Source organism: Pocillopora verrucosa, chromosome 7, assembly GCF_036669915.1.
Source record: "Pocillopora verrucosa isolate sample1 chromosome 7, ASM3666991v2, whole genome shotgun sequence".
NCBI lineage: Eukaryota > Metazoa > Cnidaria > Anthozoa > Scleractinia > Pocilloporidae > Pocillopora > Pocillopora verrucosa.
In genome coordinates this window covers 17,368,977-17,651,881 of record NC_089318.1, presented here as the reverse complement: position 1 = coordinate 17,651,881, position 282,905 = coordinate 17,368,977, and the positions used below count along the sequence as shown (strand labels likewise).

General features: G+C 38.1%; 24 protein-coding genes, 1 long non-coding RNA gene and 5 pseudogenes across 28 annotated transcripts; 18 read left to right on the top strand and 12 right to left on the bottom strand.

The window, feature by feature from the left end:
* Positions 1-2,266: 2,266 nt before the first annotated feature.
* On the top strand, positions 2,267-9,262 carry LOC131784833 (monocarboxylate transporter 3). The gene is made up of 4 exons (XM_059101664.2): positions 2,267-2,966; positions 6,421-7,013; positions 7,799-8,168; positions 8,980-9,262. Exons 1-4 carry the CDS (start codon positions 2,774-2,776, stop codon positions 9,168-9,170), a joined length of 1,347 nt encoding a protein of 448 aa, XP_058957647.2. The 5' UTR covers positions 2,267-2,773; the 3' UTR covers positions 9,171-9,262.
* A 6,920-nt stretch (positions 9,263-16,182) lies between these two features.
* On the bottom strand, positions 16,183-19,987 carry LOC131784832 (monocarboxylate transporter 3-like). Its single transcript, XM_066170245.1, has 4 exons — positions 19,816-19,987; positions 17,921-18,516; positions 17,214-17,583; positions 16,183-16,343 (listed from the first exon to the last, which is right to left on the bottom strand). Exons 1-4 carry the CDS (start codon positions 19,985-19,987, stop codon positions 16,183-16,185), a joined length of 1,299 nt encoding a protein of 432 aa, XP_066026342.1.
* Positions 19,988-24,248: 4,261 nt separating this feature from the next.
* LOC131784866 (uncharacterized) lies at positions 24,249-27,570 on the top strand. The gene is made up of 6 exons (XM_059101696.2): positions 24,249-24,379; positions 24,503-24,537; positions 24,763-24,882; positions 25,511-25,673; positions 26,382-26,469; positions 27,157-27,570. Exons 1-6 carry the CDS (start codon positions 24,295-24,297, stop codon positions 27,479-27,481), a joined length of 816 nt encoding a protein of 271 aa, XP_058957679.2. The 5' UTR covers positions 24,249-24,294; the 3' UTR covers positions 27,482-27,570.
* A 397-nt stretch (positions 27,571-27,967) lies between these two features.
* Positions 27,968-32,204, bottom strand: LOC131784818 (mammalian ependymin-related protein 1). Its single transcript, XM_059101648.2, has 6 exons — positions 32,044-32,204; positions 30,699-30,733; positions 30,104-30,244; positions 29,543-29,732; positions 28,710-28,797; positions 27,968-28,220 (listed from the first exon to the last, which is right to left on the bottom strand). Exons 1-6 carry the CDS (start codon positions 32,108-32,110, stop codon positions 28,157-28,159), a joined length of 585 nt encoding a protein of 194 aa, XP_058957631.2. The 5' UTR covers positions 32,111-32,204; the 3' UTR covers positions 27,968-28,156.
* A 2,525-nt stretch (positions 32,205-34,729) lies between these two features.
* On the top strand, positions 34,730-47,186 carry LOC131784865 (transmembrane protein 62). The gene is made up of 14 exons (XM_059101695.2): positions 34,730-34,924; positions 35,451-35,562; positions 36,297-36,434; positions 36,944-36,989; positions 37,776-37,935; positions 38,506-38,624; positions 38,931-39,053; positions 39,727-39,882; positions 40,436-40,598; positions 43,030-43,140; positions 43,681-43,765; positions 44,594-44,701; positions 45,258-45,376; positions 46,176-47,186. Exons 1-14 carry the CDS (start codon positions 34,739-34,741, stop codon positions 46,485-46,487), a joined length of 1,938 nt encoding a protein of 645 aa, XP_058957678.2. The 5' UTR covers positions 34,730-34,738; the 3' UTR covers positions 46,488-47,186.
* Positions 47,187-48,049: 863 nt separating this feature from the next.
* On the bottom strand, positions 48,050-51,063 carry LOC131784831 (uncharacterized). Its single transcript, XM_059101661.2, has one exon. It carries the CDS (start codon positions 50,868-50,870, stop codon positions 48,162-48,164), a length of 2,709 nt encoding a protein of 902 aa, XP_058957644.2. The 5' UTR covers positions 50,871-51,063; the 3' UTR covers positions 48,050-48,161.
* A 1,931-nt stretch (positions 51,064-52,994) lies between these two features.
* Positions 52,995-64,737, top strand: LOC131784783 (ERO1-like protein beta). Of its 2 annotated transcripts, XM_059101608.2 has the most exons (17): positions 52,995-53,150; positions 55,691-55,807; positions 56,212-56,295; positions 57,134-57,163; positions 57,551-57,619; positions 57,932-58,002; positions 58,490-58,563; positions 59,230-59,350; positions 59,738-59,793; positions 60,814-60,906; positions 61,173-61,256; positions 61,431-61,590; positions 62,198-62,264; positions 62,638-62,724; positions 63,378-63,508; positions 63,802-63,852; positions 64,079-64,737. In XM_059101608.2, exons 1-17 carry the CDS (start codon positions 53,055-53,057, stop codon positions 64,086-64,088), a joined length of 1,401 nt encoding a protein of 466 aa, XP_058957591.1. In that variant the 5' UTR covers positions 52,995-53,054; the 3' UTR covers positions 64,089-64,737. The 2 variants fall into 2 exon arrangements, with proteins under 2 accessions (XP_058957591.1, XP_058957592.1); XM_059101609.2 differs by lacking the exon at positions 57,551-57,619.
* Positions 64,738-65,905: 1,168 nt separating this feature from the next.
* On the top strand, positions 65,906-67,859 carry LOC131784803 (tetraspanin-33 pseudogene; annotated as a pseudogene).
* A 485-nt stretch (positions 67,860-68,344) lies between these two features.
* On the bottom strand, positions 68,345-74,255 carry LOC131784804 (RNA transcription, translation and transport factor protein). Of its 2 annotated transcripts, none has more exons than XM_059101635.2 (8): positions 74,121-74,255; positions 73,832-73,956; positions 72,828-72,927; positions 71,905-72,000; positions 70,721-70,809; positions 70,431-70,493; positions 69,913-69,973; positions 68,345-68,797 (listed from the first exon to the last, which is right to left on the bottom strand). In XM_059101635.2, the coding sequence occupies exons 1-8, from the start codon at positions 74,182-74,184 to the stop codon at positions 68,643-68,645; spliced, it is 753 nt and encodes a 250-aa protein (XP_058957618.1). In that variant the 5' UTR covers positions 74,185-74,255; the 3' UTR covers positions 68,345-68,642. The 2 variants fall into 2 exon arrangements, with proteins under 2 accessions (XP_058957618.1, XP_058957619.1); XM_059101636.2 differs by having other exon boundaries at positions 70,721-70,806.
* Positions 74,256-74,343: 88 nt separating this feature from the next.
* On the top strand, positions 74,344-76,243 carry LOC131784863 (mitochondrial genome maintenance exonuclease 1). Its single transcript, XM_059101692.2, has one exon. The coding sequence runs from the start codon at positions 74,482-74,484 to the stop codon at positions 75,703-75,705; it is 1,224 nt and encodes a 407-aa protein (XP_058957675.2). The 5' UTR covers positions 74,344-74,481; the 3' UTR covers positions 75,706-76,243.
* Positions 76,244-80,663: 4,420 nt separating this feature from the next.
* Positions 80,664-83,336, top strand: LOC131784873 (UPF0764 protein C16orf89 homolog). The gene is made up of 4 exons (XM_059101701.2): positions 80,664-80,910; positions 81,135-81,563; positions 82,156-82,488; positions 82,999-83,336. The coding sequence occupies exons 1-4, from the start codon at positions 80,685-80,687 to the stop codon at positions 83,112-83,114; spliced, it is 1,104 nt and encodes a 367-aa protein (XP_058957684.2). The 5' UTR covers positions 80,664-80,684; the 3' UTR covers positions 83,115-83,336.
* Positions 83,337-85,276: 1,940 nt separating this feature from the next.
* On the top strand, positions 85,277-86,402 carry LOC136282569 (neuropeptides capa receptor-like; annotated as a pseudogene).
* Positions 86,403-97,168: 10,766 nt separating this feature from the next.
* On the top strand, positions 97,169-110,510 carry LOC131784830 (polycystin family receptor for egg jelly-like; annotated as a pseudogene).
* Positions 110,511-115,799: 5,289 nt separating this feature from the next.
* Positions 115,800-116,818, top strand: LOC131784829 (oncoprotein-induced transcript 3 protein-like). Its single transcript, XM_059101659.2, has 3 exons — positions 115,800-116,028; positions 116,381-116,461; positions 116,643-116,818. The coding sequence occupies exons 1-3, from the start codon at positions 115,800-115,802 to the stop codon at positions 116,816-116,818; spliced, it is 486 nt and encodes a 161-aa protein (XP_058957642.2).
* A 2,815-nt stretch (positions 116,819-119,633) lies between these two features.
* Positions 119,634-133,478, top strand: LOC131784827 (polycystin-1-like protein 2). Its single transcript, XM_066170242.1, has 15 exons — positions 119,634-119,868; positions 120,298-120,378; positions 121,558-121,680; positions 122,046-122,159; positions 122,366-123,158; positions 124,129-124,717; positions 125,057-125,242; positions 125,755-125,880; positions 126,066-126,260; positions 126,856-127,116; positions 127,469-128,179; positions 128,893-129,126; positions 129,651-130,949; positions 131,264-131,432; positions 131,785-133,478. The coding sequence occupies exons 1-15, from the start codon at positions 119,634-119,636 to the stop codon at positions 133,476-133,478; spliced, it is 6,810 nt and encodes a 2,269-aa protein (XP_066026339.1).
* A 3,701-nt stretch (positions 133,479-137,179) lies between these two features.
* On the top strand, positions 137,180-158,750 carry LOC131784826 (polycystin family receptor for egg jelly-like). The gene is made up of 21 exons (XM_066170241.1): positions 137,180-137,207; positions 138,171-138,536; positions 139,173-139,501; positions 140,012-140,153; positions 141,238-141,360; positions 141,806-141,928; positions 143,640-143,762; positions 144,113-144,202; positions 144,659-144,805; positions 147,164-147,384; positions 147,430-147,971; positions 149,083-149,671; positions 150,121-150,300; positions 150,719-150,844; positions 151,066-151,260; positions 152,067-152,327; positions 153,130-153,846; positions 154,320-154,553; positions 154,867-156,165; positions 156,547-156,715; positions 157,069-158,750. Exons 1-21 carry the CDS (start codon positions 137,180-137,182, stop codon positions 158,748-158,750), a joined length of 7,686 nt encoding a protein of 2,561 aa, XP_066026338.1.
* A 2,270-nt stretch (positions 158,751-161,020) lies between these two features.
* LOC131784825 (UPF0764 protein C16orf89 homolog) lies at positions 161,021-165,109 on the top strand. Its single transcript, XM_059101656.2, has 5 exons — positions 161,021-161,327; positions 162,676-163,104; positions 163,948-164,338; positions 164,471-164,535; positions 164,641-165,109. Exons 1-5 carry the CDS (start codon positions 161,096-161,098, stop codon positions 164,742-164,744), a joined length of 1,221 nt encoding a protein of 406 aa, XP_058957639.2. The 5' UTR covers positions 161,021-161,095; the 3' UTR covers positions 164,745-165,109.
* A 2,619-nt stretch (positions 165,110-167,728) lies between these two features.
* LOC131784813 (UPF0764 protein C16orf89 homolog) lies at positions 167,729-174,673 on the top strand. Its single transcript, XM_059101644.2, has 5 exons — positions 167,729-168,098; positions 170,596-171,030; positions 172,004-172,454; positions 172,943-172,998; positions 173,565-174,673. The coding sequence occupies exons 1-5, from the start codon at positions 167,903-167,905 to the stop codon at positions 174,038-174,040; spliced, it is 1,614 nt and encodes a 537-aa protein (XP_058957627.2). The 5' UTR covers positions 167,729-167,902; the 3' UTR covers positions 174,041-174,673.
* Positions 174,674-177,313: 2,640 nt separating this feature from the next.
* On the top strand, positions 177,314-180,772 carry LOC131784856 (nuclear factor NF-kappa-B p105 subunit). 2 transcript variants are annotated; one of them, XM_059101686.2, is made up of 6 exons: positions 177,314-177,862; positions 178,412-178,517; positions 178,680-178,914; positions 179,333-179,421; positions 179,705-179,991; positions 180,318-180,772. In XM_059101686.2, exons 1-6 carry the CDS (start codon positions 177,456-177,458, stop codon positions 180,331-180,333), a joined length of 1,140 nt encoding a protein of 379 aa, XP_058957669.2. In that variant the 5' UTR covers positions 177,314-177,455; the 3' UTR covers positions 180,334-180,772. The 2 variants fall into 2 exon arrangements, with proteins under 2 accessions (XP_058957669.2, XP_058957670.2); XM_059101687.2 differs by having other exon boundaries at positions 177,315-177,862; positions 179,705-179,953.
* Positions 180,773-181,840: 1,068 nt separating this feature from the next.
* LOC131784852 (tryptophan--tRNA ligase, cytoplasmic-like) lies at positions 181,841-187,790 on the top strand. The gene is made up of 9 exons (XM_059101681.2): positions 181,841-182,102; positions 182,800-182,908; positions 183,490-183,609; positions 184,110-184,292; positions 184,528-184,628; positions 184,878-184,990; positions 185,647-185,820; positions 186,265-186,405; positions 186,567-187,790. Exons 1-9 carry the CDS (start codon positions 181,895-181,897, stop codon positions 186,732-186,734), a joined length of 1,317 nt encoding a protein of 438 aa, XP_058957664.2. The 5' UTR covers positions 181,841-181,894; the 3' UTR covers positions 186,735-187,790.
* A 1,870-nt stretch (positions 187,791-189,660) lies between these two features.
* Positions 189,661-209,886, bottom strand: LOC131784824 (polycystin-1-like protein 2). The gene is made up of 16 exons (XM_059101655.2): positions 209,547-209,886; positions 203,386-203,466; positions 203,146-203,210; positions 202,937-202,994; positions 200,617-200,730; positions 199,626-200,418; positions 198,232-198,820; positions 197,566-197,751; positions 197,118-197,246; positions 196,738-196,920; positions 196,328-196,588; positions 194,816-195,532; positions 193,829-194,062; positions 192,016-193,296; positions 191,333-191,501; positions 189,661-190,943 (listed from the first exon to the last, which is right to left on the bottom strand). The coding sequence occupies exons 1-16, from the start codon at positions 209,779-209,781 to the stop codon at positions 189,661-189,663; spliced, it is 6,378 nt and encodes a 2,125-aa protein (XP_058957638.2). The 5' UTR covers positions 209,782-209,886.
* A 2,252-nt stretch (positions 209,887-212,138) lies between these two features.
* On the top strand, positions 212,139-213,129 carry LOC136282568 (uncharacterized; annotated as a pseudogene).
* A 4,329-nt stretch (positions 213,130-217,458) lies between these two features.
* On the bottom strand, positions 217,459-217,920 carry LOC131784823 (leucine-rich repeat-containing protein 73 pseudogene; annotated as a pseudogene).
* Positions 217,921-220,257: 2,337 nt separating this feature from the next.
* LOC131784822 (polycystin-1-like protein 2) lies at positions 220,258-238,435 on the bottom strand. The gene is made up of 18 exons (XM_066170240.1): positions 238,357-238,435; positions 237,407-237,772; positions 236,436-236,767; positions 235,777-235,918; positions 234,913-235,035; positions 231,967-232,089; positions 231,532-231,645; positions 230,538-231,333; positions 229,073-229,661; positions 228,408-228,593; positions 227,708-227,836; positions 227,294-227,476; positions 226,866-227,126; positions 225,507-226,202; positions 224,565-224,798; positions 222,706-223,986; positions 222,005-222,173; positions 220,258-221,618 (listed from the first exon to the last, which is right to left on the bottom strand). Exons 1-18 carry the CDS (start codon positions 238,433-238,435, stop codon positions 220,258-220,260), a joined length of 7,164 nt encoding a protein of 2,387 aa, XP_066026337.1.
* A 3,447-nt stretch (positions 238,436-241,882) lies between these two features.
* LOC131784799 (leucine-rich repeat-containing protein 73-like) lies at positions 241,883-244,544 on the bottom strand. Its single transcript, XM_059101629.2, has 2 exons — positions 244,156-244,544; positions 241,883-243,593 (listed from the first exon to the last, which is right to left on the bottom strand). Exons 1-2 carry the CDS (start codon positions 244,425-244,427, stop codon positions 243,017-243,019), a joined length of 849 nt encoding a protein of 282 aa, XP_058957612.2. The 5' UTR covers positions 244,428-244,544; the 3' UTR covers positions 241,883-243,016.
* A 908-nt stretch (positions 244,545-245,452) lies between these two features.
* On the bottom strand, positions 245,453-252,190 carry LOC131784801 (uncharacterized). The gene is made up of 6 exons (XM_059101630.2): positions 251,848-252,190; positions 250,762-250,808; positions 249,812-250,039; positions 248,835-248,955; positions 247,862-247,984; positions 245,453-246,467 (listed from the first exon to the last, which is right to left on the bottom strand). Exons 1-6 carry the CDS (start codon positions 251,953-251,955, stop codon positions 246,327-246,329), a joined length of 768 nt encoding a protein of 255 aa, XP_058957613.2. The 5' UTR covers positions 251,956-252,190; the 3' UTR covers positions 245,453-246,326.
* A 13-nt stretch (positions 252,191-252,203) lies between these two features.
* On the top strand, positions 252,204-263,172 carry LOC131784796 (ribosomal protein S6 kinase-like 1). Its single transcript, XM_059101625.2, has 15 exons — positions 252,204-252,411; positions 252,932-252,967; positions 253,505-253,622; positions 254,675-254,790; positions 255,228-256,323; positions 256,660-256,778; positions 257,258-257,362; positions 257,600-257,647; positions 258,589-258,675; positions 258,756-259,381; positions 259,888-260,015; positions 260,475-260,557; positions 261,352-261,447; positions 261,773-261,803; positions 262,344-263,172. Exons 1-15 carry the CDS (start codon positions 252,316-252,318, stop codon positions 262,430-262,432), a joined length of 2,874 nt encoding a protein of 957 aa, XP_058957608.2. The 5' UTR covers positions 252,204-252,315; the 3' UTR covers positions 262,433-263,172.
* Positions 263,173-264,018: 846 nt separating this feature from the next.
* Positions 264,019-270,622, bottom strand: LOC131784798 (amino acid transporter heavy chain SLC3A1-like). The gene is made up of 3 exons (XM_059101628.2): positions 269,572-270,622; positions 268,400-268,867; positions 264,019-266,417 (listed from the first exon to the last, which is right to left on the bottom strand). The coding sequence occupies exons 1-3, from the start codon at positions 270,503-270,505 to the stop codon at positions 266,011-266,013; spliced, it is 1,809 nt and encodes a 602-aa protein (XP_058957611.2). The 5' UTR covers positions 270,506-270,622; the 3' UTR covers positions 264,019-266,010.
* LOC131784797 (transcription factor IIIB 90 kDa subunit) lies at positions 270,570-279,557 on the bottom strand. The gene is made up of 13 exons (XM_059101626.2): positions 279,404-279,557; positions 279,202-279,233; positions 278,626-278,698; positions 278,039-278,188; positions 277,035-277,478; positions 276,649-276,716; positions 275,906-275,987; positions 275,660-275,718; positions 275,011-275,255; positions 274,696-274,747; positions 273,829-274,024; positions 271,739-273,137; positions 270,570-270,703 (listed from the first exon to the last, which is right to left on the bottom strand). The coding sequence occupies exons 1-12, from the start codon at positions 279,537-279,539 to the stop codon at positions 273,097-273,099; spliced, it is 1,578 nt and encodes a 525-aa protein (XP_058957609.2). The 5' UTR covers positions 279,540-279,557; the 3' UTR covers positions 270,570-270,703; positions 271,739-273,096.
* A 757-nt stretch (positions 279,558-280,314) lies between these two features.
* Positions 280,315-280,507, bottom strand: LOC136282339 (uncharacterized). The gene is made up of 2 exons (XR_010718220.1): positions 280,464-280,507; positions 280,315-280,396 (listed from the first exon to the last, which is right to left on the bottom strand). It is a non-coding gene; the product is annotated as an uncharacterized lncRNA (long non-coding RNA).
* Positions 280,508-282,905: the final 2,398 nt, after the last annotated feature.

The window sequence follows — 282,905 nt, the reverse complement described above, 5'->3', positions numbered from 1 at the left end:
ACCATGTGGTGGTTTCGCGACAGTCATCGCATTCGATGACGTCATGCCCCCTCAGCAGATCGCTGTTCTATTTGAGGTTTGTACTTTTGGTGGTTTCGGCGAGATTGTCTTCACGTCACGCCATAAGCAAGCTCGACAATTCCCCACAACATCGAAATATTTCGTGTAATGCAAAGCAAGTTAATGTCCAGCTGGAGCGTCTGATGTTCTGCAAAGACGTGTGTACGCTGTACCATACGACATTACGCCGAGCCATTTCACGCAGCGCTACACTGTTTGTATGTACGCTGTACCATTCGACATTACGCTGAGCCATTTCACGCAACGCTACACCATTTGTGTGTACGCTGTACCATTCGACATTACGCTGAGCTATTTGACGCAACGCTACACCGTTTGTGCTTACGCTGTGTTACTCGACATAACCCTGAGCCATTTGACGCAACGCTACACCGTTTGTGTACTGTATTGCAAATGAGTGCTAAGCTATTTGTAATTGAGCTAGTCCATTTGCAATTTCAATTTCTAGACCGTTTATCATTTGGCTTAACTATTCATGTTTAGGATGTTCTGTTTCATGAAGGAAAACTAAACCGTCTATAATTTGACCATGCCATTCCTTTAGTAGCTATGATGTCCTGCAGCTGATCTTTAGACCAGCTTTGTATTTGCTGATCTATTTGTCACCTTGTATTTTTGGTGGTGACGGCCGCCTATAAGTATCTAAAACAAGGCATGTATGTCTGAAATAAGGCGAGACGACAACATGACACGTACATGAAATACAAGAATCGAACAAAACCTCCACCTCCCCCTGAAATCTTACTCTCCCTGGTCCCTTGTATAATCAACTATCTCACGAAATGAAATGCGAGATATTTTATATTCCTTCAGTAGCAGAAGACTTAAAGAGCTTTACAAAATGAACCATCAAGTTACAAAAAATAATTAAGTAAAATAAAGTCGTAGTCAAAAGACTCACTTGACTCGGTTTTTTCTACCCTGGGTACCAGCAGACGTTTTGGCTCACGTCTAGAAAAAGGATGAATTAGAATGTTCATTAAAATATTTTTAAGCGAACTGTGCTTACCTTCGGGATCTTCCTTCGGCACGAACGTCTTCGTGCTGGCATGGCATTCATACAGCATGCAGTTGCACGTGTGGTGCCTCTTACGTAATGGTGATTCACGTTTTGCTCCTGCTGAGATTATAAATGGAGAAAAACCCTACCTTGGACCATTACGTAATCAAATGAAACGTGTGGCAAAACTTCTGCCTTATTTTAGACATTTATGCCTTGGTTTAGATAGTTTTAGATTGTTTGCGAGTGGCTGTAGGAGTTTTTGAGGTGGTTGTTGAAAATTTTGAGGTATTTGTAGGAGGTTGTAGGTGGTTTTAGGTGGTTTTAGGTCGTTCCATGTTTCAGTGCTTGCGCAAAACGGATTCAACTGCAGAAAAAAAAAAACAATGCCCGCTAGATAACAACTGCCTCATCACCAGCGTAATCTACAAAGCCAACGTGACCACAGACAAGGACAACATAAGAAAGAACTACATCGCACTAACAGAAGGAACATTCAAAGACCTTCTAACAACGATATACGCAACATTAACTATCGTCCCGCAACAGAAATTATGCTGACTGCACCAAACTAGCAAAACACATCTGGAAACTCAAGGGCAACAAGGAAAACGACAAAATGAGCTTGTCTATCATCTCTTCAACAAGCGCCTACAATAATATTTCCAAACGATGCAACATTTGCCTAACTAAAAAACTTCACATTATTAAAAGAACTGAATTAACTTCGAAATGCCGCCGTGAGAACAAATAATTCCTAATAAACACCGATCCCAGATTACAATACATTCCCTACTAATGATCAAACCATCTAGGATCAAACCAATATAGGTTTAGAGCGCATAATAAGCACGAGAAAGGCAAGGATTTCATAGAAAACTTAAATTTATGCGAATTTCTTGAATGTTCATCAATCTTTTGAACATTATCTGTCACTTGACAACGTTTCTCAGGCCCTTGCCTATTGCGATCCTTATCTAATATTATAAAGGAAAATCGACTAAAATGACTTTCAGCAAGAAGCCAATGAACTATGTGTTTTGTTTCGTTAGACTTAAGAGTACCCGTAAGTTTCGCCATAGTAGTGAGCAACTAATTAAAATTTCAAGCCGTTTTTCTTGACCGATTGTGACGAACGGAAAATAAAGGTTTTAATTTAAAGTGTATATAAAAAGTATCCGCAAAAAAGATAGATAGCAACTTTTTGAATTTTTGGCAGTTCTTTTGAGCGACTCTTAGGAATAACAGTGAGTCATCATCCAGAATTTATGGGCACAATCGGGAAAGGCCTAATCACAATGTTTCGATTGCATACTTCGAATTCTCTTGTGGCGATGATGTCGGCTGAGTACCCAGCTTTTATGACAACTTGCCAAATAGCTTTTAAAAAGTTTGATCGTGTAGACTGATCGTCCGCGTTAGAGAAGTCTTTATAGGAACTGTTATCTTTAGTTCATCTGGTTCATCCTAAATGCACGTTAGCTTGAAAGCACACCGTTCTATCAAACGCACTGGAAGCTCAAAAAAATTCCTGTTTAGCTTCTTTTCACCGGCGACGTGTCCCTGCGCCTTCAAGAGCAAATGACAGCGGCCTATCCCATTAAAGCTGAAATAAAACAACGACGGAGCAATTTCCCCCAATTGATTCAGTATTCTCTAGCGTAGAATACTCATGTTATTCTCTTCAGGGTGATGTACCGAAAGATGATTTGCTTTAATCAAAGAGGTCCAAATCGGCCTAAACGCCAACAAGATAGTGGCTGGTCATATCTTGTGTGTGCTTGCGCCTTTGTCTGCCAAGCGGGGAACATGGGCCTTATTTTGAGCTTTGGAGTCCTTTTTCCGGTCATCATGGAACGCTTTCACTCAAAACGACAAGATATAGGTAACATTATTTTAAATCTTGTTTTGATACAGAACTGTTGACCTTCTAGTGATGTTATCAATTTGACATCAACCTTTGATCGCCAACGAGCTTGGGTCGACATCCGGCTAGCTACATGGCATAAAACCCACTTTTTTCTTCTCTTTTTAGCTCTATTCGTGCGTAATTTTCAGAAGTAATAGACTGTAGAGCTCTACACTTGACCTCGGTACCTTAAATGATCCCTCAATTGAACTATAAATGACAATATCAGTGGAGGTTCACAAAATATCCCTTTGAAATATCTGGGATGGCATGGACTATTGGCTAGTAGAGGAATGACTTTGTACCGTGTGACATAAGATGTGCTGGATTTTCTCACATTTTGTCCTTCAGTGGATGACCTTCCCAAAGAATATATCTTGACCCTTTTATAGACCAAATAATGGCATTATTAACTCAGGGTTTGAGCTAGTATTTGATCACTGGGGGACAATTTGTCCCCTTAGCAAAAATTTTGGAGGACATTTTCATCTTTAGGGGGACAGACAAATTAATTTTTATTCGGCCTTTTTCTTTTTTTACATTCATACAGGCAAGCCGACAAAAACATTTTTTTTACCTGATCCTTGTAAGACTTGTAATACAAGAAAAGTGATACAAAAAAGAAAAGTTATGTTATTGATGTCAAATTTATTTTTATTTTTCATATGTAAACAGAGGATCAATGACTATGCTTTATACTTCAAAACATTACACAGCAGAATCTCGTTCCGGCATCGCCTCGTAAACTTCAATTCCTTTCTTAATCACTGGTAAACGTAAATGTACAATTCTTCAGTTGGTTCTAGCCCAAACATCAAGGGCTGTGGAAAAGAGTTGCTGCAGAGTTGAGGTTCTAAAATTTGTACACCCTTCTGCCGTTGCAAAGGGGTTTGTCTTCTTAGATTTCCGACAAAAATAGCAGAACATTGCCTCTTTTTCATAGCGCAACCATGTGTGATCTCGCAACCAAGTTTTCAGGAAAGTTCGTGATTTTTTCGGTTTCCTTCGATCCTCATTCGTTTCTTCCTGATTAATACACTGTTCTTCTTCTGTATCATTTTTCTCTGATTCACTCTGGCTTCGATTCCGAGCGAAAAAGCTTTCTAATGTTCGAACACGTTTTCGATGTGACATGTTACTGCGCTTTTCACAAACATGCGAATTTTGAAGTTCAAAAGCCAACTGACGATTGGGTTTTGTCGCTGCCGTCAATCATCTTAACGGAACTCTAAGGAAACAAAATTTTACTTTCACAGGTTCAAAAGGTCATGGTTTGTGATTTGTCATTGGTGGATTTCAATCCGTTTCGTGTGTTTCTGTGTTTCAAGGTTCGTTGCTTGTGATCGTAATTATGATTGAGGGCAGCGAAAAACGTAATTGTGAAGGCGGCTTTTGAACTTTTGAGTTCGCATGTTTGTGAAAAGCGTAGTAAAGATTGCCACGTGCGTTCACCATGCTTGGTTGAGCATGAGACGTACGTGTTCAATAAAGTGTGACTGAAACGTGACTTTAGAATGAACCTTAAACGTGCAAGAAAATATACTTTCCACGTTCTGTTTTAGCTTGCAATTTCTGAACCGAGATAAAACTCTTCGTGTGTGCTTCCTTTCGAGTTTTTTCCCTTAATTTTGAAGGGGACAAATTGTCGCCTTGACCGTTTTTTTAAGGGACAATTTCAATTGCAGTGCGGGATTGGCGCAATGGCGCGGCCTGGCTCAAACCCTGATTGTTAACACCCTTTCCTTAGGCCTGCTTTAAGGGCTGAAGTCCAGAAGTAGTGAAACTCACTCTAATATGTAATTTATAAGTCTCATTTCAAGTTTCACTCAGGATAAAGTGGTAAAAAGTAAAGCCATTAGAACCCCACCAACTCAAACTCCCAAGGGAAACGAAATTGATTAGAGTTGAGAGGGGGGCTAGAGTTAGCTGATAGTGCTTGACCAAAAAATGGGGTCAAAAGAGATCAGATCTTCTTGTTATTGGGGGATTCAAGTTTAGTGAGTTTGAGTCAGTGGGGTTCTACTTTGTAATCATGTTCTATTTTTTTTTTCATTTCTAAATAACCAAAAATGCAAAATCAATTATTTCCTAAATAAGAAAAAAGGTTATTGTGGTTATTTCTAAGTTAAGAAAAGGCTAATGTATTTGTTTCCTAGGCAACCTGAAAACACAAAAACAGGTTATTTAAAAAATGATCAAAAACATACTTGTAGTTATTTGCCAAAAATAACCAAAAACATTTATGTGGTTATAATTGCCAGTTAATAACCAAAACACAAAACTAATTGGTTATTTCAGAAATAACCAAAATGCAAAATAGTTATTTCAAAAACAGCAAAAGAGTACATTCATGTCTTTATTTGCCAAATGACCAAATCATAAAATTGGTTATTCAAAAAATAATCAGAAACATTAATGTGTTTATTTGCCAAATGACCAAATTGCAAAATTGGTTATTTCATAAATATCCAAGAAAACAATGGTTATTTGCTACATAACCAATTTTGCAATTTGGTTGTTTGGCAAATGAAGACGTTAATGACCTTTTTGGTTTTTTAGCAAATACCATAACCAATTTTACAATTTGGTTGTTTGGCAAATTAAGAGATTAATGTACTTTTTGGGTATTTTTTAAATAACCAATTTTGCAGTTTGGTTAACTAGCAAATAAACACAGCAATGTTTCTGGTTGTCTTTTAAATGACCTAATTTACAATTTGGTTATTTCTCTTGTCAATTAACCTAAAAGAAAGTGAGGAAGTGAGGCTACTTGCTAAATAACTAAATCATAAAATAAATTATTTTAAAAAATAACCAAAAACCTCAGTGTGGTCAAAATGCAAAACTGCTTATTAAAATATAATAATGAAGGTTGAAGTGTTTTTGTGCCAAATAACTAAAGCACAAAATTGGTGATTTTAAAATCCTGAGAGAATTGTAGTGTCTTTTTACACCTTGTAAATATTTTTGCATGCCCGAGTTTTACATTTTTTTCAATCTAGAGTCTAGAGTGGTAACCATTTATAAGTCAATTCTATGTTTCATCAACGGAAAATAATTTAATTTCACATCAGTTTGAACATTGCACTTTTTGTGTGGCTAGTATTGGCTTCATTTTTTTCTTCTGAGTTTAAGAAATTTTTTAAAATCCTTTGACCCATAAGGGTGACTAGCATTACACACTAAGGTCAGCAACTTAAAAAAAGCTCTTGATCATTAAATAAATTCTCCTTGCTAGCTCCATAGGAAATGTATAAAGAGCAGTATGGAGAATATGCATTCTGGTGTTAGGGTGTAAGGGGTCAACTAACATCTTGTGTATTCCTCCCCATTGCTATTATTCCTTATATGTCTTATCTTTGATAAACGAAGGTTTGAATTGTGAGTTAGAACATTTTGTGACTTATTATCACCTTCTGTTGCCTTTCAGCTTGGATCAGTTCCTTAGCATACTTTCTTTTACTTTTTTCCAGTCCTGTGGCTGGTCGTCTATCAGAGAAATTTAGCTGCCGCTTCGTCACCATGCTTGGGGTGCTGTCTTCAACAGTTGGACTTGTTTTAGCATCATTTGCCAAAAGTGCCTTCGTCTACTATTTGACTTACAGCTTGTTTGTTGGGTTCGGTATCTGCTGTGTTCGTGTATCAAATTTCTTAATTGTTTCAAAATATTTCTGCAAAAGGAAGCCATTTGCTACAGGGATACTAACATCTGCTGCTGGAATGGGTCTATTTGTGTTTGCACCGCTAACCGAAAGTTTACTGGATAGGTTCGGTTTAGAAAAAACTTTAAGATTCCTGGCTGGAACTGTATTTGTAACGGGGATTCCAGCACTGGCATATGATCCTAATGTGCAGGAAAATGAATCAAATAACGCAACGATACAATTGCAACAAGAGAAATTCAATGAAAGGACACAAACAAAGCTGGTGGACTGTTCTGTCTGGCGAGTGCCGACGTTTACCGTCTTTGCATTGACATTTGCGTTAGATCGCTTCGGACAGTCACCTACTCGAACTCACTTGGTAAGTGCAAAGCAGGCTCTCGTGACTCTTAGCGCTGCAGGACACGCCTTTCTGGACCTGCGGAAAGATTTTAGACGAGTTAGGGAGACCTTTGCCGGGGGTCTGGTACTAGTTATCAGTACACCCCTTGCAGATCTCTCTTGCTTGCTTGCGTTGTTCATGGCCTCATACCTTCCTACTGGCGAAGAAACGCCGCGAGTTGTACCGAAGCGTTAATATTGAGGGCCTGTTTTCAAGCTATGACCGTGAGACACTGCCTAATAAATGGATGCCTTAATTGGCACTAAACAACCTGTTTCTGCCGGTTGTTCTTGCCTTCAAATTGCAGGGATAAAGTTTATATTCTTTATCAACTGTTAAAATTGGAGAAAAACTGGCGGAAGATGGTGTAAGGTCTCGAGTTACTGTTTACAACCGATCATCAGTGTACTTCGTTTACACTGTTCGCCATTCATTTCCTATGGCAGTGTTAAAGAGAATTTGTTTAAAAGTCAAAAGTACCTCAAGTCAGCGATCATTTTCTTCATTCTCACGACCTTAATATTTTATTAAGCAGGGTTGCTGCGAGGAGCAGTTAGTTTCACTCTTCAGCAGGGGTTAATTACCGTTAAATAGTTAAGTTTGTTTTGAAGATCTCTCATGTTCCATGTTATCTTAGGTGCTTCATGGACGATCCACTGTCAATTCTCCGAGTTTTTCTTGATTTTCCAAGCTTCATGCTATTTAATTGAACAAAGAAACTAGGATCGCAAAATCCTACGCTACTTTTTCTTTTTTCTCCTCAGGTGAAATACGCAGAAGAACAAGGGCTCCCAGCAGACAGTTCGTCAAGGTTATTGATGTACTTTGGTTTAGCCTCGTGTATTGCAAGACTGGTAGCAGGTTGTGTTTGTGATCTAACGCGAGTCAACCCTCGCTATATTTTTCAAGTGGGCAGCCTTATCACCGCGGTATCTGTTATTCTTCTTCCTTTGGCGAATAGTCAAACTCGTTTCATTTTATGTAGTGTCTCTTTTGGCGTTGGAAATGGTATAACTTTAACTTCAATGAATGTCGTACTTTTGAACTGCGTGGAAGCAAAGAGGAGAGCCTCAGCCTTTGGCCTGGCGAACTCTTTGAGCTCTTTCTCCGTTCTTTCTTCTCCTCCTTTGATTGGTAAGTTTTGTCAAGTATTTGCTCAACAAAGATTTGTTGACAAAGTTGATCGCTAGGACTTTAATAGATTAAAACTGACATATTTTTTAGAATATTTTTTGTGACGTGTCGATGCTGTTTCACGTCGTTATCTATCATCCCAAAGAATGACTTGCATCCTAACTCTACATACAGTATCAAAAAAAAAAGAAAAACTAAATGAACTGATCACAAAATTAAAAAAAGCTCTTGATTTTCAAACAAATTCTCCTTGTCAGCATCGTAGCAAATGTTTATATAGCAGTATGGAGAATATGCCTACTGATATTGGGGCATTAAGGATGAGCAAGTAGGTACTTCGATAAGTTGTTGTTACGCCGGTTTGTAACAGTCACTTAAAAGGTCTTATTTAGCACTAGTCTCATCCGTACGACCACACCCCATACTATGGATGGCTACTCCTAAAGAAAATCAGGAACGAGTGAATAAAGTGGGCAAGGCTCTATAGAAACCGTGGTGCTGCGTCGGTGGGAGAGTATAACAGGATAATTTGGTATTATCAACTTAGTTGATAACGTAATTGGGCCACCTTAGTGAGTTTCAAAGCTGACGTCGCGCGCGTTAGCCCTTCGTCGTCGCTCTGACGTTGGGCTAACGCCCGAAACGCCCGGTGGCCAGTTTACGTTATCAACTCAGTTGATAATACCAATTAACCTTGAAATAAAGAACGAGGTTTGACTTTTTTGCCTTGTTCGTAGTATAGACTTAACCATCTAACCCGAAGATAAGTTGATGTGAGTCGAGTAGCATTTCACTTTTTTTTTTCTCGCAGGTTTCATTGCTGATGAGTTTCATTCTTACAAGCCTGCGTTTTATTTGGTCGGCAGTGTTTTACTGGCCAGTACCGCTCTTCCATTTGTCATCTTTTGCGTAAAAGTGAACCGACGCGATGAAAGGGAACCTCAAACGCTGATAATGCCCATGGAAAACCATAGTCAAATTCAGTACGTCTCTTCCTGTTAGAAATACGTACAAAGTAAATAAACTAAACCCCTTCACCACGAGCGACCTCGAAGGAATTATTATTATTATTATTATTATATGGGTTCATCTATTATTGGAAGAATGATTATTGCAGTTTGTCAAAAAATGTGCAACGGATTTAAATAAGAAATTAAAAGATTTTTATTGTGATAAAAGAGGACCCAAATCACAGGGAGCAGAGGAGTTTCATTTGTCTTTACTTCCAGCCAATTCTATTTTTTATTAGTCGTAGTCACTACGGAGTACCATGAAAAGCGCGGTTTGCATTTTCACTGCAAGTACTTCAGCTTTTGTAACTGATAGACTTTTGAGGCTAAGCAACCTTTGATAGGTACTCTTTCTCAGAGAACCGATATAGTTGTGTATATTTTCGCCAGCGTAGAAGGTCACGATGGCTTGTGAAGTGAATCTATTAGGCACAGAATCTGCGAGGCAACGTGGCTTACTCCTCAGCCAAATTGTCGATACTCCGCGGAATTCACCGGCCACTATATTTGCCTGCTGTGACCTGATATTTTACATTAGTATGATTTCGCAACTTAGATAATATTTCGAAAAGCATTAAGTCAAAGGGCTAGACATTCAGTTGAAATGTTGCGTGCGTCTGCTCTGGTCCTCACGTTTAACCATCAAACTGTGAAAGTTAAACCGAAATTGATCCCACACATGAATTTAACCCTTTCACTCCTAAGAACTTATTTGTAATTCTCCTTACTGTCTGCTACACAATTCCTGAGATTTCAGCTCGGAGAATGTGGTATCAAATCAACTAATGATTCCCTTAATTTATAATTTTCTTTATTCTCATCACCTGTCCGCTAATTATGGTATTGGTGTCGTAAGGACACACTTTGTTTTGGTTACTGGGAGTTAAAACTCAGTCGCTCTCGATCAATCACATAAAATAGAGGAAGTATTTCTGTGGTGAAAGCAGCCGTCTATGTAGATAATTTATAATTTGCATAACGTTCGAGGAAAAAAACACACACACACACACGTTTCGAAAAACTGCAATTGGAGCAAGAAATCAAAATAGCTTGATTAAAGCGCCTTAATAAAGGGGTTATTCACATAAAAATGTTAGAAAAAATTTCCAGGATTGATGGTATTTACTGTTGAAAATTACAATTCATCAAATTTTTTTAACAATATTTACAAATGAATGCAGAAATATCTTTTTTATTTATCACTCGCGATTAGGCATTCGATTTTGCATTTCGTGACAATGACCTATGAAGACAAGGAAACTGGCACGAACTCCTTAATAACCGTGAGGTCCTAACGGCTGCAATTTCAAAACGGCTTAGGTTTTTTTGCCATCAACAGGAACTCTCTTTTTTTTCAAAACAGCTCGGACCAACTGAGAAATGTTCGCTCTGACGAAGGACTTAGCGTTCGAAACGTCAGGTTTAGAAACTCTACGGTGGCTAATTTACATTATCAACTTATTTAATAAGACCGAATCAACTGGGAAATAGGGAAATGTTGAATGACGTTAGCTGACGTTTCGCTCTGACGAAGGGCTAACGCTCGAAATGTCAGCTTTTAAACTCTCTACGGTGGCCAATTTACGTTATCAACTCAGTTGATAATACTAAATTACCATGTTATACTTTCCCACCGACACAGCACCGCAGTTTCTGTAGAAACATACCCCCATTATTATCAAGGAAATACTCTTATTTGAATAACTGTTTGAGACTTACCACCATCAATCCCTAACCCTCACCCCTTTTTAAGATGCCAGTGAATTTCTCCTAACAGTTTCGTTACATTGTGCGGCAAAAATGTGTTGATGATATAAGACCTTATCAGCTGTGAAGTGTTTTATTTATAAAAACACAAATTATGTAACTTGTTTGGAGAGAAACGTAAGGCAGCGACCAACTATTATTTTTGCCAACTCGATCTTTCTACAAGCGATAGAAGTGTCAAGTTTTTCCAGTTATATCGAAATTGTTTTAAGATTAATTCGTCAAAACTGTAGCAAGAGAGTCACAAAGACCGCCTTCAAAAAAATTGCAGTTCTTTCTAACCATTGCTTTCGTTTTTTATTTTAATTGACTACACTCGTGTTTGATTGTAAACAAATCAAGGCAGCTGTCATGGGGAAAAAAATGATACATCTTGGATTTAAGCTCTTTCTGAGTTTGAATTTGATCTCTTGCTCTCGTATCTTTTTTCACTAGTTTCTTCGCCGACTTGATTTCCGAGATTTCAAAAACCTCCCGCTGATAAGTTTTTATACTCCCTTTACTTTGCTGGATGGTCTATTGATAATGTTATGAGAATTTCCGTGTTAACCGCTTCTATGACTTTTAGTACCGTGAACCTTGGCATCACCACAGGCAATGCATAATTAAGGCTGAAATGAATGAATCAGCTACACTGACGAATTAGATGACTTTGGTTATACTCCTTCTTAAAGCGTTCCCGAAATATTTCGCTATCAGTTTATTGAAGAATCTCTGGGTTGTCGTTCGCTTTCAGATTTAGCAGATGACGCTGAGCAAACATAGATGCAATCGCCACAAGACACAAACTTAATGATTGAAAATATTTAATTGAAGTTACTTTTTCGTGGGCCTGCGGGGTGAGTGGTTTATCATTTTGGCATTTCCGTATGATTGTCTCACTGGCTTTGTATAATCGTAGTGTTGTGCGGATTACAATTGCTTCAATTAGTTTGATTGCATCCTAACAGCTGGCATGCGAGACTGCGTGGGATCAGTCGGGGTTTCTGAAGGAGAACGCAAATGTTTTCGTGCAAACCAGTAGTTCTGTTGCGTCGACCATCGGTACCGATGAAATCACCATAAGATATTGCTATACTCGGGAAATGAATATGAAGGACGTACGTTGACACATGTTTTATTCCAAGTACTTAGCTCTCGAATGATTTCCTTCATCCCAGCCCCGCTCAGCTCCACTCCCCCAACCTCTCCTCTGTTCATTGTAGACTTCTTTTCACCTGCACTTCATTCGCAAATTGGCATAACAACAGATGTGTAAATGTTATAAAGGAAACTATGATACTACGTTAACGTTTAGCCTATGACGACTCAGAACGCAATTTGTCTGGACGCGCCAACCGACGGTAATTATGTGGATACAAAAGTAGAGACGTCAATCATGGTTTATCATGAGATCTTTCAGTGACCATTTAAGTTTGTGATTCTTATCTTCTATTTCATCCCTTGATTCACTGTGCTATGACGGGCTCTAACAGTACAACCCTCTCGCGCATCTCCGAAAGTCAGGGGCCGACAGAATATTTCTGCTCAAGAAAACAAGGTGACACTTGGATTTTAACGGACACGACAACATTCACAGCTTCTATAGTAACCTCCGCGGTTGCCTGCCCACTTACAGTTCTCCTGAACATTTTAGTGATCTTTGTAGTGAAGACAAGGAGAGAGCTGCAGAAAAACTCGAATATTTTGTTGGTCAGTCTAGCTGTGTCAGATTTGCTTGTAGGCGCCATTTCCATGCCCCTGTCAATCACTCGAGATGCGTTCCTTCTCAAGAGGAAGTTTGGTGTAACCGGCGTATCTATTTGCCGTATAGCGCTGGCAAATGACCTGGTGTTGTGTACTTCTGCTTGTTGTTCTCTGTACCATATGACTGGAATTGCTTGGGAGAGGCAAAGGGCGGTGAGAAAGTGGTGGAATTACAAACTGATTGTCACCAAAAAACGTGTTGTTTGCTGCGTGGTTATCTCGTGGCTGCTGTCCTTTCTGAAAACTGTTCTCGCGCGTGGATTAATAAGGGCAGGTGTGAACTACAGGTATGTTAAAATCGTGCAATTTATCGTCTCCTTAAACGTTCCGTTCGGCTTAGCACTGATTGGGTATTTTTATCTCATGGCTAACATCGCTGTACGCAGACGAAAACTAAATAACATGCGTGGAATAGCTTCACAAGCCAGACAAAGGATGGAGAGAAACATTGCCAAAACCACAGCCATACTAACATTCGTCTTATTAATCTCTTACCTTCCATCTGTGGTCGTCGTTTTCGCAAGCACTAAAATGCCCATCCATCGGGAAATTTCAGTTTTCCGTTGGACCGAGTTACTGACCCAGCTTAATTCTCTGGCTAATCCACTCCTCTACTGCCTTATATTCAACCGGCATTTCAAAATCGAAGTTGTGAAGACGCTGAAGGGAGAGTACGAAGACCTCAGACAGTTTCAGCTTTCCTTTAGAAGGAGTAGTCGTAGCAGGCGTCCTGAAGTTTTACACAATTTTCAAGATTTTAAAGGAGAAAAAATACAAGAAGACCACCCGGAAAAGTTTGAATCCTGCGATGCTTTCTTAGCTAATTATGCACGTTGCCAAGAACCTCGGATAATCATGAAGGAGGTATATGCAAACTCCTCTGACTCCGCGTCCTCTGATGCAATAAAGCTCGTCATCTGTGTTGATATTCACCAGCCTAAGCCTATCAGATGGAAATTGCCAAAGGGAGCTGCTGCGAAATATGATCAATCTCAGTGTTCCTTGAAGGACACCTGCAGCGTGCCTTGCGATGGAAAAACTATTCGTTTGATGTCGAAGAAGAGAAATCAGGAAGACGTGCAAGTTCCCGAACAGGAATATCGCACCAAGCGAAGTAACGAGAGTGAAGATACAAATGATTTCAAGGAACTATCAGAAGGAACAGAGGACTACCGGGGAAAGACCAGCGCCAGTGGTGTTTTTATGATACACGATGATGATAGCCCCCACGAACCGATATTTTGTCCCTTATTTTCTACAACAGAGGCTTATCAAGGGTGGGAAAATCACATTAAAGCGCGGGATGGAATAATACTAACCTTTCAGAAACTGAAATGCGATACTTGCCAAATATGAAAAAGATATAGGGAAGACAGTTCGTTTTTAAGGTTAATTACCCGAAAACTGCCAGGGCACATCATGTTAATTTTCTAATTAAGTTTTTTATTTCGCTCTTTTGTTTTCCTGGCTTGCTGCCCTCATTAATTCCGCCTCCAGGACTGCCATCTTAGAATCGTCTTGAATTCTTTATTAGGGACGTTAAGCAAACCACGATGGCGACGGCAACGGCAACGAGGACATGGAAAAACAAAAGATATAATTGGCAGAACAATAGCATAGCACGTGCGTTTTAAGACTTTGTACCTTTCTTAGCCGTCCAATGTAAAACAACAACGTGAAATCACCACAATTTGCGTCGTTTGCGAACCGAAACCGCGACGGCAAATTACTTCAATTTCCATTTGGAACTCAACGCTTCGTTTATACGTTATGCTGAAGCTTAGGTGTGGCGCCGTTTGAGACGGTAAACAAATACAACCACTTTTGAAATTCTAATTAAAGGCAGAAATTCATTTTTTAATCAAATTCTTCCTTGGCGTTGCCGCCCTGACTGCTTAAGGTCCCTATTATTATTGTTTCTTGTGATGTGATGCGCATGAACTGTTCACATAACTTGTTTTCATTATGGGCGTGAGTCAAATCGACGGTTTTAGATCTCAATAGGTGAGTTGCGGTAAGGAATTGGACTCACAGTCTCCTGAAAACAAAAACAAAAGCAGCCTGATAAGAGCAGTCTGAAATTAAAAACATAATAAGAAAAAAGCAAGGGGAATAAAAAAGTGGCTCGGGTCTTTACGCAAGTTGGTCGATTTTTAATTGTGCTCCGCAAAGTATTTCAGTTTTACGAAGAGTCAGGCTTTGTCTGTCATAAACGTCCTTTCAAAAATCGCCCACAAGTCCTGCTGATCAGTAAATCAGCATGCAACTCGCTAAATTACTGCACATCGGTGTTAACAAACAAATAACCTACATTGAATCAATCGAAGGAAATAACTTGAGTCTGGAATACTTATTTCTTGATATCAGTCCAATTTGGTGACTTTTGGGCTGGGTATCAGTTTCTGAAAGCGAAAAAGGTAGCGTTGAAATCTAACGAAGGATTGTGTCTCTAACTTTCTAAAGTTGTTTCGCGATAGCGCAAGTCCGTAAAGTTTCGTATGAAGATCATAGATACCCAAAACCTTGAGATTTATCCTCCCTTGCCAATGCAAGCTCAGTCAGCTACGTACGTATTTTACTGTACTATGTAATATATCAGTATAAGTATTATGACCTGAAAATAATCATTTGAAGATAAGGACACATTTCAAAAACTGCAAAAACTGTACGAGTTCTTAAAGTCGATCCGTCTCACCGGAAGTCGATCCGCAGAAGAGAACAAAACGCAATTTGCGTTAATTGGGGGTAGTAGATGTGAACGAATCGACACGATTTGCACGGGTCGATTCGATGCGTCTTTAGTTAAGTCGACTCGTCTAACTGAAGGTCGATTCGCAGAAAAACACAATACACCCTTAGAGGTTAAATGTTCGGGTCTACTCGACGTAATCAAATGCAAAGCCAGCAAGATTGACATGCTTGTAACTATGTACATTAGAGTATTTACTGAACCGCATATTAAATCTTTACTATTTTCCAAAATTAAAGAATTTTCGCTTTTTCATCTGATAATAGTCAGTTATTTAGTTCAAAATGACTAAAATGAAACACGCATGATTCCCTGTAGGGGAACAGGGAATCATGCGTGTTTCATTTTAGTCATTTTGAACTGTCTTCCGCTCTACACTCATGTGTATTGAGTACTTTCCAACAGCATTTGCTACAATTTCCCACAATTAATCAGTTATTTATAACTTTTAGCTTTTTTGCTTTAACTTCACAATGTGCGTTTCTCTTGTAACACAAAGGTTTTTCCCCATCGAAGATGACGATTAGGCAAAAGTATCAGCGACTGTTTTTGCATCAACTTTCAGAAGGCCTTTACTTGTGCAAAATTGTCCAGAATTGAGTTCCATCCGAAAATTTTAGCACCTTAATTGGTTTGTTTCGTCTTCCAGGTCTTTCATCAATTCAGAGGCAGTTCCTCCCCGCAGCACTAAGTTGAAATGGGTTAACAGCTTTCAAAGTTATCACTGAGGCTGTCAGTAGCATTAAACTTCGTCACTCTCTTTTGTCGCCCTTATTTCTTCCCGCTGATTTGCGTTCCCTCTTAGGCACAGCAAGATAAATGGAATACAAAAAAATATCATACCCATGGAACCAGCAATGTAGAATGCCAACTCATAAGAGCCCGCTTTGTCCGCGATGAAGCCTGCCAATTAAAAAGGGGAGCCACTATCAGTACAAGATGACAGTTTAAGTCATCTCAGTAGAAAATACCCATTCTCACTAGGATTAAGGATGAAAGGAGGTGACAATTTGTCGGCTGTAATGAGTGATTTCAATAAACTTTAGTTGGCATAGAATGATTGATGAGACCGATCAAATCTTCCTTTGTCTCAAGCGAAAAGCAGAAGTGTTTTGTTGGTACAGGAGGAAAAACTAAGTATAACATTCCTTGGCTGTACGAAATTGAATGAGCCGGCAAACTCAAGAAGAACCGTGTGGAAGGAATTCTTTGCTATTCACGTTCCTTAGAAGGTCGGCTCTTCGAAGTACAATGAAACCACTGACTGAACTTGTGAGTTGGAAGTCCAGCTTAACCCAATATTTTTGTAAACTATACAAAACTAATAAAGAATAAGGGGACCGGGGGGGGGGGGGGGGGTTAATTTTCTAGAGAGACTGCGGTGCTGCGTCGGTGAGGAAGTCTAACAAAATAATTTGGTTTTATCAACTGAGTTGATAATGTAAATTGGCCTCCGTATAGAGTTTCTAAAGCCGACGTTTCGAATGGTAGCCCTTTGTCAGCGCATTTACTAAAAACTAATTATGGTTTCGCTTTCTGACATTGTGGTTCTACAGACAAGGTGTCATCTTGAAATAAGGCCACCTAAATCGAAAAAAAAGAACATGGGGCTTTTTCCTCCTAATCAGACTCGTGTCACGCCCGAGCACGGTTAAGGTTAATGAATTTTCGGGACAAACAAAACATAATCATTTATAAAACTATTGTAGAGCTACATGAGTAACCAAAACCACGAGAATTTCACTTCACAACTGAAAATATCATTTTACTAACCAGCTAGTGGCGCACCAACTGTCGTGGAAATCGAGATGAACATGTTACCCAATCCAAATGCGGAAGCTCGTCTTTTAGGCTCCACTGCGGTCAGCAGCAGAAGATTGGTTAATGAAAGACATATTCCATCTCCGATCCCATAGAACACGCTAACAACACAGAGAGGGAGATAGGCAGAGACTACACCGAATGATATCACCGCCACAGCAATGGTAAATAGTCCAATTTGGTAAACATAAATCGGGTTTATCCATTTGATGTCACACAATCTACCGGAGGCTATCCGCATAACGCAAGAGCTAAGGCCATAGATCATCAGCAGCTTGGAGGACTTATCTTCAGGGATACCCAAGTCTTTGCAGTACCGAACCTGTGGTATGTTGAAGTAAATAATTAAGAGGACACCTTTGTAATCCGTAAATGAAGTTATCAATTATCACTAACGCTGTTGGCTGTTGAAGACATCGGTCCATAGTCCGATTCATAGGTCAGTTCAGGATCCAGTCCAGTTTATCTTGCCAGCAGATCAAAATGTATCCCCCTCTGGATACACTTTTACTTATCAAAGGCCATGTGACCTATAAGAGGCCAGTAAAATTCGAATCTAGAACACAGAAAACCGCTGGTGTTTCGGGAAGGAGATCGAGTCAATAAAGAAAGTACGGTGACAATCTGACACGAAATGTACAGTATATGTTACCACTTACCAAGTGAAACTGGGGTGTATTTAGTACAATGGATATTCCTGTAAAACTCAAAGTTACAATGGCAAAAGTAGGTACTTTCCAGACTGAGAAATCGATAAGTTTTTGCTGGTTTCTCTGCGGTTCCTCGGTACCTTTCTTTGTGTTTTCTTGCACCACTGATGCTACTTCTTCCTCTACATTAGGATCAAAACTCAACGCAAGGAGACAGTTCGCCAAAACTACACCACCAAGAACCCTGTATGCTCCGCTGAGGCCAAGGTTATCGATCAGAATTTGAGCAATCGGCACTAAAGCGAAAATCCCCAAACCAGTCCCCGCTGTGACCAGCCCGGTCGCAAACGACCTTCGCTTGACAAAATACTTGGCTGTTATTAGGAAGTTCACTGTCCGGCAGCAGCAAGCCCCGAGCCCGAACATCACGCTATGAGTGAGAAAGAACAGCTCAACTCTTCTTGCCAAGGAAGTTAGGATGAGCCCCAGGGAACAGGATACAGTGCCGATTATCGCCACGTAACGCGAGCCTAAGCGGTCACACAATCGACCAGCCACAGGAGACAGGCAAAAGCTCATTCCAAAGGCTATTGAGCCAATCCAGGCTGTGGATAAATCAAGAGAGATAACACTTCACACCTTTTGGTAATACTTCATTAATCAACAACAGATTGTTAAAACAAAGGAACAATAAACTAGTCATCTCCTTCACAGCCGCTGTTTGCCTGGGGAAAGAGCGCATTGCGAAGGAAACTTGAGAGAAAGGGCCCATTGCGAAGGGACATGATCCGATATAAACCTTATTTTCACAAATAAAACTTGAACGATATGCGTTTTAGCGAGTTATCCATTTCTAGGTTTACTAAATAAGAGAAGCCTAAGGCTGCACAAGCCAAAAATCCAAGCTCAAAATGACCGGGCGGCCACAGATTCCAGCGCAGAATCCAAGCTCATTTACTGTAGTCGATAGGCCGACGCGACTCTTGCTGTTTTCGTGGTTAGGTTACTTCGAAGTAACTGACCTTTCGACCTTTGCTCTGATGAGCATGTCTTTAAAAATTATTTTGAAACTGTGGGAAGCTTTTTATAAATCTTGTGAGGCTTAGGCTGCCTCTAAACAATTTGCCAGTTGCTTACTTGTAATAGGATCTTTTTAAGGATGGTCATTGATGGGTTATGTTGATAATATGGCTCGTTGCACTTTGTTTTTCTCCTGGAGTGTTGTTTTCCTGATGTAAATGGCTTCATAACATCAGCGTATCTCTGTCGCTAAGTCTTAGTCCAGACGTTGCGGCTGTTTAAGGTTACCCTGACGCCCACCCTATCACAGGCGGCCAAAGTTCCAGCTGTGAGATGATCATCTTGCAAAATAAGAGTCATGGCGCAAGCATAGGAGTTTGTATGGGAATATTAACGACCGCTCTTAGGAAAAAAAAAACGGTCAAATTCTTAATGAAAATACCTCAAATTACTTCCACAGTGTATCGCTTATTATCTGACCGCTAGCTATGTTGAAAAGAACCCTTTTAAGCGTGTTATCCATTTCTAGGTTTATTACGTAAGAGAAGCGTCCCTTACGTAGTAAACCTAGAAATGCATAACGATAAATGGAGAATTTGTCATTTTTTATTACTAAGAGCGGTCGTAAATATCCCCATACAAACTCTTATAATTTCGCAAGATGATAATCTCACAGCTGGAGCTTGGGCGGCCGGTGCTCAAACAAACTGGACAGCTAACGACATGATTGTTGCACATTACGAGCAAATATAATTTTTTAGGGTTATTCATGAGGATAAAATAGGGCGAGGAAACATCTCACTCACTTACGCAATCTGATTTTTAAATACTCTAAAACTCATTGAAAGCACTCGTATAAGAAATAATTTTGCAAACAGACTCACCGGTGAATTCTCGGCTAGTATGAAAGTCGTCCATAATGGCTGGCAAGAACACACCAAACCCTTGGCAAATACCCATCACAAGGACTTGAGATAAGGAAGCACATAAACAGACGACATTAGACCAAAGACTGTCCTTTTCTCGAGGGCTTTCCGGCCCGCAAGTAAACCTCATTACCTTGGCCTGCGAGAAATGTCACGTAATGAATTTGCAAGCGCAGAGCTTCTTCGCTTTCTGGCTGCGCGAAGAGTGGGGCGAGAGCGAAAAGGTCGAATGTTGCTCTCGCGCAACGAGAATGCGCAAAGCTCATCGTTCGTAGGGGACTACGTTAATCAATGAAAACAAGAGAATACCAACAGTTTCTAATATCTTAGTGAAACTAAACTGATATTTGGCGCACGAAAAGTACTTTTTTTTACTAGTATTCTTTGGGACATTGGTTACGACATATTCGTCCTCGAGTAATGAGAAGTTTGTTTGAAAAAATCCACTTTCCAGTTTTTTAAATTTTTTTGTTGAAAACGAGCGGGTGCATCAACTCACTTGTAAGAGAATAAAAACTTATAATCTCTTGCTTCTACCATAGAACCTTGATCAACGAACCTCTATATAACGAAGTTTCCAGTAAAACGAACGATACTCTTTAAGCCGACCAAAGTTACAATAAAATATATGGGACAAAACCTCGATATAACGAGATCCTCGTTAACACGAACACAATCCCGAATCCCAAACGTACAATATACTATACTTATATAGACACTAAACATAAATGTTCTTTAAAGTGATCGTTTCGATCCCAAACTGCTGGGTGGCGCGATGTCACACTACCATTTGCGTTTTTCCACAAATTCGTTGAATCGAGGTTTACGATGAAACGAACCCTTGATATAACGAACCAATTTCCGCAGTCCCGTGGTGTGTACCTCGTTAAATCGAGGTTCCACTGTAGTTAATGCTTCTTGACGAAGATTTAGTTCTTTTCTTTCTTATTACATTCACTGTAACAAAACGAAAATGCTAAAAACACGTCCATTTATTTATTTATTTTTTTAAAATTTAAATCCGAGTTAGAGCTCTAAAAGTTCACGATGAGTGATAATCAGATGAGCAGGTTTCTTTCATTTTTTGTTAGGGAACCTGAAATATTATGACAGTGCAGTGATATGCGGCTAGAAAACTGTTTTAAGAAGACGAACCTACAAGTGTAAAATATCTACATCTTTATAAGCCTACAGACAACTTCATCTCAAGTTAGTGTTTTGTATTCACTTTTTGACAAAGTTTTAACTATTTCGGCGATTTCTAGAATTGATACCCCAAGATTTTTTTAAAAACAAAGATCAATAAACAAAAGCACCAAAGTCGAAAATTTGATGACCCCCTCCCCTCCCCCCCCCCCCAAAGAAAAAATAAACTATCATGCGTTAAGAAATTAGCTTATTTTAAATGAAACAGGTTTTAGGTGAAATTGTACTATGTTGAGTAGTTTGAGATTTATCAGCTTGGAAAAGTAGCAGATTGTCGCTAAACATTAATTGTCATTTAAACCCCTAAATATAAAACAGGAACATCACTTCTCTGATGCACGAAAACCTTTTGTTATTTAATATACAGTCCACATAAATCATCTCAGCACTTTCGAACACTTCTATATATATTTATAATAAAGTTCGGATATAACGCGTGCTGTCATTGGTTGAAAGAGCGTGCTCTATGAGAGTATAGAGCATAGAGCTGAGCTAAAGCTGTCGCGCCATCTGTCAAATTGTACTATGTTCGACCTTTTCCGGGACTTCTTTTTAGCTTTTTTTTCCGATAACTGAAAGTGAAATTTCGGAACTGAAGCGAGCCGGCAAGTAGCAACAGAAGAACCAAACAAAGGTTTGTAAACATACCAGGCGCCGTAATTTACGTGATTAAAACGTGAGCAGATACGAAAATCCAAAAGGAAAAACAAAATAGACATTCCGAGTTTTAAAGATTTTCACGCTCAGTTAGATTGCAAGCTTACGTACGGTAATAAAAATCAAACACAGCTAACACTCGTATAGTATATAAAGTTCAGTGTTCAAAAACAAAACAGAACAAAACAGAAATGATGAAAAATATAACCAAACTGGCATAACTGTTAAAATTCATACTAATCATGACGGTGTCTGAGCGAATATGATCATGCTGAAGTTCACCGCGGCTCGCTCATCATGGCGATCTCCGGTCATCACGGTAAAGCAAGCCTCAGAAACTACATCGGCCGGCCTTCGAGTGAAAAAATAAGAGCTTGCTCTGATATCCTTTCCGATGCGTTGAGTGGAAAGTCACATCAGTCACTGCAACCGAGTTTTGCGGCGCTGCCATCCCGAGCGATCTTCATGTTCCGGTGAATTCGGCTGTCGTTCATTCAAAAAACACTCGCCTTGAACAGTTTGTTTTCTACCTTGTCATGCGAAAAAACTCACGTGTTTTTATGAGCCATAATTCGGCTGAAGTTCACTGAACATTTCACTTCAAGATTCTGTATTAGAGACTTAAAAACTTCAAGCAAAAGTGTTAAATTCGACTATTTTAGTTTGTAAACTATCGTAGAATGTGAACTTTGATGGTTTGACACTTTTGACAGCTTTAGTCTTGTACAGCCAATCAGAGTATTTGAACAATTCTAACAGGGATTCTGATTGGCTTATTGTAGCGTGCTTTATGAGAGTATAGAGCATGCTGACGACACTGTTGTTCGCTTTCGAAATAAAGTTTGTTTTGGAAATTGAAAGTAATGCTTGGGTACTTTAACGGAAGAAGTGGGAAGAAACACTCGACTACGTCTCGTGTTTCTCCCTACACTTCTTTCGTGCTCTAGCCGCTTCCTGCGTGCTTTATAACAGAACAGAGCACAGTCAAGGCTTCTCTATATGTTAAATAAAAGAGAACTTATTTTCGCTTATCGACTCGTACAAGTGGCATCTTCAAAATACCCTCAGAAAGAAATCCCAAGTTAAGTGCTGTTGTAATTTCTTGAAAATATTTTGAACAGTAGCTATGCCAACATTCAAGTCGTCAAATAATGATTTTTCATGGGTTTGGAACAAAGAACGGTTGAAATTGATCAATTAATTTTCATGCCTAATGGCTGAATTTCTTTGCCGTTTTCGGCTGATGGTTAATCCAATTAAGACACTATACCACGACGGACCATAAAATACCCTTATGTGAGCTTGGTTGTATAAAAGACTTCTATGTAATGTTTATTTCAAGGAGTATATCTCAGTTAAGGATAACACATATTAATGAATAAATTTTCCTTCGAAAACAAAAGAAAGTGATATGATTTTTAGCGCCAGTTGCGCGCTTACCATGGAATGAGTTTCCCCACTAAAAATGCCCAACTTTATCTAACTTAATGATCTAACATTTCGAATACAACTTTTACTTTCAAGATGAGTCAGAGCTTGAAATCTAGAAAATTATATGTAAAAAAAAAAACCGCATTCAGAGTGCTAATCTTTCCTCTGCGTCGTGGTAACAACGTAGTGAAGAGTGCCTCCGTTCTTTTTTGACGCCTTGTCACTATGGAAACGAATACAACCGCTTATGTAAAGCTCGATTGTGTAAAACTTGAGTCAAGTCATAAAATTTCCTTTATCCAATTTTAACTTATTGTCTTACTTACTTCCTGTTTCCCACGTGGCATTCTACCAAACCTTAACCTAATCGTTTCATTTTTTTGTCAGTAGTGTTCATTTACACAACGTCAGCAAAATATATTTAAGAAATAACTTCTCTTTGTGAAGGTAGATAATAATGTTAGACCGATGATTTTTTTTACGCTGGAGCGCTTATTTCAGTGAAACTTAAAAGTGCAAACGTATTTTGACGTGTTTCAACTGCTTCCAAGGTAACGCTTATCGAAGTTTACAGTCAGCATTAATTGTTATTAACATTTTAACACATCTTCAGTAACAGTTAAATACCAAACAATTAAAATTGTGCGTGATATCTAAATTTAGTTTATATTTCAAATTGCCTTTGTTGCAATTTATACTGTTCAATGGAACAAAAGAAATTTGAAATGACTGTTTTAAATTCTGTTTCTTTCTGAACAGAATATTATTGGAGAAATCAGGAAACAAGGAGTGCCTGTACCGTCATTGATAATTGTAAGATAGGATTAAAAATACGTAAAAGTTAGTTGCCAGGAGGTTAGCACAAAGTTTTCAAAGGGAAGTGGAAAGACAAATTATACTGAGTTCCTGTTTATTTTACCATTTTATCGACAAAAAAAATTTCTTTCTGAAAAACTTAACAAAAGGGGTAACCATATCTGTTTGCCTGTACACTTAATTTTAAATTGCTCCAAGGTGCCTAAAACTCATTGTTGAATTTTTTCTCCATTTACGCAGCTGAACATGTGCAGAAGAAAGAAATGCATAAAATGGCTTGAGGGCTAAATCAAAATCGCAATTGTAGCAAAGTAACATCAGTCTAAGATGAAAGTCGTTCTGATGATCGGTTTTCTTCTTGGCTTTTCCTCAGCAAACCCGAATCCAAGTGGGCGGTCTCTGTCATGTTCTGGTGATAAAACACTCTTGATGTCTATTCCGTCCTTCCAAATATTTAATTATTTACTAAAATTGTGACACGTTCTTTGAGGTTAAAATTTCTTGTTTGATATTCCTCCTTTTTCTTTCCTTTCAGGTTTTCCAAAGCAGTTATCGGGAAGATTGTACATGGTATGTTCCAACATCATGGAGAAAATGAATTAGTTGTAGTGACCGGAGTTTTCCATCAGTACTTGAAATATGTTATACAACAGAATCACCTGAGAGTTGTTCTGTTTCGTCAACATCTAAATCTTTATAAAGAGTCACTCATATTAAAATAAAAGTGCTCGTCTATTTGGCTATTCGTTTTAAAACTTATTATAATCATCATCACCAAGAATTTTGTTATTTCAGGTCAAGGTGGATGATTCAGGTTCAACTGAAGCACACGGCATGACATTCTCCATAGATATGAATCTTGAACGAATGCAGAAAAAGATGGGCGATAAAATTTTGATAATGGACTATAAAGAGGTAATACTAACTCACCCTTTTTGTTTTAATATTGAAAATATTTTCATGACACATGTTTCATTTGACTCACAGCGGCTAAACGAAACAAAGGAGAATATTATAAGAGGTTCTCAATGGGGTTAACCGATAACCGTTAAACGGCCAAAAAATGTAGTCTTTAGGCTTAAAATTTAAAAAATTTAACCTTTAGTCGTGAATAAAGTTAACCGTAAAAAATATGTCTGGTGGAAACAATGGAAAGATGTTAACCATTAGCCGAAAACAGGCCAAAATTTTAACCGTTAGCCGTAAAAGCCATCACCCTATTGAGACCCTCTTCTTAGGAATGATTCGCTAACAAGCAAACTACCTGACACCTGAGATAAAACGTACACGGTTAACAAAGTCGTGATGGTTTCTTTTGGTCATCTGGAAAATAAATACCGGTAAATGGCAGCAGTTTCTGACCCAATCCCTTAAATTTAAATCAAATCCAAGCGATGTCTTTTCAATTTCGCTATCGAGTTGGAAATTTTAAAGTGATAATTTGAATAAGACCTAATGATTTGGTTGTCTAAGTATTAACCCAACAAACTTCCGCTGTAGTTTATTTAAAATCTTTTTATCTACAAAACGGATTTCTCAATAGGGTAAGATCTATGAAATAAGCCCAGACGGATGCCAAATTGATTCAAGTGAGGAGAAGAGTATTCCTGAATTTCTGGAAGACTTGCCGCTGAGTTTAGTCGCCAAAGGTTCACTCGGATCAAAAGGAGCCTTAGTGGAACTTTATTCTTTTCAAGATGGTGAAGGTAAGTGTGGCAACGCTTATTGCTTTATGCAAGCCTGACACTCCGACTACGCAACTCATAAATTTGCGATTAGGTATTCAAATGTCCTATCAAATGAACTACAGAGAGGTCCTTAGGAATTCCTTGGTCTCTCTGTTGACCTTCGTATCTGTCCAGAATAAAGTCAATATCAGCGATGTTGGTGTCCTGATTGGAGATTAGCAACACAGAATTTGAAATTTGTAAATTCATTAAAAAGTGTTCAACTTGTGTTTAGTAATGTTTGGAATGTTGGTTTCTGCGGAGGGAAGAAAATTGCTTGGTGAGCTCTTAGAAAACTTTTGGGAATACTGACGAAAATCAGCTTCAAATTTAACCCACATGTGACGCCAGTGGTCCGCCTCTCAAAAAAAGTCTCGATAGCAACCGCTCCTGAAAAGCTGTCTTATGTATTCTGTGCTTGCATTAAAGATTAAGATGGCGAAATGGTTTTTAAATTCATATTACAACCAGTTGCAATTTGGTGGGGGAAAGCTATAACAATTCAAGGTGGGGATCGAATGTTCCATTGTTTTCTCTTGTGCAGATCAACTGTCGTATAATTTATCGATCTGCTCAAAAAAGGTTTTATGTGATCGGTTTTGTCATATTTATACTCGAGAAATAAATAATTGCTTCCCTTTGAAGCCTTCTTTTATTTTCTAAATTTTTTTTTATTTTAAAATGCAGAGGGAGGAGTAGTAACACTAGAGTCTGGCGATCAGTGTATCCCAGCAAGCTATGCTGTGAAAACAAAGCATTCAGCCATCTCGGGAAGGTATAGTTTTTTCTATTAACTCGTTACCATTTTTACAAGCACCGAATACTTGTCAACAACGCACGTAAAGAAAAAAGTGCTGGCATGATGTTCTTCCTCGACAGCTTATCCGCACACTGACCAGTCTCTGACCCTTTTAGATTTCAGTCATTAACACTGCTTATCTGTCAGTGAAAGAAATTTCTTTATTTATCGGTGAGGAGTATTGGGTCGCCCGTTTTCCGCCCAACTAAATTAATTTCTGTCCAGTAACAGGCATTTTTCTTTCCTTGCTCCACTAAAGTATACCAAACAGATGCATTTATAACGGTTTATTTGTTTGCTCATAAATTCTAAGCGGTTTAGTGACTTTACCATAAGTGTGCTAAGCAAAGTCGTTACATGCGGAGGAGGGGTAAAAAAGACTGTGCATGAGAACATCTTAACCCTTTGACCCCCTAAGAGTGACTAATATCTAATTTCTCCCTACTATGTCAGCCCTGAATCACACATCAAGGTCAGGAGAATAAAGGAAATGATCACCAACTTATGAAGCTCTTTATTGTTCAAAACGTTCTCCTTATCAGTACCTTAGGAAATGTATAGAGAACAGTATGGAGAATATGCATATTGATGTTAGAGTGTAAATGGTTAATTGAAAAAGGCTTGTCAGATTTCTCAATTTTGTCTGTTTTCTAATTTTTCCAGTTTCCTTGACTTGAAGACCACGGTTGATCCTGGAAAGTTGATTATACCAGAAAAGTGCAAGCAGGAAATCAGTAGACGATCCTTTTCAGCGCTTTCATGGAATGCGCTGAGCGACGCATTCACTCTGTTGCAGTCTCATATTAATGCTCGAAAACAGGGATTTCCCTGGATTCTCGAGAACAAAAACGAAAGAAAAAGGGGATTTCCCTGGATTCTCGGGAGGAAAAATGGACGGAAAAGGGGATTTCCCTGGATTCTCGGGAGGAAAAACGGACGGAAGAGGGGATTTCCCTGGGTCAAACCAGGGAAGTTGACGAGTCCTTAAGATTTCCAATCCAGGTTTTAACGTACATTAGGAGATACATCGTGTGAGGGCTGATGTACCAAGCTTAATTCTCGATTAAAATTACTACAATGAAATAGCTTTGGCGTTCTTACTGGCTAATTAAGTTATCCAACGGGCACAACTTAAACCTTTGGCAGGAGTAATGGGATCCGGCCTTTGGAGATAAATTCTCAAGTCTGCTGTCTCAAAAAAACCAGCTAGTTAACAGTCATTGTTCCTTTCAGCAAAATAAACCGCTTTTAGATCATTTTCAAATTTGACGAACGGGAAACAAGAAAGAAATGCAAGAAAGTGGAATTTATTCGTTGATCATACTTCCCACTGCATTGTAATAAAAAGGGCGAGGAGTGGGATGTCCTTCCCCTCCCCCAGTCGTAACTTATGTCTCCTCAAACCGATTTTTAAAAACTCTCGGAATGTCTAGGTCAGACTTCTAATCGCTTAAGACAGACACATACACAAATACATTTTTTTGCAGACGATGTTTATTAAACGATTCACTATTGACTACAAATCAAGCTCCTTTCTAAGTTTTCTTTCCCGGTTTTTTTTGACCAGTGAAAGAAATAAAAAAGCCTCTGATCTCAAACTAATCACTTATCAGCAAATCCATTAGCAATGAAAAGCTGCGCATGCTGCTTAAGTCGTCCACGGCTATTCGCACTCCCTTGGAGGAACAAACCGCTCAGGGTCCACCCCAAGTTCAAGATCAAAAAAGCTAAAAGAGAAGAAAAAAAAGAACAATTGTTTTAATCCTTTAACCCCCAATATCTTATTAGGAATTCTCCTTACTGTCCGAAATACAGTTCTTGTGATATAAGTTTGGTATTCTCATCACTTGTCTGTTGATATTCTATTGATATTGTAAGGAGAAATTCAGTCTTGATCACTCATGGGAGTTGAGAGATAAAGGGTTAAAGAACCTGTAGAGAAGAGAACTGGGTCACTGCGCCTCCTGCTATGTGTTTGGGCAAGACAATTCTTTTTTCCACACTACCTCTCTTCACCGGAAAATATAAATGAGTAACGGCGAACTGTCAGAGAAGCCTGACGAAAGTTTGTGGGGTAACGTTGCAATGCACTATAATCCAGGGGAGGAAGCAGCACATTACTTGATGGAAAGAAGTCGTCAGTTTATCGGCTTAAATTACATACAAAATCTTCACCTCTTTCCAACTCTGAGGATAAACAAACAACATAAACCAACCTGGTATGCATGACACCGTCCGATTTGGTTTCAATATTTTCATGAACTGGAAGACAACCTACTTCAGTAACCGTCACGGAGTATTTATCTGAAAGTTAAACCACGTATAGCAATGAATGATAACTGGCTTGAATGTCTATAAAGTTTCTGTCAAAAATTTTCAAGCTCCCAGTTGGCTTGTCAGTTCATTTGGTAGAGAACTGCACCGGTATAGCAGAAGTCAAGGGTTCAAATCCCGTACGGACCTGAATTTTTTCAGGCTTTTCTTTCACTACTAATTTAGTGTGTTGATAACTGCGAGCATTGCTTCCATATTCTTTTCTTCAACCGCAGTTCACATATGGTATTTTCATATATTTACAATTATTTAAAATAATCAAATGTAAAGTCAGAAAAAAATCCCCACTCAGTTACGTCCCACCCTCCCCTCCCCCCCCGCCCATGCTGCCTTATGGGTCGAGATATCTACTGAGTTAGACCGCCCAGTGGGACCGGTCATTATATTTCAGGGCAGGGGAGAGGGAGGGGTGGGAGGAGTTTGATAATGTCACAATTGAATTTACCTAATCCCCCCACAAAGCCCTGTGGAATTCTAATGATCCCCCTTCATTGGCAATCAATTTTCTACAGTCCCTCCTTTAAATTCTGTTGGAGACAACTCACCCCCCCCCCTTCGTTTCCCCTTGTAATCCATGTGACCCCCTCCCCCTCGGAAGAAAAATATATCGACTTCCCCCTCCCCCAGTTTGACTATTACTTTTTTTTCGGCCTAAATTGATGAATCTTATTTTATTTGAATCAGTCGTTCTTTCATAGGAAATGTTAAATCTAACCTCCTTGGATTTCTCCCGCGAAAAGCTGCACATTCACTCCTGCACCTGGTAGGGCATTGGAGCCAAGGGTTCCTTCTGCAACAAATGTGGCTCCTTCCGGTATTTCAAACTTGTGGAAGGGTTCGGTGAGTTCTATCTTCTTACACTTGCCCGTCTTGTTGACACTCAGCTCGATTTGGTACATGACTTTCTTTAAAAAAAATGAATATCCAGTGTCATTTAGCACCAATATTGATTGAAATCTTCTATGCCATCTAGAAAAGCATGATTAATTTCCTTGGTGACAGCAGTGACGCTCTAATTCGTAATATAAAAAGACACACAACTTAGTTACGTTTCTTTTTCATTAATGTGGCGGACTTCACCTATGGAGAAAGGAAGTCAAAGCCATGCCCTCTACCAATTTTTCAATCTTCCCCGCGGGCAGGGAGCATTATTCTTTCCCTTCACGCTCCCAGCGAAAAAGGTAATTTGACAGTGGAATGCATGCTATAGAGTTAAAAAATTGTTAACATGGGTAGGGAAAACCTCTATTGAGTTTAAGATTTCTTAGTTACTTACCTCTTTGTGCAATAAAATGTATTCGTAGAAATACTTTTTTCCTTTCTGAAATAAATCCACTTCTTCAACGATACTAATCCTTTCATTTAGAGCATCGTAGCTTATTCTTCCCAACACAAAAAATTCCTTTTCTCGATCAAGCTATTTAGAAAGATATAGAAATAAAGTAATAAACTGCTGACTTAAAATAGCATTTCAAATAATGTTTTGTTTGAGTAATCTTATCAAGGAGAGTAACCGAAAAACAGTGATTTCCAGTTTTTTTTATTTTACTGCAATTACCAGAAAATCAATTTACCATCTGCTTTATCCGCCAGCACAAAGCCACGTGATGAAATGTGCAGCTTATTTCGTTATGGCAAAGTTTACATAGAACCCAGATTCTCATTAGAAAAAAGGAAAAGAAGAGGAAAACTCTTCTTTGCGAAAGGAGCAGCTGTATCCCGTTCCATTCAATTTTTGCAGGGGAAAAAAATCGAACTCGCGATCGCGTACGTGATGTAAGTTAATTTCATCGTGTCCCGCATAAATAGAAAGCACTTGTAATGTAAAGAATAGCAAGGAGATCGTTTTCCCAATCTGAAATGCCACTCACCGTCATTTGACGTCCGTTCCACACGTCAGGGGTCGCTGAAAACAGCCAAACGAGAATTAAATTGACACCAATTACATGACATGTGAGTGGGGAGTGGGGTCATGTGATAGGTCATGTGTGAGTGAGCAGCTAGGTGGACAGTTTGCTTCTGCCCTTTCTGTGCGGCACTTTCAAAAGTAATAATAATATTAACAATAAGAAAACTTTTGTAAACCCTAAGAGTGACTAGCAGCTAGTATCTCGTTACAGTTATGCTGAAGCATTCACTAAGATCGTGGGAATAATATTAAAAAAAAAGGTCGCCAACCTAAGAAGCTTATCGGATTGTTAAACGACGTCTCTTTTTTTTATTAGCAGAGGAAAATTAGAGAGTAGAGTATGGAGTATGAGGATAATAATGTGAGGGTGCAAAGAGTGGACGAAAATTTCACGTGATTATGTTACTATGCACAAAATAGTTCCACTAAGTAAATGAATTTGAAATTTCCGTTTTAGGCCGACTTACAAGAGATTGTGATGAAAGGTTAGCTAAATTGTTATGTAACCGCAGGAGACTGGAGAGGAGACACGGGGAAGGAACCAAAACGAGGGGTGAATAGACTCTTCTTACAACCTCGATCTGGGAACGAGGCTGACGTCCTTAATTCCTGGAACTCGTCATATGACATCAAAAGAAATTCGAGTAGCCTGTTTTGAAAAATGTCACTCGACGACGATGAAATATTACACCACTGTTGCATCACTTTCATGGATTATCCAAAGCATTTTTCAGCACCGAGAGGACAATCTAGATACCCGCCCGGGCAAATCTCACGAAAACCATCAAGTCGTCTAAGAATGCCATAAATTTTTCTGATGGACTGCACCTCGTAAAAACAGTATAAAACTTTTCGATCTCCACACTTCAAAAAATTTCAGCGAAGCTTGCATGGGAACGCTTCATTGTCAAACATGTTACGTAACATGGTTAAACAGCGTTCTTCTTTCGTGCTCGAATCATTCTGTTTTCTTTCATTCTCTCTCAACCAATTACCTGAAATGTTTAATACAGCTGACACTGCGAGAAAAAAAATTTGCAATGCAGCTTGCGCTCGCTACCGTTGCGTCATAGACCACTTAGCGCCAGGTATAATTTGATGGAGGCCGAGGGAAGCTAGTTTCCACGATACCACCTGGGGCATTCCCATTCCGATGGAAACCAACGATTTGGAAACTAATTGAGCCCCTCTGTAAATGTGCGTACTTCATTTGCATGTGAGTAAAAAAACGATCAGCTCAGCATTGATCGATGCACAAACAATATAAGAGGGATAAAAAAGAAATAAAATAAAATGTTTGAACTAACCGCATGGTACGGGTCTCTGCGCGTTGACAAGAGCCACAAGGAGCAACGAAGCAAGAACGGCCAGCATTTTGGTCTCGATTCTGATGAAGAGTTAACAAAGCGCACGAAATACACAAACCTTGCGTTGCCTTGTACTATTCTGCACTGCCAGTGTCATGCAAAAGTCGTGTGATTTTGTACCGAGCCAAGTGACGTAGAACCTAGTATCAGGTGACCAAAAAAAAAACCAAAAGAAAACAAAGAAATTCGCCGCTCTGGTAAACAAGAGGGAGGGGAGATCGGACTAATACAGGAAATTTTTTTTTGCGTTTTGCAGTCGAGCGGAAGCCTGTGTAGATGTTTGGGCCATATTGGGGACTGGCGTGACTGTTGTCGTTCCCTCAAGGATTTGATCACAAAATCGAACACATAGTAAATTTTGTGGAACCAGGGTAGTGTGTATATGGGTAGGTGGCTGATTCAGAGAAAAAAGAGGAATATAAGGGTAGGGAGGGAGGAAAAGTTCTGAAAGCTAATTCCCTCCCTGATGAGGTGATACTGACCGCAACGCTGACCTACTGAAAATCTATCATCACTTTCATTAATTTGATATGTGCTGTGTCACCGACCAAAGTTCACTTTTGGGAATCTTTCATCGAGGGGTTAAAAATAAAATCAAAAAGGCAAGTGATGGGCATACGTTGATACTGATAAATTACCAGGTCATGGCACAAACGAAACAGAACAAAAAATTATAACAGAGACGAACGAAAGTAAAAACAAAACGAAGCTAAGCTCAGGCGACTAACATTTGGTCTCGGGCGACTGAAAAAGAAAAGCGGTCGCCCGTCCGGGCGCATAGATTTCGGCTTGTGTGAAAACCCGAAACGAAACCAGCAAACGTATAGAAACGGAACGGAACAAAACAAAAAGAAACTCCATCGTGCTCCCCGGCTCCCGTTAGCCCGAAAAGCAAAAGCGCTGAAAGCTCAGTGCAATCAATAGCCTGTGTGATCTGTACATTTAGGTTAAATATTAAGTTAGGTCATGGGTCTTGTTTCGCTTCGGCGGTTTCTCTTCCGGTTTGTTAATATAGTACATGGCCCAGGTTTCTTGTCCATTGAACGATGTGATAAAACGAGCAACTGATTGTAACTAACATTTTATAATTTTACTTGCTAATTTGATGACATTTGCAGAACTAAAAAATATTCGGCAGGACAACAACAAGAATTGTTCACGCTCAAAGTTGTCGCGTGTGTTATGTAATATTGTTTCATATGGTTTAGCACGAAAAATTATTTTTTCTTTGCCCGTGAGAAACTGCACGATTTTTGCATAAGCATGTGTTAAAGATCTAATTTTTCTATTGAAGTGGTTGATGCTTATATTTAATTTTTGTGTTTCAACAGTTTCAATAGTGGAGCGCGTGATTAATAAAACGAAACCGTCCTTTATGCAAATTTGTGTTTATTTAATTAGCTTCGTCCGTGGCATGCAAGATGTTTATCAGCACCATATTTGGCGACTTGCTCGCAATTGTAATCATTCGATCAAAATTAATTAATTAATTAATTAATCAATTCGGGCGACCAACCTGGAAGGCTGGGCGACCTACTTGTCATGGTTAGGCGCCCGAAGGGCGCCCTGAAAATTTTCCTAGAGCACAGCCTTGAAGTAAATAATCATGTATATCTTTGACCTGTGGCAAGAGAGAATCATCTCATGTTCTTTGTGGACAGACGATAAGATCCGATAAGAATGAACTGATCTTCAAACTTAACACAGTTAAGTGGTAAGAAAAAAAAATTGTCAATGGCAGTTTGATAATCGTGTCTCTAGCCTGCAGTGCAGGCGTCTTATTAGGGCGAGTTGACTTTAAGAGGCTCGCAAATTCAACCGACTATGTTTGATTTGGAGTTAGAGTCGACGTTGGGGGTAGGGGGCGGGGAAAGGCGAACATTCAATGCCCCACCCCCTTCCCTCCCCTTCTTTGTGACCGTCACATTTCCACCACCCCCTCCCCCCTCCTCCTTTGGTACAAATTTATTTCTCTTACCCAGCCATAATTTTCACCAAGACAATACTGAGCACTCACTTGCCTGCTCTAGACGCTATCACGTCTTCTGTTACCCATCAGATAATGATATACAAGTACAACCGGCTTTTACGCGTAAATATCCTAACATTCTTCACTAATCTCTTCAGTAGCTGTTCTTCCAATTGGAAGATGGGAAGGGAAACAGGCGATGGGGGGAGAGGGTGGAGGGGGAGAAAGCGTGACATCCTTAAGAGAATAAGATCTCACGGTATCGATCGTGGTAGCAATTTGAAAACCTTAAATTGTTCGCGATATTCAGCAGTCACAATCTTCCTTGTGGAGGTCTGGGTGTTCCCCTCTCATTCTATTTCAACTGTTTTTTTTATCCAAATTTTAATTTTCGTCCTCAGCCATGATTTCGAGGGTTCGAAATTATGCTATCAAAGTGTAAATTTGCTTTCTCTCAGCCTTATTCCCTTCACCATCCCTCTCTCCCCACGGACCAACCTCCCCCAGCCCTCTCGTAACACACATCTGTTACTTATGTAAATATTTACGTAATCTCCCCTAGTCTCTCCCCGAGGATAGGATTCTTTTAAATAAATATTTTTACTTCCGGTCATGTGTACAACCGGAAACGATTAGTACCTTTGAACGAGGCTTTAGTTTGAAAACATGGTGGTCGGTAGTAGAGGCTGTCTATCGCTGATCATCCTCGTTGTTATTTTGTGTTCGTCATGGTTTGTTGCTGTACTTCTGGATTATTATACAGGGCACGGCCAACCGCTAAGGCAACACAGAAATACTAATTCAGCTCCATTTCCGAGCGACAAGATGGATAATATTTTCTGGTTCGTTCAGGTAAAGTCACGGAGTAAACTGTTACGTTTTAATCACATCATGATGGTACGTAGGAAGTGTTTCCGGACCGGCTTTTGGAAGAAGAAAAATATATGGATCGCGAAAGGATTTTCTGTGGGCTAATTTCGGTACAATTTCGGCACAGCCCCATAATATTGTAGAACAAATCTGTTTTCCCAATGGCAATGTATTGTTGGTAAAATTTCCGCAAAGCCCCATACTATTGTAAAAAAAATCTGTTTTCCCAATGGCAATGTATTGTTTTTATGCATAATGTAGGATGGGGTTGTGCGGAAATTTTACCCGGCTGGTTTTATACGTGTTATTTAACTTTTTAGAAGTGCAAATTATACCAAATATTAACTAAATATATCGCCCGTATTTATAGTTATTGCCATCCTGAAATAATTTTTCCTGATGGTTTTATTGTTGCGTTGTCTCTGTACAGCAGGTGGTATTATGCTTTAATCTTAATATAGAATATGCTTGGAATAAATTTACATTCCTTATATCTCTTTCATTACAGATCTCTGACATTCATATAAGCAAATACCGTGATAATCAAAGAGTAAAGGATTTGAAGAAATTTTGTAATGAAAATATAGATGTGATAAAGCCTGTGACGGTTCTGGCCACAGGTACTGAAGTTTTGGCTAAACTGCAGAATACCTGGCCACTTTGGTCTGCCTCACTTACATAGGTCGGGAGGCTTTGAAGATTGAGGCATAACACAATAGACGCTTTTCTTATTCAGTGACATGTAAATGAATGGCCAGGTATTCTGCAGTTGCTTTGAAGTTTTATACTAGGTTTTTATTCCATAACTGGATTTGATATCCTGTGCATGTTGAAGATTGTAGCAGCTATAGGCAGTTATAATCCATTAAACATTTATGCTCATGTGCAATTGGTCTAAATATATTATGTGACCAAATATATCCCACTCAAACTGGGGAATATCTTGACTGGTGATATACCACAAGTGATGATCCCCAATTTCCAAACCATACATCTGAGATGATGAGTCCTGGCTTACAATGTAATAAAAAAGAGAGTTATTTGTGATTGTTACAGAAGAAGGGACTGTTTTCCTCAAGCTCTGCTCTTGCAAAACTGTTCACTAATCTCTGAACAGATAATGTCTGCAAAAAAATATCAGTGCATCATTTTGTGCCTATTGGATGCTGTTGTTTATTAACCAGTCCCCCTAATAGACAATGAATTTTCTTTTGTTTTTGTTGTTTGAAATTACTTATGATTAAAAAATTAAATTCCAGTGCAAATATCGTGCTTATTTACGCTCATAGAAAATTGACTGACGTTGCAAAAATTAGTTCCAATAACATATCTTTTTTTTTTTTAAATTAAAAAGGTGACTTGACAGATGCAAAAGATGTCCGCAAACTTGGTTCTAAACAGTATAAAGAAGAATGGGAAGAGTATTTCAATGTGCTTAAGGAAACAAAAGTTGAGGATAGGACAAAATGGTTAGACTTGAGAGGAAATCATGGTAAGGAAGCTTAAGATGAATATCTTAAGATCCACGTAATTAATCCTTCTACCCTCAAGATCTAACCAGTAATTCTCCCTACTGTCTGTTATATATTTCTTCTGATATTAATTCTGAGAAATTAGTGTTGGATCAATGAACAATCCTCTAATTTATATTTTCTTTCCTCTCATCACCTGTCAGCTTGATATTGTATTGATATTGTGAGGAGAAATTATGTCTTCATCAGCATGGGGAGTGAAAAAACTTAATTCATAAATTGCGCTTTGACAAAAAATCAGTGAACTGTTATAAATTTTCTCTATAGTTTCAGTTTTCTACTCTCTGGCCCATCCATTGTTGGAAAAAAATTGGGAAATGTGAGGACCCAAAGGCAGCAAGGGGCTGTGTTCTATTATTTGTAGTTGGCCAGAGGGAGGAGGGGGGAAAAGAAGTCTTGAGGTGCTCATGGATCAAAATTGTGCAAGCGAAGCTTTTGCACGTGAGCATTGTTTTTTTCTCTTTTACAGATACATTTAGTGTTCCCTCGCATACAAGCAAGGAGAACTTCTTCAAGTAAGTATGCTTTTATTAATAGTTGAAAAGAGATATTGGCAAAATTTTAAATAGATCGGGACTGGGAAATTATTTCTGGGTGAAAATGAAATGTGTTATGGAATTGCTTAATTCTGTGACTAAATCAATGGGGTTTTATTTCAACTTGGGAGTATTTGCTGTGATCATTCTGTGGTGCTTGTATAATTTGTGTTTTTTATCGCAACCATTGAACTTTAGGATAGATCATTGATTAAACTGAGTGAGAGAGAAAATCATTGCTTGTAGATAAACTTTAATGCAAAGTGCACTTGTACATGGAAGTAGAAAGGCACATGTTTTAAGCTACTCCAATCTATCTTATCAAGGCATATGTTTACCATGCTTAGTTCTTAAAAGATTTATAAAGTCAAATGTCATTATTATGTAAAGGGTGCGTGGAAAAATGCCCACGACTGCAGAAAGACCACTAGATTCCCCTTTTTAAGTACAGTAGTCTTTTGTTCCTGTCAGAAATAATAAGAGATGTTGATAGTGTATCCAAAGTTTTTAAAGCTCATTCAATTCACTAGCTTAATAACCCTTTATGCCCTAACATTAAAATTTGTATTTTCCTCACTGTTCCCTATACATTTCCCACGGTGCTGAAGAGGAGAATTTGACAATCAAGGGCTTCTTTAGTTGGTCAGGATTTCCTTCTTTTTTGTGCCGTAATGTTTGATTCAGGGGTGATAGTGTAGGGAGAGGTTAGAAACCAGTCAATCTCAGGGCGTGAAGGGTTCATTCTGTTCCCGTTGAATTTTTCAGAGATTATTCATCCAGTGGCCCAGATAGAGACAGAGGTACCATGATGCCATACCAGTTTGTCTACAGTACCAAGTTCGGTTCATATGCATTTAATGGTATTGATATGAACCCAAATCCTGGTCCGAGGAGGCCCTTTAATTTCTTTGGTCACGTGGAGCAGGTATGTGAAAATTGACACACATTCTATAACTGATGATCATTGACAGGAGTACTACAAACCAGGTATTGTAAGTTGAATCTAGAGCCTGATTATAAAAGTAGAAGAATGATGGTATTTTCTGTTGAATTTTAAGAAAAGGCCAGGCTCCTAACAAAAGTGTAACCTCTTGAGTTTCAGTGTGCCTGACTGAGTGACTGAAAAAAATCATCTCTCATAATTAACTGATGCCACAGTTATTCACAGTTGGTTCACATTTCTGTAAGAGTAGTGTTCATCAAGATATGAAGTGGGGGGAAGTTTGGAGGGTAGAAAAGATAGGAAATATGTCAGTTATAAGCCTATGAGGAGGCCCTCCTTACTATTGGTTCTTCACCCAAGGGAAATTATGAGGCTTTGAGCATTTGAGCAGGCAATAAGTCTGCAAGGGGTGTAGTGCTAGACCCCCTGGTAAATCTCTTCCTGACATGTCTCGTATCTTGCTTCAGGTGGAAAAATGCACAACCTGCAGCCCTAATGAAATAAGAGCTTGCTTGAAGGATAATCATATATCATAAGATTTCATTCTTTCAGGACCGTATTAATGCAATGGAGAGGTTAGCTGATGCTAGCAAATCATTTAATATGACAGTTTGGTTTGGACACCATCCTTTTTCAGTCACAACAACTCCCTATGTTCGGAGGATTTTAAAGTGAGTGGCTTATTATTCAATTTAATATATGTGTTTACCTTTCTTCTGGGTTTGTATGAGGATCTATCTTCTACAGCCAATGACCCAAAAGTAATACAAATTCTGTAATATTTAAAGCTCCTGCATGCAAGTAATTCTCACTGAACATGTTGCCTTTCCTCTTCTTTCCTAAGGAAACTCCCACTTTGTTATTTCCTCTCTAACAAGGGCCCTAAGGAACTCTTATGCGGGAATATTTCCTTATTGACACACTTTATTGTAAGGAGTATACCATTCCCACTTGTAGCATGTGTAAATCCATTTCAGGACAGGAGGAGTTTACTTGTGTGGTCATCTTCACACTCTGCTGGAAACATTTCCCAAGATGCATGCTGTTCACACAGATGGTCACATAGAGCTGGAACTTGGAGACTGGCTTGACACCAGAAAGTAAGCTTAGCGTAGAAGAAAAAAAGAGAGAAAGAAGTAGGGTGGGCTCTGTTGATGGTGATGATTATTTGCCTAGGGTTGGAAAAACCAGATAACAAAGCTGACAGGGTAATATCTGTTACTGGTAACTTGTTACTTCAGCCTGTAAAGCTGTCAGCCTACTGCTTAACCCTTTAACTCCCAGATCAAAATTTGTAATTCTCCTTACTGTAAACTATACAATTCTCATAATGTTAGTTCAGAGAATTTAGTATTGGATTGATTAATTATTCCCAAATTGATATTTTTCTTTACTCTCATCACCAATCTGGTTGATGTTGCATTGATATTGTAAGGAGAGATTCTGTCTTGGTCGTTCATGGGAGTTAAAGGGTTACTGTCTTTTGACTTTTTCCTTTGACCTGGAAAAACCTATGAACAAAAATGCTAGATTAATCAATACCTCAACCCATTGACCCCTAAAAGTGATTAACATCTAATTTCTCCTAACATTATCACCCCTGAATCACACATTAAGGTGATGAGAGTAAAGGAAATGATCATCAACTAAAGCAGCTTGGTTGTTAAACAAATTCTCCTTGTCAGCACCTTAGGAAATGTATAGAGAACAGTATGGAGAATATGCATACTGATCTTAGGGTGGACAGTCATTCTCCACTCTCTTCAATTTCAGTTACAGAGTTATGGCAATAGATCATGACATGTTCTCCTTTGCTGATGTTCGTCTGAACAAATGGCCTGTTGTGCTCATAACCAATCCAAAAGATGCACATTACATTATGCCACCCTATGAACCTCTTGGAAGAATAAGAAAGTCTTCTCACATAAGGTATTTTACACATTGCCGACAATATATTCAATTCTAAATTAAACAAGTTTCATTTGACCTGCGGATGAAAATCAAGCAAAGAAATGATTCTCGCAGGTGTAGTACAATTTATTCAATTGCAGAATAAAACTGTCTGAAACAAATTCAGGCTTCGACGGCATTTGAACCCGTGACTCTTGACTATTCCGATCTTCCAATTCTCCCACAAAATAAGCAGCATATCAGGAATTGTTTCCGAATAGTTTCCAGTGGAATATTTGGAGCGGAGACTAACACAGATGTGGAAAAATCTATTGGTAAAATCATCAACCGGAAACTGTTGAAGAATCGTAGAATCGGAAGATTCACACAACCAGAAACAGAAAGTTGGAACAATTGGTCTACTGCAGTTGAGCTTTTACAACCTCATTACCGTCGACGTAACGTACTGTGGCAATGACCTTGTTTGTAGTTCAACATGGTTCCAGTTGAAATTACACTTCAGAAATTTCAATAACCTACCGTAAGATCTACAATGTTCTAATTTGAAATTGTTCTGACTTATGTTTAACAGGTTTTTGGCTTTCTCTCCTGCACCCGTTGTATCTGCCATTATTGAAATCGATGGAAAACCCCTTGACTCACAAGTTACTCACGTTAAAGGAGCACTGTACGCTTGTCGCTGGGATCCCGAGGACTTTTCATCTGGCATTCATTCTATCACTGTGAGAGTTCAAGTAAGGAGACAAACCCGCAAATTCTCAACCTACTGAGAAGAAAATCTAGCTCTAGTTGTTCGAAGGGTGATAACGCTTTCCACTGGATAAATCTCTATCTGGTGGATTGCGCTGTTCGTTTTCTTAACAATTAACCCTTGGGTAGCGATGTATCCGTTAGATAGCGTTATCCGCCTTTTGATCAACTGAACTCCGGTCTTTTCCTGCATAAAATTTCGATGGCATCTTTGCTTTCTCTCTGATTCCGCACTATGCAAATTTTTTCCTTATTGTCTGCAACGGGGAAAACCCAAACTTTCATTTTCGATTTCAGTCTTGATCTATTAATAATTCAGAATGTTAATCCAGCCTATCTTCCGGGCATAATTATGCTATGGAAAAACTTTAACCCGCCGAAAAAAAGATTTATGTGTAGAAAGAAAGGATTGAAAAGCTACAGGAATTAAATTTCCGTAGACGGAACAATAATAACTTATTAATAACTGTGACCCAGCCATTTCGGAAAATATGGAGGAGATAAAAAAAAACTTTAACCCGCCGAAAGAAGGATTTATGTGTGGAAAGAAAGGATCGGAAAATATGGAGGAGATCAAAATAGCACAAGTTATTCTGACCAACCAAAAAATACAGTGACCAACTGGGTATGCATGTATTTCAGTCCAGCTGTATTTCGTGAAGATAAAATATCAAATTGTTTTTTCCTTTATTTCTTTATCAGATGGAAATATTTTTCATGTTCTTTATGTGCCATCCAAATGCAAGGAGCGCATGCGTTTACAGGAGCAGTTCTCATTGATGTTCTTAAATGCTCCCATATGAAACACATTGTCAACTGAGATCATGATATATAGATGAATCCATACAATTATTTAGTTGAGGTCCGGACTTGGCGAGGGTTATCTCAAATCGATATCAACCCCCCTCTCCGCTCATCGACCTCATCTTTTGCTCACAATACTAAAATTTAGAAGTTTGGTAGAAATCACGGTCTTTGAAGATCTAAAATGTAGAAACGAATTGCGCGCGGGCTGTGAAGTGAGTCAGCGGTATAATGGGAAAATGTCAGTCGGGGGTGACGAAGTCTACGCTATGAATTCGTTGACAAAATTTCAGGCTTACAGAAATAGGCCAAGTCTGAATGCTGAATTACCGTTAATTATCCACAGCAACTATACGTTGTCATGTCAATTGAATCCGATTTGAGGTCCAGAATAATGTTATTTGTACGTAATGTTGTTGAGAGGAATACATAGCCAAGTGTGTTCTAGCAGATGGTGTTGTCGATTTTAACCCAGTAGGTGTACAGAGCGAAAACATCTAAGAACCGAATCAAGTGTTCTCCTTGTCTAGGACATAAAAAATCACCTTACCGGTTCATCTTTGTCCTTTCTTACCCTTCAACGAACCCGACTGATTCCGCATTATGCAGATTTTTTTACCTAGTACCTGGGGAAACCCCAACTTTCATTTTCGATGTATTATTGTATTTTGATAGTTCAGAACTATAATCTATTCTATCTTCACGGCATATTTAGAGTTATGAAAACTGAAACCCTCTGAAAGAATGATTTGTTTGTAGAAAAAAAAAAGGATCGGAAAGCTTCCAGATGGTTTTTTTTTAGAGGGAAAATAGTAACTATTGACTGTGACTTGGCAATTACGGAAGTAAAATATGGAGTAGATCAAAATAACAGACGATATTCTGAGCAACACACAAATACAGCGACCATGTTAAGTAAATTTTAGATCGGCTGAATTGAAGATAAGATACGAAAGTGACTTCGCCTTGATCTCTTTACTAGAAAGAAGTTTTGTCTTTCCCTGTCTGTGCCATCGAAATCAATGGAGCGCATGCGTTAACAGGAATAGTTCTCAATGATCGTTCTTAGATGCTCCCATATGAAACACACTGTTGATTCTGATCGTTATATATAGATGAATTAATACCTGTACTAATTTGAGGTCCGGACTTGGTGAGGGTTATCTTACATTGATATCCACACCCCTCTCCGCCTATCGACCTCATCTTTTCCCCTTCGATACTTAAAAGAAAGAAGTTTAGCAGAATATGCTGTCTTTGAAGAACCAGTTGCGAGCGAGCTGTAAATAACATTACAGAGGTTTTCAATTGTCATTTACAGTGCTTTATATGAGTTAGTCGGTATCATGGGAAAATGTCGGTCTGGGGTAGCGAGGACAACGCTATTAGTTAATTGTTTTAACATATACCACACAGACACCAAAGAATTAGTTTATTTCTTCAATATGTCAAAAAATGGTCGGAAATTAAATTCATGATGCGCAATTTTGTCTTTTCGGCCCCTCGGAAGTGAACAGTACTTGCCAATCACCTCCAAGCAAGCCAATCAGCGCGCGTCAAAAGCACTTATCACCTGGGTGGTACGGACTGATTAATCTTTATAACTTACAGGACTCAGATGGCCGATCAAGTGAGAGGACGCAACTGTTTTCAGTGGATGGATCCCGTCCAACGCTGGATCTCATTCCGGCGTTTCTTCTGTTGACTGACTTTGTTACTTTGGTAAGTACCGGAAGCTCAGGCGAACTCACCTTGATGTGAAGGAGCGATATGAGTGCTCATTGTATCATGCATCATAAATCAGTCAATCAATTAATGAATTGTTCGAGTAGCGATTCAAAAAATAAACGCCATGACCAATAAAAGAAAGCTCAGAAAACACACTTTGGAACGGTCAACTTCTATTCGCTGTGAATGTATTCACAATTACAATTGAGAGTGTGACAAAGCGAGTGCGACGCCGAACGAGACTATGCAATTGAGACTGGAAACGGGCCTGATTTCAATTTGTATTTGGTGGCTGATGTGTTGATAATCTTCTGCTTGCTAGCATTTGCATGTTTGCGGGCACCACAGCCCTCTTACAGGAAATTTGGACGAGTTATAATTTCTAGGGGAAGGATATTAACTGGAGAAGACAAAAGCTACAGTTCTTCGTTTCTGCATGGCAATAATTTATCCATGAATGTTATACCTAACTGAGTATTTCAGTCATTTTGTGTTTCGTTGAGACTAACTGAGCTTTTTAACTCTTCTCGACAGGGCCGTGTTCTATACTGTGTTTCTTTTGTAACCATCGTTTTAGGACTGGGGTGGGTGAGGCGCTGTGATTCTTCCACATGCAAAGGTATTGACGCTACAGTTTACTTGTTTTGTTTTCTGCAACTCATTGTCGAGAATAATATATCAGTCTAGCACAGATCTCCATCATGTTGAACTTGTATTTGTACATTTGCCACGATTTCTAGCTAGAAAACCCTTATACCCTTTTAGAAGCGTGAAGTTAATTAAAAAAACGAAAAAATATTTGAACCCATCATGAACGGTGTTGATAGAACAAGGAGCGATTTCTTCAAACTATTGCTTTCTTCGTCTGCTATGTCAGGATTGCAAACATTGGTTAACCAAGTTGTAGCCGCCATCTTTATCCCTGGACTGGAAATAGGATAATAGTTACGCCTTTAAATTTATTTCGTATGATTACTTTTCACTCTAAGACTGTCCTCTTACTGCAGCATAGGGCATTTTAAGTTACCCAATACCTTAACTATTCGTTATACTACTAGTTATGTTTAGGGCCCACGCTATACGAAGGGCTTTATCTGTTGTATCCTTCACTGGCCTAGAAGAACTTGAAGACAAGTGGTAAAAGTACCAATCAAAATAGTGGAGTATTAAATGTTCCTACTGCCATAGCAACAGTCTTGCAGTTTGATTGGTTTATTTACAATTTTCAGTGACGGTAGAGAGCGAAATCTCTCCACGGGGAGATCCGGCAAAAAGTGTGTGTTTCCCTGCTTTCAATCGTTTCTCAAAACCTTCTCCTCAGGACCCCCCTTTGAAGTATCCATGGGACTACCCTCCCTGCAAACGGACACATTCCAAAAATCTTGGATGTTTACTAATTAAATCGATTCATTTATTAATTTATCATTCATCTTTCATTTCCTCGGAGGTTTTCTCTGTGGTGCTTTAGGAAGATGGTGGAATCGCCTATGGCTTCTTGCTCACACCGATGACCTCTTCTACCCTCTGTTTTTGTTTGGCGTTTACACTGGTGTAGGTGGGTACTTCTCTTCCATACCAGTTTGTTTTTGTTATTGTCGTCGTCGTCGTTGTTGTTGTTGTTTTGTTTCTAACAGCTTGTTATCTCTTCCTTTAGTTGTATTATTGTCTTACATTCTACTTTCGGTTATTCTTTTTTTGTTTCCTTTGTGTTTCTTTTTTTCCAATTCGCTTGATATCTTGTCATTCGTTGAAAATTAGCTGAACAAACTTTACAAAACAATTAGAGTTCTTACTATTAGTCAGCACCGACCAAACAGGTTGGTAAATGTTGGAAAAGTTCTGTTCCTAGAGTTTTCTGGAACGTTTTTGAGGAAAAAGATCAATAAGAACGATCAATATAGTTAGGCAACTGACTTATTTGACCTCTCAGTTCCATGTAAAAGAAGAACTACCTTCATGTTAAGGACTGGACAATTTTTGTTATTTCATTTTGACATTTGGTGTCTCAGGCTGCTTTTGAAGGCACTATTCTGTTGTATAAAAATATGCAACTCAATCGGTAGAACTTAAAAAAAAAAGAAAAGAAAGTTTCGTATTGTGTATCACGTTAGGTCCGTGGGTCATTGGTGAAATGATGCAAGGCCATCTTGGTGCTCTGTTTGTTCATGGGATGTATTTAAAACAGCACTGGATCCCAGGCTCCTTGACCTACTACTATGGAATTATGCAGGTAAGAAAGACTTGGTGCGAGGACGATATTCTGTTTGAAGGGTTAGGTTGTCACAGTGATTATAGTAAATGCAGTGTTGATAATAGCGGAGCTCGCAGGGCGTAGCCCCATAATTATACAAAATAGTAGTAACCCATCAAGCCGAAAAAAATTTGGACTTACGACCGTACGACCGAACGTACAAGATGCTACTTTTAACATGCGTGGTCAATTGTACCGCGGGTACACCAACGTCACGGCTTTGTCCAGTAGTCTAGTGGTCAGTGCACTGAGCTCCGAGTCGGACGACCCGGGTTCTAGTCCTGGCCGGGGTAAGACGTTGTGCCCTTAAGACGTACGGGAAAAAAAATGCGAGCTCCGCTTTTAGGCTTGGCTAAATCTATATATTATACATTTCTGAAGAAATTTGGTTCTGGAATGCTTTTATTTGAATCGAGATTTAAGCAGAGAGAGAGAGAAGTGACACTAGTGACGACAGTAGGCCTCTTAACCCAGAGTAATAGTAGTTTTAGTACTCCTGATATAAAAACGATTTTTGTCGTTCAGTGTCGTGATTGCACTGTATGAGACATGGGCTTCTTTAAAACAACTCTCGTCTGCTTTGGTATACGTTAAACTCGCAATAAAAACGGAATTAACCATTGTGACGATAACTCTCTTAGTTTTGAATTTTATGTAAGGCGACTATTCTCATCCGTCACCTCACCCTTAATGCTCTGAGCTCCCTAGCGTGGCAGAGGAAGGGGGGGATGCGAAGAGGAACGCAACTGAATAAAATAAAGTTATTGGTTTTTTGCAGCTATTCTTTTTAAACTTGCCGCTGACCCTATACCTTGCTTATTTTGTGGAGCTGAACAATACTACAACAAGCAGCAAAGCCGCATCCCAGAATCATCTTTTCCAATTCTCTCACAGTTACGTGTTGCACTCCCTGAAGAAAGGCCTGGGACATTTTGTGTTTGTGTTGATGTTCATATGGCAAGCTTCATCAAGTTTTAATCTGATTTATACCTACGGTGTAATGTCGTTTATGTTGAGTCCAGCTAAGAGTTGGTCTCTTATACTAGTTTTATATTTGTTTTGGCGAGTTCACAGACCTAGAATGAGATAGCGTATTTATAGACCATACGATCAGTCTGTAAGTAGCTTAAATAACTTTAACTTAATTCTGAATCTAGGAGGCAATGAGGTAATTAAATCAAACAAATTAAGGAATTTTGAAAGTAGGCTATTGTTTCGAGCCTTTTTACCAGGCGCAGTTTAAATGTTGAAGTAAACGAAAAAAAATGTGCAATTGTTCACTTGTCTCCATCAAACCAATCAGTTATTTATTTACTCGTTATTTCAAAAATTTCAGTATCCAAATTGATATTAATCGGAAGGAAGGAAGAGGGGGGTGTTTGATTCAGGTCAGTTCACAGTCAGACAAAGATTGATATTGGCAAAGACTTTGACTTCAACTCCGCTTACCCGGTGATTGGTGAACTAAATTCAAAACTTTTATTCAAGTCAGTTTATCGGCTTGTTGTCAAAACATTTACTACCGATCACCAAAAAGGGGAAGAAGGATAAAAAGAGGGATAATATTTATGAAGAATTTAAAACTTAATTATGATTATACAATTGTAAATTTTATGTTGTTTCATCCTTTAGATAAACCTGATTTCGATTTATCTTCGACTCGAAAGATCGGGCGCTCAAGTGTCCTATTGTCTAGTTTGACATCTATTTTTCGTCACTTAATTTAGTACTTTTTTGGACGTGGTTCTGACTTTTGAAATGATTACAAATAAAGTTGATTAACTTTTTGTACTGTAGTGTGCAAATGATTGACAAAAGTTTAAAAAATGAATAAAGAAAAAATACGTTCGAACGAAAATAGCCTGATTGACCGGCTTACAGAATAAAGACGAGAAAGGGGTCTTTGCGTCCGTAGAGGGCGATCGTTACCGTGGGGATCGGGGTGAGGACACCGTTTTTACTCCTCTACAATAAAGCTTTGTTTGCTAACTACGTAAGCTCGTTGTTAAAGACCCAGCTCAGTTTACTGAAGCCAATCGTTTCGCTTGAAGCACAAGAAAAGAGGGAGTAACATGACACAGGTTTGAAAGACTCCTTGACGGTTTATTCTTTCCGCATCCTGAGGGTATGCCTGTGTGTACGTAGAAAGCGGATATCTGTAAATGGCCAAATTCGGCGTAACGCAAGAAGGAAAAAGCTTTATTCACTTAATAGGTCACACTCCTCGTGGGAGCATGTAGGGAGGTATCAACGCTGGAAAGAGTGCAAAAGGCAACAGAATGAGTCGACTCAAACATGCAATCGCATGCCACTAAAATGTAGTTCTTTTCTGAGAGCTGCGAGGGATTTTATTAAAAACGTCTAGTTTCCAGTCCTCAAAAATCAAAGGCCATTATAATAACAACTGGGAATGTCTCTGAAAGGACACAGAAGTTTCAATCTATTACAAAATCAAGAGATTATCCCATGGAAAGAGAAAATCTATTTTATTTTCTTTTCTGTTGAGTACCAAATATGAAAGACCTAACTAACTTAATGATTCTCGCAAAACATTTCATAAAAATTTGTGCGTGTGCAACCATGTCAAACATCAATAGTATCCGGCAATTGGCAATATTGCTCTTCCTCGTCCGATACCCTTTCAGTGTTTTTTCGTAATCTGTTTCGCGCTATTTCTCGCTTCGGAAAACAGTTATTTCGACAGTCCTTTCAATATGAATGTATTTTTTACTTCGTCTTGAAATGAGGTCGCTCGTGAAGAAAGCTAACAAGGTTTCTTAGTGTACAGTAAAATAGGTACCGCTAAACTCCAAATGTACAGGAGAACACACATAGAACTTGAAGTCATTTTTATGCTCATGGCTGCCCATGCAATAGATAGCTTGATGTTTGAACCATCCTTTGGAGAATACCAGTTTGTTAACACCATCGTTAAGTGAATTGCAGCAACGAAATACACAAAATGGAAGAACGAATAGCTATATGAAACTTTTTCATCGGAAAATTCAAATAATTGTTGCGAAGATTCGTTTTCATGCAGCGCAGCTTCATTGCCTCGCTCTTCGTCCGGAGACTGGTCTTCGCCGTCTTTGACCTTTCGTCGGCGAAGTCCGACGATGAGCCGAAGTGTGGTCGCAATCAGTTCTCGTAAGGTGTCTGTTATTGGCGACACCCGAACGCTGAAATATATGATAGTAATCACCAATAAGCACAAGTCTAACGAAGCTTGAATATTAAGGTTAGGCCTCATGTCTGCTTCAGAAACGTACGTTGCAACTGGATTGCACCGCTCGTTAGGATTGTAAGATAGTGCCGACCAAGTAAGGTACACCGAATAAGCTGTTACTACAGAAGACTGAAGTAAGCCGCCATCTTGGACCATGGGATGGATCGATATAATGGCTGCCACGGCGCAGAGAACCAGGTTAATACTCACAAACATCTTGTTTGTTTTACATTTATACGAAGCGCCGAAGAAAACATAGAAGCAGACAATGGCTGCGGCAGAGATTCCATAAAAGATAACGGTGCATGCAAACACTAAGTAAAACCAACATCTTTTGCCTGTTTTTTCCATTTTTCGCGCCCAGGTTTTGTTCCAAACTCGCGTGAAATCCACTAGCAGAAACAGCTGGATAATAATGAACATGGAAGTGCCTATAAGTCCGAAGTACATCCAAACTTTACTGAATTCCATGGGAATGAAAAAGGTGCAGAGGACAAGACCGAAAAACAGGCCAAATTTGACCAACCACAATGCATTATGGATCAAGGCTCGAGGGTCGCTGTGAAATTCGACTGAGTAAAGAATCATCGCGAATAGCAGGAAGAACGCCGCCATGGAAAAGCAAATCCTGTACACTGCTAAGTAGGCTGGATCCATACTTAGACAATTTCCCATCTTTGTAAGTCTGCTACAGAAATAAGGGTTACTTTCGAGCGCGCGTCTCACGGCGGGAAGATACATCGTGCAGGACGCGACCGTTCCAGCCAATAGGAGGAAGGTATATGCGAACCTAGTTGATTTCGATTGATTCCACCAAGGACACGGTTTGATGAACACGACGTAAAGTGCTTTACACGTGAATGTCCCAAGAGAGGTCAAAATGCCTTGTATGGAGTGCACGTCACGGTCGGGAAATATACTTGGAGCAATAAGACTCCAAATGTAAAGAAATATAGAGACGAGACTGGAAAATGTTTTCAGTGTGAGTGCAACCCAGTTTACCGCTTCCTCTCCATAATGCGTTTCTCTAGGATTGTACCAGTTTGTTATGACCATCATGAGATGGACTGAAAACAATGAAAATACAAAATGCAGAAACGAAGAACTGTAGCTTTTGTCTTCTCCAGTTAATATCCTTCCCCTAGAAATTATAACTCGTCCGAATTTCCTGTAATAGGGCTGTGGTGCCCGCAAACATGCAAATGCTACCAAGCAGAAGATTATCAACACGTCAGCCACCGAATACAAATTCAAATCAGGCTGGTTTCCAGTCTTAATTGCGTAGTCTCGTTCGGCGTCGCATTCGCTTTGTCCATACCTGAGCGAGGCATAAGTCAAATACGTCGTGTACATCGTCACGAAACTCGTCTGCATCAATCGCTCTGGATAGGAATCCAGAAACACTGAAATAACAATGGCTATCCCACACAATAAAACAGTTCCTATAAGGAGAAATAAATTAGTTCTACAACTGTCGTGTTTGGTGTACAATAAGAACAAAAGAATTACCACAATTGATGATGAAAGATACATGGCACTGGCGGATAATAGTCTTAGAAAGTTCCAGAATTTGGCGGAGGTGGTGTCGTCCATTTTTTTAGTCAGAAATTCATTCCAGCCTTTGGTGGCGTCCAATACGAATACAAATTGTATAAGCGTGTAAAGAAACGATCCAACCATTCCAAAATACATCCATGCCAATCCAAAACCGCCCCTAGGAATATTTAGCGCGCAAAATATGAGCAACGTGAAGAACGCAAATTTTGGAATCCAGAACCCGGAATGGACTCTGATGCTGATGTTATGATTTGTGGAACAGCAGTAAATAATCACGCATAAAATCAGAAAGAAAACCGAAGTCGCGAAGAAGATGCGATAAATTAGCGAATATGGCAACATAGTTTGACAATTTGTTGCTGAAATGCTATTGTTGAGAGAGCAGAAGATTTTTTCAGCTAAGGTAGCGTTTATGGCAGGTTGATATAATCCGTAGGAAGATATGATAATCAGTAAAAATACTATAAGATAAAACAGATGAACAGCTGTAAAATTTTCACCATGCTTTGGGCCAGGTCCGACCACAGATAAAAGATGAAACGTTTTTGGCAAATAAGTTTCGCTATCGGAGTTCATCTCTCTTTCCTCTGGTTCTGAGTGTGTGTTTATTTCTGCATGCCTCTCAGCTCTGTCGTTGCTTTTGATACCCTGTTGGAAAGGAGATTCTTCCTGCTTGCGTAAATGATCCATGCAAAACGTTTGTATTCGGCAGTAAGGTGAGTCCTGATGATCTCTCGTGCGTAACAGTTGTGTAATGCAAGTTTGTCTTTGGGGTCACCAATTGAGAACCCAAATGCAAGTGCATTTACCTTTCGTCGATGTGTGTCCTATTAAGGAAGCAATCTCGTGCAGTAAGGAATAAATTTCACCAATTTCTATCTCATGTTTGTGATGCAGAGGGACACAATCAGAGCACCAGAAATTGGCTCAATGTTTTCACAACCAGATGGTAAATTTTGCTGGCGTCATATACAAAATAACACCCTTTATTTCCTCACCATTCAATATATTTTCTTAAAATAACCGCCGATATGAGTGGAAATAAATCTGATCTGTTTAATTTTGACGGGTGGCTGTTTTACGGTCACCTGTTGCTAAGAGATAAAATAAGTGATGAGAATTCCCCGTTTTTCTGGGATCTAACGGAAGTCACGTGATCCGACCGATCATCAGGCCCCCTCTCCCAAGAAAGAAATGGTCCAGCATTGCAACTAAAAACTTTAATTCCGGCTATTCTTTCCACTGCTATTTAGAGAGCACCTCTGTGATAAAAAAAAACCATTGTGGGGCGATCTTGACATTGACTAATTCAGAGTCAGTTTGAAGAATTTGGAGCAGTGCTCTCATGATATTCAGTCAATCCATGGAGCAAAGATTAGATTTAAAACAGGTTGCTGTTAATATATTTGCATTCCACGCTTAACAGTCACTGAAACCTTTTTCAAGGCTTCTGATCCAGAGTTACCTTTACGAGAATCTGAATAGCAAGACTGAAGACCTCAAAGACCGTGTCCTGTTATGCGTCACTCCCATGTGTATACTCCCCCCCCCCCACCTTTCCTCTTCCGATCTCACTCTGATTACTGATTAACCCGTCTTCGCCCATTGCTAAATCAACATAATAAAACAAACAAACAAGGTAAACATACAAACAAGCGAAAAAAAACAAACAAACAAAAAAGCGAACCAAAAAAACAAACAAACAAACAAACAAACAAAAATGACAAAAGAAGGAAAAAAATATACAGACAAACTTGAAAATAGAAAAAAAAGACCAGGCATCACTTGCTTCATTCCTTCTCTGTTTTTCTAGATAAATCAAGTCTAGTTTGATGAGATTTGAAAAATTGATTAAGCTATAGACTTATGTTCGTCCAACATACTTTTGAGATTATAGGTAGGCTGTACAAATTATTTTCTGCGGTATATATGTGGGAGAAAATACTAAATGGCAGCAAAATGAGCTAAACCTGCCAATTCATTTTATAAAATACACGGATTCAAAACAAAAATTAGAAATCATGGCAAGAAAACCTCACATAAAAGACCCATAAAAAAACTGTTTGAAGAAAAACGACATCTCAAACAATATTTTATCATGGCTGCTCTTTACTTTTCCTCTGAATCAAAACTGAATTATTGATGTCCAGAAGCAAATAGACCTTTTTGATATTGTGCTAGCACAATTTTTAGCATAATTTGGAAAAACCGTGCATAAATTTTGCTATTTTCACGACAGTAGCACTGCTAGCATAACCATTATATTGTAAAGATTGTGTCGATCCCGGATCCTGCCTTCATAGCCGGGCAATAAAATGATTTTGAAGAGAAACGTGATGCTAGGATCGTAATTTGGAATTAAATGCAGTAGTAAACTCTGTTTTGTCAGACCAAGTACTCAAAATAAAGAACATATGCCATGTTATCAATGCATACGTAATTTTGACTCTTTTTTTCGGAAAAAATACATAATTTTAAAAGATAAGGATAATTTTGAGCATCCTTTAGGAAAAATAAAGCAATGCTAGTGGCGTAATGTGCTACATTTACATGCACAATCTGTAAGGGCCCAAAAGCAAATAGCAATAGAAGTTAACCTCTTCCTCAATGAATTAATCAGCATTTCAGTTCAGTGAGGTTTGTAAAGTAGTTTGGTGGAGCTTTTTTTGATCGCAGTCATGGCTCGCGGCAGCTGACTTAACATCAAAGCTTGTTCTTACCGTTCTGAGCCAATCCCCATCGGCCACATTTTATAGCGCAGTGAAGCGCGGCGAACTCCACTAGCGCATGCGCTATCTATGCCGCGAACCTCGAAATTGCTCTTTAATTTCAACGCTAACATGTAAATTACTGTTTGCCCACTGGAATTCTCCTATGATGAATAAGTATTTTCTATTGAGTCTTTGGTTTTTGGTGTACTTTGTGTCACCTGGATGGTTCGATTCGTCGACAGAGAGATGTTTCTGTAAGGTAAGTACTGTTTGTGGCTGGCAAAGACAGGTCCATGTTTGTGTTCCTGTAATTGCTGAAGCGAGCCACCGGCCATCAGTAGACAGCTGGTTCGCTTGGCTGAATCGTAAATTTTAACTGTACAGCAGAATTTCATAAATATTTTGGCATTTTTTTTTATCGTATCCAGGAAGATTATTTGTTATGGAGGAAAAAATTCAACCGATTGTCCGCGAAAAATTACAGCAATTGTGTCCGAGAGTGAAGTCATGTTTTGAAATTATATTTGAATCAGTATGGTGTCACTCTGAAATCACTCGCCATAGCGACATTCGACAAGTAAACACTTAGAAGCTACGAGTACAAAATTTGTAGGAGCTTCTGTCGAGCATGTAAATGTATACAACGAGCTTTTATCGATCGGAAAGTTATGCAATTCGACATCATGAAATTTATATGTACATGTACACAAGATTGTATGACCTTCACTCGCAACTATTTTTTTTTCTCGCTGATGAGCGGAAAATTTCTCTCAAGCCTCTGGAAGTCCTACTGTTATTTTTTAATCAAACTGTAAACTTGAATGAGAAAAATAAAAATTGTACTCTCCCTTTTGTCAAGTTTCCTCGTGGCCGATTGCAATTGGTTTACTATCGAATGAAAAATTTTAATTTAGTGTTGACTGGAAGCAACATGCAGATGTAGCAGATGTTGTTTTCCTTGACCGTGATGAGTATTCTACCAGTGAACTTGTTGGGACAAATTTGGGCCAAATACATCAGCAAGTAAAGTTTTCCTAAAATATTTTTGCGTCGAGCAAAACTTATCGCAATTATATTTGCAGACTCCTGTCAAATGATATTGACAAGTTCTTACCCTGAGTGGTTTGATGATAATGGGGTACACTTTACATTCCACCTGCAAAAAAGTGAGAAAGTCAGTCTTTTTACAAGGTGGCATTTCAAATAGAAAATTGACTCTTCATTATCAACTCAACTAAAAATAATAAATTAAGAAAAAATTGTGGCAGAAAGTGGTAAAATGAAAAGTTCTGTTTATTACTTAGTTGTGTGGGTATACATATTCATATTGTCAAAATTTTCATATTGTCAAGCCAATTGTTTGTTGACTTCCTCTATTTCTTCAAAGGCCCTTTTGTTTTAGTGAGTGAATTTTTTTTTTCTGCTTAGAATGAAGTACTAAGTCCTTTTTGGGAATCATTAATTTTGTCCATGTTTATTAAAGCTATTTTACACATTGCAGTTTTATCCTGAAAGTAAATTTGTTCAGCAACCCGCTCTAAACTTAAGGAGACCTCAAATGCATTAAAATGTAAAGTATTTCTTTTAAAAAGCCAATATTAAGTGAATCATTCCTTTTGTAATTGTATATTTGTAGACTAAATGCGCTGTTGATCAATCATATTCTTGTTCATGTTATACTGTTTTCAGATACTACTTTCCTCTGACGATTTGAATCCAGTATATCAAGAAGATAAAATACCATAACAATGAAATTTTTAAACTGAAACTTTGAGACAGAACTTTTTGAATATGTAAATATCTATAAAAAGAGTGGATGTGCACTTAACTCTTTAACTTGCAGATCAAATTTGTCACTCTCCTTACTGTCAACCATACAATTCTTATAATGTTAGTTCAGAGAATTTAGTATTGGATCAACTAATTATCCCCAAATTGATAGTTTTCTTTATTTCCATCACTTATCTGGTTGATATTGTATTAGTATTGTAAGGAGAAATTCTGTCTTGGTTACTCATGGGAATTAAAGGGTTAAGTTAGTTTTATGGGACATGGAAAAGTTACCTTCAAGTATGAGAAAACTGGGTGAAATATGCCTGTATTTAATTGAATTATTTACTTGGTAAAGTGATTTTGATTTGCTTCATCTTACATGTAATATCAGGAAATTGGAATACTATATCACCCTACATAATTGATGAGTTTAATGTCCTTCAGAATATAGGTAATATAACTGAACCTCTAGCAACCAATTTTTACTCTGTCTCCTTAATAAATCTGTCTTCTATTCACTAAATATTATTAATTCAGTAACATCAATAGAGTAGGACTCGAATTGTACTTGTTTATAAGGAAATGTGTATTTACCAGTACCTTGCTTGCCAACTCAAGCCATTTTTAATAGGAGCTACCATCAATTTGTGTCAACTTGATTACATCTACTCCTCAAGAATGAAAATTGCATGTGTGTAAAATGAGGGTGTGTAGAAGTACCTCATGGTACTGTGTGTAGTACTTCTCACTACTACCTAAAATTGCTTGGAATTCCTGAAAATATAACAAGGAAAAGGATTGCTCTGCTGGTTTGCAAATTTCTTTAACCTGCTGTGCTTAAAATATGGGAGAATTCTGACAACTGCATAAGAGAAGCAAGTGCTGAAATGAGCAGCATATGTACAAAATTTGATATTGCTGCATGTGTGTCAAACCACAGCGTATCCTCCAGTTGTTGTTTTGTAGAGTGCGCATTTATGGAATTGAAAATTACTTTTACTAATTGTCTTCTGCTTTTATGCTTAGTTATCAGGGAAACCAGAAGAGTGTTGTTGTGATGTAGAGACAGTGGATCAAATAAACAAGGAAATTCATCCAGTCATAAGTGAACTGGTTACAAAAAATTTCTTCAAATTTTTCAGGGTATGGAACATTACAATATCATTACTATACTAGGATTGAATAAAATGAATGAAATTTTCTAACAAATTTTTATAATAATATTGGAATCTGTATGACACTGTTTTCTACAAGTCCTTACCAACTAAATATGCATGATTAAATTCCCATCTGTCATAAGGAATTCTACAGAAATAAATACTGAATCAGGGTAATAAATTTATGCAAGAGATTTCATTGATTTAAGTCTGTTTTACACTGTAAAAGTTGATACCAAAAACATGTTTCAAAATCTTTAAAACTTTGCTTTATATTAGTTTTGTGGTCTTAAGTTACAGTTGCTTTTACATTGTAAATTAAACAGAAATTTTGTTTGAATTTTCATAGGAAAATTAAGTATAATGACCATTTATTTATTTTTGTTGAAGGTTAATCTCAACAGGCCATGCCCATTTTGGCCAGATGATGGTGCTTGTGCTCTGAAAGATTGTTCTGTATCAGCTTGTAAGGAGGTATGGGTGATTGATACATTTTAATCAGCTACATGTACATGTAATGGCGGTGACTTTACTCTGTTGTAAATAAGAATATGATAACAAGTGTTCATGCAAATTGTTTCATGTTTGAAATTAAATGGTGGAAACACATTTGATGCGTCTCGCAGCAGTTACATATGGATTGTTGCTTTGTATTTTGGTGGATAAAAGGGAAACGAAACATACAATTTTTTAGTTGTTTGTCTATGACCATGAACTATTTGTGTATCTGTTGTTTGTAATGGAAATAGGACTGAGTGGAGTCCAATTCGGTCTGCTATTATACAAGTAATTACAAAATTGGTTGAATGTGTGGGGGGAGTCTGATTTGTTTATCACAGGTACAGATATTGTTTTGTATTGTAGTACATTGTATAGGTACTGACGAAATACCACGATTTTTCCTTTCACTAAAAAATCATTTCCTCGCACAAGCTGTGAAGATACTATTTTTATCTTTCACATGTGAGAATATTTGTGTTGCCATGGTTACTAACATGATTAGCCAGTTACAAGAGAGCTTCCTGCTCAGGTGCACAGCCAGTTCTTTTGAAATTTTATGTAGGTATTTCATCAGTGTCTATAAAATAAGCAGAACATTACATGGCCACTTGGGGATATGAATTTTATCTTCTAGTGCTGAAAGTATCTCTCACTTGTTCGCTTCACTCACTCCTGAGAGATACTTTCAGCACTCAAAGATAAAATTTGTATCCCTGTGCGGCCATGTAATATCCTTTATATATATATATATATATTTGTATTGTAGTATATTGTTTATTAAGGCCCAGACAAATGTTTTAATTTCTGGCAGGAGGAACTTCCTGAGGGCATCAAAGCTGAGGTAAATGTTGTGATTTTAGTCTTGAAGCCTGTATATTATTTTTTCTTTTGATTTAGGCTTAATGCAAATGTACATGCATTAGACAAGTGTTCAATAATAAAGTGGTTCTTCATATTATCATTAAGCTCCAAATAATACCATCTAGATAGTGAATTTTTTGGCTCTACCTTTCATGAAGAGACAGAGCCTTGGCTGGTACATGGAACTGGAAAACTAAAACAAAAACTCTTACAAAATTTTTTTTCCATTTTTTATAATCATGCAGCCTTAAATGAGAGTTGGGGCAAATTTGACAATCGTGGCTACTTTATTTCCCTGGCTTCTTGAATCTTTATTTAGCTTATAACTCTAACTTTCTTTTGGCATTAATTACTTGAAATCTAACAGGGGAGACGGCCAGGTAATGGGAGTTTAAACCGTAGGGGAAGCACACATAAAATGCAATCAAACAGTGAGGTAATTTGAATTTTTCTAAACTTACATTCTATTTTATCCTCTGCTGCAAGTCATAAAATGGCAATTATTTGGGGTTTTTTTCACTTGTCTTGCTTCTTTTTTTATTATTTAATTTTTTAATGTCCTTTTGCAAACAGTTATTGCTTTAGAAAATGTTTGTGATCATTTATATGTAAAACTGAATACATGGATTTATTGCGGTGATATGCCAAATAGTTTTGTACTTATTTACTTGTAAAATTGGTGACAAATGGATTTCAACCAGTTTGAACATGTGTATCTGAATCTTTACATTCCCTCAAATCTCAACAGGATAAAAAAGGTGAAAGTTGCCAGTCTTCAGACAATGAGACCATTCTTGGTGAAATTGACAGCACTATCAGGTATTTCACCATTCACAACAAATGTTTGCATTGATTATGCTCTACCTGTTCAGTTACATGCACTTACTGACTTAGTGGAATTGTTGGATAGGATAATATTTGGTTGGAGTCATTGATGACATGGGAACCTCTCTTTGCTCGGTCCATACTTCATGATCAAGAGCCAATTATACTTTCTTGTTAGGCCCAACCCACATGAAGCTTATATAATAAGCAGTTTTTTTTTTTAAATTGAACCTTGCTCTTTCTTTTTATATCCCTTCTTCTTTCCGCTGATATCTTCCAGGGTTGCTCAGCTTTTTGTAGTCTAAGAGCAGACCCCTATGTGCAAAGTCTGTTGCACAATTAAAAAAAAGATAATAAAATAAAAGAGGATGTTGGTGTTCCTTGCAGAACTCTGGGATTGAGGAGCATGAAATGTGTAGTTCCTAAAGTACACTTTTCTCGGAAAACTTAATATTAAATTCTTTGTGTGAATTTTATTCAGTGATGAAGACAAACAAGCATTTGAAGCATGGCATGCTCATGATGATGCTGAAGATAACTTCTGTGAGTTGGATGGTGAGTCAAGTATAATTATTTGAGATTCACACCTCTTTCCCTCATTAGTTCTAGATATCAATTCTCCACACTGTCTGCCATCAAGGTCCTTTAATGAACTTAAGTATTCATCTGCTCTCACTGACAAAGGGCTAATGTTTGAAAACTTGTCAGGTTTGAAGCTCTCTATGGTGGTTAATTTACATTATCAACTCAGATGATAAAACCAAAATCATCCTGTGATGTTATAGCTTGATGAATTTGTTGTTAAATCATACAGTACTATTTTTTCTTTTCATCATCTTTCTTCTTGAAAATGTAATGATGTTTTAAGGAGGAGTTCCTCATTGGTTATACCTGGGGTGGAAAGGTCAAATTTGTGAGCTGGTGATCAGAAGCCTCTGTGTTAAAATATTTTTTGTTGGGGGTGGTGGGGTGGCTTCGTTTGGAATTTCTCTTTTATTAGGCTTTTCCCAGTAGTTTTGATAAAGTATCAAAATCTTTTTTTTTTATTTTCATCCTTTAGCTCTCTGGTCTATGGCTTCAGGCATTAGTTGGACTTGACTTCATCACCTCTTATATTGCAAAATTGCCAAAAACTGATTACCAGTATTATTATTTACATGCAAAAAAATGTATTTGATTATGCACTGAAATCTCAATATTTTCATCGTAATTGTGTTGTAGATGAGTCATCTTCTGGGATGGAGTATGTCGACCTACTGAGAAATCCTGAGAGATTTACAGGATATGCAGGATTCTCTGCTCAAAGAGTTTGGAATAATATTTACAAGGAAAATTGCTTCAAGTAAGTGGCATTTACATCTGTTATCTCCTTCAACTAAGGAGGTATTTTCTTTGACTCAAGTCTGGTCCAGAATCATTGAGATTTCATCGAAGGAAAGCATATTTTCTTGTTAAAAGAAAGACAATATTAAGTTACTGTCCTTCAGAAAGGTATTATTTAACTTTCTCATTCACTCAAGCTCAATTTTGTTTCAAAAAATAATTTAGTAGTTCGGCGAGATTGATATTGGATCAATCAATGATTTGAATCCCTGAATTGATATTTTTCTTTGTTCTCATTACTTATTTTCTTGATATTGTAAGGAGAAATTCTGTCTTGGTCACTTATGGGAGTTAAAGGGTCAAACATATATAATGCCTGTAATTTATGTAATTGTTTTTCTCTCAGACCCACGTCTCCTTATGGGAAACGTTATGGGGTTGTAACATCCAAAAATGTTGATGGTAAGTCATAGTTTCGTTGCGTTTTTGTTTTTGTTTATTATTATTATTATTCAGTTAACTAAAGTAATCCGGAATAGTTGTAGAGCGCTTTTCAAGTCGAAATAACCAAAACCAAATTAAACGCAACAGCCGATCTGAAGAAAGGACAATAACTTCAAGAGCCAATGAGAACTCAAAGTAAAAATAGCCAAACTGCCTAAAGCGCGGGAAAACGCGGGTGACCAAGTTGTGATTTGGTCTTAGTTTTGCATCTGATTGGTTCAGAGAGAGGCGCAAGTTTTCTAGACCAATCACCGAGCGAAGAATATGAAACCAATGCAATATTCGAATTACCTTTGACAGTCATGAAAATAGCGCAATCGTAATACGAACTCAACATCAACAAGGAAGGGGAACAAATTTATTCTTTAGTTGCAGACACTTCATTTTGTTGATAATTTAAAGTAGCTCAGCACCCCTAGCACAGATTTCAAATCTTTGCACAAAATTTGAGCTTGATATGCTGATTACATTTTCAGTTATGAATATTGGAGGTCACAAAACTCGTTTTCTAATTACAGGCATACAAAGCTTGATTTAAGGGTTTCTGCGAAAGGATGTATTGCTGCAAATGTTAATATAGTATGTCAAAAACTGCACCTGGGAATAGTTTTTTTTTTTCATTCACAAAATTTAGTTTGACAGAGTTCCCTAGACTACGACTAGTCCTCCTTTTGATTTTAGCGCGCCGCACGGAACTCTGGGAGTACCTCGCTTTAAGGGTTCATATCATTTCTTTTTACGCTGGTTTTCTTTGACGCGCGCGATAGACTTAGCCCAAAAGGAGACGGGCGCGATAGACTTCGGCAAAAGAGAGGGACTGCTCGTAGCACAAGGGTGTTTTTAAATATATTTACGCCACCATTCACCTACGTTGTTCCTTTTTTTAAACTTTTACTGCGGCAATTTTGTGCTTTATCTTAAACAAAATCTACTACGGCGCATTAATCTCTAAAAACCGCATATTTGTATTCATTGTAGAAATGTGCCTAGAGAAGCGAGTGTTCTATCGGATGATGTCAGGCCTCCATGCTAGCATCAATATTCATTTGTCTGCCATTTACCTATTTAAAGGTAAGAGTTACCAGAGTGTCCCCTTTGTAGCATCAAATGAGCGTTATGATTTTTTTAACGTTGCATGAACGTCATGGGACTTTTAGACTTCCTTAACTTACGTTTAGTATAAAAGATGATGATAAAATCTCAGTACTACCGCATGCAGATGTATTTTGTCACTGGCACCTATTTGTTTTATAGGTTTTACAACTACGCAGTTTTCAAAAACATGAAATCCTTGAAACTGAAATCTCTGTTATGTATCGTACACGATTTATTGTTAGGTAATGGTTTCATGAAACCAAGATGGGGTGAGAACGTCGAGGAGTTTAGAAGAAGATTTGATCCTGAAACTACAAGCGGGGAAGGTACTGTTTAAGTTACGCGAGAAAAATTTTATTTGAATAATCTGGCTTTTGCTTGTGTGGTGATCTCTCAATTCTTCTTTTTTCAATTTCGGTGGCTGTTTTCATTCCATGAAAAGTTATGCCGAAGGTTTCAAGGGTTTTTTTTCTTTATGTTTGTTCTGTGGGTAACGGCAGGTCCAACATGGCTGAAGAATCTTTACTTTACATACACTGTGGCTCTGAGAGCCATAATCAAAGCGGCTCCATTCTGGGAACAAGAACAGTTTTACACTGGGGATTATGGAGATGACGTTGAAGTACAAGAACTTGTTCAAGTTCTTCTGGCTAAATCAAAGTAAGACTGGCTACGTAGGAACAGGGAGAGGCCGTTGAGAATATACTTGGACAGGTTTATGTAGATGCGCATGTCCGGTTGGGCCCGGCACATGTGCATGTACATTTACTTGTACATGTGCTCATATCAGACCAAACGGTTTTAAAGTGTACGCGCTCGCTGCGAACTCAGATATTTTAAGTCTTTTATGAGAACAAGCTTTGTTTCACCGCAGGAAAACGAGATTATAGCCAGAGAGAAAATGTGTCTCTTGCTCTGGACACCAGACCCATTTCCTGTGGAAGAAGATTACTTCTCTCACCAGCCTTCTGCTGCTGTATAAACTAGAGGTGGCAGCTATAATTTTCACATAGAAAATACTCAGCATTTGCTGGCCAAATTCATGCCAGCTTTCCAGGCTAGTTCATAGGCTAGTTCATGGCGTCTTTGCGCGGTTACTATGCATTTCAAGCTTCTGCTTGGTCTAAGTCTTTATTGACACAAGCCTGTGGTACATGTACTACCAAATAAGTAAGAAGGATGTTGTATTTCTCTTTTGTTTGTTTGTTTGTTTCTTTTCCTTCACTTGCTACATTCACAAAACCCTTTGTCTTGTTACACCTCATAGAACCTGTCCAAGCACATTTGATGAGAAGCTGATGTTCAGAGACCCAGGCAGTGCAAAAATCTTAAAGGTAAGGTATTCTCCACAACTTAGGGATCCTGCTCTTTGATGGGCGCAGCAGCAGCTTTGAAAATATCTGGCATAAATAACTCACCACTCTTGTTCTTTTGAGAGAAGAGCAATATGTACCGTATGCCCATCGCTCATCACATGAAATCAATAAGGGCTGATACTTCTCTTTTCTGAAAGTCGAAGGTGCGTACAAGCACCGGTATGACAAATTTTAAAATTGAATCGTCCTTCGTGTGTCGCCTGATGATCTTTAAGTGGGCTGCAGAACAGTCAGGCAGATGATGTACATTTTTGTAGGATGCTCAGGCAGTGAGATCTGTGTAGGTTATATCTTATTGAAAGTTGCCCTATTTTGTTTTTTTTTCTCGTAGGAAGAGTTCAAGCTTCACTTTAGGAATGTCTCCCGTATCATGGACTGTGTTGGTTGTGACAAGTGTCGGTTGTGGGGCAAGCTTCAGGTTTGTTAACCTTCATTTGTACAGTTTAATGTGAGAGCTGGAAGTAGACTGCACGGGGAACAACATATTTTCACCCCTAGATTTTTTTCCGATTTGTATTATCCAATCAGCTTTCAGCATGACGGCACATGCGCTATTCTGGCAGGGTCATCTTGGTGTGTTACGTTCTTAGGGTAGACACTTTCCTTGTACTTTCCACTGAAGAGTATGAATGGGCAACAGTGATGTTAAAAAAAAATCCTCTTTTGATAGAGAGCTCTGGTCCAGTCCAAACCAAAGCTTGCGAAAAATTTTAGTGGCTCTGAAACTAAACTAAACTCAGAAACGAGTGTCCATACGTCATCCACGAAGTGGAGTTTAGCGTCTCTGAATATGATTGACTAAATGATCTATTCGCACGTCGCGCGTGAAAGCGGGTGCAACATACATCAACCTTTGAGTGCAGTTCAACGTTTCTAAATATGATTAGTTGAATAATCTATTCGCTCGCTTCCTTGATAAGATTCGGGGGGTAACTTGCAATGGACCAGTGTCTCATGCACTGCCAAGGATACTGACAGATAGTGAGCATTCCTCCTCTCAGCTATGTTTGTTTGTTTTTTTCAAACAGAGGGCTCTGTCTAAACCTAACCTTTCTTTTTGACCAACCGTAGGTTCAAGGCCTGGGCACTGCTCTTAAAATCCTCTTCTCTGGTCACGAGTTTGACGACGGAAAGTTTGACAAGAACAGTCATTTTCAACTGAAAAGAACAGAAATTGTTAGTTTATTCAACGCCTTTGGAAGGTATGATAAAAACTGGCGTTTGTAAGAAAACGCGGTGCTTATAAATTTCGATCTATGGTTTATTTAAATCGCCAACTGCAACTTCAAAGAAAATGGAATCAAATATTGGGGCTTGTGGAGATTGAGATCGGCTTAAATTGTGTATTTTTTCCACAGTTTTTCTTTTATCAAAAATTGATCCGTTAAAAGTGCCTGCTGTGATATCTTACTTGGAAACCCTGTCAGATCTGTAAGCGTATGATATTCCCTATTTCAGTCCCACTAACCTACTTCTTCTTCTTCTTTCTGAACAGGTTATCCAGTAGCATAAATTATTTACAGAAATTTAAATCAATGAAACACGGGTAAGACTGAGACTTTCTACTTCCAAATCTAATTGTTGTATCTCCCGCACCTTTGAAAGAAGTCAAAGTATGGTCAATCGAAGCGATTATCTGCGCTTCGAGACGAGCGTTCCTTCGCCCGCGAAAAAGTGTGAGGCCTTTAGCATGAGAGCCGGCTGAAGGTCTGCAAGAGGTCTGGCACTATTTCGTCTCACCTGTTGTTTTGTTTTTTCCCTTACACTGACAGGCACAGATAACAGCAAGTTGGCGAGGGACTGGCACCTTCAGATGGCTCGCTTGTTTCCAGTTTGTTTGCAGTTTCCTCTCGGCCAAGGAGACACGAGAAAAAGAAAAACAGTTTAAAAGATGAAAAGTACACACAAAAAAACAAAACAAAAAAAGAGGAAAGTGTTCTCTTAGTTTGACGATTGCACACAGAATTTGGATTAAAAAGTCGTTTTTTCTGGCAATTGTTGTAAGACTATAAGATAGTTTTTGGTTGAAAAAAAAAAACCTTCAACAGTGAATATTTCGTTGTTGGCTTATATAAAGCGTAAGTTTGTGATATAAACAGAAATTTTATTGTTTAATTAATATAAGTACCGTCAAAACTACAACTTTTTAAAGTTGCAAAATGTTTCGAGGTCCTTGTCATCAATCGCATGACTGGTTCGTTAATCAACAAAGAACAACTTTAACTGGAAATTTATAAATTTGATTTATAAACGTGCTGTTTTAGGTTCCTTCTGTTTTCCAACAGTACTTTATGAGAATTTTATTGTTGTATGTAGTCTGATGTCTAATTTCCAATGCAATGCCTATTGACGACTTTCTGAATGAAAGTTGCAACCTTTTGTACTTTTGTAAATTTAGTATGCAATGAATTAAACACATGCAATCACCTTATTAAAATCCTTTGTTCGTAGTCTCAGAAAACCAAGCAAACGTTTTTCTGTTCCTTCCTTGATACTTCGTCCAGTTATTTCCTACCCCTACCCCTTTGGGAGCAATCAATTTTTATCTTCGGGGAGGGTGGTGGGGAGTCAGAGGATTCATTCTTCTTATGAATCCCCTCGTGGGACGTTGATCGGCGATTAATTTTTAATCCCTTATACTCTGTCAGCGACTCTCTTGGCATCTTCTCCATTTTAAGTTTGGTTCCTTAAGATGGTGAAGTGAGCTAAAAACCACGGTTTTGAAGTATGTCGAATTGTAGATCACATTTCAGTCACTAAATCTTCAAACATCATGATAGCTGTAGGTCATTGATATCAACCTCTGCCGACCTTTTTAGAGACAGTTCCCATCGTTATACAATAGTCCAGAGTCGTCTAACTAAGAAATAACATAAGCGGTTTCTGAAAATCAAGTACATCACGAACAGCTAAGAACGAACTCTTAAAAAGATTATAGTTAAGTAAAATTGACTAGAAACCAAAGTTTATGACACCTGACATTTTCTTCACTGCAAGCAACCGACCCCATTTTTATTTAGAACTACGCATTACAGATCAATATCAGTCTGTTCGCGTGACGTAAGTGACGTGACATTAACAGCTTGCTCCACGCATCCTGTACGTATCAGTTTTTGTTACTAATGCCTCGAGCGAATAAAATTCTGATCGGAAGATTCTGGAAAACTCCCGGCTTTTTCACTAAAAGGCTGCCTCAAATATCCCAAAACAAATATTTTAGGATTCTTGAAACAAAAAGATGACATGGTGTGGGGTTTCCACATCCAAATCAAACCATCAGATATCAAAAAGCTTTGAAAAATTTACATAAATGTCATTTAAAAACTATGACGTCAATACAACTAAACAGGAAGTAAAATCGGAAACCGGAGCAAAAGAGAAAACATTCTAGTACACGCGTAGAACTCCTTACTTTGAGTGAAATGTTGTCTTTGAAGGGAAGCATGCTTCAAAATATTGTGTATGTGAAAAAATGGCACTAAAAAGCTCGTTGTTTTTAGTCTGGTAAGTGCGTGGCGTAACAAGACCAAACAACGCGTGTAAAGGAGCTTACATATTGGGCTCATTGACGTGTATTTACAACTCTATTTTGACAGTTGCTAGGTTTCACAATCCTAGGTCACGCAGCATGAAGGATCATTTGCATTTTCTCTTTGTATACATGTAATAATCTCCGCGCGAGAAGCAAACAATTAAACTTTCCATAAGCTTTGCCGTTATTGTTTCAATTCTCACCTATAAAATCATCTTCGATGGCTTCGATGTGTTTAGTCACTGGAATGTGAGAAAGGTAAGAAATGGTTGGACTTATGATGAGAACGATCTGTTTATCTTGTAACGCTAGATCTAAACTTTGCTGGCGTGCAGTAGCATGACGAGCGTAGCGTCGGCAAGTATGAAGTTCAACTAGTTTTTTTCTTAACATAATTGTTCGTTGATGTTTTTTTAAGTCTAGCACTGCAGTTGAACGGCGTCTGAGAATTGGACGCAACGATGACTCAAGTACATCCACGAGACTCGCGCCAGGAAGATCCATCGAGGATATTAAAATACATCATCTTCTTTGTCAATGTTCTCTTCTGGTTTTTGAGCATTATTGTGCTTGGAATTGGAATTTTTGTGATGGTGGAAAAGCGGGACGTTTACAGCAAGCTCACTGACTTGTATTATGACCCAGCCGTGCTATTCGTGGTATTTGGGGGTCTTATGTTTATTTTAACATTTACCGGTTGCATCGGCGCTCTGAGGGAAAATACCTGCCTGCTGGCATTTTACGCAGGGATTATTACGGTGCTATTGATTATGGAGGTCATCTGCGGGATAGTTGGCTTCGTTAACAGTGATAAACTGGAGGAAAATATCGATGAGAAGCTCCAGAACGCTATTGTGTTTTACCGAGATCCGACAAAGCCCGATCTTCATTTCTTGATTGACACAGCACAAACAGAGCTGGGTTGTTGTGGCTCACGGTCTTACACCGATTGGGAGGCGAATATTTACTTCAACTGCTCGGCTCCTTCTGTATCCGCTTGTGGAGTTCCCTTCTCTTGTTGCAAGACAGAGGACCTACAGACAAACCGCCAGTGTGGGTACGATATACACAAATTGAGTCCGTCTGACCGCCAAGATCTGATTCATGAGGAAGGCTGCCTAAACCTCTCAGTTAAGTGGTTTAAAGATAACCTAGCTCTCATCGGTGGGCTGTCTTTTGGTGTAGTATCACTACAGCTGGTAACGGTGTGTCTTGCAGGCATGTTCAGAAGACAAATTCTTGATGTAAAGCAACCCTCAGGAGATTAATCAATTTTTGTTTATTTAAAACAGATTTTAAAGATTTTTCTAAAAAAAATCTTACATCTCACGCGATGAAAACGTAATTGTCCACGTACTAATATTTACGTATTTCTTTATTTATCATATTTAGTTTCCTTTATTCCAACGGCAGTAGTGGTGTCGTTCGACTTGAAATATTTATTTCTTAAAACTATTGACATATAGTGTGTGGTTTAAAATAATCCTCGCTTCCGCTATTGCGGAATGCTAATGATCGCGAAAGCGGCTACAGTAATCAGGTATACATGTTGCAAGTACTTTAATTTTCAATAAGCAACCATATCACGATCAATGCCAGTAGTAGCTTAGAGTCTCTCCTTTCACCTAACATTGTCTTCAAGTAATGTTAAGCACTTTTAAGATAAAATCGAGAGAAACTACTGACCCTTCTCTTAAACTGACCCAACCAGGGGGTATTGAAAACTTCATCAGATGATCTGATTGAAGACAATGAACCAATTAGCTTTGAGGAATTCTTTACACGTTGGGAGTTAGTCGGTTCGCCGTGGGTGAAGATGAACTTGGCAGTTCCCGCTTGAATGGCAGTTGGCCAAGTCAAACATCTCAACAGCGTGAGATGACAGTCTGCAGTTGGTCAAATTTAAAGACAATTGTTTGACTTGGGCTAAAATATATCCCCCCTAGTAAGTCCACTTATGCCTATAATTCTTCACTATCAAGTTTTTTAAGATAATATTAAAAGCAGGTTCTCTAAATGTTCTTTAATTTCACTATAATAATCACATTTGCCTGGCGTCAAAACGTCGAAATGTCCCAGTTGCTTGTGAGTAGGCTCCCATTAGCGCTGAGACGCGAGAAAGCGAAACCCGAGTGTTTCCGACAAGCGCGCGAGAGGTCAGCGGTTCAATTTAGGGACCATTCGCGGTCTGGAATCATTTGCAGTCCCGGGATCATTGCCGAGCTGTTGTTTTTGCTCGGATTAGTGTGCAAGACACCTCTCTAACTCCTAGGGTCTCATGACTTATTCTCCTTTCTAGCTGCTACGCATCTTCTAGTAAATAACCTGACAAATTAATCTCTTCTCAGTCCCTCTGCCGGATAAACGTTCTGATTAGGTAGGAAGGAGTACGCGTAACTCACTTACGGCAGTTGACGGGTTAGAAATGTCTTTCAATGATTGAGACGGTAATTGGTCGGGAAACAGACAACACCGCATTTACAAAAATAAATGATTAATACAGCAATTAACCAAAAGATGCTCGTTCTTTAATTCTGTTTTCGTATACCACATTCGTATATGCGAAGCGTAACGCCACAAGGCTAACAGATCTTGTAAAAAAAAACAACAGTTATGATGGGTGATTTATTTTCATACGCGTTAGATTCGGACATAACCAAGCTACGGTTTCTCCGAGAATCAGAGAGAATCCAAGTTCTCTCTTGCGCGACAAGGATAAAGCAGTAGGTAAGACCCTGGATAAGAGGGCACGAAGCCCTAACAGCCCCTGATTGGTACTCAGTGCTCCACAATAAACCAACTTATCACACGCCAATTCGCCCGAGTGACTGATCTGTTTTAGGATTAGCCGTAATGGCCTGAACCGCTACTATGGCCTCGTTAATCCGCGTTTGGAGATCTCGTAATTCTGTGACGTGCAATAACCTGATTATTTTGGCGGCCTCGTTAACTGCAGAGTCTGAAATAAAAAGCATAGAGATTAGAACATTAGCAAAACGCTACAATTTTACCGTGTACCGTGCCGGTCCGACGATAACCGGTCAAGTCGCCCGAGAGTCAACTTGATAAAAGGGGTAAGTTTCTGAAGAAACTGTAGAGCTGCGTTTGTGGAAGAGTATAACAAGGTAATTTGGTATCATCAACTGAGTTGATAACGTGAATTGGCCACTGTAAAGAGTTTCAAAGCTGACGTTCCGAGCGTTAGCCCTTCGTCAGAGTAAGGGACGAAGGGCTGACGCTCGAAACGTTAGCTCGGAAACTCTTAACGGTGGCCAATTAACGTTACCAACGGAGTTGATAATACCAAATTGCCTCGACAGTCATCTCGCTCAAAGTCATCTCACCCAGAACCCGAGTCGTGGAGCCCGAAATTTTAGTCCAGTCGCCCGAAGGAACAAATACTGAAGAAAGATGAGACTTACGGACTGTAAATAGGCAGTAAAGTTGAGGAAACATTACCACCAAAGCGCTCTTTGTTTCCGACCACACCAAGAAGATGATGATCAGAATAGTAAAATGTTCGCGTGACGATTCTAAAAGCATTGTCCCTTCCTACAGAGTTCTTCCACTTTAAATTGTAGGTCCGAGTCTATTTAGGATTGTCATGAAGTGAAATTATTATTTATGGTTCGTTGTTTTGTATGACTATGGCAACCTTGACTGCTCTCAGTTGACATCAGTACACGTAGGTTTCATACGGATGGGCAAATCTAAAAATCGCACCAGTAGTAATCGATATTTTAGGACAATTTCCTCCGTAGACTAAAATATAAAGAACAGTAACACAATCTGTTTTGTCTGAGACAGTAAATTAATTAAAAACAGAGGATTGGGTTTAGTTAAAAAAAAAACTTAGTTTTAACACAGCGAGTTGATGACAAGCTTACTAAAAAAATACTCCGCCGACCGAAAAAATCTATTCACGCCGAAATACCTGAAACGGAATTGAAGTGTGATCAAGTTTCGATCGAGCGATTGCCCTTCTTCTCTACTGCAACGAAAGGCTGGATTAAAGGCCGACTTTGCGCCCCAAAATACTATAAACGCAGACGCTGGAAATAAGGAAACACAAACCTCCTGTGTCAAATCCCAAGTCAACTTTGTGGAGAGGAATTACATCTTCAGCGTTTTGATTCTATGACAGAAAGACACCCAATATCAAATAAATAAATGATTCAATAATTCAATAGCACCAGTATACAAGATTTTTTTTACTCCGCTAACTATTAAAAGTGTTAAACTAACAAAACCATTAACAAATTTCAAAGTTAGAGTTGACCTAAGTGTCTGTCCATCATTTGTGTAGGTAAATTTGAAGTTCAAAATGCTTCGCTTTGCCATTGTATAACATTAGCACAGCATAATTTTCATTTGAGCTGAAACCACGGGGTGAGGCTAACCTATTTATAGCATGCTCGCTCTGATGATCATCTTTGACTTTCCCCCACTAAAAACTCCTTTATGTTAAAATGAAACAGTTTCAGTGCAGTGCATGTATCACTCCTTCACTTAAAACAATTGATTTCTTTGTTTCAAAATATCTATTTATTAAGAATAAGTTTTGCCTAAAAAAATAATCTCAAGCTACTTGCCGATTTTTTCTTAGTCTTGGAGGCGAATGATGATAGCTTGCCTTCAATAAGTGAGCGGATAGCCTGCCATGATAAAAGCCAAAAAAATTAATAAAAAAAAAAAAAAAAAAAAAAAAAAAGAACAGAAAAGAAACAATTGGCTCGTGCGGTCAAAATCTGGCTCAGTTAAATTTTCAAAATACTTTGCTAAGTGGGACATTCAGTAACATCTTTCTCCATTAACTTAGTTGTCATATCTGCCAAATACCAGCTGTGGGGTGAGATGACCTAATAAAAACTCTCACACTTACCTGTAGTAAAACAAAATGATCAGGGTGTTCTGGTAGGCTAAGAAGTCTTGACAAAGACGCTACCCCAGCTTTAAGATCTGGATTATCTACTATAATTAAAGAATAAAATAGTACATTAGCTTCATATATTTATAGTGTCCATATTTGAATCTTGAGACTGACTGTCATATATAGTGAACCACTAGGAGCAAATCTGGTCGGTAGTGTTTTTCAGACGTTCTGTTAGCGTCTTAGCCATCTGTTAGAATTCATACAGCATGTGTTGCATTCATTCCTTGTCCTACAATATTCCTTATCAGTGCATGCATATTTGACTGCAAGGTTTCTTGGCTGAGGGTTTATATCAATTAACTAATTTATTTTTTATTTATTTATTCAGTCATTTTATTTCACTTTATTTTTCCCTTCTACTAAGCCATCTGGCTTTAGTGAGACACATGCTCATAAGGGGGGCTTAGGGTGGGGGGTCTTGGGCCTAGTTGTAGGTTTGGCAGGTCAGTGGGGTGTTCTAGCACCTTGAGGTGCGATTGCAATTTCAGTTCCTGTGCACCTAGCCTCCTTTTGCAACTTGGGTATTAGCAGTTTGTTATGGATATGCACCTCATGATTGGTTGTCACCCATGACCTACTTGTGTGAAGAATTTCACAGCTGACATCAAAGAAATTTTTTTTGCTATTACGATGATGATGACAATGAAAACAATAATGACTATGACACTGATGGTTTTTGCAAAGGGAGGAAAACTGGAGAATGCCCAGAAAAACCATCAGAGCAAGGACAAGAACCAACCACAAACTCGACCCATACAGGATGCCTGGCCCTGGAACCAAAGCCAGGCTGCAGTTGCAGGAGGTGAACACTATAATTACAGTACACTGTCAATCAAGGCTCACATGCTCATAACACAGCCAAATTACTGACTCAAAAAGAGACACAACCAAAGGTATGCAAGATGAGGAAGGAGGGAAGGGTATGGGTGGGGGTCAAGTCCTCATTCAATCTCTGGACAATTTCTTAGTTCTTTTTTGCAAATGTTATTGTTTACACTTTCACTTAATTTAACTCTGACGGCCATGCTACATGCATTTTAAATCTGTTTTCCCAAACCATAGACTTTGAATATGAGCATCCATGTGCAGAATGTATAGTTTCTATCAAATAAAATCAACAGAAATATTCATACCAGTCAAATTAATCAAGCTGTCATCAAGTGAACTCTCTCCTACTAATTCAACCTCTTCTTTCTTGACAGTTTGACCAACTGCATTGTACATTTCAGCTAGAGAAGAGTAAAGAAAAAAGGAGTTGTCCTTAACCCTTTAACTCCCACAAGTGACCAAGACAGAATTTCTCCTTACAATATCAATACAATATCAAGCAGAGAAATGATGAGAATAGAGAAAAATATCAGTTAGGGGGTTATTGGTTGATCCAATACCAAATTCTTTAAATAGCATCACGTGAACTAGATGGCAGACAGTAAGGAGAATTATTAATGAGATCTTGGGAGTTGAAGGGTTAGGGCTACAGGCCTATACATCCAATCCTCAAATTATAGACAAAAGGAATGGTATTGGAATGAATTTTCTCTTGAAACTTTCAAATCTAATTTTTCACTCTAGCCTTGGGTTATCTTTAACCAGCTTTGAACAACCCAGCTCAGAACTCTTGACCCATGATCCAGCCCTTATAACCTTCTGCTACCACATCATCTGCAAATCATTGCAGTTTTTATTTTTCCTTTGTTAACCTTATAACCCTAAGAGTGACAAGCATCTAATTTCTCCTTACATGATCACCTCAGAATTGCATATTTAGGTCACAGGAATAAAGGAAATGATCATCAAGTAAAGAAGCACTTGATTGTTAAACAAATTCTCCATGTGAGTACCTTGGGAAATGTATAGAGAACAGTATGGAGAATATACAAACTGATGTTAGGGTGTAGGGGTTAAGCTTATCACATGCATATACGCATAGAAGGCATTATGACATTGTGCATACACTTCATGGCGATTGGGAATGAGCTAGAGGAAAGAAGATGTTAACTTATGGCTATGAGGAACCTATTAATTACAAAAGAAGAGTGACTGAAGTACTACCAACCATTCTCAGCATATTCAACTCTCACAGCATGAGACAGTAACCAGTCAACTACACTGAGCTTTTGTGAAAAATCCAAAGGGCATTGCAGATCATCTAAATACTGAAAAAAAAAATTAATAAATTTAAATTCTTTTCAGTCCCAAGTTCAGTAAGCATCAGCACCATTTTTAGAGAAAAAAATGATGACCTTGTCTAATATCAAGCCAATAAGCCCAGCTATAGGAGAGCAAAAATAAAATGTGGGATCAAGGTATTAACAGCCCACGGGGCAATCAGTTCTTAGGCAAGCAAGAACCAAGTATTTCTTTGTGAAAAGTATGGCTACCGTCTTAGGTTTTTAAAGCAGAGGAAAGCTAGAGAAAGAAAAAATTCAACCGTGAGGTTAGACATTAAGCAAGATGAAGGAGAGGGGAGTGGTGAGGAATGGAAAATTTTTTCTCTTTCCTCAGTGTTCCATCTTTCCTCATTGTCCTTCTAATCTTCAACTAAACTGAAACATGGAGGTCCAGCAAACAACCCCTAGCTTACAGCACTTAAACTTGCTTTCCCTACTAAGATGCACTTGGCACTGCAGGTTAAGAGGTAATTAGGTTGTTTTTCAAGTGGGTAAAATAGTCTGGAAATTGATACCTGAAGACAGCCTGAGACCACACAAGGCCATCCATCTTGGGATATTTCCCATACTGTGACTACTGCAAAATAATTTCTCCTAATTTTCCCAGATAATAACCTTTTTCTTAAGTTCCAATGGGTAACATGCGCTTAACCTTAAACCGCCTCTAAGTTTCTTGTCCGTTTGACCGTAAAAAAGAAAAAAACCAATAAATTATGTATCTAATAATTATTATTTGTTCCACGTGTAACTTCACTCGAGCTTACAATTCTTCTGGACTACTCAAAGGACAAAGACATGAATAAGCATTCACTTTCCGAGCAAAATTTCCATCAAACCTCTTTATTTCACTACGGAAACTGTTCTTTCCGGTTTGGTCGGAAATATTCACCTTTTTAAAAGTTTTTGTCCATTCATTCTTTTTTGTATCTCTGAGTTCCTCTCGCTCTTCTATTCTGTAATATCGAATTTTCTGGTCTTCCAGCCACACAACAAGGTTTCTGAATTCATCTTCATCTGAAGGTTAAACAAGACATTTACATGACGCCACGTTGTTATGGGATGACGTGCCCAAATTCTACAGAAGCGTTGTATGGTATTGTACTTGTACAAAACTATCGGGCCGATAAATCAAAAATTTTTTCTTGTAAATATTTTCACATTGACTACAGGTTACTTACTGTTTACTTGAAATGATGGGTGATGATATCCCAAGGCTTTCAGTTTTCGTCTGAACATGCTCATAGGATTGCGTAAGTGAATTCCTGTTAAGTTCCTCTCATCGTACAACGAGCGTTTGAAAAACGTGGGGTAAATAATTGTTTGTTTAGTATTGCAGACGAGAAGGGACTAGGGCGAGAATTGACTGCGGGCTCACTGAAGTTTTAAAATGGCGGACGAACACAGACAATTAGTGTTTTAGATTGATTGCGCGTAATTGCCAATTTCCCGCGGTTTTTACAGAGGATTTTGTTGCGACGAAGTGTGTGTTTCCAAGATCAAAAAATAACTTGAGAATACATTTAAGCATAAGTGGAAAAAATGGTTCATCTATGGAGATGTCTACAATATCGTGGTGTCAATCCTTGTTCGAGCGCTTTGGAACGGGTTTTGAGGTTCGCAGGGAACAGCGGCTGTGATCAATCCTCTAGAAGTACCCATACAGACAGCAACAAGACCTCACAACTTTGGTTCGACCTCGATAAACTTGAAACAATGAATCGGCGAGAGCTACAACAGCTTTGCAAGAAATGTGGTATAAAAGCGAACAACAAAACTTCGATTCTTGTTAGTGATTTGAAGGAATTTCACTCGCTTCAACTCACGAACCCGAATTCAGTTCTGCGCTTCCCTTTCATAGCTCAAACAAATTCTGAAAATTTTACCCCGGTAAAGGGTGACAAAAAGTATTTTCTTCCAACTGGACTAAAGCTAGATAAAAATAATATCTTATTTAGCTCTACCGAGTCCCCTGGTCAGTGGATAAGTGGGGAGGTGAAAAAATTACACAAAGCCGTGAAATCAAAAGGAATTATCACAAAGACTGTGGGAGAGTACAAAGGTACAACAGATAAAACAAAACAAGGGGAATTTCCAGTTAAAGGAGACATGTATTTGGCTAAAAATGCAAGTGTTTCAGCCATTTTGAATAGTGCATCAAACAGGTTCATGATTGCCATTTGGCAGAAACAACAGATAGAAAAGATGGGCGAGGAAATGTTTAATGAGTACAGAAATTTATTAGCAAAAAGTGGTAAAAAATTTCACTCATGCATGACAGACATTCTTCACAAAAAGACTGAGGAGACAGGGGAGTTTCCAGAACTTGTTTCAAGCTTGATTAAAAGCGTCTCCAAAACTGGGATTTTAAAGCTTCTTACAAAGGACAAAGTGCTGGCCACAGAGGAGTATGTAACACACTCTTCTATTGGTTATTCAGGCACTTTTGATGGACTAGCCATATATAATGGGGTACCTTGTCTGATCGAATGGAAAACATCACAAAACCCCAGACCAACACTGGATAGTTGTTTTGATGCTCCATTTCAAGTGGTGGCCTATGCAGGGGCTATCAATTCTCATCCTGTTATGAGGATTCCTGTAACAAGTTGTTTGATTGTTGTTGCTCATCATGATGGCTCAGAGGCAGATGTTCATTGGATGGACTTAGATACCTGTGAGAAATTCTGGCAAAAGTGGCTGATTAAAGTGTTGAAGTACAAAGAAAAAGCAGAAAGTGTTTCAGAGAAAAGTGATGCCTCTTGAAAAAATATCAATGTGTTCTACCATACCTGAGATTCAAAATTGATTGGGTACTATCTTCCAACACTTTCCTGTTTTCAGGAAGAATGAAACAAAACTCATCAGTGTATACATTAATGCAAGATTTATTTAAATCATTCACCCATATACTTCTTACTTCCTTTGCCCAGTGGAGGAAGATGTAGTAACTTAAGGTTAAGGGAGGTCATAAATATTACCTCCCCCTTGGTTAGAACCTCACTCTGTACATTACAAGTAACTCCTGCCCTCAACACATTTCTTAGCAATCTGTGATACTTTACAAGACCCCTTTTTGTGGTGCTTCTGGATCAGAAAAAAATTGACTGGGTAAAACTGTGTGAACTGACCTTTTGACCTGACCCTATGACCCAATTTAAGGCTCCAACGCAGAGCTCTCCTTCCAAGCAAACCTGAGTCCAGAATACTACTGCATATTTCATTTGTTGCTAGGGCTGGAGGAGATTTTTGCTCCAGAGGCCATATTTTTTCTATCTCTATTAAAATTATGTTGGAAGGTTCACTGCTTGTTATGTGTTGGGTTGGGTAACTGGTTGTTTGGTCCTATGTTTAATTTTGCTAAGGACCAGTTCACCAAGGTCTAAGGTCATTTCACTGACATCTCAGGTCTGGTTAGGTTATTTCACTCACGAAACAATTGCAAAACGAAGGCAGTTCATGTCTTCAGACGTACTAAAAAAATCCAGTTTGGAAGCTGCATCAAAATATCCTTGAGTTAGACTGTGAGGATAGCAGCTTCTAAATGTTCATACAGATCAGTGAGAGATAGAGAAAAGAGAGCTGAGATTTTGTTACTGCACAAGTAAGGGGCCAATTTGTTAAGCAATTGTACTTGGAGTAGTGATGACTTAAAAGGTGTGGTTACACACACTACAGTAAATGGCATTTACCGCATTGGATCATCCTTCGGTGTATCACACGTGAGGTTACACGAAACTTGTCATTGATTTGCCAATGAATTTGACTTGAATGTGCCTTAAATCTTTAAACACGCCAAAGTTTGGAGCGTAAAATTTTATTTCATTTAACTGTCGGCTCAGTTCAGTTCCTAGTTGCTCTTATCGTCATTGAAGCAGCTCATAGCCTGAAAAAGCACAGGCTTTGAATTTGAATTGACCAATAAGATTGTGCATACTATATACATATATACTATACTATATACAGTTCTGTTGTGAAATGTACTGTACCCAAAACATTGACTACAGCTGAGACATCTGGCATCTGTTTCGCGGAAAATCGGAAGAAACAAAATTGGTTCCTGTTATGATGCGTTCAGTTACAATAGTTCAATCAGTGAACAATTACTGTGAGGCTGAGTGCCTGGAGCTAATTAGGAAGACTTCAACAAGAGTTGCCGGAGGTAGAACAGATTTCCCAAAGGATTAATCATGATCACCAATGAGTATGTTTATAATGAAAATTCGAGACTCCACCGGCTTCTGATAAATTCGAAACGTTATAATGTCGTTTCAAAGGTGGATGCATGTCTGTGAGTGCTCGGGCGTTTGTAACGGCAAAATTTAGGCGCACATGCATGTGAAAAGGAAGTGAAAATCATTTGGAAATCATGCAGAAAAACTCTTTACTTTACCAAAAGATTCTCTCCTGGTCTAAAACCAGTTCTTGAAAGCTACAAGTGAAAAGGTTGGCACTCACTCACACGCGTTAGATCCTTGACGTACGGCGACTTGTGACTGAACTTAGGAAAACCTGAGGTATAAATTAAGGCTTCTTATTTAGCAACTGAGTTAACCAATTTTTACAATACAAATTAATGAATCCATTTTACATCACTCATTACTTTGTTCATCCACGACATTTGAGCATCTCACGAGCGTCAGCTATAGACACACAAGTGTTCTTTACGTCTAAAGCTTCAAGAGGAGCCTAGCTTTACATGGTCATTTGGACAGATTTTCATGTAATTCTGTTCAAGAACTATCAAAAATTGCCCCTCAACCTTATTTCTAAAAGTCCTGTTGCCTCGACCTTCTTTAAGCTACCTTTTGTTTACGTCCTCTTGGTACACTTTTGCCAGTAATTTGCAAGATTTTCAACCTGTCCCTTGAACTGAATCATGAACATTTACCAGCGTCTAACGTCTTTGAAAACTGTTATTTTATCTTCTTTATTCAAGAATTCCTCCCTCAATAATGAAGTTCTTAGCAATTCAGACCGATTTCTAATCTGAAAGCCGTTTCTTAAATTAACGAGAAAGTAGTGGTTCTTCGTCTTGTTCAGTATCTGGAGCCTAAAAATCTCAGTGAACCACTAAAATCTACAAGCGATTTCACTGTTGCGAGACGGCTTTACCTATTAACTTACATTTGAAAGTGAAAAACATAAATCGTCGATGCAGCGTGAAGACCTCTTCAGAAAGAGAGGAATATTTAGTTCTACAAATTAGCATATATGGATCGGAGGAAAGGAACTCGGCTGTTTTACCAACATGTCTATTCTCATTGTTGTTTTAAGGTCAGTTTGACTGACATTTCTATGGAATATAGCAACTGGAAAAATGAAGAGGTGATAAAAATTTCAACATAAACACAGGCACGATGGATACAGGTGAAAAACATAAAATGTAAAACTAGCCATGTTACCCTAGGCCTATACCTAATTATCGTCTGATCCTTTCGGGAGTGTCTTTATGAAGTTGACTGTTGGTCGAAAAAAAGTGCCAAAAAATTTATCCGTTACACGAAATAATTTTACAAATTTAACCTTTAGTCGATTAAAATATTAACCCAACATTTTTTCTGGTGACCACAATGAAAAGATATTGACCATGAGCCGTAAATTGATCCGGTAAAATTTTAACTGTCAGCCTAAAAAGCCATCATCCCATTGAGATCCCCGTTCAGCTGAAGTGTGTAGCCGCGAGCCGGTCTGAAAAATTCCGTTCGGTCCACACTCGCATGGTTCTTTTGCATTGTCCACGAATGTTAATAAGTATTGTGGACGTAAACTTAAAATGAAAACAGACTTAAGAAAAGAAGTTGTGTTTTTCGATAAATTTTGACCTTCAGGCTCTTTCTGACAGAAAGAAAAAAAAAGGGGTATGTGTAGAATATTTTTAATAGTTACCCAGCGCGCTTCCGTCCTATGTATGAAATCGTGTCCTGTTTAGGTAAAAAAAATATAAAAATTTTTGCAACTTAGTGGTCAGATGCTATAATACTCACTGATTGAATTTGGTCGGGCCTAACAGGAAGATACCAGGCTCCTGGTCATCCGCTCGGCCCTCACACTCAGTCAATTAATGCTCACTCTGCGGCAATAAAACTACGAGGGAGTTTATAAGAGAGTTTAGGAAACGACGACGGCGACACCGCAGACAACGTCGGTTAAAAAATGAACTTGTATTTTACCCACGAACCTCGCGATACTCTTCAGTCATTTAGTTTGTTTCTTGCTGTCAAAACTATCTCGAAACTGAATATGGAACACGGAGTTAAATTAGAAATAGGAATTTAAAAAATTAACCGTCGCCGTTCATGTTCTCCAGACGACGCAAAGTTTGGTCGTTTCGCGTTGTTGTTTTGTAGAGGACGCAAAGAAATTTACAAAGCTTTACTACGTACGTGCACAGCCACTTTTCTGCTCATTAAACCTTTTATTTGGTGACTTTCCCGTTGACGTTGCCGTCTTGGTTTTCTTAAACTCCCTATATGATTTCAGGACGGCGATGTGTGATAAAACGTCACCAAAAAAACACAACTTATTTCTTCTAAGATTTTTAACTGATATCTCGATGCGTTGACCGTTTACGATGGCGTTCACGCTACATTCTCGTTGCCGTCGCCTTCGTAATTTTCTTAAAGTCCCTTATAGGTAAACCTCGATATAACGTGATCCATGCCTACCACTATAGCTAGGTGGAGAGCATTTTATCTCCAATTGGTGGTTTTTAACTTCGATTAGATGACATCTAGGGTAGGTATATATTTTTTCCTTTAGCTCAAAAAAATTTAAGACCCGTCTCTGAATGACTATGGCAGGTGAGAGACAGCTGTACTTCAAATTCTAATTTCTGTCGAGAGGGTGCGGAATGAAGAGCACACCTGCGTATCCGGTTCGTGTCTTTTTTCAAGTGAAAAGACTTGCTAACTAGTTAAGCATATAGATTCACATAACGCAAACGAAAGTCACCTGCATTTTTAAATTAAAATGGTTACATACACAAGTTTTTTTTTTTTGAAAGGCAATGAGATCGACTTCCTCGCGGTCGGCGAAATGATCTAAAATAGTAGCATGGTATAGGGTATATTTCAATTTCTCGGTCCTCCTAAACAGCCAGAGGATGAATCAATTGGGTGTCAATCTTTGATCCTTTATAGAACATTTTGGTTTCATCTGTTCCTCTTTCTAGTAAACATAAAAAAAATTGCGGAATAAAAGCCAAAAATCCTTATGTAAAATGTACCCTTTGGAGTCACAATGACTTATTGTTAGTTGCGTTTTTCCGTTTTCCGATATTTTTGAGCTACGATGTTTTGCCATTTTTTATTCCGCCCAGGAATAAAACCGGAACGTAAAATTTAACTTCTCTGACGACAGCCTTTCAAGATCTCACTGAACGGGACTACTCGATCACACCACTCGATCAATCTTTTTTTAAAAGAAAAAACATAAATCATGATTTAAATGCTACTTTCTATGCTTAAGTCTAAAATTGGAATTGGATGACCGAAAAAGCCCGAAAGATGAAACTAGCGTCACTTTTAAACCCGTTATGTTATGGCAACATCGAAACATTTATGCTAATAACCAATAGAACTTTTGCTCTCAAGATTTACATGACAGTAGTTTCCACCATTGTCACAGAATGTCGAAAACAACCGGTGCTTGACTGGCCAGCATATAAAATCTTACCCAAAGACATACAGTTCAGTTGGGATATTGCGCCGACACTTCTCTTTTATTCGAAGTATTTTAGAAGAATGGGCTTTTACTGCATTAAGATGACGTTGTCGTTGCTTTTTCTCCTTCTCTCCACAATTTTTCCTCATTTAGTAATCACTGAAACAAATGTTAGGAAAGATGAAAGTTGTACTGTTAGCCACGCGACACCCGTGTTAGCGGCTCTCGAAAAAGCAGTGTTATTTTACAAAGAAAATGGCGAAGATTTAAACCTAGACGCATATTTTGGTCTTCGTATCGCTGAAGGTAAGAACAGAGTGTTCCATAAGCGAACAAGTAACTTAATTAGAAGTGATTTTTCCTTAGTTTTTGAAAGGTTTCTTAAATTGAAACGAAAGGCCTATATTGGCACTTTGTTTCGGCTTTAGGTTAAACGAAACGTAATTTTTTACCGTGATAGGCGCTAAAATCGCCAATAATTCTAATATTTCCTAGCCTCTCGAACATAATCGACACGTTTTCTTGTTCAGGTATTTTACATGAGTTAATCCGACAAAAGAAAACTGCTACAGCGTTGATAAAGTATTGCATCCTCAAGCAAGTCGTTCAACTTCAGCATTTAGTCTCTCAAATTGTTTCAAAATCGATGGCTTCACTGAGGCGCAGAGATAGGCATTACTTCAAAATGGTTGGATACACAGTGTCACAGCCCTGGCTAACAATAAAAAAGTATAAGAAAATAAACCCTAAACTCGTAACACCGTTCGACAATAAGAAACTTTCAGATGACATTCTGCATGAGTATCAGCCCTGCCTGGCCAGGTTACTTGGCAGTGCCTTATATGGGAGTAGGCCGTGTGACATGCCTAAGGAATGCTTGGAAGTGATGATGCGACCGGGAGAGGTTGGATACGTGCTGACACATCAAGCACTTTATTTCATGTTTGGTGAGCAAAGAGGTTAGTAACCGTCTTTGCCGTGAGAGACAGTATCGATAACTGAGCAAAGATATTGGCAATATAAGTGGCTATCACTTTAGTTCAGAAGGCGGACCAGTTGACAATTTACAGCCAGTCTGATTGACCCCCTGACTGATTTAATTACTATGTGAGTGACAGACGAACTGACTGACTCACTGATTTTATAACAAACGGACCGACTGAATTAATGAATGATTCACTGATTCACTGACTGCTAGGTAACTGATTAATTGACTGACCCATTGATTGACCGACTGACTAATTGACTGACAAACAAACAGACTGAATGACTGATTGACCAACTAACAGACTGACCAACTGACTGACTGATCAACTGAACGACTGTCTCTGATGAGTCAATTGAAAGAATTGAACACGTGATTGATTTGCTTATTTCGAACGAACCTGACCAGCTGACTTATCAATTATTTAGTTGCTAAGTTACTTAATGCTTTAGTTGAATTATTTCAAAAGATTAGCCGTTAATCAATTCATTAACTAATCAGCTGATAACAGGATGTATTGGGTTGATAAATTGATTGATAATTCTATTGATGTATTCTCTCCTCAGGATGCCTGTATGAGTTCTCAAGAAAGATGGAAGAGTTCAGAAGCTCTGTGGAAAAAGTATACGACAAGATTTGCTCCAATATTTACACTCAGCTGTTATTGGTCGAACAAGTTCGTCCTTTCAAGCGGATCGACGCTGATTTAATGATGGAGCAAAGTGTTGTGTGTGGCCTGCTTGGATACTTTGAGTTCTTAACCCCTCATCGGTTGGCGATTATTAAAAGCTGGCAGCGACCGAATGGTTGTTATGGAGAAATCGAAAATGAGGAGGAATTAAATAGAAAACAGGGCTGGAAGACAATGAGGAAATTGCTTGTGGGGAAAGAATTGTCTGGTACGTTTTGAGCGCAATCAATAAAAATAAAGCCCCGTTTAAACATTCGTGATAATTGAAGATGGTTGATGATAGATTCAGCCATCATTCACCATCATTGACAATCACGTTTGCGTTCAAACAGCTCATGACAGTTGATAAGAATTGACAGAATCACGAGGTGAGATCGTGAGATTATGAGTAAACATATTCTCCATACTATTCTCTATACATCTCCTAGACTGATAAGGAGAATTTATCTAACAATCTAGATCTTTTTTAGTAAGTGATCATTTCCTATATTCTCGCGACCTTGATGTTTGACTCAGGGGTGATATTGTAAAGAGAAGTTGGATGCTTGTCAATCCAGCTGGGGCCAAAGAGTTAATCAAGAAAATTTTGTGTTGTATCAATGCAGTAACTCTGGCTGATAAGTTCGTCTATTCTCACTGCCTGTTTGCCAGGTATTTTATATAAATTGTGAGGTGAAATTAAGTTAATCGTTACAGTGTGGATTCTTTCAATTCGCAGATGGATGCGAGTCACACATCACTGGAGTTGGCACAGCCCTACTGTCAATTTACCTTCGTTTCTTAATTTATAACGAGCAGCTGATGGTAAATTCGACCAAAGCTGGCGAATTCTAAGAACTAAAGTCATTGGTAAAAGGCTTTCTCGTTTCTCCTCTTTGACCCTCCTTCAGCTCGGGGAAGGTAAACAACGGATAGTTATCTCGACTCCACCTCACCACCCACATCACAATGTCGGGTTTTCATTATTTAGTTTTATTAATAAAATTCAGCATTGGTTGGGAAGTGTGGAGGGGAGATAGAGGCGCTTGTTTAGCTTAAAAAAAGTGATTGATAATAAATAAAAGAAAGCAGTCCCATGCTTTCAATGTCTGAAGCATTAAATGACCCAAGCCATCAAATTATCGAGCCGTCTAGTGCTCTCTTTCAAGCGATTTAGGTATTATTAGAACGATTTTTGTGGTAAACTGTAGTCTTCAGCAACCGTTAGGGTTTCAAAGATACGTTTTGAGCAATTTTTCTACTCCATTACGTAAATGTCTCAGAGCTTATTAATCGTTTAATGAATATAACGGATTTTATAATAAAGTTCGGATATAACGCGCGCTGTCATTGGTTGAAAGAGCGTGCTCTATGAGAGTATAGAGCATAGAGCTGAGCTAAAGCTGTCACGCCATCTGCCAATTGTACTATGTTCGAGCTTTTCCAGGACTTCTTTTTAGCTTTTTTCCGATAATTGAAAGTGAAATTTCGGAACTGAAGCGAGCCGACAAGTGGCAACGGAAGAATCAAACAAAGGTTTATAAACATACCTAGCGCCGTAATTTACGTTATTAAAACGTGAGCAGATACGAAAATCCTCAAAGGAAAAACAAAATAAACATTCCGAGTTTTAAAGATTTTCGCGCTCAGTTAGATTGCAAGCTTACGTACGGTAACAAAAATCAAATACAGCTAAACACTCGTATAGTATATAAAGTTCAGTGTTCAAAAACAAAACAAAACAAAACAGAAATGATGCAAAATTTAACCAAACTGGCATAATTGTTAAAATTCATACTAATCATGACGGTGTCTGAGCGACTATGATCATGCTGAAGTTCATCGCGGCTCGCTCATCATGGCGATCTCCGGTCATCACAGTAAAGCAAGCCTCAGAAACTACATCGGCCACCCTTCGAGTGAAAAAATAAGAGCTTGCTCTGATATCCTTTCCGATACGTTGAGTGGAAAGTCACATCAGTCACTGCAGCCGAGTTTTGCGGCGCTATCATCACGAGCGATCTTCATGTTCCGGTGAATTCGGCTGTCGTTCACTCAAAAAACACTCGCCTTGAACAGTTTGTTTTCCACCTTGTCATGTGAAAAAACTCGCGTGTTTTTATGAGCCATAATTCGGCTGAAGTTCACTGATCATTTCACTTCAAGATTCTGTATTAGAGACTTAAAAACTTTAGGCAAAAGTGTTGAATTTGACTTGCCGAACTACTTTAGTTTGTAAACTATTGTAGAATTTGAACTTTGATGATTTTTGAACTTTGATGGTTTGACACTTTTGACAGCTTTAGTCTTGTACATCCAATCAGATTATTTGAAGCATTCTGACAGGGATTCTGATTGGCTTATTGTAGCGTGCTTTATGAGAGTATAGAGCATGCTGACGACACTGTTGTTCGCTTTGGAAATAAAGTTTGTTTTGAAAATTGAAAGTAATGCTTGGGTAATTTAACGGATTCTTTATTATAAAACAAATAGAGAAGCCTTGACTGTGCTCTGTTCTGTTATAAAGCACGCAGGAAGCGGCTAGAGCACTCAAGAAGTGGGAAGAAACACTCGACTACGTCTCGTGTTTCTCCCTACACTTCTTTCGTGCTCTAGCCGCTTCCTGCGTGCTTTATAACAGAACAGAGCACAGTCAAGGCTTCTCTATTTGTTAAATAACCGACCATTAATTTACGCGCGACTCTAGGCAAAATCACAGGACAGTTATCATTCAATTCATAACCCATTTACGTTGATATTTGTCCTCCGAGAAATAAAGCCAGCAAATAGAAGCCAGCTCATGAGTTTCACTTCTCATCTTTATCATTTAGCATGGAAAAAAAGGCGAACTCGTTTTGTATTGTCCTTTGGTTGAGAAAGCTGATCTCAAATGCTTCTCCGGAAATCACAAAAAATCAAACAAAATTTCGTTGTCAACGCGCGATAGGAGAATTAATGGGAGGGTTATAAAATGAGTAAGTCCCCTTCTGGCTTGCTTGCTTGTAGCATTAAATGTGATGATCAATCCTAAAATCGGTAAGTACTGGATTGAAGCTATGGATTTAATAGATTCTTCTTCGCAAGCTGTACTAAGTTGATGTGAAATCTACCCCGTGCGTTCAGAAGAAAACCAGGTACAGTTCTGCCTTCTGAAGTTTATGCAACTCTAATCTACATTCTAGTTGTCAACTCTGCCCCATTTCCCTTCACAATTGTACTTAATCTGCCGGTTATGGTGGCCGTGAAAACTAAACCACAGTTGAGGACGAAGTATAACGTGACTCCATGTTGAGCAGTCACAGATTTTTTGGTAGTAGCTATCACGCAGCCCCTGGTCAAAGTTGACCTAGTATAGATAGATATTCTTCATAGAAAGGCATCAATGTTTGCATGTTATAGTCAATGAGTTTTTGTGAACGGACTTAGGATTTTCGGTGCAGCATCTGTCTTTCACTTAGGTTTCATTTCGGATTTTCTTCGAACGTCTAATGGCCATTTTTTACCCGTACACTCTTAGGGCCTCGATCACTGAACGACGTCTATTGGCTGCCTAAATTCTTGCATGGGCCATAAGTTTGCTCTTCGTAATTCATCCTCTCTTTGATAAAACTTAGGCTCTTTCAGTAAACATGTTCATATTTGGATGGCGCTGGCGATCATTGTCATTGGTTAGTTTGTACTTTACAGGGAAGCTCGCAGACACGAGAAGGTAATCAGTGCCCAGCGAGTTTCACAAGAAGTGAAACGAAGATTCCTTAGAGAGCAAAAAGCCTCGAAAGTGACTAAGTTGGTTGTTATATCTGTAGTAGTCTTTCATATACAAGCAACTCTTAACTATTAGTTAAATAAACCTCCAACATTTCTCCGACTGTTGCCGCTGTTTTTTACTCTATTGGAGGGTTTATCCTAATCCTAAACTCTTCGGTCAATCCATTTATTTATACCACTATAAAAAGACAATTTCGAGTGGCCTTCTTTAAAATTATCATGAACAAGGCTCAAAGACAAGTGCAACAGATCGAGAGCCGAGTTTTTGGATCAGCAAACACGGTGGGTGTTCTCCATCAAATAGAAGAACGAGGAAGAAACCAGCGAGATTTGAGCAACACCCTTCAGAGCGACCCTGACCAACTGATTCATTAAACCAGAGAAAACCCCGATTCTCTTAGAATGAAGTCACTTGGAGTATTTTATGGAGAGAAGCACGGAGAGAAGTCTGGGGCCCGAGCTCCTTGATCAGGAGTTCAATGAGCAAAACTAATTGGACCTTCGCTTCTAATTGGAAGCCTCTTGATCAAACAATAGACATTACTGACAGTTTTTTCCTTCTTAGCGATAAGATGAAATTTAATAGTTAAAAGCGTATGATGTGTTTAGTTGAATAAAAAAGGATGAAGGTTCTTTGAATTTGAAATCTAACCTCTTAAGTATCTTGATTATTGATTTTTCCCGCAAAGTAGGGCATTTAAAAATTCATGAAAGCATGTTCCATGCACACCATAGTTCGCACAGAAATTATTCACGAGACGCAGTTAAATTCTCTAAACGTTAAACATGAACTACTTCTGGTTTTTTCAGAATAAACCAACCAAGAATATTTTTTTATTATTTTGTTGGCTTTAGGCTTTCCACGTCTGCAATTTAGAGCAGTATTTCATATGTGCTCTAGATTTTATATTATTCTCCAGCAGTTTTTGTTAGAGTCGAATGCACGTGCATCCTTTCAACTTCGTTAATGTGCTCATTCTGAATTGATAGTACGTATTTTTTGTTCAGCTCCTCTTTGATAAAGAAATTTCTTCCTTCGTGGTGAGTCAATCTAGATGATAAAAGACCCATTCAAATGTTAATTGCTAGTTGGTGAAGGATCGCTTACTTATGGTAGAGGATCTCTTTAGACGAATTTGCGCGACATCTCTAGCCGACGTGATTTCTCCCTAACAATTTATTGTTTTTATTATTTACCCAGAACACGGAGCCAGGCTGTATCAGACAAATTGGAACAATTTCAACAACGAAGAGAGTCAAAGTTAGGGAAATTTGCTCCCTGTCCCTATAAACATACGCTGAAATTCAGTTCTGGTGTCAAGCGATGGATTTTGTCTAAGCGAATAACACTCATAACTCACTTCAAAAGATACATGCATATATTTTAGGGACTCACCCAGGAATATCTTCATTGTGTTTCTATCAAACCAGTGGTTGAATTTCCTGAGAGTAATTAACACACATTTGGTCAACGCATCTGGCTTTCACAGTGTGAGTGCAGATTGGCGATTTCAAAAGGTTAAAACTAAATTAGTTATATTTGTTTGTTTAAAGGTTGGTCTCAGTATGCATTTGATACAACAAACATCTTTTATACACCCACCTTAATTGGTTCCCTTTGTTCAATTCTAATTTTAATTTGCATTATTGCTGGCGAATTGTCATGAGCAAAAGTTTGTCGATGACTACTTTTCAAAAGACTTGATGAAGACCAAATAATTTTTTTAAGAGGTACTCCCAAGAAGGTTTTTTTTTTGTATAAAAGCTATGAATAAAGCTGAGAACCCTTGGAATAACAATTTCTCTCGGTCAGAAGTAAATTGAAACTTCAATAATAGCAAACCGTATCTAACAATTCTACCTGATTAGTGATACAAATTAGACAAAAGCAATAAACGCTTCGTGTGAATAGCGTTATTCTGATATTCTGTTTGTTAATTATTTGATAACTCGCAACCTATTTTAGTTGACTGATTTCGTTTACTTAATTAAAGCTGAATGGTAATAGAAAGTCACCCGTATCTAACAAAACTGCAAACAAGATAAATTCTTCACAAGGCAAACTTTGTCTAACAGGCACCAAATTGATCAACGTCTGTTTAAAATAATGAAAAATATATGAACAGCAGGTTATTTTCATTTGGGAAAAAAAACAGCCCAGGGGATCCCCATGCATTGTATAGTTTTACGATTGATTTTCAATTGGTATCACTCCTGGTGAACCTAGAGTTAGGGGACTGAATCTACCATCTGGATATCTCTTGATTTCTTGCAAAGCATCGCAGTATGAATACTTACGTTTCACATACTTGTAAATTATTGAGGAGATTGTTCTAGGGATTTTTACAGTGAAAAGGAGAAATTTCAGGTAACCCGAATGGAGGCGTGTTAACAACAAATGATGTGAAGTCGCGATGTTTCCGAAACTGCTGAAAAAAATTTCGCCATTCAGTTCTATAGTAAGTAGACCTTTTTATTGTGCTGAAATTCATCATTGGACAATAGGAAATTTCAGTTATGGATTACCCCGGGCAATTCTTTTTCGACTTAGATTGATTTTATATCAACGAACAGCAATAATAGGTCAAATAAATACTTTAACATTGCATATTAGGGTATTTGAAAGGCACCGAACTTAGATCAAATCGTACTTATAATATCCTGTAATATCCTTTCTAAGCCACTGAAAGATGAAAACCTTTACCAAAGTCGTTATCTTTGAGTATAAATGAGTACAATGTAGTTGATTATGAGATACAATTTTAATCTCGGTTACCAAAAGTCATTTGCAAGGCGAAGATTCAAATTTTCTCATCACAAACTAGGAGTGATATTGCATACTTCAACCTTTCTGAGTTTTTCGTATTTATTCGATATTTAATCAATATTTCTTGGATAATTTGTAACAGCATAAAAAATGAAAATGAAATGTAGGAAAACTACCCATCGTTTAAGCTCGGAGCAGCCCTAAAAAGGGACCAGGGTAAAATTTTCCACAAAGTGGAGAAGAAGTCGTCGTTAGAGTCAAGAAACGGAATTTTTTGACAGTGGAATGTTACTGGTATGGTTTATTCAAATCGACTCGTCAGATTCTTCGTAATTTTTATTTGCTGTTAGGCTTTCGCAATAGCATAAGTCAATATCCCGTCTTTGATAACATCTATGGGGAGGTTTCTCAACTAACCCAATCAATCAGCATTTAAAGGTTAGTCGTTGCAGGAATTTTTAGCTGTACGTAACCTATTATCCATAGTCTCATTCAAAACTAGATGCAATCCATATATCTGCGAGTTAGACTTGAAAAGAATTCCTCACTGATGATAACTTCAGCTCAGGTTACCTAAACGTCAGTTGCTGTCTCTGACAACAGACCTTCTCAGGCCTACCCTCAACTGGACGATCAGACTACATGATCAACTGTTAACCTTAGACCGGGTTGTTCAAAGCTGGGTCAAGATAACCCAGGGTCAGTGTGAATCCTGATTTCTGATCTGTAAGCTTTAAAAGAAACTTTAGTATAACCCTTTTTCCCACAATTTCATGATTGGATGCTCCCGAAAGAGGCTTGACAATAAAGGAACCCGGAATAAAATATAACTCTGGGTTGGTGATAATCGGCCTTTGAACAGTAAGGCCCAGAAAACCATTTACTCTAAAAGAAACCCATTGCTCGGCGATAAATTCTTATTAATAAATTTCAATCCATGTGAATTATTTGTGACAGATTCTCCTGTATTTGCTGACGGCATTTTTACTCCATCATGGCGGCGTTAGCATTATGATTTGGCCATATGGTAAGGAGGATTTAATTTCGCTAGTCATAATAACATTACATAGAAAGCTGTTTGAGTGTTACCAATCGAAACCAACGCGAACACAACTACCGATCAGAAAAAAAAAGCGAGATATCCCAAGGATCTAACGAAAATCCAAGAAAAATCAAATCACTTGGTTGTGATTGGAATAAATGTTGTTGCCTGGCTTCGAATTGATCAAGAATTTGATTGGCTGCCAAGGTGGTTGAACTTTTCTAGATCCATCACAAAGCGTAGTAAAGAGAAAACACGACTGATGCACGTTGTGATGCTGATGTCAACTCCTTGTTTCATCGGTGGAAAGATTTATACGCCCAACGTCAGATTTAGAATCCTATATAGTGTGTAATTCCGTGCTAGGTTGTTTTCGATGATTTTGGTGAGAGATCATCGCTTTTTCGCTGCCATTTTATCACAAATGGATTTAGTTAGAGTTGATGGAAACGTACGTTTTTGTGATTAACCATGAAATATGTAATAAAATCTACCGATAAACCTCCCACCTTACGTAAGGCTTATTGTGAAATTGACATCGCGCAATGATCTCAAAGTATTACAAAACTTTTGTTTGAGATAAACTAAAAATCGTCAGGAAATTTAAGTGTGTACAGCCTGTTTTGGTACTGATGAAAAAAATTACGACAGCTGAAAATATACATCCTCAAAGGAGAGAAGTCGTTGTCAGCGGAAATGAAGATTGTTTTTATCGAGCTCTTGCTTTTTGGAGGGTGAAACAAGCGATGAGAAGCATAAGGAGATCAGTAAGTCGGGTCCCAGTTTGTTTCAGAAAAATCCGAAGGATTTCGAGCTGCTACTCTTTGCTATTTTCAACTTCTTCAACGCTAAATTTTCTAGAGTAATTTCTTCGTCTGATCTAACTGACTAATTATGGTAGTTTATTGTTACTGCCAAATTCCTTCCAATGCTACGCTCAATAACCAATGCATCCGACGGAATCGCCTCGTGGCGTCTTGTTCTCTGGGAGGTCTTATTACTCAACGGATTCTTTCAAAAAGCAAGCTGTCCCTCGACTGCAAACTAGATGCTAAATGATTAGCCTTGGGTATAGCGGTGCCTCTGGAAAAATCCACTCTGCAACCGTGGTAAAGTTAAGCTAATGCGAGAGATAAAGCATTCATGGGAAACGAGCTTGATGAGAGCAACTTATTTAATTTCACTATTAAATTTGAAATCTTAAGATTAGTCTCTTTTGTAGGAGGTGGTGGTGTTGTTAATGAAAGATGGTTATCTTTATTTATCGCAGAATGCTACGTTCATGACAAAATAAACGAGCCCAACCGCTCTGTCTCCTTCAATTCGAGCAGTACTGAGACAGTCTGTATCAAAGAACATTTTACCCCTGGTCGGTGGATTCGCTTCACAGGCAGCGGCGGAGCTGCCATTCCTAATAACCCGCCACAGCCACACCAATGCGGAACAATTAATCCGGGCTGGATTGATGGAGGCCATCCTAGTGAGAGTGAAGGGGTTGTGAATCGACAACTTTGCTTTGTTAATGGGACTGACGATTGCGAATTTGACTCGTACGAAATTTCAATTCGAAATTGTGGCAAGTATTATGTTTACAGACCACCAAACATAACAGAGTGTTCTCTGAGACTTTGCACTGGTACGTATGTGTGTTCACACAAATGTTAATTTAAAGAGGTTTTGTTCTGAGTTTTATGATGTTACTATAATAGATTATTTTATAGTTTACAACCATCCCTAAATTCTTGAGAAATTCGATAAACAGAAAACAAAAATGGAAAACTATGCTTATTCATACAGTTAAACCTGTATAAACGGCCACTAAAGGGGAATGACCGCTTAATAAGGTGCCGCTTAATACAGGTTCAACTGTACATGTATATCATGTAATTGTCTCAAGTCTGATTCCAGCATAAGCATAATTTGCACCTTCTTGATTGGCTTCAGAGCGCAGAGTGGCTGGAATATAGAGCATAGAGAGGTCGTTATGCAAAAGTAACTCATCGAGTTGAAATCATTGAACGCTCAAACTAACGAGGGGCTTGAACAACAGCCGCCCAAGTTCGACTAAATCCATTGTTTTAGAGAGATGATGTATCTCGATGCGGGCGAAAGGAGAGACGGTCTGACGTCTAAAAGCAAAAGGTTTTAAACTCCAGGTTATTTCGTTACTCATCACAATTTCTGTCACTCTGAGTAACTCCCTTTTGCATGTTGAATGGTTCAAATGCAAGCAAAGCTGTTCAACTACGATTAAGTAAAAGCTACAGCTTCAGTTGTTTCGAAAAACATCAAACGAGCAGCCAAAAAACTGACGGTATCGAAACAGAGTTGCTGATGTTTACAAGACAAGAGAGCAGCCTGTCTTGATTGAAATGACCTCAAACAACATTATCAATGTAACATCTTGAGAGAAGTTAAAAAATCCCGTTATTATCTAAACTTATTAAACTTATTTATCAATTTGGCACAGAAATCCTCGACGAGTGCTTTTATAAACCTGTTGGTGTTGCCAGTTCCACTATCATCCCCGACAGTCAGATGACAGCTTCACCAGTTCGGTTGAGAATCAAACAATACGGTGCCATGTATGGAAGACTTTTCAATGTGTCAGGTATTGGATGGTGTGCAGGGTACAACAATATAAGCGACTGGCTCCAGGTTGACTTTGGTAAAGAGTTTTACGTGGGTGCTGTTGCTACCCAGGGAGGCCGGTTTGGTTTTATTACAGATTTTAAGCTGCTCTACTCTAACGATGAAGGAACATGGCAAACGTACCAGAATGGAAATGGTGAAGAATTGGTAATTTGAATGAGCATTTGACGAGTTTCCGATTAATTGTCGAAAGTAAACCCTGTGTCAGTTCCAGAAAACTCTGCCCAATCCCTCATCCATTATATAAGGTCCTAAACTGGAGCCAAAAATGACCATGCCACGCGCCGTATAATTAAGTTGATTGAGATTTGCTATTGCTTTGAATTTCCCTGTTTGGCATTGTGATAACTGTGGGTAACGAATTATTTAAAAAAAAACTTCTACTTGTTCTTCCGGGTTACATGGCTTGCCCTGGGAAGTCACGAGGGATCTTTCACAGAAGTGGAAGATATACAAATTGGTTATGATGGGAAGCAACCAACTCATCAAACTATGAATAACTGACCCCCAAAAACTAATCAATAATGATAACTCTTTCAATAAACTTAGTGTTCACGTTACGGCGAGTAACTCATGTACTAACAAAAAACTACATAACCCCACATCAACTTTTTCATTGTTATGTTAACTTTTAGATGTTAAAGGTGTTTTGTAAATTGACTCCGGACGATAATCCAAATTGCATCACTGAACCAAACACAGAAAAATATCTTATTCTCCAATCGCAATACCTCGATATGTTTCTCATTCGAGAGAGACTGCTTAGATCACATTAAAGTGCGCGTGGCATTTTTTCCTCATTTTACTCAGGAATTCCACAGAGAAAAGGGCTTCGGTGTGGACCGCCATAAGCTACCAATACCAGTGGTTGCAAGATACATTCGCTTCAAACCAACCAAGCATATATTATGGGTCTGCTTGAGAGTAGAGGTTTATGGAATCTTCAAAGGCGAGTTGATACTCAACAAACATGATAAATGAATTCTAAATGGCTATACAGCTGTTTCGAGAGTAAAAGTGAACGCGACAACCCCGGAATGTATTGTGAGAGGTTTTCGGGTCAATGTTCCTTGACTTCAGGATTTCAGGGAAATCTGAGAAATAAAGAAAGAGGCACTGCGGGTTTGATGAACTTACTTGTTTATTTCACCCATTAAAATTTGTTGATTACCGGATACTCAGATTACCTTCGAGATTGTCGCGTGCACTTTTATCCCTTTTTTCCGACAAATTTTCTCGAAACAGCCGCATGTATTCATAGAGAAACTCCCAGAAAGTGTTTGAAATTTGGTTTACAACGATGTAACTCAGTCTAAACTTTTTCCCCTTCATAGATAGTTACAATTCTGGATGCCATCCTTGTGTGTATAGAGAACTTAATGAGGCCTACAGATATTGGGGTTATATGAACCATACCTATCTAGGCTGTGATAGGGATACGCTTGAAAATGGCCAATGGTACCGTTTCACTGGAGACGCCGGTGCAATGATGGCGACCTACTGCATTCCGCATTTAAGTTGCAACGCCCACATGGCCGGCTGGATTAATGGAAGCCTCCCTCTCCTTTTTAGCCTACCAGTGTCGTCAACGGTATGTTTTCATTGGAACCAAAACTGCTGTTATATCTCGTATCGAGCTGAGATAATGAACTGTTGGGGATTCTACGTTTATAAGTTACAAAAGCCGAGTGACAGTCGTGCTCGTCATTGCGGTGTCAAATGTAAGTCTTTTTTCGTCTATTATTGTATTTTTTGGAAGTAATTACACATAGATTACACGGTTTCTTATTATGTCATGGTTTATTCTCTTAACGATTCTACCACAACACTTCGGGTAACTCCCACTCACAGCTCCTAGCTTATTCGAAAAGGACACACTCTAAAACACCCGTTGTAAGCACGTGAAACAATGGCATATATGAGTCAATTAAACACGTACCGCATAAAGTTTGTTTATTAATGTACAGATTGACGAAATCACTTTTAAATGTCAATCAAATTAATAATAATTAACGCATCATAACTCCTGGCGAAAGATAATCAACAATAATTAAGAAAATTTATTCAACGTTGTTTACAGATAAAAATGATGCATGTCAAGTTACGGATGGTTTCGCAAAGTGTTGTCGAGATGGTTATGAAGGAAATCCGTGCAGCGGTGAGTGTATTTATGGAAACTGAGTTATCTTTATTAAATAAGGAAAATTTTGAGACATTTCTTAAAACTTGAACTCAAACCTCTCGCCCTAACTTAATCATCGTGAATGATTAAGTTTCTTTATCTTGACAGATATCGACGAGTGTTCAACGAAGACCCACAACTGTAACTTAAATGCAAATTGCACCAATACTGACGGTTCTTTTAAATGTGTCTGCAAGGAGGGTTACACCGGTGATGGAAAGTCATGTAGCGGTAAGACTCACGAATTTTATCGATGGACTAACTGGGAGAGGTACAGTACATAACCTGACTCAATCACGTGAAGAATTCACAAGAACAAGGAATAAAACAAAACAGCAATTAATAAATGAATGAGTGTCTAAACAAATAGTTTTCAAATATCTCCAAGGGGAAATATTTTTTGTCACTTCTTTCACCTCTTTCTTATTGTTGAGTATGCGAATAATTTTAAAATCGTAATAAGAGAAGGAAAAAGGCGTATTTTTGAAAAATATAAAAATGTTGTCTTTGAAAGTTACGGCAAGGAAGAAGACCTTATGCGATCACCAACTGGTTTTTTAAATTTACATTTCAGTAGTAAAGGAACTATTGAACACATTTTTCTAAGTTAACCCCGGACAAAAGTGAAGGCTCAGGTTCACCCTTACACATGACCTTTGTATCTTAATCCTAAAGTCTTACTGGGATAAAAATGTGTTTCACTGGATTGTCCTGATATCGGAATTAATCTAACATTATTGAAGAGTATGCGACTAATTTTGAATCGCAGCAAAACAAGAATGACCTTTTTTTTTTGTAAGCCATAAAAATATTGTTCCGATGAATGCCATTCATGCTATCTTCTAAGTCTCTGTAAGAATCCCCAACATTTTGGGAAATCATTATTATAGACACGTCTTCAATTTTACATGCAGTTAGGCATTCAGGAGTGATGCACAAAACTGTTGTCTTAAAGGTTGTAGCAGTCTCGTTCTAATGGTAACGAAGACTGCTTGTTTGCAGCCTGGGTCCTCATTTTCATAGAAAAACATCGCCAAAAGTGTAAAATATTTATTTCTTTATCTCAGGCTCGATACAATGTTATAAATTGGTACCACTACCATACGTAGTAATATCATTCATCTTTACTCTGATGCATCCAATTTTCCTTGAGAGTGAATATGAGTGTGCTAATCGATTACTTTTTTGATGTAGGGGAAAACGTTTATCTAAGTTTCTCCAAAAGGAGATGGAATTTAGCACCTAGTCAATTGTAATAGTCTAGTTTTTAAATATGCAAAGCTCTTTGCAGGAAAGCCTTTTTTTTTCATAGGGGCAATTTGCGAACGAAACAAACCAATCAGATATTGCATATTTTGGCAATGTTTACATCTACTGTTCTTAACAACAAAAGTTTCGGGCAAATGCAATGGCTTTAGAAGAATCTTATCTCACGAGCAGTATCCCTAAGAGAATTATCGTCTCTGACTGTCATTTTTTAAAAGAAATTGATCAGTTTTTATGGAGGACTACTTGAGAGGTAACTACAAACACATACCTCAAATCCTGTGGATATCTGAGTGCTGCACTTTCTTTCATGGGAATTTTAGCAATTCTAAATACTCTGACCATACAATGCTATACTTCTATGTCATTTGTAACATGTTAGAGCCAGCTGATTTACACGAAACTATCCTAACATCGATCCTTTGTCAATAAACATATACTGTATACATCACGATGGCGTGACGCTGAATTTCTTTATAAAGTTTGCATTGGTCGCTCCGAAAAAGACAAAAACGGATATTTTTTCGATATTTCAGCGGATTTCTGCGCATTCTAAAGTAAGAGAGCAAACAACACACACACACAAAAAAATCTTGAAAACCAAGCCTGAACACTCATAAGCTGAATGACGTTTGTGCATGCGTTTGTCTTTGGCGCGGAAAACGGAGTGTTAGTCATTTATATGTTTGATTTTTCGTTTTGTTGCTTTGAGGCAATGTTTCTCTTGCTGCTCTTCTTTTCATAACAACCTAAATAAATTAAAACTTGTCAGCGGCAGTTACTACATTTAAAAATCAGTAGCAAATCGGCCGTCAGGGCATATTTGTGCATTCTCTTGAGTGCCCAACTACATGCAAAGTTTGAAGGGGGATTGAAAATGCTCATTCCTCAAGATATTTAGTTCTTACAGAGACTAGTTCTTCAATCATTTGAAGTTCTAGGAATTGCTCACCGAACTCTATTTCATACCTTAGATTAGAAATGAACTCTTGTAACTTCTATCATCAAGTTTATAGGCATCATCAAAAGTGCGATTAAGTTATAGGGTTCCCTTGTCATGAAATTTACTTAAAGTATTTCAACTTGAAACAGATCTTATGCCAGCTGAGTGTACGGGGTACGTAGAACTAAATGAAGCTGAGAGATATTGGAAACAGTCCACAGGCAATTTTTCCTGTGATAACCTTATTGAAAGCGGTAAATGGTACCGTTTCACCGGGGCCGCTGGTAGAATGATGGCGACCTACTGTATTCCAAAGGGAAGTTGTAATAGCAGGGCAGTCGGCTGGATTGACGGTAACCATCCTTCTGAGGCTTACCAATTGGTGTCGGCAACTGTATGTTTTCACTGGAATTCAAACTGCTGTGCATGGTCACGTCCAGTTCAGATACGAAATTGCAGTGGATACTATATTTATAGGTTACAAAAAACGGTCTTTTGCCTAAATCGTTACTGCGGTGTAAACGGTATGTACCTTTTTTTTTACGTAAGTTGCATAACTTCAGTATTCTCCTGTTAACCCACATAGGGGGTTTATGTGCATAAGAAAAAAGATTAAGTTGAAAAATGGGAATTTTCTAAAGCGATTATAGAACTAATATAGGAACTAATGGCGCACGATTAAATTTGATTTTTGTCGTATTTTGCTCCAGACGTAAAATGAAATCCAACATTTTTTTCCTCTTACAAAACCTTAGGGTTAGGGTTTGGTGGATAATCTCACAACACTATTCTGGTACATTTTTTTAAAATGAAATTTTCAGACGAAAGTGACGCATGTCGCGTATCTGGTGGTTCCTCTAAGTGTCCATGTCAAGATGGTTATGAAGGAGATCCGTGCAGGGGTGAGTGTCAGAGCAAGTTAGAGTTGTTTAAGACTCGAATCTTCCATAAGAGATGTTTGATGTTTGATCAGTTTTGACATAGACTAAAACATTGGTAGAATTCGTTTATTTCTGTAAATGTGAGGGAATAGTTCATGCCTTCTTTGTTTCTGAACTCAATCATTGTAATACCATCCTTCACTAGCTTCCTAAATCACAACTAGATTAGTTAACATGTGTCCCAAACATTGCAAAAATACTGGTAAATGGATCTAAGAAATGCGACCGTACATGTGTGAATCAATCTCTCTTGTGCTTCGTAATCTGAACTGGCTAGCGGTTCACTGACGTATCGGTTACAAAATGCTTTCAATGACATTTAAGAGGCTGGCGGTTCACTGACGTATCGGTTAAAAATGCTTTCGATGACTTTTAAGAGGCTGGCGGTTCACTGACGTATCGGTTACAAAATGCTTTCGATGACTTTTAAAGAGTGAAATAAAGAGTCTCCTTTCTACAAGTCGGCGGATAATTTATCTATACCACCGACCTATGAGGTCTTCTCAGAAGCTGCAACAACTTCTTAGTTACTGATTGATCTCGTAAACACATGCGAATATGTCTTTTTATATTGTTTTTACCGCAGTCTAAATCATACCAACCGATAAAACTAACTACTTTAAATTTTTGTTGATCCGTTTTGATGACGAGACTGCATGGTAGAAAAGTGAGAAAAAAAACTAGTTTCTACCAGTAGATCTGGACGAATATGTAAGCGAAGACCATGACTGCCATAAATATGGTGTTTGTCATAACGAGATCGGATCCTATATTTGTCAATGTCGGTTTGGATATGTAGGAAATAGAAAAAAATTGCAAAAAAATAGTTTAACATTCGCATCTTCCATTAGAGATGTTTGATGTTTGATCAGTTTTGTCTTAGACTAAAAACTTGATCTTCAGCTATGGGTTCGTTGTACGGTTTCCCTACTACGTGGTGCCTCTTTGTGAGCTTTGACAGTCCAGTGGGATCTGTTAGGCAAATTTTTCTCAGGATTTTTTGTCGGTTCAGAGACGCTCTGATATAACCGCACACATCTTTTCAACCACAGTTTTCCCCTTTTCATGTACCGGTGTACATCTGCTGTTAAAAATACTAATTTTCTTCCCTATGTTTCACACGATTGTATTGAATTGTTTGTATGTCATTGTAGCTTGTCCAAAACATTCCGTATGCATCGAGGCATCACTTAACGTTCATGGTTACTGGTGTTAATACTTTTACCCAGGAGATCCAGAATTTGATCCATGCAGAAGACAAACAGAAAGTAATACATGGGAGAAAGTCGACTAACTCAAACTACAAAGACAATTGAAATAAAAGTCATTTCATTACTGATTCAATATTCAAACAGAGTATAATAATCCTTCAACGTTGAATTGCGTCTCAACAGCTTTTTGACGTAATGAAATAGATGACTCCAAACAAAATTGGGAATTCCAATTATAACTTCTTTTTCTCCATTTTCAGGCGATTTGAGAAATATTGATAATTCAATAGAGGTTTCAATTCATGGTATTAATACACAACCAAGCAGCCCAATGAAGTTCACACGAGACCAAACAAGAACACTGGTTGCATCTTTAAAGACGGAGAACTTTCTTGGGCAACAGGCCTCGTTCTCCTGGAAAATAAGCCAGCTCTCGCTGTCACCTTTTAACATTTCTGATCAACCGGAGTTGCTCGTGCTCGACACTCTCGAGTTGAACATACGGCCAAACTTGCTGTCGACAGGGCTTAAACTTGTAACATTTGAGCTGCGAGGAATATCTGAAGTTGAGCTGACAGCTCGAGACTTTGCTTTCATCGAAGTTCTTAATTCGGCACTGAAAGTTTCCATTGCGGGAGGAACTGAAGTTTTTCGATCCATAGATAAGCCAATTTTATTGGATGCCAGTGCTTCGTATGACTCCAACCCTAGTGCTGGCAGTTCCTCGGGAGTGAACTATGATTGGTCTTGCTTAACAATAACGCAATCTAACGTTTCCAGAAATTATACACCAGTGTCTAACGCCACTGAACGAGGCTCAGATGGCATATCCGACACACTCGTCCGTGCGGCTGCAAATGGAACCCTCTTTCAGTTGCCAGACGATGTCTTTCTTCAGGGCAAGGATGAAGCCATAGTGTCCTTAGATACCAAAAGACTCGTCAGCAATCAAGCTTACTATGTGGTTCTGACGGTAACCAAGGATATCCGCGTAGCAAGTGGCATACAGATTGTCCATGTTGGCGACAAACATGTACTCGACATTCGTATTTTGTAAGTATAGTATGTAGATGCAAAGTCGTTGATGGTAAAAGAAGCCCGGCTGGAATCCTTACAATCCAAGACTAGAGCAGTTTCTTTCCTAATCTTACTGCTCAGAACAAACAACAACAAATAGTTTTAATTCTAATAGTTTATGGATACAAAGAAGTTAATGATTACCACTTGTAGATGCAGAGCTGAAATATTTAATATCTTACATGAACTGTCCTCTTCCTCGTTTTCGGTGCCGATAATGAACAACGTCGAATAGATTGAAATCTGTTGATCTCCATGCAATCCTGAGAGATATATTAAATCATTATTAACTCAACTCACTATCTCTTTCCTGATCGGCCGAAAGCGTACAGTGAATTTTCGAATCAGCGCCTGGGACGTCATCTAGGTGAAGATTATTCAGTATCATGTCAAGGTCACTCAAGGTCATAGGCAATCATGTTATGTATGACCGCGATGCATGATTTCTAAGGGAAATCATGTCAAGCAGGCGCACTTTGTGTTGCTTGCCAAGCAAAAGCATATTTTCTTTTTGTTCAAGGTATGATGAAACAATCATTAGCTTTGGTTTCTGAGATATCCAGAATGATTAAGGTCTCGGTAAGGATTATCCGGCTCAGCCTTTGGCTTCGGCTGATAACCTTGATTATTCTGTATATAACAAAAACTTCATCCAGTCGTTGTTTATTATTTGTCATAAGAAGGTTGAAAACAACATCCCTCTCTCATTAATGGCTTTCCAACTTAGACACAAATGTCCAATTGGTTATGTTGCAATGAAAGTAAATACAGACAAAAGCATAAGCACTTATTTGATAAAAGGGTGGCATAGTTGTGTATTTAATACTACTACTTCTTCATCAAAGACACTAACAATGACATAAATTCGTTTCCTCGCAAATGCGAACCATCTTAACGGAATGTATAAGGACGAATACAGACGATTTGATGAGCAGAGGATCACTTCTTATTTTCTTTGCACAGGTGCACTATGAACTGTGACTCACCAGCCAGTGCATCATCTCGCATCTCCCTAAGAACCGACTGCAATTCAATTCGTTGTCCTGTGTCCCTCAAGTATGAATGGAGCCTGCTGAAAAAGGATGAAAACAGTTCTCACCCCCAATGGTCTACTCAAATAAATATAAAAAATCTCCTGGGTACAAAAGTGGATTCGAAAAACCTTGTAATTAAGGAGCAAATGCTTGAGCCCGGATCCTCCTACAAAATCAAGGTCGACGTTCTATCTGCAAACGGATCATTTGGCTGGGCTGTATACCAATTTGACACAGTGGCAGGTCCATCAGGAGGAACATGTCATGGTGTGCAGTTGGACAGGAAAGATGTAGGATCTTGGCTAAACATTACCTGTCATGGCTGGAGAGATGAACATATGCCACTCAGCTATGAATTCTTCCGGGAATTGGAAGATGGAGAACTCGACATGCTTTCCTATGGAGTTTGGCCACATAGTGTTGTTTATATTGCACCTATAGAAGATGTAGTACGTTTTAAAGTTGTAGTTGTAAATGTTTTGGGAGCAGCATATACAGCACGATTTTCTTTCAAGGTATTTATATTTAGTAGGTTTAGTGACTGCTTATTGATCCTGATGGCAGTTCTTAGAGAGCAATCTCGTTTGAGTATCCGCGTGAATGCGAATATGCAAAGAAAACCCATACATCTCTTGTTTCCTGTCTTTATTATTCACATTTTACAACCTAGGTATTTTAAACTGTCCGTTCACGATTTCTAATGGATGCCTATCCAACTTCAGTGTGCGATTCTAATTGTACACTAGATCAGAGGACACAGAAGACAGTGAAATTGACAAGTGGTCGCACTGTCAGAAATTGCGTGAAAGCAACATTGATGTACTATTTTCGGAAATAACCTGTAAATGTCAATGGTCGACTTAGATATATCCGTTTTATTACCATTTTTTTTAAAGTTGGATCAAACATCCTTGTTGACGGCAGAAGAAGTGGACCACAATGAGCTGGAGGCAAAAATTGCAAAAATGGACTCTTCTTTTAGAATGAAACAAACAAATATAGCATTGCAAGAGGCAGACACACTTCTTTTCTTACTCAAAATGGTCGCACAGGAGGCTGACGAAAAAACATATCTGCTGCAAGTAAGTTCAGTACATTGAACAGGTGGCTTTAAACATAAACATGTAACTGAATTAATAAAATAAATATTGAAAAAATTTTGTAAAGGATTTTAAATTTGTCAATGAAACTCAGCTGAAAGATTTCCAATATACACATCACAAGTAAAATCGATAGGCATTTTATGCATTTTAAAATGAAGAGGATGGATACTAATCGATAACCAATAAACAAAAACCGTGACGTTTTATCTTCAAAAAAAGCGCTTCCTTTTTCTTTTCTCCCTATCTAGTTTGGCCAACGGCACGTAACTGTTAGAGGACTATAGATTAAGGTTTATTTTTCTTGGCTGTTACATGTCTGCTTCCGTTTAACATGTACTTTTTCCTTGCTGCAGAAAAATAATTACGTTATTTCTAAGATATGTGAAGTTCCGACTGATAAACTGGAGCGGTTAGTCCAGGTTGCTTCCATGTTAAAGAAAGCCACAATGGGTGACGCTCTTATCTGGAAAAATACAACGGTATGACACTGATCTCAAATTCCCTTAAGCACTTCTTCTCAGAAAGTAAAAGTTTTTCGACATTCCGAATTATAGCAAAGTTCACGCAAGACGTTTTTGACAAGGAGTTAGCATAACAAAAATATATATCAACTACGTAGTAAAAAAGTCGCACCCAAAAGCATATATTGACCTTTTTTTCTTCCAGTTCACTGTTTTGGACAAATTCAAGGAGATGTCCATCTGGCTTTCACTGAAAAATGTGCACGAACGCAGTTCTGAAACTCGTCTTCTTCTTGAGGGAGCAAGACTGCTGTTGCATTGCACCACAAATATCATGGATTCCAGCTCCAGACGACTCCTCATGGGTAGTTTGTTTGGCAACTTTGATAAAGGGGAAGAGGTATTTTAAAAAATACCATATGTTTCCACATTGAAGTGCATTTTACTGTAACTAACAAATTTCTCAGAATTTTAAAGACTTAAAAATTTTCATAGAGCAAACGTGAGAAACGTATTTCTAGGAGAGGGGGTTTTACACCAACCTATTGACCCATGTCGACGAGATTTTTTAATCTCGCCAGACTAATCAAAAACTAGAGTCTAGAAAACGATAGGATAAAAAGAATTAAAGGGACGAGCTCTTACTTTCTTTTTCTAAAGGAAATTAGACAGGGCGTGATTACACACTGTATCCAAACGAACAAAGCAAAAACGGAAAAGACCTTCAATTCTCTTTTATCAATAAATAGAATGGTGCAGCCTAGTAATACATCAGAAAGGCCTGTACCTCAGCCAAAGCATTGAAAATCGAAAATTCGAAAATCCGCTGAGCCTACAAATATGTTAATTCCTAGGTAAGAGAGGGGAAAATTGAATGTCCCATTTCCCTTTTTTTAAGTTTTAGAAATCTCTATCCCTTTGTTCCTCCTCTTCCCAAGGATTCATTCTTGTTCTATTGGTAAGGAATGAGAGTAGCATTGAAATTTTTCATAATTTTAGATAATCATGGGAAAGACAATTTCAGCCCGTTGCCAGGAGCTGACAGAAATGACAACCAACATACTGCTATCGTTAAAGTTGCCCGGAGAAGAATACAGCACCATTCGCAATGGACTTCAATCGACGATGCTCGGCAAGCATGAATCAAATGACTTGAGCCTTTTAGAAATCAGCGATGGAAAAACCAGTTTTGTAATCCCATATCTGGATAGCAGGGCATTGAAAAGTTGGGTCGGCGACATCTCCGAGGTCGGGGTAGAGGTTTGTAACTTTTTCAGTTAATAAATCATAAAATTTGTCAGCCAATCATGGTATATATTTATAAATTTGCTATATGTTTTATATTTGGCATGCTCGTGGCAATGAACTTTCCTAGAATCTCTCGGTTTTCCTTATAGGGCGGTAGGATAACCGAGTGATTTCAGAAAAAGACTTGAACAAAAATAAAAGAGGCCACAGTATTTATTGTTAGCCACTTAATAATGGTTTCGCATCGTGACGCGAAATCAGTTCCAATCCTGAAATAAGAATAGCATTTTTTACCACCCTGCACTGATGATAAATCTTCAACCTCATCAATTTTATTTCCACATCCTTTCCAATGTCTTGCAGATGGTGAGCTATGATTTCAACCCATATGTGACGGACAATAGCAGCAGCAGAATAAGATCAAAGGTTGTCAGCCTTGCCCTAAAGGACGGCACTGGGAGAGCTCTCAACACAGCTGACCTTGCCTCTAACATAGAAATTGACATTCCAGTAACAAATTATGCTCCCGTGAACAGCACTCGATCGAATCATTTCTTGAATCCTGGCAGAATGCAATATGATGTGATAACCGTTGGTGAGGTCAACACTACCGTAAAACTGACCATTATAATAAAAGCAACAGCTTCTATTACTGTCTATGCAAAATTCGCTGAAAAGCCAACAGAGATTTCCTACGACGAGGTGATTCACTTATCCAAGGAGAAAACATCTATTAACCCCGATTGTGAATTAGAAGAGAATTGCTCTCATAGTATCGTCGTAAAGGGTAAATATGCAGGTAAATATTACGTTGGCTTATTGGAGAACAGTGAATCTCGAAAAGAATTTCCTCCGTCAAGAGGTAGAAGATCTATTCTTCCAGGGCCAGCGATGCAAGAGAAGTGCGTCAAGTTTAAGGATCCTCCTCCGACGGTTGCTCCTCAAGTAGAGTATGTCATTCTTGTTCCTCAGTACAACTCTGATAAGTCAGTTAACTACAGTTTACAAGTTGAGACAATATGGTGTGCATTCTGGTCTGTTGCTGAACAAAAATGGACAAATGAAGGTGAAAAAAAAATTTTAGATAGAATGAAATAAGTCAGTAGCTACAAAAAACGACGAAGAATTTACTTTTCAGGTCATTTAACGGAAGTTGTTGAATATTGGTTTTAAGCTTTGGTTTGTTTTGGAGATGAAAAATAGCTTTATTCTCACTTACTATTCTCAGTATGTCAATCTAATCCTTTTCAAGATAGCAGTTGTAACCAGTGGGTGTTCTCCAGAGCCAAGATACATGGGCAATATAGCTGGCAGAAAAAAGAACTTCATCATCAACTACAACGGTTACTTTTTTATATTGGCGGATAAGTAGAAACAGTAACCCAAATTATTACGTATCTAAACTATCCGTTAGCAATTTTCCTCTGAAACTACTGTGGGTGAGGTCTTGATCTACTACTTCGTTGTCTAAGATACAAAAGCTGTCATTTTTTGTCGAGAATAGAGAACTTGAGCCAATTTTTCCCAGAGCTCTGAATTGTTTTCAGAAATTCCTGTAGCAATGTCCGTGTTTACAGACTTTATAGGAGGTGAGCTATGTAACTCATTCAGCTCAATACTGAAAGTTGTTGCATTAAAGTTGTTTTCCTCTTGGACTTGAAGTAATTTAAAATTAGAACAGTAAACTGACCTCCATTAATGCTCGGACTAATTTTTAGGTTAGCCGAAAATCAAATCATTCATCTCTGAAATGTCTCTGCAATCACTTGACTGCATTTGGGGGAGATATTCTTGTTGCACCAAATACCATTGACTTTCAACTGGTCCAGCAGGCGTTTGGCAACGTGGATCCTGATGACCTTCTCGTCTTGATAACACTGTGTTCTACCTTTCTGCTCTACTTTCTTGTTTTGGTAAAAGCACGCAGGGCTGACAAAGTGGATGCCACAAAGGTTGGTGTCATGTCATTAAAAATTATTCGATGACACTGGAGATACTATGAGGATACTGAATTCAAACAACGAAATGATCAAGAAAAGATCGTTACAATTGAGTTACAGTTACAGAAATCAAAGAAAAAGATCTTTAAAAAAAATGAAGCTTCCCGTCGATGTCTGATTTTGTTTTTGTTTCTTTGTGATTCGTTAATCGCATCACGCCTGCGCGGATCATTTCTTTGCTAAGAAAGCTTAACTAGTTAACAGCTAAGATTTTTGATAATTTTAATGTAATTGACCATTTAACTTTTACACTTACAGTCATTTCAGGAAAAAAAATTTAGAGATGAATAACTTCTGAAACCCTCGCTACTGTGATTCACGTCATGTTTCGATTTCTTCCACAGCTATTTTGTAATACCTTCGTTGATTAGGCAAGACGCCGAATAAAGCCTTTGTTAAGACAAGCTTAATATACAACAAACTTTGACGGTTTCTTGTACACCCGAACACTAATTGTCTGACAGTGTTTAATTTTTAACCGATCTGCCTTTCTTTAGGACAGTCCTCTTCTGCCCTTGGTAGGGCATCACGAGGGTGAATATATGTACGAGGTGTCCATAACAACTGGCAGATGGAAAAGTTGTGGTACTACTGCCAATGTATCCATGACCCTTCACGGGACTGAAAATACCAGTGACGTTATCAAATTGACATGCGACATCCCATGTGACAGGACGCTATTTGCTCAAGGGAACACTGATAATTTCCTTCTCCGACAAGATATGCCGCTAGGCGAGATAAATTTTGTGCAGATTGGTCATGACCTTTCTGGAGAGAACCCATCTTGGTTTATCAGCGAGATTGTAGCTTTGGATTGTCAAACGGGACAGCAATGGCTGTTCAGTTGTCACCGCTGGCTTGCACTAGAAAGAGATGACGGTGAGATCACGAGGAGATTTTATGCAGATGATTTCAAAACAGATGATAAATTTAAAAGAAAATTTAGTACATTACGAAGAAATGGTTTTGCTGACGATCACTTGTGGTTGTCAGTGTTTTGGAAGCAACCAAGAGATCACTTCACTCGTGTTCAGCGAGCATCCTGTTGTTGGAGTCTTCTCTTGTTGTCAATGGTAACATCCGCCATGTTTTATGAAACAGAGAATCTATCACAGAGGAAAATACAGATCGGGCCTTTTTCACTGACTCCTAGTCAGTTCTTAATCGCTTTGGAAAGTGCCTTGATTGTTCTTCCAGCAAGTCTGCTAATTGTGCTTCTGTTTCGTAAAAGCAAACCTAAGATGAACACTCAAGGAAGGAGGTATCATTTCGTGAAAAGTGAGGGAAAAGTATCGTGTACTCTCCCTCATTTTTGCGTTTACATTGCATGGTTTCTTTGTGTAAGTACTGCAATCGCTTCTGCCCTTTTCACAGTGTTTTACTCTCTCATGTGGGGAGGAGAGAAGTCGGCTCGTTGGTTAAAATCCGTGGTGCTTTCGCTGTCTGCAGACGTTATAATCTCACAGCCCATCAAGATACTTATCGTATCCGTCATTGTAGCTTCAGGGTGTGGATATGGTAGGAAGATAAGAAAGCAAGCGGAGTCAATAAACGGACACAATGAGGAACAGCTAGGTAGTGTTGTAGATCTTTCATCCATGGATATTGACCGTGCAAGAATGTATAAGAAAAATGAGAGGAGAATGTACGCATACTTTAAGGAACTCTTGTTTTCAATGACATTCTTTGCACTTTTATTGATTGTCAGCTATGGAGACAAAAATGATCACAGATACAAACTAAATACGGCCACGGAGCGCAGCTTCCAGTTTTCTCATAATATGGGACGGTTTAAGGTGCGTTAGCTTTTATGTTAGCAAGGCAAAAATATCACAATATTATCTCAAGGATGGTAAGCATAAAATCAGGAAATTGCAACCCTTGCGAAGGAGCCAATAGTTTCTGTGGGACCTAGAAGAAGCTGAATTTTTAAAGTTTGCTCTTTGGAATCCTCGCCATCTTTTACCACCCTTATACACCCTTAAACACTACTTCTATATTGTAAGTCTTCTCCATCAAATCTATCATTTCTCTCAAGTATGTGATGGATATGCACCATGACTATCACAGTGATAATTCTAGACATTTTTTAAAACATGCTGACGTAAAATAGGAAGTCAGATCCATCAGATATAAGTGTTCTTGAGAGTACGTCTTTCCCTTTGATTATAATACAATTTTTTAATCCTTTCCTGAAGCTCCTGGAAGCTTTTATCACATATGAGGTTATCGCAAATAGAGAATCACTAATTTAAGATTTAATTAAGATTTCGTTTTGTATGCTGATGACTATTTAAACACATTTTTAAAAAAATAGATCACCGATGCCACTCAGTTTTGGGAATGGATCGAAAACATCTTTTTGCCTGCAGCTTTTGTTGACGATTGGTACAATGGACGTGAAGAAAGAGTTTCAGAATACATTGGAAATAGGCGATCGATTCTGGTCGGTATGCCTCGCTTGCGGCAACTAAGGGTTAAGCAAAGTAAGTATATCATCTATAATAAAGAGATCATTGTAGTGGAATTTCTAGCTGAGATTTTGCTGTCAACTTATTTCACTGACTTTGATTATAACCACTACGTCCGAAATTCACTTTTCTGAAAAAGTGACCACGAAACTGATTGAGGACAGAATTCACACTCATCAAAACTTGAACGACTTTTAATGCTCTAATGGGAACAAATTTTGGAACAGAGAAAATAACTAAATTGAGATGGATTTTACGATATAGAAATTAATAATCAATATTTTATAGATGAGCTCCACAACTCACCAAAGAGGGGATTTAAGGTGCTGAAACAGTCATGTTCAAATAATGAAATTTTTTCTTTCCCTTGCAGATTCTTGTGAAGTTCAAGAATTGTTTAAAAACACGATCACATCTTGTTTCGATTTCTACTCCCCCACAAATGAGGAAAAAGGAACTTGGATTTACCCTAGAAAGATGAATGGCTCCTCAGTTCTGTGCCCAGAAAATTGGGAGTATAATGCAGATAGAAGGTTTGGCGGCTTTGATTCCTGGGGTCGTTTTGCTGTTTACAGTGGTGGAGGATACATTGCTAATTTAGGCTACAATAGGCTTACAGCTAAAAGGATTATCAACGACTTGAAAGAAAACCGCTGGATCGATCGTCAGACCAGAGCTGTGCTGGTGGAGTTCTCACTGTATAATCCTCCGAGTAACCTTTTTGCAGTGATGACGTACTACTTCGAAGTCCTTCCTTCTGGATTTGCTGACACGTTCAAGAGCTATGGAGTTTTGTCTCTGAGCGCAACAAACTCTTTAGCTCATAGCACTTATTTGTTGTTCGTGTTGTTGTTTGGCATTCTTCTTGTTTGCTTCTTCGTTGTCCAGTGCATCAAACTCTGCCGCCAAAAGCGTTCTTATTTCAAGTCGATGTGGAATTTGTTGGATATGTTGCAGATACTCACGGCATCATCAGCGATGTTACTGCAGTGGATGCGGACTAAGGTGGCCACAAAGACTTTCGAAAAGCTGAAAGATAACCCTTACCTTCCAGTCAGCTTCCATCGTGTCTTACTTTTGTTAGAGTTTGAAGAGGTGGCTATTTGTGTAACTACCGTGATTGCTACACTACGTCTTCTAAAATGCTTCTATTTCAATCCAAAAATAATTGTTTTTACAAGGACACTTCGTAGATTGTTTAAACCTATAGCTTCTTTTTTTATAGTGTTTTTGATTGCAGCGATGGCCCATGCGCTATTAGGGTTCATTGCCTTTGGGTCCAGTGTAGAGATGTTCGCCCAAGTGCATGATGGTATTTCCTTTCAGTTTCTAATGCTTTTGGGACAACCATTCCCAGTGGATAAGCTGAAGGAAACAAATCCTATCATAGGCAGCCTTTTCTTTTTCACTTTCTTCTGCAGCACCAGTGTAATTATTTTGAATATGTTTCTCGCCGTAATAAATGAATATTATGCGACCTCGAACGCTGACAGGGAAGGAGAAGACTATGAGCTTGCACAATTTATAATTAAAAGAATTCTGGAGACCGTATTAGGACAGAAATCTGAAAGAAACCAGAACTGGAGGAACCATGAGCTTTTCGAGCCAGATTCTTCGCCAGCGGAAAGTTCCTCTAATGGAGTTCAAAATGACGCCTTTTCACCTGAGTGGACACCAGTCATGTACCGGAGCTGCACACAGAAAATATCCAGGACAGGAGGATCCCCAGCAGGAAATAGTGAGGACTTCGTAGAGTGTTCAGTATGGGAAACATACGGACCAGAACATTTGTTAGTGAAAAGTTCCACTGCTGAAACAGGCTTTACAATTGTCAACCACAATAAATTTTCTAGTTACGTCGCCGACGCAAGACGTTATAGCATCATGACAGATTGGAATGCACTGGCCGATTACTATGACGATGACGATGGCGAAGAAGAAGACGGTGTCGATGATGATGACGAAGACGATGACGAAGGCAAAGACGATGATGATGACGATGGCGACAGCAACGACGACGACGAAGACGGAAAAGTTAACAACGACAACGATGACTATGACGACGACGAAGATGAACGGTGCTGATGAAAATATGGATAAGAAAGATCCTAAGGACTAGTAAGAAGCGTCAAAAAGCAAACTTGACTGTTTTGAGATACAGTGATGTCTCTCTGTTCTTTAATCATATCAGCGACTTGCATGTGCCAACTTACTTATTCAATCGTCAAGTGTTTATTATGCGAAGCATAAAAGCACTTGCACAAATGAATAATGTACACGTGAATAATACAGTGGATGATGTCAACTGAATCAGTAAACAGGTCACTCCGCCATTCTTCATAGGTGACCGCTGAATACAAGTTCGACTGCAATTTTTCGGTTGCTTCGGGATTTTCATAATGAATTCATCAAGGATACCCAAGGATTTATCCTATGCTATAATAATAAGAATCTCCAGACTTTGCAATTTGATTGTCACTCATTCCGAGAAAAGGAGGACCGCAGCACTCCTGATAGGGTTCAAAATTGGCCTCTCATTCTGCTCAGGGCGGTGATTCTAGCTAAAGTCTTCTACGGCTCGAGCGAGATACCAACCCGAAATGAAAATTTGGAGTCGACCGTCCGAATCAGTGGAGTCGACCGTTCAGTGATGAGGATAGGAGCACCATTGAGGCGAAGTTCATGATTGTACCTTTAAGGTGCGACGATATGGGCTTGTGTCGCACGAGTACTTGCTGTTGCAAATCTAAGGGCAAACTACTTTGTTATCTTGTGTAAGCCAATGTTTATTAATTGCTTAAGTATGATGGGCGGGTCATCAGCAAGATTAGTAGATGTAGGGACGCAGCTATGTGGCACACACAGAACAGTTCGTACCGTTAATAAAAAAAAAAACTTTTATTAATGGAGGATCCCTGTGAGACACCAGCGGTAACAAGTTTCCATACGAAAATTTGAAGTATTTTATTTTCCTATTTACTCATTTGAATTACAATTTTATTTTTTGCCGTTCGCCGTCTGTCATCTCTAATCCACATCGGTATTTTAAAAAGTCCAGTTTTGTTAGTAAAACTTTAAAAGTCACTTAGAGATCAACATTGATCAATGAACATCATAATGTTTAGCGAGAAAAGTTTTTTGAAGAGCAAACAAGGTTCACATATTACATTTCTGTGCTCATGCTTGACCCATCCAGAAAAATCTACGATGTGCTATGATGAAAACAAATATTCATTTTGTGAAAGCTTATATACACACATTTGGTCGACACATCTGGGTTTCACAGCGTGGGTAAAGATTGACTGAGATTGAGAACTCCAATTAAATCAAGTGTGTGAATTAACAGATGGCTTGATTATGTGGTTCACAGAAAAAAGTTTTCCAAACCCCCCCCCCCTTTTTTTTGTCTTTCTTTTACCCTATAGTAATGACGGCTAGTTAACTTTCGCGCGAACTGCTATTGTCATAAGTTTTTTGAGGACTATTATTCAGAATATTACTTTAAGATGAAAGAAAAGCAAATAATCCTTTGTTGAGAGGCATGCAGTCCTGAAAAGTTTCAAATACCAGTGAATGACACAAACGAAAATGATTTGCAACAATCAGAGTAATCTTTTCGCACGGTCTGAAAAAGTCAGTAAAAAAAATTAATAAATGAGCGAACCTCATGATGTTGCCAAGCTTGAGCATTAACAACAAAAAGATTTTCATTTGATTAGCCTGGTGATGTGTTTAATCAATTATTTATACCAGTGGAAATAATTGTTCTCATTTAATGTTCTGCGAATTGTTTGGTATTTCACCATTTATTGTACTACAATGAAAACGTGACTTTTTCTGGTTGCATATCAATTAGCAATCTACAGTCTTCAAATAAAGAACTTGAATTCGTTCTTGAGGCTCTTTTTTGTGGTTTTCCACCTGAAACGTTTGTTGAGAGTGGCCGACCTAGATAGTGACAGGAAGGTTATTTCACTAAGCACATGAATAAAGAAAAGAAAACAACTCAGAGGGTATCAATACCTTGTATAGTTTAATGTTTAGTTTCAAATCGGCAGGCAAAAAAGATTGTTTATGAGACCTAGTGGTCCAATGCCACGGTATTGGCTTTAGGATTTGGGTGTCTCTTAATTTCTTATGACATTATAAAGGACCTCAGCGTGAATACTTAAATAAAACTTACTAATAAATTATTAAGAAGAATGTGTTTGGGAGAGATTTTTGCAATAGAAAGAGTTCAAGTAAACTAAATGAAAAAAGGTTAACGAGAAGTTGCGAGAACAAGCAATGTTCCCGGGAAAAATTAGAATATTCTTGCCAATCAATCCAATGGTAAGTAGGTCGTTTCATTTTACTCCGATGTCATCATTCCTAGATATCTTTAATGCCTTCATAGCAAATTAGAGTTCATTTTTATTACAACTTTTGAAAACCTTTTTGACTTTATTTAAGTTCTATAAAGGAAATGACACTGAGATTTTTCGCCAGCAAACCGAAATAATAGCAAACGTATTCAAAACAATTTGAGGTAAATTTTTCTTAAAAGGATGATGTGAGTAGATTTAAAACATAAAGAGCTTTTCCTATATTTTTTTTGGTTAGTATTTGACAGTTTCCAATCCTTGCTTGATACGTTTAAGTGCAGCATAATTACGTCTCAATAGGTAAGATAACTATTGCCTAATGGCAACCCCAAGGCACTATTATATTTTAACCTTTACAAACTATGATTCTCTGCAATACCGGTGCAGCGCTCTACCAATTGAGCTAACAAGCCAACTGGGAGCTGGTCAATGAATTGGGTCCAAATAAACATCCAAGTGAATGATTATTTAGACCCAATTCATTGACCAGCTCCCAGTTGGCTTGTTAGCTCAATCGCAGAGGTCATGGGTTCAAATCCCGTTCGGGCCTGAATTTTTTTCAGGTCCTATTTACAACTACTCGTTTCGGTAGTGTTCTTAGCTGCGAGGATCTCTTAATTTCATCTCTCCACCGCAATGCAAATATATGAATTTTCATATATCTAAAATCATCTTTACAAACTACTTGCAACAGATTTTCTTGTCTTTGCTAACGACGAAATGGACTTTTCTCGTTCTAATGTCAGGAACTGGAGCTGCGTCGAATGGTAAGAAGGATATTATCCCGTAGTTTATGCTTAAATAAACAATCAACACATTTCGAGTGTTATGAAACTGAAATCAAACCATCGACAACGACTACTTAAAAGGAAGGAAAACATCATAAGAATGAAATAGCATGTTTCATTTAAGGCACTTTAAAGACCGTTCTCAACCTGAATGCAATGCAGTAAATTTGTGAAGTTGAAATTTACACTTTGGAAATAAGACTATCAAGCATACTACGTATGAATTGAAACGAAACAAGAGGACTGGGAATAGCCCGCCAAGCCGCTAAGGTGAACGCATGCCTTTAAAGGAAGAAATCACAAACTTTCTTTGAATATTAATATTGATACCAGTAGCAAGTACATGCACACAACAGGGAACTGTGTCAGTTATTAAATAGGAGGTTAAACTGAATTAAATCACTTCGCTTTTTTTTTTGTAATTGTCAACGTTAAACCAAGAGTTTATAATCTCTTGGTCATACCAAGAGCCAGACCTTACCACATATCCACTGTGCGTTAATCATAACTTCAGAAGCTAATGATGTAATGTAATATTTATAGTTCATTGCTTTACGTATAGAAAAAATTCCAAAACGATGAATGTCACTAATGTATCTTTTTAGTGTCTGTAAGAATCACCAACATCTTGGGAAATCAAAATTATTGACACGCCTTCAATTTTCCATGCGGGTAGGCATTCAGGAGTGATGCACAAAACTGCTGTTTTAAAAGTTCCAGCAGTCTTGTTTTCATGGTAATGAAGATTGCTTGTTTGCAGCCTAGGCCCTCATTTTCATAGAAAAACATTGCCAAAAGTGTAAAATGTTTATTTCTCTATCTCAAGCTCGATACAACGTTAAAAAAAATTGGTACTTCTACCGTACATAGTAACATAATTTATCTTTATTCTGATCCATTTAATTTGTCCCTGATAGTGAATATGTGCATACTGATCGATTATTTATCTCGGCACAGTTTCGGTCATTTTTGATGTAGGGGAAAAGGTTATCTAAGTTTCTCCAAAAAAAATGGATTATGGAACTGAAACTAAGTACCTAGTTAGTTATAATATTCTAGTTTTTAAACATGCAAAACTCTTTGCGGGAAAGTTTTTTTTTAATAGCACAATTTGCGAACGAAACGAACCAATCGGATATTGCATATTTTGGCGATGTTTACATCCAATGTTGTCAACAACAAATTTTTCAGACAAATAAATGCACATGGCTTTAAAAGGATCTTATCTTATCAGCAATATCCCTAAGAGAATAAATTCTTTCATGGGAATTTTAGCGATTCTAAATCCTCTGACGATACAATGCTATGTTTTTGTGTCATGTTAGAGTCGGCTGATTTACACGAAACTATCGTAATATCGATCATTTGTCAATAAACATAATTATACACTATCACGATGGCGTGACGCTGAATTTCTCCATAAAGTTTGCTTTGGTCGCTCCGAAAAAGACAAAAAACGGATATTTTTTCGATATTTCAGCGGATTTCTGCGCATTCTAAATTAAGAAAGAAAAACAAAACAAAACAAAACAAAAAACAAAACAAGACAAAAAAAAAAAAGGAATACCACGATTGAACGCTCGTAAGCGGAGCTGAATGACGTTTGTGCATGCGCTTGGCTTGGGCGCTGAAAACGAATTTTTAGTCGTTTCCATGTTTAATTTTTTGTTTTGTTGCCTCGAGGCAATGTTTCTCTTGCTGCTTTTCTTTTCAGGAAAAACTAAATAAATCAAAACTTGTCAGTGGCAGTTACTACGTGCAAAACCCAGTTGCAAATCAGTGTCAGGACATATTTGTGCATCGCTCTAGGTGCCCAACCACATGTAAAGTCTGAAGGGGGATTGAAAATTTTAATTTCCCATGATGTTCAACTCTTACAGAGATTAGTTCTTAATCATTGTGAAATTCTTGAAATTTCTCACCGAACTTTGTTTCATACCTTGGATTAGAGATAAACTATTGCAACCTCTATCATCAAGTTGAACGTTATGACCTTTTAGGTATCTTCAAAAGTGCGATTAAGTTATAAGGTTCTCTTGTCTCGAAATTCACTCAAAGTATTTCATCTTGAAACAGCTTCTATACCAGCTGAGTGTTTGCATTACGAAGAACTAAATGAGGCAGAGAGATATTGGAAACACTCCACAAGCAATTTATCCTGTCATAATCATATTAGACTGAGTGATAAATGGTACCGTTTCACCGGGGCCGCTGGTAGAATGATGGCGACCTACTGTATTCCAAAGGGAAGTTGTAATAGCAGGGCAGTCGGCTGGATTGACGGTAACCATCCTTCTGAGGCTTACCAGTTGGTGTCGGCAACTGTATGTTTTCACCGGAATTCAAACTGCTGTGCATGGTCACGTCCAGTTCAGATACGAAATTGCAGTGGATACTATATTTATAAGTTAAAAACGACTGGGTGCCTAAATCGCTACTGCGGTGTGAACGGTTTGTACCTTTTTGTTTACGTTAGTTGCATAACTTCAGTATTCTTCTTAGAACCCACACAGGGGTTTATGTACTCAAGAAAATAACATCAATTGAAAAATGGGTTAGTGATTTTTTTTGGTGTTTTGTTCCAAACCAGGTATAAAATAAAATACATTTTCTCTTGCAAAACCACTTGAAAATGGGACAAACGAGAACATAAACTGTTGTGAACAGCAGAAATGGGGAACTGAGCCAAATTCGATCAAGTAGAAGACTGGGTACTATCAATAGAGAGAAATATACCCCCTCGATGAAAAATCATTTGATTTTACAACACTATTCTGGTACAGTTTTTTAAACAATATTTCAGACGAAAGTGAAGCGTGTCAAGTAACCGGTGGTTCCTCTAAGTGTCCATGTCAAGATGGTTATGAAGGAGATCCATGCAGGGGTGAGTGTCAGAGCAAGTTAGCGTTGTTTGTCCTTACGAACATTTGTAGAATTCGCCGATTTCTGTGAATGTGAGAGGATACTTCATTCTCAAAACTTGAACGTTTTAAAGTTGTTACTCGAGCCTGTCACCCGACCTTAATCATCGTGAATGTTAAATTTATCTTCTTTATTTTTGACAGATATCGACGAGTGTTCAACGAACACCCACAACTGTAACTCAAATGCAAATTGCACCAATACTGACGGTTCTTTCAAATGTGTTTGCAAGGAGGGTTACACCGGTGATGGCAATTCATGTAGCGGTAAGACTCACGAATTTAATCGGTGGATAAACTGGGAAAAGTACAGTAAATAACCTTTCTCAATCATGTGAAGAATTAACTAAAGTAAGGAATAAAACAAAACAGCGATTAATAGATGAGTGGATGGCTAAAACAATATTTGTCAAATATCTCCAAGGGAAAATATGTTTTGCCACTTCTTTCACCTCTTTCTAATGGCTCAGTATGCGATTAATTTTTAAATTATAACAAGAGCAGGAAAAAGACGTCTTTAAAAAAAAAATACAAATATTGTCAATTGAAAGTTATGCCAAGGAAGTAGAATTCACGCGATCACCAACCGGTTTGTTTAAATATAAATTTCAGTAGTAAAGGAACTATTGAGCACCTCTTTCTTGGGTTAACCTTGGACAAAAGTGAAAACTCAGGTTAACCCTTATACATGGACTTTCGAATCTTAATCCTAAGTCTCATTTGGAGAAAAATGTGTTTGCTTGGATTGTCCTAATATCAGAATTAAACTGACATTATTGGAGAGTATGCGAAAAATTTTGAATTGCAACAAAACAAGGAAAAAAGGTTTTTTTTTGGTAAGCCATAAAAATATTGTCAACGTTAAACCAAAAGTTTATAACCTCTTGTTCATACCAAGAGCCAGACCTTATCATCCGTTGTGCGTTAATCCTAATTTCAGTAGCTGATGATGTATTGTAATATTTATAGTTCATTGCTTTACGTATGGAAAAAATTCCAAAACGATGAGTTTCACTGATACTATCTTCTTAGTCTCTGTAAGAATCACCAACATCTTGGGAAATGGAAATTATTGATTCCCCTTCAGTTGTACATGGAGTTAGGTAGTCATGGGGATGCACAAAACTGCTATTTTAAAGGTTGCAGCAGTCTTGTTGCCGCGGTAAGACTGCTTGTAGCCTAGCCCTCATCTTCATACAAAAACATCGCCAAAAGGGTGTAAATTGTTTATTTCTCTACCCGAAGCTCAATACAACTCTACAAATTGGTACCTCTACCATACATAGTAACGTCATTCGTATTGACCTTAATGCATTCACTTTTCCCTGAGAGTGAAGGTGAACACACTAATCAATTATTTATCTTGGCACAGTTTGCAACTGAAACTAAGCACCAAAATGGTTAGAACATTCTAGTTTTAAATACGTAAAAATCTTTATAGGAAAGCCTCTACTTTTCATAGGGGCAATTTGCGAACGAAACTCACAAATCAGATATTGCATATTTTGGCGATGTTAACATATAATGTTTCCAACAACAAAAGTTTCGGACAAATGCAATGTGCATGGCTTTAAAATGATATTATATTATGAAAAATATCCCTAAGAGGATTATTGCCCCTGGTTGTCATTTTCTTTCGTTAAAATCGATCAGCTTTCATGGAGGACTACTTGAGGTAACTGCAAACTTATACTGACCTCAAATCATTAGATACCATCCAGATTCGGAGTGCTGCACTTTCTTTCATGGGAATTTTAGCAATTCTAAATCCTCTGACGATACAATGCTATACTTCTATGTCATTTGTAACGTGTTACAGTCGGCTGATTTACACGAAACTATCCTAACATTGATCATTTGTCAATAGACATATACATTATCACGATGGCGTGACGTATTTCTCCATAACGTTTGCTTTGGTCGATCCAAAAAAGACGAAAAACGGATATTTTTTTTCGATATTTCAGCAGATTTCTGCACACTCTAATGAAAGAAAGAATAAAAAAAGGGAAAACCACAATTGAACGCTCAAAGGCAGAGCTGAAAACCGTTTTTCCATGCACTTGGCTTTGAAGCGGAAAACAGATTTTGAATCGTTTGCCTGTTTGATTTTCCGTTCTGTTGCTTCCAGGTAATGTTTCTCTAGCCGTTCTTCTTTACAGAACAACCTCCAAAAAATTTGAAAACCCCTAGTTATTTAAAACAATTACTGTTCTCCTTAAAAACACAGGAAAGGAAAATGCCTTTAACTACAACAAAACGCTTCGATTTTAAATGCCAGCCTCTTTTTCCATTTCCATGAATTTAAACCTCGTGCGCTTTAGCCCGCGTCATTGACTCAGCCTTTCTCGGCTATGTCACGCTCGTAAACTCTGAGATTATATATCACAACTTGACAGCAGTAGTACTACATGCAAAACCCAGTTGCAAATCAGTCGTCAGGACATTTTTGTACATCCTCGCTGAGCACCTAACTGCATGCAGCATTCGACGGGGGGGTTGAAAATTTTCATTCCCCAAGATATTTAATTCTTACAGAGATTAGATTTTAGTCATTTGAAATTCTTGAAATTGCCCACCGAACTCTATCTCATACCTTGGATTAGAGATGAACTCTTGCAACTTTGATCATCACGTTGAACGTTACGACCTTTCAAGTATCTTCAAAAGTGCGCTTAAGTTGTAAGGTTGCCTTGTCATGTAACTCTCTCAAAGTATTTTATCTTAAAACAGCTTTAATACCAGCTGAGTGTAATCCTTCGCAGCACCAAGTATTCTCCGAGATGTTTAATTCTTACAGAGACTAGTTCTTAATAATTTGAAATTCTTGGAATTGCTCACCGAACTCTTTTTAATACCTTGGATTATAGATGAACTCTTGCAACTTCGATCGTGAAGTTGAACGTTACGACCTTTTAGGTATCTTGAAACTTTATTTACAAGGTTGCCTTGTCATGTAACTCTCTCATAGTATTTCATCTTAAAACAGCTTTGATACCAGCTGAATGTAACCCTTCTCAGTACCAAGAACTAAATGAGGCAGGAAGATACTGGAAACACTCCACAGCCAATCTTTCCTGTGATAATCATATTGAAAGTGGCCAATGGTACCGTTTCACCGGGGCCGCTGGCACAATGATGGCGACATACTGCATTCCAAAGGAAAGTTGTAATACTCACGCAGTCGGCTGGATTAACGGTAACCATCCCTCTGAGGTTTACCAATTGGTGTCGACAGTTGTGTGCTTTCACTGGCACTCAAACTGCTGTGAATGGTCACGTCCAGTTCGGATACGAAATTGCAGAGGATACTATATTTATGAGTTACAAAATCCGGGTAGCTGCACTCGTCGTTACTGCGGTGTGAACGGTTTGTACCTTTTTTTTTTTTACGTAAGTTGGATAACTTCAGTATTCTTCTTAAAACCCACTAGGGGTTTATATACATAAGAAAATAACTTCAACTGTATAATGGGAATTTTCCAAAGCGATTTATAGAAACAATTCAAGAAAATATGACCTAATGTTGCACAATTAAATTTGTTTTCGTGTTTTGCTCCAAACCAGGCGTAAAATGAAATCTAGCATTTTTTCTCTTACAAAACCAAGTTAAAATGTGACATACGATAATACAAACTGTTACCAACTGCAGAAATGGGGAAGCTAGTCAAATTCAATAAAGGAGAAGATTGGGTTCTTTAAATAGAGAGAAATATATCCCCTGGATGGAAAATGATTTGACTTTGGTGGATAATCACACAACACTATTCTGGTACAGTTTTTTAAATGATATTTTCAGACGAAAGTGACGCATGTCGCGTATCTGGTGGTTCCTCTAAGTGTCCATGTCAAAATGGTTATGAAGGAGATCCGTGCAGGGGTGAGTGTCAGAGCAAGTAAGCGTTGTTTGTCCTTACGAACATTGGTAGAATTCACTGATTTCTGTGAATGTGAAGGGATAATTCATGCCTTCGTTGTTTCTGAACTCGATCATTGTAATGCCATTCTTCACTGGCTTCCTAAATCACAACTAGATTAGTTACAATGTGTCCCAAACAATGCAACAAGACTTCTTTTACTAACTAACTGCACGCGTCGTACTTTTATCGGCTATGAAACTTGGAGAACGCTAAGACGTTGCAAAAATGTAGCGCCCACGATAAAAAATATTTTCTGCTCAGCAATGATTACGATTTCTACCGACGCCTTAATTTTTAGATCACGTAACTCACTACATAATGACTAAATATAAATCAAATGGAATTTTGTAGCAAATAAGTAAAACATGCGGCGTTCCAAACCTAACAGGCGGTAGTACTTCATGTAGAACCCAGTTGCAAATCAGCTGTTAGGGCATTTTTGTGCATCCCCCTGAGTGCCTAACTGCATGCAAAATTTATTCCCCGAGATGTTTAATTCTTACAGAGACTAGTTCTTAATCATTTGAAATTCTTGGAATTGCTCGCCGAACTCTCTTTTATACCTTGGATTATAGATGAACTCTTGCAACTTCGATCGTGAAGTTGAACGTTACGACCTTCTAGGTATCTTGAAAAGTGCGCTTTAGTTACAAGGTTGCCTTGTCATGTTCTGATCTCGATCATTGTGATACCATTCTTCACTGGCTTCCTAAATCACAACTAGATTAGTTACAATGTGTCCCAAACAATGCAACAATACTGGTAAATGGATCTAGGAAATGTGACCCTACATGTGTGAATCAATCTCTCTTGTGCTTCGTAACCTGAACTGGCCTCCGGTTCACTGACGTATCTTTCGATGAAATCTAAAGAGTGAAATAAACAGTCTCCTGTCTACAATTCGGCAACTAATTTCTCTATACCACCCAACAAGACCTATGAGGCCTTCCCAGAAGCTGCAATAACTTCTTACCCATTGATTGTTCTCCTAAACGCATGGGAATATGTCTTTTTATCTTGCTTTTACCGCAGTCGAAATCATACCAAGCGATAAAACGAACTATTTTAAATTTTTCTTGATCCGTTTTGATGACGAGACTGCAGGGTGGAAAAGTGAAACATTTGGTTTCTACTGATAGATCTGGACAAATGTGCGAGCGGAGACCATGACTGCCATAAATATGGTGTTTGTCATAACGAGATTGGATCCTATACTTGTCACTGTCAGTTTGGATATGTAGGAAATGGAACATGGTGTGAAGGTACAAATGTTCTATTTCATTATTCTTACAAAAGAAATTTCAAGATTTGCATCTTCTATAAGACATGCTTGATGTTTGATCAGTTTTGTCATACACTGAAAACTTGATCTTCAGGTGTGGGTTCGTTGTGCAGTTTGCCTACTATGTGGCCCCTCTTTGTGAGCTTTGACAGTCTAGTGGTATCCGTCAGACAAATTTTTTCTCAGAATTTTTTGTCGGACCAAAGAGGCTCCGATATAACCGAAAACATCTTTTCAACTACAGTTTCCCCTTTTAATGTACCGGCGTACATCTGCTGTTAAAAATACTTATTTTCTTCCCGATGTTTCACACGATTGTATTGAATTGTTTGTATGTCATTTCAGCTTGTCCAGAACATTCTCTATGGATCCAGACATCACTTAACGTTCATGATTGCTGGTGTAAATACTTTTACCCAGGAGATCCAGAAGTTGATCCATGCCGAAGACAAACAGAAAGTAATACATGAGAGAAAGTAGACTAACTCTAACTATAAATAAAATTGAAATATGAGTCATTTAATTACTGATTCAATATTCAAACAGAGTATAATTATCCTTCAACGTCGAATTGCGTCTCAACAACGGTTTTTTTACGTAATGAAATAGAGGACTCCAAACGAAATTGGGAGTTCCAATTATAACTTCTTTTTTCCCATTTTTAGGCGATCTGAGAAATATCGATAATTCAATAGAGGTTTCAATTCATGGTATTAATACACAACCAAGCAGCCCAATGAAGTTTAGACGAGACCAAACAAGAACGCTGGTTGCATCTTTAAAGATGGAGAACTTTCTTGCGCAACAGGGCTCGTTCTCCTGGAAAATAAGCCAACTGTCGCTGTCACCTTTTAACATTTCTGATCAACCAGAGCTGCTCGTGCCCGACACTCTCGAGCTGAACATACGGCCAAACTTGCTGTCGACAGGGCTTAAACTTGTAACATTTGAGCTGCGAGGAACATCTGGAACTAAGCTGACAGCCCGAGACTTTGCTTTCATCGAAGTCCTTAATTCGGCACTGAAGGTTTCCATTGCCGGAGGAACTGAAGTTTTTCGATCCATAGATAAACCAATTTTATTGGATGCCAGTGCTTCGTATGACACTAGCCCTAGTGCTGGCAGTTCCTCAGGAGTGAACTATGATTGGACTTGCTTAACAATAACGCAATCCAACGTTTCCAGAAATTATACTCCAGTGCCTGACGCCACCTTTCGAGGCTCAGATGGCATATCCAACACACTTGTCGATGCGGCTGCAAATGGAACCCTCTTTCAGCTGCCAGACAATATCTTTCTTCAGGGCAAGGGAGAAGCCATAGTGACCTTAGATACCAAAAGACTCGTCAGTAATCAAGCATACTATATGGTTCTGACGGCAACCAAGGATATCCGCGAAGCAAGTGACATACAGATTATTCATGTTGGCGACGAAGATGTACTCGACATTCGTATTTTGTAAGTATAGTATATGGATGCAAAGTCGTTGATGGTTAAAGGAGCCCGGCTGGAATTCTTATAATCCAAGACCAGAGAAGTTTCTTTCCTAATCTTACTGCTCAGAACAAACAACAACAAATAGTTTAGTTAGTGGATACAAAGTAGTTGATGGTTGCCACTTGCTGAAATATTTAGTATCTTACATGAGCTGTCCTCTTCCCCGTTTTTAGAGCCCAGAATGAACAATATAGAATAGATTAAAATCTACTGATCTCTATGCAATCCCGAGAGATATATTAAATTATTATTCATTCAACTCACCATCTCTTTCCGGATCGGCCGAAAGCGTACAGTGGATTTTCGAAATCAGCGCCTGGGACGTCATCTAGGTGCAGCTTATTCAATATAATGTCAAGGTCACTCGAGGTTATAAGCAATCATGTCATGTATGACTGCGGTGCATGATTTCTAAGGGACCTCATGTCAAGCGGGTGCACTTTGTGTTGCTTACCAAGCAAAAGCAAAAACATATTTTCTTTTTATTCAAGGTATGATTAAACAATTATTAGCTTTGGCCTCTGAGATATCCAGAATGTTTAAGGTCTCGGTAAGGATTATCTGGCTCAGCCTTTGGCTTCGGCTGATAACCTTGATTATTCTGGATATCGCAAAACCCTCATCTAATCGTTGTTGATTATTTGTCAAAAGAAGGTTGAAAACAACACCACTCTCTTGTGAATGGCTTTCCAACTAAGACACAAATGTTCAATTGGTTATGTTGCAATGAAAGTAAATACAGACAAAAACATAAGCAATTATTCCATAAAGGGTGGCATAGTTGTCTATTTAAAACTAACATCTTCATCAAAGAAACTAACAATGATATAAATTCGTTTCCTTGCAAATTTGAACCATCTTAACGCAATGCATAAGGACGAATACAGACGATTTGATGAGCAGAGGATCACTTCTTATTTTCTTTGCACAGGTGCACTATGGACTGTGACTCACCAGCCAGTGCATCATCTCGCATCTCCCTAAGAACCGACTGCAATTCAATTCGTTGTCCTGTGTCCCTCAAGTATAAATGGAGCCTGCTGAAAAAGGATGGAAACAGTTCTCATCCCCAATGGTCTACACAGATAAACTTTAAAAATCTCCTGGGTACAAAAGTGGATTCGAAAAACCTTGTAATTAAGGAGCAAATGCTTGAGCCCGGATCCTCCTACAAAATCAAGGTCGACGTTCTATCTGCAAACGGATCATTTGGCTGGGCTGTATACCAATTTGACACAGTTGCAAGTCCATCAGGAGGAACATGCCATGGTGTGCAGTTGGATAGGAAAGATGTAGGATCTTGGCTAAACATTACCTGTCAAGGCTGGAGAGACGAACACATGCCACTCAGCTACGAATTCTTCCGGGAATTGGAAGATGGAGAACTCGACATGCTTTCCTCTGGAGTTTGGCCACATAGTGTTGTTTACATTCCACCTGTGGAAGAAAATGTGGTTCGTTTTAAAGTTGCAGTTGTAAATGTTTTGGGAGCAGCAGATACAACAGGATTTTCTTTCGAGGTATTCATCTATAGAAGGTTAAGTGACTGCTTAATGATCCTGATGGCAGTTACTAGAGGGCAATCTCGTTTGGGTGTTCGAGTGAGTGCGAGTATGCGCAAAGAAAACCCAAATATTTCTTGTTTCTTGTCTTTATTATTCACATTTTTTGCCTGTCCAACTTCATTGTACGATTCTAACAGTGCACTAGATCAGAGGATGCAGAAGACAGTGAAATTGACTGATCGTCGCACTGTCAGAAATTGCATGAAATCAACATTGATGTACTATTTTCCGAAATAACCTGTGAATGTCAAGGGTCTACTGAAATACATCCCTTTTATTACCATTTTTTTTAAGTTGAATCAATCATACTTGTTGACGGCAGAAGAAGTGAACCACAATCAGCTGGAGGCAAAAATTGCAAAAATGGACTCTTATTTTAAAATGAAACAAACAAATATGGCAGTGCAAGAGGCAGGCACCCTTATTTTCTTACTCAAAATGGTCGCGAAGGAAGATCACGAAAGAGCATATCTCCTGCAAGTAAGTTCAGTACATGGAACAAGTGACTTTAAACATAAGCGTGTAACTGAAGTAATAAAATAAAGTCGCCTTGACTGTGCTCTGTTTGGTTATAAAGCACTTAGGAAGCGGTTAGGACATGAAAGTGTTTCTCCATACTCTTAGCGTGTTCATATATTTGCGTTATATCTGAACTTTATCAAAATAATCAATATTAGTTCCTACTCATCGGGGTTTTTATAGTGCCAAATTGTGATTCCGGTCGCATAATGATGTTTGCAGATGAATCGCAAAAAAATTTTATAAAGGAATTTTTAAAGTTGTCAATGAAATCCAGCTGAAAGAATCCCAATATACACGTCACAAGTAAAAGCGATACACAAAAACGTTTTACCTCAGCGCTTCCGTTTCCTTTTCTCTCTGACTAATTTGGCCAACGGCACGTAACTGTTGGAGGCTTATAGATTTAGGTTTATTTTTCTTGACTGCTACATGTCTGCTTCTGTTTATTACGTACTCTTTCCTTTGCACAGAAAAAGAATTACGTTATTTCTAAGATCTGTGAAGTTCCGACTGATAAACTGGAGCGGTTACTCCAGGTTACTTCTGTCTTAAAGAAAGCCACAATGGGTGACGCTCTTATCTGGAAAAATACAACGGTATGACACTGATCTCAAATTCCCTTATGCACCTCTCAGAAAGTTAACGTTTTTCGACATCCCGAATTATAGTAAAGTTCAAGCAAGAAGTTTTTAACAAGGAGTTAGCATAATAAAAATATAAATCAACTGCATAATAAAAAAAGTCGCACCCAAAAACATACATTGACCTTGTTTTCTTCCAGTTCACTGTTCTGGATAAGTTCAAGGAGATGTCCAACTGGCTTTCACTGAAAAATGTGCACGAACGTAGTTCTGAAACCCGTCTTCTTCTCGAGGGAGCAAGATTGCTATTGCATTGCACCACAAATATCATGGATTCCAGCTCCAGACGACTCCTCATGGGTAGTTTGTCAGGCAACTTTGATAAAGGGGAAGAGGTATTTTTAAAAATAGTACATGTTTCTAAATTCAAGTGAACTTTACTACAACCAACTAATTTCTCAGAATTTTAAAGACGAAAATTTCAATAGAGCAAACGTGAAAAAGGTATTTCTAGGAGAGGGAATTTTACACCAACCTATTGACCCATGTTGACAAGATTTTTTAATCTCGCCAGACTGATCAAAGTAGAAAAGAAGAGTCTAGAAAACGATAAGATAAAAGAATTAAAGGGAAAAGCTCTTTTTTCTTTTTCTAAAGGAAGTTAGACAGGGCGTGATTACACACTGTATTCAAACGAACAAAGCAAAAAACGGAAAAGACCTTCAATTCTCTTTTATCAACAAGTAGAACGGTAAAGCCTAGTAATACATCAGAAAGGCTCAGCCAAGGCATTGCAAATCGAAAATTCGAAAATCCGCTGAGCCTACAAATATGTTAATTCCTAAGTAAGAGAGAGGAAAATTGAAGGTTCTATTTTCCTTTTTTTAAGTTTTAGAAATCTCCATCCCTTTGTTCCTCCTCTTCCCAAGGATTCCTTCTTGTTCTATTGGTAATGAATGAGAGTAGCATTAAAATTTTTTATAATATTAGATAACCATGGGAAAGACAATTTTGGCCCGTTGCCAGGAGCTGACAGAAATGACAACCAACATACTGCTATCGTTAAAGTTGCCTGGAGAAGAATACAGCACCATACGCAATGGACTTCAATCGACGATGCTCGGAAAGCATGAATCAAATGACTTGAGCCTTTTAGAAATCAGCGATGGAAAAACCAATTTTGTAATCCCATATCTGGATAGCAGGGCATTGAAAAGTTGGGTCGGCGACACCTCCGAGGTCTGGGTAGAGGTTTGTAACTTTTTCAGTTAACAAATCATAAAATTTGTGAGCCAATCACGGTAGATATCTATAAATTTGGTGTATGTTTTATATTTGACATGCTCATGGCAATGAACTTTCCTAGAATCTCTCGGTTTTCCTTACAGGGCGGTATGTTAACCGAGTGATTTCAGGAAAAAGACTTGAACAACATTGAAAGATGCCACAGTATTTATTGTTAGCCACTTGATGATGGATGCGCATCGTGACGCGAAATCAGTTCAAATCCTGAAAGGAGAAAAATATTTTTTATCACCCTGCGCTGTTGATAAATCTACAACCTCATCAATTTTATTTCCACATCCTTTCTAATGTCTTGCAGATGGTGAGCTATAATTTTAACCCATATGTGACGGACAATAGCAGCAGCAGAATAAGATCAAACGTTGTCAGCCTTGCCCTAAAGGACGGCACTGGGAGAGCTCTCAACACAGCTGACCTTCCCTCGAACATAGAAATTGACATTCCAGTAACAAATTATGATCCCGTGAACAGCACTCGATCGGATCATTTTCTGAATCCTGGCAGGTTGCAATATCATGTGATAACCGTTGGTGAGGTCAACACCACCGTAAAATTGACCATTACAACTAAAGCAACAGCTTCTATTACTGTCTATGTAAAATTCGCTGAAAAGCCAACAGAGATTTCCTACGACGAGGTGATTCACTTATCCAAGGAGAAAACATCTATTAACCCCGATTGCGAATTACGAGAGAATTGCTCTTATACTATCGTCGTAAAGAGTAAATATGCAGGTAAATATTACGTTGGCTTATTGGAGAACAGTGAATCTCGAAAAGAATTGCCTCCGTCAAGAGGTAGAAGATCAATTCTTCCAGAGCGAGCGATGCAAGAGAAGTGCATCAAGTTCAAGGATCCTCCTCCGACGGTTGCTCCTCAAGTAGAGTATGTCATTCTTGTTCCTCAGTACGACTCTGATAAGTCAGTTAACTACAGTTTACAAGTTGAGACAATATGGTGTGCATTCTGGTCTGATGCTGAACAAAGATGGACAAATGAAGGATGCAAGGTGAAAAAAAAAACTTTATGTAGAATTAAATAAGTCAGTAGCTATATTAAAGGACGAAGAATTTACTTTTCAGGCCATTTAACGGAAGTTGTTGAATATTGGTTTTAAGCTTTGGTGTGTTTTGGAGATGAAAAATAACTTTATACTCACTTACTGTACTCAGTAAGTCAATCTAATCCTTTTCAAGATAGCACTTGTAAGCAGTGGGTGTTCTCTAGAGCCAAGATACATGGGCAATATTTCTGGCAGAAAAAAAATATCATCATCAACTACAACGGTTATTTTTTTTTTATACAAGCGAATAAGTAGAGACAGAAACCCAAATAACTACATATCTAAACTATCTATTAGCAATTTTCCTCTGAAACTACTATGGGAGAAGTCTTGATTTTACTATCGCGTTTTCTAAGATACAAAAGCTTTAATTTTGCCGAGAATAGAGAACTCGAGCCAATTTTCCCAGAGCACTGAATCGTTTTCAGAAATTCTTGTGGCAATGTCGGTGTTTACAGACTTTATAGGAGTAGGAGGTGAGCAATTTAACTCATTTAGCTTAATGCTGAAAATCGTTTCATGGAAGCCGGGTATATGAGCCCAGTATATAACCCGAATCAAGAGCACTTCACACCAACAGTTGTTTTCCTTTCGGACCTGATGTAATTTAAAATTAGAACAGTAAACTGATCGCCATTAATGCACGGACTAATTTTTAGGTTAGCCGAGAATCAAACCATTCATCTCTGAAATGTCTCTGCAATCACTTGACTGCATTTGGGGGAGATATTCTTGTTGCACCAAATACCATTGACTTTCAACTGGTCCAGCAGGCATTTGACAACGTGGATCCTGATGACCTTCTCGTCTTGATAACACTGTGTTCTACCTTTCTGTTCTACTTTCTTGTTTTGGTAAAAGCACGCAGGGCTGACAAAGTGGATGCCACAAAGGTTGGTGCCATATCATTAAAAATTATTCGACGAAGCTAGAGATACTACGAGAATACTTAATTCAAACAACGAAATGCTCAAGAAATGATCGTTGCAGTTGAGCTGCAAGTACAGAAATCAAAGAAAAAGCTCCTCAAAAAATTGAAGCTTCGCATCAATGTCTGATTTTGTACTGCTTCTTCGGGATTCGTTAATCGCATCTCGCCTGCACGGATGACTTCTTGGCTTAGAAAACTTAACCAGTTAACAGCTTAAGTTTTTTATAATTTGAATTTAAATGACCATTTAACCTTTAGACTCACAGTTATTTCGGGGAAAATAATTAAAGGTGGATAACTCCTAAAACTCTCGCTACTGTGATTCGCGTCATGTTTAGATTTCTTTCACAGCTATTTTGTAGGCAAGACGCTGAATAAAGCATTTGTTGAGACGAGCTTAAAATAAAACAATCTTTGACAGTTTCTTGCACACCCGAACACTAATTGTTTGTCAGTGTTTAATTCTAAGCGATCTGCTTTTTTCAGGACAGTCCTCTTCTGCCCTTGGTAGGGCATCATAAGGGTGAATATGTGTATGAGGTGTCCATAACAACTGGCAGATGGAAAAGTTGTGGTACTACTGCCAATGTATCCATGACCCTTCACGGGACTGAAAATACCAGTGACGTTATCAAATTGACATGCGACATCCCATGTGACAGGAGGCTATTTGCTCAAGGGAACACTGATAATTTCCTTCTTCGACAAGATATGCCGCTAGGCGAGATAAATTTTGTGCAGATTGGTCATGACCTTTCTGGAGAGGACCCATCTTGGTTTATCAGCGAGATTGTAGCTTTAGATTGTCAAACGGGACAGCAATGGCTATTCAGTTGTCACCGCTGGCTTGCACTAGAAAGAGATGACGGTGAAACCACAAGGAGATTTTATGCAGATGATTTCAAAACAGATGATAAATTTAAGAGAAAATTTAGGACATTACGAAGAAATGGTTTCGCTGACGATCACTTGTGGTTGTCAGTGTTTTGGAAGCAGCCAAGAGATCATTTCACTCGTGTTCAGCGAGCATCCTGTTGTTGGAGTCTTCTCTTGTTGTCAATGGTAACATCCGCCATGTTTTATGAAACAGAGAATCTATCACAGAGGGGAATACAGATTGGGCCTTTTTCAATGACTCCTAGTCAGTTCTTAATCGCTTTGGAAAGTGCCTTGATTGTTTTTCCAGCAAGTCTGCTAGTTGTGCTTCTTTTTCGTAAAAGCAAACCAAAGATAAACACTCAAGGAAGGAGGTATAACTACGTGAAAAGTGAGGGAAAAGTATTGTGTACTCTCCCTCATTTTTGTGTTTACATTGCATGGTTTCTTTGTGTAAGTACTGCAATCGCTTCTGCCCTTTTCACAGTGTTTTACTCTCTTATGTGGGGAGGAGAGAAGTCGGCTCGTTGGTTAAAATCCGTGGTGCTTTCGCTGTCTGCAGACGTTATAATCTCACAGCCCATCAAGATACTTATCGCATCCGTCATTGTAGCTTCAGGGTGTGGATATGGTAGGAGGATAAGAAAGGAAACAGAGTCAATAAACGGACACAATGGGGAACAGCTAGCTAGTATTGTAGATCTTTCATCCATGGATGTTGAAAGCGCAAGAAAGTATAAGAAAAATGAGAAGAAAATGTACGCGTACTTTAAGGAACTCTTGTCTTCAATGACATTCTTTGCACTCTTATTGATCGTCTGTTATGGAGACAAAAATGACCACAGACACAAACTAAATACGGCCACCGGGCACAGCTTCCAGTTTTCTCAAAATATGGGACGCTATGAGGTGCGTTGGCTTTTATGTTAGCAAGGCAAAAATATAACGATATTATCACAAGGATGGTAAGCATGTAATTAAAACACGAACTTGCAACCCTTGCGAAGGAGCCAATAGTTTCTGTAGGACCTAGAAAATATAAGTGTTTTGGAGAGTACGTCTTTTTCTTAGATTATTATACAACTTTTTAATCCTTTGTTGACGATCCTGGAAGCTTTTATCATACATGCGGTTATTGCAAATAGAGAATCACCCATTTATTAAGATTTATTTGAATATTTTGTCTCGTATGCTGATGAATATTTAAACATTTAAAAAAATAGATTACCGATGCCACTCAGTTTTGGGAATGGATCGAAAACATTTTTTTGCCGGCAGCTTTTGTTGACGATTGGTACAATGGACATGAAGAAAGAGTTTCAGAATATATTGGCAATAAGCGATCAATTCTGGTCGGTATGCCTCGTCTGCGGCAGCTAAGAGTCAAGGAAAGTAAGTATATCATCTATAAAAAAGAGTTTATTCTATTGGAATTTGTTGCTGATATTTTGCAGTCAACCTATTTCACTGGTTTTGATTATAACCACCACGTCCGAAAATTCCATTTTTGGAAAAGTGATGACGAAACTGAATGAGTACAGAATTCAGACCCATCAAAACTTGAACGACTTTTAATGCTCTAATGGAAACAAATGAAGGAGCAGAGATAATTAAATTGAGATGGATTTTTAAATTGAGATGGATTTTGCAATGTACGGATGAGCTCCACAAACTCACCAAAGAGGGGATTTAAGATACTGAAACAGTCATGTTCAAATAATGAAACGTTTTCTTTTCCTTGCAGATTCTTGTGAAGTTCAAGAATTGTTTCAAAACATAGTCACATCTTGTTTCGACTTCTATTCCCCCACAAAGGAGGAAAAAGGAAGTTGGATTGACCTAAGAAAGATGAATGGTTCAGTTCTGTGCCCAGAAAATTGGGAATATAATGCAGACAGAAGGTTTGGCGGCTTTGATTCTTGGGGCCGTTTTGCTGTTTACAGTGGTGGAGGATACGTAGCTAATTTAGGCTACAACAAGCTAACAGCTAAAAGGATTATCAACGACTTGAAAGAAAACCACTGGGTCGATCGTCAGACCAGAGCTGTGCTGGTGGAGTTCTCATTGTATAATCCACCAAGTAACCTTCTCGCAGTGATGACGTACTACTTCGAAGTCCTTCCTTCTGGATTCGCTGGCACGTTCAAGAGCTATGGAATTTTGCCTTTAAGCGCAACGAACTCTTTAGCTCAAAGCACTTATCTGTTGTTCGTGTTGTTGTTTGGCATTCTTCTTGTTTGCTTCTTCGTTGTCCAATGCATCAAACTCTGCCGCCAAAGGTGTTGTTATTTCAAGTCGATGTGGAATTTGTTGGATATGTTGCAGATACTCACGGCATCATCAGCGATGTTACTGCGGTGGATGCGGACCAAGGTGGCCACAAAGACTTTCGAACAGTTGAAAGAAAACCCTTACCTTCCAGTCAGCTTCCATCGTGTCTTACTTTTGTTCGAGTTTGAAGAGGTGGCTATTTGTGTAACTACCGTAATTGCTACACTACGTCTTCTGAAATGCTTCTATTTCAATCCAAAAATAATTGTTTTTACATTGACACTTCGTAGATTGTTAAAACCTATAGCTTCCTTTTTCATGGTGTTTTTGATAACAGCAATGGCCCATGCACTATTAGGGTTCACAGCCTTTGGGTCCAATGTGGATATGTTCGCCCAAGTGCATGACGGTATTTTCTTTCAGTTTCTAATGCTTTTGGGACAACCATTCCCAGTGGATAAGCTAAAGGAAACAAATCCCATCATAGGCAGCCTTTTCTTTTTCACTTTCTTCTGTAGTACCAGCGTAATTATTTTGAACATGTTTCTCGCCGTAATAAATGAATATTATACGACCTCGAACGCTGACAGAGAAGGAGAAGACTATGAGCTTGCGCAATTTATTATTCAAAGAATCCTGGAGACTGTATTGGGACAGAAATCTGAAAGAAACCAGAACTGGAGGAACCATGAACTTTTCGAGCCAGATTCTTCGCTAGCGGAAAGTTCCCCTGATGGAGTTCAAAATGACGCCTTTTCACTTGAGTGGACACCAGTCATGTATCGCAGCTGCACACAGAAAATATCCAGGACGGGAAGATCCCCAGTAGGAAATAGTGGGGACTTCATAGAGTGTTCAGTATGGGAAACATACAGACCAGAACATTTGTTGGTGAAAAGTTCCACTAATGAAACAGGCTTTAAAACTATCAACCACAATAAATTGTCTAGTTACGTCGCCGACGCAAAACGTTATAATATCATGACAGATTGGAATGTACTGGACGATTACTATGAAGATGACGATGACGAAGAAGAAGACGGTGTCGATGATGATGACGAAGGCGAAGTCGATGATGATTACGATGGCAACAGTGACGACGACGACGGCGAAGACAGAAAAGTTAACGGTGACGACGACGACGACGACGACGACGATGAAGATTAACGGTGCCAGTGAAAATATGGATAAGAAAGATCCCAAGGAATAGCAAAAAGCGTCAAAAAGCAAACTTGACCGTCTTGAGATACAGTGATGTCTTTCTGTTCTTTAATCATATCAACGACTTGTTCCAACTTACTTATTCAATCAATCAATTGTTTATTGTGCGAGGCATAAAAAGCACTTGCATAAATGGATAATGTGCACATGAAAATTACAGTGGATGATGTCAACTAAATCAGTAAATAGGTAAAAAAATGACCGAATGAAAAAAGTAAGAAATTCGGAATAAATTCTGCACAACTGCAATTTAACACGTATGTATTGCATACATTTTGAGGGAAATGTATTCTTGCAGTCTGGCAAAAGATAAAGGCTTTAAGTCAAGCATTCAATAAATATTATTAAAACATATAAATTTGAGACATCACGGGTAGACGAGGGCGAATTATTCCAAGGATGAGCAAATGATACTAGGATGCCATTTTGAGTCGGGATTCTCGGGGCTAACTTTGGTTTCAGATCCCTTAGGGTGGCAACCACTACTATTGTGTTGATGAGGAAGTCTTGCAAATATTGTGGATCAGTTATTTGATACGGTCGAACCTGTATTAAGCGGTACCGTATTTAGCGGTCACCCTGTATTAGGCGTTTAGTTGTTAAAGTCTTGAAATTGTTTTCTCCTGATTACTGTAATTTTTACCTCTGTTAAGCGAACGCGGTCACCTCAACGGCCTTTTTGTATTGTCTGTCACCTTTATTGAACGGTCACTTAAAGTAAGAAACATGCCTTCAAATAGAATTACCATTAGTTTTTCAAATATGATCCAATCCATTTTTACCATACGTTAGTAGTGTTTCGAGTGAGTTTTTTCATACATTAAGTGATCAATTATGGACTGGTTTGGCAATTTTTACCGTTTTTTTTAAATACTCCTGTTCTGTGGAACCCGTTATAAGCGGTTAAACTGTATCATGACAGGACGGAGAACGCGTGGACTGTAAGTACCTCCCGTTGTCCCATATAAAGCCTTAGAAAACTTTTCTTAGGCTTTGTATGGAACAACGGGAGGTACTTACAGTGCATGCATTATCCGTCCTGTCATGAAGCGGTCACTCCGCCATTTCCCGTGGGTGACCGCCCAATAAAAATTCGACTCTAATATCTTTTAGTTGCTCCGGAATTTTCATAATTAATTCAACAATGATACCCAAGGATTTATCTTATGCTGTAATACTTAGAATCTTCAGGCTTTGCAATTTGGGTGTCATTCATTCCGAGAAAAGGAGGATCGCAATAATCCTTATAGGGTTAAAAATTGGCCTCTCATTCTCCTCAGGGCGGCTGTTCTAGCAGATGTCTCCTAAGGCTCGATCGATACATTAACCCGTAATGAAAATTTGGAGTCGACCGTTACACACATAAACTCCAATCATTTAGTGATGAGGATAGGAGCACCATTGAGGCGAAGTTCATGATTGTACCTTAAAGGTTCAAAGATATGGGCTTGTGTCTTACGAGTACTTGCTGTCGAAAATCTAAGGGCAAGCTAGTTCGTTTCCTTCTGCAGACCAATGTTGATTAATTACTCAAATATGATGGGCAAGTCATCAGCAAGATTAGTAGTTGTATTGTCAGCATAGAGACGCAGCTATGTGGCAGACACAGAGCAGTTCGCATCGTTCATAAAAAAAAAAGGTTGTCTTAATGGAAGATCCCTATGAGACACCAGCGGTAACAAGTTTCCATACGAAAATTTGAAGTATTTTACTTGCCTATTTATTAATTTGAATTGCAATTTCATTTTTTGCCGTTCGCCGTCCACCATATCCCTAGTCCACATCGATATTTTTCAAAGTTCAGTTTTGTATGTCAAATTTTAAAAGTCATTTAGAAATCAAAGGCATTATAACTTTAATTCTTCTATGATGCATGATCCTCAGTCCCACTTTTTAAGGAAGAGTGAAAAAGTTATTTAATATTTCTATGCTAATGCAGGTGCCCAAACGTACCAGAAAAATCTACGATGTGTTATGTTGACAAAAAATTCATTTTGAGTAGGCTAATATACACACATTTGGTCAACACATCTGGCTTTCACAGTGTGAGTAAAGATTGACTATTTCAAAAGTGAGAATTCTAATTAAATCAAGTGTGTAAATTAACAGATGGCTTGATTATGTCGTTCATAGAAAAAAAAGTTTGTCAAGCCCCCTACGTTTTTCTTTCTTTTACTCAATATTTAATCAGTTGGTAACGACGGCTGGTTAATTTTCACGCGAACTGCTATTGTCATATGTTTTTCGAGGACTATTATTCAGAATATTGTTTTAAGATGAAACAAAAGTAAATAATCCTTTTTTGGGAAGCATTTCTAAATAGTTTCTAATATCAGTGAGTAACACAAAGGAAAACGATCTGCAACAATCAGACCCCAGTTGTTCGAAGATTGGATAACGCTATCCACTGGATAAAACTCTATCCGGTGAATAACGCTATACGTTTAGCTATCACATCCGCCGGATAGCGAATTATCCGTCGGATAGCGTTACCCGCCCTTTATACAACTCAGAGCAATCTTTTTGCACGGTCTGAAAAGTCAACAAATAAGCGAACCTCAAAATGTTGCCAAGCTTGAGCGTTAACGTAACAAAGAAAAGTTTTTCATTTGATTAGACTGGTAATGTGTTCGATCAATTATTTATGCAAGTGGAAGTAATTTTTCTCATATAGTGTTTTTCGAATTGTTTGATATTTCACAATTCATCGTAGTACAAGGAAAATGTGACTTTTCTCTGGTTTCATGGTAATCAGCAACCTACAGTCTTCAAATATAGAACTTGAATTCGTTTTTGAGGCTCTTTTCGTGGTTTTTGTACCTGATACTTTTGTCGAAAGCAGCCGAGCTAAATAGTGGCAGGGAGGTTATCTCAATTAAGCACGACAAAATAACGAAAACAACGTGGAGGGCCTCAATATATTGTCTAGATTAATGTTTGGTTTCCAGTCGGCAGGCAAAAAAGATTGTTTATTAGACCTAGTGGTCCAATGCCACGGTATTGACTTTAAGTTTTGGGTGTCTCTTAATTTCTTAAGACATTATAAAGGACCTCAGCATAAATGATTTAAAAGCTTGCCAATAAATTATTGACTAGAGTGTGTTTGAGAGAGATTTTTACAATGGAAAGAGTCGAGGTAAACTAAATGGAAAAAGGTCAACGAAAAGTGGCGAGAGGAAGCAATGTTCCCCAGAAAAATTAGAATATTCTTGCCACTCAATCCAGTGGTAAGTAGGTCATTTCATTTTCCCAGATGTTATCATTTCTAGATATCTGCAATGCCTTCATAGTACATTATAGTTCTAACTTAAATTAAGTTCTATAAAGGAAATTATATCGAGTTTTTTCGCTAGCAAAACGAAATAATTGCAAATGCATCTGAAACAATTTGAGGTAATTGTTTCTTAGAAGGATGATGTGAGCAGATTTAAAACATAGAGTGCTTTTTCTATATTTTCTGCGTAACTAATCGGCCAGTTTCCAATCCTTGCTTGATACGTTTAAGGGCAGCATAATTACGTCTCAATATGTAAGAAAACTATTGCCTAGTGGCAATACAAAGGCATTATTATCTTTTAACCTTTGTAAACTACTTGCAATAGATTTTCATGTCTTTGCTGACGACGAAATGGACTTTTCTCGCTTTAATGTCAGGAACTGGAGCTGCGTCGGATGGTAAGAAGGATATTATTCTGTAGTTTATGCTTAAACAAACAATCAACATATTTCGAGTGTTATGAAACTGAAATCAAACCTCTGACAAAGACTACTTAGAAGAAAGGAAAACATCTCAAGAATGAAATAGCATGCTTTATTTAAGGCACTTTATAGACCGTTCTCAACCTGAATGCAATGCAGTAAATTTGTGAGGTTGAAATTTACACTTTGGAAATAAAACCATCAAGCATATTACATATAAATTCAAACGAAACAAAAGGACTGGGACTAGCCCGCTGAGCCGCTACGAAAGAAATTGCAACTTTCTTTGAATATTCAAATTGAATTTTTGCCTTTAGCAACTATGCGCAATAGAGAACTGTGTCAGTTATTGCATAGGAAGTTATGAATTAAATCACTTCTCTCCACTCTTCGAAACATGTGGGGCATCTCGCTTGATGTTACATTAAATAAAAACTGGACTGCGGCAATCACCTGTCCAGCTGTCTTTGACCATCAAATACAATCCAAAAAACTCTTCTAATGGGGGAGAGAGTGATGATGAAATATTTTGTTTTAGCTAGTAGTTTCAAAGGTATCCTATGATATAATGATTATCGGTCGTGTACTGTCAATGGGACAAATAAACACAATTTTCTCCAAACAATTATCAGAGAAAAAGTAATAATCTGACCTTGAAATCGTACCAAAAATTTCATTGGTTAAGATGAAAACTGTAATAAAGAGGTACATAGACGCATATTGTAAGACAGTCAGTCATTCACTCTGACAAAATGGCTGACTATTTAGCAAATAAACGAGCAGGCGCACGGATAGACATAGACACAAACTGACATACAAGAAGAAAAATATGGGAGGATGGATCGATGAAATGATAATCATACCACACAATCTCTTTCACTTGTTGAAATCGGCCGTTTCATGTTGTCGATGTAAGATGAATGTGTCTCTTCCTTTCAGAATGCACCTCTTACAAAACGATAAACGACCCAACCCGGTCTGTGTCCAATCAAATAGAGAGTAAAGATGCACGCTGTGACAGAGGAATTCTTACTTCGAAAAGTTGGGTTCGCTTTACTGGCTGCGGAGGAACAGCCATTCCTAACAACCCGCCACAGGCATACCACTGTGGAACAAATGCTCCAGGCTGGATCCGTGGTGCCCATCCTGCTGTTGCTGAAGGGGTTGTGAAACGAAAACTTTGCTATCGCTTTAACGACAATGAATGTCATTATGGCTCTTATAAAATTTCAATTCGGAACTGTGGCTCGTTTTTTGTTTACAAACCACCAGATTTGACACAGTGTTATCTACGACTTTGCACAGGTGTGTATTTATTTGATCAAAGTAGGCATTGTTTCCTTAGGCTTCATAACAACATTATTATATCAGCTAATATGGTTTGTAAGCTTGCCTACGTTCCAGAGAATTACATAACGAAAAGCAAAGGAAAAGAGAATTGAAGGGGTAGAAAATATACATTTTTTAATCTATCAAAACGTAACATGGACGAAAGACAAAGTAGAGAAAGGTCAAAGAACGAGAATAAACGATTGAAATAAGCTAATTTAAACTGGTAAGGTAAGGAAATAATGAAGCTAAACGAGTGAAAGAAACCTAAAAGAGTTACATGTTTACTGATATGAATGAGAGGAAAAACCAACTACTCATTAAAGCGGTCACTTCTAACCTGCGATTGTTTGTGATCAATTTCTTTAATTTTTTGTGACTTCGTTTTGTATTTTCAGTTACTAGATAATAAGTTTTGATCACCAATCACGAAAATGCTTAAGGCTCTTAAAGATTCGGGAATCAAACAGTGAACCAAATTATAAGTTTTGATGCTCACTTTAACGAATCCTATTTTCCAATGATTAAATAAATTACCAAAAAATTAACGTTATGAAATATGAAATAATAGGTTTTATTTATTGATAACCTGATAACAACAATTTGGTACAGAAATCCTCGAAGAGTGCTTTTATTGCCCAGTTGGTGTTCCCAGTCCCTTCGTCATCCCTGACAATCAGATGACAGCTTCATCACATGAAAAAGAAAAAAACTCTGCGAAGTATGGACGACTTTTTAACGAGTCAGGTTACGGTTGGTTTCCAAAGAACAATAAAAAAACAGACTGGCTTCAGGTTGATCTTGGTAAAGAGTTTCAAGTGTGTGCTGTTGCTACCCAGGGAGGCAATTACCGTAAAGAATGGACGACAGCTTTCAAGCTTCTTTACTCTTCCGGTGATAAAAATCAGAAAAAGTACAAGGATGGAAATGGCGTGGAAGTGGTAAGTTGAATTATTACCTGATCAGTTTGAGTGTCAAAAGTAATTCGGCTTTCCCTCCCACAATGACTGCTCTAGAAAACTCGTTCCACCGCCACAACATTCAGATGCAAAATTGTAACCAATCCGGAGTTGACCGAACACATTTTTTTCTCGATTAAGGCGGACTCCCTTTTTTACTTTGAACTCCTATTGACAAGGTAAGTGATGATATTTTCCTTTGCTGTGTGGTTTTGTTGACATAACTCTGGTTACCCTAATACCTCTCAATCAAAATAAGCTCAACCTTTCTAGAGTAGCTAATATAAGAAGACGAAACTGATTCTGAAAGAAATTCGGAGTTCAAAATCAGTAACAAATTAGAAAATTGTATCAGAAAATTATCCAGATTATCTCCGAAAAAAGACATAAAAAATATGACTGGGCAATTGTAATACCTCAAATTATTCTCAATATGTACGAGATTGCTTATTTCAAAAAAAGATGTGTTCTTTCTTTCATTATTTTTCTTAGGAATTTCGGAGAGTTGGTAAAAATCACGGTGTGGACCGACATAAGCTGTCAACACCAGTGGTTGCAAGATACATTCGCTTCCATCCAACAGCGAATGATGTTTGGGACAGTCTAAGAGTGGAGGTGTACGGCGCCAAAAAAGGCAAGTTCATAATCCAGTGTTGGTCCATTAAAATCGATAAGAGTACTGATGAGTGACATGCTCCAACAAAAAAACTGTCAAGTTTTGGACTAGTTCATTCTACGAAGGAAAATAAAGTTGTATTCTCGAAGCCTTAAAAATACTGTCATACAATCACCAAATAGATCAAAACAACGTTTTTCGGCTTCAAATCATTTTATATAAAAATCGTTCAAAGTGAAAGATGGTACCACTCCAAGCATTGATTTACATATTTACAATATTTACCATACTACGAGCATTCCCTCTCTACAAAGCTTATATGCTCGGATTCGGTCAGGTTCGTAAAGGTTCTTCCAGGGCAGACCACAACACCGGGAACCCCCGTCCCTACTCTTTGCAATAAGTGGGTAGGTTCTTTAACGTCCTAGTACCGAGAAAATGCAGGTGACGCAGCCTGCGGCTTTTCGTTCTTATCCGAGAAGACTAGAATGTCTAACCGCTTGCAGATATCATAGCAAAGGCAGCACATTCTCCTCAGTTATTTTAAGACCCTGAGTGTGGGTCTGATCTGGGTCTTGAACCCCAACCTTCCGCACAGTAGTCCGGCGCTCATCCACAAGAGCTAACCAGGCGGCGGTAAACTGATAATAATATGATATGATAGTTAATGTAACTGGGCTTAACTTGTGTTAGACTTGGACTCGTATTGCTTGGAATTTCTAGAACTTCCCCATGGGGATTCGTGTTTGCAAGTGTGGGAATCTTGCAGTAACGGGGGTCCGGGGACGCTATACTGTATCCTCCTGACGGAACATGACTGTTGAAGAAAAATTCGCCAAAATATTACCCGAAAACTGATAAGTATTATTTTCAGGGGAAAGTGATGCATGTCGAGTTACTGATACTTCCGTACAGTGTTGTCAAGATGGTTATGAAGAAAATCCGTGTAGGGGTGAGTGTGTTAACTGAAACTGAGTTCTTTTTATTAAATAAGAAATTTTTTCAAATTTCTCAAAACTTGAACGTATTAAACTTGTTACTCAAACCTCTCGCCCTACCTTAATCACCGTAAATGTTCAATTGATCATCTTTATCCTGACAGACATCGACGAGTGTGCAACGAAGACCCACAACTGTAACTTAAAAGCAAATTGCACCAATACCAACGGTTCTTTTGAATGTGTTTGCAAGGAGGGTTACACCGGTGATGGAAAGTCATGCAGCGGTAAGACTCACGACTTTAATCGGTGGATAAACTGGGAAAAGAACATAGCTTTACTCAAACAAGTAAAGAATTAACTGAAACAAGGAATAAAACAAAAGAGCAATTAATAAATGAATGTATGGCTGAACAAATTGTTGGCAAATATTGTCACTTCTCCCACCTTTTTTTTTGTTGTTCAGTATGCGTCTAATTTTTTAATCGTAACAAGAGAACATAAAAGGCGTATTTTTGTAAAACGTAAATATTGTCAAAGTTATGCTGAGGAAGTAGACCTCTTGCGAACACCAACCGGTTTGTTTTAATATAAATTTCAGTAGTCATAAATGTATCGTCATGTGTATGGTTCACTGCTTCATGTCAGTAAAAAGACAGGATTCCAAAACTATGAATTTTATTATTATCACCTCCTCAACCTTTTATCATTTGAACTTGAATCTTCGAACAGATATCAACGAATGCTCCGGGAAGACACATAACTGCCACTTAAATGCTTTTTGCACCAATACTAAAGGTTCTTATAGATGTGTCTGCAAGGAGGGTTACACTGGTGATGGAAAGTCATGTAGCGGTGAGACTTATTATTTTTTTATCTGCAGAGTAACACTGGAAAAGTTAATAAAAAACAAAATGACATTAACAAATCATGGAAAAAGTGACAAAAACGAGGCAAATGACTAAATAAATAAATAAATAAATGAATGACTTAAAAAAATAGTTGTCAAATATTTCCATGGAGAACTGCTGAGCACCTCTTTCTTAGGGTAACCTTGGAAAAAAGTGAAAACTAAGGTTTACCCTTATACATGGACCTTAGAATCTTAATCTTAGGTCTCACTGGGAGAAAAATGTGTTTGCTTGGATTGTTCTAATATCAGATTTAATCTAACATTATGGAAGAGTATAGGACTAAGTTTGAATCGCAACAAAACAAGGAAAACGTTTTTTTTCCCGTAAGCCACAAAAATATTGTCAACGTTTTACCAAGAGTTTATAATCTCTTGGTCATACCAAGAAACAGACCTTACCATCCACTGTGTGTTAATCTTAACTTCGGTAGCTAAGGATGTGCTGTAATACATGTATTTATTGTTCATTGCTTTACGTATAGGAAAACTTACAATGGGATGAATGTCCTTAATTCTGTTCACTGATCTTGCTTTGGACCCACACGAAAGTTCTTGTCTTGACTAGCGCTGTCAGAAGTTGACTCAGTTGATCGAAAGCATTATGATTAAGTACTTTGTTGTTCAGATCGAAAGTCTCGGGAAATTGTTTGGCTCTAGCTAGCGTTCTAACAACAAATGTTTGATTTCCCAAGCTCAGACAGCTAGCATGCCTACCCATATCTGTCAGTAGTAAATATATAAGCATATTCTTTCGAGTTTACTTAGAGGAGAGTGGGGAGAAGAGAAAAAAGACAATAGAGAAAATAGAGAAGAGAAGATTAGAAGAATGTGGACAGTGTGCAGAATAGTAGAGTTAGAATGAAAGAAGAAGTATCCAGTGAGAATCAAAGTGTGAGGACCTAAGAGATTAACCAGAGTTACACAGAATGAAATAAACTTGGATGTAAGTAAAATTGTGTACTGGAAAACCGAGTAATTAAGAAAGCAGCAAAAGACATTTCGAGAATCTTGGTGCCTTTCGTCGAGCGCGATGGAGCGCCCGGTGAAGGAGCTGTAAGGAGCTCCTTTTTCACTTTCTTTTAGGTTGCTTGCCGCGATGCTCTTTCGCCTTTGAGAATTTGTGCTCTCGATTTCGTCAGCGTTTAAATTTTCCATAATATTTGTAAAAAATCTTAATTGGTAGTGGGTTATTCGTCTTGAGGTGTTTATATTCTTCATTCTGGCCTCCTAAAAGATCCTTGAAGATAATACATTGCTTCTTTTGCGGAATCCGAGCTTTACAATCGTCGCCTCCGGGACTATGGTAATACCTATTGAGTGCAAAAAGAAATACATCGTCACCTTCTAATTCGAGCTTCACCTCCTAACATTATTCGTTGGGTCACTCACCAAGAACAACGTCTTTAATGTTCTTTTACTGCTCTCCCCCTTCCATTGTCGTTAATTGTCAATGTTTCTATGCCATTTTGCAGAAAAAACATTCAAAGGGGCAGAGGACGCAGGAAGTGCCCTAAAAAAAACGTTTTTGGGAGTATTACTATCATTTTCTATGAGTTGTATTCATTACTTATATTATTAGAGAAACCATCTCGTTTATATCATTGCTCATGACACCCCATTTATTTTCAAGTTCACTAATTTTTATTGTGGCAGATATTGACGAGTGCTTAGATGACAGCCATGATTGTGATCTACTTGCGACTTGCATCAATACTAATGGTTCTTTCAAATGTGATTGTAATGAGGGTTACAACGGTGATGGAAAGTCATGCAGTGGTAAGTTTGAGGACTTGGTGGTTGACTAACGTGGCACTAAAATTAGATTACATTTAAAAACATCCAACTGTAAAACGAATAAATATATCGAAAAAGAAATAAATCATCAAAAAAATAGGCGTCAAATTTGCTTGCCTTTGCAATTCGCTATTAGTTTCCTTTTCTGATAATGTAATGAATTTTCACTTTATGATATATGTAGACAGACGAGGAACCAATTTCTATAGGCAAGTGTTTACTGCCGTTATATTAACTGGCAATCTGTGAGATGTTTGCTACCATTGTCCCAGTTCTACTTTCATGACGCGACCGCATAGTCAAATGATGAAAAACTTATTTCTCAACGACAGATCTAGACGAGTGTTCAATTGGACACCATGATTGCCATAGATATATTGTTTGCCATAACGTGATCGGATCCTACACTTGTTATTGTTCTTGTTTTAAAAAACAAAAAGAGGCAATTCCCACCTTCCAAAAGAGATGTTTATCAGTGTGGTCCACATAAGGCGGCCATCACTATTTCTGATCTTTAGCATTTATACATGTAAATCAACCGATGCCAATGATTTTGACCTGAATTGAGAAGTAGTGTTGTTCTTTCGAGCTAGAAATCAAAAGGTACTTTATCAGGTTCCTAGTAACGCATTCAGATATTTGATTTTTCCTCCATTATTTTGTCAAAAAATGGAAAACACGATCTTCTGCGATTGTTTTGTGTTCTTGGTTTGCTTGGAATACACTCCCTCTATTTGTAACCTTGAGAATCTTATCAAACTTCTCAAACCTTTAGCTTCTCGGATATTTTGTGTCAGTCTAAAGTAAATTTGAGATTTATGAACTCCGCGGTTCAATCTTGCTTTAAATGCCTACTTGCTTTCTTATGAACGCCACAGTATTCATGAATTGTTTGTATGTCATTGCAGCTTGTCCAGAACATTCCGTATGCATCGAAATATCACCCAATGTCTGTCTTGGATGCTGGTGTAAATACTATTACCCTGGACGTCCAGCAGTTGATCCGTGCAGAGATCAGACGGAAAGTAATACATGAAAATTGAATAAATATAATTGTATAAGCGCATAATTGGCACAAGCACCATCAAACGGATAAGGAATTTTGTTCCACATGAGATACTTCTCACTATTTGCTACTCATTAACTCATGGTCACTTCGATTATGTGAGGATGCTGCTCAAAGGGACTTTCTCAGAAATTACTAAAGCTTTAGAACCCTGCAGCGCGTATCATAATCTTCTCTTATTATGATAGTGATACTAATGAGATTTTAAGTATTTTAAATTGGATCCAACTTTTTCATCAACGAGTCGTAAGTAAAGCAATGACGATACCGTAGGCTAGACTCCGAATTACTTGAGTTCTCGCTTTTGACTACATATTATGAAGCCTTGAAGAATAATCTTAGAAATTCTGAATGCAAGCTACCCGTTTCACAGCCTCGCACTAATTATTGTAGACGAAGTTTTAGGTATAGCGGGGCTGTGTTATGGAATGGCCTGCCTAAAGTCACCCCATGTGAAGTAAGCCAGGACAGTATTAGATTCTGGATTCCACGCTGTGGATTCCGGATTCCAGGTGCTAGATTTTTTCTTTTTAAGTTTGACCCTAAAATCTGGTAAAATATATAAATTTTATATATAAAATATATAAATTTGTTATTCCGAATGCCAAATATCAAAGAAAGCGGTTTACGTTTAAATAGCGAAAATTCTCCCGGCTCCCATAGGTGTCCATGTACATCTTTGTTCAAAGTTTGTCGTAACTGAAAACGTGTGGTCCGTTGCCAAGTTGGTGTTACAAGCATATCCTGGGGAATTTGAATGGTTTTGTCACGTAAAAAATTTCTTTTTTCTCTCCAAATTTGCCTGCCCATTGACCACGTGAGTGAACTGCACTCCACAGCGGTTGCATTGGTCATGATAAAACGCAGATTGCAGCCATGCAGACTGTGCAAACCGCGTAGACCGTGCAGGCTGTGCAATTTTTTGTTTGTTTTTTTTAAACTGTGATTTAAATATGATTAAGGTGTATAAACCACTTTTTTGCTCTTTTGGTAACGTTTCTCCAAGTTTTGGACACCACATGACGAAATTTTACGAGTTTATATCGAACTCTCGTTACCTAGCAAAGAAAAATCGCAGGTTCAAGTTTCTCGAGCTCATGGAGATTAGACCCACACGGCAAGATATACTGCAGATGTTATTTTTGTGGACAGTGACGCTTATTTATAGGTATGGAATGTGCTGTATGAACGAAGCGAATAATTACCAGGATCTTCACAAGACAGCCCAAAGAACTTTACGGTAAAGAAAGTGCTTCAAGCTAAAATTGAACCTTACTAGGAAATAAGATTTTTGAATCGGAGTAGAAGACTGATTAATAGCTAGTAAGGAACTTTGGCCATTTCAGTATCGAAGTCGATTGGCTGATAGGTCATGACTGAATTTGTCGTTGTCACGCGAGCTGTAGCAGTCAAAATTCTGCAGCGAACAAAGCGCGCTTTACATGGTCTGCACGGTCTGCAGTCTGTGTTTTAGCATGACCGTGGTTGCATGGATACGCATGAAAGCCGTTCATATGATTTGAAACTGATCTTCAGCAAATGAATTCTGGATTCATTCTCTGGCTGGATTCTGGATTCCGATGCCCAGTATTCCGGATTCCACGAGCAAAAATTTCTTGGATTCTGGAATTTGAATTACCTTTCATAGGGCGACTAAAGAGATAAAGCAATCGAACTCTCCTCTCAAAATGGAATTGAAAAACCACTCTTTCCAAAGCGAGATCATCTAGCACTATCTTATATATACATGTTATCCTTGTAAAGGATGTCTAGTAGCTAGCCTTTTCTTAGTTAGTGTAGTTACCGTTTTTTATCATTTGAAAATATACCTGAATGAAAACATTGTTGTTAAATAGAGTTCTTACCTACTAACTTGTTTTAAAGACAAACTTCTTAGCGGATAATGGCTCAAGGCCATTTTTGACCAAGTGCCAATATTCCCCAGTATGGCTCGAGAAAGTTAGGCTATTAAATAGTTTACTATATGGCACTCAGAGCACACATATTTATTTTGAGTTTTCTGGCGTTTCGAACAAATTTACGCGGCTTATGAACGTTTCCACGGAAACAGTCATATTGGCAAAATACGGACCATGTATGAACTCATCAGAACGCTTGGATCTACCTCAAGACAACCTTGCCATATAATAAAATCACTTTTTCTAGAGAAGTAAAAAGAGTTCGTTTAATAAATTAATGATTTTGTTGTAAAACAAAATGTCTGCTAAGCGTGAATGGCGTCTCTTCTGCTTATTGCGGTAAGAGTTCAGGCGTAGTTTTGAATTTCAATGATAACTTCTCTTTCTGTTCATTTTAGGCAACTCGGGAAATTCAACTGACTCAGTAGAGGTTTTTATCCATGATACAAACACGCAGCCAAGCACACCAATGAAGTTTAGACGTGACCAAACGAGAATGTTGGTCGCGTCTTTAAATATCAAGAACAAGACATTTCCTCCTAAAAAGGTTTCGTTTTGCTGGAAAATTAGCAAACTTTTTCTTCCGCCTTTTCGCACTTCTGTTCATAATCGGACAGAGGTGATCTTAAACGACACTCTTGACATGAACGACACTCAGACAGAGTTGATCGTAAACGACACTCTTGAACTGAATATAAGTCCAAAATTGCTGTCGACAGGACTTAAACTGGTAACATTTGAGCTGCAAGGAGTAAATGAGTCTTCACTGACTGCTCGGGACTTTGCTTTCATCGAGGTTGAGAAGGCGCCTCTGGTAGTCACCATTGCAGGAGGAACTGAAATCATCCGATCAAAACAGAGACCAATTGCTTTGGATGCCAGTTCTTCTTATGACAGCGACTCTAGCGATGAAACTTTCCGAGGTGTGAACTTTGAGTGGTCTTGCTATAGAGACGTCACTTCTCCAGGCTCGTACAACATAGTCAATAAACTTGTCGCCGCGGTTGGTGTTGGAACTCTTTTTAAGTTGCCAGATAAAGTCTTTCCTGAAGGAATAGAGGGACCAAAAGTTTCCCTAGATGCCAAAAACGTTACAAACAACCAAACATACTATGTGGTTCTGACTGTAACCAAAGATAACCGCACAGCAAGTGCCACACAGATTGTTCATGTTCATAACAAAGACTTACTCGAGATTCGTATTATGTAAGTAGAGTGTATATGCGGATACAAAGTCGTTGATGGTTAAAGAAGCCCGGTTGGAATCCTTACAATTCAAGACCAGAGCAGTCTTCTTTCCTAAACTTAATGCTCAGAACGAACTACAACAATTATTTTTAATTCTACTGATCTCCACCCAGGGCCTATTTGTCGTTAAAAAATTTGTCGACACATATGTTCAGTTGGATATATTAGTATACTGGTAGACAGACAAAAGCACAACCACTGATTTGGAAAAAAGTTTGGAATGGTTGTGTATTTATAACTACTTTGTAAACGAACTTAGACATGACGTACATATGGTTACCTGCAAATACGATTTATCTCAACATAGTGCAGATTGATCATTTTCACAGCACAGATGCACTCGAAATTCGTACTGTGTAATTACAGAATAAGGATATAGGGTAAATGTGGAGTAAAAGAGTAAGGTTGGCCTGGGTACTAACTGAAATCAGATCAACTTCCTTCCCAATCTTCATTGCGCAGATAAAAGTTAATACAAGACATTTAAAAATTATTCCGTGGGCACGTGTTAAATATGAGATGGTAAATAACCAGTTAGGCGCGTAGCGCCGAGTTGGCTATAACCAAACTCGTATCCTACAATGAAATAATTTTTTTGTATTAATCTTCATTAAATCTTTAACGTTTGGATATTTGGACCTTTTTTTTAGCAACGTAACAGTTGGCGCAGTGTATTTCCATATAAGCTCAAAAATACGAGCTGATAGCCGGATCTGAGTGAACCAAACAGAAGTTGAAAATTTAATAATTTATGGTATACCATTCCTCACTCGGGAAAAATAATTCGTAATATTTGCTTTATAGAAATAGGGATAATTCCCCCCTTCCCCCGCGGTCTGAAAAAGGCTTAATCGTATCTCTTGGTCTGATGACAGATATGGAAGAAGGCAGAACCAATTATTTAAAAAAGAGTGGCGTAGTTTTGTACCTAAATCGTAGTTCTTACAAACTTAACAATGGTAAACATGTTTCACCGCAATGAGGGACCATCTTTACTCAATTACCAGATTGAAGTGAGAATAATGGGGATTTGATGGACAAGTATCTTAATTTTTTTTTCTTTGCCTAGGTGTACCATGAACTGTGACTCACCAGCCAGTGCATCATCTCGTATCTCCCTGAGAACTGATTGCAATTCAAAACGTTGTCCTGTTTCCTTTAAATATAGCTGGAGCCTGTTTAGAAATTGTGGAAACGCTTCTCATCCCAAATGGTCTTCCCAGACTGACTTTCAATCTCTCCTGAGTACAAAAGTGGATTCGAAAAACCTTGTTATCAAAGAACAAATGCTTGCAACCGGCTCCTCCTACAAAGTCAAGGTAGACGTGAAATCTCCGAACGGATCATTTGGTTGGGCGGCATACCAATTTTACACCTTGGTGGTTCCATCAGGAGGAAAATGTAAAGGCACACAGTTGGATAAGAAAGATGTAGGATCTTGGGTAAAGATAACCTGTCAAGGCTGGAGAGATGGAAACCTGCCTCTCAGCTATGAATCCATCCAAGAGTTAGAAGATGGAGAACTCGATATGCTGTCTTATGGAGTTTGGCCCAACAGTACTGTTTACATACCACCTTCATATAAGGACGTCATTCGTTTTAAAGTAGCAATAGTTAACGTCGAGGGAGCAGCGTATACAACAGAATTCTCGATCAAAGTATTCATCCTTTGACATCTAAAAATTAGTTTTAAGCGTTTTATTAATGATCCTGTTAGTTCTTACTGCCAAATCAAAAATCCAAGCTACGTTTTATCACTACCATTGTAGTGATAAAAGCTATAGTTTCCCTGTTTGAATCTTGCATATGATGCACCCTGATATTTTTTCTGATTCATGTCTGCCCAAGTTCCACACATTCTTAGCACCAGGTTTGCAACCGGCTCTAACTTACATCGCAGACAAAAAAAAACTCCCTTGCCTTGTGAAGAACTTCAGCAACAGTTAAACATCTCAATTAAAAATTAACGCATTTGTGAAGGATAAATTACATGTGAACATCATACTTGTTCTTTTACTAAATAGATACTTAGTCCCATCGCAAGTCTGCTCAAATATAGAAACTCAATTCTTTGTTTTTCTTTGTTTTCTTTTCCTTTTTTTTGCAGCTAAATCAGTTATATTCGTTGTCAAAGGAAGAAGTAGATTATCAAGACCTGCACCAGAAAATTTCAGTTATGGATAACTATTTTGCTCTGGGAGAAGTTAATATGGCAATACAAGAAGCAGGCACACTTCTCTTCTCACTCAAAATGGTCTCAGAGCAAGCCAACGAGCGATTACTTCAAGTGAGTTCAGCAGACCAAATATGACATATGTGGTTATGGAGAAATAGTTAAAACAGATATTATAAGATTGTGCTTGTCGGTGCTTATAGCGGCAACCTGTGGCTTCTTGCATTGGCCGCACACCTATTAATATCTCCACGGATTAACGAAATAAATCGCAATAGTTTCCAACGGCATGAAAGAAAAGCACAACTAATTAAGATTGCAGCATTTTGATAAGATTTATCTGCTATAAAGAGGATATCCTTTTTGAGTTAGTTCCAGAATCTCCATTATGCATATCAGTCGTGATAAACGACACACGAGCGCGTTTGTTTATGGTAGGATCCATTCTGTTTTTATGGGTTGAGGTCAAAAGTATCGCATGGTTGTTTTATGTGAGCCCTTGTGTGATATATAATTCAAATCCCTGCTGCAGATGAAAAACCACATTATTTCCAAGATATGCAAAATGCGGACTGACAGACTGGAGTGGTTAGTCCAGGTTGCTGCTATTCTGAACAAGGCTACAAAGGGTGACGCCCTTGTCTCACACAATGCAACGGTAAGATACTGAACTCATTACATATTCCCTTCATGACAAAACACCTTTTTAACTTTCTGATCTATAATCGTTTTGTATCAAAGGAGTTTGAAATGCTTTAAGACATAATTGAAATACAAACTAGCTGATATTTTTAACATAAACAAGTTTGCACGGGGAAGATGTCTGACGCACAAACTCAAACTATATTCATTGGTGTTAAATCATATGTTTTGTTGCAGAGCACTTTATTGGACAAACTAGAGGATTTAACCAAACGGATTTCAACCCAAACTGCACAGGGACGCAATTCTGAAACTCGCCATGTTCGAGAGGGATATAGATTGCTACTGTCTTGTATTACAAACATCATGGATTCCAGCTCCAGCAGACTTCTCACAGCTAATCTGTCTGCTAACTTTGATGAAGACGAAGAGGTATAACTTAAATAGCATGTCTCTCGACACCTTAATTAAGGACCACAGTAAAGGCAATTCCCCTATGAAATGAAGTCGACATTTTCAGTAGAGGAAACAAAACAAGTACTTCTAAGATGTGTTTTTTATGTCAGTGAACTTTAGATTCATGCGGACAAGATTTTAATCTTACCAGATTGATCGCAAAGAGGAGTCTGGGAAAAAAATTGTGAAATGCAAATATGGACAAAAAAAAAGCTTTATAAGAACTGTACCAGAAATAAAATAATGTAAAAGGTACAGTGTAATCACGCATCAGGCTTTCACCTCGCCCAAAGGTAAAGGAAGTCAAAATTTAACCACTCTCCTCCGCCATGCAACCATTAAGATAATATCAATCTTAGGAAAGCACGAAGAACAATAGAGAAATCCCAACCCCTTACCTTCAAGTCAAAGAAATCGTTTTTATCCTCGAGACCCACGGGCAATTCCTCCCAAAGGCCTTTTTGGACACATGACCACTCTTCGTTCAAGTTATCCCTCCTCTCCTTCATAAAACGTTCCCCTCCGAATGATATGGAATGATAAAAGAGGTAAGTTTCTGAAGAAACTGTGATGCTACGTCGGTGGGAGAGTTTAACAGGGTAATTTAGTATTATCAACTGAATTGAAAACGTAAATTGATCACCGTAAAGAGTTTAACAGCGATTGGAGGAATTGCGGGTTGTATGTGGGTTCATATATAAAAAATGGAGCTGCGCTGTTGGTGGGAATAAAGTGACGAGTAAAAAATAATAAATATGGAATGATATATGAACTCCTCTCAGATAAGCATGGGAAAGACAGTTTCGGCCCGATGCCAAACGCTGACAGAAGTGATTACCAACGCATTGCTATCGTTCAAGTTGCCCGGAGAAGAACACAGCACCATTCGCAATGGACTTCAATCGACGACACTAGGCAAACAAGAATCAAGTGACTTGAGTCTTTTAGAAATCGGCGATGGAGAAGCCAGTTTTGTGTTCCCTCATCTAGATGAAGAAGGGTTGAAAAGTTGGATTGGTGACGTCTCTGAAGTGGGAATAGAGGTTAGTAATTATTTCAGCGAATAGAGTGGAAAAATAATCATAGATAATATCATGATTTTGAGCACAATTTGGTGTTACTAAGCTCGAGTAAATTTTTCAAAAAGAGATAAATTGCATGAGCCCGTAGGGTAAGTGCTAATTACACCAAAGTGCGAGAGAAATCATATTTTATTACTTGTATATAATGTACATAAAGAAAACTTCACAAAAAGTCAAGACGGACGAAATTTTGAAAGCGAGCGCGAACCATTTGTAATTTGTACTCGTGCTACAACTTTGCACACTCGTTTACGAGCAATCAGAAGCGCGTATGTTTTTCATGTACATTCTTAAGCTTGCAATTCGATCTTGCTGTGTAAAGAATGACTTGTCTATTAATGGAAATAATTGTTTTGCGATTTATCGATTCTCCTTTAAAAAAAAAATACTTCAGCGCTGAGTATTGACTGATGAACTATTTCTCATGGAGTAAAAAAAACCTCAGATGTCTTACTGTCTCACGATAGAAGGCACACCACGAATGTCAACCTAACTTTCTTTTCTTTTTTCCACGGCTAGTTTATTTTACTGCATACCTTCATAACAATCCATACAGATTGACAAGGAGGATTTATTGCATTATGCAAGATACGTTTCCTATATCCTATCTCGCTCACCATCAAGATTTCCGTAGTTCAGTTTGTTGCCCATAGAAACGCAAAATGGGGAGAGGCTGCAGTTTGTACCCTCTAGCTCCCTGTGCTTATGGCAAATATACTACTTTATCATTTTCACTTTCTTCGTCCTTTATGGTATCTTGCAGATGATCAGTTATCATTTCAACCCATTCGTGACGGATAACAGCAGCAGTAGAATAAGATCAAACGTTGTCAGCCTTGTCCTAAAAGATGACACCGGGAAAGCTCTCAACACAACCGATCTGCCTTCATATATACAAATTAATATTCCAGTATCAAATTATGATCCCGGAAACAGCACTCGCTCGGATCATTTCTTGAATCCTGGTAGGATGCAATATCATGTGGTAACCGTACGTGAGGTCAATACCACCGTGAAAATGACCATTACAACTAAAACAGCTTCTTTTCTTACTGTGTATGTGAAATTTGCTGAACAGCCGACTGAGACATCTTACGGCAGGATGATTTACTCATCTGAAGAGAGACGTGTAAACAGCACGGACAATGATTGTGCATTAGGAAAAGCGTGTACTCATAGTATCGCCTTTGAGTGCAGACATTCGGGTAAATATTACTTTGGTTTATTGGAGATTAGTGAGTCTCGAAGAGAACTGCCACAGTCAAGGAGTAGACGATCCATTCTATCAGAGCGAGCCTCGCGAGAGAAGTGCGTAAAGTTTAAAGATCCTCCACCCACAGTTGCTCCTCAAAAAGAGTATGTCAGTCTTGTTCCTCAGTACGACTTTAATAGGTCACTTAATTACAGTGTACAAGTGGAAACAATCTGGTGTGCATTTTGGTCTGAGACTAAACAAAGATGGACAAACAAAGGATGCAAGGTGAGGAAAGAATACACAGAAAGCATGAAATGAACCATTAAATGCAAAAGGAAAACATCCTAAATCACATTGCATGAGTTACTCCAGCATTTTTATGCTATCTGTAGGTTTCAAAATTTAACGGAGATCTTTGGGTCACTTAAAGATTTAAACCACTAAACAACTAGTTTATATCTATAGCAACATGAAATATTGTCTTAAATTGTCATAAGTAGATTTTAAATTCCTCACGGGTATTTTAAAACGCAAACGTTTTCATTATTTGGCCGAGAATAAAGTACTCCACATACTTGCTAAAGCTCTGAATCGCCTTCAGACCCAAATCATCTTAACGTAACTGGAATTCGCGTTGCAATTTCCGTAAAAAATTTGCTGAAGGTGAGCTGAGAGAGTCTTTTTAAAAGAAAATAGCCTAACAGTAGCCGCGCTTAGGCTCTTTTAATTGAATCATAAATGAATGGACTGATTTACAGGTGAGCCAAGAATCAAACCATTCTTCTCTGAAATGTCTATGTAATCACTTAACTGCATTTGGCGGAGACATTCTTGTTGCACCAAATACCATCGACTTTCAACTAGTCCAGCAGGCATTTGACAACGTGGATCCTGACGACCTTCTAGTCTTGATAACACTGTGTTCTACCTTTCTGGTTTACTTTCTTATTTTGGTAAAAGCACGCAGGGCTGATAAAGTGGATGCGACAAAGGTTGGTGTGGAATCAAAAAATTATCGGATCAAAATAAAACTGAAATTTTATCTTATACATTTAGATGGTCAATTTCCGCAAATAGTTTGAAAATTTAAAGCTGAATAACATTTGCATGTGAATGATATAGATGTAATCTATATCACTCATAGAACCTTTCGCTTGTAGAATACGGTTTTGAGAGGCAAGACTCCTGGTAGGATATTAAAATGGGTGAAAATTAAAAGAAGGAGTATCAGTGGGGTTTAATGTTCAGGTTGACACTTGATTTTGAAAGGTGATGAAGTTTCCCTTTATTCTCTGTTATTTTAAGGACAGTCCTCTGATACCCTTGTTGGAGCATCAAAACGGTTTTTACAAGTACGAGGTATCTATTACTACAGGTGGATGGAAAGGTTGTGGTACTACTGCCAATGTATCCATGACTCTTCATGGGACTGAAAATACCACTGACGTTATCAAATTGACATGTGACATCCCATATGACAGGAAACTGTTTGCTGAAGGCAACACTGATAATTTCTTGCTTCGACATAATATGCCGCTGGGTGAGATCTTTTGTGTGCAGATTGGCCATGACATTTCTGGCGAGGACCCATCTTGGTTTATCAGTGAGATTTTAGCTGTGGATTGTCAAACAGGTCAGCAATGGCTCTTTAGTTGTCACCGCTGGCTTGCACTAGAAAGAGATGACGGTGACACACTCAGGAGATTTTATGCAAATGACTTTAGAGAGGACGATGAATTTAAAAGAACGTTCACTGCACTGCGAAGAAATGGTTTCGCTGACGATCACTTGTGGTTTTCAGTGATTAAGAAGCAGCCAAGGAATCACTTTACTCGAGTTCAACGAGCATCCTGCTGTTGGAGCCTTCTCATGTTGTCAATGGTAACATCTGCAATGTTTTATGAAAAAGAGGACCCATTGGAGAAGAAAATACAAATTGGACCTTTTTTACTGACTCGGAGTCAACTTATTATTGCTTTGGAAAGTGCCTTGACTGTTTTGCCTGCAAGTCTACTGATTGTGTTCTTGTTTCGTAAAAGCGAACCTAAGAGAAATACACAAGGAAGGCGGTATCATCTGGAGAAAAGCAAGAAAAAACCATTTTGTTTACTCCCTCATTTTTGTGTGTATATTGGTTGGTTTCTCTGTATAGGTACTGCAATCACCTCTGCCCTCTTCACAGTGTTTTACTCTCTCATGTGGGGAGGTGAGAAGTCGAAACGATGGTTAGCAACGGTGGTGCTTTCGCTTACTGGAGATGTTATAATCTCCCAGCCTATCAAGATACTTATCGTATCCATCATTATAGCCTCGCGGAGTGGTTGTAGTCGAAGGATGACGAAGGACACTAAGTCGACGAACGGACATGACGGGAAGGAACTAACCAGTGTTGTGAATCTTTCATCCTGGGATGTTGAACGTGCAAAAAAGTTTAAGAGAAACGAGAGAAGAATGTATGCTTATCTCAAGGAACTCGTGTTTTCAATGACATTCTTTGCACTTTTATTGATTGTTTGTTATGGAGAAAAAAGTGACCACAGATACAAACTAAATGCGGCCACAGAGCGCAGCTTCCAGTTTTTTGATAATATGGGCCGCTATAAGGTACGTACCCTTCGACTATAACAACAAAAGAAACAAGGGTTTATTTTCACCAGCCAGGGAGGCATGCTGGTCCTCTGTAATACGTCAATAATTCGTTTTCCGCCCGCAAAGAGTATTCGCTATGAAAATCTGATTGATTCCAAATACCTTTGAAAACATACTGACCATGATTTGGAAGAATGAAAAATGAAATAGGACATTTATCAGTTCTCAGCTGAATCATGTAGCTAATAATAAGAAGGAAAATTTCTCCAGAGTTTCACAAGAGTCCTTATTTACATTGGCTGTTTTTTTTATTAAGCAACAAAGCAGGGAAACAATTTTTCTCCAACAATCATGGACACTCTGTTAATGCAGCTATTGCAAAATTACTTTTGACAGATTACCAATACTACTCAGTTTTGGGGTTGGATCGAGAACATTTTCGTGCCAGAAGTTTTTGTGGATGATTGGTACAACGGAGAAAGAGAAAAAGTTTCAGAATACATCGGAAATAAGCGATCGATTCTGGTCGGTATGCCTCGTCTGCGACAACTAAGGATCAAGGAAAGTAAGTCTATCATTAATTAAAAATACTCAGTTCTGGTGTAAATCTTCCATCCTAAAGTTTACCTTCGACCTATTTCATGTATTTTTGTGGACAGCAACAACCTCCAAATAACGACGGCAACGTTATACAAATATTACCTGTAGCCAGTCAAACTTCAAATTCCACCGTCACATCTTTTACGGCGTCGTGACAGATTAATCTGAAGTGATAACCTCAAAGACACATAAATAACTGAAGTAAAATTCATTTTGCGTACGTGAATAAAAAAACCTTAATGCAAGATGAGCTCCAACAGTAAAGTAATGAAAAAAGTCATTCTGAGACTCAGAAATGTTTTTTTTATCTCTTTACAGAATCTTGTGAAGTTCACAAACTGTTTAGAGACATAGTAACATCTTGTTTCGATTCCTATTCCTCCACAAAGGAGCAAAAAGGAACTTGGATTGACCCAAATAGCACGTCAGTGTTGTGCCCAGAAAATTGGGAATATAATGCAGACAGAAGGTTTGGCGGCTTTGATTCTTGGGGTCGTTTTGCTGTTTACAGTGGTGGAGGATACATAGCTAATTTAGGTTACAACAAGCTTATAGCTAAAAGAATTATCAACGACTTGAAAGAAAACCACTGGATCGATCGTCAGACCAGAGCTGTGCTGGTGGAGTTTTCACTGTATAATCCACCGAGTAACCTTCTTGCAGTGATGACATACTACTTGGAAGTACTTCCTTCTGGATTTGCTGGCACGTTCAAGAGCTATGGAATTTTGTCTCTGAGTGCAACAAATCCTCAAGCTCATAGCAATTTTCTACTGTTTGTTTTGTTGTTCGGCATTCTGCTTGCTTGCTCATTCGTTGTCCAATGTATCAAACTCTACCGTCAGAAATGTTCTTATTTCAAGTCGGTGTGGAATTTGTTGGATATTTTTCAGATACTAACCGCGTCATCAGCGATGTTACTGCAGTGGATGCGGACTAAGGTGGCCACAAAAACGTTCGAAACGTTGAAAGAAAACCCTTTTCTTCCAATCAGTTTTCATCGTGTCTTACTTTTGCTTGAGTATGAAGAAGTTGCCATCTGTGTTGCGATCGTGATTGCCACACTACGTCTTCTGAAATGCTTCCATTTTAACCCAAAAATTATAGTTTTCACCTGGACACTTCGTAGATTGTTTAAACCTATAGCTTCCTTTTTCATGGTGTTTATAATAGTAGCAATGGCCCATGCACTGTTAGGGTTCATCGCTTTTGGAGCCAATGTGGACATATTCGGCTTGGTGCGTAACGCTATTTTCTCTCAGTTTCTCATGCTTTTGGGACAACCAGTCCCACTGAATGAACTGAAGGAAACAAATCCAATACTAGGACGTCTTTTCTTTTTCTCTTTCGTCTCCAGCTCGATTATCATCATCTTAAATATGTTCATCGCCATAATAAATGAATATTATGCCGACTCCAACGCTGATAAAGGAGGGGAAGATTATGAGCTCGCGCAATTCATGATTGAAAGAGTCCTGGAGACTGTATTTGGACAGAAATCTAAAAGAAAACAGGCATGGAGTAACCACGAGAATTTCGAGCCAGACTCTTTTTCAGAGAAAAGTTCCCTTAGAGGAGTTCCAGATGGCGACTCTTCCCCTGAGTGGACGCCGGTCATGTACCGCAGCTGCCCTCAGGAAATATCCAAGAAAGGAAGATCTTTAGTAAACAATAGTGAAGACTTGATTGAGTGTTCAGTTTGGGAAACTGCCGGACCCGAACATTTAATGGTGAGAAGTTCTACAAACGATACAGGATTTGCAAGAGTTAATCTGAATAAACTTTCTAGCTACGTTGCCGACGCACGACGATACAACATAATGACAGATTGGGATGCATTGGGCGATTACCATGGAGGTGAAAATGAAAAAGACTGCTGTGAAGACGAAGATGATAATGATGATGACGTTGACACTGAAATTGATTCCAGTAGCGATAGCGGTGGAAATGAGGATTCTATCAGTACTGATAGTGAATATACGGATAAAAAAAAGCCCTGAGGACAAGGAAAAAGAAACTAGAAACAAACACGTCCGTTTTATGATACAGTGAAAAAAATTTTCTTCTTCCTCTGGTCCTTTTCTTTTATTATCATGACGAAATCTATCAACTGTTGAAAATATTGATATCTATCTGCTTTCCAGCTAATGTTGTTGGCTCTTTCTTTTCGCTAGTGCATGACTTACGGCTTAATTGGCTTAATTTTTTGTCTTAGCCAGGCAAACAGCTTCTCCCGTAGGCGAGGGTAGAGGGTGTATGGATGTTTTTTTGTTTTGTTTTGTTTTTTAACAACTTCATCGGGTTTTATAACAGTACTTACTACAAAAACATATAACATAGAGACAAAAATAAACCCAAAAGGGCAGGTGCAAACGGGACTGGCGTCCCATACGAGACACCGCCCTGTAGCTAAAATACAGTAAAACACAAGAAACCTAAATTAATATAAGTTTGTGGGGCGTCGTGGCACTAGCAAATTCTAACTAGCGTCCACGTGCAGAGCCAGTCAATGTCAAAGGATGTTCTCAGACGATCAAAGAGTGTTTGTTTAACGAAAAGCTGGAAAGAGAGCGGACTCGAAGAACTAGAAGAAGGAGCAATAAATAAAGTTTAACAATGCAATTAAAGTAGGAGGCCTGAAAAGTGCTCGTTTTATAGATTGGTGTTTTTATATCAGAGGAGTTCCTTAGTCTAGTTCGGCCGTGAGAAATAAAGTTTGTGAAACTTTGTACATCAAGGTGAATATGATTAAATAAGCTCTTATAAAAGAATAGTGAGTCTTTCAGTTCTCTGTCGTAGGTAAGAGGGAGTAAGTCCAGGGCAATAAGTCTATTTCTATTGGACATCTCGCCAATCCGCGTTTGTAAGATCCATTAAATAAGCTCTTATAAAAGAATAGCGAGTCTTTCAGTTCTCTGTCGTAGGTAAGAGGGAGTAAGTCCAGGGCAATAAGTCTATTTCTATTGGACATCTCGCCAATCCGCGTTTGTAAGATCCATCTGGTAGCGCGCCGCGCTGCACTCGCTCGACTTGTGCCTTTAGAGAAACCTGAGAAGGCGACCAGACTTTAGTAGCGTAGCAGAGTTGACTTGACTAGCGATAAGTATAGCGTGCGCCGGGTAGACACGCCAATTAGTAAGGAACATGTCTGCTTCAGAAACCTAGGGAGCTTGTTGGCTTTAGCGGTGATGGTGTGTATGTGAGAGTGCCAAGACAACGTACACGTAATTGTAACTCCTAGATCTTTTTCCGCAGACACTCGCACAAGTTTTGTTTGTTGTTTAGGGTGTATTCGTAAATCAGGGGGGGGTTTCTTCCGCGTCACAGTAAGTGTTTTGCATTTCGAGGTGTTGAAGTTGATGTTATTTTCCTTTGACCAGTCATTCAAGTTTGCTAGAGTGGTCTGCAGAGACAGGCAATCGCTGACGGAGCTGACGTTTTTATACAGCTTGGTGTCATCAGCGTATAACGCTGCCCTCACTTCGCCTACAGTTTCACCCAGGAGATCGTTAATAAAGATCGTGAACAATAATGGCCCTAACAGGCTCCCTTGCGGAACGCTGGGAGTAACCGGGGCCCACTGCGATGCGACGCTGTCCAAAACCACCCTTTGAGCTCGACAGGAAACGTATGACTGACTGCCGTCATGCCCACGTAAAACAAAGAGGTGAACAGTGCGAAGTTTCCTTCCCGAAACTCAAAACTAGGCATATAGGGCGACTAACAACCCAAAAATTATCGGAAATAGGAGAGGGAAGAAGTTTCCCGAACGTATTTTTTCGTCTGTTCTATAACTGGAAAACTATAACTGGTTCAGCGATTATATCAAATACAGCGATTATATCAAACATTCTTAACTTGGTGAAAACTAAATAACGCAAGACATTTGAGCGAGGAGGGGCATGGCTAAGGTGATCGTGGGTCACGCACTCTCTGTCTCGTCACTCCTGACAAAAAACAAAGATAACTGAAATTCTCCGAAGCTGTTTAAGAATTATGAACACTAAAAATAGGTTATTTAAAACATCACGTTATAGACTCAACGCGAAACCTTTTGACGGCATCATAGGGCGGGCAGATTATTCTACTACGCTTTGTACAAACAAAACACATCGCCCATTGTTTCGCTATGCGGATATGCCCCGCTAATAAAATGCTAATCCTTGTCTCGGCAGGCAGTCATCCATCAGATTTAGGTACACGTCATTTAACAACAATAGCTTAGCATAAAAAATTCACCATGCGGAGCATGTTTCGAATTCGTGTTGGGTAATTCATAACATTATATTCCTCTCTGAATACCGCTTTTATTTTAGATTTCAACAACTCGTTTGAATTTTAAGCCATGTTTATGCTTTCACGAAATCGGCAACTGATCGTAATTCTATTTTTGATTTTCGATTTTGGACGATCTGTGCATTCCTCTCACACAAATCTTCATAGAATACATAGAGATAAAATTCATGAAAAACTGCTGCGAAGAACGTTGATCTCGCTGGGCAAGGTTGTGGACTTCTTCGCAAAGGAGTACAAAAAGTTTAATATCGACGGGATTTTTGGTCTTCAGGCACTCGATGGTAAGTAATGATATCTATCTAACATAATAGAATTGGCTAACCAAACTTTTAAGAACTACAAATATTTTTAAAGGATCAAATGAATTCAGCCTGAGTAAAGGGTCGTCAGATGAATACTCACATTAAGCCTTCGGGCTCCGCATCGGTGACTTCGATACTAGTTAGTAATGATAGTGATTACGTAGTGTGGGTCATCGTTTAAGCTTTATTAAAGCAGCACAGATTTGCTATCTTAATTTAAGATTTAAGCGGTGACGTATACCTGTAAGCTTACATGAATTCGTGCCGACAATGCCGGTTCTAATCACAGGAAAATTCAATTTTGCTACTATGGTAAACATAGACTACGTAAATTAATCACAGTTCAGCTTGCACTTGTCAGAAATCGCAAAAATTGTTTTTCATTCAGAGATTTTAATTTAAATAGGAGATAACGAGAAGCTCTGAATATCGCATCACCGCAAAAAGCACCGATAAACACCATGTCACTGCACAAAAAGTTGACAAAACACCAACACCGCAAAACTTTTACACCCAAGCATGATTTACAAACACAACCGGACACAAATTGCGAATCCATACGACAAAATTGCATGAACTGCGAATAAAGCCGATGTACAGCCAATAATCTAGGTCTGTTCGTATCGGTTCCTCTATCAATATGGTGATTTCAAGAGCCTTTTTTGAAGTTCGTAACCCTTCTTTAAAATTCTGAGCTATTGGCATATTCGCGATTTTTGCCTCCTAAATTAACCAAATTTAGGGTCGGGGAGGATCCTCGAAACAAAAGATTAAAACAGCGCAAGTGTGTCAATGTTACACCGTAAAAATAATACGGCATGAAAAATGAGTAATTCCAAAAAAACGCAAATCCAAACCTCTTCCGCTTTGAGATGAATTTACGATGTTCCGAATCAGAGTAAGTATAAACATATTTATTTACGTATTTCAGTGAGGGTGGGTGAAAGGCAGTTCCCTATTACCATAAGCGGCATAAGCAGAAGCCCAAACAAAAAGAAGATTGTGTAAAAGCGGTTGTTTCATAAAGAGAACGACTCGGATACAATCAGAAGTATAAGAAAATGATCCTGTGTGCTTGTGTGAAGACTTTTCCTAACTGCTGGTGGGTCAAATTTTGTGCCTGCTGGACCACATGGGAGTTAACGGCCATGTAGCATACAATTTAGCGAAGAAATGACGACTCTTGTGTTTACACTTCATTCTCCGCCACTGGCGAAAGGTAGTCGTGCTAATGTCAACATCAAGGAACCCTACCTCAATAAATCAAATAGATAGGGTCAAAGGGTCGCTTTCAGTTTTTGATCAAAATGAGTATTTTTTTTTAAAGGAATTCTTCAGGACTTACTAATCAAGGTGGAAACCAGTCGTATTCAAATACCCAAGAGAACATTCCAGGTATTGACACGTCTGCACCACAAAGCGAAGCTTGTTTCCAGTAAATCACAGCCCTACTTACGAGCCTCGGACCCAGATTACTACAGGCTCGGTTTCGTAGCTAGGCATGCTTGGCTGTTCCAGAGAGAGTTCCGGAATCTCAACACCAGTCTCTCCCAGATTAAACCACAAGACGTTGAAAATGGGCATTTTGACATGCACACTATGGACCGGTGTATCTCGGAATTAATTGGGGACCAGATGTCTGGTGCGAAACCTTGTAACATCACCGACGAATGCTGGAATTTCGTTCAAAGTGAGAACACAACAGGCTACATGACAACTCACCAAGCTCTCTATTTGATGGTTGGAGAAATCAAAGGTAATTTGATCCCATTTTCGGGTTCTTGCCATTGTCTGACAACAAACAACCACTGTAGTCGACCTCTGCTTGCTGTAAATTAATCTACAAAATTGTGGCAAAACTGACCATCACTTTCATCTATCAAAGAAAACACTTCCGTGACTTTCAACTGACTTCAGGTGACTCTTATTTGACTTTAATGCTGACTCTTTCTCTAACTATCACGTTAGTCCATCGCTGTCTCCATAACAACAGACAGTTTCACTTCCAGGCCCCGGTTGTTCAAAACTGGGTTAAGGTAACCCAGGGTTAGTGTGAAATTTGATTTCAGGTCTGAAAACTTTAAGAGAAAATTCAGGTCAAATCTTTTTGCTTGCAATTTGATCATTGGATGTTCTAAAAAGAATAATGAAAATTTTCCCTAAAAGACTTTTGAACAAAGAAATAAAGAAAGCTGGATTAAAATTTAACCCTGGGTTAGGGCTAATCGGCCTTTGAACAACCGGGGCCAGAACATTACTCTCTTAACTGGACGATCACAGCACCTCGATCATATAGTTTTAGGTTGGTTCCAAGTTAAGGATCAATTTATCATTTCCTAAAGAACAGTGACCAGCATAAGTCTATAAAACCTTCCTGTGGCTTTTTTTTTTTTTTTCACTTTTTCTCAATGATTCGTCCAAATATATAAAGCTCTAGCTAGACAATTTGGTTCAGGGATTAGTAGTTTCGCCTTTCTTGGTAAGAAAAAGAAAGTGATTCGAATAGCACGATTACAGAGACACTGGACCATAACCAAATATCAAACACATGCTGGTAAGAGCATATAAATTTTAACCGCCGACTTTTATCTTTGCTCAGGTTGTCTACCTAATATCACAAAGCTCCTATCCAGTTCACAGAAAGAAGGAGAAAGGACTATCGAAATTATATTTGAAACACTTTGTGCAAGCATCTATAAACAAATGAGATGGAGGGAAATTGTCTTCCGGAGAAAGCACCAGTCAAAGCATGCTGATGATAAAGATCTGTACATGGAACAATGTTACGTATGCGGGATCTTGGGATACCATCAACAATTTCTTTCACTTGATAGACTTTCAGCTGTTTTAGATTGGCAGCTCCCTCCTGGTTGCTATGGTAACAGTGAAAGTCCCAAAGGCGGGCACCGAGGCACAGAAGACAGCAACGTTTATAGGGAGCAATGGGACCACGAAGATCTCAATGATGATGATTTCAATGATGGATTCGGGTACTAAAGAACTGAATGCACTTTACATTCCTAATGACTAGTGACGCAAGCTAACACTTTTTTTTATCACTCACATCTCTTTATCATCATCTTCTCTAACGCGATATTGTATATCATACCCTTTACTTGTAGCCTAAATCCGACGAGGGACCTTGATGAACGAATAACTAGAGATCGTTCAAGTAACGGTTTACCAGGTGAGTTTCACATGTCTTGGTTATCTCTTCGGGGGCTGTCCATTTCGTTACTGTCTCCCATTAACGAACTGCTAACCAAATATGTACTATGTATTTTATATTAAGGTGGATGTCAGAGGCACATTACAGGTGTGGCAACAGGTCTACTGGGTGTCTACCTGAAGTGGCTATTGATGGAGCCACCTCTCACTCCGGCACATCATCATTAAAGGAACCGAATAAGTAATTAACAAATAGAGAAGCGTTTAATTTGCTCTGTTCTGTTTTAAAGTACGCGGGAAGCGGCTAGAGCTGTTTACAAACCTTTGTTTGATTCCTCTGTTGCTATTTGCCGGACCACTTAATAAACAAAAAATAAGAAAATTAGAGAGAAGTTCGGGAAATGGTCGGACATAGTACAATTTGGCGGATGGCGTGATAGCTTTTAAGCTCTCTCGCTCTATGTCCTATACTCTAATGGAGCACGCTGTTTCAACCAACGACAGCGCGCGTTATATGCGAACTTTATTTTATACAGTGATGGTCACAACTTTTCAAAAATTCATGTTTATTGTACCCAAAACAAAAAAAAGAAGTGAGCTTGAATAAATAAAATAAAATTAAACACACGGGGTTGCCTGCTTGGTAAACCCTTGGGGGTACAGGATGAGTTGGTTGTCTTGCCTTTTTCCCGCCTCCAGGTCCCCTCGGTGTCGAGAGAACTGATCACGGAGACTGAAGTCAGAACGACATCCTGGTGCAATCTAGTAATGTCACCATCACCATATCGATTCCAAAGCAATGAAGAACATCCACTTGTCAAAAAATTCCTGAATTGCATAGTTTGTTAAAATTTAAACCATTTTTACCCAGAAGTAGCAGTACAGTCTGATCGTCTAGGGGAGGGTAGTCCTGAAGGGTCTGTTGTTGTCCGTACCAATGACAAACGTGTCAAAAACCTGAGTGGGAGTCATGAACAGAGTTAAGTGAGGAGTTGTGTCTGCCGTGTGTTTCGAGTATTTCCGAAAATAATTTGGCCCGAAGTTATGGGCTGCAAGAATCAAATGGCGTAAACAGTGAAAGTTCCCAAGACGTAAACTTAAAACATTCGAGGACAAACAACTACAAACTAATACGGGAACAATACTTTTCAGTACTTTTCTCAGCCACGTCCACCTGAGGGGCTCACTCATTTCATGACGCATCGGTTGTACTTTAGATAGAGTGAGTCAAGTAACATTCAGGCGTAAATTTCCCGTTCATTCGAGTTTATTTAGTTTCAAAATTTTTCCTTCAATTGCGGTTTTTACGGCTTTGATTTCTTTTGATGATAGAAATCGGTGGGAGGCCACCTCGATCGGAAGCTCTAAGCTTTCAATCATTTCTTAATGAAAAGTTGATCAGGAATTTCAGATAATATTTCAAACTTTCCACTAAATCGCGAAAGCCATGTTCATCCAAATTTAAATTTCGCTTTTTCATCGGTTATTGTCTTAATAATAATAAATTTTATACTTATAACGTGCATATACATCCATTTACTTATGCTCATCAGATCATATGCGCGCAAACAAGCAAACGAATATTTCAGATAAACATAAAGTGCTTGAAAAATCCCAACTGGCAGAAGGCATGAGGAGTTGAATTCGGGGCGACCGAGAACAATTCCAATGAGATGTAGGGTGAAGAGCTTTGACCCGGGACTACCAAATTACAAGTCCAGCGCCCTTATAACTCGGCGACGCCGCCTCCAGATTGGAGGCATTAAGAAATCTTGTATGTTCTTGTGAACGAAAGATATTATCCATTCTGATCGAACATTTTGTGAGTCCTCACTAACTCTTAGTAAGCTGATAATGCGACTTTCTCCACAAAGGATGGCAGCGGACAGTCGGTCGTCCGGGAAAACATGATATTCCTTTAGAAGGTATTTAAGAGCCACTTTTCCAATTTCAGCGAGGATATCTTTCAAATCTTCAACTTGGTGGTAGTCAGGAGGAAAATATTTCCCTTTGTTATGATCCAAAACATACTAGAAAATCGCTTGATGTATATTCACCCTCATCACCCGACGGTCCTTCACTTCCCTCGTCTGATGTACCTTCACTTAACGTTTCTTGAAAATCTTGAAGGAGCAACTCTCTGCGATCCCGACCAGCTGCGTCCAAACAGCCGTGTCCAGATATTTCTTCGTTCTCCTTTGTACAGTTATCGCTATAACTGGTGGCATTTGGCTGTTCAATTTCTTCATCTATTCCTCCATCATACCTGAATCGTTTGGCTTCAGAACTAGCTTCTCTTTAGTAATTTCGTCAAGTTCATCTCAGTCCTTAATTACCCACCTTACCCACCCTACCCATAATCCTCCACGTTACTGATCTGTAAAAAAATTACATATATATGCTAAACATCAGCTTTTGGTGCCAGTAACATTAGGGTTAACTTTTATCTACATCAACTTCTCGTCAACAAATTTCAATGTAAAAAACATTAAAAAAGAACTGCCCTTGTCCTACGATCAATTCATGTCATTAATTATAAACAAAATTCTCTTACATATTTTGCAAAATGCGCATGGAATTATTTGTAATTTTGTTTCATAGTGATTTGTAAATAATCAAGACTTGTTTCAGTAGCTGTCTATACGCCAGTACACCAGTCGATTGTTTTACTTGTTACATAAACTAAAATATCACCAAAGATATGTTGTTTATTAAAGTGAACCTACGCAGACATGTAGGAGACATGGCAACAGCAGCATCAGAGATCTAGAATTCAAACATGTTAAGGATAGTCTAAAATAATGTTTCCATGTAAGCGAAAGAGAAGGCAAAGATACATGTTATCAACGAAATTGAAACGTAATTTTCCTCAGTAGTGCAATAAGTGTGCTCGCCAAATACTGTCTTTATTCCCCCCCACTTCCCCCCCCCCCCTCCCCCCAAAATCCAATCAAATTTACGTACACAGATACTGAAAGATATAACAAAACCTATTGATGTACACATACGTGACAGCTTTGACTATTTTTGAAAACAATCCACATGCATATGTAAAGACCAAATGCTCTTTTTGACGCTTAGTCGGAGACACCCTGGTACTAGCTCCAATCTCCATACACGATCAAGTCAGTCGGTGTGACATATCAGCCGGTCTGGGCACGAGGAACAATATTTACTCATTCACGCTTGCATACCTGCACGTGGTATAAATCACCATGGAGTGGAACCAGGCTCAATTTAATTTAACGGCTATTGGATTTTGACTACAACAGAGTTTAAATAGTGTTTAGCAATCACTTTCTGTCATTTAGGGTTTTTACGAGGATTGGAAGAGCTTCGGTGGTGCGCGGGTGTGCTGGATCTGTGTGAGAGGCGATCGAAAAACTATGATCGTTAATTCAAGTTTTTTGCTGTCAACGATTTTGTTGATATTTTATTGGGGATCGGTGCTTCCTTTTGATCAAAGAAACAATGCTATGACGGAAGAAGTCATCTCTGCTTTAGACAGAGTCCTCGACTTTTATGAACGAGACTACAAGAGTATCAATTTGGATGGAATCTTCGGCCTTCGAGTCGCGCAAGGTGAGCTGAACATCGACCAAATAAGTGATATTTGGTTTGATTGATCTTTTTACCAACAATGAATGCTTGTCTATGTAGTTGTGTATTAACAACGTGTTTCTTTTATTTACTGCTGGCTTACACCGAATTAAAATAAATGTAAAAGACCTTTATGTGATTCGAAAGTACACTTACATTTTGACGACATTCGATTTCGTCGTGAAAGATCGCGAAACAATCTCACAACCCACTCTGTGCGATACATCAAAAACGAGGGAGAGCATTTGGTGGTACATCCGAATACCACCTGAGAATTTGACAAATAGCGCAGTATTTCTTTTGGTGTTTATTTAAGCCTCTCAATAGCAATCGAAACGAAATAACAGAGATATACATGGGTAAAAAAACTCGTTTAGTGAGATGTAATAATTATGTAGCACATCCGATTTTTTTCACCTTAAAAATTTGGTTTTTGGATATCGGGAGAAGCAAAGTTTGTTCAGTTGGTATGGTTTATTTTTCAGTATCTAAGATTACAGCTTTCGTAGATAATGAATTGAAAGAGGTTCCTGCAGCTGAGCCATCACAGAGAGCTGCATATATTTACTTAGGATACCGCCTTTTGTTGATTCTTGAATAAATGTCTTATATATGATACTGCAAAATGATAGCCGAATTCACCCTCACTTTTGTTCTACTTTGAAAAGACTTGAAGGTAAATTTGAACCCTCTTTTTTTTATTGTGGACAAATGACACATTACAGTATAAGGTATGTTTTCACTGTGTTTCAACTGTGAGCTATTCATAAGCTAAGAGATTTCATTTTCCATTATGATTATACTGCCCAAGATAATACATCACCAGTTGCTGTGAGGCTGTCAATGCCATCATCTTCTTTATTAAAAAAATGTCCTAATATATTTAAAATGTTACTTAAAATTTCATAACTTGATATACACCACAGGGCAGCTCAGCTTGAGCTATTGGATCTCACAAAGTTATTGATATTTACATTTTAATTATATATTACTTTTCTACGTGAAATTTTAGCTTGACTTTTTCCATCACACCTGTTTGTGAATTTAAACTCCCACAATCACAATTTTCTTTAAAACAGCTTCCCACTGTTTATACCAACTATTGATAATGATTATTATTTCCTCTGGGCCTGAAAAGGAAGTCAATTTTTGAACATGGCCTGACCTCTTTCAGGCATAAAATATGGCCTGAACTCAGCAGAGGATAATTTGTGTTTTGATTCTTATCTTGTAAATGTATGCTAAGCATCATGAACTGATGTCTCAATCTTGTTCGCCTTGGTGATTGAACTGAGTTGATCATTAGTTTAATTAGTTTTAGTTTATACACTATAGAGACCAGTTCAAAGCACACACCAAATCAAACATTCTTGCAGGTATAATATGCAAAAGATTACAAAACCAAGTGGTAAAGACAATTGCCAAGGCCAAGATGGATTATGTGAGGAATGAGATCTCCAAATATATGAATAATCCAAGGAAGCTCTGGAAAACTCTCAAGAGAACTGTTCCAGCTAAATCTGCACCCTCCAATCTTTCATTTGTTGAGCTGGAAGATAAAAGTGTTTGTGATCCTACGGAAATAGCCAACGCCTTCAATAAACATTTTACTAATATCCAACAAAACACAGATACAGTTATCCCAGTAGTGGATACTAACAAACAAAATCAACGACTCACTGATTTTGTAGAAAATCGCATCAATAATTCAACCATATTCCACATCCCACAAATTAGTTTGAAACAGGTGGTTGAAGATCTTAAGCAAATTCCTGATAATAAAGCCACAGGACTTGATGGAATTGGAATTAAACCCTTACAGGTAGCTTTGAATGCTGTCACTTCTTCTCTGACTCACATCTACAATTAGCACTATGACCAGCAAATGATCATTTCTTGCAAGTGGCACTAGATTATGGAACAATAAAGACAGTGCCACTAGGGGTCTCACTTCCCTTTGTAAATTTAAAAATCAACTATACAAGAAATACATAGATCGGAAATCCAGAGTTGATAATTTTTACTACAAGCAGAAATTTTTAATTAATTTTTAATTTTTAATTGTATTTTTACTTAGTATTTTTGCTATTTGAATTTGAAGTTTTAGAGGACCACAATGAGAACTATTGGTTCTACCAGTAATTGTGTTATGCAATAAAGTTGTTATTATTATTATTATCTTACCATCATGATGGTAACTACAACTCTCCTTTAGAAAAGCTAAGCCTTAGCTGTAGAACATCCAAAACTTGTGGTTATCAAACACTGTAGGTTGAAATTTAGATCCAGTCAAAATCCTTAATTCTTAGAGCATCAATTGGTAGAAATGTTCAGGAGACAGTGAGGGATACTGATATCATAATAGAGATCCTAGGAAGGGAAGGGGGAAAGGGTGGGAGGTTGGCCATACTTTACTGTGTTGCTGGCTGTTAAAATGTTGCATCTTGATGTTGAAATGTTTTGTTTTTGTTGTTTCTAGGAGCTCTCCTCTCAATTATTAAGGATGTGCAAGACGGCCAACTAAGAGTTGAGGACAATGTGCTGAATCGGGTGAAAGAACTTTACAATAAAGCATCTCAAATTGCTGGCCATGCTCTGCCATATTTGCAACGCGCAGCACCCGAATACTTTGAGAAATTTAGGAAACAAGTTGCTGATCCATGGTTGAACTTTAAACCATTCACCGGCAAAGAGCTGATTAAAAAGGAGTATAATCCAGAGATTAAAAGAACTGCAATTGACTTTGATGAGAGTACCAGTGATGAGTGCATGAGTGGATTGACTGGCACCGGATCTGATGGTAATCAACCATGTCATATCTCTGACAAATGTTGGGATCTGATAAGTGCAGAAGGAACACATGGCTATGCCTTAACACATCAAGCTCTGTTTTTTCAGCTAGGGGAAATTCAAGGTAGGTTTAAAAAGGACAGTGGGAAGAGGAATGTTAAATAAAGAAAGTGAAGAAGATTTAATTCAGGCAAGGTTATTCTACAGCTTGTACTGGTCAGCACCCTTTAGGACAACCAAAAACATTGCACATGACTTTGGGTTTTCTTAGGCCTCGCATAACTAAGTGGAAAATTGCAACTGCAGCAGTGTTTCTCATACTCTTTGGTCTTCATACTTTCCCTAATCTTGTCCATCTAATTTTTGATTGCAACAAAACTAGTTTGATGCCTGCTATCTATGGTTGACAGGTAATTTTTTTTACAGACAACCACATCCAGTTAACTTTGATTAATGTGGAGTGTTTATGTTTGGATAATTATTTGAATGAAGAAATCACAGAATACTTTTATCTCTTTTTTTGTTGATACTTGTAGGTTTTCTCTCGAGTGGAAGTTACTTCATCTTCATTTCTATTCTTTCAAGCAGTAGAACAAAGCAATCTCCATGTCAACTTTGAAAGATGTTTAGGGGATTCTTATCATTATTAATCCAATTCCTCCCTTTGCACAGTTGCTAATAACTTGGCTGTTTATCTGGACAATAATTATTATCCAGATAGGTGAAACAAAGTTTTGACTGAAGTTGGATTTTACAGCTCTCCTGTAGACATTTGTGGATTTTTCTCATTACACAAACTCAGGGGTGTGCTGCTCACTTACTTCCTACCTCAGTGGTTGTGAATAGACTCCATTTGGTAGTGGTGTATCAGTGTATGAGTCAATACTACTTACAGCGTTTTTCCTATTACCTGCTGCATCTGGATGCAATTCCTGGCTCTATGAACCTCTAAGACCCAAACCCTATGCTCATGTACTGTTTAAGATGAGTGTCATCATTCAAAAGATGTTACACTTTACCTCTATTTCAACTGCCTTGAAATTATTTCTTAGTTAGTGGCAGAATGACATTACTGAGTAGACTGTCTCTAATTGCAGGTTGTACACCAGTATTACTAAAACGTCTGGAACAATCCAACATAAAAGGAGGGCTAAAGGGAATTTACAATCGAATCTGTTCTGACATGTACCCTGAGATGTTGGCAATAGAGCAGAAAAGAACATTGGATGAGAATAATTATCATAGGGACTTGTTCATGGAGCAAGCCATGGTGTGCAGTTCCATGGGTTATGGTGACTTTCTGTCTGCTGAACGGCTCAAGAAGATTCTGAGTTGGCAGAGGGGAGATGGGTGTTTTGGTCAGATGACAAATGGAAAAGATGAGGATGAAACTAAACAGTTTTCAGATGTTGAATTAAATCAACAAACAAATTCCCAAAGTGACTTTGAGGGGTATACTGACATGAATGGTGGTTCAGAGAGGAGTAATCTATCTCCATTTGGGAATTTCAAGAAGAGTCTTGAGTATGAGTACTCACAGTTGCGAAGGTAATTTACTGTAGATGCATTGTTGAAACCACTTATGTAAGAGAATGAATAAGCTATGCATAAGCTAGATAGATAATTTAGATAGATAGATAGATAGTTTTATTGACTAAAAACATAGCAGCCATCGGCTGAATTACGTCTAGCTTACAAGTACTAATATTATAAAGCTATGCATACTAATACTGTATAATTATATAAGCCATGCATAAGTCCTCCACTAGTAGTTGTAAAGGGCTGGGCAGGAATGCTGGCAACAGTCAAGATAAAAACAATGTTAGTTACAATTAATGCTGAGAAATCTCTAACACTTTTAACAACACCTTCAGCTGGTAAAAATAATGACATTTTCTTTGTCAATAGGTGCCTCTTCATAGAGCTTATAAATTAACTGCTGTAAAACAAAAATCACCTTTTGGAGAACAAACCAATTTAAGTCCAGTCTCTAGTGACTTAGTAACCTACCATCAATAATTTTGGTTTCTTTTCAGAAAACCTTTAAGTATGAGGACAATGCGGTCATTGTTGGTAGAGAAGGAACTTCAAGGTAACTTTAGTTTTGCTGAAGGATGGATTCAAATTGGAATCCAATTTTTCCATATTCATCATTAACAGCAAAGTGGTTTCAAAATATGACATGGAATTGAAAGTACACAATATTTACATCCTTTACAACTCAGTAACTGAGAAAAAATTTATGACATTTGTTTGAATAGTGTACATGTCAATAAAAATTCTTTCAGACTATAATTTCTTTGATGAATGAATTAACCCTTTAACTCTCAGATCAAATTTGTAATTCTCCTTACTGTCAATCATACAATTCTTATAATGTCTGTTTAGAGAATTTAGTGTTGAATCAACTAATTGTCTCCAACTTGAAATTTTTCTTTTTTATATCACTTATCTGGTTGATATTCTATTGATATTGCAAGGAGAAATTCTGTCTTGGTCACTCATGGGAGTTAAAGGGTTAAGGGGTTCTATTAAATCATCTTCAAATTTTATTATTTTTATTTATGGTTATAACTGTCTTTAGAGAGCATGAAATGGGAATATATTTCTCTTAAGTTTTTATCTGGTTGTTTCAATACTAGTTTGTTATCTCTGCAGATGGGTGTTTTTCACATGTCACTGGTGTTGCTGTAGGCTTATTGGGAGTGTACTTGCGCTGGCTGTTGTACTCTCAACAAAAACCATTCCAGAGTAATGTTGTTTTGGAGACTAAAGGATCATTTAAAAATTCTTTTCCAAGCAAAAACAGAGAGGTGTACATCAATGATAACTTAGTTGATGTTATTGCACTGAAAGAGGAGCAATTGCAAAAGCGTCAAAAAATGAAACAGGATCATAAGCAATCTGCCCATCTCGTGCAAAGACGTAAGGCTGCTATGCTAGATAAAAATGAATTACACTTTGTGCAGAACATGGATGAGAGGGTAGGAACTGGTTTTTTAAATGGGAGAATGTTTGTATTTGGGGGTATTTTGTTTATTGTAGCACTAATACTAGTCAAGGGTGTCAAAAAGATGCCAAATGTGCTCAAAGTCTTTTCACATATTCCAAAGAAAAGTGCACATGTTATTTAAGTTCTAGAATATGCAGAAATTACTGTGAACTAATTTCACATGCAACATGTAAGCAGTTAGTAGTGAGATATTTTGAATGTGAACCATTTCCTTCTTTATGGCAAGCACCCTTAAGGACAGGACTTGTCAAAATGTTACAAAAGTTGAAAACTTTCAACGTTATGTTCACAATTGCTCCCAAAGAGGTGGGTGTCCACTTTGAGTATTAAGAGAAAAAAAAAATTGAATGTTCTCATAGTTTTCTCCATCATCCACTTGGCTAAAGTAGATTACACTGTACATGCAAAGTACAAACAGGCCATATTATTACTACCATGCTGTTAAAAATATGACAATCTCATTGAAGTGCAACTTTCTTACGCCCCAAATGAATTAAAAATCCAGTTATTATATGCCTATTTGAAATTATATTCATCTTACATTCATGTGATATCACAACAAAACCTCAAAGGCCCTTGGACATGTCTATTTTGACACATAAAGGGTTAGTCTGTTGGTGTTCTCATAGCATGTCATTCTTTCATTGGGTAATAAACGACAACTGCATTTTGTTAAAGAAAAGTTAAATTTCTCTATGATGGGAAGAAAAGTGTTAGAAGTCTTAGATATAATATTAAAAATTCCATTATGGTTCATCTTTGTCTTTGTATTGATTACCATCTTTGGTCACCCTTCCTACATACAATGGCCAGGTTTACAGTGTTGGGCAAGTTTTTTTTTTTTTTTTGCAGTAAAAGGCTTGGAAGCAACAAATTATGACCTAAAATCTAAAACAAAAGAATTGTTGCAGGATCTCACTTTACCATTACACTTGCCTAGGAAAATAATGAAATATATGGTTGTCTCATAATCTATTAAATCATCCCATGGGAGTGGGAGAGGTCTAAATTTTGCCAACTCATTTAGCTGTGTCAGAGTAGACAGTTACTTAATTTCAGGGATGGACCTTCTAAATTTTGAGGGGTTGCAATCCCCTGAAACCTTTCATCCCCTTCCCCTCTGTTTACTAATAATGATGCTAAACAGAGATAATGATAATGATAATAACAATATGGGTAATAAAAGAATCAATAATTATTCCGGAGAATGATTTAAAAAGTGAAGTTTAAGCAAGGAAATGTTGCCAATCCTTAACTTGCTCAAGAACGAAACAGACCATTTCCATATTTTATTCGATACATAATGATGTATGTAAGTATTTAGCGAGTGTAAGCAACTGGAATCGGTGTCATTCTACATTATTGTCGTTGGTTTCCTTATTTGAACGTAGGGTGCGGGAATATAAGCACAACCCAATAGCATAATTTGTCCGCTAAAGACAATTTTGGGGTTTAAGACACTTTCAATGTGTTGCGTTAGATGTTATCGCGTAACTCTGTCGACTGTTTTCGGGGTTTCTTCTGTCTCTCGATCTGGTGGTAGAAACTTCATACAATAAGTGTTTTTGCCAGAAGAGAATTGTGCCAACGGCTGTTTCTGGGAAACACAATTAGATCTCTTGTCTAATCCCAGTTAGAAACGGAAAACTGAAAGATGTAATTGGGGTCGAATCTCTCAATAACTAATCTTAATACAGGCACCCCCATCACGTTTTACATGAGGGGGGTTTTTCCCCGACGAGATTTGTCTTTCCGTTCAGTATTCATTTTCATTCCTTCTCAGAGCCCTCAAGGCCGAACTGCTGGTTGATATTGGCCCATAAGAAGTTTTAGATGCTTCAGCCTGAATTCGCCAACTTTGATCGAGCTTTTTGTCTTGCTGCCACAGGTCGTGGCCATGCATGGCTGTACGTGCTCCGGCCCTTTCAGTTTTGAGAGGGTGGATTCACCTCCGGCGAATGTGAAATAAGCCACGTTCGCGAAGTTGCGTACACAAATGGTGCTGAAGTTGCATAGCTGGTCGAAGCAATTGCAATTACGAGCCTGTATGACGTCACGTCAAAAGCTCTATTATTCCATCCAAATTTTCATTTCAGTCTTATCACTCATTTCAGAGGGAAAGACCTAAAAGTTCTCAAAATTGCCTTCAGAGCTCGAATCTTCGCTAGCGAAATTTTCAAAGACCCATTTTATGTATTATGACGTCCTTCAGGATCCTCAGCAGACTTTCAGTTTTTATTACCTATTGATGTAGGTACCCGGCTAAATAATAATTTAGTTTTCGCCTTCCAACAACAGATTTAGCCCGCTGTTGTAAACTGACACTTTAATACGGAAAATGGCGGTCGACCAAGGTGATTGGAAGCGCCAAAAACGGTTCTTGAACTTTCGCACTGTCACTGTCTTGCGCGGTGTATCGCTAGACTTCAAAAGTCCATAACTGTACTGATGTTGCGTCAAGACCATTTTTGACCTTATAATATCAACAAGAACACTTGTCTGTCTATCACGGATAAATTGATCCGTTTCAATAAACGTGGGGATGTTCTTGTACTGAAGTAATTGTGAGGTATCCAGGATATTGCGCTTATGTCATCAGGGAAAATACAAGAATGAGAAATAACTTCCACCTATTTAGTTAATAATTGGAAAACTTTTATCTTACATGATAGGCTGTAGAAAACACAGTGCACATTTAGCATATCACGGTTCTCGTGTGACAAACACGCGTAAATCACATGTGATCATTGGCGGGCAAATGAATAATTCCCGTGTATTTACCTTATACGTATAATTTTAACGATTAGTTCATTTTTGAAATTAAGTCAAATCGAAAAAAAGATTTGCTGAGGCTAGAAAAATACAATTTTTGTTGGCGAAGCAGGGAAATTCTTACGCCCTCTCGCAACCCCTAGAAATACCTGCCAAAACATGTCCTAAATGGAACAGGGGTTGATGCGTTTTCAATCGAATCTCTCTATACTTTTTGTTAAATATTGGCTAAAAATAACTGCTCGTGACAACGGGAACTCGAGGAAAAAAAACCTACAAAGCAAACATATTCGAGAAGCTCATTTACGATAGTGTATTGCGATTGACGCGATATTTTAACGTCAACAAAGAGCAATTACATTTCCCAATGCGAAAGTCCGTTTTTTCGGGGAATCCCCTAATTAAAAATTCATTGTTTGTACCCACATCAGCTGACACCTTTGCATTCCTTCACGACTCTCGCTGTCGCCCAGGGTGCCCCGGTGGAGTCCCTAAATTCCCCGAGATGAAGCGTTTTGATTGGTGAAAAGATTACAAGCTCGCTTGATCATTGGTCAGTTTTAGGGCACGTGATTGAAAAGGGAAATTTCCCTTCTCTGACTAGCAAGCGTATATACATGATCATCCGCCATTACTAGGCATCTTCGATCACGGGGACTGTTAGAGCGTGTGTAGAATTTAATAGTTCAATTTGTTTGTATTAATTTTGTTTCTTAGAGAACCGTAAACTTTTTAATTATCGTAAGAAATCTGTGTTCACTGTGATGGATTCAACAACAAGTGGGCAACGAAAGCTGACTCCTCGCGGAGCGATGCCAACCGGTCTGGTACGACAGAAAATGTTAGCAGTTCCTCATGCAGATGGAAAGGTTGTAAGCGCCAGCTATCAGTGTGACTCTGGATTTGGTGACGACGAAGAATTACGCTCTCGAAGCATAGAAAGAAACAATGAATTCACCAGCTTGCGCAGTGTAGAGGAGAGGACCGAAAATTTGTCGATCGAGGACCCTGATACTGATAACCGACACCCCTCCTTGGAATCACAAGATTCATCGCTTCTGAAAAACGAAGAACTTTATCTAAACTATGCTCACACTAATGACGTGAGGTATCTATTAGCCCAGGACCATGTTAGAAAGCAGTTATATCTTCAAGACGACGATGGTGACACGTAAGTTTTCAAACGAATCATCGTTCTTCGCTAAATATTCGTTCTCTGCAAACTTAAGATTTCGTACGTGTAGCCGAGGTGCATATCCAATGACCTTTGCCTTCAGATAAAATGCTTTGCTTTCTCCTCGATCTGTAAATAGCTGAACATCGAAACAGGTAGTGTCGTCGTTTTTTTTCTCTTTTTTCTTTCACCCTTTACCGACTTGTACGAAGGAGAAGATATTTTGAATTGAAGTCGATCAAATTTCCTCCTTTCGTGAAGCAAGACATAAACTGTTCCCTCTACGATTCCAGGCGTGGAGAAGTATTCGATTTCACTTGAAACAGCCAAAGTAAAAACTGACTTTTTTCTGGAAATTGTATGGAAATAACGCTGTTTTATAAACTAGCGTCAGGAGCAACGGTTTACTTCAACACTTATGTTTTCGTTTTAAAAATATCGTCATCCACCAATCTCACAAATGTTCCTTTCCCCGAAATGATGGAGTTGAGTAACAATATAAAATTCTTAACATACATCATGGTCATTTTCTTTTTATACTTTCAGAGCTCTTCATTTGTCGATTATAAATATGAAACCAATGGAAACAGATGCGATAATCTCAGTTGCGCCGTGTAGAGAATGCCTCGACATTTACAACGATCTGAAACAGGTAAACAAAACAAAACCACTTCATGTTTGGCATATTTCTTCTAGACTAACTCAGAGTTTGATAAGTGTTCTCTCGGAAAATCAGCCGTAAGACACTGTAATAATCTTTTTATTCTTTATAAAAGAAATTTGTGTGATATTCATGAAACATTTTCTGTCGTAGACGCCTCTTCACCTAGCGACAATCACCCGACAGCCCGCCGCAATCCGCAGACTTCTGGAAGCCGGAGCTTCGCCAAACATTCCCGATCGCAATGGTAGAACGGCTTTACATTTAGCTTGTGATCAAGGAGATATTGACTGCGTAAAGGAGATTGTAAGACCTCTGCACGACAAACGATGGGGTGACGAAATGAAAGAGAAAGTATATAACATGCTTCACGAGCGAGACTACGAAGGTAAGTTAACAATATTGATCGTCCATTTCAGTCGAGCCTTATTTGGTGCTCTCGTCTGAAATTATACATGAAAGCTCTACGTGCCCTTCGCCCACGTTTTGGTTTCTGTTGATGACTTCAATTGCATGGGGGCTTCCCTTGTTGTTGAAAGGGAAAGGGAAATGTGCTGTGGAAGCACAACCGGTACATTGTGTTAGCGGGGGTTTCCCGTACAGGTCGGAAAGGGAAATATGCAAGTAAGAAGTTTCGTTTGGTAATTTTTTTTTCCTTTGTTCACATTAAACTTGTCAAATTGCCAGGGTTACTCCTACTTAAGTTGTCAGTTCATCTTGATAGAGATTTGATCAGAAGAAACTTAAACTCAAGATAAGCAATGGCGTATTTTCGTGTTACTAATACTTGTAATTTTTTCCCCTAGGTTATGCCGCTTTTCACAAGGCTGTATTTGTAAGCAGTGTACAAATTGCCACTTATCTGGTGTCTCTTGGGGCTAATGTTAACATTCAGGTAGGTTACATTTACATTAATTTTTGTGTCTTATTTTTAAATGCACAAGAACAGTGATGGTGCAGGACTCCCACAAGTTGGCTTATGTTGCCTTCCTGTTGGCTCCTGTCATTCCAATAAAGCTTGCTGTAAGGATTTTTATCACACTGCACTAGAACACAAATCTTAATGTGAGAGCAAATTTTGATAGTAGTCATGACCTAGAGCAGAAGTACTGAGGAACTAGAAAATTAAAAAGGATCAATGTTTTAGTCTAAATTTTTTTCAACATCTTTCTTCGCAGGATGCTAAAAGTGGACGTTCCCCACTTCATCATGCAGTTGAGGCTGGTAACTTGTCCATGATCAACTGCCTTTTGTACCAGTGCAGTGCAGACCCAGATGCCATGACATTTGGTGAAGTGACACCTCTTCATATTGCCGCAGGACGGGGAATGGAAGCTGTGGTAGCTCTGTTACTTGCTGCCGGTTCTGATCCAAGCCTAACAAACTATGAGGGTGAATCACCTCTTAATATTGCTGCCTCTAAACAGGTGATTACTAGTGGAGCCCTTATGTTGAAATCTCTCAGGTGAAGAATGTTGCATGGTAGGAACCTGTTTAATTTAAACACATAGAGCAGTTTGAAAAAAGGGCCAGCGTGCTTGTTTTCTTAATTCAAAAGGAACTTCTTTGGCTCCCTTGTTTAAATGAAAAGTCAGCATGGATGTCAATGATGCTTTCACTTTTTTCATTGTTGTTGAACCTTTAAAAGTTTTCTTTCCCTTCTCCCATCGGTCCCATTATTTCATTTTGTCCTCAGAGGAATTATATTTGTGAATTAGTACTTTAAAATAACTAAGTGAAGTGAATTCCAATCTAATGATTCCTTGGTATTCTTCTGTTTTTCTTTTCCAGATTCATGACATGGTGAAGTCTACCTTCTAAGCTTAAAATAGAGTTACAGACAAGAATGGAAGGAGTGGATTTCAAACCCCCTGAATATTTTAAAAAACCCCTCACAATGGCAGGCTGGTAACTTCCAAAACAAGCCTGTGCAATTGACACTATCATACCTTATAAATTTACATAGCATTACAAAAGCAAGATTTTTCTAGAGCCTTGAGGCTACTACCTATATCAAATCACAGACATTTTACTGCATGAAACTGCACGCTTTATTGCTATTATTGAAAAAAAAAAAAATTTTTTTTGTTGCTGTCTTGTCTGAACCAAATAGATAAAAGTGATTTTTACATAGTTGCTAACAAATCAAGAACGTAAATTTGAACTGGTCTATGTGTGCAATTACAGTTCCTTGCGAGACTTTATGCCAAGATATCTCAGATCAAATAAAATTCAGTTTTAGAATAGTACGTCTCTTCCATTTATAAAGTATACCATTAGAATAGATAGGATAAATACTGACCCTAAAGAAAGTTCTATTGTTTATAAATGGTAACATTCTAGGGGTAAGTAAAGCACAGTTTTCATTCTTTGACACATCACAAGGCGGTTTTCATAAGTAGCTGGCAGCCAGTGACGCTAAATGCTTTGCAAAAGCTATTCTGTTTGGAAAGTGTCCTGATTCTGTTCCCTTTCACCCCCAAGATCTTGATATCAACTCTCTTTACTGCCAACCATAATCCTCTTCTATTTTTGCCATGGGAATTAAGGGTCATTTAACATAACAATATCCCTTGGTTGATATTTCTTATTATTGACATCAACCCTGTGCTCTACAATGTCAAAATATTGAAAGAAGAAATTTCTTACCAGTCACTTTGAGGTGAAATGTTAAGTAAGAGTTGACATAATTAGCCACTACTGCAGTGATAGCATCTACAATTTCACATTTCAATATATTTCCATAGCATCCATCATGAACATAACACACTCATCAGGCCTTTGAATGACTTCATGAGTTACTTACTATTACTAGCATACATGGGAAGGGTACTCTTGTATGGCTCTCCTTCCCAGCCCAAAGCAGGTGTTAGATAATCTTTAATGAATCTGCTCCAACATGGTTATGACCATGTTTTAAACATGATAATGTTTAATGGGTAGCTACAAATACTGTCATCCTAGCAATGTTGTAAAGAATTCAAATAATCAAATAAAAGAAAGAAAGTGAGATTTGTTTCTAGGTATTTCCTGATTTCCTTATGATGCGGTCTTTAAAAGAGTAGATGTTTCCAACCCACTCCACTCAGGGCTAGGCTACGTATTTTCAGTTCTCTCTTTCCTAAGTAAAGATAAGATTGAAACCCTAAAACGGCGAGTTTAATCTCAACCAACTTCGTTTCCAGGGACCCCTTTCTTCCTTCCTCAAGGGACGAAGACCCAAGGAGCTAAGTTGTTGAATGAACAAGGTGTCAATTCAGTGTAACATACACGCATCGACTGTTGACCGTGGGCTCATAATGGCTGATGTAACAGGAAGAGGATTATGGAAATGTTCCAAGAAATTCATTTATAAACACCAATAGTATATGTTGCTTAAATTTCTTGTAAAGAGAGGAAAGCTTGGTAAATTTCCTACAAAATTTAGGTGTATAAGGTACATATCATTAAGCATGGCGGCTTCAAACGACGAAAGTAATAAAGAAAACGTAGCGGATGGAGAGACAGAACAAATCGTGACCATGGAGAAGGTCGTTGCAGCGGATAACAAGGGAATCGACTATGACAAGCTGATCAGTTAGTTTATCTTCCCTCATTTATTTATATTTATATATTCAAATTTTTCTATGGTGTTATTTCTTCCGTTTAATTATTCCAAGAAAACGGCGTGTTAGCCTCGATCGATGATCAGCTGAAAATTCAGTCACGTGGCTTCTGTGGTTTTATTGTCTAGCTGACTTAAGAATATTCGTTTGGCATTAGTTGAAAGATAGTTAACAAGGATAAATACGATATTCTTCCTTTCAGCATGCATAACAATAGCCACACCAGGCTAGTAAGACATGATGGACTTCCACATCAAATTCTTTTTTTTTTTGGACATCGGTGGTACTTATAATAACTACCCACCCAAAACATACCCAAGTATACTATTGAGGCAGTACCAGTGCTGAATACCTTATTATTATTCTCTTATCTGCCAGCCAAAAGGGTTTTGATTTTGTACATAATCAAACACCCGTAATTTGTTTTTGAGATGTTTGTAGGAGGAGGACAAAAACGCTTTCATTAGCCACAAGAGTTAATTGTTTCTAAAGGAAGTATCAATTTGAAAGTTCTTCTTTTGTAAGTTCTTTCTAAAACAAGGCCTTTATTTGGAGACTGGTGGTAATTATAATTATTACCCACCCAAACATACCCAAGTATGCTATTCCCTTTCTTTGTTAAAAGGATGAAACTTTGTTAGTCCAACAAGTAATTTTATGATCCACAGGGCAGTTTGGTTGCTCCAAATTGGAAGACAAACACAAGGAAAGGATAGAGAAACTAACTGGAAAAGCACCACATCATTTGTTAAGAAGGGGTGTCTTCTTCTCACACAGGTAAAGAGGGACTAGTTATCACTACAAGGCTTTATATACAAAGTAAATAAGTAAACGTAATTAATCAAGAGATCCTTTTTTTGACTGTGTTGGTTGTGAGGGTTGTCATATTATGGTGTCCTCCATGGCCTTTAAACTAGGCGTTCATTTAATGGTCATTGTTAACTGCAATAGTGCTGAGTGCCCTTTACTCAGGTTTAATCTTAGGTTAGTCTGAAAGGTTTTACCAATGAAACAAAGTTAATGGACTGTAGACCTTGATACCCAACACTGGTGCACTGTCTACCTCTCAGAAACTTTAACCTCAACACTTATTAAAACCCTTTGTTAATAAGAAAAGTTATATTTTAACAATAGTGCTATATGTAGCTTTGATCTCTTACGTTCTAGAAAGTCACATAACTGTATTTTGTAGTACAAATTATTGTAATTTCCAGCCTACAAAGGGAAAGGGACCTTTGATTCCTTCATAAAATGTTATCAGCTTATTTTGGTAGTCATGATTTAATAGCTTCAAGCCCTGAATTGTTTGTAATGAAGGAATGTTACAAATTGTTAATTATTACCTTACATGTTTCAAGGGATCTTGACTATGTCCTGGATATGTATGAAAAGGGAAAGCCTTTTTACTTATATACTGGAAGAGGTCCATCCTCAGAAGCCATGCACATGGGACATCTGATTCCCTTTATCTTCACAAAGTAAGTCACTGTGGATAATTCAATCAAACTGAAGAGGTGGCTGAGTGACTTTTAAGGAAACCTGTTTTATAGGGGTATACAAGACAGTTTGGAAGGAGAATTTTCAAGAAGCAACTCAGGGCCTTTTCCATGCATTCCCTCTGATGTTTTTAAATCTATGTCGGATGTGCTACAAACATTTACATAGTTACAGGAACCAGTTTCATTGAAACAAGAAATGTTAAACAGCTTTTGTAAGCCTGAAATTTAGTTTTACTCAAAGATTTGGATCTGATACTTTTTCAATTTTGTCATCTGGCTCTATACCAGCTGAGAAAAAAGAACCCATTAGTGAGACAAGTAAAGTATATCTATGAAAATATTACAGCAAACAAAGAAGTGAGGAGAGGAACTAGATGTGCACATGTGTTGAAAAACTTCACATTTTGCTTAGTTTCTCCACGGTTATGTCAACAATTATTAAGGTAAAAAGTGTAACAGAGATTTTACTTCTAATTCAGGTATCTTCAAGATGTCTTCAATGTGCCACTAGTAATTCAACTAACAGATGATGAAAAGTTTTTTCTCAAGGACTTAGAGTGTGAAGAAACACACAGACTGGCTTATGAAAATGCCAAAGATATCATAGCTGTTGGCTTTGATGTGAAGAAGACCTTTATCTTCTCAGATATTGATTACATAGGGTAAGAAATAAACTAATTATAAACCTGTTTCTTCAATTAATGATTATGAGTAAGCAAAACAATTGCTTAATTTATGAAAATTCACAATACTATTTGTAATCCCAAGCAAGGAATACATGTCAAAATATATTTATGGGAAAATTAGTGTAATTATAGTTATTACTGAACTGTTAGAATTTGTGAGGATTCTTTTGAAGGGTGTTTGTGAAAAATTATTTCTCCTATCAACTTTTAGGAGCAGCTCTGAGTTTTACAAAAACATCATCAAAATACAAAGGTGTGTAACTTACAACCAAGTTAAAGCAATCTTTGGATTTGATGAGAGTTCTTGTATAGGTATGTATCAGAGTACCTCTTCTCCATTTTTCAGCATTATTTTCTAGATAATAACTTAATAGCGTTTGGTGTTTTAATAAGTGTTTCATTTAGCTTTCCTCACTTTTAATCAATCTTTCATGAAACATTTTGTTTCCATGTGGCAATGTTTGAATTTTGTTTGTGGGTTGAACTTTTGTTTTCCGGGCTCATTTTAGTTTAAACTGAGCGACTGGTATTTAGATGCAGATGTATTTGTCTTCATTTCAGGTAAAATAGCTTTTCCTGCCATACAAGCAGCCCCATCATTTAGCCACTCTTTTCCTCACACATTTGGAAGCAGAAAAGATATCCCATGTCTTATTCCTTGTGCAATTGACCAGGTAAGACTTGCAGGAAGTGAATCAAGACCTTCTTCTTAAACAGAGGGCGTGTGGTGTTATGTAAATGCATTGTATATCCTCTCATTACGAAGCATTTGTAGTAATATTTTTCAGTGGGAGAGGGGAGGAAATAAAGATCGTCTCAGAGGATACCAGGTAGAAGTAACACTTTTTCTCTGAGATGGATACCACACATATCTGGCTGTATTATTATTGGACAAATCTTTTCTTTTATCGTATGCATCTGATTAAACCTCACCATAATTATGGAAAATTTTTGCTACTTTACATTTTGCTTTTATTTTTCCAGAGGTGATGGGCAGGGAAGGTGGTTGTATTTGCCCAATGCTTGGTGCATGAGCCCAGGAATTAATGCATTCAGAATAGCAGTTCCTATCAGCCAACCCAATCCCCTTTTCATAGTTTCTAGATTGAAATTAATTGACTTTGATCAGCGTCTCTAGAGAATTGCATGAACCATCCTTAGTGATACATATACATTCTAACGATGTGCAGTTCTAAGGGGGAAAATTCCTAACTACAATCTCCTTCTATTTGGTACATGTACATATAGTCGTGTGTAACGTGAAGTAATACAATTCACCTAATCTTTACTGAATGTTATTTGTGTGTTTTGTTTTCTTCCTAATGGGTAGGATCCTTACTTCAGGATGACTCGGGATGTTGCTCCACGACTTGGTTGTCCAAAACCATCTCTGATATTTTCCACATTCTTCCCTGCTCTGCAAGGTGCAAAAACAAAAATGAGCTCCAGTGATCCAACCTCTTCCATCTTTCTCACTGATTCCCCAGCTCAGATTAAAAAGAAGGTATGGTTGTATTTTACAGCAGTGGTGCTGATTTTGATTACACAGGGTGTGTTTAACTTATCACTTTTGCCAAGTATAGAAAGGTGTTGAACTCAGTCAGGATTGCATGAGTCAAATAATTTCAATTGATTCATTTGAGCACAGTACTCAATTGGGTCTGTCAGTCATTTCTCAATAAATTGTTTGCTGAAAAATCTAAAGTTAAGTAACTTACCTCTGGAGAGGAATTTCCTTTTGGTAATTTTCCAAGAAACATTGGACACAGAGCAAGTCCTATAATTTTTATCTCTTCATCTCCTATTCATAAAGGGGTCTTTCTTGAGAAGATCATTATATGTAGTTGTCAAATGGTGATAATGAAGTTTATTGTATTAAGTGCCTTACTAGGATCAGAAAACAAAAGTTCTTAAGTACATCTAGTGTATTACTGTTTTTGTTATCTAGGTTAACAAGTATGCATTCTCTGGTGGTCGTGATACTGTGGAAGATCACAGGAAATATGGTGGAGATATAACAGTAGATATTGCTTATCAGTATCTCACATTCTTCCTCGAGGATGATGAAAAACTTGCTCAAATAAAAGAGGTAAATGTGCCAAGACCATGATGCTTTAGGAGTTATGTCAGCGTTTAAGGAAATCGGGACTAAGGCTTTTTTTGTTTTTCTTCTTGCCACTGTTCTTTTGAAAATTTTTGTAAATGACTTAGTAGTATACTAACCCCATTGGCTACTTGTTATTAAATCAGGATTATTCTACTGGAAAGATGTTGTCTGGAGAAATCAAGAAGGAACTCATCTCAGTTTTACAGCCCCTGGTGGCAGCACACCAAGAGAGAAAGAAGCTAGTCACAGATGAAGTTGTTAGAGAATTTATGACTCCAAGGAAGTTAGAATTTACAGGATTTAACTCCTGAGCACAGATAAAACCTAGCAATGAATAGTTTCCTAAAACTGCTTTATGTATGATGTTACAAGTGTGGTAAAAAGATTTTTAAATGCATGTGAACTTAGATTTCCTTTGACACAATAAGAATGTTGACCATAGAAAGCAGGCAGTAAATATATCAGCGACCATGAGTTAAGTCAGTTACCAGCACTTAATTTATTTCAGACTCCAACTGTTAAGGAATGTATGCAAGGTCATGCCTTAAGTTCTTAGTGGTAATATATTTAGTCACCATGACTGATTATAAACATGAGTTCAATTGGGGGACTGGGGATATACAGTGTAAAGGATAAAATCAGTTGTACATTGGTGATTTCACCATTGTCTTGGGTGATAAACTCCCAACTGCCCCAGTCCTTTCTCCCACTGTGCTTCCCAAATACCTGTTTCAGGCAGACATCCCCAAAGAAGCAGCTTCAGCCATTAGGAGCAAGGTTCGGTTGTGGAATAACATTAACTTTTCACCAATTTGTGGCCCAAGAATAAAGCCTTTCGTCAATGAAGCAGTATATACATGTTAGATGCTCTTTAATGACTTGAAAGTAAGAGGAACAGCAACAACACCTTTTATTTTTGGGGGGGGGGGGACGCTCTTAAAGGTAATGTAAAGTTTTGATATATTTTTTTGCCTTCACGAAGAGAATTACGGAAACAGATTTCATTTTGTTTCCTTCAGTATCTTATTGCACTAAGGTAAAACCTGCCAAGGCGCTTTTGTTCAAGAGAATTCAAGGGCAGATTTACGCACACCTCTTAAACCCAGATTAGCGAAAAACTACTTTATTTCGAGGAAAAATAGTAGGGTTTATTCTTTGGAATTTTTCACATAGTGTTCACTTTCCAACTCTGAAAAGTTAGGTGTCGAACTATTTTCGAACTAAGACTGAAAAGAATAAATAGCTGGCTTTGTAGAATCGAGAACGGATTCTGTATTGAATTGTGAAGTATGTGAACATGAAGACTACTTTTAAAACTTGGAGACAGCCAGAAAGATAAATATTTGTAATAAAACAAGAAGCCTGGACCTGTCTGAAGTTTTCTTCTATCCACTAAGCTGCTGACAGTGCTTCCAAAGTGAATTTTGTGCTGTTATTTACACAAATGTGAACGAAACCTTGGGAGATGGACCGCATCAATGGTCATTACATAAGTTGTATTTGTAGCTGGTACAGGTTAACCTGCTACTTTAGCTAGAAATGAAAAAAAATCTCCTAGGCCTGAAATTGCCAGTGTCACTTGTAATTAAGGCATTGGAATAATTCAAACTTGGATTTTTCAAGAGTGGATGTGTCTAAAATACCGTCTCTTTTCATCGATCCTTGACGAAGCTGTAAATGAACTAGACAAGAAAAGGATTGTGGTAATAAGCAGCCGCGGCAGCTGGGTACATTTGGCGGGAAACTCTAATTGTACGACTATTTTGAGCCCAACAAGATAAGAAACTAATTTTACTCGTAAAAGGTCGAAAAATCCTCTTTCATCGTTTTATTACAGAGCTCAAAATTCGTCTCCTTGCCTTTTCTATTCACTCGAGGCTTTTTACATGGCTGACTCTAGCACAAAGCGGGGTGATACCTATAAGGCGCCTTGTTTACGGTAAGTTTCTGTAGCTAAGTGCCAGGGCATTGGGGTGCGGAATTCGAATGTCTGAGTTTCGATTCCTCATGAAGACCCAGCCTTTGATCTTTATGATAAGACAGAAAAAAAAAAGATCTTTCTTGAAGTCTTTTTTTAGCCAAGTTAACAGGTTCTAGTCTGAACAAGACCTCTTGGTAATTGCTTTCAACTGAACAAACAAACATACGCTTAAAACTGCTCATGCACTGATATGTTCAGTTAACTCAGAGGTTAGGAATACAGAATCATTTGAATAAAGTTTTGCTTTCAGAGCAGTTGGGTTCTAGGAAAGAGAAGTGAAGGATTTTGCAATCTTGAATTTTCTTTTTAATTAACCAATAGAACTACTGTTTTGAATCACAACATAGAATACAAAAGACTAAATCATATACACTCTCCATTTTTTTATGTGTCTGTTCAGAGATAGATCATAGAAAAATTAGAAATACGGTACGAACATCAGTGACACACTCATCTTCGCGTCGGGTGCCACTTTTTTTGGTCTTACCACATGATAATGTCAGATGCGACCGCTTACTGAACAGACGCAAAGCGAGCTTTAAGTGCTAAAACCAGTGTGATACTGCTAAATTGAGAAAAGGTAGGCAAATATCTCTACATGATATATTGACATGGTTCACCGACAACGCCAGTCTAGTCAGTCTCTCTTCCATCAGCTGAGAGGAAAATTTGCAGTGTTGTCCTCTTCTAGTTGCTGTAGCCACGAAACTCCAAGAAGATGAGTGTGCACTTCAGATATCAGGTGTCAGTAAATACCGCAAGCTTTTATCTGCAAAAGTTACATCCTGGAATCTAAAACATGAAAGTAGATGCTTTTCAGCCAAATTTTCCACTTTCCTGAACATTGCAAAACCAGTTGAATGGAACATCATGAAAATGTGAACTGTCATAGTTGCTTCCATTCTTGCAATCGTTATTTATCCCAAAAACCGCTGGATTCACGATTGTGAACTATTTTGATTGACCCTTTAACTCCCATAAGTGACAAAGACAGAATTTCTCCTTAAAATATCAATACAATATCAAGCAGACAAGCGATGAGAATTGGGAAAATTATCAGTTAGGGATTATAAAGTTGATCCAATACCAAATTCTCCAAACTAACATCACAAGAACTGTATAAGAGACGGGAAGGAGAATTACTGATGAGATCTTGGGTGTTGAAGGATTAACAGCCGGATGAATCCTGTATTGTTCATAGTAGCCTTCACCGGTAAATGTTCCAGACAATTGGTTATCGAAGTTATCGGTCGCTTCTAGTTTAAGGTACTCGGAGTAGTTTCTTCCGGCGAGCAATTTTCTGCGATAATTTCGGAACCGAAGAGCTCGTGGTTCTTCTGTTCTGCCCATGGCTGGTTTCTGTTGGATTTCTGGCCAAACAAAGTGTAACTAATTCTGTCGGTTATAAACTGTGCAAGTTCTAAGTCTTCTCCGCCTTTATCAGAATTTGAAGAAGCATAGTGCTCATTAATGGTTGCAATGAACGTATTTACGATTATAATTGTCGTACTGGCGACAAAACTAAAAAAGAAAAAACGTCCCAATATAGGATTTGTAGAAATCAGTTCATTTACTGGAATATTTTTTCCAAGGAGCATCAGAAACTGCGACGAAATGGCGTCTATGAATGATGAGAACATGTAAATATTGGTTCCGAAGGCGATGACCCCTAAGAAAGAATGAGCTATCGCTACTACCATAAAGATCAAAAAGAAAGAAGATATTGAAGGAAAGGATCTGCGGAGTGTCCACGAGAAAACTATAATTTGTGGCACGAAGTAAAAGCATTTTAGAAGACGCAATGTGGCAATTACGGACGCTATGCAAATGACCAGGTTTTCAAGGTCAGACCAAAGTAACACCTCATGGAAGCCAATGGGAACAAAAGGGTTTTCCTTTAGTTTGAACAACGTTATTTTTGCTGCCTTGGTTTTCATCCATTGGAGGAACAATGCTGATGATGCAGTGACTATCTGTAGCATGTTCAACCAGTTCCACCCTGACTTGAAATACAAGCAGCTCTGACGACAGAGTTTGATGCATTCCAAAATGAAGAAGCAAACAAGTAGAATGCCAAACAGAAATGCAAAAAGCAAGTAAATGTTATGGGCTTGAGGGTTCGTTGCACTCAGAGACAAAATTCCATAACTCTTGAATATGCCGGCAAAGCCTGATGGAAGGACTTCGAAGTAATAAGTTATCACGGCAAGAAGGTTACTCGGTGGATTATACAGTGAGAACTCCACCAGTACAGCTCTGGTCTGACGATCGATCCAGTTGTTTTCTTTTAAGTCTTTGACAATTCTTTTAGCTGTAAACTTGTTGTATCCTAAATTAGCTATGTATCCTCCGCCACTGTAAACAGCAAAACGGCCCCAAGTATCAGAGCCACCATTTCCGTTGTACTCCCAATTTTCTGGACAGAGAACTGAGGAACTATTCTGGTCAATCCAAGTTCTTTTGTCTTCTCCGTTCTTAGTGAAGGGACCGTAGCAATAAGTAAACATGCTTTTGAATATTTGCTGAAACACACAGGAATCTGTTCAAAGAAAGTAATGAGTTTAGACCCTTTTTTTCAAAGATCCAAGTTCCAGGGGTAATTATTGCATTTCAATCATTTCTTTTCTTCAATCATGGAAGACATTGCTCTAATGGAGTCTTTACAACTAGCCAATAATTTTTCTCGATCTTTACGTGTTGCTTAGTTAATTGGCTTGGAGGTCAAAATTCTTAGTTTAAATGTACTCATTTTCCTTTTTAAGAGTGGAGTAGATAATTCCATTTAAAAGTCATTATGACATGCTATAAAAATCCAAGTAGTATTAGAGAACGAAGAAAAACATCTTCTTGGGATGACCAAACCGCGAAAACGTATCGGTGTTGTCACAGTCATACTACTGAGTCCTTAAAATTTCGGTATATGCTTACCTTTCATGACCCTGAGTTGCCTTAGGCGAGGCATGCCGACCAGAGTCGATCGACCATTTCTGATGTACTTTAATCCTTTTTCCTCCTGACCCTTGTACCAGCCCTCTGAAAAGATTGCTGGGACAAACGCGTCCTCCAGCCACCTCCAAAACTGAGCCACGTTGGTTATCTGGTAATTTTAAACATTTAAAATTATTTTCAATGAAAATTTGAAAACGAGAACGAACCAACATCATTGATATCCTAACTGAACCAAACTTTTACAAACGTTAAAGTACATACCCATCTCGACTAACACCATTAGATTCAATGATCTTTAAAGCTTTGAATCAAAACACCATTTAGGAAATAGAGGACATTTTCCGCGTTTGCATAGTTTCATCTTAACATGAAGGGGATTGGAAGAAGTTATGCAAGCTCTTGACTGTCTCAGGTTTGCATAACTTTCTTAAATTTTCCCAACCCCCTGAGTGCTTTTAAGAGGCGATGAAAATACTCGAAAAAATCCTCTGTTGCTTTGATAAATACATCTGGGAAATAATCGTGGTTACTTACCCTTATCTAAACGCACCATCTATCAATGAGAACGTACGTACGACCTTGAATATTTACAATAGTCATTTCAGTTATTTCAGTAAGACAAACCATAGGCACTGATTGATTTAAGGTCGACAGAAACATACCTTGTACCGTCCAACATTATCGAAATACTGGACTTCGCTTTCTATTGCAGCTCGTAGATGATATCTCTGCCTGCTTTTGTCTCCATAACAGACGATCAATAAAATCACGAGAAAAATTAAAGAAAACAAGAGTTCCTTCGTGAATGCATACATTTTTCTCTTGTTTTTCCTATACTGTCCTGCTCGTTCGACATCTATCGATGAAAGATCCAAATTGTTGGATGCATCCGTTAGATAACTTTTATTTGTTGACTTGCCACCACTCCTGTACCGTAATGCTAAGACTGCAGATGCAATGATTATCTTGACGGGCTGGATGACCAGCACCTCACCGGTTAAGGAAAGCAGAACAGATGTAAGCCAGCGAGACGATTTCTCTCCTCCCCACATGAGGGAGTAAAACACCGTAAAAAGGGCGGAAGTAATTGCAATACTCACACAGAGAAACCATGCGATGTATACAAAGAAATGGGGAAGTAAACACCGTCCTTCTCTCTTGCTTTTCCCCAATTGATACCGGTTACCTTCACTGTTTCTCCTAGGTTCGCTTTTACGAAACAAGAGCACAATTAGCAGACTTGCAGGCACAACAACTAAGGCACTTTCCAACGCGATGACAAGTTGACTCGGAGTCAGTGAAAAAGGTCCAATCAGTATTTTTCTCTGTTTTAGGTCCTCTGTTTCATAAAACATAGCGGATGTTACCATTGACAGCAAGAGAAGGCTCCAACAACAGGATGCTCGCTGAACGCGAGTGAAAGGATTCCTTGGCTGCTTGCGGATCACGGACAGCCACAAGTGATCATCAGCGAAACCATTCCTTCGTAATGCGCTAAATTTTCTTCTGAACTTTTCGCCTTCTTTGCAATCATCTGCATAAAATATCCTCGTGGTCTGACCGTCATCCCTTTCTAGCGCAAGCCAGCGGTAACAACTGAACAACCATCTTCGTCCCCTTTGGCAATCCACAGCTAAAATCTCGCTAATAAACCAAGAGGGGTCCTCGCCAGAAATGTCATGGCCGATCTGCAAAGAAATTATCTCGCCCAGCGGCATTTCCTGTCGAATAAAAAAATTATCAGTGTTGCCTTCGGCAAACAGTGTCCTTTCACATGGGATGTCACATGTCAGTTTGATAACGTCACTGGTATTTTCAGTCCCATGTAGAATCATGGATATGTTGGCAGTAGTACCACAATTTTTCCATCCCCCAGTTGTTATGGATAGTTCGTACTTGTAATCACCATTTTGATGCGCCGCCAAGGGTATCAGAGGACTGTCCTTAAAAAGAAAAGCAAATTGAGTCGGCATTATTTATTGTTTTAAATAAATCGTGAAGCTGGAAATTAAACCTCACAGAGACCATTTGCTTCAAGCTTGTCTCAACAAAATGTTTTTACGGGGTGTCTTGCCTTTTGAACAAGTGTATTCTGAAATAACTATTTGTAGATCAAATTAATAAGTTTTAGAAGGTATTCACCTTTAGACGTCCAATATATTTGTCCAATAAAAGTGGGTAGAAATTAAAATTTGATGACATTTAAATTCAGTCGGTGAAACTTCTTAGTTGTTAGCTGGTGAGGTTTTTCAAGAAAAGAAATGATCCTAGCTGGTGAACTGCGTTAAATATTTCGATCTAAAGAAGCTGGCTTCTTCTCTGTGATCCCTTTAGTTCTTTATTTGTATTTCGTCCTCAGGTCGACTTATGTTTTCACTCACTTAACCATGATCAGGCCTTTTTTTTTATTTTTTAACAAACAACGAACCACATCGTCATTGCTTGAATAATTTTTATTTTGGATTTGACACCAACCTTTGAGGCATCCACTTTATCAGCCCTGCGTGCTTTTATCAAAACAAGAAAGTAAACCAGAAAGATAGAACACAGTGTTATCAAGACGAGAAGGTCATCAGGGTCCACGTTGTCAAATGTCTGCTGGACCAGTGGAAAGTCAATGGTATTTGGTGCCACAAGAATGTCTCCCCCAAATGCAGTCAAGTGATTACAGAGACATTTTAGGGAAGAATGGTTTGATTCTCGGCTGACCTGCAAATCAGTGTATTTCATTTATGGTTTTAAGCACACTTGTTAGGTTCTGATATATTTTAAGTTCAAGAGAGTATCAATTATTCGTGAGTTGAGCTCTTGCTGCAGGTTATACAGCGACAAAGAGCCTATAATTAGCTTCTATATGGAAATTTTCTGTAAAAGGGAGTTTTATAGCTCAGCTGCTATAAAATTTATCAACATAGACATTGAAACGGGAATTTCCCGTTACAATGAGATGATTCGCGTCTGAAAACGATTCATAGCTGTGGCAAGATTCGCACGAGCACATTATTCTTGGGCAAAGAATGAACACATTTGCGCTTAATGCAACGCAGCAGTAAACAAAAACTTTACCTGTGGTAGTTTTAACAGCAACTAGTTGACATAATAGTTAAGATGTGGATATATTTTGAGCGTCCAGTTACTGTCTATATCTATTTTCCATTTTAGAATATAAATGATGTCGTTTTTGTGCCAGGCGATTTTTTCAAAAGAAAATTACCTTTTGCATCTTGCCTCTTGAACAGCCAACATGAAAACCCATAAGAAACGCTGTGGTTGTTATCTTTGTCGCTTTTAAACATTAAGGTTGACATAGTGAATACATTAAGTGTATTTAAATCTCTTTGTTCTATCTCCAAAACATTCCAATAGCTGAAAACCAATATTTTAAAGACTTCTGTTACACGGCTTGGGATGCATTGCATTGTCTCTTTTTGTTATTTAATGACTCATTCTATGCTTCCTCACCTTACATCCTTTGCTTGTCCATCTTTGCTCAGTATCAGACCAAAATGCACACCAGATTGTCTCCACTTGTAAACTGTAGTTAACTGACTTATCAAAGTCGTACTGAGGGACAAGACTGACATACTCTACTTGAGGAGCAACTGTTGGCGGAGGATCCTTGAACCTTACGCACTTCTCTCGCATCGCTTGCTTTGGCAGAATGGATCGTCTACCTCTTGACTTTGACAATTCTGTTCGAGATTCACTGTTCTTCCACAAGCCAACGTAATATTTGCCCGAATATCTGCATTTTATGACGATACTGTGGGAACAAATCCCTCTGAATTCACAGTCGTCGTTTCTGCTGTTTAATCTTTTCTCATCGGATAAGTTAATCACCATATCGTATGATGTCTCTGTTGGCTGTTCAGCATATTTTACATAGACCGTAATAGAAGCTGTTGCTTTTGTCGTAATGGTTATTTTCATGGTATTATTGACCTCACGTACGATTATCACGTGATACTGCATCCTTCTAGGGTTTAGGAAATGATCCGGTCGAGGGCTGTCTTCGGGATGATAATTTGATACTGGAATATCAATTTCTATATCCGACAGTAGATTTGTTGTGTTGAGAGCTTTCCCAGTGTCATCCTTCAGGACAAGGCTGACAACCTTTGATTTTATTCTCTGGCTGCTGCTGTCCGACATATATGGATTAAAATTATAGGAGATCATCTGCAAGGTAGAAAAAGACGTTATCATAAGATTAACGCAGTTTAATACTTGTCAGGAGGATAAAGCGAAAAAAAAATGCTATTCTCTTTTAAGGACTAGAGGTCCAGCCGAATTTTTCCTATTTTGCCTTCCGACTGAACTACGGAACCCTCTCAGGTGAGTGAGACGGATTATAAAGAGCTGTCTTGCATTATTTCAAAAGATCCAATTGATCCTCAGCGTTAACCTGTTAGAAAGTTTTAAGGTGTGTTGCAAGGGGGAAGGAAAGGGAAGGTAAAAAAAGACCTTCTGTTACGGTCATTTTGTTATCCTGTCGGCTTTTAAAGATAACTAACATATCTTACAGGAGATATAAATAAATTATTTACACAATATCATGTTTTTAATTACTTTTCTAGATGATAATAATAGACTGTATAAACATTAATTCTAGGTGTAAAATGTCAATCGTATGCATGTGTAAACATAAATTTTGAGTATAAAATGTTGATCTCACGCATGTGTAAACATTAATTCTAAGTATAAAATGTAAATCGTGTGCATGTGTAAACATTAATTCTAAGTATAAAATGTAAATCGTGTGCATGTGTAAACATTAATTTTATGCAATTTCATGTTTTGGTAGTCCTAGGTAACTGTGCTCGGGGCCCTTATTGATAGCAGGTTGCTTTCACGCGCCTGAAAGGACAACCCTGAGCCTTAAAATTTAATCATAAAGGAGTCTGTCTGTGTGTCTGTCTATTAAATTAAAATTAAAGCTTTTACCATCCCCATATACTCCGTGCAACTACACACCTCTATTCCAACCTCAAAGACGTTAACAAGCCAATTTTGCAACGTACTGGTACTTATAAAGGGGAACTGAAAACTGGCTTCCCCATTTCTGAGTTTTAACAGACTCATGTCCATTGACTCTTCTTTACCGAGCAAAATAGATCGTAGGTCATTGCTGATGGTGGTGTATTCCTCCCCAGGCAGCTTAAATGACAGAAGTCTGTCGGTAATCATGTCTGTTAACTCTTGACAACGGCTAGATATTATCTTTCCCATGGTAATCTAAAAGTGCAAACAAATCTTAAGTTGGATCTAGCACCCAAATGGATCACGATCATCAGAAATATTTGTTTCATATTTGCTCCATTGAGATTCTGGAAATAATGTGGCTCTTAATGAAGGTGTAATATCATAAACTTTTAAGGGAATACCTCTTTCTCTTCATCGAGGTTAGCAGAAATTTTAGACATAAGGATTCTCCTGGAACTGGATCCCATAATATTTGTAGTACAATGCAACAACAATCTTCCTCCATCGAGAAGAAGGGGGGATTCAGACCTGCTTCTTCGTGAAAGGAGGGTTGACATCTCCATCAGTTTATCCAATACAGTTAACTAAAAGATAAAAATCATTTTGAAGTTATGCAAATAAATAGTTCAGGTTTGCAACAAACAGGTCTGCCTGGATATTATCAATTGATTTATATTTTAATGAAGTCTTGGTTCTTTATCCAGAATCCAGTCTTACCTGCATTAAAACTCAAGTTTGATTCTGTAAACAAAAATATGAGGTAATGAGTTCAGTATCATACCGTTGTATTGAACAAGACAAGGGTGTTGTCCTTTGTGGCTTTGTTCAAGATAACACTAATCTGGGCTATACGCTCCAGTCCGCCATCAATCTGTACTTCACAGATCTTAGAAATAACGTGATGCTTCATCTGCAGCAAAGAGATATATGTATCAAACACGCGTTTCAACACTTTAGAAGTCAATATAAAGACCTTATGTAAAGCTATACAAAACAAAGAAGGGTAAGAGAGTCCTTACATGGACTTGCACGGTGGGAATCTTTCAGCCTATGTACACAGAATTTAATGAAAAAAATTATTTTGAACAAAATTAATCCTTTGTTTTGCACCTGATAAAATTATGCTGCTGATCAGTTACAGATATTAAACGGCGGGACATAAACCACACGTTGGTTCTATGGAAAAAAGTGCAAAGCCATTATTTTCATATTCAATCCACTCTACTTACTTGAAGTAGGTTCCTATTCACATCACCCTGTTCTACAGCCATTTTAAGTAAGAAGAGAAGTGCGTCTGCCTCTTGTATTGCTGTATTTACTTTTCCCATAGAAAAATAATTATCCATAACAAATATTTTTTCTTGCAGCTCGTTATAGTCTATCTCTTCTGCTGACAACAAAGATGATTGATTTAGCTGTGAAAACAAAACAGTGAAAGTTTTATTAGAGCAGATCACCGACTGCATTAAAGATCTTTACGGGGGAAAAGTACTACTATTTTCCCTTGATGAAAATTATGGGGTAGATATGCGGTGATAAGTAATCAACAAAATGAAATGCATGAGGGAGTACAGTTTCGTTGTAAAAGTTCCACTGTTTGTTATGGACTGTTTTCGCTCATTTGCGGCGTGGCTAATTGCAAACCCAATTCATCATCTTCCGCATCCCACTATACGGTGCAGCGTTAATGAAACAGGCACCACTGATGAACAATCGTTACTAGATAGATATGGACTCCGAAATTATTATGGAACCTTTAGCTTTCCTAACTACCTCGGCGAGCAGCGAATGTACCTCAACGAGGTTACCTTTATCTAAAATCAAACAAAGAATTCAAACTGCAAAATAATTTACCAACTACTTAAGCTTGGTTCTCACCATCATATTGCTAATACCTTGATAGAAAATCCTGCTTTATTAGCCGCTCCAAAAACATTAACAATAGCAACCCGAAGGCGAGTAACATCCTCATCAGAAGGTGGAATATAAACAATACTGTAAGGCCTAACTCCATAGGACAACATGTCGAGTTTTCCAGTTTTTGATTCCTGGAAGAATTCGTAGGTGAAAGGCACATTTTCATCACTCCATCCTTGACAGGTTATGTTTAGCCAAGATCCTACAGCTTTCCTATCCAACTGAGTGGCATGACATGTTCCTCCTGATGGAACTGCCAGCGTATCGAATTGGTATACCGCCCAGCCAAATGACTCGTTTAGAGATAGAACGTCGACCTTGATTTTGTAGGAGGACCCGGGTTCGAGCATTTGTTCTTTAATCACAAGGTTTTTTGAATCTACTTTTGTACCCAGGAGATCTCTAAAGTGTCGCTGAGTAGACCATTTCAAGTGAGAATTGTTTCCATCGTTTCTCAGCAGGCTCCATCTATACTTGAGGGACGCCGGACAACGAACTGAATTGCAGTCAGTTCGGAAGGAGGTACGAGAAGATGCACTGGCTGGTGAGTCACAGTTCATGATGCACCTGTGCAAAGAAAATGGGAAGTGATCTTCTGCTCATCGTATCTCCTGTATTCGGCCTTATTTATTTTGTTAAGATAGCTCGTTTTTGCAAGGAAAGGATTGTATATCATTGCTAAGTTCTTTGTTTAAGAAGTACTAGTTTAAAATACACAACTATGCCATCATCGAATAAATGCTTGTGCTTTTGTCTGTATTTACTTTTATTCCAACATAACCAATTGAACATCTGTTTCAAAGTTGGAGGGTCATTGATGAGAGAGGGATGTTGTATCCAACTATTGGATGAGGTTTTCGTGATATCCAAAATAATCAAGGTCGAGGCAGGGGATAGCAGCCGAAGCCAAAAGCTGAGGCTGATAACCCTTACCGATACCTTAATTATTCTGTATATGACAGAAACCGAAGCTAAAGATTGTGTTATTTTTCTTGAACGAAAAGGAAATATGTTTTTGCTTCTGCTCGGCAAGCAACACAAAGCGCACGTACTTGACATGATTACCCTTAAAATCATGACCATCCACCGCGGTCGCACATGACATGATTGCCCGTGACCTTGAGTGACTTGACATGATTATTTTCAGTATAATCTGGCTAGATGACGTCTCAGGCGCTGATTTTAGCCAAGTTGAATATATAATAATTTAACATATCTCTTGGGATTGCATGGAGATCAATTGACTTTAATCTATTCTACGTTGTTCATTCTCGGCACTGAGAACGGGGAAGAGGACACCTCTTATGTTAGATGCTAAATATCTAAGTACTAAGTAAACTTCAGCTACTTTGTAGCCATAAACTACACTTACAAAATACGAATGTCGAATACATCTTCGTCGCGAACGTGAACAATCTGAATGCCACTTGCAACGCGGATATCCTTGGTTACCGTCAGAACCACATGGTATGCTTGATTGCTGATGAGTCTTTTAGTATCTAAAGTCACTATGGCTTTTTCGTCGCCCCGAAGAAAGACATCTTCCGGCAACTGAAAGAGATTGCCATTTGTAGACGCACCGACAAATGTGTCGTATATGCTACCTGAACCTCGAAAAGTGACGTTAGACACTGGAGTATAGTTTCTGGAGGCGTTGGATTGCGTTATTATGAAGCAAGACCAATCATAGTTCATTCCCGAAGAACTGCCAGCACTAGGGCTAGTGTCATACGAAGCACTGGCATCCAATAAAATTGGTTTATCTATGGATCGAAAAACCTCAGTTCCTCCCGCAATGGAAACTTCTAGTGCCGAATTAAGAACTTCGATGAAAGCAAAGTCTCGAGCTGTCAGTTCAGATCCGGAATTTCGTCGCAGCTCAAATGTTACAAGTTTAAGTCCTGTCGACAGCAAGTTTGGTTGTAAGTTCAGCTCCAGAGTGTCGGGCACTAGCAACTCTGGTTGATCGGAAATGTTAAAAGGTGATAGTGAGAGTTGGCTTATCTTCCAAGAAAACGAGGCCTGATGCGCAAGAAAGTTCTCCGTCTTTAAAGATGCAAACAGTCTTCTTGTTTGGTCTCGTCTAAACTTCATTGGGCTGCTCGGTTGTGTATTAATATCATGGATTAAAACCTCTATTGAATCATCAATACTTCTCAAATCACCTAAAATGGGGAAAAAGAAGTTGTTGTTTAAATTCCAAATTCAGTTTGGAGTCCGTTATTTCATTACATGAAAAAACTGTTGAGAAGTAATTCAAAGTTAAAGGTTTTACTCTGGTTGAACACTGGATCATTAATTAAATGACCTATATTTCAGTTTTCTTTATGGTTAGATTTACTCTACTTTCTCTCATGTATTACTTTCTGTTTGTCTTCGGCATGGATCAACTTCTGGATCTCCTGGGTAAAAGTATTTACACCAGCAATCATGAACGTTAAGTGATGTCTTGATGCCTACGGAATGTACTGGACAAGCTGCAATGACATTCAAGCAAATCAAGACAGTTGTGTGAAACGTCAGGAGGAGAACTAGTATTTTTTACAGCAGATGTATACCAATAAATGAAAAGGGGAAACTCTGATTGAAAATATGTGTTCGGTTATCTCGGAGTTTCTTTAAATTGAAAAAAAATACTAATAGAAAATTTGTTTAAGAGATCCCCTGGACTGTCAAAGATCTCAAAGAGGGACCGCATAGTAGGCAGACTACATCGAACCAATAGCTGAAGATCAAGTTTTTTAGTCTATGACAAAAGTAATGAAATATCAAACATCTCTTATGGAAGATGGGAATCTTAAAAATACTGTTTTACGAGAATAATAACATAAAGCGTTTGTACCTTCTCATCAACAGGGAAAGTGGAATTGAAATTCCCCAGGCCAAGATATTCAGATATTCAGATTAGTTGTGTGTAATAAAATATGTGGTTATCGTTCATCGTGGTATACGATAGGAGATGATCTTTATTCGTTTTTCTCATGATGGTGTTACTTTGGATGATGATCGCGGCGTTTCGACTGCGATACGGCTAGTCTTCCTCAGGCGACGAGGTCGATTGCTTACGTGTCGCTATATGTAGCACGTTGGTTCGTTGCTTTTGGTGCATTTCGATCGTCATCATTATTCCGGATGTTAGATGATGTTCCCTCAACAGCCGACCAATGCCGACCTATGAGGGAACATCATCTAACATCCGGAATAATGATGACGATCGAAATGCACCAAAAGCAACGAACCAACGTGCTACATATAGCGACACGTAAGCAATCGACCTCGTCGCCTGAGGAAGACTAGCCGTATCGCAGTCGAAACGCCGCGATCATCATCCAAAGTAACACCATCATGAGAAAAACGAATAAAGATCATCTCCTATCTTATACCACGATGAACGATAACCACATATTTTATTACACACAACTAATCTAGTTGTGATTTAGGAAACCAGTGAAGAATGATATTACAATGATCGAGTTCGGAAAAAATGAAGGCGTGAACTATCCTTTCACATACACAGAAATCAGCAAATTCTACAAATGTTCGTAAGGAGAAACAACGCTAACTAGCTCTGAAACTCACCCCTGCAAAGATCTCCTTCATAACCATCCTGACATGGACATTTAGAGGAACCACTAGATGTTTGACATGCGTCCCTTTCGTCTAAAAATATAATTTAAAAAGTTGTTCCAGATTAGTGCTGTGTAATTGTGCACAAAAATTAAATCATATTCTAGCGAGAGGGCACTGTTTATCTTTTTTTTGGTGCCCAATCTCGCATACGACTCTCTTTGACTCTGTTCCCACGTGCTTCAGTTCACAACGGTTTCATCAATAAGCATTATCATTAGCACAATCCAGCCGGCTCCATGGGTAATGCAACTTTTTTTCGGAATACAATAAGGTGCCATCATTGAACCAGCGGCCCCGGTGAAACGGTACCACGCACCATGGGTACTAAAATTCTTATCGCAAGCAAGGTAAGGCTTAACGGAAGCATTCCAGTATCTGTCCGCTTCGTTAAGTTCTTGATACTGCGAAGGGCTACACTCGGTTGGTAAAGAAGCGAAGTACATTCGAAGAGGTATATAAGCTAATTTGAAATAAGATATTTATAATATTATAAGTATAATTATAGCTACATAGAACTCTTGAAGATACATAAAAGGTGTTAGAACTCAAATTAATAAACAAATTTTTTAAGAATTTCTAACCCAAGATATGGAAGAGGATTCGGTAAACAAGTTGAAGAATTTCAACTGATAAAAGGCTGAGCAGTTAATAATGATGAAATTCATCGTTTTGGAATCCTGTTTTTTTTTTTAGCGTAAAGCAATGAACCATACACATGACGTTACATTTATAACTAATGAAATTTAAATCAAAACAAACCGGTTGATGATCGCCTAAGGTCTACTTCCTTGGCATAATTTTGACAATATTTGTATGTTTTACGCCTTTTTCCTTCTCTTGATACCATTTGAAAATTAGTCGCATACTCTACAATAAGAAAGAGGTGAAAGAACTGACAAATATTTCCCTTTAGAGGAGAGGAAATAGCCATTCTTTCATTCATTCATTCATTTCTCTTTTGTTTGATTCCTTGTTTCAGTTAATTCTTCACTTGTTTGAGTAAAGTTACGTGCTTTTCCCAGTCAGTCGACCGATAAAATTCTTGCGTCTTACCGGCACATAACTTTCCATCACCAATGTAACCCTCTTTGCAATGACATTTAAAAGAACCCTGAGTATTGGTGCAAAAAGCATTTAAATGGCAGTTATGTGTGTTCGCTGAGCATTCGTCCATATCTGTCAAGATAAAAATTCAAGTTCTGCTTAAGGTCCGAAAGGCCTAAAGAACAAGTTGAAGGAGTTATTTAACAACCGTTTGTTTAGATCTCGTTATGGCAAACACCATATTTATGGCAGTCATGATCTCCGCTTGCACATTCGTCCAGACCTGCCTGTAGAAACCAAATTTTTAACCTTTCTACCATGTCGCCTCGTCATCAAAAAGGATTAAGCAAAATTAAAACTAGTTAGTTGCATTGGTTGGTATCTTTTCACATTCACAGAAATCAGCAAATTCTACAAATGTTCATAGACCAACGACGCTAACTTGCTCTGACACTCACCCCTGCACGGATCTCCTTCATAACCATCCTGACATGTACACTTAGAAGAACCACCAGTTACTCGACATGCGTCACTTTCGTCTACAAATATAATTTAAAATATTGTTCCAGATTAGTGCTGTGTAATTATGCAAAAAAATCAAATCATATTCCAGGGAGAGGGCACTATATATCTTTTTTCTTATTGCCCAATTCTTCATATGGCTCTCTTTGACTCTTGTTGTGAATTTCTTCGATAACTCAGAATTTTCTCCTATATTGATCGCTCTGTAACGAGACTACACATGTAACACAAAACTTTCTTTTTCTTTTGGTTTATAAATGATTACTTATTAGCGTCATACCTACATTGCGTCACACCAGTTTCCGACACACTCCCCCCCATATGTCATCGAAGGAGATATATGTCTTTCAATCGAGTTCGAATTAAATCAAAAACATAAATACGAAGGTAAATTTCTTCAAAGTGAACAAAAAAATTGTCTCAGTTTATAATTCAAAACCATAAGGCAACGCGAGTTGCTAATCACAATAAGCGTTTAGGCCGTTTTATTCATCTCGGCCAATCTCCTGTAAACGTAGACGCGCTGCAACAACGGCGACCAGTCTTAGCTAGAATGGAGCAGCCTCTGGCCTCATTCTTACTGGTGCTGGTAACTCCCTGTCACAAGAAAGCTCCAAGGGGTACAAATGTTGAATCACTCGCACGACATAAGACTTGCCCGTACGCAATCTCTCTCCTCTAACGACACCGTCTTTTCCCGCGACTAAATTCTCAACGATCCCAAATGGCCCCTTTCCTCGGTTCTTGTCCTCTGATTGTATTATGACTACGTCACCCACTCCAGGTTTGTCTCCCCCAGTGCCCGCCTGAGCGCGATGACCCTCGCAAAGGCTGTGCAAGTACCCTTTGGACCAACGGCCCTGCATGGCCTCCTTACATTTCAGCAGGTGTTTTGCTCTCTTGCACTGGCCATAGGCCTTGATGTGATGTGTTTGTAACTCAGGGTGTCAGGATAGGCAACTGCACGTCCACTTATACATAGCTTAACGGTCGGTTGTTAAGGGTGATCTCTACATTTCCTGATTTTTTTTTTGTAAGGCTGACTTTATCAGATCGATCATTCTTTCAAACTGTCCTTCCCACCACGGCGCACGACTGACGTTGAACTGCCATTTGATCTGATTGGTGGAGAGGTAGGTCTCTAGTCGTTTGTCCTTCACTTTGCAGTACCAACAAAGGTTCGACCATTATCCGAGTGGGGGGCTCCCCAGGCGCGCAATAAATTTCCTTAAGCTCTTTAAACACTGCCATTTCTAGATTAAGTGAGAGATTCAGAAAGACTCCTCGCGTGAGGCTGCAGGCATATAAGAAGACGCATGCTTTCCCTTCTCATTGCTCAGATACTCCATATCGTATAGGTCCAGCAGAGTCTATTCCGACCACTTGATACGGATTAGGCCCTCTAGTCCGGGTAGTCGGCAAATTTCCAGGGGAAGGAGCTGCGTATGCCATTGTTTGAAAAAGTTTGCATCCGTGACAGGCCTTCCGTACTTTCCTCACCAGCTACCTCAACTTTGGGACCTAGTGCCGACTATGCACCTCGGCCATTGTTAGCCCCACTCCTCCATGTAGCGTCTTCTGGTGTACTTCTTCCACAAGTCGGAGACTAAGAGTGCAGACCAAGATTGCCTGTGGCTGGCAAGTATATTGGGTAGTCTCCAAGGGCACTCGGCCTTGGCACTCTCATAAACAATCTTAATTGGGCTGTAAATTTAACGCCACACGATCTCGCTCGGTGTCACCACTCTTTTTAGCGTCCCTCTCCCAAAACAAGCTCTGACGACTAACCTCTTCGGTGGTCAGCGATCCCACTATGCGAGGAGTACCTCTGTTACGGAGAGTTTTGTGTGCGAATCTTCTCATCCACGCACAGATACTATGGCTTTGCGTAACTAGAATTTGTGAAGTATTTCTTCTACTTCGTTTCTCGCGTCAAGCACAACTGATAGCACTCTTTGAACGAGTTTTGCTTGGGTATGGCTTTCTTCAATAGGATGGTTCAGTGCGTCGGCTGACCAATTTGCGGGGGTTGCGAGCTACTTGAAACCATGCCACCATAGACTAACTCCTTTCAAACGTCCTCCAAGATTTCCAAAATCGGCAGAGTTGTCTCTTGTGGGAACATAGCGCCAGGTCACTCCCTCGTAGCTCTTTATCTTCCTTACGCGATTTGCCATGAACTGTTTGTATTCTCCTTATCCCCTGATCCAGTACAAGGTCACTGAACCGTCCAGCCAACAGTATGTACTGCTGATGGGAAGCCCGTCCAGGGCATCTCTGACATTGGCCACAAGGTTCACGGCCATGTGACCAGCGACTAGTTCCAGCCGTGGGATGGTCAGACCTTGTTTGGACAACCTAGATCTGGCTGTAATCAGACATTGGTTGGTTCCCGATGTTTGTCGAACGATTGCGTAAACGCAGGCTGCGACTCCACTCTCTCATTTGTCCTCAAATGAATGGTAAGTCTATGTGCTCGGCTTTCTCTCGATCGACAGCCAGCGTTCTCGATACGTCAAAGGTTTGAGGCAATCCACTCTCCCACTTGGTCCAGGACTTAGCCAGGTCACGTGGTAGTTCTGCATCCCAGGACCTCTATGTATCGCAAACTGCTCGAAAGATGAGCTTCCCTTTAAGTGTCTCAGGTGGGACGAGTCCCAGGGAGTCATATATCTTAACTAGTTTAGCTAAGATACCTCTCTTAGACAGGATCGCCTTTTCAGCTGGGCCTGTGATACTTAATGAATATTCTTTTTTGTTCCACAAGAGTCCAAGGGTACTTGCGAATTCTCCTTATGGGACACCTAACCACTGCTTTGCGTAGGTTGGTTCTTTTTCTTGCTTTGGAACTTGAGCCGATTCGAGCTCGGGAACGTTAGATTGCCACATATGAAGGTTGAAGCAGGCATCTTGAAAGATCATCGAAGCTTCATCTTTCAGAAATGTTTTCTGCAACGCAGAAGGCAAATTTTCAGAAACGCCATCTGAAAATCCCCGTTGATGGTTACAGGATTGAATCTTCCTCTAACTAGCACGTTCCAAAGTTTGTTTTGTAGTGGCGGTCCTGTGAGCAAACAATCGTTAAACGATGGAGCGCCGTTAATGGCTCTGGTAGAAGCGTCATACACAACTCGTAGCTTTGTCGATTCTGTGGTGGCTCGCACAACCGGTTTGAGCGGTATATAGAATTCTCGCCCGCCTACTCATGTTTCGTTAGCTCTCTTGACAACGCCCACCTTCTTCTGATCCTCAATAACTTCTGTGTACTCGCATGTCAGGTTCTGGTGCCCAAGCTTCTTGTTCAGGCTTCCAAGTCGGCGCAAACTTCCCTCTCTGTTGTTGGGCAACACTGGATGATCTCCATACCAGGCCAGACCGATCTTGTACCAACCCTCATCGTCTCGCATAAGTTGCTCTTTGAATTCAACATACACGCTACTCTCATCGTTCGAGGGGGGTGTCAGAGAAGCCAAGTACTTCAAGGCGACAAAGTTCCAAGTAATCCAGATGTTTGCTAGTTCTAAAGGCCCTTTACCTGGTGACATGATGATCCACCCTAACTTTGTCAACCCAGCAACAGGCTGACCAGGTTTGCTGATTTGCGGGGCATTTTCCGTTTTAACTTTGGCGGATTCACCAGCTCCAAGTATTAAAATGCACTGGCAGGTGATGCTTGTTGTCCTGATCGTTCTTTACGACCCCCGAAAAATGTGGATTCCCTGCAATCATTTCTCCATACTTTTTGGTTGTCAAGGAAAATTAGGTGCCCTCTAGTGACCTCCACAGGCATTGTAAACCTCCCATCTACGTCAGAAATCTCAATCATCGCCAGCTCTACTTCTCTGGTTGAAGCTTCAAGTAACATCTCTATCTTTCGGACTCCTTTCTTTTGTTTACCACTCGAAATTCGGTCTAAAAACACGGCAGATGCATAGGAATTGCCCGCTCCTTTGTCCAACAATGCTGGGGATTAAATTCTTTGAAAGATAACAACTGGACATGTCACATGAGCCGTTGGCATTCTTTTGGAGTGTATCGGTTTTTTTTCTTGACGTGCGATGTTTTTGATTGCATACTTGACACCTTGTTTGCTCCTACACCCATCTACGCGATGTCTTGCTCCGGTGTAATTAAGGCACAGTCTTTTCTCATAAAGTATTTTACGCTTCTCATCCACTCCAGTGACCTTAGTACATCAATTGATCTGTGCTTGGTATCTTTATAGTAGACACACTGGTTTCCGCCATGCGGCTCCTGCATAGAACGTTTCGGCTGTAATTTGTAAAGACGTAAGCCCCGCCAGGGTGGTTTTAGAGGGGAATCTCCTTTCCCTGAGCTCTTTTCTGTGACGTTATCTTCTACTGGATTGATGTAAGTCCACCTCTTTAGTTTGGTCAGCACATTTATTAAACCCCAGTTCAACCTCCCTTTACTTCCACGCACCAGATCGGCTTTGATTCCTTTGAGCTTATCCAAAGTAGATCTCACGTTTACTTTGACATCTGCTAGCCGTCCAAGCCTGTTCAAACTCTGCACATTGAACCGCAGTTACTTGTAAAATTCCTTTACCTTACGCCGATTTGTTCCGGTGATAATCGGCAGCTCCATGATATTCTTCACATTTACAATTTCTGTTGACTGACCATACTTTGCTTCGACAATAGCTTTCACATTTTCGTATCCCTCCTCAGTGAATGGTGATCCGTTAATATCAGCTCTCACGTGTTATTCTACTAGTTCCTTCAAATATCCAAGTATAGTGAGGGGTTTCAGGCCAGTGGAGTCTATTTGAGAAGAAAATTTTCCCGAGAAGGGAAGCAACTCTTCTATCTTTCCATTGAACTTCGTTATTGAGACTTTGGGAAGCTTGGCTGCTGAAAATAATCTTGGTTGTTCTGTGGTTCTTCTCGAACTTTGCATTTTGTTTCAGTAGTTCTCTTTCAAACTCCAACTTCTGTTTGTGCTTCTCAACCGCTTGTTCCTCTTCTTCCTCGTTGTCTAGAGCCTTGATTGTTCTTTGGATCCTTGAAGTGATCTCGTCCGCTTTCTCGAGAAGTTGCTCGATTTCTTAGCTCCATGCTGCGTTTTCTTCTTCGCTTTCTTCCTTTCGCAAATTTCTTCTCTTTAATGGTAGACTTAAGCGTGTCCGCAGCATTGACTGTACTTGTAATTGATGTTTGGTGGCGTTCGAAGGCTGGTCGGTCTTGTTTTCCGATAATATCATCCGTGTTGTTGAGCTCGAAGTGCAGCATTTTGATTCTGCCATTTACCTCGGCTAATTGCTTCTTTGTCATCATTACTCGGTTTGGATTCTTTGCCTTGTTCGAGCGCTCTCACTGATCATTGTACTACTTGTGTTGAGAATTTCTTCGATGACTTAGACTTTTCTATAATCCTACAATTTTTAACATTTTACATATACACATAACTTTATATTTATATCTCTATCACTTATAGTATGTATATATTAGTTTTTTTTCTCGTTTTTCTTAACTCACACACATCTAAGTGTATATCTTTTATTTTTTTGTTATTTATGTTCGGGTGTCCCCAATTGGCAACACCATGCTAGAGTTACAAGGCACTTAAAAAATAAAGTTTGTTATTATTGTTATTATTATTATTATTATCATTATTATTATTATTATTATCATTATCATTATTATTATTCTCCTGTATTGATCGCTTTGTAACGAGACTACACATGTAACACAAACCTTTGTTTTTTCTTATGGTGTGTAAATCATTACTAATTAGCGCCACACCTACATTGTGTCACATCAATTTCCGACAACTCTGTTCCCTTTTGCTTCATTTCACAACAGTTTCATGTATAATTCTTATCAGTTTAGCACAATTCACTTTCCAAACACATTTTTCATACAGTCACGCTGTACAGCTGGTTTGGGGATAAACACCGATAATCGTGGACCCTTGTTTCGTTGTTTTTAGCCTTTCCGAAATTTTAATCGCAATCGTTTTCGAAAACTCCATTTCTTAAACTTTAGCTATCTTCTTATTAACATGAAGCTGATGTCTCGTTATATTGAGGAAGATGAACTTTGCAATTGACCAACGTGAAAATAAACGTACAAACCGTTCACACCGCAGTAACGATAGTAGCACGTCTCCGGTTTTTGTAACTTATAAACGTAGTATCCACTGCAATTTCGTATCTGAACTGGACTTGACTTCACACAACAATTTGACCCCCAGTGAAAACAAGCGTTTGTCGACACCAGTTGGTAAGTTTCAGACGGATGGCTACCGTTGATCCAGCCGGCTCCATTGGTAATGCAACTTTGTTTTGGAATGCAATAAGGCGCCATCATTGAACCAGCGTCCCCGGCGAAACGGTACCACGCACCTAGGGTACTAAAATTCTTATCGCAAGCAAGATAAGACTTAACGGAAGCATTCCAGTATCTGTCCGCTTCATTAAGTTCTTGATACTGCGAAGGGCTACACTCAGCTGGTATAGAAGCTGATTTGAAATGAGATATTTATAATATTATAAGTATAATTCTAGCTAAAGAGAACTCTGGAAGATACATAAAGGTGTTAGGATTCAGATTAGTGAGCTAATTTTTAAAGAGGTCATTTATAATCCAGGATATAAAATAGAGTTCAGTAAACTAGTTGAAGAATTTCAAATGATAAAAGGCTGAACAGGTTATAATGATGAAATTCATCATTTTGGAATCACTTTTTTGTTTTACTTAAAGCAGTGAACCATACACATGACGATACATTTATAACTACTGAAATTTGAATAAAAAAAAACAGGTTAACGATCACATCAGGTCTTTTCCCTTTGCATAACTTTGGCAATATTTGTTTGTTTTTCATAAATACGCCTTTTCCTTTTCGTGTTACGATTAAAAATTAGTCGCATTCTCTACAATAAGAAAGAGGTAGAAGAAGTCGCAAATATTTCCTTTGGTTAGTGTAAGTTTCCCACACTGGTAAACACGAATCACTATGGGGAAGTTCTAGGAATTCTAAGCAATTCGAAAGAAAAGAGGTCAAGTTGGAAAAAAGTCTCACGCAAGTGAAGCGCAGTTATATTAATTATCATGAAATCATTATTTGGACTAGTATCCTCTTTTACTATGAACGAGTTTTTTTTATAAAATGATTTAAAGCGAAAAACGGTGTCCTCATCTATTTGGTGATTGTATGGCCGTATTTTTAAGACTTTAAGAGCACAAATTTATTTCCTTCGTAGAATGAACTTGACGTCCAAAACTTGGCAATCTTTTGTTAGGGCATGTTTCCCATAAGTACTCTATCGATTTTGATGGATGGGACCATTAGCAGAAAAGGACCAACGCTAAGTTATTAACTCGCCTTGTTTGGTGGCATACACCTCCACTCTCAGACTGTCCCACTCATGAGTCTTTGTTGGATGGAAGCGAATGTATCTTGCAACCACTGGTCTTGACAGCTTATGTCGGTCCACACCGTGATTTTTACCAACTCTGTAAAATTCCTTGGGAAAATAAGGAAAAACATGGAACACATCTTTTCCTGAAATAAGCAATCTCGTATATATTGAGAACTCTTTGAGGTATTACAATTGGCCAGTCAGATATTTTTAAATTTTTTTTTTCAGAGATAATTTGGCAAGTTTTCTGATGTAATTTCCTAACATGTTCCACTGTTATATTCCGAATTTCTTTCAGAATCAGTCAGTTCGTCTTCTGGTAATAGCAACTCGCTGTAACCGTCGTGAAAAATTTGTAGGAAGTGACTCGTGACTGATCTGACATATGTTGATGTAATCAACAGCTGTTGATTTACAGTAATGTGCATCACTGAAAAACATAGAGGTTGGGCTTATTTTTATTGAGAGGTATTAGGGTATCCAAAGTTATGACAACAAAAACAGAGAAAAGGGAAATATCATCACGAACGTTTGCAATGTGAGTTCAAAGTAAAAAAGGCGGTCCGCCTTAATCGAGAAAAATACGTCCGGTCAAATCCGGATTGGTTACAATTTTGCATCTCAATGGATGTGGCGGTGGAGCGAGTTTTCCAGAGCAGTCATAGTGGGAGGGGAAGCTAAATTACTTTTGACACTCAAAATGATCAGATAATAATTCAACTTACCACGTCCACGCCATTTCCATCTTGGTAAGTTTGCCGATTTTTATCATCGGAAGAGTAAAGAAGCTTGAAAGCTGTCGTCCATTCTCCATTGTAATTGCCTCCCTGGGTAGCAACAGCACACACTAGAAACTCTTTACCAAGATCAACTTGAAGCCAGTCTGTTTTATTCCTGTTCTTTGGAAACCAACCATTACCGGACACACTAAAAAGTCGTCCATACTTTGCAGAGTATTTTCCGTTTTCACGATGGGATGAAGCTGTCATCTGATTATCAGGGATTATGATGTGACTGGAAACACCAACTGGTTCGAAAAAGCATTCGTCGAGGATTTCTGTACCAAATTGTTGTTATCAGGTTAGCAATACATTCATTTAGCATATTAACATCAAAAGAAATATTCATTAACACTAACCGTTCATCAACTATTCATTAACCGTTTCATTTCAACGCGAAAAACCTTCTTTAATGTGACTGAGTTCTCATTAGCGCCATTCTATTCTTCTTCAACATTAGGAAAATTTCAATTTCACTAATTAAATTTTACCGCAGGATTGCGAGGCGTCTTTTTATCTGATAATGAAGCTGTTCAGATTCTTCTTGCAGAAATGGCTTTCAGAACACATAAGCCGTGTTCCAAACGAGCATCGAGAAAGGTTAGTAAGGGCGTTTGAAGACGAGCACGAAGACTACCCTTTGGCTGCAGATACCTTAGGGGTAAACAGGTCTACAGCGAGAGGCATTATATGGCAAAATATGTCCGGGAAGGACGAATACATGAAAGGGCACGTGGTGGTCGTAACAACATTTAAGAGGATAAAGAAAAGAAGGAGTGCTTGAGTGACATAATCAATGAGAATTGCCTGCTTACTTTGAGAGAAATAGACCAAGGGCTTCGTAGAAGATTGCCGGTAAAACCTTTTGTACACAACAGGATGATTGGAAAGGTTCTTGTCAGAACGCTGGTACGTGTAAAACTGGCTAGACCATTACCAGCGGATAAGAACAAGTCAGATGTTATTCAGATGCGCATTGATTACGCTAGCTGGTTCATGACCACAGAGATTGTGAATTACACCCTTCTCATTGATGAATGCCGCTAGAATATTTGGACGACTAGAAATCATGGAAGAGCGAGAGTTGGCGAGCAAGTGTATCATCTAACATGTGGCCAGTGCGGAACATATGTGACGATCACCATGGCTTTGTCTCCGCTGAATGGACTCGTCCATCACACAGAGCAAATTTGCGGAATGAATGCCCGACTCTTCAACGACTTCTAAGCGCAAGCAAGACAGAACCTGAATCCGGACGACCTTGTGATATTTATATATGATGAAGCTCCAGCACATCGGAACGCTAACAATTCAAGAGTAGTACAGAGCTTAAGATGCTGCCTCCTTAAAGTCCGTTTCTCAATATCGTGGAACAAGCGATCAGTGTTCTTAAAGCTGCAATCAAGGCCGATATCTCTCAACCTACAATTCAAGAGTTAAACAACCGGGAAGAAGCAAGACTTCAAGGTATTACACTAGGAGATTCTGGTAAGAGCAGGCCGAAGAAATATTAGCTCAATAACTGTCCGAAAATGCGCCCAATTGTCTAGGTTTACGTAAATTGCTTAATCCACGAAGCAATAGAAGGATATGCAATTACTGGAACACAAACTTAATTGAAATTAAATGAAGTTCTTAATGCAGCTGAGAACTGTTATTATTAAATTACACAATAGCATTAAAGAATGTATTTAACATTAAAATGAGAGTACATTGCTGTAAAATGAATTTTCGTATATAAGCAAACAGCCTAAATGAAATTTAAAGCCGTCATAATGATTGTCTTCTCGCGAACTTGATAACACTTTCGTGTTATTTAACTTCAAAGTGGGGCTAAAAAAATTATTTTGCGTTCTTTAAGGACAAAAAGTGTAAATAAAACCTGTTATTTCATATTTCATAAGCTAATTTTTTGGTTAATTTATTTAAAAAATTCCTGTTTACTCATTGGAAAAAAAGATACGTTAAAGTAAGCATCAACGTTAACATTTTGGTTCTCTGTTTCATGCCAATCTTTAAGAGCCCTAAGCAATTTCGTCATATGAAATCAAAACTTATTATCTAGCAACTGAAAATAAAAAACGAAGGTACAATAAAAAATTAAAGAAATTGTGATCACAAAAAAGCGTAAAAGTGACCGCTTTAATGGGTAGTTAGTTTTTCCTCTCGTTCATTTCAGTACAGACGTAACTCTTTTAGGTTTTTTTTACTCGTTTAGCTTCATCTGTTTCCTTACATTACCATTTTAAATTAGTTTATTTTAATCGTTTATTCTTGTTCTTCGACCTTTCTCTGCTTTGTCTTTCGTCTATCTTTCGTTTTGGCAGATAAAAGAATGTGTATATTCTTTACTCCTTCAATGCTCTTTTCCTGTACTTTTCGTTATGTGATTCTCGGGAAAGTAAGCAAGCTTCCCATCATATTAACTGATATATTAATGTTATTATAAACCTTAACAACAATGACTAGTTTGATTGAAAAAAATACACACCGGTGCAAAGTCGTAGATTACACTGTGTCAGATCTGGTGGTTTGTAGACAAAAAAAGAGCCGCAGTTCCGAATTGAAATTTTATACGAGTCAAATCCACATTCATTCTCGTCATAACGATAGCAAAGTTCTCGTTGCACAACCCCTTCAGCAACAGCAGGATGGGCACCACGGATCCAACCTGAAAAATCTGTTCCGCAGTGGTATGCCTGTGGCGGGTTGTTAGGAATGACTGTTCCTCCGCTGCCAGTAAAGCGAACCCAGCTTTCCGAGGTAAGAATTCCTTTGTCACAGCGTGCAAATTCACTTTCTGCTTCATTGGACACAGACCGGGTTGGGTCGTTTATGGTGCTGTAAGAAGTGCATTCTGTAAGGAAGAAAAACATGAATCATTTATTAACAGCGCCGGCACGTATAATTGTTAGTTTCATCAAACTTTTTGAGCTAAGACGAAATGGAAAAAAGCCCAAACTTTGCTTTCTCTGTCTGTTTCTTCGCGCGCAAAAACGCGATAGATCTTTCCCCCTCCATTCCCGTGGTTTCTTTTTCTTCTTTTGGAGGAAATTACAAAAGACAAATGGATGAAATAAGTAAATGCAAAAATTTAAAGAGATAAAAAGTCGATTATATTTGGTCGTTTAGCCAGAGAAGCAAGAGTTGGCAAAATTTTCAACTTTACAGAAACGACCAACTGAGACTTACTCCTTTTCAGACAAAGTCTATACTTGAAACAATTTCCTCAATAATTGCGCATCCCACGCTTCGATCGTTGCATACGGTTTCGTTTCAAGGTGTTATTTTAGACAACGGTTTTCACAGAAGATCAGGAAGGTCGTCTTATCGAAATAGACAATTAAGCCCATAGTCAACTCTGATGAAATTCACTTACCATCTGTGCTTTGAACCCTGGTTGCCAACAAAGCGAGGACAATCAACACGGGAAGTAGCGGAAGAAAACGACTAGTCATTTCAAGAAATATTGTCTGAACAAGAAATTAGACCTCGGCTTTATTGCACAAGGTTATTTGATAACTTTGGTTACAATGTGTTGGCTTTAAATACCACCTTCAAATGCGCATCCTTCGTCATTAACGTATCTTCAGGCTTTCAGTTATCTCAGACAATGTGTGAACTGTTTTAGGCTGCTCATCTAAGGTTATAGAAGAACAAACAAACAAAAATTAGCCAAATGAAGACTGATTGGGGTCGTCTTGCTTCACTACATCCGTTACACTAAGATACTATTCTGAAAAAAAACACAGTTTTATTCCAATATTTGCTGTGTCAATTCACCTGCGGCATCTAATGAGTACTTCGTATTGTTTTAAGATGCATATTGTATTTTGAGCCCGTGGGCAGTTGTTTGTCGCAGCAAGGCTCTCTCGGGAAGAATTAAGAGTTATAGCACGTCCTGTAATTAAGGACAACAGTGTGAGTTTGTTAAGGTGTTCTCACAATTCTTAAGCGCCGAAGTCGTTCAACTCGTCGATGTTTCTTTTGGTAAAAGAGTGAAAATTCATTGATATTTTATCTCCTATGATTAAAAGACTTGTTTGACGACTACAGAAAGATTTTAATGACTTCACAAACTTTTCTAACCGACAGAATACCGAATCCGTGCCAAAATTTTCAGCTGATATGCAACCCTCAGCTGGAGAGTTTCTCAGGACCAACCCCGCTACAGGCCTGTTTATCCCCCTAAGATAAATCTCATAGCTTTCTTTACTCAAGAGCGACCGAATAAAATTCAAACGTCGTCGTTAGGGACCATGTCTCAATGGTTAAAGATCCAAATATTGCGTTATGAAAATTTTTAAACTATGTAAGCCATTTTATCGGAGAAATACCAGTTTGAAATTTCTTTTAGCCTTTTTTGGTCTAAATTTAATTTTATTTCACTAAAACTATCAATAACTCATTTACATTTGCTATTTCTATTTGCAAATACGTTGCTAAAATGCGTTTCCTTAGCCTAAAATGCAACACCAGGTGGGATGAGGCTTCTTGAGGTTATAAGATAGAGATCTTAATTGCGTGCCGGCGTGAATTTCCTAACCTCAGGTTTTTCTTTGAATCCGACCTCCCGCAATGCTAGCCCTTTCATCTGATCTTGCGTGAGACATCTGCGCCATATTCACCCTTGTAAACACTTTTACCTATTTTTGTGTAATTATAACTAAGATTGTTGTGCGGCTTTTTTTTATCTCACCTTAAGTATTACATCTGTGATCGTTTTCTGATAACGGAAGTCATCTCTAAGTTTGAGGCTTTTTCCTTCTTCTTGTTGCGTTTTTTTGTGGCGTCACAGGGGTAACCTGTATGATCTTCGCGTGCGGAATGTTGTCAATTGTTAATTAGGGTGTCTCTTGCGTGCTTTTGGCGTTTCGCGTCGTCTCAATTAGAGTCCTTTTCCACGGGTTAGTTAGCTTCTTTTGTTTTCCATATCGCATACTTTCGTTCATTACTGTTTCATTCGTAATTATTGGCGTCAGTTACAATTTCAATTAGTCGTTTTGCAGCAGTATCCATGTCATTCATTTCGTCTTCAGATCGCTCTGATTGGCCATAAAACCATTTTACATGACATTTTACATTTTACACTTGGGAGGTTGGGAGAACACTCGATAAGCTGGAAACCACTCCGCTTCGCGTCGTTGTTTCTAACGCTTATCTCGTGTTCTCCCAACCTTCCGCATCTTTACATCAGGCTATGTAAACACGGAAACCATTTTACATTTCTTCACTGTCTTAGTCACTCATGGGTCAGTTAAAGGGTTAAGGCTTTTGTCAGCTTTCCCTCTCAGTTTGCCAGTTCCTATTTATATCCGGGGTGGAGAGAGGCACAATGGAAGTAAAAAATTTCCTGCTCATGAATGCAATACTATGACCTTGGCGAGTCTCAGACCTGGATCCTTTCGATGTGGAGACCAGCATTTAATAAGCAAACCCTGAATATTCCATAGTTAGACCCAATAAAAATGTTTCTTTCAAGCTGTATGCCATTCATTATTTGACAAGAGCATTTGGAGTTGTATCAACTAAAATAACAACCCCTGGCTAATTTGTTGGTTTATTGTTTATTACCATCACTAGTAAACAGAAAATGTGAGAGGTTACATTGGCAAACACTAATCTTTGACCTGAAGGGTTCACATGCCAACTAAACCCTAACCCTAAGCAATCAGACTACCATCATAATGATGATGCTTTTGCCTCTTTAAAACATAAAAAAGCGAGATCCCATCACCAGATGAAGCGATTCAGTTTCACAGGTCAGTTTTCTGTCCTTGAACATTCCTGCCTTTAAGTAGACTATGAAACTTATTTCAATAAACTAAATATATTCCTGATCATCAAGCAACCTGGTTGCTGTGATCATCCTCTAGTGATTTTTTAGGACTTTCCCAGTTGTCTGGAGAACCTTGAAACTTCAGACTCAAACAGTCACTGATCTGACCAATAAGTTCCACGCTGACATTGTCTTCAAACAATACAAGTTCCTGCATTTTTGTGGGGTAATTAGCAATAACAGCAAAGAGTATCTCTACTCCCTTTTCACTCACCCCACATCCTTCCAAATCGACAATTTCTAGTGAAGAGCTCGAAGCCAGGGCAACAGAAAGCTCACCAGCACCATAATCACCAATGTTGTTGTAGTCAAGATAAAGATTTTGCAACTGTGAATTTGCAGCAACGGCTATGGCAAGCTGGGTCCATCCCAGATGAGTAACTCCATGGTTTGCTGACAGTGTAAGTTCAACAAGTCCCTCATTTCCTTCAGTTGAAGGAAGAAGAGTACAAATCTCGGCCCTCATCTCCAAGGGATGTACCATGCAAGCTACGAATGCAAAATATAACAATACAATCATTGAAAAATATGAGAAACTGCCAGTCATCAACATCTCCCAACCCCAATATAAGAATTTCCGAGAGGTCTTCAAAAGAATCATTAGCAGAAAGGGGATAGGAGGAGGTGTTGTTGGTGTAATAACACTCACCTAATCTTAGTGTTGATCTTTGGAGAATTTCTCAGGGAACTAAAAAAAGACTGGATTTTGCTGAATAAGAGAATTTTGAAGGGGGCATGGAAAGGGAACCCCAAAACCTGAAATCATCGGATTGTTTCAGTATGATTGGAAAGTAAATATACCTGTAGAGAAATTTTTCAATAGACCTATTTGTTGTAAAAAAAATTGAGGCATCTCTCCCAAACAATTTTAAGATAAAAAAGGAATGGCTCCAGTCTCTGTTCGTGCACGTGAACTGACTAAATGAATTTAGTCAGCGGAGCTAGTCAGCAGATGACTTTTCCATCGCCGGAATATCGCTGAACGACCTCGCTGAACAAGCTAGACTCTGCCTTCTCTTCATTATGTAAGTAGCCATTTCTTGTTTGACTCATCGGCGTTTTCACATTGATATTTCATTGTTCCGCTTCGAGACACGCGGTTAACCATACTCACGTGCAAGGAGTTAAGATATAAGTTATTAACTTTTACTATTTTTATCATCCAATTACAAGTCGGAGCCATTCCTGTATTTAGTCGCTTGTGGCGAAAGTTATAGCTGCCATCTTCAATTTTGATGGCAGCGGGAGGCTGGAGAGAGAAATAAATTTGTACCAAGGGGCCGGTCGACGGTCAAAAAAAAGGAGAGGGATGGGGGAGTAAAGTCTTTTCTCCCTTCCCCCGCCTCCTACCCCCACCGTCCACTTTAACTGCAAATCAAACATGATCGTTCGCATAAACGATTCTCGAGCTTTTAACGATAGTTCGCACTAATAAGAGCCTGCACTTCGGTCTATTTCTTTGTGGACTAGTCCAATAGATTGCCATAGTTACCATTCCAACCGAGTATAAAATAGGGCATAAATAATAACAGATAGGCACTCGAAACTGGGTTCAAGCACAGGTTACTCAAGGTCTTTGGGTTAGGAAAATTATCAAATTGACAGGAAATTGAGGAAATCAACGCGGATTGATGGATGTGAGTTAGCCATTCCAGTATATGAAAGAATAGGTACAAAAAATTAGCGAAGCATAATTTCAAAATTTTTTCAGATTTGATCAAAGGTATTCTATAGAAACATTGTTTTTAAAAAAATCTAGACCCTGTTCCCTCCATTCTGTTCAGTTTGCTACCTTTGTAAGAATACTGGTTAGAGTTACTGTGCCAGTATTAAACCATTTGAACTATTGATGTACATTTTGTTCATTTCCGCCTCCGTGAGAACAATCAACTTGTGTTTCCTGATAATAATTCACAATGTGAAAATATCCTGGTCGAGCAATCAAACTCAACTTGGGTTTTTGTCTATCTGAAATATAAATTACTCAATAACTAAACCAATATGTATAAATTTTAAGCTGACTTGCAAATGGAATGTGATCTCTTGTAGTCTCTTTAATTTCATCCTAATATTTTCATGGCTTAAACAACTCCAACTGGCTTATCTACTTCCAAATTAAACAGTCAAGTGAAACCTCAAAGGGTTCTTAAGAAAGTGCTCACCAAAGAACTCTTTACTCAAGCAGTTTACTTTCTTATTTCTGTTACGTAACCATGAGTGGCACATCTTTAATAGCTAAAGAAAAAAATTAATTATAATAATCATTATGACAATAATGATAACAATAATTATTATCAATATACGCGGCCAAATAGAAAATCGGCCTCTTCAAAACACACGCTCAGCGGGCCGCAAAAGACTGACAACGGGCTGCTAATGCATTATCAGCCCTACAGCTTACATGGTGATTTGAAGTGACTTTGAATTCGTCATTCACTTAGCTTGTATTATTAAAACTCGCATTCTTGATATCACTTGGCCTTGTTTATTGATAATAATGATAATGACATGACTTTTTTCGGGAATATTGTTTATTTGCGCCCGCGTAGTGTCATTTGCGGCCCTCGCGCTTCGCGCTCGGGCCGCGAATGACACTACGCGGGCGCAAATAAACAATATTCCCGAAAAAAATCATGTTATTCCCTTATTAAAGCTATGATAATGATAACAAGAAAGATAATGATAATGATAAAAATCATCGCGAATAATTACTAATGAGATTGTGGGTGTTAAAGGGTTAACAGCCCGATTAATCCTATGTTGTTCATGGTAGCCTTCAAAGGTAAATGTTCCATTCAATAGGTCATCGAAGCTGTAAACTCTCGTACTCGGCCGCTTCTAGTTTGTAAGATAATTTAGGTGTACGGCTACGATGCGGTGTTGGAGATAAGGTACTCGGAGTAGTTTCTTCCGGCGACCTATTTTCTACGATAATTTCGGAATCAAAGAGCTCGTGGTTCTCCTGTTCCGCCCATGGCTGGTTTCTATTGGATTTCTGGCCAAAAAAAGTGTCACTTATCCTGTCGGTTATAAACTGTGCAAGTTCTAGGTCTTCTCCTCCTTTATCGGAATTTGAAAAAGCATAGTGCTCATTAATGGTTGCAATGAACGTATTTACGATAATGACTGTCGTACTTGCGACAAAACTAAAAAAGAAAAGACGTCCCAATATAGGATTTGTAAAAATCAGTTCATTTACTGGAATATTTTTTCCAAGAAGCATCAGGAACTGCGACGAAATGGCGTCTATGAATGATGAGAACATGTAAATATTGGTTCCGAAGGCGATGACCCCTAAGAAAGAATGACCTATCGCTACTACCATAAAAATCAAGAAGAAAGAAGATATTGAAGGGAAGGATCTGCGGAGTGTCCCCGAGAAAACTATAATTTGTGGCATGAAATAAAAGCATTTTAGAAGACGCAGGGTGGCAATTACAGACGCTATGCAAATGAACAGGATTTCAAGATCAGACCAAATTAACACCTCATGGAAGCCAATGGGAACAAAAGGGTTTTCTTTAAGCTTGAACAAGGTTTTTTTTGCTGCCTTGGTTTTCATCCATTGGAGGAACAATGCTGATGATGCAGTGACTATCTGTAGCATGTTTAACCAGTTCCACCCTGACTTGAAATACAAGCAGCTCTGGCGACAGAGTTTGATGCATTCTAAAATGAAGAAGCAAACAAGTAGAATGCCAAACAGAAATGCAAAAAGCAAATAAATGTTATGGGCTTGAGGGTTCGCTGTACTCAGAGGAAAAATTCCATTTCTCTTGAATATGCCGGCAAAGCCCGATGGAAGGACTTCGAAGAAATAAGTCATCACTGCAAGAAGGTTACTCGGTGGATTATACAGCGAATACTCAACCAGTACAGCTCTGGTCTGACGATCGATCCAGTGGTTTTCTTTTAAGTCGTTGACAATTCTTTTAGCTGTAAACTTGTTGTATCCTAAATTAGCTATGTATCCTCCGCCACTGTAAACAGCAAAACGGCCCCAAATATCAAAGCCAGTATCTCCGTCGTACTCCCAATTTTCTGGGCAGAGAACTGAGGAACTGTTCTGGTCAATCCAAGTTCTTTTGTCCTCTTTGTTCTTTGAGAAGGGACCATAGCAATAGGTAAACATGCTTTTGAATATTTGTTGAAACACACAGGAATCTGTTCAAAGAAAGTAATGAGTTTAGACCCTTTTTTCAAAGTTCCAAGTTCCAGGTATAATCATTACATTTCAATCATTTCTTTTCTTCTAATCATTGAAGACATTGCTCTGCTGGCGTCTTTACAACTAGCCAATAATTTTTTCTCAATCTTCACGTGTTAGTAAGTTAACTGCTTTGGGGGTCAAACTTCTTAGTTTGAATATATTAATTTCCCCTTTTTGCAGTAGGGTAGATAATTCCATTAAAAAGACATAATAGCATGCAATAAAAATACAAGTAGTATAAGAGAACGAAGAAAAACATCTTCTTGGGATGAGCAAACCGCGAGAACGTATGTTGTCACAGTCTTACTATTGAGTCCTCACAATTTCGGTATATACTTACCTTTCATGACCCTGAGTTGCCTTAGGCGAGGCATGCCGACCAGAGTCAATCGATCATTTCTGATGTAGTTTAATTCTTTTTCCTCCTGATCCTTGTACCAGCCCTCTGAAAAGATTGCTGGGACAAACGCGTTCTCCAGCCACCTCCAAAACTGAGCCACGTTGGTTACCTGGTAAGTTTAACATTCAAAATTATTTTCAGTGAAAATTTGAAAACGAGAACGAACGAACATCATGACATCTTAACTGAACCCAACCTTTAAAACGTTAAAATGCATACCCATCTCAACTCACACTTCTAGATTCAATGGTCTTTAAAGCTTTGAATCTAAACACTATTTAGGCAATAGAGGACATTTTCCACATTTGCATAGTTTCACCATAACATGAAGTGCATTGGGAGAAAGTTATGCAAGCTCTCGACTGTGTCTCGGGTTTGGATAACTTTCTTGAATTTTCCCAACCCCCTGAGTGTTTCTAAGAGACGATTAAAATACTTGGAAAAACCCTCTGCTGCTTTGATAAATATATCTAAGAAATAAGTAAAGCAGGATTTCATAATCGTGGTTATTTACCCTAATCTAAACACACCATCTACCAATGAGAGTGTGCGTACAATCTCAAATATTTACGCAGTCATTTCAAATATTTTAGGAAGACAAACAATAGGCATTGATTGATTACAGGTCTACAGAAACGTACCTTGTACTGTCCAACATTGTCGAAATACTGGACTTCACTTTCTATAGCAACTCGTAGATGATATCTCTGCCTGCCTTTGTCTCCATAACAGACAATCAATAAAAGCACGAAGAAAGTTAAAGAAAACAAGAGTTCCTTCATGAATGCATACATTTTCCTCTTGTTTTTCCTATACTTCCTTCCGCGTCCGACATCTATCGATGGAAGATCCAAATTGTTGGATGCATCCGTTAGATAACTTTTATTTGTTGACTTGTCGTCACTCCTGTACCGTAATGCTAAGATTGCAGATGCAATGATTATCTTGACGGGCTGGATGACCAGCAACTCACCAGTTAAGGAAAGCAGAACAGATGTAAGCCAGCGAGACGATTTCTCTCCTCCACACATGAGGGAGTAAAACACCGTAAAAAGGGCGGAAGTAATTGCAATACTCACACAGAGAAACCATGCGATGTATACAAAGAAATGGGGAAGTAAACACCATCCTTCTCTCTTGCTTTTCCCCAATTGATACCGGCTACCTTGACTGTTTCTCCTAGGTTCGCTTTTATGAAACAAGAGCACAATTAGCAGACCTGCAGGCACAACAACCAAGGCACTTTCCAACGCGATGACAAGTTGACTCGGAGTCAGTGAAAAAGGTCCAATCTGTATTTTCCTCTGTTTCAGGTCCTCTGTTTCATAAAACATTGCGGATGATACCATTGACAACAAGAGAAGGCTCCAACAACAGGATGCTCGCTGAACGCGGGTGAAAGGATTCCTTGGCTGCTTGCGGATCACCGACAGCCACAAATGGTCATGAGCGAAACCATTCCTTCGTAATGAGCTAAATTTTCTTTTAAACTTTTTGCCTTCTTTGCAATCATCTGCATAAAATCTCCTCGTGGTCTGACCGTCATCCCTTTCTAGCGCAAGCCAGCGGTTACAACTGAACAACCATCTCTGTCCCCTTTGACAATCTACAGCTAAAATCTCGCTGATAAACCAAGAAGGGTCCTTGCCAGAAATGTCATGGCCGATCTGCACAGAAATTATCTCGCCCAGCGACATTTCTTGTCGAATAAGAAAATTATCAGTGTTGCCTTCAGCAAACAGTTTTCTTTCACATGAGATGTCACATGTCAGTTTGATAACGTCACTGGTATTTTCATTCCCATGTAGAATCATGGATATATTGGCAGTAGTGCCACAATTTTTCCATCCCCCAGTTGTTATGGATACCTCGTACTTGTAATCACCGTTTTGATGCGCCGCCAAGGGTATCAGAGGACTGTCCTTAAATAGAAAAGCAAAATGAGTGAACATAATTTCCTGTTTTAAATAAATCGTCAAGCTGGACATTAAACCTCACAGAAACCATTTGCTTCAAGCTTGTCTCAAAATAATTTTTTACGAAGTGTCTTGCTTCTTAAACAAGTGTATTCTTAAATAACTATGAAAAAACACTGACAATATGTAAATCATAACGATAAGTTTCAGGATTTATTCATATTCAAACGTCCAAAATATTTGTTCAATAAGTCTGTAAAAAATCAAAATTCAATGCCATATAAATTTAGTTCGTGAAACTTCTTAGTTGTTAACTGGTGAGATTTTCTGAGAAAAGAAATGATCTTCATAGATGAGCTGCATCAAACAAGTCGCTCGAAAAAGGCCGGAAATTTTTACAGGGGATCCTTTTAATCGCAGCTGACCTGCGTGGATCATTTCTTTACTTTTATTTCATCTTTAGGTCGACCTATGTTTTCTCTCACTTAACTATGATTAGGATTTTTTTTCGGATTTCGAACAAACAGCGAATGGCATCGTCATTACTTAAAATTCTTTAGGAATATTTTGGATTTGACACCAACCTTTGAGGCATCCACTTTATCGGCCATGCGTGCTTTTACCAAAACAAGAACGTAGAGCAGAAATGTAGAGCACAAAGTTATCAAGACGAGAAGGTCATCAGGATCCACGTTATCAAACGCCTGCTGGACCCGTTGAAAGTCAATGATATTTGGTGCAACAAGAATGTCTCCCCCAAATGCAGTCAAGTGATTACAGAGACATTTTAGGGAAGAATGGTTAGATTCTCGGCTCGCCTGTAAATCAGTTCATTTCATTTATGGTTGTTAATATGCCTGTTAGGTTCCAATATATTTTTAGTTCAAGAGAGTATCAATTGATTGTGAGTTGATATCTTACTTCAGGCTATGCACCCAGAAAAAGAGCCCATACTTAGCTTCTATATGGAAATCTCTGTGAAAAGGAATTTTACAGCTATTATAAAGTTTATAAAGTTTATAAAAATGAACATTGCAATAGGAATTTCCATTTTTACTGAGATGATTCGAGTCGGAAAATGGTTCAGAGCTGAGGCAAGATTCGCTCGAACACATTATTCTTGGGAAAATAATGAAGACATTTGCGCTTTAAGCGACACAACGGTAAACAAAAACTCTACCTATGGTAGTGTTAAAAGCAATTAGTTGGTTATTTTGGGCGCCCAGTTACTGTCTATATCTATTTTCCATTTTATAATATATTACATGTTGTCGTTTTTGTGCCAGGCGGTGTTCACAAAACAAAATTACCCTTTGCATCTTGCCTCTGGAGAAAACCTTCTAGAAACGTTTTTGTTGACATACTGAATACATTAGGTTCTTTAAACCTCTTCGTTCTTTCTCCAAAACATTCCAATAGCTAAAAATCAATATTTTAAAAACTTCTGTCACACGGTCTGGGATGCATTTCATTGTCTCTTTTGTTAATGAGTGACTCATTCTATCCTTTCTCTGTATTTTTCTCACCTTGCATCCTTTGCTTGTCCATCTTTGTTCATTATCAGACCAAAATGCACACCAGATTGTCTCCACTTGTAAACTGTAGTTAACTGACCTTTCAGAATCGTACTGAGGGACAAAACTGACATACTCTACTTGAGGAGCAACTGTTGGTGGAGGATTCTTGAACCTTACGCACTTCTCTCGCCTAGCTTGCTTTGGCAGGATGGATCTTCTACCTCTTGACTTTGACAATTCTGTTGGAAATTCACTGTTCTTCCATAGGCCAACGTAATATTTGCCTGAATACCTGCATTTTATGACGATACTATGGGAACAAATTCCTCTGAAATTACATTCGTTGTTTCTGCTGTTTAATCTTTTCTCGTCGTATGATGTCTCTGTTGGCTGCTCAGCAAATTTTACATAGACCATAAGAGAAGCTGTTGCTTTGGTCTTAATAGTTATTTTCATGGTAGTATTGTCCTCACGTACGGTTATCACGTGATATTGCATCCTTCTAGGGTTTAGGAAATGATTCGATCGAGTTCTGTCTTCGAGATAATATTTTGATACTGGAATATCAATTTCTATATCCGAGGGTAGATCTATTGTGTTGAAAGCTTTCCCAGTGTCATCCTTCAGGACAAGGCTGACAACCTTCGATCTGATTCTTTGGCTGCTGCTGTCCGACACATATGGGTTAAAATTATAGGAGATCATCTGCAAGGTAGAAAACGACGTCATAGTAAGATTTACGTATTTTAATACTTGTCAGTAAAGTAAAGCAAAAAAAAAATTGATTCTCTTTTGAGGACTCGAAGTCAGCCGAACTTTTCCGATTTTGCCATCCAACTGAACTACGAAACCCTTGCAGGTGAGTTAAACGGAATATAGAGGGCTGTCATTATATCAAAAGATCCAAACAATGGATCCTCAACCTTAACCTATCAGAAAGTTTTAAGGCGTGAAGTGAAATAGACGTGCAAAGGGGAAGGAAAGAGAAGGTACAAAAAGACCTGTTGTTACGGTCATTTTGTTATCCTGTCATCTCTCAAAGATAACTAACATATCGTGTCATTTACATAAATTATTTTTTTAAAAAGTTTTCTAGATGACAGTATATTATATAAAAATTAATTCTAAGTATGGAATGTCTATCTTACGCGTGTGTAAACATTAGTTTTAAGTATAAAATGTTGATCTTATGCATGTGCAACTTCAAGTTATGTTATTCTTGGGTAACTGTGCTCGGGGTTCCTGTGGATAGTAGAGAGGACAACCCTGAGCCTTAAAATTTAATGAAGACGTCTGTCAGGCTGTCTATTAAATTGCGATTAGAGCTTTTACCATCCCAATATACTCAGTGTAACAACAACCACACACCTCTATTCCAACCTCAGAGACGTTGCCAAGCCAATTTTGCAACGTACTGGTATTCATAGAGGGGAACTGAAAACTGGCTTCTCCATTTCTGAGTTTTAAAAGGTCCATGTCCATTGACTCTTCTTTACCGAATAAAATCGATTGAAATTCATTGCTGATGATGGTGTATTCCTCCCCTGGCAGCTTAAGTGACAGAAGTGTGTTGGCAATCATGTCTGTTAACTCTTGACAACGGCTAGAAACTATCTTTCCCATGGTAATCTAAAAGTGCAAAGAAATCTTAAGTTGGATCTAGCATCCACATGAATCACGAGCCAAAAAACTCTTCACATCAGAAATATTTGTTTCATATTTGCTCCATTAAGATACTGGAAATAAATGTGGCTCATCACATGAAGGTGTAATATTATAAACCTTTAAGGGAATACCTCTTTCTCTTCATCGAGGTTAGCAGAAATTTTAGACATAAGGATTCTCTTGGAACTGGATCCCATAATATTTGTAGTACAATATAACAACAATCTTCCTCCATCGAGAAGAAGGGGGGATTCAGACCTGCTTCCTCGTGAAAAGAGGGTTGACATCTCCATCAGTTTATCCAATACAGTTAACTAAAAGATAAAAGTCATTTTGAAGTCATGGAAATAAATAGTTGAGGTTTGTTTGTAAGACTTGTGCACGACACAAACAGGTCTACCAAGATATTATCAATCAATTTATATTTTAATGAAGTCTTGGAATCTTATAAAAAGCTTCTTTATCAAGAGTCTAGTCTAACGTGCATTAAAACTCAAGTTTGATTCTGCAAACAAAAATATGAGGTAACGAGTTCAGTGTCATACCGTTGTATTGAACGAGACAAGGGCGTCATCCTTTGTAGCTTTGTTCAAGATAACACCAATCTGGGCCAAACGCTCCAGTCCGCTATCAATCCGTACTTCACAGATCTTAGAAATAACGTGATTCTTCATCTGCAGTGAGAGAAAAATTTTGTATCAAACACATGTTTCAACAATTTACACGTCAAGCTGTGAGCCATTTATACACCTTATGTAAAGCTATTCTAATTAAAGGAGATTAAGAGAAACCTTATATGTTCGTGCATGGTGGGAATCTTTCAACCTTTTTACACAGCTTTGAATGATTGGAGATGAACTTTGTTCGTTTGTCTCACGATAGAGTCACCTATAATGTAGATCGCGACGTTTCGTCTGCAATACTGCTGGTCTTCATCACGTCAGCACGTTGGTACGCTGCTATTGGTGCATTTCGATCCTATCCTATTCTACTACTTGGTGAGACCTAACTGTTGTGTCTGACTTGAAAACGGTTGGTATGCCTTGATGTTGCAGGCAGCGGCGAAGAACCTCTGAAACCTCTGATTATTAAAGCTGTTTTGAGAAAAATTAATCCTTTATGTTCTGCACCCTATGAAATTATGTTGCTGATCAGTTACAGATATTAAATGGCGGCACAGAAAACACACGTTTCTATGGCAAAAAGTGCAAAGCCATTATTTTACATTCAATCCACTTTACTTACTTGAAGTAGGTTCCGATTCACATCTTCCTGCTTTGCAGCCTTTTGGAATAAGAAGAGAAGTGCGTGTGCTTCTTGTATTGCTGTATTTACTTTTCCCACAGAAAAAGAACTATCCATAACTGAAAGTTTTTCCTGCAGCTTGTTATAGTCTATCTCTTCTGCTGACAACGAAGATGATTGATCTAGCTGTGAAAAAAAGACGGTTAAAGATTTATTTAAGCAGATCACTGACCGCATTAAATATCTTTACGAGGGAAAGTACAACTATTTTCCCTCCTTGAGATTTATTGGGTAGAGATGCAGTGATGAGTAATCGAGAAAGTAAGATGTATCAGGGAATCTAGTTTCTTTGTCAAAGTTCCACTGTGTGCTATTGGCTGTTTGCGCTCGTTTGCTTTGTGGCCAATTGCAAACCTCGTTCATCGTCTTCCGCATCCCACAATATGGTGCAGCGTTAATGGAACAGGCACCACGAACAATGGTTACTAAATAGATATGGATTCCAAAATAATAAAGTAAAAAATAATAAACTTTTGTAAATGCTTCGGCGAGTAGCAAATGTACCTCAACGAGGTTACCTTTATCTAAAATCAAACAAAGAATTCGAATTGCAGGATAATTTGCTAATTACTTAAGGCTGGTTCTCACCATTTAATTACTAATACCTTGATAGAAAATCCTACTCTATATGCCGCTCCAAAATCATTAGCAATCGCAACCCAAAGACGAGCAACAGCCTCATCAGAAGGTGGAATATAAACAACACTGTAAGGCCAAACTCCAGAGGACAACATGTCGAGTTCTCCATCTTTTGATTCCTGGAAGAATTCATAAGTTAAAGGCACATTTTCATCACTCCATCCTTGACAGGTAATGTTTAGCCAACATCCTACATCTTTCCTATCCAACTGAGTGGCATGACATATTCCTCCTGATGGAACTGCCAATGTGTCAATTTGGTATACCGCCCAGCCAAATGAGCCGTTTGGAGATAGAACGTCAACCTTGATTTTGTAGGAGGACCCGGGTTCAAGCATTTTTTCTTTGATCACAAGGTTTTTTGAATCCACTTTTGTACCCAGGAGATGTTTAAAGTGTATCTGAGTAGACCATTTGGGGTTAGAGTTGTTTCCATCGTTTTTCAGCAGGCTCCATCTGTACTTGAGGGACACAGGACAACGAGCTGAATTGCAGTCAGTTCGTAGGGAGGTACGAGAAGATGCACTGGCTGGTGAGTCACAGTTCATGGTGCACCTGTGCAAAGAAAATAAGAAGCAATCTTCAACTCATCGAATCTCCTGTATTCGTCCTTATTTATTCCTTTAAGATGGTTCGTATTTGAAGGGAAACGAATGTTTATCACTGCCAAGATCTTTGTTGAAGAAGCAGGGGTGTTATCTAAACAACTATGCCACACTTTAATCGAATAAATTCTTATGCTTTTGTCTGTATTTACTCTTATTGCAACATAACCAATTGAACATTTGCGTCAAAATTGGAGAGTCATTGATGAGAAAGGGATGTTGTCTCCAACCTCCTTATGAAAAATAATAAAAAACTATTGGATGAGGTTTTTTTGATATTCAGAATAATCAAGGTCGAGGCAAGGGTTATGAGCCGAAGCCAAAGGCTGAGGCTGATGACCCTTACCGAGACCTTAATTATTCTGGATATCACAGAAACCGAAGCTAATGATGGTTTTTTTTTCCTTGAACGAAAATATATGTTTTTGCTTTTGCTTGGCAAGCAACACAAAGCGCACGTACTTGATATGATTACCCTTACAAATTATGATCATCCATTGTGGTTACACATGATATGACTGCCCGTTACCTTGACATGATTATTGTCAGTATAATCTGCAGCTAGATGACGTCCCAGGCGCTAATTTCGAAAATTCACTGTACGCTTTCAGCCAATCGGGAAAGAGATAATGAGTTGAATGTATAATAATTTAATATATCTCATGGGATTGCGTGGAGATCAGCAGACTTTAATCTATTCTACGTTGTTCATTCTCGGCGTTGAAAACGTGGAAGAGGACAACTCTTATGTTAGAAACTAAATATTTCAGCTCTGCATATGCCAGTGATAACCATCAGCTTCTTTGCAGCTATGAACTAAACTTACAAAATACGAATGTCGAGTATATCTTCCTCGCGAGCGTGAACAATCTGAATGCCACTTGCAACGCGGATATCCTTGGTTACCGTCAGAACCACATAGTATGCTTGATTGCTGATGAGTCTTTTGGTATCTAAGGTCACTATGGCTTCTTCGTTGCCCTGAAGAAAGACATCTTCCGGCAACTGAAAGAGGGTTCTATTTGCAGACGCACCGACAAATGTGTCGTATATGCCATCTGAACCTCGAAAGGTGACGTTTGACACTGGAGTATAGTTTCTGGAGACGTTAGATTGTGTTGTTATTATTAAGCAAGACCAATCATATTTCATTCCCGAGGAACTAAAAGCACTAAGGCTGGTGTCATACGAAGCACTGGCATCCAATAAAATTGGTTTATCTATGGATCGAAAAACTTCAGTTCCTCCCGCAATGGAAACCTTCAGTGCCGAATTAAGAACTTCGATGAAAGCAAAGTCTCGAGCTGTCAGTTCAGATCCGGATTTTTGTCGCAGCTCAAATGTTACAAGTTTAAGTCCTGTCGACAGCAAGTTTGGTCGTAAGTTCAGCTCAAGAGTGTCGGACACTAGCAACTCTGGTTGATCAGAAATGTTTAAAGGTGACAGTGAGAGTTGGCTTATCTTCCAGGAGAAAGAGACCTGTTGCGCAAGAAAGTTCTCCGTCTTTAAAGATGCAAACAGTCTTCTTTTTTGGTCTCGTCTAAACTTCATTGGGCTGCTTGGTTGTGTATTAACATCATGGATTAAAACCTCTATTGAATCATCAATACTTCTCATATCGCCTATAAATGGGGAAAAAGAAGTTATAGTTTTAATTCCAAATTTCTTTTAGAGTCCTTTATTTCACTACATGAAAAGCTGTTGAGACGCAATTCAAAGTTAAAGAATATACTCTGTTTGAATACTGAATCAGTAATTAAATGACCTATATTTCAGTTTTCTTTATGGTTAGATTTACTCTACTTTCTCTCATGTATTACTTTCTGTTTGTCTTCTGCACGGATCAACTTCTGGATCTCCTGGGTAAAAGTATTTACACCAGCAATCATGAACGTTAAGTGATGTCTGGATCCATAGAGAATGTTCTGGACAAGCTGAAATGACATAAAAGCAATTCAATACAATTGTGTGAAACATCGGGAGGAGAATTAATATTTTTTACAGCAGATTTATCCCGGTAAATGAAAAGGGGAAACTGTGATTGAAAAGATGTATTCGGTTATCCAGGAGTTTCTTTGGACCGACAAAAAATACTGAGAGAAATTTGCTTAAGAGATCCTACCTAAATCGAACCAATAGATGAAGATCAAGTTTTTTTGTCTATGGTAAAACTAATGAAACATCAAATATCCCCAGTGGAAGATGGGAATCTTAAAAGACTGTTTTGCGTGAATAATAACATATAGAGTTAATACCTTCACACCATGTACCATTTCCTACATATCCAAACTGACAGTGACAAGTGTAGGATCCGATCTCGTTATGGCAAACACCATATTTATGGCAGTCATGGTCTCCGCTTGCACATTCGTCCAGATCTGCCAGCAGAAACCAAAGTTTTCACTTTTCTACCATGCGGTCTCGTCATCAAAAAGGATTAAGAAAAATTTAAAGTAGTTAGTTTTATAGGTTGGTATGATTTCGACTGCGGTAAAAGCAATATAAAAAGATATATTCCCATGTGTTTAGTAGAACAGTCAGTAACTAAGAGCCAGCTGAAGCTTCTGGAAAGACCACATAGATCTTGTTGGGCGTTGTAGAGAAATTACTCGCCGACTTTCACTCATCGAAAGCATTTTGTAATCGATACGTCAGTAAACCAGAAGCTAGTTCAAGTTACAAAGCACAAGAGTGATACACGCATATGCGCTCACATTCAATTAGAACTATTTACCAGTTTATTTATCAGTGAGGGTCACAATCAATAAACTTAACCTTGCTCCAAATAGGAATATGCCCCGTTTCGTTTACGTGCTCCGAAACCGCAGAGGTCTGAGTACGAGCAAAGCGTATGTCTCTGTCATATTCTTTTTATCCTTTCTCGCATTGACCTAAGTGTATACTGGTAAAAGAGGGAGATCAATGAGAGAACGGATAAAAGAAAATGACAGAGACATGACCTCATCCCAATAACATCGATAGGAACTATGGATCGAAATACCCGAAGCTTGCAATTGGATACCCACGATAAAACAACCCAACAGCCGACAAATGCGAACCTATGAGGGAATACCTACTAATGACCGGAATAATAATGAGGATCGAAATGCACTAACAGCAGCGAACTGACGTGCTTTAAATAGCGACAGGTAAACAATCGATCTCATCGCCTGATGAAGACTAGCAGTAGCGTAGTCGAAACGTCGCGATCATCATCATCATGATCTGCATTTCACGCAGACTATTTACATAGTTTCGTGTCATTGTGTTACGACTACTAGGCTTATCCCTTTGAGGATACATTAACGGAATAATTCTTAAAATAAATTAATCCGCATTCTCAGAAACGTTGTCCTGAAACATTATATTTGTGAATACCGTAGGATGCGATCAGCATCACACGCAAAATATTTACATAGATGTGTGAAAATATAGGCCTCCATTGCGTAAACGTTATATAAAAAGGACGCGAAAAATATTGTAACGAGCAGAGCGAGAGATCAGAACTACGATTGTTTGAAGAAGTGAAGATGGAACTGTAACCGGGAACTGAAGGACTGATCGATACAAATTTTAAGTATTACCGTTTTGCCCCCACGTTCACAAACGTACACTATTGTAACTTTTTTTCTTATGATTTTTGAAATTTCAGTTGACTATGTACATACATATATACACATATATACATACTTATTCATATATATATATATATGTATATATATATATATATATGTTCGACCAGATCGACTATAGTGTAAATAGATTCTCGAATCCTTGATTCCCGTGGTTGATCTTCAACTCTACCTGTGTCTCACGCGTAGGCGCCATCATTAGACAAACAAATAAAGTTCCTCTCCTATCTTACACCACGATGAACGATAACCACATATTTTATAACACACAACTAATTTAGTCGTGATTTAGGAAGCCGGTAAAGAATGGTATTGCAATGATCGTGTTCGGAAACAACTAAGGCATGAATTATCCTTTTACATTCACAGAAATCAGCAAATTCTTCCAATATTAGTAAGGACAAACGAAGCTAACTTTCTGTGACACTCACCCCTGCACGGATCTCTTGAAGATACATAAAGGTGTTAGGATTCAAATCAGTGAACTTATTGTTAAAGAGTTCATTTCTAATCAAGGATATGAAACAGAGTTCAGTAGACAAGTTGAAGAATTTCAAATGATGAAAGGCTGAATAGGTAATAATGATGAAATTCATCGTTTTGGAATCCTGTTTTTTTTTAATGTAAAGCAGTGAACCATACACATGACGATGCATTTGTGACTACTGAAATTTTAAATCAAAACAAACTGGTTAGTGATCGCATGAAGTCTTCTTCCTTTGCATAACTTTGACAATATTTGTATGTTTTTCATAAATACACCTTTTTCCTTCTCTTGTTACGATTAAAAAATTAGTCGCATACTCAACAACAAAAAAAAGGTGGATGAAGTAACAAATATTTGACAACAATTTGTTCAGCCATACATTCATTTATTAATTGCTCTTTTGTTTTATTCCTTGTTTCAGTTAATTCTTCACTTGTTTGAGTAAAGTTATGTACACATCCCAGTTAGTCCACCGATTTAATTCATGAGTCTTACAGCTATGACTTTTCATCACCAGTGTAACCCTCCTTGCAGATACACCCATAAGAACCTTTAGTATTGGTGCAAAAAGCATTTAATTGGCAGTTATGTGTCTTCTCGGAGCATTCGTTGATATCTGTCCACATAAAAACGATGAATCGAAGATTAAAGTTCAGATGATAAAAGGTTGAGCTGTTGATAATAATAAAATTCATAGTTTTGGAATCCTGTTTTTTTTACTGACGTAAAGCAGTGAACCATACACATGATGATAAATTTATGACTACTGAAATTTATATTAAAACAAACCGGTTGGTGTTCGTAAGAGGTCCTACTTCCTTAGCATAACTATGACAATATTTATGTTTTCAAAACTACGCCTTTTTTTTTTCTCTTGTTACGATTTAGAAATTAGTCGCATACTGAACAACAAAAAGGAAGATGGAAGAAGTGACAAATATTTGACAACAATTTGTTCAGCCATTCATTCATTTACTAATTTCTCTTTAGGTTTATTCCTTGTTTCAGTCAATTCTTTACTTGTTTGAGTAAAAATATGTACTTTTCCCTCTTAGTCCAGCGATTAAATTCGTGAGTCTTACCGCTACATGACTTTCCATCACCAGTGTAACCCTCCTTGCAAACACATTTAAAAGAACCGTCAGTATTGGTGAAATTTGCATTTAAGTTACCGCCGTGGGTCTTCTTTGAACGCTTGTCGATGTCTGTCAGGATAAAGATGATCAATTGAACATTCACGATGATTAAGGTAGGGCGAGAGGTTTGAGTAACAACTTTAATAAGTTCAAGTTTTAAGAAATATCTCAAAAATGTCTTATTTAATAAATAGAACTCAGTTTTAGTTAACACACTCCCCCTTACACGGATTTCCTTCATAACCGTCTTGACAACACTGTACGGAAGTATCAGTAACTCGACATGCATCATTTTCCCCTGAAAATAATATTTATCAGTTTTTCGGTAAAAATTTTTGGCGAATGTTTCTTCAACAGCCATACTCCATCAGGAGGATACAGTATTTCGCCCCCAGCCCCCCGTTACTGCAAGATTCCCACACTTGCAAACACGAATCACTATGAGGAAGTTCTAGAAATTCCAAGCAGTTCGAAAGAAAAGGAGTCAAAGAGGAAAAATTGATTGTCCAAGTCTCACACAAGTTAAGCCCAGTTACATTAACTATCATAAAATCAATGCTTGGAGTAGTGACCTCTTTCACTTTGAACGATTTTTATACAAAAGCCGAAAAACTTTGTCTTGATCTATTTGGTGATTGTATGACAGTATTTTTAAGGCTTCAAGAATACAACTTTATTTTCCTTCGTAGAATGAACTAGTTCAAAACTTGACAGTGTTTTTGTTAGAGCATGTCGCTCATAAGTACTCTTAACGATTTTGATGGGTAGGAGCATTAGCAAAAATGGACCAACACTGGATTATTAACTTGCCTTTTTTGGCGCCGTACACCTCCACTCTCAGACTGTCCCACCCATCATTCGCTGTTGGATGGAAGCGAATGTATCTTGCAACCACTGGTGTTGACAGCTTATGTCGGTCCACACCGTGATTTTTACCAACTCTCTGAAATTCCTAAGGAAAATAATGAAAGACACAGAACATATCTTTTTTTCTGAAATAAGCAATCTCGTACATATAGAGAATCATTTGAGGTATTACAATTGCCCAGTCATATATTTTTTAGTGTCTTTTTTCAGAAATAATTTGGATAATTTTCTGATGCAATTTCCTGGCATGTTACTACTTTTGAACCCCGAATTTCTTTCAGAATAGTTTCGTCTTCTTATATTAGCTACTCTATAAAGGTTGAACTTATTTTGATTGAGAGGTATTAGGGTAACCAAAGTTATGTCAACAAAAACACACAGGAGAGGAAAATATTATCACTTACCTTGTCTATGGGAGTTCAAAGTAAAAAAGGCAGTCCGCCTTAATCGAGAAAAAAACATGTCCGGTCATCTCCAGATTGGTCACAGTTTTGCATCTTAATGGATGTGGCGGTGGTGCGAGTTTTCCAGAGCAGTCATAGTGGGAGGGAAAGCCGAATTACTATTGACACTCAAACTGTTCAGGTAATGATTCAACTTACCACGTCCACGCCATTTCCATCCTTGTACGTTTTCCGATTTTTATCATCGGAAGAGTAAAGAAGCTTGAAAGTTGTCGTCCATGCTTCATGGTAAATGCCTCCCTGGGTAGCAACAGCACACACTAGAAACTCTTTACCAAGATCAACCTGAAGCCAGTCTGTTTTTTTATTGTTCTTCGGTAACCAACCGTAAGCTGACTCGTTAAAAAGTCGTCCATACTTCGCAGAGAATTTTTCTTTCCAATGATGGGATGAAGCTGTCATCTGATTGTCAGGGATGACGAAGGGACTGGGAACACCAACTGGGCAATGAAAGCATTCGTCGAGGATCTCTGTACCAAATTGTTGTTATCAGGTTATTAATGAATAAAACCTATTATTTCATACTTCATAATGTTAATTTTTTGGTAATTTATTTAATCATTGGAAAATAGGATTCGTTAAAGTGAGCATCAACACTTACAATTTGGTTCACTGTTTGATTCCCGAATCTTTAAGAGCCTTAAGCATTTTCGTGATTGGTAATCAAAACTTATTATCTAGTAACTGAAAATACAAAACGAAGTCACAAAAAATTAAAGAAATTGTGATCATAAACAATCGCAGTTTAAAAGTGGCCCCTTTAGTGGTATTTAGTTTTTCCTCTCGTTCATATCAGTACACATGTAACTCTTTTAGGTTTTCTTTCACTCGTTTAGCTTCATCTATTTCCTTACGTTACCAGTTTAAATTAGTTTATTTCAATCGTTTATTCTCGTTTTTTGACCTTTCTCTACTTTGTCTTTCGTCCATGTTACGTTTTGATAGATAAAAATATATACATTTTCTACCCCTTCAATTATCTTTTCCTTTGCTTTTCGTTATGTGATTCTCTGGAACGTAGGCAAGCTTACAAACCATATTAGCTGATATAATAATGTTGTTATGAAGCCTAAGGAAACAATGCCTACTTTGATCAAATAAATACACACCTGTGCAAAGTCGTAGATAACACTGTGTCAAATCTGGTGGTTTGTAAACAAAAAACGAGCCACAGTTCCGAATTGAAATTTTATAAGAGCCATAATGACATTCATTGTCGTTAAAGCGATAGCAAAGTTTTCGTTTCACAACCCCTTCAGCAACAGCAGGATGGGCACCACGGATCCAACCTGGAGAAATTGTTCCGCAGTGGTATGCCTGTGGCGGGTTGTTAGGAATGGCTGTTCCTCCGCAGCCAGTAAAGCGAACCCAACTTTCCGAAGTAAGAATTCCTCTGTCACAGCGTGCATCTTTACTCTCTATTTGATTGGACACAGACCGGGTTGGGTCGTTTATTGTTTTGTAAGAGGTGCATTCTGAAAGGAAGACAAACATGAATCATTTATTAACAACGCCGACATGTATAATTATTAGTTTCATCAAACGTTTTGAGCTAAGACAAAAAGGAAAAAAATTTGAAGGAGTCCTTTGGGGAAGGGGAAGCCCAAACTTTGCTTTCTCTAAATTTTTTCTTGGTGCTCATAAATGCGATAGATCCTTCTCCCTTCATTCCCGTGGTTTCGTTTTCTTCTTTTGGAGGAAATTACAAAAGACAATCGATTAAAGTAACTAAAAATATGTATTAGAGGAGATAAAAAGTCGGTTTTATTTGGTCGTTTAGCCTGGGAAGAAATAGTTGGCTGTATTTTCAAGTTTACAGAAATGACTAATTGAGACTTATTCCTTTACAGACAGAGCCTTTACTTGAAACAATTTGCTCAATAATTGTGCATCCCACGCTTCGATCATTGCATACGGTTTCGTTCAAAGGTTCGATCATTGCATACGGTTTCGTTCAAAGGTGCTATTTTAGACAATGATTTTCATAGAAGATCAGGAAGGTCGTCTTATCTCAATACACAATTAAAGCCCATACTCAAGTCTGATAAAATTCACTTACCATCTGTGCTTTGAACCCCGGTTGCCAACAAAGCGAGGACAGTCAGCACGGGAAGTAGCGAAAGAAGACGACCAGTCATTTGAAGAAATCTTGTCTGAACGAGAAATCAGACCTCAGCTATATTGCACAGGGCTATTTGATAAGTTTGGTTACAATGTGCTGGCTTTAAATACCACCTTCAGATGCGCATCCTTCGTCACTAACGTATCCTCAGGCTTACAGTTATCCCAGACAATGTGTGGGCTGTATTTAATTCGACGATTAACGACAAAGGTTAACGACTTTTGTTGCATAATTAAAATTGAATAACCAACCGGAATATACATCGCCTAATGAGGTAATTTATTAAGAAGTTTCAAGAATTTCTTAGGGATATGAATGTAAAAAAAAAACCGTTTTTTTCTTCACCTGTCGAAACACGGGAAGCCAACCTCTAGAGGAAAGTTCTCTTCTGTATTTCGTGACAATCAAACGGTAAAAACAGTGTTGGAATAAAGAGACTTACTTCGCCTTAGCAAACGTTAAGATCAAATTTTACCTTTGGTTCAACTTCTTAATTCAGTTTTAAAATCTTTAGCATACCCTGTGTAATCCAAGACTAAAAAAAAAAGACATTGAAAATAAGGCAAAACAAGTTTAGTTTTGTTTTCTTCGAAGTTTCCAGCCTGCTGTAGCTTGATCATGTCTACTTTTGGAAAGCCGTACCTCTCGACACGCGCCAGAAAAGAGGTACAAATACACTTTTCCACCTTAAATGAGGATTTTAAAATGCATACACTTGTGTCTTGTCCCACTGCAAGAACTAATAGCACCTTGAGAGTTTTCAAATGTTCCAGACGCTCTCAACTGAGGACAGGCACATGCAAGGTTAAACATTTCAAACATAACATTTCAGTTATTTTTGCATTTTAGAGTACTTGCAGGACAAATGTGTATGACCATAGCAGCGTTCGGTCGAAGTTAAGTGAGGAAATTAACATTCATTGGTTTCTTTTTCTCTTTTAAGGCTACAAAACATCAAACAAACAAAAATAGCTAAATGAAGGCTGATCGGAGTCGTCTTGCTTCACAACAACCGTCACACTAAGATACTGTATTGATTCATTTGACATAGCTGCTTAGTTTTTAAAAATGTGAATTTGCATCTTAGAATTAAATGTGTTTGCTAACCCCAGGCTACAAACTGCGAAGAAATAAATAACTTTTAAAGGTTGGTTTTTTGAATATCGAGTATCTGAATATCTTATGCAGTTTTATTCCAATGGTTGTTGAATCAATTCACCTGCGGCTTCTAGTGAGTACTTTTTAATATTTTAAGATACATGTATTTTGAGCCGTGGGCAGTTGTTTGTCGCAGCAAGGCTCTCTCGTCAAGAATCAAGAATTATAACACGTCCTGGAATTAAGGACAAAGGTGTAGGTTGGTGTCATGGTGTTCTCACAATTCTTAAGCGGCGAAGTCGTTCAATTCGTAAATGTTTTGTTTGGTTAACAGAAAGAAAATTTATCGACATTTTATTTCCTTTGATCAGAAACCTTGTTTGATGACGACAGAAAGATTTTAATGACTTCACAAACTTTTCTAACCGACAGAATACCGAATCCGTGCCAAAATTTTTAGCTGATATGCAACCCTCAGCTGGAGAGTTTTTCAAGACCAACCCGCTACAGTCCTGTTTATCCCCCTGAGATAAGTTTCATAGTTTTCTATATACAAGAGCGACCGAATTAAATTTAAAAGTCGTCGTTAGGGAGCATGTCTGAATGGCTAAAGAACCAAATATTGCGTTATGAAAACTTTTAAACTATGTAAGCCATGTTATCAGAGAAATACCAGTTTGAAATTTCTTTTAACCTTTTTTGGTCTAAATTATATTTCACAAAGGCTATCAATAACTCTTTTACATTTGCTATTTCTGTTTGCAGATATATTGCTAAACTGCGTTTCCAGATTAGCCTAAAATGCACCACCAGGTGGGATGAGGTTTCCTAAGGTTACAAGATAGAGAGTTTAATTAGGTGCTGGCGTAAATTTCCAGGCTTATTTTTTTAATCAATAAAGGTAAATTTGTTTTTATCCATCACTTAGGAGTTTTAAGTATGAATTTCTGACTTCCTAAGGTTTTTCTTTGAATTCGACCTCCCGCTATGCCAGCTCTTTCATCTGAACCTGCGTGAGACATCTGTGAACACATTTTTATCTATTTTTGAGTAATTATAACTAAGATTGTAGTGCAGCTTTTTTGATCAGCTTAAGGATTACATCGTTTTCTGATAACGGAATTCATCTCTAAGTTTAAGGCTTTTCCCTTCTTTTTGCATTTTTTTTGTGGCGTCACAGGAATGACCAATTAAGACAGGCACGGCGTAGGCTGTATTTATAAATGAGAGGCTTGGAAATGAGCGGCGGAGACGACAATTTGTAGGGGAGGGGGGGGGGCAGCCTATCAAAAAAAAACTGTTAAATCTAGATGCTCGGAAATGTTATCCATCAGATATTCTTTCAGTAAATTTCCGACAATTTTTTGTTTAAAGTTCTAGCTTCTTGAATTTTTTTTCGTTTTCTTCCTCTTATTCTTTAAAGCTGAAAGAAAATAAAATGTTCTCTTCGCAAAATTTAGGAGGGCAAAAGCCCCCACTCCTTGTTATGTTAGTTAACTACCGTTTGAAAAACAAAATCAAGAGACAGTTATGGACACGTGGAAATACGGGATGGAAGAATAAGAACCTGAATAAAAAAATTTTAATGAACAATTAACGATGGTATCTCAGAACAGAAAGAAATAATTGTTTGCAAATTTTATCCTCAGAAGAAATCTCAACCGGTAAAACTTGCGGCAGTTTGTGCTTCGATGAGAAATCTTGCATAAAATAGCTAGCAAGACCAGGGACAAATCATCCTCGGTCAGGGTAGAAGTTTTCAGTACTATAATTAATTTGCAATGAGATTTTTCCTGATAATGTTTCTCTTATATTATTGAGACTGAAACTTTTCTCCTCGAGTAACCCTTCATCGAACGGCCCAAGCAAACATGACTGTATTAATGAAACTCATGAAAGGACTATGAGCCACGCTTCACTGTGATTGGGCAGAAAGACACAAATATTTTCTGGCCCCAATCAGAAGCCAGAACAATTGCAACCGTTTGGAACTGGTGTGATAATACAATATCCCCAGGGACTCCTTGTCCTGGCTTGAAAGGAACTAAGACCCCCTGGATCTCTGAGGATGAGGGAAACAAGAGAGATCCATCCATTGTTAGTACAATGACAATTTGCTCTTCAATTGGGAGGGGTAGGGGGATTTTGAAAAATGGCATTTTTGGGAAGAGTAGGCAGGTATCTCAATGTGATTTTGATCAAAGCTTGATTCTTCATAACATTTTCATTATTAGTATCATCATGATCATGATCATAATTACTATTATTATCTTAATTTTCAATAGTGTTGCATTCAATGTCAGGTCAGAACCCATCAGTAAGTAGCTATGAAGCTATTTCCCAATACTAATGAAGAAAATGGACATAAACACAAAAATGACATTGAATTTATTAAAAACTATTTGCATTAAATAACTTTTACACAATAGCTTTTAAATTTATAAAATCAAGTTTTTCCATGCATTCTCAATATCTGCTGAACTTTTGCAGACTATAATATTAGGGTTTGTCTGCATTACTGCGTTTTTTTGAGGTGTCACACAACAACACTTCCCTGATTCCTTCCAGAACAATGTTGTGTGACATCCCAAACAATGGCCACACAAGAGCCTATGAAAGAGTCCATAAATTTTGATGTTAGATCTCTTGACAAGTCAGCTACATTTCAAAGTCATGAATTAAATCCTATCAAGTTGTATTCTCTCCTTTTAACGACAATTACAGGGTAGGCGAAGCATATGATAAACATGTCACAATTGTCAAATATACAATATACTTGCACAGTTATACATAGTAGAAGAGTTTGGGACTAAACAACAAATTAAGAGTTTTGATAAATTTGGTATGTGGCTTTTACTTTGTAAGAAAGCTTTTTTTAATATGAATGGGACACGAGTCCATCACAGGCTACCCTCATAAAGGCTTTAATGTCAGCTTTCCTTCAGAGTTTGCCAGTATCCATTTATATCTGGGGTGGAGAGAGTCGCTGTGGAAGTTACATGTCCTGCCCATGAATGTAATACTATGACCTTGCTGAGTCTCAAACCTGACCATTTTTGACCTGGAGACCAGCACTTAGGCAAGCCCTAATTATTCCATAGTTAGACCCTCTCAAATAAAAATGTTTCTTTCAAGCTGTATGCCATTCATTTTGTGAGAAATTACTTGACTAGAGGATTTGGAGTTGTATCAACTAAGATGGCAACCCTTGACTAATTTTTTGGTCCATTACCATCACTAGTAGATGGAAAATGTAAGAGGTTACATTGGTAAACACTACTCTTTGAGCTGAAGGATTCACATGCCAAGAAAAGTCAGTCTCCAATCAACCAGACTACCATCATAATGATGATGCTTTTGCCTCTTTTAAACATAAAAAAGCAAGATCCCATCACCGGATGAAGCGATTCAGTTTCACAGGTCAGTTTTCTGTCCTTGAACGTTCCCGCCTTTAAGTAGACTATGAAACTTATTTCAATAAACTAAATATACTTCCTGGTCAGCAAGCAACCTGGTTGCTGTGACCATCCTCAAGTGATTTTTCAGGACTTTCCTGGTCGTCTGCAGAGCTTTGAGACTTCTGACTCAAACAATCATTGATCTGACCAATAAGTTCTGCACTGACATTGTTTTCAAACAAAACAAGTTCTTGCATTTTTGTGGGGTAATTAGCAATAACAGCAAAGAACATCTCTGCTCCCTTTTCACTCACCCCACATCCTTCCAAATCAACAATTTCTAGTGAAGAGCTTGCAGCCAGGGCAACAGAAAGCACACCAGCACCATAATCACCGATGTTGTTGTAGTCAATATAAAGATTTCGTAACTGTGAATTTGCAGCAATGGCTATGGCAAGTTGGGTCCATCCCAGATGAGAAACTCCATGGTTTGCTGACAGTGTAAGTTCAACGAGTCCCTCTCTTCCTTCAGTTGAGGGAAGAAGTGTACAAATTTGTTTGATACCATCATCTCCGAGTTGGCAATCACCAAAATCAAGAGATTGTAGTCTGGGATGTATCTGAAGAGCAGGCATCAAACACTCCAGGCCCTCATCTCCAAGAGATGTACCATGCAAGCTACAAATGCAAAATATAATGATTGAAACATGTGAGAAACTGCCAGCCATCTACATCTCCCAACCCCAATATGAGTATTTCTGTGTGGACTCCAAAAAAATCTTTAGCAGGAAGGAGAAAGGAGGTGGTGTTGTTGGTGTAATAAAACTTACCTGCTCTTGGTGTTGATTTATGGAAAATTTCTCAGGGAGCTGAAAAAGACTGAATTTTGCTGAAGAAGGGAATTTTGGAGGGGCATGGAAAGGGAACCCCTAAACCTGAATCATTGGATTGTTTCAGTATGATTGCAAAGGAAATACACTTATAGAGAAATGTTTCAATAGACCTATTTACTGAACTGTTAAGTTCCACTTAACTGAAAGCTTTGCATGTGTTCTTGAGAAAACTTGCGGCATCTCTCCAAAAAATTTTAAGATAAAAAGTCATTTGAAAGGTGCTGTGAAGCACGAAATACAGTAAGTCGGGCAAAGAATGATAACTCTTGTCGACTTCATCACTACAAGTTAGTGTGAAGTGGTGGTTGTAAGTTAAAGTACAAGCTAAATCGAATGGTTGTACTTACAATAATGATGTGAGATATTTATTAGCTACCAGAGCCTCGGAGAGCCATTTGATTCGGTGCTTTCCGTTGCATACTCCCAAGTTTAAATTAAGCTGAGCAAGAGATTCGCATTCTTTCAAACTGTCCATCAACTTCTTGAAATCTTCGTCATGAATTCTACAGCCCCGTAGAGACAGGATTCGAATGCTGTTGTCGTGCAGCGAGTCACAAATTCCCTTGACCTCGGCGTCCCTAAGATCTTCGCCAGTAATTTGAATGGTTCCCAAGAGCATTTCCGTGAGGTTGTTAGTTGATATATAAGGCAATCGTAAACAGGATTCAAATAAATTCGTCTTTTACTCGTGGACTTGTTCAATAGATTGCCATAGTTACCATTCCAACCGAGTCTAAATAGGGGCTAATGACTGATAGGCACAAGAGACTGGGTTCAAGCCCAGGGTCTCCGAGAAAGAAAAATTATCAAATTGACAGGAAATTGAGGAAATCAGCGAGGATTGATGGATGTGAGTTGGCCATTTCAGTATATGAACGAATCAGTATAAAAAAAATTAGCGAAGCATAATTTCGAAATTTGTGCAGATTTGAACGAGGGTGTTCTAAAGAAACATTGTTTTAAAAAAAAAATTTTGACCATGTTCTCTCCATACCTTTCAGTTTGCTACCCATATAAGAATACTGGTTAGAGCCACTGTGCTAGAATCACACCATTTGAACTCTTGATGTACATTTTGTTCATTTTCAACTCCATGAGAGCAATCAACTCATGTTTCCTGATAATAATTCAAACTACAAAAAAATCCTGTTTGAAAAATCAAACTCAACCTGGGTTTTTGTTTCTCTGAAATATAAATTGCTGATAAAGCAAACCAATATGTATAAAATTTAGAACTGTCTTGCATATGGAATATAATCTCATATAGTCTTGTTAATTTCATCTCGATATTTTCATGGCTTAGAACCTGCTGGCCTATCTACTTCCAAGTTAAACAATCAAATGAAGCCTCAAAGGTAATTTAGTGTTAACAACTGGGTTGAAAACGTAAATTAGCCACCGTAAAGGGTACAAAAGCTGGCGTTTTGAGCGTTAGCCCTTCGTCAATTGCTCTGACGAAGGGCTAACACTCGAAACGTCAGCTTTTGTACCCTTTACGGTGGCTAATTTACGTTTTCAACCCAGTTGTTAACACTAAATTACCTGCTATACTCTCCCACCGACGCAGCACCACAGTTTCGTTAGAAACTTACCCCTTTATTCAGAAGTCTCAAAGGGTCTTAAAGAAAGTGCACACCAAAGAACTCTTTACTCAAGCATTTTATTCTCTTATTACTGTTACAAGCTAAATTATGAACACTTGAAAAACCACACTAACCAGATAGAGTAGCACATCTTTTATAGCTACAGAAAAAAAATATAATTATAATAATTATGACCATAATGATAATGATAATTAAAATTCTGATAATGGTAACAAGAAAGATGATGATAATGATAATGATAAAAATCACCACTAATTATAAGTTATTATTTGTGATGAATTAACAGTGGTCATAATCGCTATCCCTTTAGGAATATATAATCAGATCCTGACTCCCTCTAGATAAGTAATACTCTTAATTAGTAATTTTTTTTCTATTTTTCATTTTTCTTCTTCAAATTACCCCACCTGTAATTATAAAATATTTATTATTTCAGTATAACCATGAGCAGAAACCCTAACCTGCACCACCTGAGTTAATTAATAATTTCTATAATAAGCAATATGTCTAAGAATTAGTTGCTCTTTGAATTTTCATGCAGCTATATTAATTAGCCCTTATTGGCCTTTATGTCAACTGTTTTTTTTTTCTTCCTGTTTTTCTTTCTATGTAAAAAAACAGCAAGCCTAGCCCAATCAAAGAACTTCAGCTACTTTGGCAGCTGTATATCTATATAATAAAAACTAATATACATGCATGGTATGTATTTCTAAAATACAATCTGTCATCATTAATAAGAGAAATTTCTGCAAAATATCTTCATTTGTCCATCAACATATTTGTTCAGTTGATATTATCACTACCTAATATATTACTATCATAATTATAACATAACTGTTTTATACTCCAAACAGAGCTAAAAATTAAATCAACATTGACACTAAATTAGCTTCACATCTTCCAACATGCCCACGTCATAACTTCCAAAGCTGAGATTCTTTCTTGCTGTCACAAGCTCTGATCATAAGTTTCTTGGTTGTAATGTCGACCTCAAGGCATTTATTGTCATTCTCATCATCCCCTAACATGATAGCTCCATTTTCATGTCTCCATTTCTGCCATAAAAAAAAAGTATGCTGTTTACAGTGCACTACTTGGGGGATTATAGGGAAAGGGGGATGGGAGAGGGGGATGGGAGAGGCAGATGGGAGAGGGGGATGGGAGAGGGGGATTACGAGAAGGTGATGGGTGAGGGGGATTACGAGAAGAGGACTGCAGAGGGGCAGAATCTCATCCCAATCAAACTTTTGATTGGCCTAGTAATGCACTTTTTAATAAAATTTGTCTCATTGGGAATGAAATTAACTGTTTCAAAACTTACCTTGGTCTTCCTGGTATGCTGTATCTTGACTTATTTTTAAGTAAGTCCTCATAACAATATCATTTGCAATACAACTAGGGCATATTAATTCATCAAACACCCCCTTATGAGAATAAAGCAGCTAATTTCATAACAGACATTAGGGGGAAAACAATTAAGACCCCAGGGGTGACTAGCTTCCAGGATGAATACATTTGGTGGTGATACCCCTTTAACCCTTTGACCCTTTGAGTGACTAAAATCTAATTTCTCCTTACAACATAACCCTGAATCTCAGATTAGGGTGACAGGAATTGAGGAAATGATCAAAAACTAAAGATGCTCTTATTTTGATTGTAAAACAAGTTCTTGTTGTCAGGACCTTAGCTAATGCACGGTGAATAGTAAGAAGAATATACATACTGCTGTTAGGTGTCTAAGGTCAAACAAGAATAAATATGACCTCAGATGTCTGAAGGATCCTTTAATTCAAAATCATCACTATCAGCTTAACCCTCTAACTCCCATAAGTGACCAAGACAGAATTTCTCTCTACATTATTTATACAGTAACAAGCAGACAAGTGATGAGAATAGAGAAAAATATCAATTTTGGGTTATTAGCTAATCCAATACCAAATTCTCTAAACTAACATCATAAGAATTGTACAGCAGACAGTAAGGAGAATTGCTTATGTGATCTTGGGAGTGAAAGGGTTCACTGACACTGTAAGGATGAGAGAGCTGGAAAGCACACATTGCTTTGGCATGATACATGATAGAGAGCTTTTGATTGAATGCTGTAAAATCAGATTAAACCAGTTGAGAGAAGTCACAACACACACCAATCAGTACAAAGAAAAATAGCCTAAAGAGCTAGTAAATACTCAATTAAAAGTAAAAAACAAGCAAACTGGCTAAAGCCCAGCAAACAAGGATGACCAAGTTATAATCGGTTTAAGTTTTGCATCTGATTGGTTGATGCATGAGTTTTCTCAACAAATAACAGAGCAAAGTAAAATAAAAACAATGTAATCTTAGATTGTTTACAACACTCAATTGAATACTCTGACAATCACATATATGTGTTCAGCATGTTAAATGTTCTTTTCAGCTGAGCAGATCTGTCACAGAGGAAATGAGCTCTTACCTGATTTATGTCATCAGTATCACATGTTGCTGTCTGTACTGAGCTTCCATAAAAACCATCAGCAGACCTCAAGCAAATGTCATGAACATAGTTTTTGATAAACCCATTTGATAAAGCCCAAGCCTATCAGAGGAAAACAACAGTGAGACAAAATAATCACTACTAATAGCATAAGAACCTGAAATAGAATCCAACATTGTCCTCAGAGGTTGAATAGCATGATGACGTCATAAATATCATGTTCCTCAAAGGCAAGAAAATTCCGGTTTCTCCTTACATTACCCCATTTTTGTAAAGAATAGAAGTGTAATTTAGAAAAAAAAATCCATAAGAACCACTTTCTTTTAACCCTTTAAGTTCCACTGGTGACCTTGACAGAATTCTTCCTTACATCATCAGTAGGATATCAGGCAGACAAGTAACCAAAATACAGAAAAATGTAATTAAGGGGACTATTGGTTGATCCAATTCCAAATTCTCCAAACTAACATCAAATGAATTGTATAGTAGACAGTAAGGAGAATTACTAATGAGATCTTGGGAGTTGAAGGTTAAATGACACTGTCTTTCTGTTTAACTGTCTATCTTAAGAGTGATTCAATTGCAACATAATTGTAACTTATGGGGTTCAAGCCTTAGGATGAAAAAAAAAGATTAAATACAGAAAATTTTAACTTGAGGCCTTTGATGATATAACAAATTCAATCTTTCTCAGACTTGTTTCTAATATCAATTAAAAGTAAAAATAAAATTTATTATTGCACTGCATATCTAATAAAAGAAAATGAAATGTATTTTTTTTAAGTGGCAAAAATAAAAAACAAGAAGTCATTTTTATGTGTAATCAAACCAAAAATTAAAACTCATAACATTATATTTAATTTTACCAAAGGTTTAAGTGTCTCAAAAAGGTAAAATTAAAGGAGTAAGAAGCAAAAGAAGTTATGAGCATACAAAATGAAGAGAAGTTCACCTGGTTTCTTCCTTCACCATGGCATTCGTACAATTCAACATCACTTCCTGTTGGCTGTTCCACTGAATCAATACACATTTCATTTTTAAAAGCACTTGATCTTATATCTCTTCCCCTAGTTCTATAATCATTCAAACATGTAAACAAATTAACAACAAACACATCACCAGATGCATTTAAACTCAATACAAAATCAAGTAATAGTTGGTATAACTTTCCTAATATACTCTTTAGGATCTGCATGGTAACTTACTTCAACTGAGTGTTAAAAAACAGATCATAAAGTGTACATATTTCATGGGATACAGATAGGACTAACATTTTTCCAAGAATTCCTTGCATTGAAGAACTGAATCAAACTTTCCACAAAGATGATGATATGGAATTCAGGAAATTTAACCTACATTAACTTGTAAAATTTTTGGCCTTAACTCACTGGTTATGGAGATGACACACTTGAAATTTGATATAAACTATGTGTAATGCTGATTTTAATAGAGATTTATGTAATATGTACTGGATCCAAAGCTGAAATCATGGCAGATTCATTAAAATAATGAAGGAGTCACTTCTCCTTGATATTTGGGACTGGCTTGGTGGGATAATGGTCAGTACACTGGTCACTCATGGTTGAGAAGTCTGGGATTGAGACCTGACCTGAGCTCACTATATGTTGTGTTCCTGTGAAAGAAACCTTTATCTCATTATTCCCTTAAAAAGCCTCTCTCAACTCAGGACTTATAAATGGGTGCTGGAAAATTGTTATGGATGCCTGGTGAAATGCTGGAGGGTAAAGTTGCAATGGACAAACATCCCATCAAGGGGGAGGGGGGAGGGGGAGAGTAGCAATAATCCTAGTTGCTTCATGCTGAGGAAATCAGGATAAGCTCTGGCTGGGTGAGCCACTTAGCTGACCAGTACAGAGTTTACTTTAATTGCTTTTTTTCTAAGTTTATTTTCTTATCAAAGATTAGTACCTCAATGATGTAGCTGTTGGAGTATATTCTTCAACTTTCTCCTCTTTATTTTGATTTACTCCGTCACTTAATACTTGCAGAGCCTGCTTGGCTTTTTGGTGCCTCTGTAAAACTGCCTCTCCTAGCTTTTTGACCTTCTTATCCAAACTAGTCACTGTCTGATTTATCTTGTCATTGAAAGTCTTCATAGCATTAATTGTAGCCTTTTTGCTCTCATTCACCTTTTCACTGCAGATTGAAACAGTTTTTGAGTTTCACACAATAGTGCACATAAGATTTACTGAAAAGAGATACTGATTTGGAGACATGAAAAACTAGGATGTGGTATGGAAACTGACAGAGGTAAATGGATGAGGTGAACCACAATCATGGCAAGTCAGTAAGGAAGTGAATGCAAGGTTCATGCCAATCCACTTATCATCCTGTGCATCCAATGGTACAAAGTAAGAATGAGGGAAAATTGGTGAGATGAATAGTTTCATCTACTAAATTCCTCATAAACTTTAGTAAATCATAGTCAGATTGTGGATGAAAAAAATTTATATACCAAGCATACAATCTGTTCTAATAAATTATTAGAATAAGGCCACAACAACAAACTTTTTCTGTCCCCATTCTTTTATGTTGTGCGCCAACAAAATGATCCGTGGTCTAAAACCCTTTACACCCTAACATCAGAATTCATATTCTCAAAACTACTCCCCATACATTTTTTATGGTACTGACAAGAAGAATTTGACTGTATATTCTTGTGACATTCAAATTTGATTCATCAGGGATATGAACGAAGACATAAGATACCAATCTCTCTTAGACGTCACTTACAGTCAGGCTATTAAAAGACTTTTCTCTTTATCCCTTTAATTTTCCTTGTTGGAGGTTGGTGTAAGATTAATTAAAAGAATTAAAAGCACTGAATATTCAACTGAAAAATTTGAATTTGGACTCACCTCAATAAACTAATCTGCTCTTGAAGATAATTACCCACTGATACCATCTAATGCAAATGGGGAATATAATTGAAATTAATGCATTATGTACAGATGGGTCATCTTGTTTCTTAATTCTCCTTACTGTCTTAACCATACAGTTCTTGTAATGTTAGTTTCAATTGGAAAAATTGTATTGAATCAACTTATAATTCCCTAACTGATATTTTCCTTTATTCTTATCTTTTGTCTGCTTGATAATGTATTGATATTGTAAGGAGAAATTCTGTCTCGGTCACTCATGGGAGTTGAAGGGTTAATCTCTTGACTTTGACATTAGTCACAACCTTGACTGGAATTAAATTCCTATGACTAATTAAATTACCATGCAGTGCAATGGCAGACTTTTTCTATTTTTCTTTACACCCTTAGCTTCACACTCATCTCTCCCTTTCTGTAAATTAGATGGCAGTCTCCATGTTTTTGGTTTTTTTTTTAATTTTTCGGAGGAGGTCAAAAGATACCAGCAAAATATGGAGCAGAAAAAGGTTTATTTTTTTCTTTTCCATGAGGAATTCAATCTCAGACCTTCAATTCCCATCTCTGATGCTCTACCACTGAACCACAGAGACTCAACAATGAGCTTAAGGCTACTGTGAGGTCTCCATTTGACTCACATCCTGTACACTTCTTTCTCTATTTCTAACCAAGCTTAAAATTTACCATCTTTCTTAAATTCTATTTATGTGCATACATGACATTTTCAATTTTGCCAATCCCAGCAGAATGCCAATGAAAGTACTGACCAATGAGATTCCTGGGTACCATATCCTTTTTTCTTAAAAAAGAAAGAATGGGGGGGGGGGGGAGGGTGAGGAGGGGGAAGAGGCAGGAATTAAAACAGGAAAAAAAAAACGTTGATTGTCAATCAACGGGAAGAGTTCCGTTTGATCCCAAACTATTCTTAACCAAACCTGTACTCCCAAAAGCTTCTCATTATCTTCACCATTGTGTGGGGTTACACGGAATTCTTGCCCTTTTAAATCAATTTCAGTCGATACTAGTCAGTCATCTTTTATAGGCCAGTCGATAACACGTGAAAAGTACCTGCATATTTGTGGTATCATAAGCTCGCGTCCAAAACAGCGTCCTCCACACAAAGAAAATAACAATCCAGGTAACAACGCACAGGAAGATCAAGATTTTCCTCTGCATTTGGCCACGGCATATAAGCTTTACAAAACTTAGACACGGAGAATCCTTTGGGATCTATTGGCCACTTGCAGTTGAACCGGCGCAAATGCGACTTCAATTTCAGATTTCAGTTACACTGTTCCTGATTAGATCTTCAACGATAAGTGCATACAATCTAATTGACCTCGAAAGAAGAGGAAACCCGTTTGAAGTTTCTTCTTGGAAACCAGTAGTTGTGTACATTAGAATACAATAAAAAATTGAAGATCATTATCACTCTGGGAAGCGAGGTTGGGGTCTGGTAACTAAAGATGGCGGCCAAGTTACTGGATGCGCCGGATATACTTTGCAACAGCTTGACATGAAAACTTTATACTTGTTATGGCTCAAAAGGATGACCAGTGGATCCGTCTTTTTAATGTATCGGACCCCAGAAGAGCTTACGCCGGTCACACTTTGTACAAAGTCACTTCCAAGGTATCTGAATGTATCTTGTCGGTAAACGCTCTCTTCAGCTATTCCTTTCAATTTAGATCTATTTTCATCAGTTCGTTGAAAAGTAAATGTTTTACTTTTGTTCTTTATATTCATAGCTGAGAAAGTAACTTTTATCTCATTTTGATTGCCGTTTACTTAAATTTATGGGGAAATTTAAGCTTGGAATGATTATGCCTGATGTGATAATTAAATAACCCGTTGTCGATTCGATCGTTACATACGATCGATGTTAACATTGATGTTTCTCCTGTGTAAGATGCAATACCCCTATTTCTACATTCATAGTCCCCATTTATCACTTTCGATCTGCAATTTTACAAAAAAGAAATTTCTGATAATGTTAGTCGATACGTTGTAACATTCAAGACTACATGCAGTGTATACTGCTGTTTACCTGTCATGGTTTTCCTCATTTGATTCAAGGTTGTCTTTAGAGGCTGGTTAGGCTTGCTTCTCATTACTGGGTATTAATGTTTTTCATTTATTTTCCATTTGTAAGGTTTTTCAAAAGGATTTTCCTGAAGGAGCGACAGAGGTTTGTTCATTCTAAGTGCATGCTGTGAAAAGCCAGTCTACTAAAAAATGTTCTTGTGTAATGATCATATTAATTGAAATATTTTCTTAAAATATAATTTCAATGTTATAAAGTTAAGCTAGGTTAAATTTCTGATGTTTTCGTGGATAAGGGTCATTTCCTGAGCAGCAGCTGGTAATCAAATAGTACTAAGATTAAGCTAAATAAGTGATAATTTTATCAAAAACTTTAGGAAATTACTTTTTCTGGAAGAAACCTTCTAGTTGTAAATAGGTAGACAAAGAGTGACCTATTTTAAATGTTTTGAAAAACGTCTCAAATTTAACAGGAGGCAGATCAGTTGATCATTTGTGGAGTGTAGTTGGGGAACCTAGAACAAAGCTAGCTTGTGGTAGATTATGAGGAATTGATCCACTGCATCACTTGAACAAGGACCACTGAATCACAAAATTCCTATGCTATAACCAGGTGGCCACACTGTTTTTTGTGTATTCTATCATCAATATAAAATTGTTTTTTTTTTCTTTGGTAATACAGATCTCTGTTTGGAGACGATTCAGTGACTTCAAGAAACTCCACAGAGAGCTTTTAAAGATTTACACTCAGAAACATGCACAAGACAAGTTTCCTCCTTTTCCTAAGGCCACATTCTTTGGTAGGTTAACTCTTTAACTCCCATGAGTGACCAAGACAGAATTTCTCCTCACAATGTCAATATTACATCAAGCATATGAGTGATGAGAAAAAAGAAGAATTTCAATAGGGGGATCATTTGTTGATCCAGTACCAAATTCTCAAAACTGATCTCATAAGAACTGTATGGCAAACAGTAAAGCTAATGAGATTTTTGGAGTGAAAGGGCTCTCTCATTTATTCCTAGCATCATGATCAAAGTACTAAAACATATTTTTGAAGGCTGTTCTTGATGCATCTACAGACTGAAGAAAAATGTGTCAAATCTTTTAGCACATTTCACTTTGTTTTTGGACATAGATTTAATCATAGCTGTCATACAATAAAATTGACAACCAAAAAGGACAGCTATGAGAGAGAAGATTATCCAGATACAGGTTCTGTTACATGCCTCATCAATCTTTTGGCTCCTAGAAGTGACCAGTACATAGATTCTCAGTACATTGCTTGACACAGTGTCATGCTTCAGCTTACACATGTAATTAAAATGAAGAAAGAAAATTGTTCATCAGGGGGAATGGTCATGGAATGACATCAATTTCTTAGCAAAGAAATGTAAGGTTATTCTTTTGGCAAGGAGAATTAACTTTTGGGAGTTAAACCTTTAATTCTCAGAAGTGATTAACATGAAATTTCTCCCTATAATAACCATACATTATTAAGCAAACAGGTAATGAGAATATTCAAACTAATCAGGTGGAAGTTGTTATCTTGATCTGACACCAAATTCTTGTAACTAATTCACAAGGAGATGTGTTGCAGCTAGAGGGGAGAATTAACTATCAGATCTTGGTACTTAAATGGTCAGAGGGTCTAAAGAAGGTAGATAAGGTTAATGGTATTTTCTGGCTGTGCATGCTGTTAACACTAATAATGAGCAGTGTTGTCTTAGGTAGAGTGTCCCTTACAATCTATGGTCCACATGAATTTCATGTTCTAAAAACTTTCAAACCAGTTATGTCAATGGGCGTGAATATAGAAGCAACTGAATTCAGTAAATACATTATACTGTAGGTCGTTTTGACGATGCAGTTATTGAGGAAAGAAGGAAAGCTTCCTTAGAACTTTTGACATTTGCAGGAAGTATTCCTGATCTCTTTACAAGCCAAACATTTGTGAAGTTCTTTGAGGTATGTGATCATAAATTTTGTTAACATGAATTTATCTTAATATTACTTTAAATTTGTGGCAATTCTCTGAATACTTCTGTTAACCCCTAAGAATGACTGGCTTCTAATTTCTCCTAACAGTGTCATTCCTGAATAAAATGTTAAGGTCACAAGAATAAAGAAAATGATCACCAACTTTTAGGAGCTCCTGAATGTCAAACAAAATTCAGGTTGTCATTACCCTAACAAATGCCAACTGGTCAGTGAGGAGAATATGAGTACTGATGTAAAGGTGTAAAGGGTTAATGATACTATCATAGACTGGTTTTGCTTTTCGTTTTCAGAAATTCATCTTTACCAGTAGAGAAAGTACTTAATAATTACTCATTTGTCAATGGAGATTATTCCAGCCAGAAGGTTTTTTTTTTCTTAATTCCATCTGTATTTATATATCTTAGGGGGCATTCCCTGACAACCAAGTTTACAATGATTGTGTTGCAAGCAGAGAAAGTAGCTTATCTGACACAGAAGGTGACATTATTAAGGACAGTTCCTCTACCAGAGACTCAGTAGATACCAGTAGATCTGGTAATACGGTTCAAAACTCACAAGGGGATAATTCTGAAGAGTCATCCATTCTTGGTGGAGTGTGGCTTCACAAGCAGCCATCTCTGTCAGAGGGTCTAGACATTCTTAGCTCAGATGAAGAGGAAATTGATGGACAGACACCAGATGGTGATGCAAGCATTGGAACGTCGCCAGCTCTTACTGAACAGTCAAGTAGGAAAGCTGATCAGAATGAGAGAGAGGAACAAGATGATGTTTTTACCCATGATATCAATGCAAGTTTAGAAGAAAAACTTGAAGATGTGTCTGACAAACATGATCGTTCAAGTAGCACAGAGCCTCCTCGTTGGCTTGTGAGAGCAATTTCCATTTGTAGTGAGGGAGAGGATCTTGAAATTCTTGCTTCTGAAGCTGATGAAGAAGAACTGAGTTTTCCTCAAGCTTTTTCTGACCACAGTCATTGTGAGGTAGAGGAGCAGAGTACTGTCGATGACTCAACAAGACAAGAGGAAGGAAATCAATGTACCGATTCTCAAAATGGTCCTCATCTACAAGAAGTTTTATCAGATACCTCAAAGTCTTTAGACCAAGGTTCCAAAAGTAATAACTTAATGTCAATTGTATGTGAAACTGGAATGAACTGCAAGACAGAAATGATTCGTGACAAGACATCACATTCAATCAATAATGATCCTCTAGAACCTTCTGATTCTTCATGTTCAACAAAGGATTCAAATTCAGCTAGCTCTGTAGATGACAGACAGTCATTTATAGGTGTCAAGAGAGATACAGGAAACAACAAAATAGTACGCCCAAGAACTGTTTCTGATCTGACAAACATCTGCATTGATCCTAAAGAAAGTGACTATTTGTATGCTGCAGGACACACTATACACAAGGCACTAGACTGTGAAGTGAATGGGAATTATGAAGAGGCATTCAGCTTGTACAAGACTTGTGTTGGTGTATTATTGAGTGGTGTACAAGGTACTTTTATTATAAATGAAGATCACAAAAAATTCAATAACACATAGAATAAGTGGAAAGCCTCCCTTGCTAAATCAATAAACCCCTCACTCTCTCCTCCCTGCCATTTGAAAAGAAAACAGTATTTGTTGTAAGTTATTTTTTGATCTGGGTAGTAAACATGTAGCATTTACCTGCAACTGATAGCGTTTGACTTATTATTTAGTTTTTGTTTTGAATGTTACTTTACTGGTCATTTGTTTGATTGTGAATTTTTTTTTTAACTTACAATTATAGTTTGTGCCTAGAGAGTGAAAGAAAGTGAGATTGCAAAAATATTTGGCTATTTTTCTTAAGGTGAAAAGGATGTTAAAAGGCGAGAGGCAGTGAGACGTAAGACTGCTCAGTACCTGTTGAAAGCAGAAGCTCTTTACAGCACATACCTAGCTGGAAATGATTCTTATGAGAAATCTGAGGTACATGTAACTACTAATTGGTTAACTTAAGAATTATGTGGTTAATTTGGAAGTGGAATTTCATAATCTTCCGCATTTAGAATCTAAGTCATAAATTTAATTACTATAAAGTGTGCACTAAATAACCTTCAACAGATTATACAGTACTGTTGTGTCAGTTTGTCTGCAAAGAATCTATTGATGTTGTATTGAAAAGTTTCAAGTTTCTCAGTTCGTTGAAGTAATGGCTAATAGATGTGTATCCTAGAGGCTTGGGTCCTCAGTAAAATGTATTTGAATTTCAGTGAATTACTTGTAAATTCCTTTGCCTGGGAAATGCTTCCCTCAACAAATAGCTGGCAAAATATTTATACACTGACAGGTTTCAAATTTAAGTTTTCAGATGAGAGTGTCAAGAAATCCACTCTTAACCTGCAAGAAAATAGGATTTTCTCTTCATAGTGAATGCATATCAAGGAGGGATTGAATTTATCTTGTAGGATTCTTCTCTATCACATTCTGGGGATTTAAGTCAGTCTGATGACCTTGAAAAATTCAAGGACCTCACTCTCGCAGACTTTAAAGTTATGGGAATTGTTGGCAAGGTTAGTCAGGATTGTAAAGCTGAGACTTTTTATTGCATTTTAAGCTAACTAATTACTAATTAACAAGTTGCTCTGCAGAAAATTACCTTTTTTATCATATGACTTTCCCATTATCCCTTATCATCAAAATGACTATCCTAGCTGTTCAGCTGAGGTGGTCAGTTGACTTAATACATAATGATTGTAACTTTGCACAGAGGTTTTTTTCATCTTGCTCATGTGGACTTACATTTATAGGTGATGCTTGTTGAGAACAAACATACTGGGGATACATATGTGGTCAAGGTAAGTTTTGGAAAATAGTGATGAACAAGAAATTGAAAGTAAAATACAATTGTGGACATAAAGTATGTAACTGAGGCCTCAAGTGAACTAACTTCAATCCTTTTGCTTCCCCAAAGAAGTGCATGTGGCAATCTAAGTTATTTTGAATTATTATGTCATTTTGTTGCACCATTCCCATTCAACTTGAGGTTGGTAGTTGTCTGTCGGTAACCTGTTGGTTAGCTGTCGGTAGACTGTTGGTAACCTGTCGGTCAACTGTCGGCCGACAGTTGACCGACAGTCGGCCGACAGGTTTTTTGGGGAGCTCTTCTTCACAATTACCCTGAAGACTGTACTTTACCTATTTTAACTTGTAACTCTTAAACAAAAGATCTAAAGCTGTGGCACTGATCGATTGAGACCTCATGACCTTAAAGCCTGATTCACAGATGGTAGTTTGGTAGTGTGTCACAAGCATGGGACAAAGAAAAAATTCTGAGTCCCCATGAGGAATCGAACCTCAGATCTTCAGATTCTGTGCTCCATTGCTCTACCACTGAGCTAGAGACTCTATGGTGAGCAAGGTCTGTTATATAACATATAACATGCATCCTGCATAATGCAAAAAGTATCATGTTTGTAAATAGAACAAGAGGGATTGTAAGTTTTGAGCTCAGTAAAGAAATAACAAAAGATGTTTTTCATCGGGTACTTCCTCAAAATTCCTTTGCACTGAGCATTGTCTCATACCATCTGAGAACCAGACTGCTGTATATAACCATCAGTGATAAATCATAATTTTATTTAGCATTAGATCTGAAAAATGCATCATTCACTATCAATTGATAATTTTCTTGGGAAGGTAAATTATAATTTCCTCCTTTTGCTTTTCACCATTTGTGAAAACATTTATGTATAATTAAATTTTTTATCTGAGGTAATTTTTTTTGGAAAAATTTCAGGCACTGTGCAAGTCAGGACAAACAAGATCAAACAACAATCCTCAAGGAAGTGTGCATAAGAGGAAGAAATCTGTTCGGCGTCTTTATGTAAGTATTTAAAGTTCTGTTGTTACACCCTGAGAAGTGTATTCCATTTTGAGCATAACCACTGTCTTTTCATTTTTTAGGGCAAGTATCCAAATATTGTGCAACTGTACAGGTACTTTGAGACAGCCACAGGCATTTATCTTTTACTAGAGTATGCACGAGGAGGAAGATTGTGGAATCATCTTTCCTGTTATCAGCGCAACAAGGAGTCACAGGATAACCTGATACGAAGTGTCAACAGAAAGTTTACCAATTTGAAGAAATCTGCAGCTGAACATGTGACTTTGGACATGGCAAATGCTGCTCCTCTTTCTCAAAGCGAGGTGGCTCACTTGGAAAGAGAGGTCATACCAAATGATAAAAAATTGGAGTATAGAACTTCTATTGAGAGTAATTCCTCATCTTTGCAAGACAGCAAACATTCTTCAAAAGTTACTCAAAAAGCTGTTGAAATGTTAGATACTACTGGAAATGGAAATGACCATCACATTTCAGAACCACACAGTTGTAACAATGAGGAGCTCTTAGCAGAAAATGAAGATCTAAGGGAAAAAAAAGCCGCACATGATAAACAATCACTTTTTGTGAAACTAGATGAGTATTTTGCTTCTTCAACTCAGAGTGTACCAGATGAACACAAAAGAGTTTGGGCAGCAGAGCTTGTGTTAGCTGTTGCTTACTTACACACAGCAGGGATTATTTGCAGGTACAGTTATCATGACTTAAACTCATTAACCCTTTAACTCCCAAGATCTGATTGTTAATTCTCCCCTCTGGCTGCTAAACATTTCTTTGTAAACTGGTTACCTGCAGGAATTTAGTGTTAGATCAGGATCACTACTTCTAACTGATAAGTTTGAGAATTCTCGTTACCTGTTTGTGGGATAATGTATGTATAATTATTATAGGGGGAAGTTACATGTTAATCACTCTATGGAGTTATGGTTGGGAGTGAAGTCTGTCTGGTTCATGGTGCCCTTTTCTAGAGCAAGATGCCTCACACTGAGAGTTGGGATGGTCTCAACTCTTCCTGGGGAAAAATGTTTATAGACAGTATTTTTGGTTATTTCTTTCTTCCCTTTGTTTTGACAAGGTCTTTGTACAATGGTTCCCCTGTAAAGCATCGTACCTCAAAATTAACTGTGTTGGAGTGCATTAACTTGTTTTTGGATCATAGAATATTGACTGAAACGGAGCTTTGAATTTTAACAGAGATTTGCACCCCAAAAATGTTCTTCTTGACGAAGAAGGCCACATCCTTCTCACTTACTTTGGTTCATGGGAAGATACAGATCACATTCCAGATGAGACAGCAATGAATCACTTTTACTGTGCTCCAGGTAATGATCTTTTGGTAAATATTATGATGCTGACATTAAACTTAGATGTTATTTTAATTTATGAATGATGTTTCACCAAGCCTTTAATAATTGACTCAATAATTATGTTAAATTACATATTCCAACATGATTAAAAAGATTGGCAGTGTAAACATACCCTTCTCCTTTGGATGTCCATCGACTTTTAACTAGGGAGATAGATACAGATGTTTCGTACACTTATATGTTGTGCATTTATTTGATATGTAATAGTATCTGCTATCAGTCTTTAGAAGGTTACATCAAATATAATTAAGTTAGGTAATGCATTGCCAAGTCACTCAGACAGCTCCCAACAGTTGTAAAGTTTTGATCTCCTACAGTAATTACAAGGCCAGGTGTCACATGTAGTTTTGATCTACTTATTATTTAAGTCTTGTTGAAGCTTTTGGTGACTTTTTTATATTTTTTTTTCAACAGAGATATGGCAAGTTGATGATGTAACTCCTGCTGCTGACTGGTGGAGTGTGGGTGCTCTGCTTTATGAGATAATCACAGGGCAGGTATGAGCAGGATGTTTGTATTTTTTGCATGTATTCGATATCTATTTAAATTTTGTGCTGTAACTGGAAGAAGATCATTCCAGCACCTAAGTGCAGTCTTACTCAGGACATGCTTGAGGCATCAAACCTTTCACTGCCAGAAGTGATTAACATGTAACTTCTTGTCTTGTTATGAACATGGGACAGAGAAATAATTCTGAGTCACCACAAGGAGTCGAAGATTCTGTGCTCTCATGCTTGTGACAAGATGAAAAACATCTTTCTCTTGACTATTTCTCTACTGCGCATAAAACTTACCATTTTCTTACTCTATTTACAAACATGACACCATCGAAATCGCTGATCCTAGCAGTATGTAGGATGCATGTGATATATGAACTTCATAATAGGCCTTGCTCACCATAGAGTTTCTGTGGCTCTTAGTGGAATCTGAAGGTGTGAGGTTCGATTCCTCATGGGTACTCAGAATTGTTCTCTGTCCCATGCTTGTGACAAGATGTAAAACATCTCTCTATATTTTCTCAAAACTTAACATCTTTCTTATTCCATGTAACTTCTCCTTATGATATCCATTAGATCTTGGGATTTAAATGGTTAATGTTACTATTGATGATAATAACATGAACAATCCTCCTTCGAGAGGAAATTATAATTGTTTCTCTTCTATTACTGAAAGGGAATTAGAGTCTGCTCTGTTGCTGATCAACTTGAGGCTAATTATTCAGCACCATGTAAACCCATTGTTCATTTGTGTAGCTTATACTAATGTTGATTGTTATTGATACTCATTGCAGGCACTGTCAACTGCACATCCCTGGGGAATAAGAACTCATACTGAATTACATCTACCCAACAAAGTCTCTCCTGAGGCAAAATCCCTTTTGAGAGAGGTGAGAGACAAAGAGTAAACTCTACTTGTAAACTACTTCTACTTGTAAACTCTACTTCAAGGTTGAACTTGGAATGCATATTTGTTATTTCAATGAGTTCTCTTTTGCTGTATAGCTATTAATAGGGGCTCATTGCTTTGATTTTCAATGTGATCATTTTTACTTTCTTTTACAGACCATATTAAACTTCTTGAATGGCTTCTAAATAATATTATGTTATTTCTGTTTATCCTCTTCATTGGTGAAGATTTTCCAAATACACATGACACTTTTGAGGTGTCAATTCCACAAAAAAGATTTAATTTTTAATTTTTTAATGTTACAGCTTCTGAGAGTCACACCATCTGAAAGACTGGGTGAGTTCTGTTTGAGTTTTGATACATGTTAGTACATTGTAGTAACACTGACACTCTTCATAGAGTTTCAAAGGACTTTTTCGTTGACTTATGTGACCCTTTCACTTCTAAGAGTAACTAGTATCTAAACCTCCTTTCAATATCACCCCTGAATCAAATATTAGGGTCACAATTAACCCTTTGACTCCCAAGATCTGATTGTCAATTCTCCCCTCCAACTATTACATATTTCCTTTTAAATTAGGTACGAGAATTTGGTGTTAGATCAAGATAAACAACTTCTACTTGATATGTTTGAGTATTCTCATTACCTGTTGGCTGGATAATGTATGGATATTGCAGGGAGAAGTTAGATGTTAATCACTTCTGAGAATTAAAGGTTTAAGAATGAAGGAAGTGATAGCAAACTCAAGTAACTCTTGACTGTAGACAAATTCCTCGTCAGCATCTCAAGAAAATGTATTGAGAACAGTATAAAGAATATGCATTGAGTACGCCCAATATGATAAATAACATTAATTTTTTAACTATTTGGTGTAGGTTCTGGTGTGAATGGTGTCGAGGAGATCAAGTCACACCCGTTCTTCAGTGGAGTCAACTGGACATGGTTGTGTTCAAGAATCAATTAAAAATAACTGATCCTGAAAATAATAATTTTAATTCATAATACAGATTGAAAAAGATGTAATGATAAGTGTAAAGTACCCAATGAAATGAAGATAAAGAGTTCAAATAATCAATTTGAAATAAGAACTATGTCAAAATTTGAAAATTTTTTACTGTGTAATTATGTGTACAGTATTAATGCACAAAAAAGGTATAAATTGAAAGTAAGAAGCTCGAAATTTACTATCTTTCTTATTCTGTGTACACACATGATGTCTTTGAAATTGCTAATCCTAGCAGTACAGAGCAGCATGCAGGATGTGTCACTTATAAGGTTGCAATGGCCTAACTTACCACAGAGTCTCTGACTCAGTAGCAGAGCTTTGAATACAAAGATCTGAGTTTTAATTCCTCATGGGGACCCAGAATTTTTCTTTTTCTACACGCTCCTGACATGACAAAATATTTCTTAAAAGTTTATCTTTCTAGTTGCAAGTCTCCTCCTAATTTTTTTCCCTTGAACACTAGTATTATTTTAGTAAAGATGGCCTGCCATCATTTACTAGTGATGGTTTTTTTTTAAAAAAAAGCAATTTTTCAACATCAGGACATTTTCAAAGAGAAAAGGGATGATTGATTTAATTCATAGATTTAAGACCCAGAATGTGAAAAAAAAATTATTGCTGGTGGTGCTGAAAATATTTGTTCATATGTAGTCAGTAAGATAGGAGGCACAACCAATAAATTTTGTAATTTTAAGCTAGCATGACCTAGAAAGTGTCATCTTTTCTGTAAACAATTGATGCTATAAGCAGTGTAATTTTCAAATGGGAAGTCAATTTAAATTTTTAGTTGGAAGCAGTCTTAAGATCAAAACAATCATGAAAGCTTCAAGGGGAATAATGAAGCAAAACTTTCTCCTGTTTTTTTTTCCTGAAAGAACTGAGAAACTTTTTGTTGGTAACAGACAGTTTTATCACCGTTACTGTTTTAGTTGGTAAACGACTTTTTAGCCAAATAATGGAGCCCATCTGGAACTATTACTTTGTTGAACCACTGATAGACGAAAGGTGATTAATGTTTTGAAGGATTTAATGCTCCAGAAAAGAGGTTGAGGCATATACTTGCAGGCATGTATGGGTTATTGTATGGTTATAGACTTGCAATTGGTGCACCAGTCCTGTTGAGGAGATTTTTGATATACACAAGAGCAGGACTGTATTATAGTTAAAAAAACAAAGCTACAGGCAAAATTATTTTAAGCAACAACTTGAGGAAGGTCAGCTGGAAAACTCACTTTGCTTTGTTGAAATTAGAATGTCCTAACTCAGCCTAGCATGAACAAGGTGTATGATATAAAACTACAAGATAATGAATGGCTAGTCTTTGTGTTCTTCAAGATGTCATGCCACGCTTTCCAAAAGAATGCATTGGCTGCCAGTTCTGAGGATGGTTGTGCAGATGTGGCCGGATTGCCATTATATGAGTTGCACTAAAAGGAGGTGAAAAGAACTGACCCTTCTGTGTTAACATTAGGAAAAAGTCCAAAAATTCTGATGTGAATCATGAACAAGGCTAACTTTGTTGATTTGAAATCATGGACAAGACATAATTTCACACTTTTTTTTTCATTTATGGTCACCCTCAACATTACAAAGGATTAATCTCCATCAGCTACACTTAACAATCTGATAATCAACTTGCTTACTAACAAATAGTCTTTCAGTAATTGCATTATCAATAGTATAGGATTATATAAAAACTAAACTAACAGAACTGCAATATTCAAGGTTCTCTGAAGGAACAATCAAAACCTACACCAATTAGGAATGATTCCTTACTATTAAATATTGCCACAAGGTTGAATTAAATTTTACGTCTTGAGGTACCATCTAAATATTACTGGTAAGTGACACACGAATAGTGAACGATCCCTGGAAGACTGATAATGGTTATAACGGACAGAAGTTGAAGTTATAATTAAAACTAATTTGAATGAAGTACATTTTAAATACTGACAAACATTCTTGTAGGATTTCACCCTTAAAGAGAACCAAACCTATAAGAATCTCAAGTTTCATACATTTAACCCTTAAACACCCTAACATCAACATGCATATTCTCCATACTTTTCTCTACAATTTCCTTTGGAGCTAATGAGGAGAAATTGTTCAATAATCAAGAGCATTCTGAGTTGTACATCATTTCCTTAATTCTTGAGCCCTTAATGTATAATTCAGGGGTGATATAGTAGGGGTTAAAGAGTTATTGGTTCATCCTTGCACAAGAAAATGCTTCAGCCAGGTATTGTTTGATAACAAAAAAATTACTTGGCAAATAAACATTTTGAACTGGAATTGGTATATAACTACAAAAAAAATTGAAAGAAGAAAAATTGTAATTTGTGAATTCTACCCGAAACTTGCCTAGGAATATTCAACATATACTTCTTCAAAAATATCTCAAATTGCAAAATGGAAAATGTAACAACTCTAAGTTACTGCCACTGGGCTATGAAAATTACTGCACTAATAATAACTTACAGGCAATGCTTTAACTTTGTGATGACCTTATTACACAGAATGGTTTATAGTGTCCAATTTTGAAGACCATCTTTCTCTTGGAGGCTCTCTGCTAGTCTGCATCTTACACTTCCCACTAAACAAACTCATACTAGCATACCTTACTGAAAATCTTTAAGCCATATTAATATACACTTCACATTTGAGCCTACTGATAATATATTTCTAACGACTTTTAACCCTTTCACTCTCAGATCTCATTATTAATTCTCCTTATTGTTTGTTGCACAATTCTTATGATATTAGTTCAGAGAATTTGGTATTGGATCAACCAGTAATCCCTCAATTTTATTTTCTGAAATTCTTGTTGCCTGTCTGCTTAGTATGGTATTGATAATGTGAGGAGAAAATCTTTTTTGGTCACTCTTGGGAGTTAAAGGGTTAAGACTCTAGTACGCATTAAAATAATCTGTGTATTTTTCATCAAAATAAAACAAATGATTGAAGAAATCTTTGTCTTGTGGAAGAACTTGGATTGTGTGATTTCTAAAAAAATTATTAACAATTAAATAGACTTAACCAAGAGGTAGAAGTACAAGTATTGTAATGTATGGGAAAGATGAGATTGATGACAAGTTACCCTAATTAACGTTTTGAATAAACAATTGAATGTGTATTTAAGTATTAGTGTAATTTACACACCCACAAAGGACGTCAGAATAAAGTATACCTCTAGGTTCAATTAAAAAGAGGGAAATGTCAAGTCCTTGAATGGTGTGAATTACAGCTGAGCTAACAAAACGCATTTCCCTTGAAACAAACCAATGCTTTTTCTGTAATCTTCAATACTGAAACTATCAGTATTTCATTAGATAAAGCGTATGATTTATGTCTAAAAATTGAAATAAATTAAGTTGACTAGTATCCCATAAGCTTTGTTTCTACTCTTTCCTTAGTCAACCACTAAATGGAAACTTTGTTTCTCCCACTTCAATTACTATTGCTGCTTGGCAATTAAAATTTAACTGTAGACTGAGGAGTGAGGAAAAAGAAAACCTGTTAGATCAATTTAAAGCTTCCTATTGCAAGTGCCACTCATTTTTGCCATTTTTCAAAATGACGGCTTGACCACTATTAAGTTTTATCTTATTGACGTCCACTTCTTGGCCAACCATATTGGATTCTGTATCAAATACCACCATCCCCCTGCCTGAGATCTTGTCAAGATCACCATTCCAACTTTTGTCACCAAAGTTGATGATGATGAGGAAGTGCTGGTTTTCGTGACTGCGAATAAAAGAGAACACTTCCAGATCAGTGTGCACCTCTTTCAATACACCCTCAACTAGGGCACTTGCATTCCTTCTTAGCCCAACAAGCTCCTTGTACTTGCTGTAGATTGAATCTTTGTCAGTTTTTTCAGTGGCCACATTGATGGACTTATAATCCGAGCCAACTTTCAGCCAGGGTTCGCCTGTAGAGAAGCCTGTAATCAAAATGAAGAAAAATATTAACAGTAATATGGTGACCTATGGATACAGTAGACATTCAAGGGCTGAATTTCATCTCCCGCAATGGCCTTCCATGTAATGTGTATTGTGTGTTTCCAGAAAATATCCATACCCCCACCACGGAGGGAATTTCATATAGGACCCCCCCACCCCTTCGGATTTTCCATTTTGGGGTAGCAGTGGTAGCCCCCCCACCCCTCTGGAATTTCCAAAGAATTTTCTACCACCCCCTATACCCCCTGGAAATAAATTTTTTTCTCGTAGCAAACAACAAACAAGAGGGACGTGTGATTTTGTCGCGTGTATATTCGAGAGATGGCGTACACACGCAAGGTAAACGTCGCTAACTAGCTTAAACTTAATGTTTGCTTTATTTTTAAATACAATACTTATCCTTAAACATTTAACACAGTATTCTCAGTACACGAAAGGAGAAAAAAACTGTACAAGTCGCAACAAAACACTTTTGAACTGTTAAGTTTGTACAATGTACTGAGAAAATTGCGTGCACTTGAAATGGAAACGTTCGAAATCACATTGAGCAACGTAAATTTGTACAAAATTGTGTCATAAATAAGAGAGCAAAAGAGAAAACCGAGTCAGCAGTAAGTTATTTTGAACTCATCTTTCCAAATTCCAGCCTCTAATGTAAAATTTCTTCACACAAGCATTGATTCTTGTTAACAGCGGGTCGATAATTTCGTCCGATTGTGCATAAACAAACCTTGGCTAGTTACCAGTCCCACGCGCATATATACAAAGCCCTGGATCCTAATGTTTCTCAATGTTACTATCAACTGTTTTCTACTACGGTACGACTGTACTTATCATTCATTGTAACATCGCAAGCAAGTAAGTCATAAAGAAATCGTCAAGTCTCCTACACATTATGATGCAACGGAATTAAGCTCAGTGCAGATCAAAATTAATAGATGGCTGGAGTCAATAAGGGGTAGTGAATGGTAAATTTATGCGAAACTTTGCGAGACGGCGAGACCAGCGTTTTTTTTTTTTTTTTGCGAGACCGAGACAGTTATTTGTAAATTTTACGAACGCGAAACGTGTTATGACCGAGGAAAATCCCTAGGTAACCACTCCTGTTGGTTGTAATCTTTGGAGACGAGTAATGGCGTAATCTTTGGTAACGAGTAATGGCGGCTCCGTTCGAAAAACAAAGTGATTCTCTTCTTTATTTGATGTTATTTATGTTCCAAAGCGCTACAAGGATAAAAGAAAACTTTCTTTTGCTGCAGAACTGTTAGAAGCATCGTAATTTAACAACTTAAACTTCAGAACGTCCCACTAAAGTAGGTAAAAGGCGCCAATTGACATACGAAGAAAGTCGATCGACTTCCTACCCTCTGGACGAAAATTTCGCCTCTTACCCCCCATCCCCTCTGGAATTTCCTGGGACTTTGACCCCCCCACCCCTCTGGAATTTCCAATTCCCTCCGTGGTGGGGGTATGGATATTTTCTGGAAACACACATTGGTAAAATTGTGATATGCAAACTGATGATGGTGGTTACCCCACAAAAAGCATTTTAACAATATTTTTCACCAAGGACACCATTGAAAGTCTGTTGTATTCTTAACCCTTTGACCATTTAGAGTGACTAACATCTAATTTCTCATTACAATATCACCCTGAATCACACATCAAGGTCATGAGAAAAAAGGAAATGATCACCAAGCAAAGAAGCTCTTGATTGGTAAACAAATTCTCCTCATCAGCACGTTAGGAAATGTAAGGAGAACAGTATGGAGAATATGGATACTGATGTTAGAGGATAAAGGGTTGATCAGATATTTCAGGAACACAATGAATCAACCCTTAACCTCCCAAGATCTTATTAGTAACTCTGCCTCATACCAGATGTAGGAGGATCTCGTACATTTAGGTCAAGAGAATGTTGGGTTTTATATCAAGACTACCTACAAGAAACTAATTCACCCACCTGCATATGCTTCTGCATTCCACTGCATGGGGGTTCTTGCTCTTTCCATAGGGTCATCTGGATTTGTAGTTTTACCATTTAACATGCCAATCTCTTCCCCATAGTAGGTACTAACCATACCAGGCAGAGTGAGTGCAAGGACATTCATTGCATGTCTGTTTTGCTCACCCACCCTGTTGCCAACACGTTCATGGTCGTCATGGCCAGTGACCCAGTTGGGTGTCTTACCCTTTGGAATGCTGGCCAAGTATTCCATGACAGTTTTGTTGATTCTCTGAGCTAGTGTCATTCCCTGTTCATTGAGTTTGGTGATCAGGCCAAAGTTGAATGGAATGTCTGACACCTCGTAGTACTTGGAAGTCTTGTCATAAGGTCCGTCCACCTCTGTGAACAAAATAGGGAGGCTTCCATTCTGCTTGTTCAGGAAATCTTGGAATTCCTTCACCAGGGCTCGGCTAGCATCAAGATCTGAATGCAAAGATTAGCATTTAATTCTATCAGTTAATAAAAGATCATCATTCTTTAAACACATGGAGAACATAAAAACTCAGACTAAGAGAATCACAAGAATCATATTCTTGGGAGTCAAAAGGTTAAATAAAATTAAGATTTTATTTTTCTTGAAAGATAAATGCCACTTACAGTGGTCACCACAATTTATGAAAATTCTTATTTCAATTAAATTGTCCTAAATTATTAATTGATTGCAAAAAACCTGAGAAAAAATTTCTGAAGTTAAAATCAACCTTGAAAGCAAAATTCCCTTCACAAATTCAAGTTTCCTTTGATTGAAATAAGGAGACGCGAAGTACACGGTTTGTTGATAAATTGTGTGACATCCTTAAGTGACAATATGTCATGCTCGCAGGTCAAGTCATCGGAATGTAAACAAAAAATTCACGTGCTGCGACAAGAAAGGCCAAACAATGAATTGTCCTTCAGTAGCTCGCACGAAACGAAATCACCAGAACGCTGACAGAAACACCACATGCTTTGACGAGTACAGTCAAGAGCACAATTTGTAATTCCGCTGTGATAACCTAAGACAACCAGCTGCAGTCAAAGTAAAATTTATAAACAAGATCACTGCAGCGATCGATTGCTTGAAAAATTCCCTAATGAAATTTTACTAACAAAATGAATTAAATTTCAAAGCAAAGTGAGCTTCTTACCAAACGTAAGTGTGTGTTTCAGCATGTCGTATTTCAGATCTGACGCATTGTAGTTGCTATTTGGGGTCTCGTCACCGAAATTCTCGTTTTCAATCAGGAATTGCACAGCATCAAAATTAAAGCCATCGACTCCTTTTGCAAGCCAAAACTTCAAGACATCTTGGAGTTCTTTTTTCACCTTTTCATTTCTTAAATTCAAATCGGGTTGCTCTTTGCTGAACTGATGAAGGTAAAACTGCTTGGTGGCGTTGTCGAAGGTCCAAGCGCTTCCCCCGAACACGCTTATCCAGTTGTTTGGAGTTTCATTCTTTGCAGGACCACCTTTCCAAATGTAGTAGTCTCTATAAGAGTTTTTGTCATCCTTTTTGCTATCCAAGAACCATGGGTGTTTATTAGAAGAGTGATTCGGAACGAACCCCATGATTACCTTGATGCCTTTCTCGTGAGCCTCTTTGATGAATTTGTCGAAGTCTTCCATGGTTCCGAACATGGAATCGATGGCCGTATAATTTGTCATATCGTAAATCGGGTTAAGCCACACAGCCTGTACTCCCAACTCAGTGAAGTAATCCATCTTGTTCAAGATACCTTTCAGATCGCCATCTCCATCTCCACTCGAGTCTTTGAAAGAACGAGGATACACCTGGTAAATGATCCCATGTTTCAACCATTCATCGTCTTTGAGGGTCTCACTGCTTTTCTTCTTCTCTGGTACTTCTTCTTTCTTGTCGCATTTGGGTGCTACAATAATGATGATGACGGCTGCTACCACCATCACAATTACAATCGCAGCGAAAACCACCACGAGGGCCAAGCGTGTTTTCCTATGCTGTGCTATTTCTTCATCGCTCGGTTTCGAAATGTGCGATGGATCTTCAAACGTAATCTTCGCATCATCTTTGGTTAAACTACTGAATTCCACTTCATTGGTCATTTTTCTGAGTACTGTTCACTTGAACATGCGATGTATCCGTTCAAGAGACGGAGGTAGAACTCAAAGGCTCGAGGGCACAACTAGAATGGCGCGAACGAACGATCCCAAAACAATCAATTCCACGCGGCAATTTATTCTTTGGATCACGTGGCCTCCTCATGAGAAGATTAGATAATTTCTTGGGGTGCGGTGGGGTCTCTTTGTAAAACAAAATAAGGACATCAGCGCCAACGGAATAGTTCAAAGAACATTTAACGATAACTGTGCAAAGAAATTGTTCCTTGATTTCGAATTTGTCAAATTATATGGAAAATTTGCAACACCGCGGGATAAGATAGAGCCAGGATTTGATACCGCCCTACCGTACCCCTGTTGGTGATCCGTTGTTGAACTTTGTTCAAAAGAATAACTAATAAGATCCGTCCACGCTAGTCTACGGGTTCTCACATGCTTTCAACTTGCCTTTTGTCTCAAAAATAGAGCACACATTGCATCAGAAATTTAATTAACATAGCAAAAGTTATTCTATTTTCCTACTGCGACTTTCTTTCATGGAGGTTTGAAAAAAGCCATCCTGCCCTTGCAAAACAACCGCAGGGAGTCTAAAAAACTGTGAAAATCGCTCGATATGAACAGGATTATCGATGGATGATCTGGGAAGTAAATTAAAATGACGTACGGCTGTTATCCTTCGCAATTTTTTAAAAATATTTTTCAGTTTCGTCCTTGAATTCAATTTTTTGGTCTCTAGCACTGAATACGCTTAGCTTTCCCTTCGAAAAATTCGTCCAAACAGGAGCTCTTGATAATGAATACTCGTATTTAGGTTTGCCGTGACCTTATGAACAAAAACAAACTCTCCTGCGACTACATTATCGTGTATTCGAATCCTGGGAACACGCAATACATAAATATTATGGACAATACAGGTACGAGTGCTGCGGTTTCGCATTGCACAGAAAAATATTCATTTTGCATCGACCTGAATTAAGAAAGTGCCAGGTGTTGTTTGAAAGTCTAGTAGCGGTGAAATCGGAGGCGAGAGGGAACACACCCAATAACGTATGTGTGGAACAAATGAGGCAGCTTGCAAACAAAATAATTTTGCACTAAAATCGCAATTGCAAAGACTAAGAGTAAGATAACTTAGACAAAGTTGAGGCAAATAATTTGAGCAATAACAGAGTTTGTAATAGAGAAGAAAACAACATCGTTTTAGTTTTCGATCCCTACCCCGCCCAAAGCTGAGGATGATTTGCATTCCAAGGTGGGAAGTGAGAAGTGAGAAGTGAGAAGTGCTTCTGTTTCTGTCAAAAATGTCAAAAATTTTGTTTTGCACCTGTTCTTGTACAGGAAGCGGCAACAGGAATCACAAATATACAGTCAATTTTATAGATTGTCATAAACTCATCGCTCTAACTTCATCTACACATAGACCTACTACTCTTTCTGCAAGGATCAAAGTCCTCTCTGAATACGTAAACAAGTAAATGGTTTCAATCACACGATTTCTTTAAAAACTAAATGAAACTTATCTACGTAAGCGATTCCAATAAATAAATAATTACAAGGTGGCGGCTTTATAATATTATTGTTTACAATTATAGGGTAGTTTTCACGGTCTTGAAACAAATGGTTAAATATAACTAACCGTCTATCGAAAGCAAATTCGTGTTACCTGTAAAACACTGGGGCCACACTTTTAAACTGTCACGTCAATGTTAGTCCTCTTTTTAATTAAATTATCTTTTGCTTTTAGCAGAATCACTATTAAGTTAGGTTCAGATAATTATGTTCTGTCATTTATTTTGTCTGACACAGCTACGGAAGCACTTATGAGAAATTTTCTCACTCAGATTTACAATAAACCTGACAACATATTGAAAACTTCTTAATGAAAAAGACGGTGTTTCAAATGAGACAGGTCTCATCATTTCGACTGACGCGCCTCTTGCTTTAGGCGTCGATTCAAAAAACACTGCACGTTTGTTCAGCAATAGGCGGAGTGCGACATGAGCACAAATCTATTACAATAACCACAAAAACTAAGGTATTGAAAAAAATTAAATATATTTCTTTGAGCTGTTTGCTTATGTTTGTTGAAATAATTTCGTTACACCATTTACTTTTTGTACCATCTTCCAAATTACATTTGTTCGAATTTCTTGCTCTCCGCCGCTTACTTAATCGGATGAATTATGCACAATCCACCAGCAAGCAATGGCAAGCCCTAATGTGCTCGCCCCAGCTCTTCACACCTAAACATATCGAAAATGCGCACTTTGCAGATGAACTATTGTTCACTGACGTCACTCTCAATACGCCCTGCTTTCGCAAACCGTTCGCGTCTGCTCTTTTACAACAGCAGGTCGTCCAACCTCGTTCCCAGGGTCCTCTCTGGAAACGAGGATGCATGTCGTCTAGGTAATCTGACGTATTCATATCAGAAATGCAGACTACAAATCTTCTGATTTGTTTCAAACGGTCAAAGTTTGTAGTCAGGAAGGTAGACCAAGAGGTAATTCCTTCCATTGATGTTTCTCGATTGACGGCTTTGAGATCCAGTACTGAGGCAGCAATTGACGAAACCACTATTCATAATCTTCAAAGTCCCCGTAGTCGTCGTCGACATCTGCAAAAACATGAAAGAATATGAAATAAATAAACAAAATAAATAAATAAAAAGAAGAAATCGCAGTTATTGTCATCTATTTGAGAGGGTGGTTTGAAGTATGAGCCCTCCTGCCATTCTTCAGAAATTCAATGTATAGATATGTTGAAAACAGTTTAGAACGAGGTTTTGCGAAAAAATAGCTTCACTTCGTTTAAATAACCAGCAAATGTTTTTCTCATGCTCACCACGAGCTGAACAGAATTAACTGGTCGACCAGTTTCTCAATAGCTAGCGCGTCAAACTTCAAATTGAGAATCTGGTCTTTACTCTGTATTAAGTCTCATCAATATTGGTCTTCAAGAGACCCTGCTCTTCTCCCTTACTAAAAATTAAAATGGAGGTAGTCTTGCAAAAGTATTGTGAAAAAAGTCTCGCGAAGAAGTCTATCGTGCACCACCCAATGAGGCTAAATTTTGTGTAGTTTTTTTGTTTGTTTGTTTGTTTTTTTTAAATTGCCCTCAAAAGAGTACAAAAAGAAAAAAATAGAGGTTTAGTTTTCCGCCGGCAACTCTCTTACTAAGACATAAGAAAAGCTTAGGAAAGACAAATTGCCAGTAAAATTACCTTTTTCAACGGGGTTATGGGGAAGTTTTTCGCCAAATTTAAAACAAGTTAAACTCAGTAATTCTAACAGGCGAAAATAACTTACTGGCATCATATAAGTGTCCCATTAACTGTACTGCGCTCACTGGTTCCTCGTCCTCCTCTTCCAGTTCATCAAACTCCTCCTCCTCCTCCCCCACAGGGTTGGTCTCGTAGGTTTTTTCATACTCCACTGGCCCGCTTTCAATAACGACATCTTTTTTATCTTCTTCCATCTTTGCCAATTCTTGAGGCTGAACAAGCTGGTGAAAGTAGATTCAAGCATTCGTAAAGGAAACTACAGTGGTTCTCGGTAACATTGACCGATGATGGAATACGCACAAAAAAGCCACAACTCGGCTTTTCCACAGTGACCCCAACATTTCATTAAAAAAATAAATAAAGAAATAGAAAAAGAAACATACACACTTCATGAAATATTATTAACATTATAAATCGTTCTTACATCAATTGTGCCGCAATCGCACTAGTCTTCATGTCACCACTGTAGTATAACTCTGCGTTTTCAGTTTTTCTATTTTAGCCTACACTAACAGACAGGCGTTTTTGATGCCAAAAAAAAAAAAAAAAAGCACGCGTAAGGGGAGGGAAGGGGTGCAAAAGAAAACACGCCTCTTCTACGGGATTGTCTATCTTGGAAATTTTCCCCAGAATTTCCGAGTTTGTCGTTTGCGATCCGTGGACATCTTCATTATGGTTTGTCCTTCTTGGTCTGTAGTCATCTACTCAATTGGTATTTCAATATGTTCTCCTGATAATAATTGCGGTAATTCTCATTAAGTTAAAAGTACTTTTGTACCTTGCATAAAACAAATCAAAATGCCATGACGCAGGGTTCAGTCAGGTGAAGTTTAGCAGTTTTTTTTTTGGAGATGGTTAATGTAACGCGATGAGATATAGACTGTACACCCACCTTTGGTTTCTTGAAGGTGTCCAGGGGCGAGACAATTGGAGTGGAAGAATCTCTAAAATTTAAAAATTATCATGATTTTGAAAAGCATTCAAACAATACTAGAAGAATCAGTTTAACGCTGGTAAATTGATATCTGAAAATCACATTTTCTTTTTTTTTTTTTTTTCAAGTGGAAGCGTGCGAAAGCTGTCAGGTGGGCACCTGTTACTTTGTTTTTTGTCGTTGTCGTTACGTTTCATTGTTTTTTAAGGAAAGAAAAATACTATCTAATCATCCACCTTCCTTAGTAAATCAAGGGCAATAGTCAGTACTGACCTCTTTCTTCCCCCTTTTCTAGTGGGTACACGCGGCGTCAAAAATTCCTGTTTAAGCTGTAAAACCGGTTTAGGAGTTGACGTCACCGGGGTACTGGGCATGCTTAATTGGCTAGTCTCCAGATCCCTGAGCACTTCGTAGTTTATTTTGCTGGAAATTCTTTTTTCAACCAGCATCTTCTCAATGGCTTCGCCTGCAGTGCTGGCTGGACCAGTCGGTACTCTTTTCTTATATTGCTTTTTTCTCTGTGACAACCCAAAAAGATGAATTTACTAGAGATTTCTTTACGGCAGGTAGCCGACTCATGGCAAAGCTTTCAATAAAGGGGTAACCGGCGGTTATCGCTGCTCCCTCTTACCGCCGTCTGTTTAGCCTGATTAACCTCTCTTCAATGAGTTTTGTATTACGGCCTCTTTTCCGGACACAGCCGTCTATTTTACCATTGGCAGCCTCTTATGAAAAAAAGTTACTGAAACTGCTGCCTAAGTTCACGATTTTTTGGTAGAAATAAAGAGTAAGATTGTTCTAATTAATCTCTGCTAGCGCGCACTCTACAACAATAAAGGTAAATAATTACCATAGCAATACTAATACTAATCTAATGATGGAGACCACTGACTAAAAGTGCGAAAAACGAACAACATACAACCTTTTTCGGTTCTTGTTTATTTCCTTCTTCTCTTTCCCGCGCCTCCTTTTCTTCCTTTTCTAAAAAATGAAATAAGAACCTAAGATGAGTTTACTGTTTGATGCTCCAGGAAATGGCATTTAAAGAAACAAACTTTAGAAAAATTTCAAATTATCTCCAGTGTAACAGAACAAAATAACAAAATTATATGAATTGGGTAAAGAATTCGAACATAGAGGTAACACTTATTGCAGACATTATTTTCACCTTTTTGTTTTTGTAGATATTCCTTGTTTTCTTCCATCCACAGTTTTGTTTTTATCTCAATCTCACTTTCATTTAAAAGACACTGCAAAAAATAGAAATACAAACTGAGCAGAACTGACAAAATTTCTTACCAAAAAAAAACAAGGGGAAAAAAAGGGTTTTGCTTGAGGAGGAGATGGATACCTCTTTGGTTTGAAGGGAAGGGTCACTGAGTCCTACCATTGTCGCCAAAGGTATGCAGTTTTTATTTTCATTCCTTTCATTTTTGTGGTAATGGTAATAAATCAGATGACACAGAAAAAACTTTCAAAGATTTTAAAAACTGAAGACAGATCACCATATTGGAAGCTAACTTCTGAAGTTACAACTGCTTTACTTGGAGGGCCTAAGTATACACTGTAAATGAACAATAGTGCTCAACGTATTTACAAGCTAGCATCTGTCTGACAAGTCTGTGTAGCTTTATATCAAGTAAAAATGCCTAAATAATAAGTGTTAGTCTTGCAATAATCCTTTAACTCCCAGAAGTGATTAAAATGTAACTTCTCCCTAAAATATCCATACAATATTCAGTAAAAGGCAATGAGAATACTCAAACTTATCAGGTTGAAGTTGTTATCTTGATCTAACACCAAATTCTCATAACGTATTGACAAGAAATTGTGTAGCAGCTTGAAAGGAGAATCTAAATTACAGCCTGGGATTTAAAGGGTTAAAACTAGAAATTGGAGAGGAACAATTACCCTGTCAAGTTCAGCTTCATCTAAGCCAGTTAGATCCAGCTCCTCACACACTTCACCTTTTTCATTATCTAGATTAAAAAAAAAAAGATGCAATAAAAGTTCAGCAATTTATTTTTTTATTTGGGATTAAGAGGGAATTGATAATAGCACTGGAACTGCCAGTTAACTCTTAAACCCTGAAGAAACTAGCATCAAATTTCTCATTAATATATCACCAGAAAGTCAAGCACTAAGGCTCATAAGAATTAAGCAATGATCACAAACTTGAAACACTATTGATTTTTAACTAAATTTTCCTTGTCAGTGCCTAAGGAAATGTATGGAACAGTATAGAGAATTTACATATGTCAATGTTAGAGAGTAAAATGTTAAAAACTCTGAAGTACCTTTATTGATATCACTGTTTGATACAAAATCAGGTGTGCTGTAGGAAGGAATAACTAAGAAAGAACCATCACTAGAATCCTTTGAAATGTCTTCTCTTTCAGAGATCTTATCCAAATCATCTGGGTGTACGTTTTCCCTTGTTGAATCTATTCCTAAAATTTTTTCAATAGACTTCTGAAAGGATTCCAACTCTGAAGTAATTTCGGGTTTGTTTAACTCCTCAAGTTGTTGTTTTGCTCTTTTCCTTGCTTGTGTGAAGCAAGGCGGGTCCTGTTCCTCCTCAAGGTCAATTGTTTGGAACTCGTCAATGGTCAGCTGACTGGAAGGCGTGTCACGAAAGTCCCCCAACCTCTTTCTTATAGTAGTGTCACTTATACGAACAGTTTTAACCACTTCACGCACTGTTCGGTTAAAACCATGCAATCTTGCTGCCACTAAAAGAGCTGTTGAGATAAGAGGGAAGAGTTGTTCAAAACACTTCCCAGTTGATGAAATTGTGCACAAATCAAAACTTATTCCAGAGCCAACCAAGAGGCCTTTCACCAATAAGTAGCCCACAATGGTATCACATTCCTGTGTCACTTCTAAAAGAATGTTCAGTGATAAAATATTTGATGGTAAGTTTCAAAAAAAAATTTTGTAAGAGATGCATTGATGATTGGTGCCCTTATCTCTGCATTCAAGCCCTGAGCATGACACTTTAGTAATGTTCTACACAAAGTGGCTAAGTCACAAGCCTCTCTCCTCTCAGGGGTATAAATGGGTACCTAGGAACTGTCAGAGAAGCTTGATGAAGTGTTCATCAGAAGGTACAATGGTCAAGCAGGAAAATTAAGGAGACAGAGGAGGGGGAAAGAAGAATTGTAAAACACACTTCATGCCACAGACTCCATGCCATGATAAGAATTAACTGATAGTGGGACACAGCAAGCTGGAGAGCTGCCTTCAGTTTTATCCTTTTCTTGGCATTATATTTATTTAACTACAAATGAATACTGCTCACCAGCGCCACAGAGACCAGAAGGCCGACGCCCATGATGAATCCAGTCTCTCTTCATTCTTGATACCAATCTCAATGCTGTCATAGCAACATCGTGCTCCTTGTCACCAAATTCTAACTTGTGTGCAAAACGATGGATGTAAAGGCAAGGATCTGCCAGAAAAATGGAACACATTGATAGCTGTTAGCCAAAGGGTTGTTGCAATCAGTTATCAATTGTTACAAACAGCAATAAAGTCTTGCCAAAACTTGTCTCATGACATCTTGTGTATTAAAAAATTGCCTTAAGTCTCCACCAATATGAAAGTCTGAATACTAGTTAGCTGTTGCGAACAAGTCTACGGAATTATCTTTTAACGATTTTGCTCATTCTTTTTACATGCAATTGTGTGTGCTGTCATCAACATCTGGTACTTGGAAGTAGTAAGTTATTGATGACCTACACTGGTTCCCAATTCCAAATTATCAATATAATTTAGATTACAGACTCCTTCTCTCTCCTATCTATGAAGAACTGTAAAGATTATAAATTTTTTTTTCCTTAGTGAAAGTTTCCTGAATGACAAACTTTGTAATCATATGTGACTTACCAACTGCAGGCAAGTTAATATAAAGTTCTTGGGCCAGCTTTAGGTATGCTCTACCCAAGGTGAAAACATCAATCTATCGAAAAACAGTAATAATCAGCAAAAATTAACATTTGTCAAGTTCATGATTTACTACCTTTCAAACAATTTTAAACTTAGTTTTAATCCACTTGAACTGCCAAAAAAGGAAAAAAAGCTATTTTGTGACTGAGATGTTGCACTAGAAGGACATATTTCACGATATCAATAAACATCCTGGGGTGTTTATATACTGGTCAGTGAAATGCATTTTTTATCCCTATTCTGCACATTTCTGATGGATAAGCACTACAGGAAATCTTATGTTAAATGTAAAAAATTGATTTGTACCCCCACAAAATGATGCAAAGTGACAGCTGTGAGTTCATGGTTGCCTTAAGTGTAGTTCATGGTTGCCTTTAGTAAATGAGAATAAGGCTAGTATAATCCTACTGGTAACTGTTTTCAAGTCAAAAATGTATACAAAACTTAAGTGTGTGTTAAATTTACATGAACTACAAGAGAAGCCTTGAGGATAGGAGAGAACTCAATTTATTCTACCTGTAAAACATCACTGAAGTCAAGAAGCATGTCTGTTGGTTGACAGTTAAGGAAAGTTATTAATGCAAATTTTAAGAATGGAAGAATCCTAGACAGGATACTGTTTTCAATTTCTGTGTTAATCACACTTGGGAGTTAAAGGGTACTTAATCAGATGTGTTCAATTTCATACTGATTAGCTTATCAAATGCACTTTGGATACGAGGAGTTTTCTCAGTTCTGCATACAAGGTACAGGCATGCTGCTACAACATGGTTTGTTCTCCTGCCTCTTGTCCGACGCTTGTTAACTGCCAGTTTGTAGAAGTTGTAAGCTGTATCAATACAGTGGTGATTCATTTGCAGCTGAGGGCCAACAGCATTATTCTTCTTTTCCTAAAAATCAATTAGCAACTTACAGTGCATTACAGTACTGGCACCAAAAATTGTGACAAGTTTTTCTGAACCTCCAGGAATCCAGGGATGCAGTATTATGAGATAAAATATAGGAGAATTTGGATCAATGAATGATCTCTTTAACCCTTTAACTCCCAAGATCTAATTAGTAATTCTCCTTACTATCTGCCATACAATTCTTATGATGTTAGTTCAGAGAATTTGGTATTGGATCAACTAATAATCCCATGATTGATATTCTTCTCTTTTCTCATCTCCTGCCTGCTTGATATTGTATTGACATTGTAAGGAGAAATTCTGTCTTGGTCACTTGTGGGAGTGAAAGGGTTAATGGTATTGTCCTTTATTTCCACTGATCTCTTGTTTGCTTGATATTGTACTCATTTGATATCTTAAGGAGAAATTCCGTTTTGGTCACTGATTGGAATTTTCAATGTTTAATAAACTTTTCCATATCACTTAAAAGTTGAAACCTATATTTGTGGTAAGCAAAGTCACTATTTGATTATACAATCTCTAATCGCAAAGTTAATTCATCATCATGAAGACAAGTACGAGTGTCAAAGGAAAATATCAACAAAGAGATATTTGATAAAACACAAAATTCTTGTTGATGTTTCAATATATCTGCTGCAAAGAGCAATTTCAATCTTTCTCAACAACATAGCCTCTCCACATCTTGATGAAATAAAAGGTTAAGTTTCCATGAAAATAACTACCATTTTCTAGCGTCACTGCTCTTGACTCCTGGCCGAGTCCATGACGAAAGGCGGATCCTAAGCCAACTCCAGCCTTGTTTCCTAACAAAAGGGAAAGAGAGAATAAACATCAACAAGATCACAATTTGAAACATATAAATCGAGTTACATGGAAGCCACGCATGTAGGAAACAGGATGAACCACACTGGCATGGCTCCTGTTTCAAACTAAATGAAGTTAATGCCGCGGTAAAATAATTGCACCTTAGATTGATTATAAAGCTAATAAATTGTTCCCTCCTAAGATCACGTGACCTACGTGGCGAACTGGAGAACGAAACCCGTTGCTGAACCTGCCATCATAATATCGTTCTGTGGAGTTCGAATCCCGCAATCCCCAATCTAAGAACAGGAATATTTTAACTCAAAAACCCAAGTTTTTGTTCTTTCATTTCAACTTCTTTCTTGTCTCTCTGAGCGAATACAAACAAAATGATGTCTTTTTCACTAGGTTTTAGCGAAAATATCCACGTGTACCAGAAATCATGGCGAGCAATTTTTGTCTCTAAATTACCGACGAGTTCGGGTTTGATTTGAAAATTACTTTTTCTTACCCTCAGCTGAGACGAACTGCCCGATTGCACTAGCTCCACCAAGGTTATTTTCTTGAAATTGAACTTCGGAGACAATAATGTTATCTTCGAGCACCGACCCACAGCCCATGCAAACAGCATCGCCACGAGCTTGATCGATGTCAATGTCACTTCCACCACAATTTGAACAAACCTGTCCCGACATCTTTTGAAACTACTTTCTTTCTAGTTTCATGGACTATTTGAGCTTGAAGGAAAATATTTCAAAATCCTGTACCGGTCAAACGAATGGCTCTCATGAAAATATAGTGATTTAGTTTGCAAAGACTCGTGGGAGTTGTTTTAGAAAAAACATATGGGAGGGGAGGGCACAAAGTGCCGAATTTGATTGGATGTACACTATGACAGGTGATAGCGTGACTTTACAGCGCGAAATTTGAGGTGCAAGTTCCAGATTTGAGAATACCCTTGGTTCAAATGCCAATAAAAAAAATTCGGATCTGTCTTGTGACCTCACTATTAAAAAGAAAATGACCAGTAGCAAAATAGTTTGCAACATTGTAACCGAACGACTGTCGTTTAAAATTGGCCAAAATTTTCAAGATTTTCGCTCTTTTCCTTATTATTAGTTATTCTAGAATAGTACAACGGACTGCAAACTAAAACTTTTCACACCTAATGATTAGAATATCTGTGCACTGGGTAAGATAATCTAATAATTTTGGGGTTGTTTAAGATTTTTTTCCTCATCATAAGCAGTAGAAGCGGGACAACAGTCAAAGAAAAGCTTTCTTGTTTATTTTACATCACGCAGGGCTCTTGAAAGCTAAATAAGGCCCAATTAAACTTAAAAGGCAAACCGCTGCTTTCATGTTTTTCAAATTTCTTGAAAGAAACTCTTCTTATGAAAGCTGCTGATAATTTAAGTTAGTTATTAGCATGAGGTCTTCAGTCACAATGAGTTATTTTTAAAAGGCTTATCTTCACGGAAGAATGTACGGTGGAAGATCCCTTTATAGCAACATGTTCTACTATGTTACTTAACACCACTCTCACATTCACTGTTTCATGAGTGACCAAAAATAAGTATGAACTGAGAGGCGCGAGTAATTTAGCAAATAAATATATTGAAAGATTTGGAGTTTAGGGGCTTATTAAAATGACATTGTCGGCATTTTAATTATGTAATTCTTTTATGTTGAAATACGCCCGAAAGCTAAAGAACCGATGGCGTGGGACAAAAAAATTGACGTAATTGCAACAGGTGCTTTACCTTTTAATTGATGTCAGTAGAAAAACAAACCAATGCTCTCTCGCCACAGTGGTTGCATAACTGTACTTTCCAGCTGTTTTGACCTTCATTTCTCCGGTGACTGTCGTTGTTATTGAGTCATGCCATGACTTCTTTTCTGTTTAAGGTAGGTGAAGTTTCTTAGTATTTTCCTCAATACATAGATGCACTTTCAATTCACAGTGAGGTTGGTTTTCATGTTACTTTAAAATTGCAGCTCGTGTTCGTCTGCGCCACTCTGATCCAGCTGCAGAGATTAGTAGCCGGTAAGTAACACGATAAACTTATTGGTTAAATGCGAAGTTTCAAAACTTCTTAGAGCGATGGAAAAAGAAACAATAATGATAATAATAGAAAAGGATAGTTTTTGGTCAAGATATGCAAACAAAATTGTTTCTTCCCAAATCCAACTGAATTTTCTCTTCTATTTTTATGTAACCGCGTCTTCAGCTGTAGTAAGGTTAAATAAGTTATCAAGTCGGCCCAATGTCAAATTAGGAACAATTTCAAGATTGGTGAGATGACCTTTCTTAGAAGACTGTCAATATTCGAAGGGTCTACCCTGACTTCGATATCTCCTTATTTGGGTTAAAAAATAATTAAGGAAAAAAGGAGAACTCTTTCGCCGGACGGTATCTTCCGATGATACTCAGATGACGAAACATTTTAAATTAATTTCTTTGTTAACTGATTCCTTCGAAAAGCAAACATACTCTTAGTAATAATC

Excerpts from the sequence above, each read along its gene's own strand:
- LOC131784829 (XM_059101659.2), top strand. The coding sequence starts at position 115,800 with ATGGCGACCTACTGTATTCCAAAGGGAAGTTGTAATAGCAGGGCAGTC. Across the intron at positions 116,029-116,380 it reads TCGCTACTGCGGTGTGAACG|ACGAAAGTGAAGCGTGTCAA; the intron begins GTTTGTACCTTT and ends ACAATATTTCAG. Across the intron at positions 116,462-116,642 it reads TGAAGGAGATCCATGCAGGG|ATATCGACGAGTGTTCAACG; the intron begins GTGAGTGTCAGA and ends TATTTTTGACAG.
- LOC131784813 (XM_059101644.2), top strand. The coding sequence starts at position 167,903 with ATGATCGTTAATTCAAGTTTTTTGCTGTCAACGATTTTGTTGATATTT. Across the intron at positions 171,031-172,003 it reads TCAGCTAGGGGAAATTCAAG|GTTGTACACCAGTATTACTA; the intron begins GTAGGTTTAAAA and ends CTCTAATTGCAG. Across the intron at positions 172,999-173,564 it reads GGTAGAGAAGGAACTTCAAG|ATGGGTGTTTTTCACATGTC; the intron begins GTAACTTTAGTT and ends TTATCTCTGCAG.
- LOC131784873 (XM_059101701.2), top strand. The coding sequence starts at position 80,685 with ATGGGCTTTTACTGCATTAAGATGACGTTGTCGTTGCTTTTTCTCCTT. Across the intron at positions 80,911-81,134 it reads TGGTCTTCGTATCGCTGAAG|GTATTTTACATGAGTTAATC; the intron begins GTAAGAACAGAG and ends TTTCTTGTTCAG. Across the intron at positions 81,564-82,155 it reads CATGTTTGGTGAGCAAAGAG|GATGCCTGTATGAGTTCTCA; the intron begins GTTAGTAACCGT and ends TTCTCTCCTCAG.
- LOC131784783 (XM_059101608.2), top strand. The coding sequence starts at position 53,055 with ATGATGAATAAGTATTTTCTATTGAGTCTTTGGTTTTTGGTGTACTTT. Across the intron at positions 56,296-57,133 it reads CTGTATCAGCTTGTAAGGAG|GAGGAACTTCCTGAGGGCAT; the intron begins GTATGGGTGATT and ends AATTTCTGGCAG. Across the intron at positions 62,265-62,637 it reads GCAGTGCAAAAATCTTAAAG|GAAGAGTTCAAGCTTCACTT; the intron begins GTAAGGTATTCT and ends TTTTTCTCGTAG.
- LOC131784801 (XM_059101630.2), bottom strand. The coding sequence starts at position 251,955 with ATGCAGAGGAAAATCTTGATCTTCCTGTGCGTTGTTACCTGGATTGTT. Across the intron at positions 247,985-248,834 it reads ATGGTGAAGGAAGAAACCAG|GCTTGGGCTTTATCAAATGG; the intron begins GTGAACTTCTCT and ends TTCCTCTGATAG. Across the intron at positions 246,468-247,861 it reads ATACTGATGACATAAATCAG|AAATGGAGACATGAAAATGG; the intron begins GTAAGAGCTCAT and ends TTTTTATGGCAG.
- LOC131784825 (XM_059101656.2), top strand. The coding sequence starts at position 161,096 with ATGTTTATGCTTTCACGAAATCGGCAACTGATCGTAATTCTATTTTTG. Across the intron at positions 161,328-162,675 it reads TGGTCTTCAGGCACTCGATG|GAATTCTTCAGGACTTACTA; the intron begins GTAAGTAATGAT and ends TTTTTTTTAAAG. Across the intron at positions 164,339-164,470 it reads GATTTCAATGATGGATTCGG|CCTAAATCCGACGAGGGACC; the intron begins GTACTAAAGAAC and ends CTTTACTTGTAG.
- LOC131784863 (XM_059101692.2), top strand. The coding sequence starts at position 74,482 with ATGGTTCATCTATGGAGATGTCTACAATATCGTGGTGTCAATCCTTGT.
- LOC131784856 (XM_059101686.2), top strand. The coding sequence starts at position 177,456 with ATGGATTCAACAACAAGTGGGCAACGAAAGCTGACTCCTCGCGGAGCG. Across the intron at positions 177,863-178,411 it reads CAAGACGACGATGGTGACAC|AGCTCTTCATTTGTCGATTA; the intron begins GTAAGTTTTCAA and ends TTATACTTTCAG. Across the intron at positions 179,422-179,704 it reads GGGCTAATGTTAACATTCAG|GATGCTAAAAGTGGACGTTC; the intron begins GTAGGTTACATT and ends CTTTCTTCGCAG.
- LOC131784826 (XM_066170241.1), top strand. The coding sequence starts at position 137,180 with ATGTCAGGAACTGGAGCTGCGTCGGATG. Across the intron at positions 144,203-144,658 it reads CTACACTTGTTATTGTTCTT|TATTCATGAATTGTTTGTAT; the intron begins GTTTTAAAAAAC and ends TGAACGCCACAG. Across the intron at positions 156,166-156,546 it reads ATAATATGGGCCGCTATAAG|ATTACCAATACTACTCAGTT; the intron begins GTACGTACCCTT and ends TACTTTTGACAG.
- LOC131784797 (XM_059101626.2), bottom strand. The coding sequence starts at position 279,539 with ATGAATCACCACTGTATTGATACAGCTTACAACTTCTACAAACTGGCA. Across the intron at positions 277,479-278,038 it reads TTCTGGTCTCTGTGGCGCTG|CTCTTTTAGTGGCAGCAAGA; the intron begins GTGAGCAGTATT and ends TTATCTCAACAG. Across the intron at positions 275,988-276,648 it reads ATGAAGCTGAACTTGACAGG|TGTCTTTTAAATGAAAGTGA; the intron begins GTAATTGTTCCT and ends TATTTTTTGCAG.
- LOC131784827 (XM_066170242.1), top strand. The coding sequence starts at position 119,634 with ATGATGGCGACATACTGCATTCCAAAGGAAAGTTGTAATACTCACGCA. Across the intron at positions 124,718-125,056 it reads CAACAGGATTTTCTTTCGAG|TTGAATCAATCATACTTGTT; the intron begins GTATTCATCTAT and ends ATTTTTTTTAAG. Across the intron at positions 127,117-127,468 it reads CCTCCGAGGTCTGGGTAGAG|ATGGTGAGCTATAATTTTAA; the intron begins GTTTGTAACTTT and ends AATGTCTTGCAG.
- LOC131784799 (XM_059101629.2), bottom strand. The coding sequence starts at position 244,427 with ATGCTCTTGGGAACCATTCAAATTACTGGCGAAGATCTTAGGGACGCC. Across the intron at positions 243,594-244,155 it reads AAATATCTCACATCATTATT|CTTGCATGGTACATCTCTTG; the intron begins GTAAGTACAACC and ends TTGCATTTGTAG.
- LOC131784833 (XM_059101664.2), top strand. The coding sequence starts at position 2,774 with ATGTACCGAAAGATGATTTGCTTTAATCAAAGAGGTCCAAATCGGCCT. Across the intron at positions 2,967-6,420 it reads CTCAAAACGACAAGATATAG|CTTGGATCAGTTCCTTAGCA; the intron begins GTAACATTATTT and ends GTTGCCTTTCAG. Across the intron at positions 7,014-7,798 it reads CACCTACTCGAACTCACTTG|GTGAAATACGCAGAAGAACA; the intron begins GTAAGTGCAAAG and ends TTTTCTCCTCAG.
- LOC131784796 (XM_059101625.2), top strand. The coding sequence starts at position 252,316 with ATGGCTCAAAAGGATGACCAGTGGATCCGTCTTTTTAATGTATCGGAC. Across the intron at positions 259,382-259,887 it reads ACAGCAGGGATTATTTGCAG|AGATTTGCACCCCAAAAATG; the intron begins GTACAGTTATCA and ends GAATTTTAACAG. Across the intron at positions 260,016-260,474 it reads TCACTTTTACTGTGCTCCAG|AGATATGGCAAGTTGATGAT; the intron begins GTAATGATCTTT and ends TTTTTTCAACAG.
- LOC131784804 (XM_059101635.2), bottom strand. The coding sequence starts at position 74,184 with ATGAGCATGTTCAGACGAAAACTGAAAGCCTTGGGATATCATCACCCA. Across the intron at positions 69,974-70,430 it reads CCAAGACTAAGAAAAAATCG|AATCAAAACGCTGAAGATGT; the intron begins GCAAGTAGCTTG and ends TTTCTGTCATAG. Across the intron at positions 68,798-69,912 it reads CTTGGGATTTGACACAGGAG|ACTCTGCAGTTAACGAGGCC; the intron begins GTTTGTGTTTCC and ends TTTTTATTTCAG.
- LOC131784852 (XM_059101681.2), top strand. The coding sequence starts at position 181,895 with ATGTTGCTTAAATTTCTTGTAAAGAGAGGAAAGCTTGGTAAATTTCCT. Across the intron at positions 182,103-182,799 it reads CGACTATGACAAGCTGATCA|GGCAGTTTGGTTGCTCCAAA; the intron begins GTTAGTTTATCT and ends TATGATCCACAG. Across the intron at positions 183,610-184,109 it reads ATTCCCTTTATCTTCACAAA|GTATCTTCAAGATGTCTTCA; the intron begins GTAAGTCACTGT and ends CTTCTAATTCAG.
- LOC131784866 (XM_059101696.2), top strand. The coding sequence starts at position 24,295 with ATGAAAGTCGTTCTGATGATCGGTTTTCTTCTTGGCTTTTCCTCAGCA. Across the intron at positions 24,538-24,762 it reads TATCGGGAAGATTGTACATG|GTCAAGGTGGATGATTCAGG; the intron begins GTATGTTCCAAC and ends TTGTTATTTCAG. Across the intron at positions 26,470-27,156 it reads CATTCAGCCATCTCGGGAAG|TTTCCTTGACTTGAAGACCA; the intron begins GTATAGTTTTTT and ends TAATTTTTCCAG.
- LOC131784824 (XM_059101655.2), bottom strand. The coding sequence starts at position 209,781 with ATGATGGCGCCTTATTGCATTCCAAAACAAAGTTGCATTACCAATGGA. Across the intron at positions 203,211-203,385 it reads TGAAGGAGATCCGTGCAGGG|GTCTGGACGAATGTGCAAGC; the intron begins GTGAGTGTCAGA and ends TTCTACAGGCAG. Across the intron at positions 196,589-196,737 it reads ACCTCGATGAAGAGAAAGAG|ATTACCATGGGAAAGATAAT; the intron begins GTATTCCCTTAA and ends TTGCACTTTTAG.
- LOC131784798 (XM_059101628.2), bottom strand. The coding sequence starts at position 270,505 with ATGACCAATGAAGTGGAATTCAGTAGTTTAACCAAAGATGATGCGAAG. Across the intron at positions 268,868-269,571 it reads GAAACACACACTTACGTTTG|ATCTTGATGCTAGCCGAGCC; the intron begins GTAAGAAGCTCA and ends CTTTGCATTCAG. Across the intron at positions 266,418-268,399 it reads GAATGCAGAAGCATATGCAG|GCTTCTCTACAGGCGAACCC; the intron begins GTGGGTGAATTA and ends TTTTGATTACAG.
- LOC131784865 (XM_059101695.2), top strand. The coding sequence starts at position 34,739 with ATGGTGGTCGGTAGTAGAGGCTGTCTATCGCTGATCATCCTCGTTGTT. Across the intron at positions 36,990-37,775 it reads AGCAAGGAGAACTTCTTCAA|AGATTATTCATCCAGTGGCC; the intron begins GTAAGTATGCTT and ends TGAATTTTTCAG. Across the intron at positions 40,599-43,029 it reads CTATCACTGTGAGAGTTCAA|GACTCAGATGGCCGATCAAG; the intron begins GTAAGGAGACAA and ends TATAACTTACAG.
- LOC131784832 (XM_066170245.1), bottom strand. The coding sequence starts at position 19,987 with ATGAGGTTTACTTGCGGGCCGGAAAGCCCTCGAGAAAAGGACAGTCTT. Across the intron at positions 18,517-19,815 it reads TACTAGCCGAGAATTCACCG|CCTGGATTGGCTCAATAGCC; the intron begins GTGAGTCTGTTT and ends ATTTATCCACAG. Across the intron at positions 16,344-17,213 it reads AGTTGGTGCGCCACTAGCTG|GCTTCATCGCGGACAAAGCG; the intron begins GTTAGTAAAATG and ends TTTAATTGGCAG.
- LOC131784822 (XM_066170240.1), bottom strand. The coding sequence starts at position 238,435 with ATGACTGGTCGTCTTCTTTCGCTACTTCCCGTGCTGACTGTCCTCGCT. Across the intron at positions 236,768-237,406 it reads TTATCTACGACTTTGCACAG|AGATCCTCGACGAATGCTTT; the intron begins GTGTGTATTTAT and ends AATTTGGTACAG. Across the intron at positions 227,477-227,707 it reads TTGTCTCGTTCAATACAACG|TTAACTGTATTGGATAAACT; the intron begins GTATGACACTGA and ends TTTATCTTTTAG.
- LOC131784818 (XM_059101648.2), bottom strand. The coding sequence starts at position 32,110 with ATGCTGGCCGTTCTTGCTTCGTTGCTCCTTGTGGCTCTTGTCAACGCG. Across the intron at positions 30,734-32,043 it reads GCAGAGACCCGTACCATGCG|CGACCCCTGACGTGTGGAAC; the intron begins GTTAGTTCAAAC and ends GGCTGTTTTCAG. Across the intron at positions 28,221-28,709 it reads GACGGTGTCATGCATACCAG|CTTTTTTGATCTTGAACTTG; the intron begins GTTGGTTTATGT and ends CTTCTCTTTTAG.
- LOC131784831 (XM_059101661.2), bottom strand. The coding sequence starts at position 50,870 with ATGGATCATTTACGCAAGCAGGAAGAATCTCCTTTCCAACAGGGTATC.